The 246,158-nt window shown below is 36.0% G+C and overlaps 12 protein-coding genes and 1 non-coding gene across 46 annotated transcripts; 6 read left to right on the plus strand and 7 right to left on the minus strand.

Moving 5' to 3' along the window:
• Window positions 1-9,128: 9,128 nt before the first annotated feature.
• On the minus strand, window positions 9,129-39,328 carry LOC109100747 (paired box protein Pax-3-like). 4 transcript variants are annotated; one of them, XM_019114183.2, is made up of 9 exons: window positions 38,859-39,328; window positions 37,766-38,001; window positions 37,009-37,135; window positions 36,599-36,751; window positions 22,233-22,432; window positions 21,415-21,580; window positions 20,898-21,118; window positions 13,302-13,547; window positions 9,129-10,797 (listed from the first exon to the last, which is right to left on the minus strand). In XM_019114183.2, exons 1-9 carry the CDS (start codon window positions 38,941-38,943, stop codon window positions 10,780-10,782), a joined length of 1,452 nt encoding a protein of 483 aa, XP_018969728.1. In that variant the 5' UTR covers window positions 38,944-39,328; the 3' UTR covers window positions 9,129-10,779. The 4 variants fall into 4 exon arrangements, with proteins under 4 accessions (XP_018969728.1, XP_018969727.1, XP_018969726.1 ...); XM_019114182.2 differs by having other exon boundaries at window positions 20,898-21,121; window positions 38,859-39,327; XM_019114181.2 differs by having other exon boundaries at window positions 37,009-37,138; window positions 38,859-39,327.
• Window positions 39,329-54,014: 14,686 nt separating this feature from the next.
• Window positions 54,015-54,085, minus strand: trnag-ccc. The gene has a single exon. It is a non-coding gene; the product is annotated as a tRNA-Gly (tRNA).
• Window positions 54,086-54,862: 777 nt separating this feature from the next.
• LOC109106443 (long-chain-fatty-acid--CoA ligase 3-like) lies at window positions 54,863-79,582 on the plus strand. The gene is made up of 17 exons (XM_042711117.1): window positions 54,863-55,074; window positions 60,986-61,227; window positions 61,341-61,491; window positions 62,281-62,481; window positions 67,130-67,307; window positions 68,415-68,524; window positions 68,643-68,781; window positions 71,567-71,717; window positions 72,756-72,879; window positions 73,073-73,144; window positions 73,250-73,389; window positions 73,507-73,679; window positions 74,878-74,952; window positions 75,086-75,277; window positions 75,601-75,715; window positions 75,803-75,960; window positions 76,907-79,582. The coding sequence occupies exons 3-17, from the start codon at window positions 61,342-61,344 to the stop codon at window positions 77,062-77,064; spliced, it is 2,136 nt and encodes a 711-aa protein (XP_042567051.1). The 5' UTR covers window positions 54,863-55,074; window positions 60,986-61,227; window position 61,341; the 3' UTR covers window positions 77,065-79,582.
• A 13,792-nt stretch (window positions 79,583-93,374) lies between these two features.
• LOC109102080 (secretogranin-2-like) lies at window positions 93,375-95,706 on the plus strand. Its single transcript, XM_019115402.2, has one exon. It carries the CDS (start codon window positions 93,375-93,377, stop codon window positions 95,142-95,144), a length of 1,770 nt encoding a protein of 589 aa, XP_018970947.1. The 3' UTR covers window positions 95,145-95,706.
• Window positions 95,707-96,044: 338 nt separating this feature from the next.
• LOC109102094 (AP-1 complex subunit sigma-3-like) lies at window positions 96,045-104,148 on the minus strand. Its single transcript, XM_019115415.2, has 5 exons — window positions 103,995-104,148; window positions 98,854-99,032; window positions 97,701-97,809; window positions 97,318-97,455; window positions 96,045-96,586 (listed from the first exon to the last, which is right to left on the minus strand). The coding sequence occupies exons 1-5, from the start codon at window positions 103,995-103,997 to the stop codon at window positions 96,551-96,553; spliced, it is 465 nt and encodes a 154-aa protein (XP_018970960.1). The 5' UTR covers window positions 103,998-104,148; the 3' UTR covers window positions 96,045-96,550.
• Window positions 104,149-105,034: 886 nt separating this feature from the next.
• On the plus strand, window positions 105,035-109,925 carry LOC109106791 (dehydrogenase/reductase SDR family member 12-like). The gene is made up of 10 exons (XM_042711144.1): window positions 105,035-105,190; window positions 105,763-105,895; window positions 106,244-106,327; window positions 106,471-106,566; window positions 106,717-106,798; window positions 107,035-107,096; window positions 107,344-107,448; window positions 108,569-108,659; window positions 109,412-109,549; window positions 109,623-109,925. The coding sequence occupies exons 1-10, from the start codon at window positions 105,135-105,137 to the stop codon at window positions 109,739-109,741; spliced, it is 966 nt and encodes a 321-aa protein (XP_042567078.1). The 5' UTR covers window positions 105,035-105,134; the 3' UTR covers window positions 109,742-109,925.
• A 3,080-nt stretch (window positions 109,926-113,005) lies between these two features.
• On the minus strand, window positions 113,006-126,250 carry LOC109102102 (cullin-3-B-like). The gene is made up of 16 exons (XM_042711152.1): window positions 125,996-126,250; window positions 120,907-121,104; window positions 120,316-120,429; window positions 119,018-119,178; window positions 118,763-118,877; window positions 118,439-118,667; window positions 118,195-118,340; window positions 117,865-118,041; window positions 116,833-117,003; window positions 116,643-116,750; window positions 116,349-116,473; window positions 116,046-116,142; window positions 115,089-115,223; window positions 114,806-114,992; window positions 114,003-114,148; window positions 113,006-113,898 (listed from the first exon to the last, which is right to left on the minus strand). The coding sequence occupies exons 1-16, from the start codon at window positions 126,077-126,079 to the stop codon at window positions 113,767-113,769; spliced, it is 2,325 nt and encodes a 774-aa protein (XP_042567086.1). The 5' UTR covers window positions 126,080-126,250; the 3' UTR covers window positions 113,006-113,766.
• A 32-nt stretch (window positions 126,251-126,282) lies between these two features.
• On the plus strand, window positions 126,283-191,127 carry LOC109057239 (muscleblind-like protein 1). 27 transcript variants are annotated; one of them, XM_042711183.1, is made up of 15 exons: window positions 126,283-126,338; window positions 127,370-127,453; window positions 137,740-137,884; window positions 157,655-158,251; window positions 177,240-177,410; window positions 177,640-177,675; window positions 178,339-178,575; window positions 179,652-179,891; window positions 181,411-181,464; window positions 182,323-182,476; window positions 183,871-183,906; window positions 185,408-185,499; window positions 186,006-186,056; window positions 186,657-186,728; window positions 187,805-191,127. In XM_042711183.1, exons 4-14 carry the CDS (start codon window positions 158,078-158,080, stop codon window positions 186,711-186,713), a joined length of 1,302 nt encoding a protein of 433 aa, XP_042567117.1. In that variant the 5' UTR covers window positions 126,283-126,338; window positions 127,370-127,453; window positions 137,740-137,884; window positions 157,655-158,077; the 3' UTR covers window positions 186,714-186,728; window positions 187,805-191,127. The 27 variants fall into 27 exon arrangements, with proteins under 27 accessions (XP_042567117.1, XP_042567124.1, XP_042567113.1 ...); XM_042711194.1 differs by lacking the exons at window positions 126,283-126,338; window positions 127,370-127,453; window positions 137,740-137,884 and adding exons at window positions 149,612-149,839; window positions 150,380-150,647; XM_042711171.1 differs by lacking the exons at window positions 126,283-126,338; window positions 127,370-127,453; window positions 137,740-137,884 and adding exons at window positions 149,612-149,839; window positions 150,380-150,534.
• A 1,071-nt stretch (window positions 191,128-192,198) lies between these two features.
• LOC109102056 (delta-like protein C) lies at window positions 192,199-195,308 on the minus strand. The gene is made up of 5 exons (XM_019115382.2): window positions 195,069-195,308; window positions 194,717-194,959; window positions 193,161-193,221; window positions 192,824-193,081; window positions 192,199-192,544 (listed from the first exon to the last, which is right to left on the minus strand). Exons 1-5 carry the CDS (start codon window positions 195,117-195,119, stop codon window positions 192,339-192,341), a joined length of 819 nt encoding a protein of 272 aa, XP_018970927.2. The 5' UTR covers window positions 195,120-195,308; the 3' UTR covers window positions 192,199-192,338.
• Window positions 195,309-197,560: 2,252 nt separating this feature from the next.
• LOC109102012 (tripartite motif-containing protein 16-like protein) lies at window positions 197,561-201,132 on the minus strand. The gene is made up of 6 exons (XM_019115355.2): window positions 200,478-201,132; window positions 200,161-200,256; window positions 199,821-200,054; window positions 199,165-199,324; window positions 198,962-199,021; window positions 197,561-198,336 (listed from the first exon to the last, which is right to left on the minus strand). The coding sequence occupies exons 1-6, from the start codon at window positions 201,060-201,062 to the stop codon at window positions 197,810-197,812; spliced, it is 1,662 nt and encodes a 553-aa protein (XP_018970900.2). The 5' UTR covers window positions 201,063-201,132; the 3' UTR covers window positions 197,561-197,809.
• Window positions 201,133-202,245: 1,113 nt separating this feature from the next.
• On the plus strand, window positions 202,246-206,167 carry LOC109099081 (tripartite motif-containing protein 16-like protein). Its single transcript, XM_042711388.1, has 6 exons — window positions 202,246-203,378; window positions 203,855-203,950; window positions 204,024-204,257; window positions 204,455-204,608; window positions 204,824-204,901; window positions 205,337-206,167. Exons 1-6 carry the CDS (start codon window positions 202,791-202,793, stop codon window positions 205,870-205,872), a joined length of 1,686 nt encoding a protein of 561 aa, XP_042567322.1. The 5' UTR covers window positions 202,246-202,790; the 3' UTR covers window positions 205,873-206,167.
• A 6,691-nt stretch (window positions 206,168-212,858) lies between these two features.
• LOC109099094 lies at window positions 212,859-220,619 on the minus strand. 5 transcript variants are annotated; one of them, XM_042711378.1, is made up of 5 exons: window positions 220,559-220,603; window positions 219,616-219,713; window positions 217,800-218,486; window positions 217,670-217,705; window positions 212,859-217,503 (listed from the first exon to the last, which is right to left on the minus strand). In XM_042711378.1, the coding sequence occupies exon 5, from the start codon at window positions 217,478-217,480 to the stop codon at window positions 213,680-213,682; it is 3,801 nt and encodes a 1,266-aa protein (XP_042567312.1). In that variant the 5' UTR covers window positions 217,481-217,503; window positions 217,670-217,705; window positions 217,800-218,486; window positions 219,616-219,713; window positions 220,559-220,603; the 3' UTR covers window positions 212,859-213,679. The 5 variants fall into 5 exon arrangements, with proteins under 5 accessions (XP_042567312.1, XP_042567309.1, XP_042567293.1 ...); XM_042711375.1 differs by lacking the exon at window positions 217,670-217,705; XM_042711359.1 differs by having other exon boundaries at window positions 217,670-218,486.
• Window positions 220,620-240,044: 19,425 nt separating this feature from the next.
• Window positions 240,045-243,930, plus strand: klf6b (Kruppel-like factor 6b). The gene is made up of 4 exons (XM_042711405.1): window positions 240,045-240,340; window positions 241,410-241,881; window positions 243,667-243,790; window positions 243,870-243,930. Exons 1-4 carry the CDS (start codon window positions 240,239-240,241, stop codon window positions 243,919-243,921), a joined length of 750 nt encoding a protein of 249 aa, XP_042567339.1. The 5' UTR covers window positions 240,045-240,238; the 3' UTR covers window positions 243,922-243,930.
• Window positions 243,931-246,158: the final 2,228 nt, after the last annotated feature.

Here is a 246,158-nt window from a genome sequence, read left to right on the forward strand (position 1 = left end):
CATACAGCACATAACCTACCTGTAACGTTGTGCTGCTACTGCTTTTCCCTATCTCACCCTCTCTGTTCTGAAGCAGCTCCACCTCATCTGTGCTCTGATATGAAAACAACTGAGTTATGATCATATTGAGTCCACATAGCCAGAAAAGAGTCTCTGGATGTACATTTTAAAAACTGGGTGTGCCACATTCATTTTCAGATTAATGTGTAAAAAAACCCTGACTGCGTATCAATAACTTTACAGACTAGACTGGGCTGATGTGTAAAACTATACTCAGGCTCACCACATAACCATAACACTATATAAAATATAGGCTAACTCAGGCTAGCTCGACATTAAGCCTTTTCTTTGAACAAGTAAATCAATTTTTACAAATTAACTTAAATTTTAAATGAACAAATATTGTAAGTGAACAACAATAGCTCAAGTTTAGAAAAACATTTATTATTAAGACGTATTTTATTTCTGCATCTGAGTATAATGAGTTGAGTAGCCTATAACAGCAGCCAGAGTCTGCTTGTCATACATTGCTGACAGAAAACGCTGCTGTTTAAAGTGGACACAGAATGTAGGCAACATTAAATGTTTAGGTTAGCTAGCTAACGGTCTGAAGTTACCTAGCAACAGTGTATGTTAACGTTAGCTCATCAACAGGTGTAGACCATAGACTGTAAAAAAATAAGTAGACAGACATTTTTGATTACCCTGACCTGAGCTAATTTACTGAATCAACCAACTCACATCTCCCTTTTTTTTTTCCATCCATGAAGACATTAAAGTCATCTGTTGCTGGCGTTTCATGACTGACTGCGATACCGGCTGCTCAGTAGAACTTTCAGTGCGCTTACACTATTTAGAGTGTGCACGAGACGTCCCTGCCTGTACGCGGACGCGCGCATCGACACAGACAGGCAGGATGTCTGTTCTGCTCGGTCCTACTCCTCTCCTCCGTGACGATGACGGTGCGCGGTTAAAAAAAATAATAACAAACTAATTTGAAAGTGGGGGGGACACGAACGGGATTTTGAAAAGTGGGGGGGACATGTCCCCCCTGTCCCCATAGGAAATTACGCCCGTGAGTATACTTGACTTATACTTACAAAAAGTCTAAATATATTTGAGCTATACTTGTGCTCCTAGAATCTGTGTTTTCATTGTTATATGGTAGAGGGCGCTAGTACACATCTTCTGTACAGAATTTCCAAAAAACACAAGTGAAGAAGAAAAAGAAACAACAGATACTAACACATGTAACATGATCATCTGACATGAAACAGCATCAAAACTGTAATGTTATGGAATAAAATGTCCACCGATGAAGACGTAATAATTTTGGGGTGTTGATCGACTCCATCTACGTTTTGATTATCATTCTGAATCCAATTCAAAGTCTTTTTTCAGCTTTTTGTTCAAAATGTTATTTCTTTATTATTTTATTATGAAACTTATCTACATTAAATTGTTTAAAAAAAGTATGCATGAAGCTAGAATAAAATGTTTTTGTTTACAAGCAGACACCCTGTTCTTTCTTTGGATGTTTTGTATGTTCAGATATTCATATAACAAAATATATACAAATTAAAACTTTAATAGTGACATAGTAGTATACTTAAAGTATGATGTAAAGTTCACTTAAAGAAAACTTATGAGTATACTTGCAGTATAAAACTACTAAACTAGTAGTTTACTGAGAATATACTTCAAAGTTTACAAAGTATTAGTATAATTGCAGTGCAAACTACAAACATAGAGGTAAACTAGTTGTGTACTCAAAGTTTGCTATTGTTATACTTAAAGTATACTTAAAAGTATACTTTTATATACTAGAAAGTGGGCCAATTTAGTCACAAGGAGTATTGAAACAGTACACTTACAAGTATACTACTAGAACACTGATATTTGTATACTTGCTACATAAAGTATACTTAAAATATACTTGAACTTTACTTAAGTATACTTAATAAAATAAACTTGAAGTATATTACTTTTTGGTAAGAGGAATTCATTTGGTAAGTTACAATAAACCACTGATATTTTGGTAAGAGAGAGTGGTTTTAAGTGCTGATTAGCATTAATAATTTCATAGCACATGCTCCAACAAGCTCATTTTAGATACTATGAGCATTATCATCTCTGTTTTGTTTCTTTTTTGGCTTTAGTTAATTCTCCACTTCGAGGGTTTGATGAGGAGACACCAATGTGAAGACTGCAGTCTACGAGTGCTAAACATCAGCAAGAAACATCACTGACCATAACATCAAATCATATTTACTATATAAGATCAGCAGAACCTCTGTGAGAATAAGCAGTTAATCATTTTTTCCTGACCTTCAGCATCTGCTCGCTGTGTAAACGGTGTCACTAGGTGGCACTAGAGGACCAAACCTGTAATGGAACCTCGCCTGATGTCGTAATTCACTTTCTCTAGGTGTAATGTTTTGGTGTAACAAGCTATTTAATTATAAAGTTTCTGTATATCTTTGAGGCTATTATAACTAATCTCAATCAATATAGTATGTCATTAGCATATTATAAAAAATGTATTTTGTTAATATGTAAAACTAAATAAAAGGCTACTGTCACACTGTTTAACATGATTGTTTTGTTTGTTTAGAGCTGTTAATTAAAAAAAAAGTATTAAGTCTAAAGGTGATAACTGAACAAACAAGAAAACTAAACTGTTATTGTGTTTATAATTACACACATTACACTGCAGTTGCACAAAGGCAGCACTTAATGCATGTTTCTATGCAAAATACAGATTGTATGTGATGCTTGTGTGGCTACTGCTTCAACACTGTGCAACTATTATTTACATTATATTCTTGGGTAAGATGTAAACTTACTCAAAGCCAAATAGCACAAAAATACAGTTTAAAACTTTAAAAAATCCCCTTTCATCAAGAAAAGAACATGGTCACGTGCCCCAATAAATTTAAACAAATTAATAATTATAGTATTTGTTTGCCAAAACAATGGTTTGAGATTTTGGTTTCCCTTTGTTGTTTCATAAAATGTTGAATAATTGGTTTTGTTTAAATTTTGTTTTAAGTTTACACTATCCATTATTTTTATAAAGTACACAATAACATGAACCCTAAAATGTAAATGGTCACTATTATTTTCAGTCTTGAGGGCATTAAATGAAATGGTCACTATTTGTAAAATATTCTCTGTATACCATTTATTGTGGCATTTAGTAAAGTTTTTTTTCTCTCTCTCTCTCTCTCTCTCTCAACTCAAAACATTTCTTGTTTTGTTAGCTTGCTTTGGCCCCTTCTCTGAAGTTGTGGAGGTATGATCAGGTCAAAGAAGTGAGATGGTCAGCTCAGCTCTGCCCCCGGGCTTCAACATGTCTTCAAAGAACAGCGGGCGGATAGATTAAATTAAGACAGGTCAGGCTCTTCCTTTGGGTCAGGATGCTTCTCTCTTGACCCAGGATATGCAGCTGCCCCCAGAGAAACCATTTCTGAGTCCTGGTCAAATATCCAGCCACTGATATCCCAATGATTGGATGTGTTTGCCTCTACAGATTATTGTTATAAAACAGTAAAACACCAGTGATATGTTTTTTGTACATTTCAATGTATTACAATTTTTAAGGCACTATTGCTTAGTAAAGCTGTTTTAAAACAATAATGTGAAAATACTGTGAAAAGCACTATAAAAATCAAACTGACTTGGCATGTATTTAATCAAAACTCCCGCACTCACATTGATTTTACTATATTAAATAGTATCTTATAGTAGCAGGTCTGAGAATGACAACGAAAAAAGACCAGCGAATCATTTTGAGCTGGATTTTATTTAATCATTTATAATGTAGAATTGTACACAGGTCATTTTCTTAATATTTTCATTTGGTGACTCAATGCAGACATGGTGTGTGTTGTCAAGACACAGTGACAAGATAAACCCTTTAAATAATTCATTTATCCCTATTTTTCTTGCAAACCAAGCTCAGTTTAAGTTTATTTTCAAAGCAAATCAGACCTGCTTTGAGTTAACAACACTCAAACACACCGGAGACTTAATTTCTACGCTTGCTGTGCAAAAATTATTGCTGGCAGAGGGGAAAGAGCAGTGTAGAAAAAAATGTGTCTCAATGTAAAACTTGTCACAACAACAGAGTGTTTAAAAGTCATTTAATATGGTTCAGAATCACTGTAATTTTACCCAAAGATTACTTAAAAATGCAGCAATTAATTTTTACTTTTCAGTTTTAGAGGGCTGCATTTTATAGTGTAGAAACACATATTATGATAATGCCGGATTATAATAGATTACAAACCAGTGCCTTGAGGCCTCAAACTTTTTTAACACCCAGAAACAAGCCACTGCAGATGTACAGCCGATATAAACAGCTTTAAATTATATCCAGTGCTATCTGCCACAATGTTCATAACTGTACATTATCTCTTTTACAATGTATAACACATGCTGTATTATATCTCATAATTGTGATGTAATTTCTCATTATTTTCACAGCACTGAGCACTCCAATCCGTCCGTAAGTACTCGTTCCAGGTGGATTTGATGCTCAGGACACTTCGACATCTCCAGCCAGCATCATCCGAAGAGCCTTTGATTTGCTTCTGAAACGCGAGGAAACTCAAACCTTCATATAGGGAGGGGTGCAAATAGCAAGTTGTTGATGCGTTACCGAAGATTACACCGCTCTCTCCCTTTCTCTCTCAATCTGGCTTTCATGATCTGGCCGGCAGAATGTCGTCAAAATGAAAAGCGTATGTTCTCGTTAGAGGCATCCCCCGCCATCCTTGCTAGATGCAATTGACGTTAATTCACAGCACCGATAAAGTCTAAGGTTCCATGCGTCCTCGCCGCTCTGGGTCGAAGATGTAAGATCACACGGGGTCAGCGGGAGGTTGAAATTAGACGAGCGCTCACCGGGCGCATTTTTCGCCGCTTTCTGCACGGATCAAATCCCGTACACGGCCGTCCCCTGCACCGCATCCCTGCCTTCTGCCTTCTGCTTGATTAAATCTAACCTCTCCACATCAAAAAAAACCTTCGAGCGCACATCGTATAACCTTACTTCCTAATACTGATTTTGTCAAAACAAATGTAATTATAGGGCTGCGTTTGTTAATTTGTAAATTCGCCTTGCAATTGCTGGTAACTTTGCGCACAGGGGTCACTGAGAGAGAAACTGCTGTTCTTGCAATTAAAATAGTCGCCAAGGAACACAACACAAGTTGAAAATTAATAGGGTTATTGACATACTATTGGAAGTAAACTTTAAAAATTAATAGTTTTAATATTTAAATGGATTTAGATCATATAAACTTTTTACACTGTGTGTTGCCAAATAACCCAAAGACATCTAAATTAACTGGTTTTATTCAAATAGGCCTATACTCAGTGTTTACATTTTCAGTAACATCTTCAATGAATTTTACAAGCAATATCTTTTTTTTTATGTCAACAGAAAGATTTTTGGCCTTCTGATATAGAATTTTTATTTTACTTTATTACAGATCAACTTATATAAGATATAATACACTTAGATGTATAATATTGTTGAATAATATTACAATTTAAACATTTTTTATGTTGTAATATATTTTAAAATGTTTTTGTTTTTTTTCCCTGTGACACAATGCTGAATTATCAGTAGTCATTAATTTAGTCTTCAGTGTCACACGATCCTTCAGAAATAATTCTAATATGCTGAGTTGCTGCTCAAAAGAAAAAAGAAAAGCATTTCTATTGATAATGGTTGTACTGCTTAATATTTTTTGGAAACCATTATACATTTTTTTCATGATCTGTTTATGAATGTAAAGTTTAAAAGAACAGCATTTTTTTGAAATAGATTGTTTTGTAATACTGTAAAATTCTTTACTGTCACTTTTGATTAATATAATGCATCCTTGCTGAATCAAAATTAATTAAATTAAATTAAACTGTCAAAAAAAAAAAACGTTCTCACCCTAAACTTACTATATATGTATATATATATATATATAATCCCTCATATTCTTAGATTCTTTGGTTAAATGTGTTTTGTGTAGAATCTAATTTAATGATGCATGAGAAATCTCTGGTAGTGTTGAATATACTGACATGTGTCTTGTCTCAGTTGCTGTTTTCCTCCTCAAAGTCGATTTTGTCAGCGGCTGGGCCTGTGTTGCATTTTTGCTTTGAGGAGTCAGTGGAGGTCATAAACTCTTTGTACGGATCCTTCTTGCCATCATCATATTGAACAAAACCTTTAAACAGGGTCAGAGCCAGGAAGGAGTAGAAGAACATCACAAACAGGATGTAGTAGTAGGCGTTGTCGTAGGATCGCCTGCTTGTTGTGGCGAGATCCGTGGAGGTTGGGGCTGTTGTGTTCGTGTTATCTTGGGAATCCTGATGGTTTGTCTCAATTTCCTTCAGAATGGCCTGTCGGCACCTGGCCAGCAGGGCGAGAAGCAATGTGTGGTTCATTGTAGCGCCACCTAGGGGCATGTTGATACTAATACAGAGGTCAGATTCAAGGTTTCAGTCTCTCAAGAGGAAACAGATGCTGTAACTTAATGAATAATTCCTTCACCTTGAGCTGTGACAAAAAAACAAGAGTTTAGAGCATATGCTTTTTGTCCATGAACATCTCTGATATTTTCACAAAGACTTCCTGATACTGATGTAAAAAGGCAGATATGGAGCTGCTGGAGTGGTATGGGATAGATTATCCGTGCCGTTTTCTCTGATGGAGGCGTTTAGTCCAGAATGTCAATGTATGACTGAAGTTCATTTTCTTCAGGAAGAAGTTTTAAAAAGGCTTCTGATTTCTGTTGTCACTCAACTTAACTGTAATGTTCAAACGCTGAAGCTTCAGTCCTGGACACGCTGAGTCACCAAATTATCAAATGCAGCTTGTTTTGCTCCTTAAACTTCATGTCACTGAGACTTCAAGAGGATTTTGCTGAAGTTCATCCACTGCAGTGCATGGCGACTTGCTCTGATGATTGTAAGGGTTTCTGTCTGTTTCGTGAACAGCATGCAGTCTGACCAAAGAAAGAGAGAGAGAGAAAAGATAGCAAGCGAGACGCTTTTGGAAAGGAATGCTGTCTGACATGCAGTTGTTCTCTCAAGGCCATGATAAACACTCTTTATCATTTATGCTGTGATAAAGCCCTGCACCGCCGCTGAACACCACTGCTGCTCAACATACAGGATCCTTTATCCTCTACTAAGGCTGACAACAGCAGTCTAGCTGATATCTAAATTATTTTAATAAGTTTAAATAAACAAATTACTTATACACACACTGAACCTTTCAATAAAAAACACTTGCTTTGTAAGAAATATAATAAATGCAAAAGTAAAAAAATAGTTTTCACCAAAGTAGTAACAATCTAACATAATCAGCATTCCTGTAGATCAAACAGACGCCATGAGTATGAATCCCAGGAAATGCATGAAATGATTTAAAGAATTTAAATCAAATGCACATTGAATATGATGTAAATAGCTTGAGATAAAGCATCTGCATAAAAATGTAAACCATGATACAATCTTTTTTTTTTTTTTTTAAATAATGTTCCCAGCAGTTTTAGGACCCAGATTTGAAATCAGTCATAAACTGGAATCCCAACACAGTACCAAAGTATCAATAACCCTTCAAAGCCTACTGTATCACATTTAATACACAAATTTCTAAAGCTTCTAAATGATTAACATGATCAAAACTTTGCAGATCTACTACATGCCTTCTGTCGAGTTTATAAAAAGCCAAAATTCCATGTCATCTGTTACTGCAAGAAACAGTCTCATGGCTTTCATGTTTTTCTCCCTGTTGTTTTTTTTCTAGTTTCTCTCCTCTTTCAGCCGTCTGTCTCAGAATGACGAGGGGGAGTGGGGAGTAACTCCTGCCCTGTCAGCTATGCTGTGATTGTCTACTGATTTCAAAGAGTGCAAGAGGTCAGAGGTTAAGTTGTCTCCAGTATATGTTATTGTGTCTGACACCAGGCTCCATGCTGGAAAAGCGAGCAAAAGAGTGGGACATTTCCATAGACATCCAGATTTTGTGGATGTGAAAAACAAATGTAAAGACATAAAGGTGTGCTACATTAAATTTAATGTCCAAAAGATGGTATAAACCAGCAATTCCCAACCCCAGGGGATCTTTAAGCAGGCTCCAAAGGGTATTGGAAAGTTTTTAACTGCTTTAACAAACTCTATATAACAAAAATGATGACATTAAAATGTAGAAATTAAATAAAATAGAAAATAGAAATTAAAAATAAAGTTGATAAAATCAATCAATAATTAAATATTGTGTATTTTTTTATTTGTTTTTGTTTCACTGTGTAAAACATTCAGTTACCTTTTAAGGAAAGAAAACAAAATATGTCTACATTTTGTCAATTTGTGTGAGTGACAGATTTCTATGGAACACATTTCTGATTGTTTTCACACTGAAGCCTGGTACGCAAGGCAAACAGGGTTAAGAAACACATTTGGGGCATTTTCAAATGTATTATATTTGACTATACTAAATATGAACCTAAATTCTATGTCAAAAATGTATACTCAACTGCACACATTAATACACAAGAAAAAGAGCAGCTGAAGACACCTGATGCATTTATGAAAGAAAGAAAGAAAGAAAGAAAGAAAGAAAGAAAGAAAGAAAGAAAGAAAGAAAGAAAGAAAGAAAGAAAGAAAGAAAGAAAGAAAGAAAGAAAAAGGACTCGTTCTCAGTTGTGTTTGCATGGTTTACAGCGCTCTGCTTTAGTCATTAACTAAAGCTCTGCTTTTAGTCATCTGTCCAGAGCTCCCTGGAGAGAAGGAAAGAGTGTTTTTATGAAACTTAATATATTTCTAAATGAATAAAAATGCTCTGTGAAGCTTAAGGCTGAATAAATCTGATAGTTATTGTGAACCGTCATGCTAATTTTCCTATAACAGCATTTCATACGTGGTTTATTATTTTATACAGGTGCAGAATGATTTTTAAAATGTTAAACATGAACCAGAAAAAGAATGCAATTTGTTGTTTATTCCCACAAGCAAATGTAGAAGGATTATTTAAAAAAAGAAAGAGGAAACAAGAGAAAGCAACAAAGATGGGAAAGAAAGAATCCATTTTTTAAGGTAAAAATCACTAAACGATAACCTTGAAAGCAATTTATTTATTTATTTTCATATAAATAGTAAATAGTGCTGCATTTTACACATTATCCATCAACCATTATATGCAGTCGAGAACCAAAAACAAAACATGAAAGTATAAAAACATCAAGCTAAAAAATAAGACATGATGAACATTGTGTTACAGAGACAGAACAAGAACTTCATCTGCAGATCTGCAGAGTAAAAATAAAGGTGACATCCATCCACATTATGAAATGCTTCATCGTCTGGAATCTTTTCTTTGCATGAAAAACAATTTAAGTTTAAGGACAGATGATTTTCGTGAGCAAGTGAGAACAGATGAGTGTTTTTGAGGTATTGAGTGTGTATTGCACTTTCCTTGGGTTCGTTTGTGTCCTGTTCTCTCTGAATGTTCAGAATAGCATACTACCGTTCTAGTAATGTTTCAGTATGCACTATGTATATTGTGTGCTATTGTTCTGCATGCAAAACTAACTAGACGACCTTCTAAACAATATTATATCCCACAATGCAATGCATTCGACTTGACTTTCCTATTCCACTGTAACCAGTAAACTAAGTATTTGATTTTTGGTTTCTTGACATGTCATCTGCCAAATCAAAGATGTTTTTACACTTAATTAGATTAAAAATGCGACAGCATTTACAAGGTAGCATACTACAATTTGAAATTTATTGCATTATTTTAGTATATACTGTAGTATACAGTTATGCAATAAGCAGTACAATAGTATTCCATTCTGAACATCACTTCTGTCTCATAATAACTAGGTATTTTGTGTTTGCTCAGATGACTGGTAATAAAGGGATCTGTGTTACATAGCCTATCTGCACTACCGAGGGTTCACACTCCATTTTTTAAGCCGGTGAAATGCCATCGGACACTTGAGTGCATTCCGTTTAGGTCAGCCTCTTTCTCTCTATGAAGAGGACCTGAGAGCGTTGTGAGCGAATGTGAGCATGTTCTTGTCTATTTATACATTTACGTATGAATGAGAAATAAGGAAAGTAGGAACATCTGTCTTTTCCGAGCCCTTATTTCCTAAATCTATCAAAAAAATCAGTCTCAACCAAAGAGTCACCGTCAAGTTGTGTGTCACAAACCAGCCACTAAAGTGCGTCCGTCAGTGGACAGCTGGTATCAGAGTATGGCGCCACACTCTTCCCTGCCATTCCATGCTGTTTATAAGCACAGTCTCAGTCTTTGAGTTGTTTATTTGTCCTTTTTTGTCCTTTCCCTTTTTTCCTCCTGGTGTCCCATGGCTTGTCGCTCTTCAGGAAGGAGCCGGTAAGTGTCATCAGAACGTGTGATACCTGCTCCAGAATGGGATGGATATATGGAGAGGCTGTTTCGTCCAGGTCTAAATTGTCCAAAACCCATCTTCAGTCCTGGTCCTAAAACCCAACCCAACCCCACCCACAATATCCCCCTGATAAAAACAACTCAGTTGCACTTTGGACCCACAGGCGTAAGAGAGGACCGCCGTCACCGCTGGCCTCTCCTCAGTGCTCCTCGAGCGAGAGTTTGAGGAAGGATGGTCATTTTGGTCAAACATTCAAGAGGTGAAGGAGAGCTCAAGTGCAAGAGTTTACGGTCATCCATAGATCTCTTCATCTCCTTCCTATCTGTCTTAATTCAGTCAGTGCTGGGTTTCAGATAATGAAAGGCACCTGAAAGACATTCATTTAAGGTTAGTGCTATTCTCTTTAGCTAAAGATAAAACAACTTATGAAACAACATTTTCATTTCTTGAAATTAAATAAATATTAAAGGGAAAAAAATGAAACTTATTTCATTTCGGTTAGGTGTCAAGACAGCTTTTCTCATTTTTGTTTAGTTTAAGTATTAAAATAACTACAACTGAATAAACTTAAAAGTATAAAAACTGCCTGGACATATTTAAAAACAAAACCTAATAAAAATGACAAAAACACAACAAAATTACTAAAACTTTAAAATTCAGAAAATGGATAGTAAAAACTATAAAAATATATCAGTTACCAAAAGTAATATATGGCTGCAAATTTTTATTGAATATATACATTTTAAGAATAAATAAAACACATATTTAAATGTATATGATTGCATATAATTTAATAAATGTCAATATTAGACTTTTATACTAGGAGGCCATCATGAGGCATTAGTAGACTTCCAAGACCTTATTATAATGTAATTCATGTAATTTTGTATATATATATATATATATATATATATATATATATATATATATATATAAGATTTAGCATTTTATTTATTTTTTGTTTGTTTAAATGTAAAAAAAAATGTATATAATAATAATTATATATATATATATATATATATATATATATATATATATATATATATATATATATATATATATATATATATATATATATATATACAAAATTACATGAATTACATTATAATAAGGTCTTGGAAGTCTACTAATGCCTCATGATGGCCTCCTAGTGGGAACCACTGACATAAGTATATGACTATATCGACATAGCCTTTGCCAAGAGAAAAAAAAAGAAAGAAATCAAAATATGCAAAAACAAAAGTTCCAACAAAACACAGTACATAATTGAGTGAGCCAGTGTGTGCCAATTCCACTAAAGACAGACAGAGGGAGAAATTAAGAGAGATGGAGAGAGGGAGAATGAAAAGAGAGCTGTCCTATAGTCAGTTCTATATGGATCAGAGTCAATGATCAACAGCAACTACAGATCTGACCCTTCTGAAACACATGGTTCTAATATCTGCCCGCCATGGGCCATTTTACTCCTACACGAGACCCCCGCTAACTCCTCCACGGACCCCCAGCTCTGTGCTTACAGGGTGCGGACCCCAGCAAATTAATGATATCAAGATGCAGTCCTGGACTGGGCACTCAACATGCAGGCCTGGTGTGCAATTCCTCTGCTCCTCTCATTTCACTGCGTGTTTGAGTGGATCATGAACGATATCTTTGTTACCCAGAGCTCATTACATGGCTGGCTGACGGATGTCTGGAGCTGATGAGATATAGCTCATCTCACAGGGTCATGAAAGGGCACGGGTTAAGCATCATAAACCACGGCAGTGTTTACCTGTGTGGCAGCCCAGCGGATTACAACTAACTAATGTAAACCCATGATTACGTCTCAGATTAAAAGACGAATACTTCACTGAAAATAATCTCAGTTGATGTTTAGATGATTGTGTTTCTCTACAGAATCAATGCAATTTTTTCAAAAGTTTCCTGGCTGAACTGTAGCGTTTAGCACGGTTATGTTTAGCTGTGGTGATGCATTCATCAATAAAAGTGTCAAAAAGTGTCAAATGTAAAAATATAATTAAACGGAAAAGGGATGGATGTGACTAGTAGTAAAAGTAAGACTGTTGTTTAAAATGTTTTGTGTGGTTGCACAAAGAAAACATATTCTTTAGAATGAATTGCTTTTTAGTAAAGAGATGAATTAGTCATCATGAAATGGAAATTCACTTATCTATTTTCTAAATGCATTTTATTGATCTAATTGTGAATGATTCATCCATACACATATTTTTATTGATTTATTTTTTAATTTTTTGACCTTGTAATTTTCAATCAAAATTTCATAACTCGACCTAACAGTTAAATGACAGACTTCTCTCTGGTGACTTATGCAGGACAATTTTGTCTGCATAAATCAAACCGCCCCTTTCTTACACCTGACTGCAATCAGATATGCCTTCATCCAATCAAAAACCAATGAACTGAACTACATTGTTTCTTTTCGATTCATCCACAAATTAAAATATAAAACTACTTATTTTATTTCAGCTTGTTGCAAAGGCAACATTTCTTATTTTAATTAATTTTTCCTGATGTGCTAAAATAAATACAACTGAATTAATTAAGATTAATGAATAAAGAATTAAAAATTGAATAAAGATATAGACATATGTATTTTGTACATAATTAAAACGACAAAAACAACAAAATGACTGAAAATTGAATTAAAATTAAAGTAAAATAAAAACAAAAAAAACTATTCTAAATTAACAAAAACACAAAAAACAAAAAAAAAACAAATCGTTGCTCACACACACACACACACACAAGCTACACATCAAATCCAAAAACTAAACTTTTTAGGTTTCCACAACAAAATGAAACGTGTTGCTCTCTCTCTCTCACTACAGTACAAACAGTGCTGGTATTCACCTTACTCTGCCCATACTGGCTGTACTGGTAAGACGCCACGTGGTCCACGCTGTACCCGGGTGAACTGTAGCTGGAGGGGCAGTAGGACTGGGAGCTGGGCAGGCCTGACAGAGCCTCCAGTCTCTGAGAGGAGTGGCAGCTAGGAGCCATGCCTGTACTGGGCTCCAAACCGCCCGTCAGCGGAGAGAGGGCAAAATCACTCTGGGGCTGGTGTGGCACTCCACCAGGATTCAACAGCCCCATCACCTGAGGAAAAAAAATAACACAACACTTTAGAATGAGCTACTTTTTTAACAAGCAAACTGCTGAAAAGACTATCCCAGACCAATGAATTTCCCTGCTGTTCAACCTGGTTTATGCTGGTCAGCTAATACAGGTGCATGACCAAATTTTGGTAACAGAGTGAGATCAGAAAACCACATTTAATCATTTACATGCTTACAAATCAGTTTTATGTGACAAACCAAGGTTTTTATCCTTAACTAAAACTAAAATTAAACAAATAAAACTATAAAGACACTGAAATAACACATAAAAAATGTATTTTATTACTCATCTCATTTTTTTTTATTTCAACAATTCTTATTTTTGTTTAGTCAAGTTGAAGTAATAAAATAACTAAAACCAGCGGTTTGATTAAATGTTCAGTCATGCAGGTATGCATAATTTTAAGGCATATATACTTTTCACATCTTCTCACAGCACAGTCCATTAGTACTCAGAACTTCTCAAATTTACTTTTTTATTCTTTTTTACACATGGATTAACTTAAGATCTCAGATCTATCAGAATTCTTCATCTTCACCAAATAAAACAATGAAAATTTGCTTTTGTTTTAAACTCTGTGATGTGAAATGAATTCAACATTCCAAACTGAACATAATGACAACGCTACAGTTTTTAATTCAATCCGTTAAGAAAACCCCTACTTTTATCAAACACCAGTGTGTAACACGCATCTGAAATGATTTGTTGACAGGGAGTGAAGATCTCTCCAGCTCTCACACAGCGTCTCTGGCCGCCCGTGTCTAATTCACACAAGTGACAGACAGATGGAAGCGAGACGCGAGTGTGCCATCAGTGTCTGTGAGCTCTCGGACGGCGCTTGATGGGCCAAATACAGATCAGTTCCCTCCCTCTGCTAATCACTGATCAAAACCAGCCCAGCCCAAAAAAAATCTCCTGCACACCGACCCACTGAACAACCGACCGGCCCACTTACTCCATCCAGAGTGCATGAGAGTCAAATTATTCCCCATCCTGCTGGACACATGGTTCCTTTTAAACCGTTACCCAGTGCAACCAAAGAGGGGGTGGAGTCGGTCGAAAGGGGTTGTATTTCTTTGCCCGGTTAACATATTCCTGAAAACAATTCTGAGTGTAGAGTTATGTGTTTGAGAAGAAAGCGTAGCCAGATGAAAAAAAAGAGAGGAAGAAAACAAAGGAAGAAAAAAATCTGGTTTTATAGGGTTTTCTATCAAGATTTGATGTTTAAAACCAATAGAATAAACAAAATATGGAATAAGTGTGCCTTATGCTCTGAGAAGATAAATTTTAGTTGCAGAGAAAGTACTGCACATTTTCATTAGGGGCAAATTTGCCCTCAGACATAAGCTAAATCTTACAAAAGCCACTCTGTGGGGACATCTGGAGAGGTCCTCAATTGGAAAAACAATTCAACACCTAAAACTCTAAAATTACTATAAAAATGAATTAAAATGAAATACACAAAAACTAAATAGAAAACTGTATGTAAGTGTTTTTATAAAATTATACACAGTTTACATGTTTTTGTATGTAAAATGTGTATAAAATTATACACATTATACATCATTTTAAGAATTTCAACATTTTTGCATTTAAATCCTACAAATCAGCCCCATCATCAAAATGAACTTTTTAAAATCATCAAATGAACTTTACATATTTAGAAAAATACTGAGGTTTTCTTATGAAATGTTAACATTCTGTCATTATTTACTCATCCTCATTTCTATTACAATGCCATGCCTAAAATTGTAAAATGACTATAAAAATGAATGAAAATGAAATAATAGAAAAGTTATTGTGAATGCTTTTATAATTTCAAAATTGCTGATTTTAAAGCCTCCAAAAATTGTCCACATTCCCTTCTATTGTAAGCGGCGCACCATAAACTGGATTTTTTTTTTTTTTTTTTTTTTTGGAATTAGTAAAAATTATTTTTTGTGGTAATCAACATTATTCCACAAATGCTTTTAAAAAAAAACTTAACTTGTATTGAACCTGGAATATTCCTTTGATATAAATCAATAGGCTTCTATGGTGTTTCCTCATTTAGCAAGGAAACCATGTGTGTTTGTGCGGTTAACGCTTTTACAAGCAGTGTGAAGGGTCATGAAATTCCTTTTGGGGTTCATCTTCAACAGCTGTTCAGAAGAGAAATGGACTGAAAGCTCTAAGCACTCGCAGATTTTCAGGAGCTTTCCCCACCTTGCAGATAACTCGCGGATCACACGAGCTGACAGCGTATATCATGTACAGCAGCGCATGTGTGAGTCACACGCTGATGTGTGATGCTTAACAAATGAAAAGCACATGGAGGTTAAACTCTCTTGTTCACCTCCCCATGGGGGGCCCGGGCCCGGCTACATGTGAGGTAAAAGCTAAAATGTTCCTTCCATGTCGAGACCACAGACAGCAAAAAGCTTCCTCATAAAACATTTTCCCAGCCAAGACGATGCATGTACACGCAGATGTCCGGAGGAAGCAGCCCACATTCACCAGAGGTCAAAGAGCAAAAATGCAATGTTCTCAAATCCATATAAAATTTAATTTTGATGGAATATTTCAGATTTCAGATTTCACTTTAGCCATTTTTTGTGATTAACATTTCTTCTTTTTGCTGTTGATGTTTCACAAACTGATGGATGAGTTGAAATTATTTTTTAAATTTGGACTATTTATTTAATTTCAACTCTGCACAAAAAAATATTATACAAACAACAGCAGGAAGAAAATGAAACGTTACTAAGTGCATTTTTAGCACTTTTTGAAAGGATAACAGGCTACAGCTGCAACAAAACTTTTTTATGACTTTCTGAAGTTTTTTAACTAAAAAGTACATTTGAGACAATGAACAGGGAATTATGGGGGGGGGGGCTTGAACCAATATATTGGTCAATCATTGTTCTTGTAAAAGTAAAAAACACAAAAAAAAGGACAATTCAGTAATTTAGCACCAAAATTAATAAATACTGTAATAAAATTACAGTATTTATTATTGTTAGCTAATGCATTAATTAATTTTAAATAATGGGTCCTTGTAAAGTGTTACCAAAATGTATTTTATTCTCTAAATATGCAAAAGTTCACTTCATGATTTTAACCCTCTGGTATTGTTCAGTCAATTTAGACCAGAAAACAAAAAACAAAAATCTGTTTTGAAATTTTAAAAATCGCTTCTTCATCTGAATTGTATGGAACTCAGTGACTTTTATGGCAGTCACTATGTGACCACAAATAAAAAATAAAAAGCGTGAACTTGATTTGAAAAAGCTAAATGGTCATTAAAAAAAAGTCACACTTGTGTTGTTCGTGGATAAAAATGACTACCATTGGAAATGAATGGGAAATATGCAAAAAAAAATTGTGTACAATCTACAAATCATTCATGATGCAGAAAAAACTGCATAGCAATGAATGAGTGACACACTAAAATATCAAGAGTGTAAAACAGAAACACAAACACCTAACAGACACACATGCATGAACTAGTGTGACTGTAACACAAACCATGTTTTTGCAAATGCATGAAATAAGATCAATAATTCAGACACAATGCAGTAAAAACACAGACACCAAGGAAGGGGTTACACTCTAAAACTTCAAGAGTACAAAACAGACACAAACACTCAAACACACACTCACGTACACACACTCACAGACACACAACACAATATTATACACACACAAAAGAACTGATGTGGCTGTAACAATGTGGCAAATTTGAGCAAGAAGACTAAGAGGTTGAAATCAGATTAATTAACCTCTAAAGAACCATTCCTGTTTAGTTTTTGCTACATTTTTGTTGAATTTTAATGTTATGTGTAACAAAATGTCTTTCTCTGTGTTCAGGTTTGACTGTAGTAAAATTAATGCAAAAGCTGACATTTCAAACAAAGAAATGTAAACCTTTACAAAAAGTTGTTTTTGAGAATGTCTAAATAGATATCCAAATCCACAACTAAATAAAAAATAGGTATTTATGTCTAAAAACAACTAGAGAATTTATAAGCCTTTTTATATAGCTATATAGGAATCTAGTGGCTAAACCATGGAATTGCAGATGTCTTTTTTTACTCCCAACAAATCACACTGATCTGCCTTCAAAAATTGGATTTTAAAGGCATTTTCTCTATTTTAACATGAAATACTGCCATAATGGAAATGTATTGTAAAATATTATTTAAAAAAAAAAATGTATTATTATTTTCTATGGGGGAAAATTGTCATAATTATTGCATACATATGAATTAGTATCATGAAATACAAAAATAATAATAATAATAATTATATTAATATTTAACAAAAATATATTACATTGATTTTACTGAAAAGAAAAGTTACATTTCAGTTTTTTTGGTCACTTTTGACCACGAGCGACACAAGCATGACCCCCAAATGAACAATACCGGAGGATTAAAAAGCATAAGCCTTGAAATAAAGAATTCTCTCCATGGATATGGTATTTATCAATGTTTTATGCCATTTCCATTTAATACCACTGTACTATCATATTTTTGTAATTAATAGATAAAAATAAAATATGTAATTATAAATAATCAGTTTCATTCGCTAATAAATTGCAAACCAATCTGCATGGACAAGCCTCCTCAGCACACCCTGAATCCCAAGCTTATTTCAGCATACATTAAACCACAGATAAATACATAATTCAAACAATTAGCCAACAAAGTGACTCATTTGCATAAATTACACAGTACATTATGAAGGGGAAATTCTCCCATTCCAATCAATTAAGAGTCCGGAGCTTCCCATAATTAGAATCCCAGACGCTGAGAGTTCCAGCATCGTCATGACGATGAGAATCCCTGCCCTTCAACAACAACACAACAGCACTAGCTGACCCTGTGCCAGGTTACAAACACACATGCACACACACACACACACACACACACACACACACACACACACACACACACACACACACACACTAATGGCAATAACAGACCGAGTGTGAGTGTGAGAGCTACCTGACCTCTAAGTCAGTCCTGATGCTGCCTTAATGACTAGGAATTGGTTCTGATTACAAACCCTGCTGCTGGGTGCGCTGCAATTAGACACACTTCAATTAATACGTCATGTTAAATAACTTTGTGCAGTTCAATTACTGTACACAAGGCGATGGTCCAAAGGATTCTTTATTTCATATGGCTTATGGTTTTTAAAAATCAAAAGTGAACTTTTGCATATTTAGAAAATAAAGACAGTTCGGTAACACACTACAATAAGTATTCATTAGTTAATGTTAGTTAATGCGTTATCTAACATTAACTAACGATGTGCAATAGATGTGTTACAGTATTTATTATTTTTTGTTAATGTTAATTAATATACAAATACAGCTGTTCATTGTTAATTCATGTTTGCTTAGGTCCATTAAATAATCATATTTTTTTTATTTAACTTTTATTTTGATAATGTATTAGTAAATGTTGAAATTAACAATAACTAAGATTAATAAATGCTTTAGAAGTATTTTTCATTGATAGTTCATGTTAACTAATGTTATAACGTTCCAAACCTGTATGCTATTACTTTTTTCACTTAACAAAAAAAGCATTTTTAAAGAATTGTCACAATAACATTTCATAGTAAACAAGGGCTTTCAAGCCTCAAAACCAAAGAAATGTACCATAAAAGTGGTCTTCTGGGGTCATGCATTTATAGATTTACATGAGGAACAGACCCAAATTTAAGTCTATTATGATACTATTACAATACTTTTGAGGTGTTTTTCGGAGACTGACAACCATGGAAACAATGAACCACTGTTTAATCACAATGTTGTACAAGTTTGAAACTACATAAAGAGGATGAGTAAATAATGACCGATTTATTTTATTATTTTTTTTGGGTGCACTGTCCCTTTAACAAAAACGTTATTATACCATAAGATATCTGATCAATGAGGATGCATTTAGACTGCAGTGTTTTCCATCTTACTGGCTTTCATTGCTTTTTAGTGTGTTTTGAGAAAGAACCTCATTCTCAAAACCATCTTCTGTCTTATAGCCCCAGGGGTGTTTTCTATCTCAGTCATTCTATTTTTTCCTCTGCTCCCTTTTCATTCTCTCTTTGTCCATCTCTTTCATTCCATTTATCTGTATCACGCAGCACTCCGAGGGGTTTGAGTTTGAGGACAGCACCCAGAATGCCGCTCATGTCTAACTACCGGATGCTTTGAGGCAGTTAGGAGCTCATTTTCTGGTTGTTAGCACGTTGTGTGCAGCAGGCGAGCCGACAGATAACAGCTGATGAGTGTGTAATCACAAATAATTGTCTTTCACTTCTCGTTTCCATCATCATCATCCTTTTAGTCGTGTCCTAGCCCTTCTCACACCTTCATTCTCACATTCACTCACATTGCCAATTTGCTTGTCGGTGTAAAAATGGAGACATTCTCCAAGGGTGTATACACTACTGTTCAAAAGTTTGGGGTAGGTAAGAATTTTTTTTTTTTTTTTTTTTAAAGATATCAGTACTTTTATTCAGCAAGAATGCATTAAATTGTTCAAAAGTGCATATCATGGATAAAAACATATCATGGTTTACAAAAAAAAGTATTTAGCAACACAAATGTTTTCAACATATTTGCTAATAATAAAAAAAAATTTGAATGAGTTCTGAAGGATCATGTGACACTGAAGACTGGATTAATGGCTACTGAAAATTCAGTTTTGCATCACAGGAATAAATTACATTCCAAAATATATTAACAAAACTGTTATTTTAAATTCTAATAATATTTCACAAATTTCCACAGTATTTTTGATCAAATAATTGCAGCCTTGGGGAGCATTAAAAACGTTAAAAAATTGCCAACCCCAAATCTTACCTGCACTAACTTACGAGATGATCAATGATATATTTAATTAGAAACAGAACCCTAATTTATAATCAAATAAGAATTATGACTGGTTAGCAAAAAAGCACAAAACAAGATGAAACCAGCACTGTCTGTGAGATACAAACACACAGTTTAAAGGGGACTTATTATTCTACTTTAGCTTTTCAGAATCTCATGTATAAAAAAATTGCAAGATTTCTATGCACCACAAACTGTTATCATTTTGTATTACACAACCATTTTTCTACCCTTTCTGAGACTGGAATCAAAAGCGTCTCTTGGGACTATAACTTCAAGATTTCCTTGTATGACCCTGTATGATTGCCTAACCTCTTTGCATGTAAACTGAGTAACAACGTCCCAAACATAATACAGATTCTTTTTTGGAAACCTCTGGCAATCCGTCAGTTTATACAACAGTATACTTTATGTTCAAACTGTATGTGATGTTAGATGATACTGACCTGTGATTGGAGGCTGTTGCTGATGGTGGGGTTCACTGGGTTTGCATGGCCTGGCGCGGCCACATAGCCATCCGAGTAACCAGAGAAGCCATGACGTCCAGAGGAGAGGCAGTAGGCCGAACTCCCATCCTGGGCCCCCGGTCCACTGCCAAGCCCAGTTTGATGCACTGAGGTGGGGGGAAGAGGCTGGGGCCTGTGCACAGTGCTGGGCTGCTCCGATACTGCTGAAAGAGAAAGAGAAAGAGAAAGAGAAAGAGAAAGAGAAAGAGAAAGAGAAAGAGAAAGAGAAAGAGAAAGAGTCTTTAATGTCACATGATCCTTCAGAAATCATTCTTAATATTTTAATGGAAACCATTTTACGTATTTTTTTTTACGATTCTTTGATGAATATAAAGTTAAAAAGAACAGCTTTTTTATTATTTAAAATAAAAGTTTTCATTTTTTAACTGTCATTTTTTAACTATACGGACCCCAAACTTTTGAACAGTAATGTATTATTCTGCTGTACAGTTCTTACCTTGTGAGATAGATGAGGGAGGGTAAGGGCTGTCCGCCAGCTGATAGGGCTGAAGACTCGACATCGCGGAGGCTGGGAAACCACCAGGTATCAGGTGATTAAACGCCATGAGCTGATTGGCTCCTGCCTGCTTCCTCCAACGAGCTCTTCTATTACTGAACCAAACCTGCAGGACAAACAATATACTTATATTTAACACTCATACACTCAGAAGAACACATCTACAGACTGTTTTTATACCCAAAGTGGTGCCAAATTTAAAACATGACACATTTCAGCATGGACTTCCCATAACACCCCCCTTTATTCGAGAATCAGATTTGGGATCATGTTATTCCTATAAGAATGTGCTTGTGTGTGTGATGTATCTGAATGTACACAGGCGCTCTTTGTGTGTTCAGTAGCCGGAAGCTTGTTTGGTCTGATTGCAATCGAAACATCTGTGCTCATTAAAAAGCGATGACATCATGTCACGGGTTCTAGTTTAATTGGGTTAGAAGGACCTAATAATAGAGTTTATTAAAAGATTCTGTTTTGTTTTTACTAGAGTAAAAACAAGAGGTCAAGCGTGGCACAAAGAAGCCTGTGTTTATGCGGGTGTGTCATGTGACTTCGGGGCAAGGGGTGCAGAACTAAATGCTGGTAAATTTACTAAACCACATTTACTTTTTTTATGAGACTTACCAGAAAATGTGTGTAGAGTGATCATTTCCACAAAGATACAGTGCAAGTAAGAGAAGTGGATATGGTCACATGATTAACACAGATTTTACAGGAAGTTAAAGAGTTGGATATGAAAGGTTTGTGTGTTAATGTACCTGTACTCGTGCCTCGGTGAGTTTAGCTCTCTGAGCGAGCTCTTCTCTGGTGTAAATATCAGGGTAATGGGTGCGTTCGAAAGCTCTCTCCAGCTCCTCCAGCTGCTCGGCTGTGAACGTGGTCCGACTGCGCCGCTGTTTCCTCTTTAATGGCAAACCCGGTTCTGAGTCCACATCTGAGCCCTCGTCTGAGTGGCTTGCTATGAAGTAAACATTAAAATGAGATTATTATGAAATAAAGTATAAATCCAGAATAAACTTTAAATGAATAGCTCATGACTTGATTTTTGGTCCGTTTCTTACACAAAGCTATTGTATGGTTTTAGAAGAGTTGGAATAGTCCACAAGTCATACAGACGTTTCATTATACTTTTATGGTGCTTGTTTTTGACAGCTTCAGTCCTCAATGGCATTCATTGTATAAAAAATAAAATAAAATTCTTCAAAAATTCACTATGTGTATTCCATGAACTGAAGAAAGTGGTAAATTTAAAAATTAAATAAAAATACAAAAGCAAAATTAAACTCAAATTTTATTTTTTTTACTTAAAATAAAAAAAATAATACTAATGCAAATTAAATAAATTAATAAAATTAGGTGAAGTGATGTGACATGTAGCCAAGTATGGTGTCCCATACTCGGAATTTGTGCTCTTCATTTAACCCATCAAAGTGCACACACAAGTGCGACTCTCTAACCATTAGCCCACGACTATAAAATGCAACAACAACAAAATTCACATTACAGTTATAACAAAAGTGAAACAGCATTCATGACTTGTCCAAATAATTCCTTTAACCATCTGCAAGTGAATATCTAAGATTTAATATTTAAAACTTTCACTTATCAATTAAATTTTGTTCTATTTGGCGAGATAAATTGAACACAATATTGTTGAAAGTTATTTTGTTTCCATTACCTCAAAGTTAAAGGCCATTATATCTAACACTTGCTCTTATCCAGCACTCTGTGTTTAGACATCAACACACACATCACCACTCGCTCATATGCAGGTATTATTTGGGGTGAAGGTGGACCGAGTGAGAGGTTCTTTGGTAGCTAATTCAGCAGAAGAGAATGTTCGTGTGTGTGGACTAAAGCTCAGGGAATCTGTACCCAGAGGAGGGGGGCCCTATCAAATGATTAGGCTCCTCAAACTAGCGTGACAGCCAGCTATTGTCCAGTAATACGCCTCGAAAGACCCCGTCCAGAACTCGCCAACGCCACATCTGCTTCGTCTGACACTAGCCATCTCCTTTCTCTTGTTCGTTCTCCCTTCGATTTTCACCCCCATATGGTTAAAAAAAAACACAACGTAAAAAGACACCCGGACTTCGCCCAGCGAAACAGCATCCACAGACCCTTAAATTAAAAATGCAATCAAAACCATTCATTAAATGTACTTTTCACTGAGTTTTAGTATAAATTCAAGAAGAATAACAACCAACAAGTAATATATACGCAAAAAGTTAGATCTGCAATGTACCAGTCACATGAGTTTTCCTTTGATAATCTACATAAACTCATCTAATGTGGTTTTACAGTTGATATGTAAAATATTTTTTTCTCTTTTTAGTTAAAAAAAATGTGCAGATGCCAGGTAAAGTTCCTCTTTCACAAACAGAAAGTAATTTGGACTTCCCAACTAATATGCAGGTGTATTTTTCCTGCAGAGAAAGTGTGCAAGCAAGAGAAAGAGTGAAGAAGAAAGATTTTGAGGTTTAATTAAAAGTGAAGAGTCACGCAAAGCAAACCCTTTATTCTCCACCCTGGAGCCACACAGGAAATGCTGCATCTCTCCGGGCATCTCACGAGAGTTGGAAAGGAAAGAGAGAGAGAGAGAGGAAGGGAGGGTAACTGTTCTTTTACCACTCTTTAATGTTATAGAAAATCTCTTTTCATGCCATTTTCCCCAAAAGTCTGGACTATTTTAGTAGACAGCACCTGGAATGAACAGCCAGTTATTGAGGATAATGCATCCATCATTTTCTACATAAAGAAAGCCCTCAGAGAACTGACTTGCAAATTAAATAAGCACATAAAAACATGTTATTGTCCCAAAACTAACATCCAGAAATCAAACCATCAAATCAAGTCACTTTGTGACTTTCTTTTTTTTTTTTTTTTTATAATTCCTTTGAGTTTCTATCATTGCCGCTGCAACAAAGTCAAAAAAAAAAAAGGAAAACAAAAGAAAACCAGGAAATAAGCCAAAGCTTCTATCATTATCACTGCAAAAAAGTCAAATGATACATATAAAATAAAAGTTAATAAAATAAAAAGTAAATAACAGTTAAACAGTTAAATTCTTCAAATAAAATAAAAAGTAAATAAGTAGTAAATAAAGTAAATAAAATAAAACAAGTAAATAAATTAAAATAAATCAATAAGTCAGCCTTTCCATAAATATAAAAAATAATTTAAATAATATAAATAAGTAAACACAATAAAAAATTAGTAAATAAATAATTTTTAAAAAGCCATCATGTATTGGCTGCAAAAAAAAATATATACAAATGATACAAAAAAGTAAATAAATAAAATAAAATAAAAAAGATTAAATTAAATAAAAAGATGAAAATAAGTAAGTCAGTCTTTCCCATAACTGCTTGGAGTTTCTATCATTGCTGCAAAAAAGTAAAATGCTACAGACTGTAATCTGTAAATGACACTGTTGCATTTGGCTCTTTCTCTCTCTCGCGCTCCCTCTCTCTCTCACTGACTCCATCTCTTTTGGGGAGTTATTTGGCAGTCTTTTGTTGGCCTGTTTAGTGAGAATGGTGACTGAGCTCTTTGGAGTCTGATTTCCACGCTCCATCTGTAGGTTCCATGAGCTCGGTCCGGGCAGCATTGAGGCCCCTGTCACCTGCCTGGCAGGGGGCGGGGGGGAGGTGGGCACAATGAGGGCTGGACGCAAGGCAATGGGGGCTCCGCAGGGGAACAGCGGGGGGCCGCCCCCGAACCCTTCCTCCTACACGGCCAGGGGGTTACAGAGGTGGAGGTGGTGGGGGGTGACGGGGAAAGAGCGATACCGAGAGAGTTAGGGGAAAAAAGAAGAGGAAGAGGGGGCTGATCACTCAATGGCACCTGGGGGACTAGTTTAGTGACTAGTGAGGGGTGTGTGGGAATAGCGATTCTAGTTTTAGATGATTGTCAATCCCGGTCTCGTCCATCATGTCCATTTACAGCATTGACGTATGCTAAACAGGCACTCAGATTTATCATTCCATGGTTTTCCTGGGATTTTTAACTTCACTGACATAGGATTTCAGCAAACAGCATCAAATCAGACTAGAGACTGATTTAACATCATAAACTAGATTCAACTTGAGAATCAAAGAACTTGAAACAAAAACAAAAAAAAAAATTCCCATTAAAAAAAAAAAAAAAAAAAAAAAAAAAGGTTCAAAGCATTAAAAAACTGAAAAAGCATAAAAAACCAAAAAAACAATTAAAATCATCAAAACAACCAAAAGCATAAAAACAAACATAAAAAAAAAAAAAAAATATAAAAAAAAAATAAAAATATATAAGTCTATATATATATATTTAATGTGGAAATGTGTGAAAACACTTTTTAAATGGTTTAAAATGTCATTGAGAAAGTTTGAATTCTGAAAGAAAACTTGCCAAGAATTTTTTTTATAGAATTTTCCAAATAATCAAAACCCTAAAGTCTTGCATAAGGAAATAAAAATAATAATAATAATAATAATTTAAGTCTGGAATTGTGCAAAAACACATTTTCAATTATGTTTTAACTTCTCAAATCAATCAGGGGTTTTCAATAAAAAAAGGTCTTATGAGCTGAAAGCATCCATTACTGTTAAACAGCGAGACCGACAGACTCCCCAAAAGATTCCAGGAGTTGCTGTCCATCAGAATTTCAGCAGGACAGGAACCTCATACTGTGGCCACTTCCCACAGCATACCTGTCCCAATACACCACCAACGGCTTAACCTATCTATCTTCTCTCCCTCACGCTCATTTGCTCTCTGTATATCTTTGACTTTTGACAGAGGTTTTGTCTTTCATCAGCAGAGTTGTAATTAAAACAGACAACTGAAATCCAGCTACAGTGAATGATATGATGCACCAAGAAAAAGAGAAAGAAAAAAAGACTGAGGAAGTAAGACAGGTAACGTGGACCACATCTTCTGCATAACACTAAGAGTAAGATATTATCCAATAGAATAAAATTTTAAAACAAGTGTAAAACAACAAATACAAGCACTAGGGGTGAAAACATTTGCTCTGACAAAATAAATTCTGAAATGTCATTTTAAAATTTCAAAAAATTTCATTTGAAAAGCATCATAAAACCTGAAATTACACTCTAAAAAAAAATGCTGGGTTTTCAACCCAACTTTGGGTCAAATATGGACTAACCCAACTTTTGGGTTAAAAATTGAATTTAAAAATTGAACCCAATAGTTGGGTTACTTCATATTTGACCCAAAGTAGGGTTGAAACAACCCAGCACTTTTTAGAGTGTACTGTCATGATTTGGTTTGAATTTTCTGGCATGATTCATAATTACTTTTAAAAATATGGAAAGTGTAACTGGAGAGACGATAAGTTGACTGAGTATCTGGATAGGATGGAATTCTACAACTGCAAACAGGTCTAAAATTATTTTGTATATAACTGAACACCTAATACACTGGGTTTTATTGTATTAACTAAAATAAATTATTTTTGTTATTAATTAAAATCAAAACAAAATTAAGCAAAAAAAAAAAAAAAAAAACACTCAGAAAATCCTAGCAAACTTCACAAATAATTACAAAGAAACATCAAGCAACACATAGAATTAAATTTTAAATTTGAAACTCGAATCATTTTTTTGTTTTATTTACAACTTAAAAAAATAATTTAAGCACTGTGCTTTTACTTTAATGTGAAATAGAAACTTTATTGTAAAATAACCTGCTCAACTTCACAATACTTATATATAATAGGCAAAATTCATTATTATTTTTGCAATTGTTTAAATATGCCATTAGCAGGAGGAGGTGTTGCATTTTTGAAGCCTGTAACCACAGGAAGAGTCACCAGTAGGCCTTTTGTTATTTCGTGAACGTTAATTCATGATACCAGCGCATGGTGCCTCTCGCTCACACATCAGATTTATATTCTTCTCACATGCAGAACAAATCCCACAAACCTGGAGCCTGCCAGCTACACACAGCATTTATCAGTGTGCTCCAGAAAAGAGAGCGAGAGAGAGAGATGAGCGCTCTGCTGAAAGAACTCCGTAGCATTCGGATGGACGTTAAAGGGGTTGTGGTGAATTCCAGGCATAATCACAGAGAAACAAGAGAAGGCTGAAAAACAGAAGCCAAAATGACGCAAAGCAAATGCAGCTTTGTGCAAAACTCAAGAGAGTTTGTTGACTTTAAAATGATGGATTTGGAAACCCAAAAGAAAGCTATTGCTCAAAGGTTACTAATTTCATAGCTCAAAAGACTTGATTGAGTTCACAGTAACATTTCATTTAAAGGGATACTCCACCCAAATATGAACATTCTGACATCATTTACTCACCCTCATGTCATTTCAAACTTTCTTTCTTCTGTGGAACACAAAATAAGACATTTTGAAAAACTCTGGGAACCAAACAACATTGGAGCCCATTGACTTACATTGTATGGACAAAATCTCAAAATATCTTCTTCTATGTTCCACAAAAGAAAGTTATACGGGTTTGAAACAACCTGAGGATGAGTAAATTATGACTTTTTTGTGTGTTTTCGGGTGAACTATCACTTTAAGGATCAACTTTGTATGAGATGCTTCTCCTAGATTTCTAAAAACACACAAAAATGAGTTGATTATTGACACAGAAGAAGAACATAGAGAAACAAAGTGAATCAGATTAGATTTGATGAGAAACATTTGCATTCGTGCTGAATTTTTTTTCCTGGTATCTTGTCAAATCTGAGCACAGCCTGAGCCATTTTGAGGTCTGTTCTGCAACATGTGAGATTACTTGAGTGTTTTTCCTCAGGAGAAACATCTGAGAACCTGGAAACTCCATGTGCTGAAGCAATTGAGATTTTAAAGAGATCCTTTGTGATTTTTCTTCAGGAAAGTCAGGTTGGTAACTGTAATCCAAAACACACTTTGACAGGCAAAAACAAAGAGAGCAGATAAAGTGAAAGTAAACACAGGGATGTTGGAGCGAGAGCACCAGAGTCTACACTCGACCATCTGGGCAGTTTATAGCTCCTGGTAGGGGAGAGTCTTCTCCTCCTCAGGGGCTGTTAAATGGTTGGGTAATTGAGCTCGTGACATGTGTTCCCCAAACAAAACAAAAGAGAGAAGAGACAAATGAAGCATTTATTTGCAGCGTGGAGGAGTGCTGGCCCTTTCAGCCCGCGCCCCAGCCAGCCACTGGTGAGTGAATTAAGGAGTATATAGAATCCCAGCAGATGTAGGGAGAAGAATGGTTAACGGAACTATCACGACTCCATCTGGGGTTGGCATTTTGTTAAGAGGGAGGAGCAGGGAGTCAGTCAACTCGCTAAAGAGCCAAGACCACAGCAGCTGCCCCGAGAGAAACCGAGAAAGAGAGAAACAAAGAGGAGAAGAATGACTTTGAAAGATCATTTTTAACCTTGCAGGTGGACTAACATGCGACTTGGACACACTTTTGGACAGTATCATCCTTGACATGCTATCTGGATGTTAACTATACATGCCTAACCAACTGCTAAATGTGATTAAACTGTTACCATGGTACTGAAATATAGTACTATGGTATCAGGGGAAGAGCTTTCTTTTTGTGTGTTGCCTGTGTGGGTGCAAACAGGTGCACACTCCAAAAGTTATAAAACATGTATCGAAATGACATGAAATTGCTCATATATTTTTTCTGTTTTATATCACTATATGATAAGTCAATTTATCAATATACAATACCGTTCAAAGGTTTGGAGTTAGTGTGTTTTTAATAATGTTAAAAGATGCTCTCCAAAGCTTTATTTATTTGATTAAAAATACAGTTAAAAAATCTGAAATATTATTACAATTTCAAATAACTGTTTTCTGCTTTAACATATTTTTTTATTTAATTTATTCCTGTGATGCAAAGCTGAATTTTCAGTCTTCAGTGTCCCATGATTCTTCAGAAATCATTCATATATTTGTTGATCAATAAACATTTCTTATTATCAATGTTGAAATCAGTTTCAGTATTTTTGTGGATTCTTTGATGAATAGAAAATTCAAAAGAACAGCATTTATTTGGAACAGAAATGTTTTAAAATTACAAATGCCTTCACTGTACAATTTAATGTGTCCTTGCTGAATGAAAGTATTAATTTTGTTCAAAAAAAAAAAAAAACTAAAACAGTAATGGAATAAATAAATATATATATAATACAAAATTCAAAATGAGGCCATTGAGTTCACAACTGTTGTATTAAAAAGAAATACGTTAAGATCCATTTTTGGAGACCAACATGAGGACCATAAAAGAAGGATGCTGAGGCATTATGGGTTCCCTGCATGCTTTGCTCATTATAATGTCTGAACAGTACAGAGGTGCCAGTTGCAGCATGGAATCGCTCCTAACAACGGGACAAAGCCAAAATGCAGCACCCATGCAGCGATCACACCGCGGGAACACACACCACATGCTCCTAAATATATGAGTGCTCATTACACTGATATCACATTATACTAATGTTCTTGACTCATGCTTACCAAACACGCACATGCTAATCTGACAAAATACAAATCCACCATCCACAAGTTGGTCCAAATGTAGACCTTACTCCTTATCATACACAACACATTATCTTTGATAGCTACTTCTACCCCAAAAGTAATAAAATATAATATTGAAAAATATATAAAATAAAATATAATATTTAATATAAAAAAATATACATATATATATATATATATATATTTTTTAAAATTTTCCTTCTCATATAAATTGATCTTGTTTTAGATTAGATTTTTTAATTGCATTTTTTTTTTTTTTTTTTTTTTTTTTATGACAAATATACTGATTAGAAACTGGAAGTTTTACATAGTTTTTAAATAATATATTATATTTTTCTGTGGTAAAAGAACAGCACTAAGTAACACAAAATGTGCTAAATAGCACATCTAAAGCTTATAAAACACCTGAAACTTATAATGCAACCACTTAAAATAAGTTCTCCTTTGTCTTTAGTTTCAAAGCATTTATTGACCATCATAGAGAGTCTGTTACCTGTCACACTGAACAAACAGATTATCTTAACCCGCACTTCCAACAGAGAGGGAGTTTGCACAGCCACTGACCCAGGACTCCCCCTTGACCCTGCCCAGCCACATATTACCCTTTCTAGGGTACGAATAAGGGTCTGACAGCCCCATGCAAAGCCATGCAGCCCTGACTCAGATACATTCGGATTCAATAGGAACCTGGAAACCACACTAAGTGGATAAAACATCCTGCATTTCAAAACAGAAGCCAATATGCACCAAAAAGGGGTTTTACACCCTAATGCCAAAAGAAACCTATTTAAAATGTAAAATATATTTACTGATGGAATTTTGCATCAAAGTTTTTTTTAAGCCACCAAAATACCATTCAGTCAACTTAACTTAATTATTGACATGAATACAGTTCTTTGTTGAACCTAAAGCACTTCTAAGAAACATTAAAGAACCTTAAATTTTAAAGATCAAAGGCTATGCTGAAGCATTAATGGTGAATTATGAAACATGAGGTTCACAAACCTTCACAACTAAGCATATAATGGATAAGAGGCACGTAGTAGAGCATGTTTCAGTTGAAGTATTGTAAAACGACAGAGTTTCCTTGCAAATTTGACTTTAAAATAGGATGTAAACAGGTGAAGACAACAGTTGAAACATGTTTGAAGTTCCAGTTGACGCCAACAAAAAGTCTGTAAATTCTCCAAAACCAAATTAAACAAATCTGAAACAAATCAGAAATTGCACGTTTGAGTTGGAAATGATGATTTCTGCTCGTCTAAGTTACATGTAGCAGAGAAAGCGAGCTAACAATGGTCTATTGTAGAGCTGGAAGTCATGAGGCCGGAGCCACAGCCACTAAAACCTCCAGAACAACTAGATAGAGAGTGAAAATGATGATTTTAGTCGTGATTCTGCTGTAATTTCTTACAGATTCCCACTCTCTGCACTCTCTCTCCCTCTCTCACCAGCATCATTTGGCAGTTAAGAAGTGAAGTTCCTCAAGTTAAGTGATTGACAACAGCATCTAGCTCTTCTCAATTAACTGCCTCATTGTGAGTCTTTATGGCAAGGCCCCTGAAACCCTCGACCTCTCCTTTTCATCGCTCTTTTGCCAGAGTTTCACTCACTCAAACACTTGCAAGAAAACAGAGCGCTCTATTCTGCTAGGAGCCCCTATTCTCATTGACCTTCTATTGCTCACTTTTTCTTTTGGACACTTCAAACCATCTTTGAGAAGAGAGGAGTGGAAGAGGAGTCCATCAGTCGCTAGGGGCTGGTCCGGGTTTGACCCCGCACCCCCCACTTCAAAGATGGTTTGCATTCATTAATTGTTCTTTGAATTAATATTTGAGGATCACAATGCTGGTGCCAGCGTATAAAGCTGACCTAATGAAGCATACAGGCAGCATTCACTTGGAGATAAGCTCGGTGCGACCTCGCGCATGCGTGTTTTCTTCCTTGGCATGCCACTTTGAAATCGAATGGAATGACATCATGTGGAAATGATGCACAGTCTAGGCCGTTTCTGAGAACGGTGCCGAATGAGACTACAACGGTGCTACACGATGTCTTTCGCCAAAATCATTTAATCTTTATTACCACCTAAAAACCTTGATTGATGTTCGGAAAACTTGTGGGATCCGTAACCTCGATAAACTTGAACTGTGTTTATCGAGAGACAGAAAGAGAAGGGCGAAGATTGTTAAGTTTCGAGGAACAGCTGAATAAAAGGCAGATGATGGCTCCTCTCCATTCCCTCAGGGCCCTGAAATCATGACTGAGGAACATTCCAGCAACAGAGAAGAGATCAGAGAGACAGAACTCTAAAAAATGTATAAAACTAGACCCCCAAGAGCCAGATATGGGTATAGTTGCCCAAATGTGGTCTAACTTTGGATGAATACATCTGGCTTTACTGTTCAGAGTACATTCGTGGTTGCGGAAAAAATCAATCGTCCCAAAAATATGTTTATTATTGTGTGACACAGCCGTCTGTATTTGTGGTGCATCTTTTGCTTTCTCTCCTCACTCTCCCCCATTTTCTATTGAGTAAGTATCCAGTCAGCAAAGCAGGCAAAAGCCCTATTTTATTTACACAAACAAAGTCCTCCTTGCTCTCTCGGACAAAGGCAGCTGAATCTTTCATGTGTTGTCATTGCTTGATTCTCTCTGTCCTCCTGGCTATTGGCCTGCTGGGAGACAATGAGCCCAGGAGAAAAGCAGCAGATTGTTGGAATGCAGCTCAATGAAACTAATTATTACATGTTGACTGCGTTCACCATGGCACGTCTGAAAGCACTAAGCTCATTCAATTGGCCTCCACGGGACTCCCTTTCAAAAAAACTTGATCCCTTTGACTGTTTGTATTTCTGAGTTTTCTTTTTCGCCTGCCGTGAATGAGAATCTGTGAGAGAGGGGCCGTGGCTCTTTGATGACTTTAGTTACTTTTAATTAGCTAAATGAGGCTCGAGGATAGTCAGTTTTCCCAAAGTTAATGGTACAGGAAAAAGGAGGGGATGCGCTCAGGCAAACACGGCATTGTGAGATAAGTTTTATCGATTCACATAGAACCATTCCAGGCACTAGAACGATCCCTTACCTTTTTTAAAACTTTCTTTGGAACATTTCAGCTTTTGTTTCATTAGTTGAAGTACAGATATAGAAGTATAGATATAGATATGTGTTGTTTTCTTTATAAATGTTATTTTTTTCAACCTAAACAGGAGAGAAGCCTGGACTGATATGGGGAAAAAAAATGGTTTTAAGTAAAAAAAAATTAACATGAATGAAGCAACCTACATATATTAATTTATAACAATTTACTATTATGCTAATTTATACTATTTTTATGGATTAAATCAGGTATAAAAAGCTCTTTGAGGTAACAATTGCAGTTTTTATACAGGGTAAAAAACAAATGATGATTTCATATAAATTATCAATTTTTACTGGAGTTCAAAAAAGTCTAAATAATCGATTTAAAAGTCACAAATATTACACACACACACACACACACACACAAAATGTTTGTTTTGAGCTTTCTCAACAGAAAGGTTTTAAGAAACATCTTTTGAGGTGTTTGCTCAATCCAGTATTAGTAACCAGTGGTCCTCTACACTGCCTTTTCCCAGACAAATAAATCTGAAGGGGCCTTTGCTTTGATCTCAAGCCTTTAAGGGGCCCAACAATAGGTTTTGAAGGAGCAGGGGCCCAGAGCCAACACACCCCTCTTACCCGACAACTATAGACTCAGCAAACACATACTTAATCAATATTTGGCTAGAGAACACCCTCTTGATTCTGAAAACACCCTTTTGAGATTTTAACTGAGCACCGAATAGGAAAAAACAACAACTCCCACAAGCAGGGAGGAGAGAGCGAAATACAGACAGCGCAGAATCAGCCCACTGCAAACAAACGGACGAGAGCGAATGGAAAGAGGAGAAGTTTACAGTGTGTCAATGGAGATCAGGACTCATTGAGTTTTATGATGTAGACACATCTACATGTGAATAAAAGCCAGAGGTGATTGATCCTTCTAGGAAAACAAAAACATTAACCAGGCTTTGAAAAGGCTGTTTTCCTTTCTCCTTTCCCCTCGCGCTTCCTTTCTTTCATTCACTGTTTTGTTCTTTCTATCTTTTTTCAATGCAGATATAGACATCTAAGTAACTCTGTTGCAAGTCCAGGTTTAAATATATACAGATACAACATAAAAACCATCTAATGTTTTTTCCCTAAAATTGAATGGAATATATTTGTGCAACAATGTTAAAAAAATAACTCATCAATACATTTTAATAAGATGTTTGCTAAAATGTTATGCTGAGGTTCATATAACTGGAAAAAGTAAGCAGAACAAATATTTATAAGTTACAAAAAGCAAATTAGATAATAATAATTATGTCAATGTCTGAGCTGAAACCAATCTAGCTACTCTACAATATGGAGCTGAACTTATGACTTCAAAATGACATTTTTTTACGCAGCAAGCATTTTTACTGTGCATTTGAAATGTTGTGCGTTTCAAAAGTTCATATCAGTCAGCCATCTCCAAACAACAACATATCGACAGTCGTTTGTTAAACTAATTACCAACTGATCTGTATTCGTGATGGCGGTGCTGGAAAGAGAGAAGGAAAAGGGCAGTGAGGAATGAATGCGCGCCCCGGGCGGAGAGGAAGGGGGCGGGTTTTTGTCCTGAGATGAAAGTGGGGACGAATAAAGGGCTCGATTTAATCTACTAGAAAAGGTTTTCATTGCAATGACTGAGTATAATGTGCGTCAATTGTAGCGCGGCCCATGACGCGGGGTGATCCGGCTAGCGCGCTCACAGCTCAGAGTTTCTCTCTCCAATTGACATCTAGAACAAACTCCTCTGCGCAAGAATTTCAGAACGGTGGGGGTTAGAAAAACGCGCTGCCTGTATCAATTTCCAAGTTAATACATATAATTTCTTCTTCAGCTGGGGGAATGGGGAAGGCTATTGCCTCGAGGCTATCCGCTGTGCGGATGGTAAAAATTGTCGTGATATTTTGACACGTTGTTTTGACATTTGAGTGTCACTAATTAAATTTCGCCGAAAAATGCAGTTCGCCTACTTTATTCTCTAATTAAGCCTATCTGACGTATTAATTATTCAGCTATTTTCGCGGCATAATCGTCTCTCGCAACACTAATATGAGCAATGTTAGCCGTGCTAACAAAAGCTAAATTTTAAGCGCAAAAAAAAAAAATGTAACCAGGTGATCTGAGAGTAACTACTTTTGTTGCGTCGATATTTAGCAATATTTGAGCCAGAGCGCAAACTGTTGCTATAGTTACCTCCACAGGTGAAAGCGACTTTCGTGAGCGAGCGTCACGGTTATCTTGCTTTTACGGCGTCAAGCTTTTTGTTTCGGCTTCTTTCGGGAGGTTCGCGATTTAAAAAATGGTAACGAAAATGTAGGCTATTATACTTTTTATATTTGCGAAAATCTAAAAAGTAGGCCTATTAGCTAGGCTATGCGTTTTAATTGAAATCATTCAAAAAGTGAATTCCATAAATCCACATATTTAAAGGAGAAACTTTATTTTTAATGGTCTCGATCTGAAAATTCATATACACTCTAATCAACAGGTGTTGATTTTTTTTTTTTTTTTTTTTTTTTTTTTTTTTTTTTTTTTTTTTTTTTTTTTTGCTTAAAACGTAACCATTAGACCTAAAGCATCTTAAAATTAAATAATACCTCCACATGCTGTTGCTGTTGCTGTTGCTGTTTTTGGGGGTGAAAGGGAGAATTCCAAGACATGATCTAGCTAAAAATGGACACATTATTCAGGCCTCGAAGTCTATAAAACAGTTCTGAGCAGGGACTACGGTCATTCGTGAATAATTCATCTCTCATTGCCCGTCCATAATGTCCTCTCTGCGCCTTTTGTTGGACCGTTTTTTCTTCCTTTCTTTCCAAATTTTGAAAAGCTTGGAGTCTTTTGTCAGGACCAAGCTACTGCTAGGCCGAGCTTTGTCCTGGGGAAACTGAAGCGTGAGTCTCATGGACTCTTTCGCTTTTGTTTCCCAAGTTCATCCTCAAGTGTCCGATTGTGCACCGCAGGAGCGTCTTTTAGTGAACGCTATTCTTGGACAAATGTTTGATTTACTGATTCGCCCAGTTTCACTCCAGGAACGGCTCGTTTTAGGAGGTTAATCTCTGATGCTCCTCAATTCAGTTTCAATGAGTTTAAGGAAATACACAAAAAACGCTAAAAATATACTGAAAACATGGGCCATTTTCCCATCAATCTGTTTAGCATTTGGTGGCAAAAGACTCAAACTGAAACATTAAAAGTGATATTCACACGGAAAAATAAATGTGCTCGTGACATTCACGCATTCACGCAATTCACGCAAAAACTTACAGGCCTACTCTACTTTTTCCAAAAAATTAAAAAATATTATTTTAACAGAACACATTAGCATTAATAATAATAGCAGTAATGTTATTACTATTATTATTATTAAAGAAGTAGAAGAAGAACACATTTTATTACCTATACATATAGGCTATAGGCCTAATTTTTTCTATCCTTTTATAAAATCTACCTGCTCATCTCAGTTCCGCATGAAAAGGAGAAAAAAATAACATAAAACTCGTCAAAACTTACATCTGTCGCCGAGAATCCCGTCAATGCTGTGTTTGGCTCTTCTTTCGTTTTCCTCGATCTCCCTTTTTTCCACTTCATCATCATCATCCTCATCCTCATCCTCATCTCCGTTTCCACCAAATTTACAGCGCAGCATGCGGCTGATGGAACTCACTGCGGAGAGACAAAAACTTAATCAAATGATATTATAGAATTCCACTTGTTGAATGTTTAAACGCTTGCAAATGTTTAGGTATAAAATTTCAATCCGTAACCACGAGGCATTTAAAACGATCTTACAGGCTATGAAATATAAAGGCTATTTTTAAAAACATAGGGTTGTTTTGTTTTTTCTCCAAGCAACAGGTGCTAGAAGCAATATCTGAAAAACATAAACTAAACTGCACAGATTGACAGATAAATTTCAGTACCTGAGGGCACGTTGTTTCGATCGCAGATTCCATCTTTCAGAAGTTTATCCCGAATCTCCCAGCTGAACATCCCTGGATTCTCTCTCTTGTATTCTTCGATTTTCTTGTCCACATCGGGAGTTGTGCTCTGCTTTCATTACAATAGTTACATAATAATTTAATTGTTATATCTTAATAACATTTTATGAGAACTTACAAAATATCCACAAACGATTATAACAAGAATGTATAGATACAATCGTCAGTTTCCATGTAGTCATGATTATGTCACTGTTCACGAGATGTTCTGTAGGCCTACAATTAATTGACACTGGGTTACTATAGAATATGGTGTTAAATTAATTGTTTTAAGTCATACGATATTAAACAAGGCAATAAAATCGGTCTTATAATATCTTAAAAATAAGGATATAACAGACTGATGCCATAGAAGTACTTTTTATTCTTTAATTCTTTAAGAAACACATATTCATTGGTGCTTTAGAGACAAATGAACTGATCCGAAGAACCTGTAAGAACAATAGATTCTATACAATGAAAATTGTTTATTGTGGAAATGATTTGCTGAGCGTAAGGTGCAACATCATTGTCTGTATTGTGTACACTCTTAAAAAAAATGTTAGACGTTAAGTCAAACACCACTCTTTATTTGCAAAACTCCATATTTAAATGTGGAACTGGGATGAGCTTTAAAAAATAAATTCAATAATACAATTCAGCCCTAGCAGGACATGAAATGGCCTCGGTGATGTCCTACCTTGGGTTTGCTGCCACCAATAGCACCGGGCCGAATGGATCCCGTCTCCTGGTACCTGCATAAAATTTTGGACACGCATCCGTGCGACACGCGCAGCTGTCGGGAGATGACGCACGGTCGTATCCCGTGATGGGCCATCTCTACTATCTTGTGGCGGATGTGATTGGGCAGAGGGCGTCCGTTTATGAAGACTCCACCGAGCTGGTTCACGCGGCCCTGACCTAACGGCGTTGAGACTGCAGTAAGAAGGGGGAAAAGGTTGTGTCAGTGACTAATAATTTACATAACTATTTACTTATGCTAAAGTGAAAATATATTTAGTAAAGAAAGAAATATAACCGCACACTCACTTTTAAGTTTATGCTTTCATAAACTTAAGTGCGCCGTTATATCTTTCTTTACAAAGTCTTTTTTCCTAACTTGCATCACTAAAAGTTTGCTTTAATGCTTCGTTAAAAGTGAAAACAATCAAAAGCATGACAGATATGTTCTCTTCTTATAATGCAAAAATAACAACAACAATAAAACTAATACTACTACTAATAACTATTTATAAATACTACTACTAATACTAAAATGTCAATTAATAGTAATAATTTGCAAAGATGTTACTTGTTGACAGAACACTTTTTATATTTTACATTTGTATTATATATATATATATATAAAAAGTATATAAAAGTTGACAAGTTTGTAAAAATTTACATATAAACATTTCATAAGGCAAAGGCCTATTTTTTGTACAAAATGTAAGCTTTGCATTAAATAAGCTTCAGTACATTAGATTACACTACAAATTTCATTGTTCAAAAAATACGTTCATCATTATGTTTTTTTTTAGTTTTGTTTTGTTTCAGCTTGAAATAGTAAAGTCATTCCAAGTGGTTGGACGCTAATTTCACATCACATCATCACATTCAAATCACAAAATAATTAAACCTAAGTTTTTTTTTTTTTTTTTTTGCAATCTAATTTAAATAGCCTATTTTAACACTGACGTGCGTCAGATCAAATCTGTCTTATAAAGAATCAACTTTGTGAATACTTCCATGTTCAGACTGTTCTGTCGTAACCACAGAAACTAACACCTTACCCTCCAAGGAAAAGCCTCCTCTCGGATAGTTTTGGGGTGGCATGGGGCGCATCATCCTGGAAATGCCCCCCGCTAATGCGGTCATATCTCCTCTGCAAGAAAGAAAACGGTGCACGGAGCACTTGATAGAAAAACTGACGTTATCCAAAGGAGAAGCACAGATCGTCAAGTGTCAGTGGGTTGCTGAAGTATCAAGGCTTCAGCCGAAAACGAAAAGTTAACTTCAAAACGTCGCTGCCGATCCTCGGAAGTGAATCACGGATATCCAGGTCTTCATTCGTGGTTTATCTCAGCGCAGTTTGGAAGATAAAACTCTCCGAGCTTCGTTCAGCTGTTGTTGACACACTTGTTGTTGAGAATTGGAACGGTGATCAGTGGCGAAACATTTTATCAGTTGTTGAGTTGTTGGCTCCTTCTACCCATCGACGACTGTGATTGGTCAAGGAGGGAGGGTCCAAAGACTTGGGAAAGCCTTCTGATTGGTCCAAATCCTTAAACTTTCTTGTGCTGTGACCTCGGGAGTTCAAGGGGATTTGTCACCGATAACACCCTCAGACATAAACGGTGATGCTGAGAACAATCTGGAAGGTAATAGTGATGTTTTCTTCATGTGATTGAAAACATGTCAGTTTTCTTCAATGCAGTGGTTTGGAGACGTGTTTCCGAAAGCCCTCCAAAAGGAGACAAATTTAATGTCTTGATTATCAAATGCACCGTATTAAACAAATAAATGGTTAATAGAGGCTCTAAGACCTGAGATGGAAGTGTCAGAGTTGGGAAACACTGCCGAGTTTCTCCATTTTGCTTTCTTCTGCCCCATAAGCATATTTTATCTATTGGTATTGGACAAGAATCCTCTGCAAAACCCAAACTTTTAAGTAAAAACCCCAAAGCTGCACAGCACAGAGGTATTTATTGTATGCATGTGGACAGTAGAGTCTCTGCAGAATGAAAGGAGCAGCTTGCGGGGGTCTCAGCAGGGTATGACGCCGAGAGTGCAGTAAAAGCTGTCTGTGGAGACGAATACAATTGTGAAGAAGCGTTATTTATAACGCAGAGACATTCAATATAGTCATCCATCCCACTCATTCTCTTGCATTACTCCGCATTTCTCTCACACACTCACTCTCTCCATCTCACATTCAGATGCTCCTCCTCTGTTCCCCGCAGTCACTGAAGTTCCTTTTCTTTGCAGGAGCTCATTGAGAAACTCACGTCAGTTAAACGGCCCCCGTTCATTCAGAGTGAACCCTGATCAATCAATCAGAAAAAAACGATCACACTTTCAACTGTTCAAACAGGAGAACCCTCTCTGAACATATAAAATGAGTTCAAATTCATTTTAAAATCCTTTAAATCTGTTGCTAAAACAGACTGAAACAGTCTAGAATCTGACACGATAATGCCCTCGTCCGCTTTTGACCGATTTCCATCAGGCTAATGTGTCAAATACGCTGGCTGTCATTTTAGAGCTATCAATTCAGAGACGTCGACAGTTCAATCGGGGGTAAAGTGGCCCTCTGGTCCTCTGGGATGTGCATGGGCATTATCGCATTGCTGTGCTCAGATGTGCATGTTTTGCGGCGGCGAAGGATAAGCGCATGTTATTGCCGTCCGCGGTCCCAGGTGCTCCATAAACGGATTAGCGCAGCGGCGTGGAGAGCGGAGCCCGCGCGCCACAGGCCAGGCTGCCCTCAGAACAAGAGCAGCGCCACAGCCGCCCATCCTGACTTTAATTGACATCTGACCGCTTCTGCCGGATTGGCCTGAGGGACAAAACATCAAAAGTGATATTATTGCAATTATTGGAAATTTCCCACGTGAGATTCATGACAGATCTATCTATCTATCTATCTAGAAAACCCCATAAAATCCAGAAAACATTTATAATAACAATTCTTATACTCCATTTTCAAATAAATAAATAAATAAATAAATATATATTTTTTTATATATATATATATATATATATATATATATATATATATATATATATATATATATATATATATATATATATATATATATGGATTATATTTTTTTGCAAACGTTACAACAACATGATTTAGCGTTGATTTAGACGATTTTTTTTAGCAGTGTGCATTCATTTGTACAATAAAGAATAAGTTGAAAAACACCACAAAAATGATTCGCATCGTTGTTTTTTTAATTTTCTAAAACAAATTGAGCCTAGGCAGCAACAACAACAACAACAACAATTATACATCAAAGAACACTTCACTTTTCCCCAATAGCCTATGGGGAAAATTATGTTTATTCAAGCAAAATTTAATATTTCACAAATTTTACAATTAAGTTTAAAGGTGAACTCATATAAAAGGCGAAAACGTTACAGCAGTTATATAATATGTTATATTAAATACATGCACAAATATAAAAGTGAAAATGTAAAGGTGCTACCTAAGAAAGAATTTAAAGAACTCAAATAATTTCTAAGTGACTGGACCCCATAAAACTATTTCGTTGACGTAGCCTAAAGTAGCCTGGTCGACCAAGTGTTATAAATCATAATCATGATTTGAATAAAAACTAACTCATTTAAAATTTACCGTACACTCTTAAATATAAAGGTGCTTCACGATGCCATAGAATAAACTTTTTGTCTAAATGGTTGCATAAAGAATCTTTAACAACATCTGAAAAAAACCTTTCTGTTTCACAAAAGGTTGTTTGTGGCGAAAGAAGGTTCATCAGATTACAAAAAGGTAAGAAAGATATGGTTCTTAAAAGAACCTTTGACTGAATGGTTCTTTGTGGAACCATAAATGGTTCTTCTATGACTTTGCTTGAAGAACCTTTTGAAGCACCTTTATTTTTAAGAGTGTAAAGCACGTTGTCGGATTCCTGACAAAACTGTTTTGCCTGTTTGTATTAATAATACAACCTGCTTTGCGTATGAGAATAAGATGATCTCAGCGTGTACTGAAAAAGAAGTATTTGTATGGCTGTTTTAAGAGAGAGAGAGAGGGGTGATGGATCTTATAGCATTGGCACAAAAAACTTTAATTAATTCTTTGCATTGCATATCTCAGAAACCCCTGCTATATGAACAAATGTTTCGGGCGAACATGAGCTCTTTTCCCTCGCTTACAGTGCAATAAACACTATAATAATGTTTTCAGATTGAAGAATGTCTATTACTCACAACAGGCTCGTGGTAACTCGATATGGTCATAAAGTGAGTGGGGATATATGCGGAATGAGGAGAGACTCAGTTTGATTAACTTTAAAGGGATACTGGATATCCGTGTCAAATCAATTTCGGAGTGAAAAATCCAAGTCAGAAATTTTCTACATCGGTGGAAGAAAAGACATCATAAATAAAGAGGCAAACGCCACACTGGAGAAATGTAAGCGTCCCTGGTTTAGTTTAGACTCTAAAACCAAATAACCCCGGGATGTGTTTCAGAACTCTGGAAAAAATGCCATTATGATTAAACTCAAGAACAATGTTTTAGCTCTTGAGGAGAGACTGAAACAGAAGCGAAGTGACTGAAGATATGGTTTGATGTTCACTCTCAGTAGTAGGTCATTTTTACTCATAATTTGCAGTTTTATAATTTATAAACCCCTTTCTCGTTTTCAAAATTCACATGTAACGGGCGTCGAGGTCACACTCAAATATATTTGTAATATTTATATATTTGCAGTTTACACTGATGCATTATATAAAAAAATAGCCTACTAAAACTAAAGTTTAATCAAACAAAAGTGGTACAAATTAAAAGTTCGTTGCACTCTTTTCATTGCCACTTTTGATTTTTTTTTTTTTTTTTTTTTTTTTGAAAAACATCATAATTATATTAAACGGATAAAAGATAAGAGGTGTACAGTCACGGATATGCCTACATAAAATCTACAGCTACAGTTACAGCAGGCGGGTGAACATGACACACAGTGTGACACTAATCTAAAACTTTCTTAAATTCTTATTTAATTATTATTGAGAGATATGGAAAAATTTGATTTTTTTTTATTTAAATGCAACGCAAAGTTAAAAGTGATCAAAACAGTTAAAAACAGTGCAACTAATAGTTTTTTTCTATAGTTTACATTTCAATATAAAATATAATATTAGTTGAATGTCAACTACATCTGTCAGGGTTCCGAACAAATCTTGTGTGTGTGTGTGTGTGTGTGTGTGTGTGTGTGTGTGTGTGTGTGTGTGTGTGTGTGTGTGTGTGTGTGTGTGTGTGTGTGTGTGTGTGTGTGTGTGTGTGTGAAATAATAAACAGCTTATGGAAACAGCTCGAACTATGTATTTAACTCATGTAAAACCTCCCACCTTACTGTCTAATGCTTAAGTAAATATTTACAGCTCGAGCTGCTGTGGGAAACACATCGTTCTTACAGTAAAGTGACAAACTACTCAATAATACTTCTCTTCACAATGGAGTCTTGCTGTTGTGATGACTTTATTTACTTCCCCGGCTCATTAGAATAACTATAAAGGGATGGCTGTTAGCAGTTTCCTTCTCATGTTAAACGCGTTTAGAGTTCAGCTCACAGCAACACTTACAAGAATTGCCAACCATTTTGAGATGAGATACCGGTTTGTTTGTTTGTTTGTTTGTTTGTTTGTTTGTTTGTTTGTTTGTTTGTATGATTGATTATTTATTTATTCATGCATTTATTTATTATTGTTGTTTTAGAGAGGTAAAATGATCACTAAAGCATTTGTCACTTAACTATATGATTAAACTGTTTTCAAAGAAAAACAGAAAGTCATTAATTAAAATAATAATAATAATAATAATAATAATAATAATAATAATAGTGTTATTGTTTCATTAAAATGTATTATTATTATTTCAAATAAAAATAAAAAATAAAAACATTTTCATTACAAGGTTTTTGTTGTTGTTGTTTTACTCTTTGTAGGCCTATCAATTTCTGACAGATGAAAATGCCAGCTATCTCACCTTTAACCCTTATCAGTATTTGCTAATGAGTTTAACAGTCTCAACTAATGTCACACTGAGCCACTGTAAACCGTGAAGTGTTTGATGGTGCTAATTAAATGGTGGTAATGAATGTAGGTAACTCAAGGCAATACGGTAGCTCTGGTATTCAAAGGAAATTAAGAGTTTTGCATGACACAGGGTAAATAAAGTGACCCAGTAAGAGGCAGAGAGCCTTTGGAAATGAAGCGTTTGTAGTGAGGGGGGCACGGTAATGTCTTCACATGATGGCAGGGGGACAGGGAGTTTATTGCCCCCGCGGTGAACCTTGGCCCCGGGGCCAGTGCTCCGGCATTATCGCTCTCAGGTGATTACGGCAACCAGTAGCGCTTCTCTCAACAGGTGGTAAGCCTGAGAGATATGAAGATTCAAGCGCACTTTTAGACTCTTTACGTTTAATATCCTTCTGTCCAGCTGAGGGCGCATGAAACAAATAAGAAACAGCGGCCAAAAAAATAAAATAAAGCATTCCTCTGTATAAATGTCATTGCAGTTAGTGACGAAATATCAAGTGGAATTATGCTCACCAAGGCTGCATTCATTTGTTAATTTTTATTTCAGTTGTGTGTGTGTGGAACCCTGGTTCTAATGCAATAAGATCTCAGGTAATATAGTGCAATGGTATGCCATAGCAGGTGTGGCTTGAGTGTCTAAACACTTTTATTTTTTATTTCTTTAGTTCTTTATAATTTTCCCTCTACAAACAAATTCTTCATTAACAAAGAATGAAAAGTTAACCACCCAACACTTACCTAGGATGAACAGAACAGAACTGACGACTCATGCTGTCACCTTCATACACACACAAATGTCAGTTTTTAAGAAGAAAAATAAGAGCACTGAAACTAGCTCGTTATAATTATTTATTTATTGCATGCATGCAGCAGCTATGTTAAGGTTAGCGGTAGTGTTTTGGGATCTGTGAGTGGGGATAATTAGCGACCTGTGTGTGATTTCAGCACCTCTGCTTTTCGGACAGCTCCTGCGCGCTCAACACGGGAGATTCACACCTCTGCCACCCTGCGCTCACGTGACCGCGAGATACTTCTCTGCCTTTCCATTCATTTAATCAGAATATAGGCTAGTCTTAAAAGTTCAATAGATGTAATCTACCCACGGTACATTTACAAGGAATTATATTATAACAGTAACAATTTAATAAACTAATACATAATAACGCTGTCATACTCGAAAGCAGTTTTTTCTACAACTATATTCGTTAACAGCATTAAACAAAGTCAACATCGCCACCTTGAGGTGTAAAAAAATGTAACAAGTATGTTCCCGCTTCATAAATTGTAAAGTAGGACCAAGACCTTAATACGTAAAGTAAAATAAAATAAAATACAAAATAAAATATAACATTTTATTTATTAAATGTAATTTATTTCTGTGATGCAAAGCTGCATTTTCATCTTCATTACTCCAGTCTTAAGTGATCCTTCAGAAATAATATAATATGCTGCTCAAAAAAACATTTCTTCTTATTATCAATGTTGAAAACCGTAATGCTGCGTAATATTTTTTGTGGAAACAGTGATGCATTTATTTTAAAAAAAATTGTTTGATGAATAGACAGTTAAAAAGAGCTAGACTCTTTTTGTAACAATGTAAAAGTCTTTATTTGTCACTTTATTTGAATCAATTTAATACGTTGTTCCTGATTTAAACTTTGATTTATTGATTGACTTAAAATATCTACTAAAATTAAGAGGGGCCTAAATCTTAATAAGACCAATATAAAATAAAATGAAAATATATATATATATATATATATAAATTAAATAAAAATATCATCTTTTCCCATACTTGTTTAACGTATTGTTTGTGTGTGAGTGTGTGTTCTCTGTTAGTTTCAGGGTAACTGGCCAATAAACCTTCATGCTAAGTCTTTACTTAATTTCCAAATGACACCACAGAGAAAAGAAGAAAAAAAGACTCATCTGTCTAAATAGATTTGTCTTTTCCAGACCAAAACATTCCACTCAACATTCCACTCAGTTGCACAAAGGCACAAACACATCCGTTTAGTGTCTTACTGTCTGGATCATATTAGATTGTGAATCTCTGTGTCCTGTGTTTTACCCCTGCAACACTCCTTCACAAGGGCAGAGAAAGGCGTTGTTTGGGACTATCTGTGCTTTATAGAGAGCCTCGGGCTGGGATGATTTCTCACTGCAAACATCTCACACATCCCCAGCTAAACAATGCTTGTCTTTTCACATCTAGATATATTCCTGAAACATACAGTTAATTGTAAACTGAACTGAGGTTACTGTGCCAAACATCTTCATATGCCAGAAGTTAACATGATTTTCAGACTGAAACTACAGCTTCAACATGATGCAGAATAAAATGCATGACCAGTTTGTGTTCTTCTGCCAGTAATCATCAATTTTGATATACATATTACAAAAACATAAGTGTTAATCTATGCAATCTTTATTGCACATTTTGTCAGCTGGTTTTCTTACACACACACACACACACATACACAGAGAGAGAGAGAGAGAAAGAGAGAGTCCATTAAGAAGCTACTGAGGTCCTCACAAGGTCAGTGACAGGAGAGCAGTTCCTGTCATTATCACAAGCTGTGGTGTGTTTTTCAAATGTCTAATGGATTATATTGATTTAAGCTCAAGTTTTGAATGGGGATGTACAGCACTTATACTTGAAATCAGTTTTTAGTGATAATGCATGCAAGTTATTTCTGTATCAGTCTGTTAGCCTGTTAAAGGGATAGTTCACCCAAAAATGAAAATGTTGTCATCATTTACTCACTCTTGTGTCTTTCCAAATCTGCATGACTTTCTTTTTTCCGCAGAACACAAAATAAGATATTTTGTAAAATGTTGGAAACCAGATAGTTTTGGTTCCCATTTTAAAGAAAGTTTGTAAACAAACAGTATTGGTTCCCATTGACTTCCATTTTGAAGAAAGTTGGTAATCAAACAGTTTTGGGTCCCATTGAATTCCAATGTACGGACAAAAAATGGGAAAGTCAATGGAAAATTAAACTATTTTATGTTCAGCCAAAAAAAAAAGAAAAAGAAAAAAATTGCATACACGACTGGGACGATGTGAGGGTGAGTAATGACAGAATTTTACTTTTGCGTGAACTCTTTAAGAACAGCATGTGCTTGATAGTGAATACACAATATGACAAATAGAGGTTGTCTTTGTACTGTACACCTCAAAAAGTACAAAAATGTTTAAGCAAGTATAGTCACTTAGCAGAGGCTTTTCTTCTAAGCAGATCAGTAATATATAGACACAATCCCCATGGAGCAAACTGAGGTTAATTGTCTTGCTCAAGGGCACATTGTTGATGGCCCGCGACCTGCAACTATCCTGCTACAAGGCCTGAGTGTTAGCTGCAGTGCCACAACATCTGTTTCATTATGGCATATCCTAATAACGGTTTGCTTTTATTGCATGGCAGACAAAACTGTATGTTATGTTTCTATCATGTAAGGCAAGATACAGTGCATTAGAAGTCTGAACTATAGTGTGAAATTCTACACCATCAGTTTTAACATGCAAAGAGCCAAAACTTCAGGTGAAGGATCTGATGAGAAATATGTGTTTCAAACTGAAAAAAGTTCTCGATTTCTAAAGGCAGAAAAACATGAATAAAAGAGGTCTTTACTTTGTCTTCAGCAAATTAGTTATTCATTCAACCGCATTGTTTTATTTTAACAGATTACGTTCAATATGCATACTTAATGTATTTGTAGTTGAAAGTGAAGTGAAAGTGACATACAGCCAAGTATAGTGACCCATACTCGGAAATCATGCTCTGCCTTTAACCCACCAAAAGACAACACACACACCATTACCTCACACAACCGCATCAGTGGGCAGCCATTTATGCTGCAGCACCCAGGGAACAGTTGGGGGTTCAGTGCCTTACTCAAGTGCACCTCAGTCATGGTATTGAGGGTGGAGAGAGTGCTATACATTCACTCCCCCCATCTACAATTCCTGCCGGCCCGAGACTCAAACTCACAACCTTTGGATTAAGAGCCCAATTCTCTGACCATTAGGCCACGACTTCCCCCTTGATGTTTCATAACACACTAAAACCCATACAATCCTTCTAAAATGTTTAGGGTCAGTAAGTTTTGTGTGTGTGTGTTTAGAAATTCTTAATTTTATTTAGTAAGGATACTTTAACTTGAAGTCTCAAAAGCCACAGCAAAGGCTTTTATAATGTTACTAAAAATGTTTCTTGAGCAGCAAATCAGCATATCAGAATGATTTCTGAAGGATCATGTGACACTGAAGACTGGAGTAATGATGCTGACAATTCAGCTTTGTATCACAGGAATAAATTTTAAAATATGTTAAAATAGAAAAAAAAAATTAAATCGTAATAATATTTCACAACATTACTGTATTAACTTTACTTGTTCAAATGAATGTATTCTTAGTGAGCATGTTAGAAACTTTGGAAAAAAAAATTTAAATCCTTACCAACCCCAACCCTTTGAACGGTAATGTATCAAAAAGCATCATTCTCACATACAGTATGTACTAAACGTAACAAAACCATAAAACTCTTGGTAATGTCTCTGAATCTTTCACAAAAGCTAACGATCAACAGTGCAAGACATTGTCCCATGAATGTCATCCAAGAGGAGTTTAATCAACAACAAAGTGTGCTCCTTATGTGTAGACCTTCAAAGAAGGTCATCTACATACACCAACACAAGCTATATCTGTTTTGAGATCATGTCGGTTGACCATAGTGGACGCTCTCTCCTGGACGGCCCTCTTTTTGTGTTAATAGCCTGCCCGCCGCGGCCCTGAAAGAGATGCTGGAACAAAGCAGGTATTTGTTTCAAGGCAGTGTTGTTTTAGGAAGAGACTTAGAGGTCTCTAGTTAAAGTCACCCCCTTTCTAGGTCATGCAAAATCCTCCTCTCCCCTTGGCTCGGCCCGGTCATGAATACAGCCACTTCAGTGCCCTTGGAACAAAAGGGCATGAAGAATGCCGGCGACTGGGGGAGCGGCAAACCCACTGGGAGGGATGGACAACATGCTGGCTCAGACTGGGAGGAGGGAGTCAGTTTCAGCCAGTCTGCCAGGCTTAGAGTTAAAGATTACCTTTGAAATCTGCACCCCTCCCCTCTCCCTATAACTCTGCTCCTCTCTCTCGCCTTCGCTCACACCTGCGGGCAGGCGTGGAGAGCGGTTAGTTGAGTCCCGGAGAAGATCCTCTTTGATGACAGAGAAGGATCTTTTTGTTCTCTAATCCTTCTCTGGTCTCAAACATGTTAAGCCCAACTGGACCTCAAAGAGAGGCTGTGCTGAAGCTTGGGGTCTCAATGGAGGCATTCTTCCCCACCCGCGCTTGTCCCGAACACAGAGGAATCTGCCCTCAAACCACTTGTTCAGTTACAAAGTTCAGAGTTCCTCACAAGTTGGAAGTCAGTACGCTTGACTTTCAATGCAGGTCACCTCCAACAATAAGGAACGTATTACTAAGGCTAAACACCACAGGTGAATAGGCTGAAATTTGAATAGATATCACCTCACCTCCCCTATTGATTAATCATAGAACATTCTGAAAATTGTTCTGTTTAATACACAAATGAAGCATTGTCTAATTAAATATGCACACATTTGCATACAGAAATGTGAACATTGGATAAAGCCAGATTTACCTAATGGTGGTCAAAATAAAACAAGGCAAAAAATACCAATGACATACATTGTAGTAGGGACTTAAGACATATCCAGAGACCAGAATATTGGATTAGTAAGTAACACCCTAACAACCTCTCGGAACACCCTTACAACACCTTAGCAACCACACACTATACACCCTAGCATCATGATGGCAGGTCTTACATATATCATCGCTCACATCTCTTCAAAAATGTAAAAATCTAGCCATTTGCATGATCTCCTGAATAAATCTTGTAGGTCAAATTCTCAGTGTTAGGATTAGAATGTGATTCTGCCGTGGAAAAGCTTACACAATCTTACCAGTGTGAACCAACCTTCAGGCTGCTGGTGGAGAACAGAAGGTTTGTTCCCTTGTGTCGTCCAGCCAGTAATCAGCAAATTTGACACACACATGACATGACAAAAAAGATGAAAGAGTTTTTAAAAAGATTTCATCTGCCCTCTAGCATCACACACACTGACCGTCTCACACGATGACCTCAAAGAGACCTCAGAGGAAAATTATGCACTATATGTATTGCACTCATATACACTGACCGACGTTTGAAAGTTTGTGGCCACTAAGATTTTGAAAGAAGTATCTTCTAAGACTGTGTGTATTTGATCAAAAATATAGTAAAACAGTAATATTTACAATTTAAAATAACTGTTTTTTTTTTGTAATATATTTTAAAATGTAATTTATTGCTGTAATGCAAAGCTGAATTTTCAGCATCATTATTCCAGTCTTCAATGTCACATGATCCTTCAGAAATCATTCCAATATTCTGATTTACTTCTCAAGAAACATTTCTGATTATTATCAATGTTGAAAACAGCCGTACTGCATAATATTTTTGTGGAAACTGGAATAAAGAAAATTCAGGATTATTTGATGAATAGAGAGTTCAAAAGAAATTTGAAACAGAAATATTTTGTAGCATTATTATCTTTATCTTTATCAGTCTTTATCGTCAGTTTACTGCATACTTGCTGAATAAATTTATCACTTTCTTTAAGCAAAAAAAAAAAAAAAAAACTGACCCCAAACACTTTAATGGTAGTATATATATATATATATATATATATATATATATATATATATATATATATATATATATATATATATATATATATATATATATATATATATATATAACATTTAACATTTTATATGTACAATTACAAACATTTAATTGAACATTTAATTGAACTTTTTTTTTCACACACAAAAAAAAAAAAAAAAAAAAAAAAAAAAAAAAAACCTGACCCAAACTATTTAATGGTAGTATACAAAAAGTACATGTCACATTTTAAATGTACAATTACTGTGCTTAAATGAACTTTTTACAGCCTCTTGTAAATGTCCTGAGGCATCCTAGTGGGAACTACTTACAATCATACTGAGTTGACAATCCACAGGCAGACACAAAAAAATGGCATGTACAAAGCTGAAAGGTCACCTACATGTGTTCAGGTTTGAGTGTGTGTAAACAGACACCACTGAACATACGGAAAGAGCACTGAAGGTTAAGTGACCATGAGAGGTGAAATGGCTCAGAACAAACACACACACACACATACAAACATACACCTATAGAAGTGTGTCCTCACATAGACTTCTGTTGTTCTTAAATGAAACAATTCACAACACACCTATCATCTATTACACCTACCTCTCTTTCTATAGTCTGAGTTTGTGCTCTCACTACTCATATTGTTGCTAACTTGATTTAAGTCACAGTTTTAATTTAAATCACATAGTAAAGCTAGACACTAGTGCATATAAGGCTATATCAATAGCATAAAAAGCCACACTGTAAAAAATTGTGATTTTAACAGTAAAAGACTGTAAAAATGCTACAGTAAAACCCTGTTAACTGGTTATCAGTAAGTTTCCATACTATATAAGGTGAAAAACTGTAATTACATTTAATGTAATCTAACAGTAAAATACTGTTAAAATTAAGGTTTTTGGAAGTGAAAAAGAAAAAGTCTTTGTAGAATTTACAGTGAAAAACTGTAAATTGACACTCCCAGAATTCCCTGCACGACACTTCATATTTTGTTTAGTTTTTTCGTTGAAATAACTGTTTCTTCTTAGTTTTTTCTTATCAGTTGTGTACATTGGGGATTTATCTTACATCTAATGTTGTTAAATTAATGTTTATTGCATTATTTCAGTATCATGTGTGTTACCATGATGGTGTTTAGTGTTTGTGTGAATGACACTTTGTGCCTTATATATATATATATATATATATTGGTATATTGGTATATTGGTATATCCCTTCTCAGCTTGTGAAAGAGCTGTTTGTGATGAGCTTTGATTCATCATGTGACTTTCTCATCACCACCTGCTTTTGGTGGTTATCAGTATTACAATGGTTAAAAGCAGATATTAGTACTTCAATATGCTGGTTTACTAACATTACATCAGTTAATGAAATACATTTTTTACTGTGAATTTAAGTTAAGTCTGTAAAGTCTAAAATTTTGCTACCATATTTTTAACTGTGAAATTCTGGCAACCACAGCTGCCAGTTTTTTACCGTAAATGTCACAGATTTTTTTTACAGTGCACATCACATCTTACACAACATACATTTTCTGCTCCTCTTATGCATAAAGCAAAAACTTTTTCTGATTTTATGTGGATTTTGATAATTGAATAAATACAGCAGATTATACATATTTTACTACTACTTCTATTACTAATAATGATATTTGAAACCGCTCAAACAACATAGATAAATGAAATGCTACATTTTTTAGCTTTGATCTCTGAAAACTTTTTTTTTTTTCAGCATACTTTTGGTTCTTCCCTACTCATCTGTAATTAAAAAAAATAAAAATGTTATCATATGATAGGCTTTCATAGCCTATCTCTCTTCTTCGCTGGTCATAAGTACACAAACCTTCCTTGAATAATAAATTCAGTAACTGCTCCGAATTCATTCAGTAAAGGATTCGTCGACTTGACTGGAAACTAGATAGTTCATAAGTCTTTTCATAAGTCAAACTCACTTGCAGGAGTAAAATATACATTTTATGGCCTTTCCACAGAAGTAACATAGATTCATCGGTGAAGTAAACACATGCCTTTATAATGACATATAACTCACAGTTGTATTACAATATGCAGTAAATGTAAATAAATCCAAACAAACACACTTTTGGTTTGGGAATCATGTGGAACAGGTGCATTTCCTAATTACAGGACCATAAAGTGAGCGACCTCTACTGGCCTCAATCCATACATCCTACAGCAGCAAGGCCTTCCGTCTAAAGACTTGTCCAAATGATGGTGCTGTGTGCCACCTAATATGAAGACAAGACAATACTTTACTACTGTTCCTACTTTACCAAAAATAAAAACAAATATATACAAAACCTGTTTCACATTTCACAGTCAATGGTGATCCTAAGCCTAGTTATAAGAGTGTCGTGAAACTGGTTGATGAAGTAATACCGTTCAGCTTACAGATGCCTTTTTTGATTTCTCACATGAGGAATGTTTATGATTTTGTAAGGGTATCTGACAGGGCGAGGACAGATTCATCAGATGCCTTTTTTGATTTATCACATGAGGAATGTTTATGATTCTGTAATGGTATCTGACAGGGCGAGGACAGAGTCATCAGATGCCTTTTTTGATTTATCACATGAGGAATGTTTATGATTTTGTAATGGTATCTGACAGGGAGAGGACAGAGTCATCAAATGCCTTTTGCAAACCTGAATCTGCAACCTCTTTATGGTAAGTATATAACGTCTGAGACCACACTGAAAAGCAGTGATTTAAAATCCTTTTTAAACCTAGAATTAAAGACCAAATATGTTTTATAATTTTAAGACTGAAAAAAATTTTCACTGGTGGTATTAGACTTTTGGACCCCATGGTGTGCAACATAAACACTTAAGTGCATGTGTTTACTGTGTATTGTGTCAATATTTTTACTTGTAATTGATTTTTATTTTTTATTTTACATTTCGTATTTAATTCCGTGTTATGTTATATGGTTTTGGTTCGTTTATTTCTGACAGCCAGAGCACCTTATAATTCCACACACCAGTTAATAAGTGAATAAACTGTATGCATGTTTAATTGTCATTAACAGTATTGTCGTTTGTTTGTTTTTGCATATTTAACAAAAAAAGTAGAACTTTGACATTACTTCTGACTCTGCATGAACATATAGTAACTGACATGAAATATTTTTTATTGACATGACATAGTTTTTGGTGTAATGTGCTATAGACTACTCCATCTAAAACCAACTAAAATAGTAAAAAAAAAAAAAATAATAATGTAAAATTATTATGAAGGTTTTATGACTATCAGGTAATGAAGACATGTTATAGTTGTTGTACTATAAATTAAACTTTCATACAGCAAAGCCGGTTTGCGCTAATGCAAACCACAAATAAACTACAGAGCAGATTTTTTTCGTTATATAATTTCCTATATTATTTGTCAATTGCTTTATTTTAAAAAGCAGTGCGCCGCCCGGGAATCGAACCCGGGTCGCAAGAATGGGAATCTTGCATGATACCACTACACCAGCGGCGCTCGCGTGACAGAAAAGGGAAAATCCCACCCTTCCCAAGTTACCTGAAATCATATCCTTCCGTGTAAATTTTTACGCCTTTGTAATATTATGTAGGATACTTTTTCAGTGTACATGAGGGAATATTTGAACCTCATATTCACATAACCGGTAAATGTGAATCTGCTCTAGCGACATCGCTTTTGTGAATGACTCATTCTTCTAAGCCAGATCTTTTCAATCGTGGATCGAACCGATTCACAAATCCAGTCTGGAAAATTTGTTCAGCCCCTAGTGAACAACTCACTGATCCATTAAACTGTCGGCCATGTCCGGTGAGAAAAAAACGATATATTATTCAGCCATGATATATAAATTAATTTTAGTAAAACTTTTTTAGAGCACGCCACGCTGGGATGTCAGGTGACGTGGTGACGTAATGAATAACTGAATCGCTTTTTTGAACCAGTTCTTTGAAATGAACTGTTCAAAAGAATCAATTCGCGGAAATGACTCGAACTTCTCCTGCCAGCTGTTCGGGGCGCTGCAGCACTGCTCTCATCGAGTCAACAAAAGAACCAATGACGCTGTCCATTCTTACACATCACCATTTCCCTCTACCGCAAACATTCACTTCACAAAGGCTCGATGGTCCGCAAAATATAAATACATAAAACAAATACCAATGCAATTTTATATAAATCAAATAAATCAGACAAATCGATAATGACCGCTGGTAACCCAAGTGTGATGTCACGGTAGCCTCCAACACGCGCCACCCTGCATCAGCCAATGGGAGCGCGGAGAAACCGGTCCCTGCCATGACAACGCTTCCATCACTTCCGGGCTGAGAGCGACGGCCGGCGCGAGTCAGCAACCGCACCGACCCAGAAAAAAACAACAATCATCGCTCTGTATTTGCCTCGTCAAGCTGTTCTATAATACATTTTTACCATTTAAAAAGGATGTTGTGAGTCTAACTGAATCAGCGGCGTCATCTTGGAAGAATAAGGTGAGTGTTTATTGTCTGTTCGGGTAGTGTGGTGCAGATGCGCGCGGAGAACGTTGATTTACATGTGAAAGACACACGAGTATAGCGACGCGTGCGTGTTATTACTCCGGTATGAGGACGGTTTGCATGCTCTGACACCTCGCAAACGGAGGAATGTAGGATATGGATGACATCGCATTAATCTCTTGATACTGATCATCTCCCAGGCCTCTTCTGACACACGCATTCATATACAAAATATTTTCTGCTTTATAGCTTTGATCATACACATCTCTCGTTCTCCATACACCTGCATGCACGCTAAACACACAGCCTCACATAAACAAACATGACATTTACACATTTCACACCCCATCAGCTTAGATTCTCTGTGTGATGGAAAAGCAGATGCGCATATCTTGTCATGAAGAAGATGTTTTGCTTAAGTGAGGTCGCACATGTGGCATGGGACTGCAGTTTGTTCTGGGTGATATGGAAGACAGTGGGTTGACATGCTTCGAGATAATCCTGGTGGATTATGTGCTATCAGTTGAAGGCCAGCACTAAGAATAAGTATCTGCAAATGCAGTGTGTTTGAATGGTGACCATGCAGTTTAGGCACTAGATGACTGGACTTGAACTTGAAATTGTATGATAATGAGAAGGTTTTCTGTGTTAAGGCTTTAGCGGGCTAGATTTATGTATGTATGTTAAAGGAGCACTGGATTAAAAGATACATTTATTGACATTCTCCATCCATATGCATAGCATATTTATGTCAAACACACCAATCATTGTCATTTCTTCAAGAGTAGCCTCCACGCATTCTTTTATGTACATCAAATCTTTATATGAGTTAGTGTAAACGTGTTTAACCGTGTTCTTCTGTGTCTTGACATTCTAATGAAGTCCAAAACACACTGGTTCTTAATAACGGCTCGCAATCCGCAATATTGCCACAATTTAAATTGATGCTTCAACCAGAAATGTAAAGGTTACTATTTAAGACTTTTTTCTTTCCATGCAGTGAAAGTAAGTAAACAAACACTGGTTGTCAAACTACCCAAAAACACAATTAAGTGTTTCTGAATGATGTGAGAGAGTGAATGGTGACAGTATTTTTGGGTGAACCATTCCATAAATGAATAGTTCATCCACTAATATGAAAATTCTGTCATTTACTCACCCTAATGTTGTTCCAAACCCATAAGACTTTGGTTAATTAGGATATTTTTATTGAAACATAAGAGGTTTCTTTTCCTCAATGGAAAGTCGAGGCACCAAAACATAAAAGATCTAAAAAGGTTATAAAGGCACCATAAAACAAATCCATATGAGTTGTAAGCGATGTAATTGCTTTGCATGATAAACAGATTTAATTTAGGCTTTTATTTACATTTACATTTAGTCATTTATCAGATGCTTTTATCCAAAGCGACTTACAAATGAGGACAATAGAAGCACTCAAAACCAATAAAAGGATAATAATATGTAAGTGGTGTGACAAGTCATTTAGCATAACACAGTACACATAGCAAGGTTTTTTTTATATATATAATAAATAAAAGAAAAGTAGACAGAATAGAAAAAGAATAGGGAACGCTTATTTTAGAGGGTTTTTTTTTTCCATAAAACAAGTGGGTTAGTTTTTTACGGATTTGCTTTTAGAATGACTTTATAACCTTTCTGGTTATAAAGAGAATAAAATAATTTAAAGAAATCTTAATTTGTGTGTTTGAATATTAATCAAAATCTTGTGGGTTTGTGTGGTGATGAAGATTTCATTTTTTGGGTTTCATTTTTTTCAACTATCCCTTGTACAGCTAAAAATCGTTATATTAAGCAAGATGCATATTAAATGACATTTATTTCTGAAACACATTACAAGCGTGAAAAGATGCACCAAGCATGATTACAAAGAGATCTCAGTGTGATCTTCAGGTTTGTAGAGTGCGCAGTTATGGTTTATACTGTACCGCCACTGGAAACATGATTTACACACTTAAAATGTATCATAGATTGTGACTGTTCGAGCATTCAGTGGTTCTTGAGTGTTAATTGATTTGCTCTTTCCTCGTGGGCTGGATTCTTCATGATTGTCCCAGAACAGGAGTGCATGACTAATGACTTCCATTCTCACACCATGAGCACGAGGTGATGGACCAGCCGAACAGGTCCGATCACACCCTGGTTCTTCAAGTGGTGTATAAAGGGGATTATGGGTAATGAATGATGGGGCTGGAAGATATTCCTGTTCCTTCACTTCTGCAACCGTCGTCTGCGTTTTTGTGCGGGGGAGTTTGATCACAAGAGGAAAAGGGAAGAGAACACTTTCCAAGAACTTTTTCATTTTTTTCAGTTTAAGCCTTTGTTGTTAGTAATTACTCAACCAAATCCCCTTTACCGGTTCCTCCTCTTCGTGTTAAAGATGACACATTTGTCACTGGCCTTTAGGGTGCTCAGTTATTCACACACAAAACATGTTGGCTCTTGCCCGTGCGAAACTCAACATCACAATGCTAGACTGTTGAGAGATCACCGGGGTGATGCTATTTGGTAGCTAAGGTGTTCTGAATGGTTATCTGAACTCTACGATGCAGTTTCTAGCATGTCCTGGCTGGTTGATTATTTCTTGGTGTAAGCAAGTGGGATTTTTTTCACTCGTTCAATCATAAATTTTAATAAAGCAAGCATGATTAATTATAATTTTTAAAGGATTAGCGTTACAGGTATTAAATGAATGCAGGTGATCTGTATGCATTGTGCCCTTGAGCAACACACACTCTTTCTTTCAGCTCTGTGTTGTGGCAGACAATGCAGGTGAGTTTGGATCAGGTTGCTCAGGAGAGATGATATTTAATACCCGAGTTTGGCTGAAGATCTTCACTACACTGACCATCTAATAACTAACTACTGTGCCTCATTCAGATGCACTAGTCCATCACCAGTACTGGGCCTTGTAATGAAATATGGATTGAAACCATCTAGAATGAATGTACAGAGGATGATTACACAGTTGTTAAACATATTTCAATGGCAGAAGTGGTTTGGCGTCACTTAGTTATGTCCATCCAGCATTTTAGAGTTGTAAATGTGGATTTAAGCTAAATATTTTGATGCATAAAAATAAATTCTATAATTTCTACACATCTATAAGGAGTCATTGGTTGCTAAATGTTAACTGTTATTTTTCTTTGGGTTTAGTGTCCACTGCCCAATTAATATTTGGGACCTCTGTATTTTTATATTGTGTGTTTCACTTCTGAATTGGCCATTTTCCACTCTGTCTACACAAGATATGTCTGGCACGGCAAGTAACTACCTGTCAAAATGAAATCCCTCCCATTATAGTGAGCAATTATAATAATAAACAACTAGTAGATTGCTAGAGGCTTTATGTTAATCGATGCCCGTTCAGAATGCCTTCTTCAGCCACTTCCTTTCCATCTGGAAATGATTTTATTTAGAAATATTGATTTTATTAATTGATAGCTATGTTTTCCCCCCTCTATATATTTAACTATTTACTGATAAGTCAGTGAGGATGAATGTTATGTTTCAAGTTTCTGGCCTACCAATTTAAATCATAATTTTGTAATTCCTTAATACTACTGTTCCAATGTTTGGGGTCAGTAAAATGTTTTAAAAATAATTAATACTTTAATTCAGCAAGGACACATTAAATTGATCAAAAGAATGACAGGAAAGAAGACATTTGTAATGTTACTAAACATAAACATTAATGTTAATATTTTTTTTTTTAAATAAATACTGAACTTCAAACTTTGTGTTCATTAATGAATTCTAAATAAAAAATTTTTTTAAAAAAAGTAGCTTGGATTCCATAAAAATATTATAAAATTATGAAAAAAAGTTTTAATAATTGATTAAAAATAAATATCTCAGGCACCAAATCAGCCTATTAGAATGATTTCTGAAGGATCATGTGATACTGAAGATGCTGAAAATTCGGCTTTGCATCACAGGAATAAATTATATTTTGAAACATTAAAATGGAAAAGTTATTTCAAATTGTAATAAGATTTCACAATATTACTGGTTGTTACAGTATTTTTGATTAAATAAATGCAACCTTGGTGAACAGCTTCTTTCAGAAACATTTAAAAATATCTTCTTGATACTAAACTTTTGAACAGTAGTGTATATTAAAATAATTTTTAAACCAATGTATTTCTGTTGAAAATAAGATGGATACTTTTTTAGAATTGACTAACCTTATTCTGTATATTTCACACTGTTGTCCATCAGAATATTTCTTGATAAGTGAAAGGCCTTTACATAGTGGTCAAACCCCTCATATGTTAATGTGCTAATGGTTATGACATAACTGATTTCTGAACGACCTAGTTTTTGCAGATTAGTTTCTATAAATGGTCTGTGTGGAATAGGGAGAGAGTTGTGAACGTTACAGTCATGTCTTCATAATACACGTCTCTTTAGTCTGTGACATTCCTCTGGCCGGAAATGGTTTTCACGTCCATATGCAACTGGTCTCCAGGCGAATATGTCTGGGATTTCTTGGGAGTCAGGGAATGTGCTATCTGTTATTGCTGCTCCATACTCAACCCTTTCACACAGCTTGAGGGGAACGACTTTACCATATGTTTATTATAGCAACATTCTGCTTGCAAAGTTGCAATCCACTATATCCACAAGTAGTTTAAAAAGTCTATTTTCCTCATGTTGCAATATTGGAATTTCAGTAAGATAGTTCACCCTAAAATAATTTACTCACCCTCATGTTGTTGTTAACCTTTATGACTTTTCTTCTGTGGAACATAAAAGAAGATGATTTGAGAAATGTCAACAATTACAATACAATAGAAGTCAATGGGCTCAAATGTTGTTAGGTTCCCAACATTTTTCAAAATACCTTCTTTTGAGCTCATTTCCCAAAAAAAAGGTGAATCTTGAGTAAATGTTCATGTAATCATTTCAAGGTCTCATTTGCTATCATTAAGCTGTATTATACATTGGCATTTTATAGACCACACTGATTTCTAGAAATGCATAAAGTGACCACAAATCCTGACTGCCTCCGAATCTCTGTTGTCATGGAGTCTACAATTGAAGCTTCAAGGAGAGCGCATTCCTGCTGGATAGATGATATTTGAGAACGTCTATCCTGGATTTTCATTTTGACCTTCTTTCAAAGTATCAAAACCAAAGAAAAAAGTCTGCAGCTTGTATTTTTCCCAGCAAGAAAATGGGAAAAGGCTGTTTCCTTCTTTGCCTTTTCTTTTACAACAGTGTTGTGTTTTCCTGCAAAATGTGCATCTTCCCAGGGGGGTTTAGGGGGTTGCACTTGAGAATTATTGACCTATTTCGAACATAATTTTTAAGTTCAGCACTGCTTATTCTATCATATTGGCCACTAGTATATCAGGTCAGTGTTTATTTTGGGATTTCAGAAATTGGCCAAATATCCTGGTTTGTATTTCATGCTCTGGATATGTTCGTCCACCGCCATCTCTCCCCTCAACACACACATGCATTCATAAACGCATCTTCCTCTCAAACAGAACACTGTTTTAGTGTGAGCTTCATCCTTCCAGAGGGACAAAGCCTATCTTGTTTGTCGTCTGAGCTCACGGCGTTCACTGTCTGCCAGCCATGCCCAGTTAAATCACAATGACACTATCAGAGCAGTGACATATTGGTAAACACTAGCGTAAGTTTGAGTCTAGATAGCATAATCTCCTAAACCTAAATCGGCCCGTGTTATTTCGACAACTGTTTTAACAACAAAATTACTGGTAAAAACTACATTACCCATGATTCTGCAAAACATTTCCACCAATGAGGAAACTGAAATAAGCAAATTGCACCAAAGAACTCTTTAGCGCCCACTCACTCCCATGAAGCACTGTGAATAGTGTGAACATTCTTTACTGCTTGTATTCCCCCACAGGGAAAGCTCATCCTTATTCCCAGGAGGCTTTGCACACCCTCAGAGCAGGAAGCAAGAGTGGGAAAAAGAAATGGATCAGGAAGTTGCCCTCTTAGCCAGCAGGTTTGACAAAAGACAGTAGTACGGCCAACAAGTACCATCTATACCTTAAAACACTTCAAGAACGCAGAAGAACTCGGTAAGACCTTCAGAAGAAGAGGAATACTATCACATACTTGGAGGAAAGCAAAGAACAGCACAAAGTGAGTGGAGAACAATAATCCAAGCTAAAGCTAGTGTGGTTCTGAGGCCAGTAAATCACTACCTTCTCTTTCTTGCTGTCTTCTCATCCTCTGATCTCTCGTTCCTCTTTTAGGATGAAGTTGAAGGAGGACATGTCTCCTCTCCTGCTGCAGGTCTTTCGATCGGTGGTCTGGGTTTATTCAGTCATCACGTTCCTGCCCTGGTACCTGCTCTCCGGAGCCAGCGGTAGGCTGGCCTATGCTAAACGGGTCAAAGCACGCTCGGTGAGTACAACAGTAGGAGTAATAGACCCTAGACATTCATTCAGAACAGATTCATTTAAAAAATGACCATGACGTATATTTGGAGTCAGTCTTATTTTTTTAGTGTTTTTTTAAAGAAGTCCCTTTAATTTGATAAATGAATATTGTGAAATATTATTACAATTTAAGACAACTGTTTTCTATTGTAATATATTTTAAAATGTAGTTTTATCCTGTGATGCAAAGCTGAATTTTCAGCATCATTACATTACAGTACAGTCTTCAGTGTCACATGATCCTTCAGAAATCATTCTAATATGCTGATTTGCTGCTCAAGAAACATTTATTATTAATGTTGCAAAAAGTTGTTTTTATTGAAAACACATTTTTTCACAGTTCAAGAGAACAGCGTTTGTTTGAATGTCTTTTCTGCTACTTTTCAGTTTGATGCACCATTACTAATTATAAAAAAAAAAAAACTGAACTGACCCCACACTTTTTAACAGTAGCATTCCTCATCACATAATACATGCAAAAGATGATAATTCAACTGAGATTATCATAGTTCATCTTAGATTAATGGAGGGATTGTAGTCACTTTCATTACTGATCAACATCACTCAATAAAATTGCTGGTTAAAAAATGATTGAGAGAAACAAATGTGATAAATCAGGTCACAACAGGTATGTTTAGATTTAGACTTTTTCGCATCTTGCAATAGTGTTCCTTGACACATTTTATCACCCTGTGCTTGTCACACATGTCCAGATCTTTTCCCATGACCTCATTCTGATATCCTGTCCCGTCAGGTAAGCGGGAATCCGGCAGGGTCGTACCGGGCTGTGAACAGCCAACAGAAGTTGGTGTCCCTGCTGCATGAGGGTGTGGATACTTTGGATAAAGTATTTGAATACGCCGTAGTACACTTCCCTCAAAGAGACTGCCTCGGCACCAGAGAGCTGCTGAGCGAGGAGGATGAGATACAGCCTAACGGCAAGGTCTTTAAAAAGGTGAGAGACACACACAAACACACAGACACACACACACACAGACTCGTATTGTCACACACTCTCAAGGGTTTTGTTCACACTGCATGTGATTCTGATTTATTGAATCTAGTCTGCAAATATAAAAGCGTATTCAAATTGCAGTATATTCACATTAGTTGCTATTTTTTGATGTAACCATCAGCACAATGTCAAGAGACTTTCTTCTTAAATTAAATTAAAGAGCAAGCTGTCAGTGGCTATGTTTACATGCACAATTTTTGTTTCAATCGGACTGAATTCATTCTGATTGATGAATCTGAATGTAGTGTTTACATGAACGTTAAATAAAGTGTTTCAGTTGAAGTGTGTGTTTATGTCACAAGCTTCAAATCTGAATTTATTTTTTGTGCACACTGCACGAATATAGAGAGTTTACACATAATAACCATTCTCCTACCCTGTTTCTTTATTTGTTTTAAACAGCAGAATTAATATTTATAATTTTATGACAATAAGCATATAAACTGCTGTGCTGCTTATATTTATCACGCAGTAAAAACACCCCTTCCTGCACCTAAAACCAGTCGTCTGTGGATGAGAATCTGAAACAAGGACTGGTGGGACGTTGTCCTGCTCACACTGAGTGAAAGTAGCTTTAGATTTTTTTTTCAGGATTCCGGAAAAAACAGAAAGTTTGACAGAACAGCATTAATTTATAATTAATTCTTTTTTTTTTATTATAAATGTATTTCCTGTTATTTTTGACAGTACAGTATTAATTAATTAATAAAAAAATATTAATTTTATATATATATATATATATATATACAGATATATATATATATATATATATATATAGATTTTAATATATATATATATACAGGTCCTTCTCAAAAAATTAGCATATTGTGAAAAAGTTCATTATTTTCCATAATGTAATGATAAAAATTTAACTTTCATATATTTTAGATTCATTGCACACCAACTGAAATATTTCAGGTCTTTTATTTGTTTTAATACTGATGATTTTGGCATACAGCTCATGAAAACCCAAAATTCCTATCTCAAAAAATTAGCATATCATGAAAAGGTTCTCTAAAACGAGCTATTAACCTAATCATCTGAATCAACTAATTAACTCTAAACACCTGCAAAAGATTCCTGAGGCTTTTAAAAACTCCCAGCCTGGTTCATTACTCAAAACCGCAATCATGGGTAAGAGGTTAACCCAGAAGGCCATCATTGACACCCTCAAGCGAGATAAAAGACACAGAAAGAAATAGGCTATTCCCAGAGTGCTGTATCAAGGCACCTCAGTGGGAAGTCTGTGGGAAGGAAAAAGTGTGGCAAAAAAAGCTGCACAACGAGAAGAGGTGACCGGACCCTGAGGAAGATTGTGGAGAAGGACCGATTCCAGACCTTGGGGGACCTGCGGAATCAGTGGACTGAGTCTGGAGTAGAAACATCCAGAGCCACCGTGCACAGGCGTGTGCTTTTGAACCAGAAACAGCGGCAGAAGCGCCTGACCTGGGCTACAGAGAAGCAGCACTGGACTGTTGCTCAGTGGTGCAAAGTACTTTTTTCAGGATGAAAGCAAATTTTGCATGTCATTCGGAAATCAAGGTGCCAGAGTCTGGAGGAAGACTGGGGAGAAGGAAATGCCAAAATGCCTGAAGTCCAGTGTCAAGTACCCACAGTCAGTGATGGTCTGGGGTGCCATGTCAGCTGCTGGTGTTGGTCCACTGTGTTTTATCAAGGGCAGGGTCAATGCAGCTAGCTATCAGGAGATTTTGGAGCACTTCATGCTTCCATCTGCTGAAAAGCTTTATGGAGATGAAGATTTCGTTTTTCAGCACGACCTGGCACCTGCTCACAGTGCCAAAAACCACTGGTAAATGGTTTACTGACCATGGTATTACTGTGCTCAATTGGCCTGCCAACTCTCCTGACCTGAACCCCATAGAGAATCTGTGGGATATTGTGAAGAGAAAGTTGAGAGACGCAAGACCGAACACTATCTGGTGAGCTTAAGGCCGCTATCGAAGCATCCTGGGCCTCCATAACACCTCAGCAGTGCCAAAGGCTGATTGCCTCCATGCCACGCCGCATTGAAGCAGTCATTTCTGCAGAAGGATTCCCGACCAAGTATTGAGTGCGTAACTGAACATAATTATTTGAAGGTTGACTTTTTTTTGTATTAAAAACACTTTTCTTTTATTGGTCGGATGAAATATGTTAATTTTTTGAGATAGGAATTTTGGGTTTTTTATGAGCTGTATGCCAAAATCATCAGTATTAAAACAATAAAAGACCTGAAATATTTCAGTTGGTGTGCAATGAATCTAAAATATATGAAAGTTTAATTTTTATCATTACATTATGGAAAATAATGAATTGAATATGCTAATTTTTTGAGAAGGACCTGTGTGTGTATATATATATATATCTATATATATATATATATATATATATAATATATATATATATATATATATATATATATATATTATATATATATATCCAGACCAGATCCAGACAGAACTTGCTCAAATCTCTCTTGATCTTTCTTGGAAGTTCAGTGGCCATCTTTCTCTGTAAACTGTTTTTATCTCTGGCCTGTTGTTGTCCAGAACTGTTTACATGAATCTAAAAAGAAGTCACATGCTGCTGTGAAAGCTGCTAGGAATTTTAATACAATGCAGCTCTGCCTCTGTCTTTCTCTCTAGGTGATCTGGGCGATTATAACTGGTTGTCGTATGAAGACACTTTCCATCTGTCTCAGAGGTTTGGGAGTGGGTTGGCTGCACTGGGCCAGAAGCCTCTTTGTAACATCGCCATTTTCTGCGAGACTCGTGCAGAATGGATCATAGCGGCGCAGGGCTTGCTTCATGTACAACTTCCCCTGTGAGCAATTAAAATCACAAACACAAAGTATTGTCTGCTGGATTATGCTGACTAGGAGGAAAATGCCAGGCCCAAAAATAGCAGCACTAGCAGCTGTGGTACTAGATGAAAGACCACAACACACAGAAATCAGAACTGTTTTTCACCATTCAAGCACACACACATGCATGCTGCAGGAATTCAGATTCACAAAGTCTCTGGTTTCACCAAAGTTCACATGTTAACAGTGAATTGAAATTAGTGCATCTCAAATCATAGAATACACTATGATGTGTATCTATAATTAAAAGATGAATATAGTATGCCAAAGGTATCTGGATAGTTTTTTTTTATTATTATTATTATCCATCTGTGCATGCTTTTTAGACTGGATATTACCCCTCTGGGTATTACAGAAGAGAAGGTCAACAGTAATTTTTACTGTTACTGAAAATAAAGTCATTGTTATTGTTATCATCAAAAACTTGGCTTTTTATTTTCCAGTACAATTTGACTGAATTTGTAATTCATTCATTTTATTCATCTTAATTTTAAAATGTAAATAATAATAAAATAATTTATTATTATTAAATACTTTTTTATTTTACAGTACACATTTAAATAAATATCAATATATCATTGATATGTTTTATATTGAATAATAATTTATTATTATTATTTAAAGAATTTGGGGTTCTTGATGTTATTATTAAATACTCAGCTTTACGTGAAATTTTATTGAAATAGTAATTGTTTATTGGTTTTTAACATTTAAGTAAAATAAAATAATATCATTATTAGTTATTATTGTTAGTATTATTGAGTTTCCCTACTTTATTTTACAGTAGAATTTAATTGTAATAGTATATTTTTTTATTTTTAATATTTTTATTTAATTTAATTTTGTTTTTATTTAAATTAAAAATACTATATTATTATTATTATTGTACTGTTATTCATTATATGAATACTGTCTTACTGCATATTCAAACTATATTCTTTAGTGAAGTACATACCTTATGTAGAAATATGAACATTTGTGTGTAGCCTTACTCTTTCTCTCTCTGTCACTCTTTTATATTTAAAGGCACAGTTATAAATCAAAATCTTAATGAATTCTTTCTCTTGGTCTCAGTGGTGACTCTATACTCTACATTGGAAGGAGCAGCTATCGCTCATGGTCTAAATGAGACTGAGGTTACACACATCATCACGAGCAAAGACACTGCTGCCAGAGCCGCCTCAAGGTGAAAACTCCACACACGCCATATATGTATGACACACGACATGCCAGGGGCCATCAACGATCAAGAGCTGCTGTCACTCATGCTCTGAATCATTTGCTCTCTCTCTCTCTCTCTCAGGCCATTCTGATGGATGTACCCAGATGGAAGCACATTAAGTGGTTGATAAGAAGCCCAAGAGTTTTTGCCTGATCTCCCCAGAGGCATCATGGTTTCACAACCTGGGATGCTGTGCAAGAACTGGAGCCAAACCTGAAAAATAGTAAGTGTCAAGTGGCATGCTACTTTGTTGAAATGTTTATATGCATACTGCCATACTGTTATATTTTGCATGATGCATATGGAGTCACATACTACTTTTATCAAATCTCTCTTGATCTTTCTTGGAAGTTCAGTGGCCATCTTTCTCTGTAAACTGTTTTTATCTCTGGCCTGTTGTTGTCCAGAACTGTTTACATGAATCTAAAAAGAAGTCACATGCTGCTGTGAAAGCTGCTAGGAATTTTAATACAATGCAGCTCTGCCTCTGTCTTTCTCTCTAGGTGATTCTGGGCGATTATAACTGGTTGTCGTATGAAGACACTTTCCATCTGTCTCAGAGGTTTGGTAGTGGGTTGGCTGCACTGGGCCAGAAGCCTCTTTGTAACATCGCCATTTTCTGCGAGACTCGTGCAGAATGGATCATAGCGGCGCAGGCTTGCTTCATGTACAACTTCCCCTGTGAGCAATTAAATCACAAACACAAAGTATTGTCTGCTGGATTATGCTGACTAGGAGAAAATGCCAGGCCAAAAATAGCAGCACTAGCAGCTGTGGTACTAGATGAAAGACCACAACACACAGAAATCAGAACTGTTTTTCACCATTCAAGCACACACACATGCATGCTGCAGGAATTCAGATTCACAAAGTCTCTGGTTTCACCAAAGTTCACATGTTAACAGTGAATTTGAATTAGTGCATCTCAAATCATAGATACACTATGATGTGTATCTATAATTAAAAGATGAATATAGTATGCCAAAGGTATCTGGATAGTTTTTTTTTATTATTATTATTATCCATCTGTGCATGCTTTTTTAGACTGATATTACCCTCTTGGGTATTACAGAAGAGAAGGTCAACAGTAATTTTACTGTTACTGAAAATAAAGTCATTGTTATTGTTATCATCAAAAACTTGGCTTTTTATTTTCCAGTACAATTTGACTGAATTTGTAATTCATTCATTTTATTCATCTTAATTTTAAAATGTAAATAATAATAAAATAATTTATTATTATTAAATACTTTTTATTTTACAGTACACATTTAAATAAATATCAATATATTCATTGATATGTTTTATATTGAATAATAATTTATTATTATTATTTAAAGAATTTGGGGGTTCTTGATGTTATTATTAAATACTCAGCTTTACTGAAATTTTATTGAAATAGTAATTGTTTATTGGTTTTAACATTTAAGTAAAATAAAATAATATCATTATTATTATTATTGTTAGTATTATTGAGTTCCCTACTTTATTTTACAGTAGAATTTAATTGTAATAGTAATATTTTTATTTTTTAATATTTTTATTTAATTTAATTTTGTTTTTATTTAAATTAAAAATACTTATATTATTATTATTATTGTACTGTTATTCATTATATGAATACTGTCTTACTGCATATTCAAACTATATTCTTTAGTGAAGTACATACCTTATGTAGAAATATGAACATTTGTGTGTAGCCTTACTCTTTCTCTCTCTGTCACTCTTTTATATTTAAAGGCACAGTTATAAATCAAAATCTTAATGAATTCTTTCTCTTGGTCTCAGTGGTGACTCTATACTCTACATTGGGAGGAGCAGCTATCGCTCATGGTCTAAATGAGACTGAGGTTACACACATCATCACGAGCAAAGACCTGCTGCAGAGCCGCCTCAAGGTGAAAACTCCACACACGCCATATATGTATGACACACGACATGCCAGTGGGCCATCAACGATCAAGAGCTGCTGTCACTCATGCTCTGAATCATTTGCTCTCTCTCTCTCTCTCTCAGGCCATTCTGATGGATGTACCCAGATTGAAGCACATTATAGTGGTTGATAAGAAGCCCAAGAGTTTGCCTGATCTCCCCAGAGGCATCATGGTTCACAACATGGCTGCTGTGCAAGAACTGGGAGCCAAACCTGAAAATAGTAAGTGTCAAGTGGCATGCTACTTTGTTGAAATGTTTATATGCATACTGCATACTGTTATATTTGCATGATGCATATGGTTTCACATACTACTTTTAGTTTATAGCGTATACCAAACAGTGCAAACATAGCCTTGGGTTCCCAAAAACAGACAGGCTCTTGCTTGTTGACGATTAAAACAGCATCTTTTGTTATGCTTTGAAGTGTACTAACACAATAAGGACCGAAAGAGCTGTAAACATAGTTTCTTCCTGTCAGTTGAAAAGAAGACTTTTGAGGGCATGTGGACCGGTGTTGAGAGCCCACACACACAGCCTTTGTGTCAGATAAGAGCAAGTGTTTAGAAAAGCCCTTTGGAGATAAGAGAGGGAGATGTTATCATTATTAGAGCAGGTTTCTTTGTTCAAAAAGACTTTAGACATTTCACTGGAGCATTAGACCTTTGTTTTTTTTTGTGTTGCCTGTCTAGCGCTCACACATTTGAGACAGCAGGATGAATGATACTAGGTGCATTCGATTTAGAATTATCATGTCTTTGTCCCTCATATGTGGATATTCTCTCCATAGAGAGAGCTTTGGAGGGTTGAAGGGTGTAGGAATCAAAAATAAAAGTAATTCTGCACTTTAACAGCATCTTTCCAAGCCAACACAACTTAATACTTTATTCAGTAAATACATTTATAATGTTACAAAACACTTCACAAGAATAGCTCAAAAGAATAGCTTCAGATACATGCTATTCTTTTGAACTTTATATTCATCAAAAAATCCAGAAAAAAATTAGCATGGTTTCCTCAAAAATATTAAGCAGTACAACTGTTAGTAACATTCAACATTGGTAATAATTAGGGTTGGGTATCGATTGGATTTTTTACAATACCGGTGCCATATCGATACTTTTAAAACGGTACCAGTGCCGAAACCGTGCCTGAACCGATACTTTAAAAAAAAAAAAGAGCCACAAAAACCTATGGATAACATTAAAGAACATTAAACATTTTTTAAATAAATCCATAGCATTCACACGCTCCTTGGATGCTCTTATTTCCCAAGTTGTGCTTCCCTTACTCTAAGCCTAACAAATGTATTTCATGATCTGGGTCAGTTTTTAATACAAAACCACACATAATGTTTCTACTGTATCTCTGTCAATCACTCTGATATTTATTTAAAATGAGTGCTGTTTGTCACTGTCTTTAATCTGTTCTGTGAATGACTGTATGGTCATGCTTTATAAAGTAGCAACGATGTCGTTTGTAAAGTACAGTACTGTGCAAAAGTCTTAGGCACATTAGTATTTTCACCCCAAAAATGGGTTTTAAGCCAGTTATTTATATCTTTTGCTGTAGTGTGTGAGTAGGAAACATTAATTTTGCCATTAATTTTAATAATAATCTAGTGAGATTTTAGAATGCACAAGCAGTGTGACAACAGCTGGTGCTCCACACAGAGATCTGATCTCACCATCATCGAATCTGTCTGTGATTACATGAAGAAACAGATGAAACTGAGACTAACTAAATGTCTCTACAGCAAACAGACACACTACAGCAAAAGATAGAAATAACTGAACACCATTCTTTGGGGTGAAAATACTAACGTGCCTAAGACTTTTGCACAGTAGTGTATGTATAAAGTAAGTATAATTAAATTAAGTATATTTACATAAGTATAATTAAAGTATGCGTTCATATGTGTTAAGGGCTAGAGTTTGGCTGGAGGAAACAGCTGTGGTGTGATGGGAAACCGATTGCTCCCTCGTGACCTTTTGTAAACTGTATTTATGACAAAGAACTGCACAGATACAGGTATTCTAACAATCTATCGATAAACACACCTTGTGTCCTCTGTTTGTGTTTGAGTCCGCTCGCACTGCTCCGCCGCAGTCTGCAGATTGAAGAGCGCACTGAAAGACGTTTTCATATGAAATTTAAGGGGACTGATTCTGAGGCGATCGTGAATTTGTGTGCAGTTTATGGAGCTATAGCCCTACTAAAAAAAGCCTAGCGACGCCCATGCTTCTTACGTACATTTCAGAGAACCAGGACAAATATTTCAATCGATCGCTCGGGCATTCAAGAGGCACCGAAATCTGTGTTCTGATTCGGTTCGGTACATAGCGGTTACATAGGTACCGGTATCTTCAGTACCCAACCCTAGACTAATAATAAGAAAAGTTTCATATTAGAATGATTTCTGAAGGATAATGTGACGAGACAAAAATTAGCTTACATTTTTATATTTATATTACATTTTAAAATATTAAAAAAGTAAACGGTTACTTCAAATTCTAATAACATTTCACAATATTGTTGTTTTTAACATTGTTATTTTTGATTGAATAAACGCAGCCTTGGTGAACATATAGTATTTATATAAATAAATAAAAATGTATAGTTGACTTAAATGTTAATTGTTAATATTATGTTAAATACGAATTAATATTTATTTATTTTGATGTGATTTTAAACAACGCTTTTAAATGTTTTTAATAATTCATCAAAGATCAAGGATTTCACAGCTTTTTGTGTATTAGACTGGAGCACATTTACTGGTGTCGGTGGTTTAATTTACATTAGCCTGGGCAGATGTATGACATTTATTTTGGACTGAAAGGTTCTAGCAGTGCAAAAAATCTTGGCAGCAAAGTTGTCTATTAAAAAAAAAAAGTTAGTTTTTCCTCCTTCAAAGTAGTTATTTTAGAGCACTTCTGTCTGGAACAGCACAACAACATGGCTGCCTGCCACTAACGAAGGGCTGTGAATGTGTGCTTCTCTGTGTGCAGTAATGGTGTCCCGCAGACAGCCTGTCCCATCTGATATCGCAGTGATCATGTACACCAGCGGCTCTACAGGCATTCCTAAAGGAGTCATGATCTCCCATAGCAACATCATCGCTGGCATCACCGGCATGGCTGAGCGCATCCCTAACCTGAAGTGAGTTTCTCTGACACACGCTTCTGTCTCACTGTCTCTCTATGACTCTATGTGTCTCTCTTTTATCATATCTAGCCATGGATTTTTAGTTGTTAAATAGCTAATCTCTATTAATCTCCAATTTTTTTTTATTGGCAGTATTGAATAAAAAAATAGCATGTCCTACTAATTAAGGTTTTAAAGCAGAAAGCTGGTCACGGCAATATATGGAAGCCTGTTTCTGCCACTGAATAAAAAATAAAAAAATGTACAATTTTTAAAATTTTGACTTTTTTTCTTGCAATTCTGAATTATTTTTTTCTCAGAATTGTGATTTATAAACTCACAATAGCAAGTTATAGTAAAAATTGTGAGATATAAACTCGCAATTCTGAGGAAAAAAGTCACAATTGCAAGATATAAACTCGCAATTTTGGGAAAAAAGTCAGAATTGTCAGTTTATAGAATTTAAATCTTGAAATTCTGAGTATTTTTTTTCTTGCAGTTGCGATTTTATATCACGCAATACTGACTTTATAACTCGAAACTGAGTTTATATCACGCAATTCTGAAAAAAAAAAAGTCAGAACTATGAGTTTATATCTCACAATTCTGAGAAAAAAACTCTGAAAGTTTCTATTATACAATTGGGAGAAAAAAGTCAGAATTGTGAGGGAAAAAAAATTCACAATTACTTTTATTCAGTGGCAGAAATGGGCTTCTATAGCAATACTAATTGTTAATAAAAAAATAAGTTACCTAGGAAGCAAACCTGTTTGATGTATTTGTTTGTTTTTTGAAAGAAATGACAAAAATATTAAGCGGCACAACTTTTAAACATTGATAAGAAGAAGTTGCTTTGCCTAATGATGGAAGTTGTTAATGACTTATTAAAGTAAGTTATAATAAAATAACTTGTTTATTAACATTGCAGTTAGAAACTGCGACATTTTAATGTTTTCTGTGTGACAGAACACTGGCCTGCCAAATCGTCTGAAATGTTTGTTTAGATGTTGATAAAGGATTTTCTGTTAGTACTGTTTCTGTTTATTGTGGCAGTGAGAATGACACCTACATTGGCTACCTGCCACTTGCTCATGTCCTGGAGCTCAGCGCTGAGCTGGTGTGTGTGTCACATGGCTGCCGGATTGGATATTCGTCACCTCAGACTCTTGCTGACCAGGTACAAACGCACACACACAAACACACACACATGTGTCATGCTATTGTGGCGTCATTACCAGATCAAGTTCTTTTACAATCTCACAGTACTTCAGTTTGCTAAAGCATTTGCATCATAACTGCAGATAATAATAGCACAGCCCTGTATCTAGAAGAAAAAATGATCTCCCAATATTTTGTCCTTTCTCCCACAGTCATCTAAAATTAAAAAGGGTAGCAAAGGAGACACCAGTATGCTCAGACCAACACTGATGGCAGCCGTACCTGTAAGAAACCTCACGTTCACACAAACACACACAGTGCTCATAATAGCTGTTGGGTTTGATATAGATCGATGTGAAGTATTTCTCTCTCATTATGTCTGTGTTTAGGAGATTATGGACCGTATCTATAAGAATGTGATGACTAAAGTTGAAGAGATGAGCAGTGTGCAGAAAACTCTCTTTGTTCTGGCGTACAACTACAAGATGGAGCAGATCTCTAAAGGATATAACACGCCGCTCTGTGACCGGTATAATGAACACTGCTTATAATATTAGCAAAATGATTTCATCTAAAACTCACTGGGTTTGTCCAGAAGCCGTTCTGTTTTCTCTGTTATAATTCAAATGTATAATTGCATCTGCAGGCTTGTGTTCAGGAAGGTTCGCTCATTGCTGGGCGGTAACATGCGTGTACTGTTGTCTGGCGGAGCTCCTTTATCTGCAGCTACTCAACGTTTTATGAATATCTGCTTCTGCTGTCCTGTGGGACAGGGCTACGGCCTCACGGAGACCTGCGGAGCCGGGACCATCAGCGATTGTAAGCTGAGTGAAACTAGGACCAGCGGTTTTATTATAAAATAAAACTAAAATGAAATGATTCAGTCTATCCTTGGATTTTGGATTTTTAGTTGTTAAATAGCTAGTCCCCATTAATCTCCATTGCTTTAATAGCAGTGCTCCATTTTATGACTGAATAATAAATGAACATGTCCAACAAGAATTATTTCTGAGGATTATGTGACACTGAAGACTGGAGTAATGGCTGTTGAAAATTAAGCTTTGCGTCACAGGAAACTACATTTTAAAATATATTGAAACAAAAAATGGTTATTTTAAATTGTAATAATATTTGACAGTATTACTTTTTTTTACAAGACTGGTATTTTTATTGTAAAATAAAATTAAAACTATCTTTTCAGTAATTGGAATAAGGCTGAAAAATATAACATATTAAATATTTTTAATATTCAAATATTTGAATAGAAATAATTTAGTAGAAATAGTACTAAACCTGAAAGAAGAAAAAAAAAAAAGCCAAACAGAAATATTGATTAATAACTATTTAAAAGGACAAGAACATTTAAAGAACAGAAAATTGAAAATATAAAAATAAAATGCAATTCAAGCTATTAATAAAAGCTATAGTTGTATATAAATAATACTAATGCTGGTTAGGACTCATGACAGGAATAATGTGACTAAAAGTACAGTATGTTACTTGTCCAGTAATGTGCAGGAAAGTCAATTATGTGAGTTATATTATTAAAAGGTACTTTTAATCAAATCAGTACTTCAGATTGAGGGTGTGTATTCTAGCATATAATTAGTTTATAATGATTTAGTACATTTAATATTTTTATACATATGTCATCATGTTCTGCTCTGAAATATTTCTTTGGCTAGAAATTGCTTTTTAAAGTGCAGTCTTTTAAAATCCTAATCCAGCAATCACAAATGACTAGGGAAAAGTAAAGGGGAATTTATGGGTCAACAGGTATGGGGACCTTGTGATCAGTATATATTAAATCAGTGGTGAGAGGTGGGATAATATGCTGGGTTAATCCGACTATCCATGCGATTAATAACAGTAAAGGTAGGAGAAAATACAGTTAGGATTTAAAGAAAATAATAGAAACCACACCTTTAAATCCAGTGACATTAAATGAATGCTCCTGAATAAATGATTATTGATGTTAAATTGCATAAGTGTGCTAATACTTTGTATGTCTATCTAGTGGCTGATTACAGCACTGGACGTGTTGGAGCTCCTCTGGTGTGTTCAGAGTTCATGCTGAAGGACTGGGAGGAAGGCGAGTTCAGCTTTTTTACTATCAACACTTATGTTGATGTTCATTGGCTGCTATTGGTTTTTCTTTATCATAATTAAAGTATGATGAGAATTGGAATATTATTAAATAATGTCCTTTATTTGTTTGGCCATAGGTGGCTATTTCAGCACAGATAAACCAAACCCACGAGGAGAGATTCTGATTGGTGGTCCCAACGTCACCATGGGTTACTATAAAAATGAGCAGAAGAACCGAGAGGATTTCTTTGTGGATGTGAACGGCCAGCGCTGGTTCTGCACCGGAGACATCGGAGAATTTCACCCTGACGGCTGCCTCAAGATTATCGGTGTGGAGCGACAAAATATCAGCGCTATCTAAAGTGATAGTTCACCCAAAATGACAATTCTGTCGTCATTTATGCATCCAGTTTGTTTCTTGTGATTGAACACAAAAGAAGAAATTTTGAACCAAAAAGTTGATGGTATTCATTGACTTTTTCCATACTGTGGAAGTCAATGGCTGCCGTCAGTTGTTACATACAGCTTTGGAACTACTTGATGGTGATTAAATGATGACACAATTGTAATTTTTGGGTGAACTATCCCTTTAAGTGTCATCATAGTAATTTCTATCGAAGTTCCTCTAACTGGTTGTGGCATGTGTGTGTAGATCGTAAGAAGGACCTTGTGAAGTTGCAAGCTGGTGAATATGTGTCTTTGGGCAAAGTGGAGGCTGTGCTCAAAAACTGCTCGCTCATTGACAACATCTGTGCTTATGCCAACAGGTGAGTCCAGATACACACGTGCACACAAGGTACATGCACTCATAAATGTTGTATTGTGTTATAGCTGAGATCCATCTCTTTACACAGTGAGGAGTCTTATGTGATTGGGTTTGTGGTGCCCAATCAGAAACAGTTAACTGCCCTTGCTGAGCAGAAGGGCATCAGAGGATCATGGGAAGAGATCTGCAACCATGCAGAGATGGAGAAAGAGGTTCTACGTATCATCACAGACGCAGCTATAACAGGTCTGTCAACAGAGGGCAAAAAACAATTGTCTCTGTTTTGGAATTTATGATTGGCCACAGATTTTTGGTGGATGCTGAATTGGATTAATGGGAAGATTTCTGAATTGCAATGCCAACGGCAAACTTGTTTACTGTTTTGCATGTTTTTACTTAGTAAAAAGGAACCATGCTGGATGTTAACTTGCCATCTGAAATATGGCAAGTTAACGATATGTAGATTTTTAAAATATATCTTACAATATACATCTTAGAATTACTAGAATTTTTAAAAGAAATTAAGCCTTTTTTATTCAGCAAGAATGCATTAAATTCATCAAGGGTGACAGCAGGATATTTCGATTTCAAATAAATCCTGTTATTTTGAACTTCTAAAATACTGAAAAATGTATCACAGTTTCCACAAAAAAAATTCTATTTAAAACAACTGTTTTAAACATTGATAATAATAAGAAATGTTTCTTGACCAGCAAATCAGTATCTTAAAATGATTTCTGAAGGATCATGTGATGCTGAAGACTGGAGTAATGATGCTGAAAATGTAGCTTTGCCATCACAGGAATAAATTACACTTTAAAATATATGAGAATAGAAAATAGTTATTTTAAATTGTTATAATATTTCACAATATTATTGTTTTTACTGTATTTTAATCAAATGTTGAGCTTAAGAGATTTCCTCTCAAAACTGTCCTCACTTTCTCAAGTATTGTTGGGAAGTCTAATTCATTTGGATGAATTGGCTTGTTTAGGCAGTTAATTTCACTGATACGGATCCAGTAAAAATTCACATAAAATGTCACCCAAAACCATTTGGCAAAAGACCATTCACAGCATTTTACCTCATCTTTTTAAAGCTTCTTGCTATATACACTTGTAGCTTAGCGAGCTACAGTTCCCAAAACCATAAAGCTCTGAATGTTAAATAAAATCTCTGTTCTCATTCACAGGTAAACTGGAGCGCTTTGAGATCCCAAAGAAAATCCGCCTGAGCGCCGAACCCTGGACGCCCGAGACAGGCCTGGTTACTGACGCCTTCAAACTCAAACGCAAGGAACTAAAAACACACTATCAGGATGATATCGAGAGGATGTACGGCGGCAAGTGAATGAAGCCAGTCGGTGTTATGTGGTGGGGAGGGAGGGAGGGAGGGGGGGGTTTAGGACACACCATATACCACAATGCCTATATATGAAAAAAACGTCCCACAATCCTCTGCCTTCCTGCTCCCTGTGATGCTCTGCGATCCAAACAGGGACACACTTGAATTTTCATTAAGTTATGGTTTGATGAGAGGGAACAGAGCGACCTGCTGCAGCAGGTACTACAGTAAATAACGCACTTTTATTCTTATATGATTCATGAGAGTGAATACTGAAAGACAGACAACACAACCTACAGACTGTGAGACTTTTGGACCCCACCCACTTGCTTCTCTCTCATTGGCTCTCTTTGATAGGCACGCCCCCTCACCCCACCCTCACATTGTTCTGCAGGCAGATGCGCTTGATAATTCCACCCTACTGTGAAGCGGTCACACTGAAATCTCATCAAGAGTTTATGCAGGGAAACGGTTTGCAATTTGGCTGTATTTTTTGTTGCTTATTTTTTTGTTAGGTTTTTTTTTTCTTTTTTCAAAGACTTGTTTTTTTTGGATATGTATTGAATGCTTCTCTAACTGTATCTGTTACAATGTTATTTTTTCTGGTACTTTGCCGTTTGTACTTGACATTTTGTTACTTTGAACTTTGGCTTCTGTTGTTTACTTGTATCCAAAGGCTGTTACTGTTGCCCTGTGTGAAATGAACAATGTATTTCAGGTACAAGTGCACACTGAGGACTGTGTACCTAGAAAGAAACCTAACAACCCAGACCAGGAGAGACCAGTATTACACCAGATATCTGTTCTGATGTAACAAAAGCTGTTATGGAGAGCAGTCTTAAGCCAGAGACGTGCTCTAATACTACAGTAAGCTTATACTGATTTTTTTCAGGGCGACTTTAACAATAATCCTATTTCACAGACATGCTCCAAATTGTGCATTTCTATGTCAGTGAGTTGGCGTCAGGTCTGCATCTGAAAGATTCACTCCTCGTTCCTCTCATATGGGATGTATTACTCCATACTTAACGCGTATATTTTTTGTCTGAATTTGTAAAGCCTTTAAACATATTCCTTTCTAAAAATGTCATGTGATCATATTTTGTCAGCCATTGTGTTGGGTGAATGTTTTGCAAGGGAGCCAAGTGTTGCCATTGAGTAGTTTGGGTACCTATTTGTTTCTTATTATATTGTGATGTTGTCATTGTAGGAAATGATTAGTGACTTCAACAAAGAGAAAAATTATGAATTTGAATGTGCAATAGACTTATGTATTCTGAGATGCAACAAATGAAATGCACAGTCCGGTCCCAAGAGCATGAATGTCTCCAGCCTCCTCGATGTAACGGAAGAGACACATTTATTCTGCTTCAGACTGTGCAGATCACTTACATCATTCGACAACTGATGCATTATGATTCGCATTTGACTTTGCATGATTCAGGAGTTGTAAACCAAACAAATAAGCTTTGAATAAGAACATATTGTATCGCAGACATCGATAAATGTGGCATTTGGAAAAATGGGGCAAATGTTTCTAAATCTGTGCATTTATTCATTATATGAAAAATGTAGATTTTTCAGCACTTAACATTTTCAAGATGAAAAGGTCAGAACATTTGTTTTATGTTTTCTCGATTGCATTAGATTAATCATTGGTTCTAGAAACACTCCAGCTTTGCCGTCACAACTTGATGCTCTTTACTGAAAGTACTTTGTTTGTGTTTTATTATCATTTTTGTTTGTCCTAAAAGTAACTGAAGGCAAATGGTGTTCCTAAACTAGACAAGTCTGCCTTTCTTGTGCTCAATGGAGGATATTGTTTTCCTTTTTTTCACAGTGGAAATTAAAAGTGGTTTATAGGAAATGATACTTTTGATCATTTATTTCTGTCTTCGAATTCAGGGAGTGACACATCCCCTCTCAAAGCTGCTCTACTGCTCACCCTGATTGTGCTTCATTTACGTCCTGTGATGTCATTTGTTCCTGGCCAATCAGCTGTTAGTCTAGAGAGAGCTCCATCTTTTTTCCGATTTTCTGAGCCAAACTGTAATCTGATTGATGTATTCACCTGTCAGTCATGACCTTGGCAACAGCTAACCGAAATGAAACACATAATTCTGCCTGTTGAACGCTTACGCCATCAACATGTCTGTGTTTAACTGTATACTACTTTACGTTCTTGATGTGCTTGATGTTTAATGGCTACACACAAGCCTATTGAGCATTCTAGACACACAAAGAGGATGTTTGGTGAATTCTCTCTCCTTCTGTTACCTGCTCTGTAAATATGACTTTTAAGTCAGAAACTCATAAAGTTGCATTAAGTAGATGTACAAATGTAATATCTCCATTAAATATGTTTAATCTTTGTTTCTGACCAGGTTTGGGGTATTTTCTCCTTTGTGTGAGTGGTTACTGTCTTACGACAAGCAGGTAAAAGCAAACAACTCCTTTATTTATTTGTAATCTGGCCTTGAAACTATGTTTGAAACTAAGGAATAAAGTTTTGTGAATTACAATACTCAACATTTTTGAGTATTATTTATCTGTGCTTTTATTTTCAGGAAATTTTCAGAAAACTTCTGCTTTAGTAAATAAGGGAATTTGTAAGGTTTTTCTTTTCATAATAGCGATCAAAGGTTCATATTTATGATTTAAAATAATTTTATTTATTTGAAGTTGTGTCTATATAAATTGAGAAAATAATAAAGTATTTTAATGTAATATTATTTCGTTTAATATTAAAGTGGATCTCATAACTGTTATTCACCAGTAGATGTCAGTATCAGATAATTTACCCTAGAGAGAATCACTCTGAAGTCTACTGTACCTTTAGCGTTGTGTCAAATAATATTAATTCTTATTTTAATATAATAATACACTTGAATGTTCCTTATTACATCTTGGAAGACTAGCCCTTGATGACTTCAATTTGTAGTTTTTATATTTATTTATTTTTTATGTAAACATTTTTACAAGCAGTATTACCGAAGATTTGCCATATTCTAGAGTTAAAGTTAAATTTTTTTTTACCTTTATTTAACCAGGTTAATCGGTTGAGAACAGGTTCTCATTTGCAACCGCAACCTGGCCATAAAAATCAAAATTGATACCATTTACTTTGTAATGTCAAATAATAATTATTATTATTTTAATATAATAATATGCTTGAATGGTCCTTATTACAACTCGGAAGACTAGCCCTTGATAACTTAAAAAAAAAAGAAATCAAATAAGAAATAAAAATATATGTACTTTTTTTTACAAGCAATATTTATTTAAGATTTGCCATATTCTAGAGTTAAAGTCAACATAAAAATAAAAATTGATTCCTTTTACTTTCCCAGATGCACACTGAATATCCTGTTCGACAATTTAATTACAAATAAATGTAACGCTCTTTTTTAAAAAAGAAATCTCCATTTTCTATCAGAATTGTGCAAATTCAAGAGTGTAGACATATTGAATTAATTTTCCTAAATAAAGCATGTTTCACTGACCTTACTCAATTGACGTCAGAGTTTTTTATTTTTGTGTGCCATATGATGTGTGGCACTCAGTGCTCGGCAGATTGCCGTTTCAAAGCTCGCCTGTACAAGACAAGAGTCAACTAAACAAGGTAGTCCTTAAGACAAGTATCGTGTCCATGGAAACCAAGGCCATAAGCCGGCAGCAACTGTCTTTCATAGAGATCATCAGGAGGTGGAGATGGAAGGAGACAAAGACATTCTTAGAAACTTGGTGATAAGTCAGTGCAGCTTTGTGAAAGAAAAGACAGCCTGTGAATGGCATTATAGAAGATGTGATGGAAACATCAAATCAAACATTGTTATTTTAATTAAAAAGAATGAGTCAAGCGCTGCACACAGCTGTGGATCAGGAACAGATTCCTACAAAATGACTCAACCGTGCACCGTTCATACCACATCAAACCTCACATACTGCTATCAACAATAAACACTGTGACGGATGGACAGACGGAAGGACAGACAGACAGATAGATAGATAGATAGATAGATAGATAGATAGATAGATAGATAGATAGATAGATAGATAGATAGATCAAGCAAAAGAAGGAATTTCTATCAGAGGATCCTCTGGGAGCTTGTGGTAAACATGGATCACCGCCAAACGCATCATGATTCTCCCAGTTTCAATTTATGACTAATTCTAAGAAGTCTCTCTCACTCTCCCTCGCTCGAACAGCATGTATTATTTTGTAGTTATGAAGTGTCCCTTTCGTTCCAATCAGACCTTAATGAATATTGTGGCATCCACATCTCATCTGTTGTTCAACAAAAACCCATTATTTAAAACTCTTCAAACACAGTGAGTCAATAGTGTGGTTCACTGTCAGTAACTGGCCCTAAAAACACATATATTCCTAAAGTGGGGTCCACAAGAAAATTTTTAATATACATAATTTTTAAATTAAATATTATTTTTATAATTTTAATTATTTAAACATTGTAGTACAACACAATTTGAGAAACAAGTTAATATACATTAAAATTGATATAAGGCTGTCATACTACTTGGTTTGTCCTCTTTTGCTTTAATGACAGCATATAAATATTTCCTATTTCTAGTTTACTTTACACCTTTTTTAATCCTAAATGTTCTGTTCATTTACAAACTTAAATTTAAATCCCAGATGTTGGACTCCACTGTACGTTACAAAACATATTATTGACAATTATATCACCAGTTTGCAGAACAGAGTTTGTTTGTACAGACTCTGCAGTGATGTGAAGGTGCGTGTGTGTGTGTGTGTGTGTCACTGCTATATTCTGCTTTAATTTCTGCCCTTAACAGAGAGAGAGAGAGAGAGAGAGAGAGAGAGAGAGAGAGAGACTGACTGACTGTCAGGATGTGTTTGCTGTTCTCCATCTGTGGCGCTGGCAGTGAGAGATGAAGAATGACACATCAGAAGAAAAGCAATAAACAAAATAATCATAAGGGGAAGATGAGGAAAACCTTAGATTGACACCTACACACAGTCCAACATAAATGAATCAATTTATACACACATTTAACGCACACCCATGGACAGAATGGAGTGGGCACATCTACATATGAATCACTGCTGCTCAACCTCTTTCGCTCTCTGTGTCAGTTCAATTTAGCATGTTAAACTGGCATGACAAACAACTGTACATTTGTTTGCCAACGTGTTATCAGCTTAGATGTGAATCAAAAAGAAAAAAAAAAAAAAGTTACAATACAGAATTGCAAAGGGAACTTCACATTGTCTGAAGAAAACATGATTGGTGCTTGCCTGCTCAAATCTTGCCACCACAATGCCAGGGCGTTGCTATGTACAGTAGTTGCTAAAGTGCTCTGTGGTTGATAGGCTACTGGCCTAAGTTTCTATGAATTTTTTATGATACGTTTAAAAAATTATCTCGAGATAGAGAGAGACAGACAGACAGACAGACAGACAGACAGACAGACAGACATGTGATAGATAGATAGATAGATAGATAGATAGATAGATAGATAGATAGATAGATAGATAGATAGATAGATAGATAGATAGATAGATAGATAGATAGATAGATAGATAGATAGATAGATAGATAGATAGATGGGAAGATCTAATGAGAATCTCACTGTGTGGTCAAACTCTGGCACTTTTAGCTCTGTGCCAGGGCTGTCACCCATTTCCTTATGTATGGGCCTCCTCCGGCTCTCTCTCTATCTGTGCAGATGTAGTGCTGGTTGATTTTAATGAACAGAGCAAATCAAAGGGCATTTTCCTGTGTTTTCTCCTCAGTGCTCAGTGTTTTTCTGAGAACTCTGATTCATTAAAGGTGTGAAAACTTTCTGGGCTTCTTTTCAAGAAACCCTGCACATACACCGACATTTGTGCAGTCGCTTGGCTCATTTCTTGATTGTTTATAATTATAGCCATATCTGTGATGTTCTGTATGAGGAATCTAATTCACACAATCTGCCACAATAACAACAGTGTGTTTGTGCTGGTTTGGTGTGGGCTGGTGGGAGTCACAGCACGTCTCTGCCAGAGATTCACAAGAAACTCAAACATACAGTATATCCAATTCTCTTACCAGTCTCTAATTCTTCTACCTCTTTTTTTTGCAAAAAAAAAAAACACCTAAACATACAATTACAGGTGCATCTCAATAAATTAGAATATCGTGGAAAAGTTCATTTATTTCAGTAATTCAACTCAAATTGTGGAACTTGTGTATTAAATAAATTCAATGCACACAGACTGAAGTAGTTTAAGTCTTTGGTTCTTTTAATTGTGATGATTTTGGCTCACATTTAACAAAATCCCACAAATTCTACTTTATTGAGATGCACCTGTATATGGAAGCCTGTTTCTGCCACACAATAAACAAATAAAAATGGTAATTGTGACTTTTTATCTTAAAATTTCCAAAAAAAGATATAAACTCAGTGTTGCAAGAATTCTGAGAAAAAAAGTCTGAACTGCAAGATTTACTAAATTCAGATACTAAACTATACTATACTAAATTCTGATTTTTTTTCTCAAAATTCAGAGAAAGATTCTGCAATTCTTAGGAAAAAAGATATTAAAATAAAGTTGCAAAAATTAAGAGAAAAAAAGACAGAATTGCGAGATATATCTTGCAACATGCCAGTTAGGTTTAGTGTAGGTGGTATATTATTTTTTCAAATGTGATAGAGCATTAACCTTTAAGCACCACTCACCGGACATTTCATTTCTGAACTGACACAAAATGTACAGCAACTAACATAAAATGTTGCCAGAATCACATTCATCTGTTTTGAATGAAACTGAACATGCTTGATTGCATTCCTTAAAGTACCATATAAATACCACAAATGCCATATAAATATTGTATTCAATGGTATAAATTAGCCCCTAAAGTGACCCTTACATTGTCATTTCATTAATAACAAAATATCAAAACAGGTGGCATGTAAACCAATGATGTTCAAACTGATGTTCACTTTAAACTAACATTTAAGCCATTTCTGTGATTACTTTAATAGGTCGCAAAATCTTTTTGAATGAATGTATTAACTCAAATCCAGCATAGCCTTATATGCTGGTGACCAGCAACTAGTCTTTTCAGCAAGGTGTTCTCAGCTTAAAGACTGCACTATCTGAAGATATTATTTTAAAGACTATACCATCTGCTAGAAAGCTTTGAAGGTTCTAGAATGCTCAAAAAGGGTGACAAACGTATTCTAAGCAGATAATCACAGCTGGTGAATGTGGCAGCTGACCAACACATCTGACCATTAAACATGATGCTGGTCATTCGAAGAAAAAAAAGCACAAGGTCACCATAACATGTGGCCATTTCAATGCTCAAAAGAGTTCTGAAAGGGACAGAACAGAATTGAGAGAGTAGGAGACTGCAAGTAAGAGAGAGAGACAAGGAGAAACTCATTAGGGATAATGATGTATTAGAGATAAAAAAAAAATGAGAAGAGCCTCCGCTCCACACACGTAAGAGAACACGTCATTCAGACTCATGAGTCAGAGGAAGGTGAAGGAGGAGGGAGAGAAAGAATGAATGAAGGCAAAAAGGCTAATAATAAGACTAAAGATGACCTGGAGAAAAATAAACAAGAAAATGTAAATAAGATGGTTTTGGATCTTGAGACTCATGTATATTAAAACAGTGGAAGAGTGAGTGGTGAGTAGCAACCCAAAAATGGGATCCAGGTCTGTTTTTATTGGGTTGTGTATAGGACAAAAACAGCTTAATTAATTAAGTGCAAAAAATAAAAGCATAAATAAAATACAAAATAATAAAATTAAATCATACAAAATTCTTATTTAATCTTAATTATAATTTTGTATAAATGCAAATAATAATACTATAAAAAGAATACATAAAATTATTTGTATTAATTAATTCATTCATTAAATTTATATTATTATTATTATAAATTAAAAAATATATAAAATTATTACTATACAAAATATATTATTTTTAATTTCATTTATAATATACAAATAATACAATTTATAAAATACCAAATAATAAAATGTATAAAACAATAATGCATGCAAATCATGAAACAATAAAGTTATAAATAAAAAGATAAGAAAACTGTTACAGCAGCTCTGTTATATATATATGTTTATATATATATTGTTTATATATATATATATATATAATATTTTTATAATACTAGAATTGTAGATAAGAAAACTGTTATAACAGCTCTGTGGAGATAGATAGATACCACCTAGTCACTTTGCTTTTCTGTGGTATGACAAACACAAAAAAAACATAACATAATATCTCCTTTTATGATCAGTAGAAGAAAATGTCTGAAGAAATGGGTTTGGAACAACATGAGGGTGAGTGCATGAATTCAAAGCAGTTTAAATACTTTTTTTGTTTGATTCCTAGGGAATGTAAAAACGGACAAAAAATTGAATCCAAATAAGTATTTGCTGAATACATTCATGTAATGCAACTATCCCTTCAATTCATCTGCTTTCTTGAATGGTATATATAACTCACTAAATCTGCCTTATTACCTGAGCAAGTGAAAGCAGGAGACAGATATAATGAGGAACAGAAAGTAATGACAGCTAAACAATAGTCTTATCCTTATTACAACCCACCTGCCACACACAGCCTCTCACTTCAGCACTTACAGAACAAGTGAACAAGAGAGATGAGTGAAAGACATAAAGCAGAAGATCACCATGGAGACAAGAAGTCAAGCAAGAGAGAAAAAAAGAGGGTGGCGGGAGAGATTAAGGGACTGAACCGGCCTTTAGATAAGCATAGAGATATTATAGTGCCTCCCAAAGACAAATCACAATTAGATCTCCTTAAAGTCAACATTAAAACTGACCCTATTTACATATAGCATCCTGGCCTTATTTAATACTGTGCCCCACCTCTGAAAGTTTTTTTTTTTTTTTTGTCATTTCAGCTGATGGTACTGATCTTTCTACTCTTGTCTATTTTCACTTGGAATTGCGTCATGTTATGGAAATTAAATTGGGTGGAATATCTCAACTGTTGCTTCGGACACGTGAGTTGACAATGAGATTATACGGTCACGGAAACCAAAGGGAAAGTTTGGCTATGTTTCCTGCTTCTCCTATTTTCTCAAGAGAAGAAGCCCCGAAAATAAGCTATACGTGTCTCTCAACAAGGCCTTAACTGTGTAAAGATTTGACAAGACACAGTCCGCCATCAAAATTCAATTTGAACTCAAAATATTTGTCATAAAACAAGACTGAACTAGGCTACTAGGCCACGTTCACACAGCAACAGAATACGGTTATCATTTCTACCTGAGTGTTATTTTCAGTTATTTACGAGAGTGACAACCGCATTCTATAACCGAACTCACAACCGAATTTTCCGTGTGAACGGAACCGTAGTGTGTCTGTCACTTCGCCTTGGTTGTGTCACGGTGTTGAGCGTTTTCGTGTGTGATATCAATGAGCTGTCATCTGAAGGTTTTTTTGGTTTTATATCCAGCCACTGTCTTCCTCCGGGTCTGCTTCCGTCAGTTTTGTGGTCTGCGTGCGATACTGGATGTGCGACTGTAGCTATAAAATCGTCTGTCGGTTAATTAATATTTGACGAATGAACTAGCGCAACGACTAGACTTTTCGTGACAACTGTGATTCTACTTTCAGTTGCTATGGTCGTCGTTTTTCTTGATATTTCTTTTAACCACTGTCGCTATGGTTATACAGTATTTACGGCGGGCGCCAGAACAAATAAAGGAGACTAACGTCAGATACTTCATACGCGACTCAAATACTGAATGTAACGTTATTTAAGTGGTTGTGTGAATAAAATTTAATAAAATATAATCAATTTCAACAAATTTCAACAAATTCTTCAGAAAATATTAAAATGTATTCATTTATTAAACAATCAAACAACCAATTATAGAAACTGGGTGCTATTGCTAAAGAAAAAAAAAGCTAAAGAAAAAAAAACATTTACTTAACTGAAAACCCCTTTAGTGGTGAGCGGCGTGATTAGAGCCTGTGGGGAAGTTGAGCCACCCCTTGTTTCTAGACAACCTTAAACAAAATTGGTGATATAACCTCAAACATACGAAGAGTTAACCATTTTACTAAGTCTGTGATAGAGGGAAGCCCATGGAATAATTGGAAACTACATTTCAGTTAAAAAAAAAAAATCCTTTTTGCTGTTCACAGTGATTTTTGTATGTAGAAGGACTTCCTGTGTCTGAAAAATTACAGACAAAAATGTATATATATATATAGCCTATATATATATATATATATATATATATATATATATATATATATATATATATATATATATATATATATATATATGTAGGAGGTTATAATATGAGGTTATACTGTTAGCTAGCTCTAAACTGCTGGATGATACAAGTTTGTTAAAATGGTGCATTTGAGCCGAAAGTACTGGGGTAAGTTAAGTCAGTGGCTCACCCCTTCTTATGACTATAAAGTATAATTTTACTGTAATTCTACATTATATTTAATTAATTTTAGACCAAACATTTTTTAATTTGTTCTTTGTTTTGAACTTAATTTTGTTCTGAAATTTTTAAATAGGCCTTGTGTATGAAAATCGGCCACTGAAGTTGTTATGAAATTGTTTAAGTGTATAAGTGGGATGTGGAGTACTATTAGTCCACTATTGCAGACTTTTTTTTTTTTTTTTCTTTTTTTTTATCTTCAGTTGGAATTTTATTTTGTTCTGAAATTTGTAAATAATTTTAAAAATACCTTCAAGTTGTGAGCTGCATCTTTAAATGAAACTTTTAAGAAGTCATCCAATCCATCCATTCTATTATCAGAATCAGAATCAGAAAGAGCTTTATCGCCAAGTATGCTTACGCATACAAGGAATTTGTTTTAGTGACATAAGCTTCCAGTACACAGAGACAACAACACACAGACAAAAAATAAATAAAAATACACACATGTAAATATAAATAGACAAATGTTGAGAAATAAATCGATAAATAAATAATAATAAATAATAAATAAATTGTATGAACAGTTGTGCTATAGATGATAAAATGGAATAGAATAGAGTGAGATGCAGGGATGTGATAGAGGTGGTAAAAAATAAATTTATTATTGCACATTTGTATTGCATAAAGTGGGGAAAATTTAACTGTTCATGAGGTAGATTGCCTGGGGGAAGAAACTATTTCTATTATCCAAATCTCTTTGTCCTTATTAGGGCGGGGAGCTGGATCCTAACCTAGCGTCTTGAACCACTGGTGAAGAAACTCTCTGCATGGATGGCCAGTCCATCACAAGGCTCACACATAGATTTTAAGAAGTCATTTTAATTCAATTTCTCTCCTTTCGATATAGCATGAGGTGAACATGTTTTACTTCAGTATAATCAATCATACAGTTTAACTCCATGTAGCTCAATTTACCCTCTCTCTAGGCTCAATTTACCCTTCACTTTTTTGTTAAGCCTTATTTTGAAAGCAATTTATTTTAGATCCAAACTGATTATTCCCAAGGATGCACAACATCCTGATATTTATGTTCCTATTTAAGTTGGATCCATTACTGTCATGTGCTCGCTTTAAACACACCGTGAGTAAAAAGTGGCTCAACTCACCCTGCTCTCCCCTACGTCTTCTGAGTTAGAAAAGAGCAAACAAAATTAGCCATTCTGCTACAAGTGTGGGTATAATAATGCATAAAAACAAACATCTCTGATCTATGAGTCATTCCCACACACTTTACTACCTGTTATATTTTCTCCATGACACACACACACTGCTGGGTATCGAGGGCCATAGCGGTGCCTGTTGGTTTCTGTTGACTCTGGAATTACATCCCTTGATTGAGATTCCAGGAACCACACAACGCCGCTGTCAGTCTCCGCAGCAACCAGAGGGAAGGAGAGATGAGAAAAAAAGAAATAGAAAGAGGCAGAGATATGGAGACGAGGAGCAGCATAAGGGATGCAGAAAGTAAAAAATAATTAATTGACAGATGGATTTCATTGCTTGTATTTATGAGAATGACAGCAGAGAGACGATGCAGCCCTCCCTTTCTATTCTCATTGACATTCATCCTCTCCTCCCTCCCTCCCTCCCTCCCTCCCTCCCTCCCTCCATCCTCCGAGCCATCAGCCCATCCCAGCATACTGAACACAGCTCTGGGTAACTGATGCTTTCATTGAGCCGAATCAAATCAACAGCCTTCAGAACAGGCCAAGCATATAATCTCAACTCAAACTGTCAGTTTACAGAACCGACAAAAATCTGCTGTATTCTCAAAGCTCTAGACTGCTTCAGTTCAGATACATTAATAGAATTAATGGTTTTAGTGTACATAAAAGATTGCAATGATAACATTTTGGGTTAGTTAATTGAACATACCCCAAGAAACAATTTTGTGCAATGAACGTGATACCTCAAAACATGAGGCTTGTTGAAGAGAGGTGACCAAAATCATGCCTGGAGTGATAAAATGACATTGACATTGAAGAAAGGACCCAAGCCCTATCTAGAGAGAAACTCTCAACTTGGACAAGAAAGCATCCACCTAGCAACCAGTTAGAACATCCTAGCAACACTATGACAACTATCCACAACATCCTTGCAAACAATTAAAAGTGCTCCCTTAAAACAGCTTAGTAACACCATAGCAACACCCACAACTAATTCTCATAATATATTTGCTACACTGTGAAAGATGGCTGTTAAAATAAAACAAAGAATAGTAAATAACATACCCGTGTCTTGAAAAAAGCAAAAATGCTACAAAATGCACTTTTTTTTTCTTTTTTTTTTTTTTGAAAATGTGACATACTCGAGCAAAACAGGCATTATTTGTGTACAGACAGCCCAAAATTACTGCAAAATACTGGGACTTTAATATTGCATGCAATTTTGCATATCGGGTAAATTTATCTTGTTTTTAATGTTAAGAATATCAGACAAATGGTTTCATTCTGATGCCTTAAAATGCATGATGTTTAACAGACCTTATTTTAGCCACTGGCGACAGGTAAAGAACTAGATAGTTTCATCTGAAAATATAAAATAATTCATTCTTGCTTTGCTCATTAGACCAAATTAATGTGCAGAATCCTGCTTATACCAAGAGAATCCCTCATCAAGCCTCCTACACGTCTCTCAGCCTATCAAATCATCCGTCACAGTCCACGCACACATGACTGTAACCTCCTGCTGACGCCTCCACAACGCCTATTTATAGCCAACTCCAGCAAGACGAGTTTCAGAGTCATCTCTTCAGCGTTGTTTTCCCCCATCCACTAGCTAGTCTCTGCTAGAACAATCACCACAGCAACAGAGGGGATGCTCTAATATAGTTAAAGGGAGAAAATTGAGAAATTCAATGGGTTGTGGATTGATTTCCATTTAATCTTACTGAGAAAGCTTTTCAGGAGAACTGCTGTGCTGAAACCCAGTGCTTCTCCTGATTGCTAATGGAAGTCAGTATATATGTATTTTTATGAATCAAGAAGCAAAAATAGAAAAGATTGTTTGGTTTCACAGTCATGGAAACATCCCATAATGCACACACACAGGCTTATGACTCATCTGACCATGTGACTGCTCCACTTACGTCAGGAGGGCCCCTCTCATCCCTCTCTCCCCAGAGTGCAGTCAGCTGACTGGGCTACGAGTCCAGAATCAGTATGTGCTAAAAACAATATGCAGACAAACCGCAGAGTGCTTTTAATGAAGAAATAAATGTGCTGTTCTGATTCTGGGCTGTAGGGACTAACATGTCTTTTTTGTTGTATATGGCTCTCCAGAGATTAAAAGAAGTTCTTGATGTTAAATAACAGCTTCTTCAGACCAGCATATTGGTTTCTGGGTTCATTAAAGCCCCAGATGGATGGTTTTCTAAAAGAATAAAAGTTCTTATGAAACTTAAACCTCATGTTGTCATTTTGAGATTTCTTTTTTCCAAAAATGCTGGTTAAACATTCACATCATACTAAGACTTTGAGTTTGCTCACACAGGGTATAACAAAATTGATCATTTTTGTATTTTTTGGGATTTTTGTCGTGTTCCCTGTCAAAAATGACCAGCCCACGAAAAAATTGCTTATAAATTACGGTATATTATTAGCAAATATTGGATTCAGTCTTTTTATCAACCTATTTTCTTTCAATAAGCACAGGTACAGTATTTATTTTTGGAACTGACTGATCCTAGGCCTCATTGATCTGCTTATGTGCCTTTGCTTAGGTGCATACGCTCAGATCAATAAGGCTTATGATCAGTCAGTTCCAAAAAGAAATACAAAACCTGTGCTAATTGAAAGAAACAGGCTGACAAAAAGATTGAATGGAAGATTTGGTAATAATATAGAATATTTCTTAAAATTTGTACATTTTTAATAGGCCAGTCATTTTTGACCAGTAACATGAAATTAGGCAAAGGATTTGCAGTACAGTACAAGGGTTAAAACAATGGTTCCAATTAGGGCATTTATTTTCATGACTGCAGAATAATGCAGGGCCATCTGAGATGCATGTTAAAAATAACTTAAATAGGTGCAAGTGAGGTGGTTCTTGATAACAGACTTTTTTTCTTTCCTTTTTTGTACTTGGAAACTACAGCTAAAATACTGCAAATGATGTGACTATAAAAAAAATAAATAAATTAAAAAAAAAAAAACTCGAAGCTTTCTCCTAAGAGACTTTTTATCTGTGTTCCAGGAAAAGTGATTGAGTACAAATGAATGTCATCTTGGCACAAATGTCACTAGGGCACATAATTCAGCTGCTGACAGGCCCCACCACAGGATCTAATAGATGCTCGGGACTGTAGGTGTCTAGGGACAGTGGAAGAGATCCACAACCAGCAGATGTATATTTATCAGAGGCCTTGCTCTCCTCACAGTCCCACAGTGCATTTGTGCGTGTGTGTGTGACTCATCACCTGACGATTTAACTCGCCTGTGACGCCTGTGTGTACAGAAAGACAACGAACAAACCATTTTTACATTGCACACCTATGATATACTCATTCTTACTCGATACAAATAATATGATTTAAAAAGTAACTGATGCATATCTGTAACAGAAATGTTTTGCAATTTAATTTACCATAGTTTTCACTCTCAGAAAAAGAAAAAAAGAAAAAATAAACAGTCATTGGGCCGGTACCCTTTTAAAAGGTATTAATATGTACATTAAAGGTACTATTATGTACTAATCTGTAACATTTAGTGGTGAAAGCTTTAGATCTTTTGTGTAGCATAATTAGCTTTACAATTGTAAAAGTCATGATAGTAAATTAATATGGTATTTCCTCAAATCTCTTTAAGGGGCTTCAGAATCATTCTGCATTTTTGTATCTTTTTTATAACATTGGCAGACAGTAGCAATTTTTTCAGTTTTATGTAGTCATTGTTGTTCACAAAACGCACTCTTCTTTATGAATAAAACACACCTAAAACACAGACCATGAGGACAATGCATTGCAAGAGGTTCAGTTTCTCAGATAAAAACGTTGTGAATGGTTACGAATGCATGCACAGCCTCGCTATTGCGTGAGCATCGTGACGCATTGGTTAGGTGCCGCCTCATATAGCGCGGGGAGCTGTCCGGTGCTGAAACACAACCGAAGCGCATTGAGGCAACAAGGAGGACATGCTGTTCACGCTCATTCACATTATCTGAGCTCTACACAAAAGGTACGAGGGCTCATTTTATATATTTTTTTTATCTAATTTTTTTTTTTTTTTTTTTTTTTTTTGTATTCACAAAATGATGTTCTGTGACAATAGTTAACATATGCGCTAGTCTGCTTTGTGAGGAGGAAAGAGCTTTTGTTCCTTTTCTTTCCGGCTTTGCTTGCTTAGATACCATCACTCATCAGCAGCATATCTCATCTCTGGTTTATCTAATCAAATCGTCGCGAAAACATAAGTGAAATGTATTCCAGCTAGACTGATTTTTTTTTTTTTTTTAAATCGAGATTTCTTCTGTACAGACATACGTGAAAATATCAATAGATCTGTTCTTAGAGATCCGTAGCCACAAGTGAAAGGTTACCTTGACAACAGGCGGTGACTCATCCGGTGCTGTTGTCGTTTAAAAACATGTTGTGTTCTGAATGATCTCACTGCTGCTTGGGTGCTCCGAGCGTCTCTTCTGCTCAGTCTGGGAAACAATTTTGGGTTGTAAAGCAACTCCAAGAACTGATTTCATTGGTGGTTTAAACTCAAACAGAATTTTAGGTACATTACATGCATTTTGTTTTTAAACACAAAGGATGCAACATAAATTAAAAAAAAGCCTGCATGGGTTAACTTTTTTGTGCTTGTTCATCTCTAGGCGATATGATGTTGTCACTACCGAAACTGTCTGCCGGAGGGGTGGCGGTCCTGCTCGTTACCCTCCTCCAAACACTAAACGTGCAGGGCGCTTCTGTGCGCCACCATCGCCTGCGAGGCGGAGACCAGGGTGACTTCCTTGCTCCCAGCTCCGATATGATCAAAGCTCTGGAGTACATCGAAAGCTTGAAGCAGAAAGCCGATGGATCAGAGAGTCCAACAGGGGACTACGACGAGGTGGACAAATTCCGTTTTCTAGTGCAGCTTGCCTCCCTACAGGATGAGAATGCACCCACGCGTGAGGACGCCACCCGCTGGCCGGATAACAAGGTGCCACAGTGGGTTCGATCTCTGCTGGGGGTGCTTGAACAAGCTGGAGAAACTCCAGAAAGCCACCCAGCGCCCGAAAACGAGCGGCGTTCTCACAAGAGCAGACGCCCAGTGGCAGACGCAGAGAGCCCTGCTGGAGACTACGGGGGCTTCGTGAAGCCGCACAAGAAGTATCCACTAATGTTTGAGGATGAAGAGAACAGCAGGGACTCCAAGCGGGCGACTGAGGATTTGGATGAGCAGTACACCCCTCAGAGCCTCGCCAACATGCGCTCTATATTCGAAGAGCTTGGTAAACTGACTGCTGCACAGAACAGGAAGCGACAGAACCAGGATGAAGAAGATGCCGAAGACGATGAGGACCTCTACAAGGTTAGGAACCTTGCATATGAGGACGTGACCGGAGGGGAGGAATGGGTGCCATTAGAGGAGCAGCTCGAGACAGAGGAAGTAGTTAAAGGAAGCCGTGAAGAATACGAACGAGGGTTAGGAGATAACAGAGAGCAGGGCGAGGTCATTGAAAGACGAGCTATCCCTACAGAAGACGATGATGAGAACCCAGATGATGACACAAAACTCGTGGATTACTACCTGTTGAAGGTCTTGGAGATGACAAACCAAGCTCAAAAACGGGACCTGATGGAAGGAAGGAGGAGGCTACTATCCCAACCCTCTCTTATTGACCCTAGGGCAATCAAACAACTGCTGTCAGCTATTTCAATGAAGCTCCAGGTACCTCCAGAGGACCTGGTTGGAATGCTCTTCATGGAGGAAACCAGAAAACAACAACGCCTTCCTGAGAACCAGCTGGCTAGGAAGCCCAGCCAACCTCGGCACAAGAGCCGGGTCATCAAGTATTACAACGGTCGACAGCCAGAAGTCACAGTGAGTGATATCCCTCCTGATGTCAAGACTGAGGACATCCTGAAAGTCCTTGGGTTAGGGAATCTGGCCAACAGAAATGCAAAATTTTCTTTGTTAAAGCAAAGGCCCTACAAAACAGCCACGGCAAAGTACTTCAACCCCAGTGGAAGACGGGGAAGCTTGTTCCTGTCCGAGTTAAACAAAGCTCCAAGCAAAAGAAAAGATGATTATGATGATGATGCAGTGGATGAGGATGAAGAGTCGACCTTCCTCGCAGCCAAACTCCTGACTGAATACCCCGACACCAGCTCAAGCAATCGCAAGAGAGCTATTGATTCCACCACGAATGGGCAGTTGCCTTATGAGTTATATGAGGAGGCCATGAAAGATTTCTTTGATCAGGCTGATAATGGAAAAAAAAGCCCGCCCACCAAGAGAGACACCCAAGGGAAAGAGGAGCCCGAGGCACCTCAAAAGCCACCCACTCAAGATTCAGAACAGGAGACCATAGATCAAACCCCACCTGTTCCTGGAACAGAAGAGGGTAAAGAGTATCATGGGAAAATGGTTGCAGGAATGTGAAGAGCCTGAGCATGTATTTTTTTTCCTGCTCGTATTCTGACAAGTCCCGCCCCTTGACCTTTTATCTCTTTGATATGGTTGCTATGGCTACATGAAAGACTTCTGAACTGTCCAAATTGCAAACTGGTTGTAAGAAGCTCCTACTAGCCAATCCTGCCACAGAAGGGACTTGTCAGAGTGTGAACAGGGAGGAAAAAAATGCTTACTCATGGGACATGCCTATATCTCCTCAAAAGTTATTTAAAAAAAAAGTAAACAGTTTAAAGTGCTTTAGTTTTCATGGAATTCTATATGTAAATATATATGGTATATCAACGTGCGGGAGTTCAAGTGCATTTTATGTCGTTTATGAATTGGTGGTCCTCGAAATGTTTTCTTGTTCCTTTTGTTGGTATCAAGAGAATGTTGCTGTAGTCGTAGGACTCCGCTTGCTGCAATCTTTACAAGCTATTTCATTATCAAACCAATAAAGATGGATGTGATTCTCATTTATAAATCATTTTGTACGTGTTCTAAAGTGTGAGAAGAGAAACATGAATAAAGCATTACCGTATTATTTTTCTTCTCGCTGTATTGTGCTGCCTTATTACATGTAGTTAAGCATGATTTAACACAAAAACAACCATGACTTAAAAAACAAGAAACATGACATTTATCTGTGCCGGTCTGGATCTTGAAAAAGAAGAAAAATATCAATCATTTATTAATATTTACATCTGATATCATAGAAAAGCTAAGGATTCCCACTTGATGATACAGGACCTAAAACAGTGTCAAGCATAGTCTCGTAATAAGAGATATTAATAGAAAACAAATCCATTACAGCGCACAAAAATAAACTGCTGGAAGGATTTTTAGAAAGCACCGGATGCATTTCATTAGAGAAAATTAGAGACTAAATCATATCAAAAAAACTATTTTAATAACACAATATCAATAATGTGTGCTCAAAAAGCAGCATTAACATTTCTTCAAAAGTGTTTTTTTTTCCTTTCTTGAGCTAAATGTCTCCTGAGACATGCAACATGAGAAGGCACTTCAAATAAGCCAAGGTTTAAGGTATAATTGCAAATATATGATTATTATATAAAATGGTTTGGGTATAAAAAGTTGAAAATTATCAGTTAAATCTATGGTTGTATGTGTATATGTATGCTGGAGCCATCATAGAAAATCTGCATTACATTTATTTTTATAAGTTGACAAGACATAACCTTCTCAAAAACACAACATGAACACTGATTCAGTTACATTCAAATTTAAGTGGAACTGATCAAGATGTTCATACAAGCATAGAGAGAAAAAAACAATAAATAAGAAAAATATTATGAAGCCCTCATGAATAAAGTCTATAACTTCTTGCAATGAAACTGCGGAGCCGGGTTTTTTCTTTTTGTCAGCTGCTGTCAGAAGGCTGGTTTGCTCATGTATTCTTCCATCGTCTGAAGAGAAGAAAACAGGAATATAAATGATTACCCTTTTGTATAATTTTAAGTGATATTTCAGTTTCCTGTGCCGTGCAGAGGTGAACTCTCCTTCAGATGTATGGACCTTGCTTATTAGAATGATATACGGACAACAAATGATTAGATGCCATATGGGTTTTAAAGGAACAAAGAACTCAAAAATGAAAATTCTGTCATTTATTCACCCTCATGTCATTGATACCCCTTATGCTATAATCCTATGAGCGCTCAATATGCCAGCTTTGAAGGTGAGTAAATGACATAATTTTCCTTTTTTGGTGAACTATTCTTTTAATGTGGTCTAATTCTTTTTAGGCATACTGGGAAAACTGGCATTTAGTAGTACTGAGAGCTGCTCTGTAAAACCACACTCTCAGACTGACCATCCATTTATTTCTCTCTCTCTCTGTCAAATCAATAATGTTTTATAAAGTAGCTGCAGGTTCTTTCAGTCTGAAGTGTCTGGCTCAGAAACACTGACTGAGATTGCCACATGTCCGAAACTCAATTTTATTTATTATTAATTTATTTTAATGTTTTAAAATTGTCAAAACAACAGCAATTTACACGGATGGAAAAAAATATATATATATTTTTTCAATTTTTTTTAATTCTATTTCAATACTGTTGAACAAATAAACTTAATTTTCTGTTTAATTTTTCAATTTTATTAACCTGAATGCAATCAATCAAATTTAGTATCTCACCTCTTGCAGCATATCGGAGGCCTCTATAGACTTCACAATAGACAGTTTGGACGTCTCCTGAATCTCTCCACCCATCAGTAACTCATCCAGGATGAAATAAGCTTTCTCAAAGTTAAAGATGATGTCCAGTTCACATACCTGTAATATTACAAAGACAGGAATAGGTAAATAAAATAAGAGAGTAAAAAATAAAATACTGTGTTCAGTGAGAAGTCTATGCAAAAATAAATAAATTAAAATGAATTAATAACAAAAATGTGATGTATTTAATAAAAGAAACTTAAAGGAAATGGATATATCAAAAGATATTGTATAGTTTCTTTTATCAGATACATCAAACATTTGCTCCAGAGCTGAGAAATCAAGAAACTGAATGTATTTACATTGCCAAAGTATTTGTCAAGTAGCTCCACATAACGGTGCAGAGTCTCTAAAGCCATAAGTTCATTATCCTGGTTCTCCAAAGCACAGCAGAAATACAGACTGGCGTACCTACAAACAAGTGGAAAAACATATAGACATTTATTTTTATTGATAAAAAATCTGAAAATAGTACACACTATCCTCACAACTGCCATCTACAGTCCCTATAATGCAACTGCTGACATGGCAAATCTCTGTATTTATAAAGGTCACACTGGACAAACAACAGGAAAGAACAGAGCGACAGGTTAAGAGAGGTGTGAAATACAGATCTGAACCAGAAGAGTGTAAGTAACATGATTTCAGGAACACAAGCGTGAAAACTCACTCTCAGGTTTCAGAAGGATTTGATGCATCATAAAGATCTGAACTGTAACCAAGAATATAGCCAGGCTCTGAAGCATGAAAGTACAGAAGCACAATTCTCGAAAATATTTCCATTCACATCCTCAAAAACAAAGGTTCTTTAGTGGTTCTTTGCGTTTTATATTCAGACTATTTTATATTCAAGTCATTTTTACTTCCATTCACTATAATGTAACATTTATTTTTTATGCTCAAATCAATTCAGAATAAAATAATAAAAATTAATCAAAATCAAGCAATGTCCTGTTGTACTTGGAATATCACATGCTAATATTTCCCATTGTGAGCATGTGGGTCCATTTTCAGAAACCATTGGGTAATAGGGGGCTATTGTGTAGGAAGCTGCCACTAGGTTTCACCGGAAAACAAAGAGGACTCAGATAGTGGCATGTCATCAGCTAATGACATCAGTAATGGCAGGAGAACCGGACTGAAGGACAGGACAGGGCAACAAACTCTATATGGTCGAGAAACCTTTGCATGTTGTATTTTAATTAGGCCACATAAGATCTTGACTGCTCAGTAGGTGTCTGCTTTGCAAGAGTCTTCTGCTCGCACCTTGTGATGACTAATGACCAAACACGAGAGCCTAGCAGCTGGGCGTTTAATTAATGCTGAATCTAACGCCATCATTTTGTTAGAAATCAGCATGCTCTTTTACAATACATATGTGAGGAGCACATACTAATTATTCCCCAAAATATACTCCTTCGGGACATTCTCCTTTGGCCTGGGTTGAATGCTCACCTTTTATAGACAATCTTTAGATCCTTCCAGTGCAGGAAGTTGCATGTGCGTGGTTTCCGTGCCAACACCATAGTGGTCATGTCCTTCACAATCTTCTTCCTCTCTCTCTCTGGGAGGGGCAGGAACCATTTCTGCAGCCGTAACTTCCCCTGACGACTGAACAGCAACAGGAAATGCATCTGTCGGAAAAGAGAACATGCATTTTAATTGGATGGTTCATTCTTTCATCTTTTGGAGTGGGTGTGGCCTAGTGTTTAATAATCCAGGCTGGTTATCCAAAGGTTGTAGTAATGAGTTACAAAGATTGTTCCCTTGAGCACACCTATGAAAAGGTGCTGACAGTGAAAATACAAAGTCACTCTGTATAAGTGTGAATAAACCTTTACTATTCATTTTAAAATGAATGCTGCTTTTTGTATTGGTCTGTATCAAATATAAAACCAATAATTCATAGAAACCTATAACTGTATGCATTCAAAAGGGAAAATTACATAAATCTATGTATAAAATACTCTTTATGCAGGGTTTTTCTGCAGATGCTGCTGGCAAGCATATGGTAGACAGAAATTCTGCAACACTGCAGGTGGACTAAAGTGTTTCACACTAGAGTCAAAGCCAAAATGACTCAAGCGGGTGAACATTCTGTGCCTACTCTATAATTTCATAGTGAAGATTACAAAGTGTATCGGTTTCCTTAGTATTTATCTCACATCAACCACTTTTACACATAACAACTTTAAAACTGAAATAAATTTTCCTTTAAATTTACCAGATCACACATGCACCAAGCTGGAAATTATATTTAAACAGCTGTGCTGAAAATATGGCAGTGCATTAAAAGAATCTGTTTCCTTTCCAGAAATCTGTCAACTAATTTGATCATTGTCTTCGACTGAGAGAAGCTCTTTTGTTTTAGCATCTGTCCAATTTAACATCATTTTCTTCAACTACATATTCACGTTTAACCATGGAGTAATTTCAGCAGATTCTTTGTGGATTGGCTCAAAGTCTTGACAACAGAGCTTACTAAACTTCTAACTGCTCAACCAGTGAAACTATAGATTTTGCTCAGACATAGCTTCAATGCAAAAGCATTCTGGCAATGTTACAACTTTGAGTTGAGCTGAAAAACTTTGGTGGATGCAATGCATGTTATTTCCAACTATTTCTTTCTCAGAAGTGCAAAAATAATATTAATTGAATCATGACAAAAACAAGTGCTTAGCGCACAAGATCTAGACATGCTGAGCTGTGGTGCTCATGCAAGGAACGTAGGTTCATATCTGGCCTGCATTGTTCTGATACCATTTCCTCTCTGTTTCCCCCATAATTTCCTGTCTCTTGTCTTACTGTGTCTGTAACAACAATTGCAAAAAGCCCACAGATAAAATTTTAGGCAAAAGGAAATACAAAGAAAGAGAGAAACTGCACTTCATACAAGCTAACCTTTTCACTATCACACAAACCCAGTCATTATGAGATTCAATAATGTGTGTCAAAGATTCGCTGTCAACCGCAGGATGGACCTCTGCGTGAATCTTTTCCACAAAAGAACTAATCAGCTCAATGCAACAATACTGAGAGCAAAACCTCTGAGAACCCTTCCTAATTTATCCTCCCCCTCCGCTCAGTTTACATAGAAATCTGGCAACGCTTGAAAAAGCTTTGTCTTCTCATAGACATACGTCACGGGTGGGCAGACTTGCAATAAGCTGCTTTTTTCACTTTTTTCACGTGACTTATCAGGTCACAGGCCACACCGAAAACTATTAACAGAAACCTGAGTCACACCAAAAAAATAGATTAAATACACACACATACACACAAAATGGAACTGGAGTGTTCACTTTTATTTGTGGAAAAGGGCCTTTCATAAGAAAAACTTCACAGAAATGAGTAATGATGAGCAATAAAATGAGAATTCAATACAATGACATTCATAACAATTAAAATATATATTTTTTTTAAATGACAGATGTAAAGAAATATAAAAATGTGCAATAGAAATCACTGTGCAGAATGCAATGAATTCAACTATTTGACCAATGAACAGAAAACACTTATATATGACTAAATCATTAATTATGCTGTCAAAAGTTACACATTTTCTACACAAAATTAGAATAAAAGTGCAAATTATATATGTTTTAATTTCCAATATGTTGACTAGATGCCAACTGCTGAATTAAACACTGTAATGTGGTCATATGACGACAGTGGATCATATTAATTTTCAAAATGTTTATTAATTGTTGCATTGCATATTGCTTATTGTTATACATAAAAGCAGCTGCATGCAGTACGCTAAAATCCCATCTCACTTTAATTACAGGTACAATTCACCCAGAGCAACCTGGGGTTAAAGGAACAATTCATCCAAAAGTGAAAATGTACTCATCCTCAGGCTATCAAGATGTAAATGAGTTTGTTTCTTCATCATAACAGATTTGGAGAATTTAGCAGTACATTCAATGGATACTCTGGAGTGAATGGGTGCTGTCAGAATGAGAGTCCAAACAGCTGATTAAAAAAAAAAATCAAAATAATCCACAAGTAATCCACACCACTCCAGTCCATCAACTGATGTCTTGTGAAATGAAAAGCTTCTTACAATCCATTTTACCTTTACACCATCACTCCTGGCCTAAATATGTGCCTATAATTCAAAACAATGCTTCCTCTAATAAAATTTTTTAAAAATCCATCACATGTTGTCCCCTCACATTAAAATCCAACTACATATTTGTTTAGAACTGTTTCCACTTGTAAATTGTGCTTGATCTGTGGATATTTTTCTCTCCTGATTCAGATGGGTTGACTTTTCACCAGAGAAAGAAATATTACGGATAGAGGATTAGTATTTTAGCTAAAGTGTTTGAAGTTAAATTTGATTTTTTTTTAATTTTTTTTATTACAAACAGCTTTTCTGCTTCACAAGACATTCATTGATGGACTAGAGTTGTGTTACTTGTGGATTATTATGATATTTTATCAGCTGTTTGAACTCTCATTCTGGCGGCACCCATTCACATAACATGAAAAACAACACACAACTACACATTGGAGGAAATTAATCCAAATAAATTCCGATGAAGAAAAAAATCTACATATTGGATGGCCTGAAGGTGAGTTTTTCATTACATTTTCAGCTCATTTTCATTTTTGCCTGAACTATTTCTTTAAGTAAACTGATACAAGAACATAATTATGGTGATGCATTGGTCATTCTTCACAGAACTCAAAACTGTCAAGAAGCAACCAGTCCTAAGCTTTGTCCTCCTCTAAAGTCAATTGCTATGTTTAATGAGAGAATTAATGAATCTGCTGCAAGCAACTCATTTTGCTCGCAAACACACATGCACACAGATGCAGGAACACAAGGTGGGAAAATGGAACCATCAGCTGCTTCATCGTTATGACCAAAACATGCTGGCAAAGAGTTTATTTGCTTCCTCAGTAAATCCTGATGAGGGATGAAAGATGAAAACACAAGGAAAAAACAAGGAAACAGAAGCATGCACTGCGTAGGGTCTACTATTGTGCTCCAGAGGAAAATGATTCTCTGAAGTATTTCTTCAGCGTGGAACACCGATCACACGACTACAGGAAGAGAAAAGATAAAAGAAACAGTGTGCTACAGCTATTAAGTTACATACATCTCTCTACATTCCACACACACCTCTGTCCCACACACAAAGTTTCACTATAGGGGAGGGTTGAAATGAAGCTCTGAGTTTCCTCTTGAGCCTGTTCCTGCTTAGATTTCAGTTCTGTGATGCTCTGATTTCATTTTCCTTCTATTGTTAGTGTCTCCACAGCTGTGAGCAGCTACAGCACACAGGAGAACATGCTTACAAACACACTCGCTGCAGTTTAAATGAGATTCTGCAGTGTGCTGTTATCTCTTTGAAATTTAAAGGGCCACTTCTTCATCACTTGTAATTACTCATACAGACAATATCAGATGAAGCATATTCAGAGGAGCTGCATGTATTGTATTACTACTCTGGAGAGATTTTTGAAACACTTACCAAATTTCAACAAAAAAACTAATCTAAGAGCTAAAAAACATGTTTTTATGAACGTATTTTCAAATGTATTTTTCATTCAGCGTTTAATTATAGTCTTTTAAAATCTATTAACAGCTAAAAAGTGGTCAATAATATTTATAAACAATATAATAATAATATTGTATTGATACAAATATATTTGTATAAAATTGTACTCATTATTAAAAATATTTATTTTTAAACATTTATTTTATTTTATTATTTTAAGGTGTTTGATATTATAAATGCATATGTAAGAGCATATTTTATTAATAATAATAATAATAATATAGATTACTAACTGATATTTTAACAGTAAAGAGTAGTTTGAGTATTAAAGTACAATTTAAATACTTTAATTAACGTTAAATATTAATAAATAATATATTAATCAATATTATCAATATATTACACTATTAAAAAAAATTTATAATAGCAAATGCTACTATTTAATTTGTAATGTTGTGATTGGTTTGCAAATAACTCTTTACACATTCTTCTTCATTCTTGCACACATTAACCAGAAGAACAGCAGTCACACAAAGATCAACTCCTATTTGAACAAGATAAAGGAGTTTACCAGTTAAACTAGGACTTTACACACAACTTGTATTCACACTAAAGGTATATATATATATACATAATAAATGTTCTTCTTTTGAATTTTCTATTAATTAAAGAATTCTGAAAATAATTCAAAAGGTTCCTAACAACGAAGAACTCAAATCTGACAGTCCGATATCAAGGGAAACGAACCAACCAACCGGTTTATCCAGACAGATGACTTCATTAAAACAACACCTTTAACTCCCTCAGCATTTAAACGACACCCGATTCATTTGCTCAGACTTTGAATAAAATACTTTTAGTAAATTACATCAGCTCTAAATGACACTGTTTTCTTTAGTCAGCGATAAAGAAGCAGCTAAATGAAGGACGGAAGTTTTAAAGCCCGCAGGTGCGCTCGCACACGCGTCCTGACAGGTGCACGAACACAACCTGTGGAAGAAATTACCTGTCACCCAGCACACAGCCTATATGATCGAAATGTGTGCTTTTAGGCGAGTCAAAAGAATATACTGTGTAACTTACCATCTTGAAATAAGAAATACGGAAGGAATGTTGAAATCCACAAAATTAGTATTCACTTCCCGGCTGGTCAAGGCCGGAGTCATCGCTGCCCTTCCCAAACTGTGAGGGATAAAAAGCTGCGCATGCGCAGATGCGTAGCTGAGCGTTTGGCCTTGTTTTCGCCTCCACTATCTGAGCTCTGATAGGTTGAAACACTGCACCTGGCTTAAAAGGGGGCGGGGCAACATCCACCTCACATATTATTTTCCTGTACGTTACCTTTAAATGCCTTTTGTGAAATATCAGCCTTGACATTTGTGAATATAGACATGTCATGAATGAGTATGTTGTTAAGCAACCCACTTAAGAACACAATTAAGAATAAATTAAAACTACATAAATTAAAACTTTATTTTTTAATAAAAATAATAATAACAATTAAAGTACAGTTTGCTATTATGAATATTAATATCTTGTTATCCATCTGAAAAATAACTGGCATTAATAATAAATAATTGTAGTGTTGGGTCCGAGTCGACCTTGTCGAGCCCTAGTCTTTAACCAATGGGAGACGATTTTTAATGTATTTTTATCTTAATTTTATGCTGTTACTTTTTATCTTTTATGGTATTTTTGTATTTTTTTTTCACATGACGTGGATTCGTCTGTACTCAGAGAAGTTTCTTAGTCCAAGATGTCCGTGTCAAGTTCGAGTCCAAGTTCATTCATAACTGCAGTGCGAGTCCAAGTCCCCTAACTCTAACTTCATAACTTCATTCTTCCAGGAAAGTGTTTTTAGAAAATATGTAGGTTGACGCTTGATATTTTTTGGTGAAGTAATTAAATTGCAATTACTAAATATGTTGGGAATTTAATTTAATGTAATGTATTTAATGAAGCTACAGTGAATCTTGGAGGGTTTTGGTTATTTGGAAGTTCTCATTGTGCATAAAAGACTATATAATGAAAAACACAATCTGTAGGCCTAAAGTTTTGAAACATGAACACCTGACTACATTTATTTGCATGACCCTGTTGGTGTGTAATTGATTATTTGTCATCTGACACTAGAGGGAGCCCTCTGGAGCTACAGTAGTCACATGCATCTGTCAGCTGTCATAATCACTGCAGTCCAGTTGAGAAGTAACAACAGTGCTACAAATGTGTCTCTACAGGAACATAGTGTGGTTTATCAAGGGAATGAGGGAGTATACAAGGTAAAGGTCTTTTTTTGTATTTCTTACTGAATTCTTCTGTTTATTGTGTTGTTGTGGTCATTGGGCTGCTTTGTTGCTGATAACTTTAGAGTCTGAGAAAGTGTGTTGCATTGTCTTTTGTAATTAGTGTTTTATTGTTTCTAATCGCTATGAGATGGTTTTCATTGCTATGATCATTTAATCATTTTACACAAAATTATTCTGGCCTGAGCATACATTTAGCGCCTGCTCACAACTGCTACAAAAACATGGTCTTTAATTGTGTTCTCGCAAGCCAAATGTCATTAGATGTAGTGGTTTCTTGCACAAATGTTGTTTTTGTAGTTCCCCGAGTCATCTCTTCTGACATGCATTCACCCAAGTCCTCAGTTTAAGGTCAGTCATCATTGCATCACAATGGGCCCTATTGAGACCCCTGCCGCTCTCTCAAGTGCCCTGTCATCCTACACAGAAGCTCCTTTGGCCCCTGATCAGGGCTCTTGTCTTAGGAGCTCTGTCTCAGATGCCCAGTGGTCACATAACAATTCAACAATTGTGATAAAATTGATTCATGTGCTGGATGTTGTCACCAGGTCTGGATTTGAGAATGCCTCTAAGAGCTTTGTAGCAAAGGACCTGGATGTGTCCTTGGTGGGCCGTTCCTTCATGATCACCGGAGCCAACAGTGGAATAGGGAAGGCGACAGCCATGGCCATAGCCAAAAAAGGTGTGTTTTACAGTCACACAAAGCCTTTTTTTTAGGTCACAATGTTATTTTTCAACCATAAATCTATTTTTGTGTTACTATAGTACATTGATTGCAGCAGATGGTAGCATGGTACTTTAATACCCTATACTGTATATCATAATGTACTGAACGATTAGCATTTTCATATCACATGGCTCATATACTGTACGTTACGCTAAAGTACTTAAGTTGAATCTGGCCTAAGTTATAAGCATTTCAAATTACTTACACCTTGGTATATTCTTACACAAAGTCTTAAAACATGATTTAAGGTTGAAGAGTGTGATACCTATATTAATTCATTATGTATTTTTTCCCTCTCGTCCGGTGGCACTGTTCATATTGTCTGCCGAAACAAAGAGCGAGCCGAGAGAGCCAGAGAAGAAATCATCTCAGCGAGTGGAAATAATGTGAGTGGCTCATTTATTGCTGCAGTGTTTAATTCTTAATGAAAAGAAAACACAATATAAAATGATCAGTGTTTAAAAGGATTCTGAATGATTTTCTTCCACTGCTCATGTTGCTTTCACTTTGTGATGTGCATCTACCATAGGAGGTTTACATCCACGTGTTGGACCTCTCCGAGACAAGAAAGGTGTGGGAGTTCGCAGAGGCCTTTAAGAAGGAGCACTCATCGCTCAATGTTTTGGTATGAGTGTCAGAGAGCTCCTTTAGGAGATTCCCATCATACCTCACTATATTAAAGAAAATACCAGCATTCAGCTGAAGCTTACAGGTGCAGGACAGATGAGGAAATATCCTCTCCTTTAATCTCGTCTCCCACACTTATCCCTCTCAGATCAATAATGCCGGATGTATGGTGAACCAGAGGGAAATGAACTCTGACGGACTGGAGAAAAATTTTGCGACCAATACTCTTGGTAAGACACAACAGTCAGAAATACTGTAAAAACTGTATTATTGTTAAATATTAGAACGATTTAAGATTCAGCTTTCTTCATGTTTTTACTCTCACTTTTGATCAATTTAATGCATCTTTTTTTCTCTTCTTACAAATATCTTAATGACCCCAAAATTTTGAATGGTAGTGTATAATATTCTTTTATAGAATAAACATTATGTTATAAAATATTTCATCAAATCTTGTCCTCTGCAGGTGTTTATGTTCTGACTAAATGTCTGATCCCATTGCTGGAGAAGAGCAGGGACCCCCGAGTTGTGAGTGAAAAACAACACTGATCTCGATGTCTTGATTTATTAAATACAATTCTGCCTGAGACTGCATTCTTTCACAATGGATATGTGAAGATATAAACAGTTATTGTGTTTTTGACAGCCTGTGATAGATGTGTTTATATTTTATTAACAGCAATGTGTGCACATCCGCAGAGGTAGCCGTTTCTCTCTCATATTGTGCCATATTTGGTAGTTTAATGTATTGTGATGATAACCATGTCTCTGGTAGATCACGGTTTCATCGGGAGGGATGCTGGTACAGAAACTAAACACGGACGACCTGCAGACAGAGAGAGCTCCGTTTGATGGTACCATGGTATACGCACAAAACAAGGTGTTTAGAGACAATATTTAGAATTTTTAGAATTAAAAAAGAATTAAGAGCATTTTGCCTTGTAATATAATATTTTTGTTTTATTAGTGAATCATTGCTATTTTTATTGCTCATACATTTCATTTACATTTATTCCTTAATTCCAAAGAATTTAGGGTTAGCAGCACCCTAGCAGCCACCCATCAATGTTTTACACAGACAAAACACCACTTAAATTTTCTATTTCAAAATAAATAAAAAAAGTCAATATGAAACTTTTAAAATTAAAAATGCAAAATTTAAATTTATAAATTGTTTTTAAATTAAATTAATATTGTCCCCAAGTATAGATTTGTTGCCTTTCAACTGTAAAAGAGCAACTCCACACATATTTGTAGTGTGTTATAGGCAGTATTTTCATTTAAATGAAAAAATGGCCTCACATTTTCTTTTTCAAAACTGTAAAATCTTTTTACATCAGCATTAAATGTTTAAATGTAAAATTTAGATTTATAAATTATTTGTAAAATTATAAATAACTAAGAAATAATAATAATAAAAAAAATTAAATTAAATTAAATTAAATGAACAAAATTTACATTTAGTAAGTACTGTGGTAGTCCAAATATTCCAAACTACGCTAATACCATGTTTTTTTTTGTTTTGTTGTTGTTGTTGTTGTTGTTTTGGCCACTACCAGGGTAGTAATACTATATTTAATACTAATACTTTACAGTTCTGTGGTAATACATTACAGTACCCTGGAATGTAAATATGGTAATCAGACTGTACAATGAAATATATCAAAGTGCTGTCTGAGACTGTCTTTAGACAAGTGTTGGCAGACATTTTCTTATCAAATTAATTTACACGGATAACATGAAAAAAAAATTATAGATTAAATAATTGTATTCATGAAAAGAGACTAAAAGTCATGAATATTTTGTATTAAATTGAGATGAGCAGGTTTACCTTTCTCTCAGCTGTTGCCAAGCAACAGGTGACACAGAGTGCCAGCAGTGGCGTCTCCATTAAACAGTATCTGATGCAGTAATGATTATGACCTTTTACTAAACACTCGTTATGTTTCTCTCTCTCTCTCTGTGTGTGTGTGTGTGTGTGTGTGTGTGTGTGTCCACAGAGGCAGCAGGTAGTGATGACAGAGGTCTGGGCGAAAGCAAATCCCAAAATTCATTTCTCGGTGATGCACCCTGGGTGGGCCGACACACCAGGTATTACTCATTTTTTATAAGTCAACAAGCAAAATAATGTGATAATTGTTTACTGGGAGAAGGGTTATGCCAGTTTTCAGTGAAAAGAGCAACTCTAGATTTGTTTGCAGTTTTATTTTAGTTTCATTTAGATATTATTATATACTTAACATACATGTATATTTCATTAATAGTTTACATTTATTATATTTTTAACCTAAAGTTAGTTGTTTTTATTATTATTATTATTATTATTATTATTATTATTTTGTCTACATAGTTTTTGAAACTTTTAGTTATTGTAGTACATCAACTTGATGACTAAATGAAAATGATACATTTTACCTCAGCAACTATCTAAAATAATTTTTTGTTTATATTTTATAAAAAACATATTATATTATAAGCTTAATTGAATATATATATATATATATATATATAGATCTATATATATATATATATATATATATATAATATATATATATATATATATATATATATAATTTATGTTTTAAAATGTTTAATTTTTTTAAAATATTAAAAATAACAAATGAAAATACAAATGAAACATAAAATATATATTACATTTTAAATAAATCTAAATTAAAAATATTTAAAAAATGACAAACTTTAATTGCAGAGTTTTCAATTGAATAACATATGTTGCATAAAGATAAGAACTCCATAAGCAAATCTATTTATTAGATAACACTTTTTTGCAAGCTTCTCTGTCAAACTCATCACTTGTAATCTCTGGGTCCGGTGGTGCTCAGCGGTTGCCAAGGCGATGCCTCAATTCCATCAGATGATGCGTAATCGTCTGCGTTCAGCAGATCAGGGAGCCGATACGGTCGTCTGGCTCGCCGTGTCACGCGCCACCACTGCGTTTCCCAGCGGCCTTTTCTTCCAAGGTATGCATGTAATACATTTGGTGTCATGTGTCTAGAGTTTTCCAATAGCACTCTTACAGGTTGTTTGTTTCAGATCGACAGCCGGTTTCAGCCCACTTGCCCCTGGCATGGACACACAGCTCTCGACGGGAAGTCAAAGTGTTCATGGGCCGGTTGGAGACTTTGGCGATGGCTGTCAAACCCTCAGAGTGAGATATTTAGGTATTACCTGTCAGATAACTGAGAGCTTTTACAGTATGTAGTACTAAAATAACACTCATGTTATATGTAATAAAGATGATAACAACTACTGTAATTGCAAAATAATCATACAGAAACTAAAGGTAGTCTTAAACAACATGAAACATGATGTATTTCTGAGTGAAATAGGATATTTAACAAGAAACAAAAGTAGGCAGAGGTGTGATTTTATCCATTGCCAATGGATTGGACTGTAACAAATTGTTTTGATACAGTTGAGTTTGTAGACAATTGTGAAAACTGCAAGCTCCCTGACTCAAAGAAGCTTTGATTGTCATTAGCCTTTTCAGAGGTAGTAGTAGTTATAACATTTTTATCAAAGATTCTGAAAACAAACCTTTTTGTCTTTAGACTAACACGCATTAATGAATTATGCACAATAAAAACCAGAAACATTTAAAAATGAATGGGGTCTTTTTTGATGTTTAGATGTATGTCTGGCCACAACAAGCCTAACATGTGAAATCAGTTGATTATTATTATTATTTTTATGGAACAATTTATTGAACCTTTATTGTAAAAAAGAAAAGAAAACAAAGAAAGAAAAATTGCATATTCGTTTTTGTTAAGTATCATATTTGATAAATCAGATTTTGCTCATATAATATGCTTATTATTCCAGTCTTGCTCCTCTCTCAAAATGCTCATAAATAATAAAACAAAAACAATTAGGCTTTTGGCTTTGTCAGTCTTTGTCATGCAAAAAAAAAACTTCCTGCACGATGACGGAAATATCTGATATAACTTCCAGATGTCATGTAAAAATGAAATTAACACAACGTAGCTAACAAACTCCTCATAAAATGGTGATGCTTATATTTTAATTGATAATTAACACCATCCTTCTGCGTCATCATTTTTCCATGAGTATGTTTCTCTCAGCGGTCCCCGTGCCAGGATGAAACAGATGGAAATCCTTAATTTCCTGAGCTGGTAAATGATTCATCACACTCACTGTATGATGCATACGATGCTTTCACATCCACAAACATCAAAATAAACGATCATCTTACTACTGGCTCAAGTGAGCACTGAAAGCGACATGCACCATTGTCTTCTCAGATCATCTGACTGGTACAGTGAGAGTGTTTAGTAAGACAACAGCTGTGTGTTCTGTTGAGAAGGGTCTCTGTGTTAATGAGCGGTGAGTCTGTCCCAGCGTGCAGATCAAAGCCTGTGATTAAAGACCACCTTCATGTACCTTTGCTCTTGTGGTGAGAGGATTCAGAATTCATACATCTACTCAAACTTGAGTGAATAAGCTGTCACAATAAGTGCGATGAACCATTTTTTAATTGTAATCAGCTGCTCTCAAGGTGATTTTTAGCAGATGTGTGAAGTCAGTTCCCCTCAGGTTCACACAGGTGTAGTTCATCACATTAACTATGAACACAATGTTTAACAACCACAAAGACCAGAATCTTCATTTTGAACAGTGTATCAAATGTTTTAGCATTTAAGACCTAAAAAAATAAATGAATAAATAAATGATGTAAAATTGTGCTTGTGCTATTGTTTGGTTTGATATCTTGATATCTACACCAATGACTTTCAAGGATTATAAGCTGCATTTATTTGACCAAAAATACAGTAAAAAAAAATGTAATATTGTTTATATATATATATATATATATATATATATATATATATTAAATATAATTTGTTCCTCCTGCTGAATTTTCAGCAGCCATTACTCCAGTCATACTTGTTTGAACTAGAAATATCGTTTAACATTTTTAATCAGTTTAATGGATCCTTGATGAATACAATTATTAATTAATATTATATTTAATACTAAATATCTAATATTAATGTTGTATAATATATATATATATATATATATATATATATATATATATACATACACACTGTTTATACACACACTTTGCCGTTCAAAATTTTGGAATCAGTAAGACTTGTAATGTTTTTTTTAAAAAGTCTCTTCTGCTCATTTTTTTCAGGATTCTTTGATGAATAAAAAGTTAAAAAGAACAGCATTTATTCAAAATACAAATCTTTTCTAACAATACAAATCTTTGCTATCGCTTTTTAACAATTTAACACATCCATGCTGAAGAAAAGTTTTAATTTCTTTAAAAAAAAAAAAAAAAAAAAAAAAGAATGAATTAAAATTTACTGACCCCACTTTTGAACTGTAGTGTAACTTTTGAACTGTAGTGTATATTGTTAGAAAAGATTTATATTTTAAATAAAAGCTCTTCTTTTTAACTTTTTATTCATCAAAGAATCCTTAAAAAAGTATCACAGGTTCCAAAACAAATATTAAGCAGCACAACAGTTCCCAGCACTGATAATAAATCAGCATATCAGAATGATTTCTGAAGGATCATGTGACACTGAAGACTGGAGTAATGATGCTGAAAATTCAGCTTTGCACCACAGGAATATATTAGATTGTAATGTATGGTAAAATAGAAAAATGTTATTTTGCATCATAATATTTCACAATATTAAATTTTTTCCTGTATTTTTGATCAAATAAATGCAGATTGATGAGCATAAGAAACCCCTGTAAAAAACATTAAAAATCGTTCTGATCCCAAACTTTTGACCGGTAGTGTGTGTGTGTGTGTGCATATATATATATATATATATATATATATATATATATATATAGACTTATCAAGGCTGCATTTATTTGATCACAAATAAAATATACAGTAATATTGTGAAATATTATTACAATTTAAAATAACTGATTTCTAATTTAATATACGTTAATGCAATATAAATATCTTTCCTGTCACTTTTAATCAAGTTAATGGATCCTTGCTGAACAAAAGTAATTTCTTTAAAAAAATAATAATAATAAAGAAACATAAATAAAATTAAAATTAATTAAAAATGTGAGTTAAATATCCTGAAAAGGCAGTAGGTAGATTATGGAACTGAAATTTCTATTAATCAAACAATTATCTTGATAGTCTGATAATCTAAAAACGTCATCTGATTAGTTTGCCAACATACTGCTCTATCCCTATATACACTGTTGATCCAGAAGGAAATCAAGGCTGTGGATTTTGCTTTCCGCTGCTTTCGTTTTTTAGTTCATCGGGGAGTATCGGTGATGTTGCTACTCTTTCTTTAAAGCTGTTACCCGCTGTGCACATGTGCAGCACTCATCTGCTGTCCATTTCTGAAAACAATTTGATTCTGTTTGGACCAGGGCCACACATAATTCAAGCTTGGCAGTAATGGCATTTAAGAGCTTTAATAGCAGGAAATTGGAGATGGTGATGTAGCGTCTAATTCTCCCAGTCATTTGGCTGCTTTTTATTTCACGTGCCTCGGGAGACGCGGTCACCAGTGACAGTGAGGAAGATTTGTATTCGTTTAATAAACCAGGAATTAAATTACATTGACATGTTCAGCATCCGCACCATCTCTGTGCCTTGACGTTACCATGGAAACCACAATGGCTTCTGCAAAAAAGCAGCATATGGGTCAATATCAATGTTTTTTATTTATTTTTTTTTTTTTTTGTTTTATTATTTCCGTAGCCACGTTTTTGTCTGTTTTGTTAGGGGTTTTAATAATTCTGCCTTTTATACAGTATTAAAAAAAAACAAAAACAAACAAACAAAAAAACAACAACAACAACATGTGCAGTGCATTCACATTTTCCCAAGGGATTCTTTTCATTTTGATCTCTACGAGGGTAAAACGGTGAAGATACTGAAGCTGGATCCATTCATAGCTGAGATTCTCATAAGTGGGAGTGATCTAATTAAAAATAATCTAGAACACAATTATGGATTTTTTATTTTGCTTCCTGATTATTTTCCCGATTGTATGGTTTATGATTTCTCGGTTTGCTTTTAAATAAAGTCCGCTACCCAGAGTTCATCTTTTGTTTAAAAGGAACTTCCCAGTCCATGCGAAAAGCAGTCCAGAATCTTTTTATTTTTTCTGTCTTTGTGTTGCTCGCTCATCTCCTTGTGCAGCCATGTGATCCACTATGCCACGTACGTGTAGACTTTACGATCCTCCGGTGTCCGGGCCAAATATTCTCTTTCTATAAGTCCTTCAATGCGCTTTTTAATGACCACAGGGCTCGGCAGGAAGCGTGCCCTCAGCTGCTGGGTCACCTGCCGGGACACAACCAAACAGACCATTAGAAATTTGCAGGGACATTTTTTGAAATTCATAAAGAAAATAAAAATACAAAACAACACAAAGAACACACGCTCACCTCTGCTACCAGTACGTTGTGCTGCATCTTCTTCCTGGATTTCATGATGCGTACGATGGCAGCCTCAATTTCGTGTTTCCTGTCATCATCTACTTTCTGCCGCGTCTCCTTGCGCTCTGGGTCCGACTCGCCTTGCTTAGCAGCAACTGCAGGAGACGGATTCAAAGAGTTTGTAAAGCACTTTTCGAAATAAAACAAAATCTATATTTAGATCACTTCAGATTGCAAAAGTACTCAGATAACCTCTCAATATTAAGGCTTGATTCAACTAACATTTTATAAAAATCATCCTAAATCATCCTAAAAGAACAACAACAACAAAAAAAAAAAACTGCAGTGTTAAGGAAAACTATTACAAGTAGTTTTCATTAATTGAAGAAAAGCTGAAAATGATATATATATATATATATATATATATATATATATATATATATATATAAAATGAAAAAAACAAATGTTGCCTTGGCATCTATTTATGAAATAAAAAGTTTTATTTTGTAGTGCTAAAATTCTGAAAACTAAAACTGAATCAAAAGCACCTAAAATAAATTTAAACTAGAATTAAAATGAAAAATATATTAATAAAAGCTAATTTAATAAGTACTTTAATCGCAAAAAAAAAAACTAATGTATTAAATATGTACGTGCTAAAAATTAGTTTCTCTGCTTTTAGGTGTAAACTAACATACAGTTGAATCTAAAGCTTACAAAAAGTCCAGTGTTGAACTGATTTCTTTCAGATGATCACTCTATGTCAACCATTCATTCTGAGTCAACAGCGCCTCCTTGTGGCAGCACAATACCTGTTTGTATTTTGACTCTGTGCAGTTTGGAGGTAAACTGGTCGTTGACTGTAAACACATGGCCGCTCTCGATCTCTTTACTCTTGGGCTCTTTCGTGAGAACTCTCTGGGTGGGTTTCCCGCAGGCTAAAGACTGCAGGGCCCGGACCAGCTCTCGCTCGGGGATGTCTGTCTCCTGCTGGATCTCCTAAAGGGTTAAAGAAGGGTCGACATGGGTGAAGGTTAAACTGATTGGATAAGCAGGGCATTTAGATCAGAAAAACAGTTGGATAGGAGGTTTTACCTCAAAGGTAAACTTCTCTCTGTTGTTGAAGAGCATGAGGATGGTCATCTGGAAGGTGGACACCTGCAGAATGTGCTTCCGTGTGTTTGAGCCTGTTAGCAAAGCCCCGCCGACACCAACATCTGAGCCATCCTCCTAAAGAAAGAAGGAGAGAGAGAGGGAGAGTCATTTAACCATTTATTTAATAAATAATTATAACCATTTATTACAAACAACCAACATGTGAGAAAGAGTCCAATGACAAGAAATCGTTCAGTCCTCACTTAAAGAAAAAAATGCTGCATGAAGCAACAAAATCACAGCCAATCAGAAGAACATATTTGATGTTTAATATGCGGTTATATGGAGGAGGATTTTAGACCAATGATATTCCACTGAGGGTGGAGCTACTCAGCATAGCAGGATAGAAATAAAAACCAAGTAAATGATAATACATCATGTGATCTCGTCACAGTCATGGCTGGTTTAAACTTTTCAAGGTTATAGATATATATGTATATATTTTAAATTATATATGTACATGTGTATAACTCATGAAATGCAATTGCAAAAATACAAATTTCATCATTGAATAACTATAAGTATATTTTTTAAAATAAAGTTTACAATTTAAACATTCTCTATCCAAGTCTATCCATACACATGATTATTGATTTTAAATATTTAAGTATATGAAATGTATTTTTTATAAAGTATATTCTATACACACATACATACCTACATACACTTTCATAAAGTGTGGATATATATATATATATATATATATATATATATACACACACACATACATATTTCATTTTACTATACAATGTTATTGCAATGTATTACAGTAGTTATGATATTTTGTAATCGGGTATTAAAGGTACAACTGTCATGAAATGCAATATCTATAAAATATATTTTTTATATTATATAATATATTATTCATTTATTATTCAAGTCTGTGCATGTCTGTACCTTCTTGATGGCGCCGTGGAAGGTGGCGTTGAGGTCTGCAGAACCCATGTGGTGCTGGAGTGTGAGCTGCCTGCCGCTGTGCTTAGCCAAATAAAACCTGCAGAGAGTATAACTCGCATGAAACCAAGGTACAAGTGGAGACATATCTGACATACAGACACACTTCATGAGAGTTTAAAGATTAGCCGCTTCTTCTGATTCTGTACCCTGACAGTTTAACTCATACAATTTTATAAATACTGTAAAACTGAAACTGAAAAGAGAACAAAGTCTGATCATTTAGGGTGTAGAGGTGAGTCGTACCTTCTGAAGACCTCAAAAGCATGGCGTGGGGAGGGTGGGATGTTGCATTTTGGAGTGGCTGACTGCGTGGGCCAGTAACCTGTGGTCAGAACTCTCACTGTGAGATCAACACCACAGAGAGACCCCTGCAACATCAAGACAAACCACACAGTTTTGCATTTGCATTGTTTCAGTGTTCTTCTTCTGCAAATGTGGACTTGGAGTGAATAGGCCCTTAGGATGCAGTAATTATAGTCTGCTTATTTTAACAACAGCACAAGTCAAAGTGGAATGTGTGTGTGTGTGCATATGCACCTGTGATGTCTGCAGGTGGTGGCGGAATTCATCCATAGTGGTATTAGAGATGCTCATATCCCTAAACATGCCCTCCAGTTTAGAGGTGAACTGACAACCACACTCCGTCTGAGAGAGAGAGAGAACATGAGTATAACATTAGACACAGAGGAATACAGTGAATAAGAGTAATGAAGGATATGACATTCACCTTTAGTTTGGAGATCATATTTTTCTCAGAGTCATCTGAAACGCTTTTATTGGTCAAGAGTCTTCTAGCCAGGTGCTGTTTGTAGTAACGCTCAAACACGTCCTTCTCCTGCATGAACCTGAACAGTACCATGGCCTTATCCAAGATAGACTCCACCTCCTGTTCTGTCAGCTAAACACAAACACAATTATAAGGAAACAATTAAGAGATCTTACAAATCTTATGGTAACACTTTACAATAAGGTCCCATTAGTTAATGCATTATCTAACAATGATCAACATATGTCACAGTATTTATTAATCTTTTTTAACATTAGTTGATTAAAATCAACTGCGTATTAGTTCATGTAAGCTCAGGTCCATTGAGTAATATTAAAATATACAACCTTTGATTTTAATAATGCATTAGTAGATAGATGTAGAAGCATTTTTTATTGTTAGTTCATGTTAACAAATATTAACAAATGGAACTTTATTACCATATTTTTATTATTTTAATTAGCTTTTATTTTCTAATTTTTAGTTCTCTTTTTAATTTTAGTTCAAGTTCTAAGAATTTTGTTGTGTGCTTTGGTCATTTTAAATTTACTTATTTTTTTGCAAATACTTCTATTTAGCTTTAATTTTCTTATTTTGGTTTCAGTTTTAGTAATTTTAGAACTTTAACATAACCTTACTTTTATTTCATTAGTTACCAAGGCAACATTTTAAATTTTCATTTAAGTTCTTCAAGTTTGTAATCTGATGTTTATATTTTATTTCAGCTTTATTTAAATGAATATTTTAATAGTTTTAGTTAACTAAACTAAACAACTGTGTTGTTTGTTTATGTGGATGTACATTCATCCATCGATCCATATCTACATTATATAACAACTCATATGCATGACAGTTCTTCCATTTTCACTGGACAGAAGTTGTTAAAATTGTCCATGGAGCAAAATGGTTGTTTTTTTTAATTATGTCTTATCAATATTGAACTAAATATATTGACCAAATTTGTTTTCAAAGACGATAAAGCTAATATCTTACCCCCTTCACTCCTTTCTTGAGTTTGTCGTCGATGAAGAGTGAGAGGTACTCGGGTGATCGGGAATTGAGGTTGAGGAAATACTCAAAGTCTCCAGCGATAGTCTGTTTGAACAGCCTGTCGTTGTTGAAAGACTCCAGCAGGAACCGGTCGAAGCGTGACTTCAAGTCCAACAAACCCTAAATGATTCAGATGAGAAAAATGAGAAAAAGAGCACCCTTACTTCTTACTACAAACCTACAGATTGTTGAGGCTGTTATATGTAAACATTTCCACTAGTCTGATCTCCTTAACTTTGGCAGATTCATTTCCTCATGTTTTTAAATGTGTACCTGGATGTAGTCAACTGGGTTCTTGCCCTCTCCTTCCTCTGACACCAGCGCTTTACCCTGTTCTCTGAGGTACCAGCTCATGCACTCACACATCGTCTTCAGCCCGTTAGGAACCCGACCAAACAACTTATACATGCACGCCAGGTCTGAGAGAGAAGATGAGAGCAACTGAATGAAATACGAAGCAAGAGAGGAAAACAGAAAGCTAGGGATAGATGACAGATCAAAACAAACAGCTGCTCACCTTCCGTCTTTCCATTCTTGAGCATGTGGACCAGTCCCGAGTTCTCCATCTCCACGATGGTCTTCATGTGTTTGGAGATGAGCTCTCTCTCCACCACCTTCACAATGGGCTCCTCTGTCGATTTATCCAGGCAGTGCATCACTCGTTCAATCTCTTCGTTTATCCGAGCCTCCACTTTCTTGATGTAGACGCTGGCGCTGTTCTCTGCTAGAAACTTCTGACTTTCCATCTGCACAGATGGTCAACACAGCCAGTCAAACATAATATAATAATAATTATAATGATAGTCAAAGAGAGTAAAAGCAGTATAAAAGCAGTACCCACCTGGAAGAACTCAGCAGACATGTCTAAAAATGGGATTTCAAAATCCTCCTCGTAGACGGAGCGACCTTCTAGCCCCAAAACCATCAGCATCTGACAGGCATTCCTGATGGCCCCTCTGCCATAAAACATGACAGCACAAACAAGATAAAAACCCATTCCTCTACAACTGTGTATGTGTCAATACACTTACAGCTGAAAGCTTTCATTCTTTAACTGAAGCACTGTAAAGAGAGACAGAATGACAGAAGAACACACCTGTCCACCACCTCTCCCCTGCGTTCTCGAGCGATCATGTCCAGTAGAGTTTGTCTGAGATGATCTCTGATGCAGCCATACCGCACAACCTGATCTCTGAAGATGATCAAGCCGAGATTGTAGACGTTCTCCACGTTATTCTGCTGAACATACACACGGTCCTAGACAGAGAGCGAGAAAGAAAAAATTAATGCTGTTTCAAAACCAGGCTTTGTAGTGTCCCAATTAGGAATGAACCAAAAGGAAAATTCTGGGCCAAAACCAAAACTTCTGGATGCACTTTAATGATTATTTATTATTTTATTAAATAATAAAACATTATTTTGTAAGACTTCATTTAACTAAATTTTAATGATACTGAATTTAAAGAATATAATGCAAGAATAAAAAAAACAAGCCACACTTTTATTTTAAGTAAAACAATAAAATTGGACAGAAAATATATTAATTTTGAATATCAATATATTATTTGAATTCAGTTCTATGCAACAGAATCAGTTTTAACAGATTTTTTTTTGTTTGTTTAATTATCCAAATAATGTTTAGTCCTACAAAGCTATTATTATCAGAGCATGTGAGCAGAGCATTTTGGCACGAGAGGGCAGCGTCATTTTTACCAGTGTTGCCCAACACAACAGCAATTGCAAACAGTAAAGCAAAATAGCACTATTGCAAAATATATTTTCAGCTGTTTTTCTTTTCTTTTCACAGCTGCAGAAATTTCTGTGCATCCCTATTCCCAATTCCTTTCCCCAGTCTTTCTGATTTCCAAAAATATTTTCACGATGTGACACATTTTTGCAGGCCAAAACCCAGAAAAAAAATCTGTTGGTAACACAAGATCAATATTTTTTTTTAATTTTATTCAAAGACATAAAATACATCAATAATACTTGTGATCTTTCAATGATGGTGGCGCTGAAGTCATGTGACTGGTGTACTTCATTCATAGCCTACGTTTAGTTCTTTACCTCTGGCGATTGTATTTAGGCTTCAGCATTCATAAATATCATGTTCACTTATTATCATGAACAAAACATGCATGAAGCATAAACTTTTGTAAGTCACAGAGCTTATTTTCTGCAATAATCCAAATCCTACTGGGTTTTTGTTAAGAGAACCAGAGTGATGTTGGGTAAGTGCAGTGTTCTTTGGTCAGGTCAGTAAATGTTTAGTATAATTAAAACTTTTTAGAAGGTTGTGTGATCCATGAGTCCCTCCCTAAACCACCTAAAAGAAAGACATCAGAACATCTGTTAAGTTACAACCTACCAAAAAAAAAAGTCTAAACAACTTACCATGTACATCAAAATGTCTCTAATCATGACCATGGCAGTCTGATGATCATTCCATGCTTGATTTAACGTCTGCAGGAAGTTGTTATTTAAAGAGTGAAGCACGTCTTCTCGTACCTGAAGACAGGGGAAAAAATAAAGCTGTTATGAGAGCAGCTCAAGCACATGGGTTTCATCCACCTGAGTGTACAATGACATCACCCTGTGAAAAACTCCACTGGGACGGGCAGGTTTCCGCCATCTGCTTCATCTCCAGAACTGACATCATTAACAGCCAGCACCAGAGATAAAACCCCAGGGTCTTCATTAAGCGATATATAAATATATATGAAGTGAAGATGTGAGACAGTGAGATCTTCTCAAATCAATCTGTTCAATTTAAATTCTCATCACATCCATCAAATTCATTAATCAGGTCTTTTTAAGCAGTACGCTGTGGTGAAATCACTGTAACGCCGTCTCGTGGCTTACTGCTTATTTAACTACATTTAACTTCAGCAAGTAAAGATTGTGACACTTTACAGCACTCAAAAGTTGAATCCAGATCTCTAGGACCTCATGTGTTTTCTCTAAGAGTGAGACAGGAGCTCATACTTTGTTGATGAGGTGTTCGGTGACCACCTCTCTGAGGCCCGTGTAGAGCTTCTCCCCATGTTTGTGAAGCACCATGGTGTAGGCGTTCCTGTAGAGCTCCTCAAAGCTCAGCCCACTGTTGTTCTTCCGCTGGATCTCCTGGATGGCGTTCTTCAGAAGATCCCAGATGTTATTCACATACTTCTCATCCATGGTCATCTACAAAAACAAACAAATCAACAAATTAATAAAACATAGAAACGCTTATGACAATTAGATTAAAAACATTTTAGGAGGGATGTGCCTTATCAGCACTGACCAATATTTTTTTTTTATTAAAATTATTAGCATCATTCTAATTGGACCAAGATTTAATAAAACAGTGTGTATTCTCCAATAGAAGCTGCATACTCTTTCTGATTGGAAGTTTGCAAAAGTACTACAAAGTTATTGCATATCTTTCATATTATTACACTTACATATTATAATGCTACGTTATCATTTTAAATGTACATTGACTATAATATGTAAAAACTGAAATAATATACACTTACATATAGCACAAAATCTGCTGTAAACTACCATTAAATGTTTCTGATTATGCTCGGTCTAAGCCTGCATTTATCAAAAATGCAGTAAAAACAGTTACAATGTGAAATATTATAATGTAAAAAAATTAATTTTGAAATGCAAATGTTATTCCTGTGATGAAAGCTGAATTTTCAGCCTCATTACTCCAGTATTCAGTGTCACGTGATCCTTCAGAAATCATGCTAATATGCTGATTTGCTGCTCAAGAAACATAATAATATATATATTTTTTATCAATGTTGGTAACAGTTGGGCTGCAAAATATATTTGTGGAAACCTTGAGACATTTTTGATGGATAGAAAGTTTAAAATAACAGCATTTATATGAAATTTAAATCTTTTGTAAAACCATAAATTTCTTTATTGTCACTTTTGATCAATTTAATGCATATCTGCTTAAAAAAAAAACACCAAAAAAAAAAAAAAGAATAATACTGACCTCAAATTTTTTAACTGTATCATATATATCAACTCAAGTTTTTAGACCCTGAGACTCACTTTGCTCTCTGCACACATCACAACCTTGTAATCACATAAGAGGAGACCTCACTGACTTTATTCAGCACAGGAAACCGCAGGCCGCTTTCTGGGCTCGTTAAAAGTCAAACGACTTACTTACAACATTCAAATGTGCATTTAATGTGCCAGCAGGACTGCAGGTCACTTGCTCGTATTCTCAACCCTTGACACTGGGCCAACAAAAAAAAATTTCCTTCACGACCAAATCTACAGGCCAACTCCAGAGCTCTTGATAGCTTCAAGTGACTCAGCAGAGCTAATCTCACAAAGAACAATTCTTATGGCTAATAATATGTGTCAATTACATTTTTAAACAGCAGTGAGTAATTATGCAAGTCAAAACAACACTTCAGCACAACTCATGCTAATTATAATGCTTGTCACGATGTTAGTAATACAGCTCCTGTGATAAATCAACACACATTGTAGATTCAGACACAGAGAACGCCTCGCTCTCACCCATCTGTCTCTCTCTGTCTGCTAAGACTTAAGACAGAGACTCTGACACTCATCGATCTGTGTAGACTAGTCTATGGATTAATGAAATTAATGTGGGTGAAATCTTTACAAGTGGGTGTGGGTGTGAGTGTGAATGTCCACTTCTTACAACATTTTGCTAAAAGGCTGCCTGAATCACACTTGCTTTGGCAATCGCTGGATTCTGCGGAAGAGAGTTGCACTTTTGAAAAAGTTAAGATAACACAAAGAACAACCAGTTTTTCCATGAACAGGAATCCCTGAAGCAAAACGTGTGCATGTGTGTCATGCAAATAAGTAGGCCTAGGTTTCCAAACTGGATTTCTGTAGGATCAGGTCATGTTGATACAAAGCACTGATAATGAAAGTCCAGAGAGTCTTTGAAGAGTAAGTCATCCTTGCTTAATAAAAGTATCCATTTCTTAAAACTTTTGAATGGCAGTTTATGTAAACTACAAAACAACTTGGCACATTTCTATAAAATGATGAATCTTGGAACAGTGACCCAATGTGACTGAAGGGCGTGAAGAAGAGTTAAAAGTCAGATCACAAAATTACAGGTGACAATCTTCAGTAACAGGACTCAATGTTACGCTGAGTTTTGGAGGTCGAACAAAGCAAGAACAACCAGAAGAATCATACGTGGTTAGGTCTGAATTAACTAAGTAATGTGCAGTAAACTATTTTGAAAATGACAGCAAGCACCAAGCTTCTGTATGCTACTGATTTTGACAAAAATATGTCCATGACACCATGACCTTTAATAAGGAACAGCATGCTCATGTTTCAAGGCACAATGAAAAGCTAAAGAGAAAATTGACAAACAATTAGAATGCAGAAGAGAGCTGAGAGAATGTGGGGTGTATCGGGTGAGAATACAGGCCACATATTGAGATAATACTATTATAGCCGCGTTTCCACCGCAGGAACTTTACCCAGGACCTAGGGACTTTGGGCTGGTACTCGGTGTGTTTCCACCGCAGGAACCAGGAACTAAATAAAGTTCCGGGTAAAAAAAATGCCCCTCAGAAAGTCCCTGCTGGCGAAGTAGTACTTTTTCAAAGTTACGGAACTTTCAGGGGCGGGACTTGGGTGCTAAACATGCTAATTGGTTGAGTTCACGCAGCATTGTGATTTCAACCACCATTTATTCGGATCATTTTCAAAATATTACTGTTATTATGTCATGATATGTAATTTTTTAAAAGTATTTCAGGCGAGAATATAGTTGTTTAAAACTCAAATCTGCGGTTTATTTATCAAGACAGCACCTATTTAAAAATGTGTTTTGCCGATTTCGGAGACGGTCACCTCCACGCGATCAGCGGGAGCTCAGTGATCATGTATCCGCCGAGAGCACTCTCAACTCGGCTAGACCTTCTGATATGTGCCGCTGGCTCTGATGTCTCTTTAGTGGTTATACATAAAATATAATTCGTTTTGAGTAAATCTAACATGTAATCTTTGGTCTGTATTCAACTTATCTATATGTTAAAATGAAAATAAAAAAGGCAAATTTATATAATATTTATATAATATTTTGTTTCATTGTAATGGCTGTATACATTTTTTTTCTCTAAACTAAGCACATTTCTGCGGCTATTATTATCTTCAAATGAAAACGAAAGGAGGCAGTGGTATTTGATATCCTATTTCATTTTATTGTAAATATACAGTGAGGAAAATGCAGTAGCCAAGGCGATCTGACTGATGTTATCAAGTACGCTGCTGTTTGCAGAATTACCGGACTTGCGTCGTCCAGTCCGCGGGAGATCACACTCCCGAGTCAAATGCGCAAAGTCCGAACCACCAAGGATGCAAGTCCAAAATCAGTGTACTTTGTATTGAGAAACTCGCGCAGACCTACGTCACCAGACTATTTGCCTAATCTTCCCGGTACTTTAGACCGCGGTGGAAACACAGAAAGCAACAGGTCTGGGGGAGAAAAAGTTCCTGGTACAAATGTTCCGGGTAATTTCGATGGAAACGCGGTATGATGACAAAGTAAAGGCAGCTGTGAGACTTCTAAAGAATTCCTCGGACAGGGTAAGACACATCCAACCCAACAAGTAGAACAAGTAGCCTAAACGCAGCTTCCGAATGAGATCTTATCCGAACCAAAATGCCATTTACCGAGTCCTGCGGACATGCTGACAAGTGTCAGGGGGTTTCCAGACCTTCAAGAGAAGAATATTTCCGATACACAAACAGAAAATAACTGCATGCAAACATTCTCACTTCTCTGCATATTATCAAGTAATTCTGACCTAGTTCATTCCATCAGAGCATCACCAACACACTGACAGTCCTGCAATGCACATAATTTGTTCTGAGTGGAGCTAATAAAAGAACAGAAAATTGCAGAATATTGCAGAGAGATGCAAGTCATACTGATGCAAAGTGTGCTGCAGTGACTGTGAAAGTCAAAAACACAGCTGTTGAGGACATCAGTCATCAGTGTGATAATCTACACAACACTAACAAACCCCTATGACACCTGACAACTATCCAAACCTGAGACTTTCAAAACGGGGTCCGGGGAACACCAGGGGGCTAAAAAAGAGTGCTAAGAGGTTTGTAAAAATAAATAAATAAAAAGACTAAAATAAATAATAAAAATTGATAAAAATAAAAAATTCTTAAAATGAGATGTGCACACAGTACAGCTGATGGGCACCATTAACTTCCATAGCAGGAAAAAAAATTACATACTAACATTTTTCAAAATATCTTCTTTTGTGTTCAACAGAGGAAAGAGACTCATACAGGTTTGGAATAAGTGGAGGGTGAGGAAATGATGACAGAATTTTCATTCTGGAAGTGAACTAATCCTTTAAATTTTCCATAATATAACCGTCTTTATACATAAAAACATATTAGCTGCCTTTCAAATTTAACAAAACACAGCACCAACCAGTGACAAGAAACTAAATTAACCAGACAACAAAACAATAACAATCAGTTTAGTAATATATACAGCACCAATGACAATAAAAAAAAAAAGAAAAGGGAAAAAAATTAATCATCATCACCACAAACAACGATCAGTTACAGCAAAAAACACAACATCAAACATTTAAGTGGCAACAAAACAGCAACGGGCCAGTCTGACAACTCAAGACCCCAAACCAGATCAAAACACTGAGAAAAAAAACAGCAGATCAAAAGGAAAGACTTCATGTTCTCTGAAGGATATACAGTGCTGTACATATCTACAGTTTTATGGTCAAAACATAAAGACCCTGTATGAAAGAATCTTTGAGTTTTGAACACTTTCTACACTGTCTGTTTCCTTAATTAAAATCACTTATCTCTCTAATAACTGAGACATATCAACATCTTTAAAACCCTGGCGCTGATATTATCACGAATTGACACATTTTCTATTCCGTAGTCTCTGTAAATCTCTAAAACCCAACCTCAAAACACGTAAACCTGCTGTGGCCTGCTGCTCTGACCGATCCCCGGCTCTCGAGTTCTCCCCGCGACCGCCTGAGGCGCGCTCATCTCGGCTGATACTCACGGGAAAGGCGCGGATCCGCATTTTGGTGTCCTTCTTGGTGCCGGGTTTGAGGTTGGACATGTTTGGGTTTGGGAGCGATGCCATCAACAGATGTTAGGGTGGGTGTGTTGAGGGGAAACACGGACAAATCTCGCCCTCTTTCCCCCCCAGGTTTGAGTCCCTGTAGCTTACTCTCTCCCTCTGTCTCTACAGCGATGGCGGACGGCTGGATGACATCTCGCGAGAGTGATGATTGTTCTAACAGGAATGCGTCCAATATCGCGAGAAAGGGGGCCAGCTGGGGCTGACATGTGGTAAACAGCAGTCTGGCGCTGAAGAACTAACAACTTTCTTGGATTCACCGGTATCGTAGTTTAAAACAATATCATGAAGTGTGATAATGAGTCATTATCACACTTCGATGTCATTAGATGTCATTATTAATGACATCTAACTTCATTGGTGTGTTATGGGAGTATTTCTTAGATTTAGTTTCCTAATATTACTATATCTAGGATTATCTGTATTTAACCTTTATATTTAGTCACTTAGCAGACGCTTTTATCGATAGCGTCTTACAAATGAGGAACCTGAGATAATATGTATGTATTATGTATATATATATATATATATATATATATATATATATATATATATATATATATATATATATATATATATATATAGTAGCACGTTGTTATATAGATTTACAGGAGACATACAGTGGCCCAAAAAGTTTTTGGACACTTTCTTAAGCATAACTTAAAATATATGAATGTATTTGCATTATACTAGCAGAATATTAAACCGAGTTGACTTTAATTTAATGAAATGTAGCACAAACTCATTTTACAAATAGAATTTGATAACACAGTTATGCCAAATTTACACTGCAAAGGTGGAACAGAAGCGGTTCTGAAGTGGCATTTAGGTTGTCTTTACACAGACTGTTTAATACTGCTCAGAAGTGGCTTAAATGCATTTACGCTGTACTGTATACTTTGATGCTGAGGTGGTTTTGAGCAGGCATAATTTAGCCTTGCTTTGATGCAGCATTGTGTCTTTGCACTGAATTTTGAGCAGACACAGAGCAGCCTTAACATGGCTGTGTAAAGATGCCTTAAGTTTGATATTTTGTTATATAATGCAATAAAAATTATACATTTTAACTGTTGGTTATCTGGGAGGCAATGCACTTGATACCACAGTAACTGTAGGCTGGTTTGGCACATTCAGTCATGTTTTACATCTTTATCGTCATGTAACACACAACAGGCAATAGGAGCATTGTACAAAGTTACATTATTCTTGAGAAATGTTTTATATAAAATGGACAATAAAGAACAAACCACTGAAGTGTAGTACAAAGTAAAACAAACAATCTTCACCCTGCAGGTCCTTCCCGACTGGACATGGACACAGACGTAGGAAGTTGGATTGTGAGTAGTGAATTGAAACAATGCTGGACAGAATCCATAGGTATGTTCTGGGTGCTTATGCAGTTCAGTCCGTGTGTGGGAAAAATTATACACTACTTCTCAAACCCTGTTAACTGACTGTGATTGTAGTGATCCCCCTGCTGTTTTTGCCTTGTTTTCCCTTAAAGCTACTAATGCTGTGTTTAGTTGAGGTGTTAATGAGGCCAGCAGGGGGTGTTCATTCTGTAATTTGCATGGATTCTCATGCCCCAGGATAGAAATTATAAGACTTCATTGTGAGGTGGCGACGTCCTTTATATGAGACATTAAAGCGAGGTTGCTGCGGTCAGTAAAAATCCCAAGGTGTCTCTTGAAAAGAGTGGCCAAATTTGCCTGCTGGCATGCGCAGCTTCCTCAACATTGGCTCCTGTCCACTGATAGCTGGTGTGTGGTGGGCTTTCTGGTGCATTATGGCTGCATCTGGTGCATTGAAAGGATCTGATCTCACACTGCTCTGTTTAGGAAATAAAGGTGACGTTAACCTCAGTGAGCGTTTGTGCGCTAAATCTAAAGGCTTGATTTTATTGAATATTTGCATCCTTTGCCTGTTGTCTTCACAGTTGTTTTGCTTATTTAATGATCCTTGTAAGAGAGAGCTCTGCTTATGAAAATATTTTGAAACATTTGATATTTGTTGATTAATGCATCTCTTTAGAATAGTTAATAAGCCGCATTTCTGTGCTATTATTGTCATTCTGTAAATATGCGTATGCAAAAATTCAATTCAATTCTTCTATAGTGCTTTTTATGATACAAATCATTGCAAAGCAACTTTACAGAAAATTAAGTTTCTACAATATTTGGGAGTAGCTCATCAGTGGTGACTGTCAGTTTATGTGCATACGGCAGAAATGTTCAGAAAAATCAATAAAAGACGTAAACAAACAGACGATTAACACTATTAACAGCAATTATGCAATCAAACTTAAAAACAAAACATTTGAACAGTCGTTGATATAAGCATAAGGAAATTAGCTAAGCTAAGTATGTTAAAGTTAAAACATGTTTCTGAAATGAAACATTAAAGAGATAATTCAATGGTTACCACCATTCTTCAAAATATCTTCTTTTTCTTCCACACATACACTTTTAGTTGATCCATGACTTTTTAAAGTAAATGTAATGATAGGAAAATAAATAAAGGGATTATTAACTTGATAAAACAAATACATTAATCTTTAACTGAATTTAGTCATAACCTTTACTTACTTTTACTTTTTCCTTTATTATTTTCTTTATTTCTATCTATCTATCTATCTATCTATCTATCTATCTATCTATCTATCTATCTATCTATCTATCTGTATGTATATATATATTTTACTTTCATTCATATCCTTCATTTATTCATTCATTTTTATTCATTCATTCATTCATTTTTTTCTTTATTTTTAACTATATATATATATATATATATATATATATATATATATATATATATATATATATATATATATATATATATATATATCATATAATTTTTCTACTTTAATTTGTATTCATTCATTCATTTTTTATGGTTATTTCTTTATTTAAGATTTTTGCCTTGGGTCTTCATATTGATATGCAATTGCTAAAATTGGGATTGCTCAATTGTTGCATGTTAATGTTAAAAAAGACTTTAAGCGCAGACTACGTGATTGTATGTTAATGCTGATGATAGTCCTTAAGACTTTCCACAAAGGTGCATTGCAGGACAGAGATGGTACTGTTGCGTCAATGCCGATCGCAACCAGCAGGTGGCAGTCTAGCAGTTTAATCACGCTCACAAGTATGCAATGTTGTTGCCAAGTGGTTGGATACCTTAAATGCTAGGCAGCTATTTGATATAATTATATATATATTACTTTTTTGGTATGTGTTGGCGCAAAAAGAGTTTCTCCACTAACACATGCACAAACAGTTGATTTACACGGATGAAACTGAGTGGCTTTGATAAACCATTTGATAAACACCTGACACGAGTGCAAGTGCAACTATAGCATTTGACTTAAAACTAAATTAAATTTAGTTAAAAATTAAACATAATTTAAGCAAATCGTATCAGTTGAGTAAATCAATGTAGGCTTACTTGTTGTGCTAAAGTGCATTGAACCCATCAAACATTTCTAGAGTCAGACTGCATTTTGGAGTGATGCTGTTGGAAACCTCACACCCAGGTGCAAAAGCTGTGTGTTGCTCAAGAGTTAAGACACAAATTAAACAAAGACAAGACAAGGCAAGAGAGTGAATAGGGTGTGGCTGCATGGGCGTCTGTACAGTCTGATAAATGTGTCAGGATAAGGGGATTTTTATGCGGTCACGTCTAGATATTCAAATGCACATTGGTCAGCTATGTGTATTTTTGGAGTTGGTCGTGGCACTTGGCTTGCTGCGTAACTGACCATGATACTGGAGTCTTACATTTCTGGATGGATCAGCTCATTTGCCTTCATAAAATGCTCAAAAAAAAGATTAACACCGAGATATTGTGCGATTATGAACAGTTATGAATAATTCGAAAACAGTATTACCACCTCAATCAAACTGAAGTGAAGACAAGATAAACCTGTCCAAAGGCTCAGTCTGCAAATCAAAGAAATATCATTTATGGCTTGACAGTCCCCTCAAGCTGTCATTGTTCACAACTCTGTTATTGTTTCACTTTCCCATCATGGGAAAAAGTAAGCTTGTTTAGTGCAGTGTTCTCATTTGCAATGCATTATTTCTCTAACCAATTATTACTTAGTTTTTGTACTGTCAGGGTGTCAGTGTGAAGTACCTCTAAAAGTGCATTTTTGCGAGAAATCATCAACAAAAGTAGAATAAGTCTGTGCACATATATTCAAAGCTCTGATGTATTCATTACGACTCATTTATAATTCATAATTCATAATGATTTCTCTCCAGTTTTAAATGATTGCTTCATTAATTATGGCCTGCCTTTGGAGAAATCGGTATAAGGTTATTTATTTGTTTTATGCATATGACTATGATGCAAATTGTGGCTGTGAACTATTTCCAGACGTAATGGTGAAAGCATCTGAGGTGGAATTTAATATTGCTAATAAAGTCTAAATATAGGCCTTTGAGTGCATCAGCATTTCTATGCAGGGGTCAGCGGCCCACTAATGAAGGAATGTGCCAGCAGGCAGCTTTTTCCCTCTTATTACGAATGCTCCTAAGTGCTTTAATGTGTTTTTTAATGTGCTTTTCATTTTAAATGTCACCAAATTTGCACTAGCATGGTAGAGATTTTATGCAAGGTCTCAGATGTCGATGCAATGCAATGGTCCAAATGTTTTAGCAAAGCATATGCAGAAAAAAAATTAAATTTGATAAAACATGACAAAGACAAACCTGATTGGAGTTATTTATTTTTGTCTGAAAGTCCTGTCAAAATAGCAGCTTATTTGGGCCAAGAACCAACAGTTTAGACAGGAAAGGTTGTCTGACCATCCACAGCTGGTTTATTTTAAGTGACATAAAAAGAGTAAAAAGTAAGAGAAAAAGTAAGTCTGTTGTTACTTAAACCTACTTAAAGCTAAAATAAAGACATGTAAAAATAGCAAAAGACAGAGAGAGCCAGTGGTAGTTAAATTTCACGTTATTTTGTGTAAGCAGCGGTCAGTTTCACAACCCTGGAAATAAGAAACAAATTAACTTTGGCGACCAGGCGACCATCCCAGTTAGCTTCAACTCAGAAACCATCTGTGAATTTCCACAAATAATCAATCATCCATCAGGCGAAATCAAAGAGATAGCAGTCACGCACCGGACTGCATCGCTTCCCCACACCTCTCTCTCTCTCTCTCTCTCTCTCTCTCTCTCTCTCTCTCTCAAATCCTTCTTTTGCTGAATCTGTGGCCTTCGATCCATGTGAAATGGTTCTCCTTGCAGAAACACAGAGTCCTGATTTTGTTCATTTGTCAGCTTTGTCAATAGTGAGGCTGTCCGTCCTTGTGACTGACGGGCCGTCCGGGTGCATCACTCGACTTGATTCTGCAAGTAAGCAATAATATCAGACAGATCTCACAGCTAAATCCAAACTCAGCATTCAGTTCAGAATCAATCTGATTTGCAACAGAAATGCTAGAGATCCTTTTATTAGTATAATGATCATAAAAATAAACAGCATAGTTTTTTTTTTCTTTTTTCTCACACGATTGGCCAAAATACTGAGAGCTGTTTGCACTACTAAAATAATAAGTATCTAGAATCAACACACACACAAAAAGGAAACTGATGTTTTTTTAATATGGGAGATAAAGGTTAAATCGACAACTGTGGCAGATCTTGTTTGATAAGAGATCATAGATAAGTAGAGATCATAGATAACACAGAACAAAATGTAGTTGGACACTAAAAAGATAACATCAAACCAAATGTGTTAATTTAAGACACAATTTAAGCCAAACGTTTCACAAAAAGAAGTTTCAAATTATAAACCTAAATAAAAAAATAAATAAAAAAATTAAATAAGATAAAACGCATTGGGATGCATTGTGGTTTGATATTTTTCTTAAGTAATAATATTCAGACATTTTAAGTGTGATCTATACTCATTATTTGGATTGGTTTTAGCGAAGAAACTAATACAGTTAAAATGCATACTGTCAGTCATGAACACATGAAACATGTAACAGGTATACGATTTCTGCATTTTAAAAAGGCATGGCATAGTTTATTATTAACATAAATCTGTTCATTGTGAAAACAATGACATATTATTACTATTACCTGTTTCATTTTTGTATGACGAACAAATATGCATCACATCAAGTTTAACATCTTAAATCTTAAAATTTTATTTTATTTTTTCGAGCATGTACAGTAAATATCCTAAATACTTTTTAGGGCTGCTGCATGCTTGTCAAGTCATATTGTATATAAGCAATTCTAAATAAAAACCTGTTTTGAGGCAAGCATATTATTTAAAGAAGAACTGTAATTTATCACCCACAGTTTACACATTCATTTGCCAAAAACAACTCTTTCAGGATAAAAATACCTTTTCTTTCTGACCAATAACAATAGATATCTATTTTATTCTGTGTATACTTTAAAAGTACATTTTAAGATCACCCTATCAGGAAAAGGCTGCTCTTGAGCTGTTTGTTTTTTAATTTTGTTGAGTTATGGTTTGTTGGACATTGTTTTTTGCATTGGTTTGTTGTGTTGGATTGAGTTCTTCAGATCAGCATATTGGTTTCTAGGTTTTTTAAAGTATATTTAGATGGAATCTTTTCTTGGTGGAACTTTAAAAGGTTCTTCTGTGACATCAGGTTGTCAAACCCTTTTGGTTCAGAGACATTTTTATGTTGGATGGAAGTGTTAAATCTATATGTAACCTTACACTGTACTTTTGGAAATGTGTGTAGAACTCATTGCCCTCGGGCGTGGATTCTAACATAGAGATTTAACTCATTGCATCATCTGCTCACACAGGTGATGTCAGTGCGTTATTAAACCCACAGTGTGATGAAGGCCTGGGTGTCTCATCGTGTGGGTTGCACAAATGACTGTCTTTAGCTCAGCTATTTTGTGGCCTGTTGTTTTCACTTCTCTCCGTCTCTTACCCCCTCTGCACAGACAGCGAGTAATGCGACCAATCTAGATCACTTCCACTATTTTTGAAACCGGATAAGTAACATCATTTGAACCGTTTTTGGCATGTTCTAGAAAGATAAGCAAATGACCTCATTCCATTTCCATTTGCAGATCAGCCATTCAACCCTGTTACCTAAGTTATTGTGAGAACAGTTAATCAAACAAATGTTTTTTCTTTAATTTATGGAAAATATAAATTTATCAATAACTATCAACCAACATTTGGTCACAAACTACTTCTATATCAATCTCAACTTAAAAAAAAAAAAAACAAAAATAACAAAAACTGAATATTATTGCTATTACATTTTTAATATTTAATTAGAAAAAAACAAAACAGAATTTCAAAAAAATCAAACCTCATTTGCTAGAAAATAAAATCAGACAGATTAGGGGTTTAATCTGTATTTAGAAAAGCCCCAAACAGGGTTGGTAACAGGGTTGCAAATAATGCAAACCTCATATAAAATAAATCAAAAGAATAAAATAATAAGTAAAATATTATATTATAAATTTTCAAATAATCTTACAAATATAAATTATAAAATATTATTAAATAATTTTATTGTACTCAAATATATCAATTTTTTTAAATAATATAAATAATATATATAGCTAATATTTAAATTTTATGCTAAAATAAAAACAAACATTCACCAGTCCCTTTTTCTCTCTCATTTGGTCTCTCCATCCTTCCTTTACTATTGATAATAATATGATATAAATATATACATTTATATAAACAAATTAGAAATAATGTTCTGTAATAAACCATTATTTTTTATGGTAAATCATATGTATATTTTATGTATATATAAGTGTAATATATCTGTGTGAGGTATTTCATATTTAAATTTTACAATAACACAAAAATAAACTATCTTTCTGTTTCAGTCTCTCCATCCGTCCTTCCTTCCTTCAACTACTCCCCTCCTTTCTTCAGGGGCAGTGACTCAGGTCTCTGGAGTTTGTTTTTCCCAATTTCTTCTTCTCCCAACCCTCCCTTTTCTCTCTCTCTCGCTCTCGTCTTTTAGCACGTGAATCCTATAAGCAGATAATGACATCCCAATAGAAGGCATTTGTTGCTCGGCCTGGGCGTGGCCCTCTGCTGTTTTCAGGCGCTGTCATGTGATTGGCTCAATGAGGGTATAATTATGTCCAGTGCATGAGAGAATTCACTTTCTCCCTCTCTCTCTCTCTCGCTCTTGTTTTTAGTGGGGTGATGTTGTATCTTGTGGTTGTTAGGCTACAAATGGCAATTCCCGTGGTGTATAGTGAATAATGTAGTGACCTTGTTTGTTTACATTGATCAAAAAAGGTGATCTGCAGTTCACAACACATGAATGAAAATGTAAACACGCACAAGCAGGCCGTTCCTCATGCTGGGTGACTGTTGTAAGCAGAGCTTCTCTTCTATAAACACACGGCACGGCTGCGTGTGTGGAAGCGTTTGGCACTTTTTTGGAAAACGGATGGCAGCCTTGTGCCAATAGCATTTGGGGAAAGAACGGAAAGGAAAGTTTTGTTTGTATTATAGAAAATTCAGTGATTTCTTACAGATCTCTGTCTTTATGTGAGACATTATGACATTTTACTTTTTTTCTATCTATCTATCTATCTATCTATCTATCTATCTATCTATCTATCTATCTATCTATCTATCTATCGTTCTATCTATCGTTCTATCGTTCTATCTATCGTTCTATCGTTCTATCTATCTATCGTTCTATCGTTCTATCTATCTATCGTTCTATCTATTGTTCTATCTATCGTTCTAATTATCTATTGTTCCATCTATCGTTCTATCATTCCATCTATCGTTCTATAGTTCTATCTATCTATCTATCTATCTATCTATCTATCTATCTATCTATCTATCTATCTATCTATCTATCTATCTATCTATCTATCTATCTATCTATCTATCTATCTTCTATCTATCTATCTATCTATCTATCTATCTATCTATCTATCTATCTATCTATCTATCTATCTATCTATCTATCTATCGTTCTATCTATCTGCCATTCTGTCTATCTATCTTTCTGTCATTCTATCTATCGTTTTATCTGTTGTTCTATCTATCATTCTATCATTCTATCTATATATCTATTGTTCTATTGTTCTATCTATCGTTCTATCTATCTATCATTCTATCGTTCTATCTATCTATCTATCTATCTATCTATCTATCTATCTATCTATCTATCTATCTATCTATCTATCTATCTATCGTCCTATCGTTCTATCTTTCTATCGTTCTATCTGTCATTCTATCATTTTATCTATCATTCTATCTGTCGTTCTATTGTTCTATCTATAGTTCTATCTATTGTTCTATCGTTCTATCATTCTATCTACCGTTCTATCATTCTATCTATCGTTCTATCATTTTATCTAACATTCTATTCTATTCTATCTGTTGTTCTGTCATTCTGTCTGTCGTTCTATTTATCTATTGTTCTGTCTATCCATCTAAAAGTGTATTGATGGTATAGTGTTTGAAGACCTCTGAAGAAGAGAAACGCCAGCTCCTGTGAACATGTCTAGATTGATCTGACCAGCAGTCCATCAGTGTATCTGACATTCAGTGTGTCCGCCTTTCGTCTTATTGGCTGAGCTCAAATGACATCATGATGAGCTGAGGGCATCATGATTTTAAGAATGAAGAGAGCTTGGCATTAACAGACGTGTGCCACGTGTGAATGTACCATTCATTAACTTGCTAGGAGTGATCGTCTGGGAACAAGAGAGCATGAACAATACGATTATGTCAGAATGAAAAAATGTGTATCCTCAAGACAGCTTAGTCGTGTCTGGAATCTTTCTCTCATTCTCTGCCTCTCTCAGTTTCCCTCTCCCTCAGAGTCTAATCCTTTTTTCTATTTACACAGGATTAAATTCATAATCAAATGCATCCTAACAGCTGAGATGAGTCAGACAGCCATCTGGAGCTTTGAAGTTTTTGTGTGCTATGATAATTAGAGCATTTCTCCAAACTAATTGGACAGAAACATTCTTTTAATACAATTGCGTTTTATTTATTGCCACCGGTAGGATTTTATGCATTCAGTACTGTTTATCAACATAGTATAGAACATCACAATATGTTCTCTAAACACCCATCATGTTTTGTGAATGCTGTGTTGACATATTTCATATTGAAATTGGAAGCTCAGTGGGTCATTTGACATTGAGGGGGATCCGGAATACTGTAAGAGTTATACAAAATTATTTTTCACATTTTAGATTAAATTTAAATTCTTAATTAATTTTAATTGTTTTAAATATAATATTATATATTATAATTATATTATTATATAATTATATATAATTGTAATGGTATTGTAATATAAATTATTTATGTGTGTGTGTGTGTTTTTTTTTTTTTTTTATATATATATATATATACTGTATATACATACATAATACATATTATTTTCTATTATATAATTATATTATTACATAAAATATTGAACACATTGATTATATATTATATAAAGCATTACACTTTTTGTTTTTACTGATTAAAAAAAAGATAGAAAAATAGAAATAGTCCATTAAATTATTGGCCTGACGTACAGTAATGTGTTTTTTCTTTATACAACTTTCCATTAGTTTTTGTCCATCACGTACAAGTTTTGTGACTCACACTGCAGATCCTTGTCTCTTCACATGATGTGGGTCAAGTTACAAATCTTATGTACCTCCTTTGGCATTGCCAGAGAAAGTAATATTTTCTGGTTCGGACATCAACACCTCATAGAAGAGTCTTTGAGTTGTCATTTTGTAATTATAATTATTCCAAATGTATTATAATGTCACACTGAGGGCAACCTTGATTTGCTACTTACCATCATTAGACTGTAAAATAAAAGTATGGAGACATTCTCATTCAAGAGAGCATTTTATTCGTCAAAATTTGCATAATAGCCAAACTGAATTGTCTGAAGCCATTAATCCAGTCTTCAGTGTCACATGATCCTCCAGAAATCATTCTTAAATGCTGATTTGATGCTCAAGAAACAATTATTATTACTATTATTATTAATGTTAAAAAACAGTTCAAACTGCTTAATCATTTTTTTGAAACTGTGATAAAAAAAATTCAGGAATCTTTAATAAAAAGTTAAAAAGAATGGCATTTATTTGCAATAGAAATGTTTTGTTACATTAAAAATGTCTTAATTGTCACTTGCTAAATTAAAAATCTTACTCACCCCAAACCTTTTAACAGTAGTGTATTTTGTCAACTTGATAGTACACTAGCATATCCATGACCTCAAAACTCACAGACATGGACTAAATGGACCATAAAACTCCAATTATGAAGTCATCTGGTCTTTAACTGCATTTTAATTGCATTTGAGTGATGACTAACCAACATGAGGACAAGAAAATGGCCTTGTTTCTTGATAGTCGTCGCTCTAGGTATCATCACCGAGACGTCAATAACTGCTTTGAATAATAATGCTTCTGTTCGTGCAATTCCCTGGGAAATGGATGAAATAATAAGAGGTGCATTATGCAGTTTCCTCATGTTGTAAAAGAGACGAGATGCTCATTGGCTGATCAGCATCTGCTGACCTCACTTTCACAGTAGATGATTTGTACAGTATGTTCTTACCCTGCGTTTTCTTTCCCTTTTTTTCCCTGTCTGGCTTGTCTGCTTTCCTCTATCTCTCCTTTCTCCATCAGCTGAGGCAGAGCGCAGCAGGAATGCACCAGCTGTGAGCCGTACTGCAGTGCCAGGGGACTGTAAATAGGGACGGACTGAAAGTGCTTCCTGTCGGCAGACAGCAGAGAGGACATACGGGACTGGATCTGAGCGGCTCAGAGTCAGGTAGGACTGCAGACTGTCTGTGTGCTATTACTCAGAGGGCTAGACGAGGACTTCCTGTCCACTGGTGGCTTGGGAATGATACTGGAATGGGTATTTCTCAATCTACGGATGTTTGGCGTCCTGATATTCAGCGAGGTGCCAGGTTAGAAGTGAGCTGGGAAAGGTTTGAAATGAGGCATTGTATGTTGAACACGCTTTCTTTTTCTCTGTGGTTCATTTCTTCAAGTGCTCTCGTTTTTCATTCCTTTGCCTTTTTTTTTTTGCATCACTTTAAAGGCTTTTTGGTTCAGGTATGGTTTGCTTTGGGAAGTTATTGGTGTGTTGGTTCCAGGTACCATCCCTATGTTTCACCAACAGATGAATGGTTCTTTAGAAAACCACAGATTGCTTCTCTTTGCAAGTTCATTGGAAACTTTGGAACATAAAAAGTTATTCTATTACATTACAAGAATTTGCAAAAATCCTCTTATCGGACTATACTTAAGGGGTTTTCCTGTGGAGGTTTTACTTTTGATATTCTTTTTCATTGGAGTTTCTTGGATTTTATTAAAACTTAAATACATTTTTCTGTGGCATGATGGCAGTCTTTTAAAAGGTCATCTTATAGCATAATTCCAACTTGGAAAGGTTCTCCTTTAACATAATTGGAGCTTAAAAAGATTCTTGTATGACATAATAGGGACATATGGTCAGCATGAAATTCAAGTACATCCTATTTACTTTATTAAAAAGTAATTTAAAGGGATAGTTCACCCAAAAATGAAAATTCTGTCAGCATTTACTCAACCTCATGTCATTCTTTCTTTTGTCTGTGCATGGAATACAGAAGATATCGTAAAGAATGTCTCAGTGTTTTGTTTTTTAAAGTTTTTTAGACCCCAACGTTCTTCAAAATATCTTTGAGTTTTGCTCAAAAGAAGAAAGAACATCATAAAAGTTTGGAATGACATGAGGGTGAGTAAATTATGATTTTTTTTTTGTTTTTTGTTTTATTAATGGGTGAACTGTTTTCAATGCATTAACATACAATAGAACTTCAAGCTGTGTAGTTAGTATTATTAATTATGTACTATTATGGTTTTTATTAATATTTTGAATTATGTTTTTATATTTACATTTTTTCATTTTAATTTTAGTTTATTTTTTTGTATTTTGGTATGTTCTTTCATCATTTATATGTGTTTTGTTTTTTAAAAATATTTCTGAATAGGTTTAATTTATTTTTATTTTTGTTAGTAATTTTAGTACTTCAGATTTTTGTTTAGTTTTTCATCTAATATTTATATTTTGTATTATTTTAGATTTATTCAATGAACAGTTTTTTAACAGTTTTAGTTAACAAAACTGCACTGAAGTAATAAAGTTCATGGCAATAACTAGGGCTGGGCGTTATGACGGTATATATCGTTAGATTCGTTACCGTGAAATAAAGTGTCTATCATTAAAGATTTTGCTATATTGTGTATTCCGCGGTATGCAAATATATTTGCGTAACATAGGACTGCTTAACAGTTATACACTTTTGAGTGCTAAGGAAACATGCATGAATGAGAAAATAAAGAGTGGGACGCACTTGGAAGAGTTATTAAGTGCAATAAGCAGTGAAAAAGAACTATTTTTTTGAATGCGCCCCTCAGACAGCATGTGATTGCAAATTTGGGATGTGCATTATGTTTAATAAAATTAAGTGCAATAAGCAGTGAAAAAGAACTCAATGCAGTGCTCACGCCAAAGTTCGTGAACTGAAATCCCCTCAGCATGCTATCATGAAAACAGATCTCTTTCGTGTTTTATTGTGCTTGAATGATCAAATACACACACAGTTATGTTATGCCTATCGTGTGGAGTATTCAAGTAAACACAGCCGGGTATATGTTCAATAAATGTAAACAGTTGGGTGAAAACTGGATGTGTTTCAGTATATTGGATCCGTGCAGTCTGTCTTAAAGGGACAGCAGCCTTATTTACCTGCAGCTGTCTGTCATTATTAATGTTAATCATGTTTGATTGATACAGTGAAGACTATGCAGTGTTTTATTTATACACTTTATTCAGTTTCTGTAATATTTCTTACTACATGTTAAATAAACCTAGCCCACTGTAGCTGAATAAATTAAAAGTTTCTTTGATTTTTATTTGTTCTGTTGTGCTTGTAATTTGTTTCTTTTTCTTAATTTTAATAACAAAAATAAAATAAAAAAAGATGTATTAAGGTACATATCATTATCGTGAAATAAAATTTCTCATACCGTGAGAAATCATTTCATATCATTTCTCGTAAGATTCTGGTCATTTCGCCCACCAAAAAAAAACATTGATTACCATTGCTATTACCATTGGAATAGAATGTTCCAAGTTATAATATCCCAAAAAGAAAAAAAGAAAAATACCCCCACAATATACACAAAAAACTCACACACACATGGCCCCACTCCACTCATATCAAAAACCCCCCATATTTGATATAAAAACATCTATATGATTTTTTCACATAAAATTATTCTTTCACACTCAAAAATTCTTGATGGCCTGAAAAAGTTTTTTTTTCTGTCATTGTGAGAACTCATAAAGGTTCTTCAATTGCTTTTGACCATTTATGTTTTATATGTACAAATATACTAGTTTTAAATCTGTTTCCCACTCTTTCTAATTATTTAGTGTAAATAACACTCAATGGGGTTGCATTAGTGAGATGTGTGAGTGTTTTTGTACCAGGTGAGTGATTTTAGAAGAGGAACTCTACCATCGGCTCAGTCATGTGGAACGGCTGAGATAAAACACCTGGCATAAGTGAACTACAGACCTCAAGTTACCTCTCAAACACACACACACACACACACACACACACACACACACACACACAATGCGTGCATGCACAGTAATTCACATGCAAACACAAGTACCTGCTCTCACACATGCATACAGTGACCCACATTAAAGAAATGTCATTTTTCAAGCAAAACATTACACAAAAGGATGTCTGTTACAGTAGGTTTTAAATAATAATACTATAGATGCAATGTTTTAACATTATTTGTTTGTAGATTCCACTTGGTTTAAAAACTTTTCAACTTTTCAAGTGTGACTCACTTGTTAAAAACTTTTTTTAAAGTGTGACTCATATGTTAAAAGAGTTTTTCGGGGCTTCTGTTTAAAGCAGTTGCAACCCTCTTCCTGTGCAAGACGTTGTGCTATGTTATCTTTAGCAGTGTATGATGAAAGTTGTTTCCTCTTTTTGAAGCCTTGACTTTTAGGGGCGAGTATATTAGTAAGAGGATTATCGCTGTGTTTTTTCTGCGCTTAGGAGTTAGGAAAGTCTGTGAAACGAGTGTGGCAAACTTCTCAAAGTCTCTGAGGAGGGCAGTGGTGTTTTCTGGGAGAAAATGACACAGCTCTCTCTGTGGCTGGTACACCCAGATGCAAAAAAAGATAAAAGCAGGTTTCTATGGTGATAGAGAGAATGATCGCTGAACACACACTCACAGTTGCTTCAGTCTGTGCTTTATCATGTGATCACACATTTAAACCATAAACACACGCACGCATGCTTAAACATCTTAATGCAGTGTTTTGCATGCATGCTACTCTATGCTTGGTTGTGCACTGTGACACACACGTTAGTATCTGGCCCAGAATGCATTGCGGTGATCCACATTGGCTGGTGACCCATGTGTGAGTTCCTGTCTTTCATTCAGTGGAGATACAGCTCTCGCACTACACGCAGGTAAGAACTAACCCCACGCAAACATCCTCAAATATACACCTTTACTTTATATACTCTGTTTGCATCTATTGCTCCAAAATGATTTATAAGAGGGAATTTCTGAAAAATAGTGCTTGTTTCATAATGAATTTATGGGTGAATTATATATTGCTTTGGAAAAGCTATCAGTTTCACTCTGTGATGTAGTTTTTTGACCTTTTTTTAATTGCGAATTGTTTGCTTATGGCTGATTTACATTTTTATTTGCAGTGTTTTAAGTGCATACAATTGGAAAAGTTTTGTATTATTTTGAAAATGTGGTTTCAGTAGTTTGTTGATATGTATTCAGTATGTATATACTGTACACTGTAAAATAATCTTTTTTAAATTTATAAAAAAAACGGGTTGCAAGATCTTGACCGTAAAATTATTTTTCAGGCATTTTGGTCACTTTATGTTTTGCAGTTTGTAACCATAAAAATATTCTTTTAAATACTATAGATTTAGTAACTGTTATATTAAAATACATTGCAATTATTAATATATTTACATATATTACTATACAGTATTTTTCACTGTAAATTTATACTTTATGCATATTTACATAGTTTTCTCTTAAAATGACATTTTTACTTTGTGTATTCTAACATGCATGACCGCTTCCTCTTGTGTCTCTTTGTCTTGTGAACATTCAAGTTCTGGCATGCATTTACATGGCCTTTTACGTATAACTTTGTAAGTTTTCATTTGTTGGACTTTGCTGAAGTCTAGTAGCTACCGATCACTCTCTCTCTCCTCTGATGTTGCTCCACAACTTATTTGATTATATTCAAAGTTGGTTTGAAGAATAAGTGATGTAATCTGCTGCCAAACCCCACTGGCCGTGTAAAACACATCGGCGACTTTGCTTCCGAATGTATGTGAGATACAAAAGACGATTTGTTATAGGTGCATTAAGCTGTTTTTTAGGCACTCTTGAGAGGTGTTAATGAAAGTTTGACATGAGATTGTGGTTTTTGTTTATTGCGATACATCTGTAGCTGGTGATAATAATTGGCGGGAGGAGATTAACAGCCGTTCTGTTTAGTCATTGAGAGCTGTTGTCATTTTTTTTTCTGTTTCTCTCAGAGTAAACTGAAATGCTTCTTTCTCAACTAGCTTTGGGTCAAGTTAGACTTTTTTAGGTTTTGTAAGACCTTGTTTGAAAAGAGGACATTTGCAAACTTCTCACTCAGTGTTGCTTATGAACTTCCTGTTTTCTCGCTGTTTTAATTGTTTGAGCAAGTTAAGCTAGTTTAGTTTCCTAATTTAGCAGCTGAGCTGAGCTGAGGTACAGAGGACTAACTGGACTAAACTTTAACATCAAATACTACTAATAGAACTACACAAGTTTAAAGAATTACATATTTTATTAATTAATTTTTGTTATTTAACAAAGAATGTGTAACATTATATATATATGTGTGTGTGTGTGTGTGTGTGTGTGTGTGTGTGTCTGTGTGTGTCTCTGTGTCTGTGTCTGTGTATATGTGTATATATATATATATATATATATATATATATATATATATATATGTATACACACACACAAATAACATCATGCCTTTTACGTTACAATATTCTTTATATTCACTTATTTTTATAATATTTAAATAGTCTCTGGACTTTTTTGAATAATTACAGAGTCTCTGGACTTTTAACGTGACACATTAGTTGTAGCACCGAATTGTGTAATGAAGCATAAAATTGGAATGAATATGATACATTTTATAAATAAATAGTTAACTTAATGCATAACATTTAAAGAAAAAAATAGTACTTTAATGTATAATATCAACTCAAACAACTGGGTCAGCAGTATGATTTTATATATATATATATATATATATATATATATATATATATATATATATATGCATTTAGTGATTGTTGAATTGTGGACATTAGACTAGTTCATTTCGATAGGTAAATCATAACATCAAAATGATGTGTTGAAATATAAATGGATAAGACAGCACTAACAAGAAAACCTTTACTTTGACTGTTTTTGCTACTCAAAGAATTGGCTTTATGAAGAGGGATTTGCTATTACTTTTCTGAAAGAGAAAGTGATGAGAAGGTGATGAAGACATTGCAAATATGTAAATATAGTCTTCCCAGAAAGCCATGAAAAAGCATCAGTGTTGTTACCTACAGTATAAGGAGAAGGCCTCCAGAGATCAGTAGTCCTGGAGAACACTATGAGTTTTGCTGTCTTTGCATTTCAGTTTGCTACAGCTTTAGATTATTTCAAGCTAAATAATGAATCGGTGCCACAAAGAGTCGCTTCAAAATCCTTTAATAGTGCTTGCAAACCGATTATTGTATCATCAGAGGTAATTGCTAGAAAAGTGGTTCTAGCATCGTGATGTAGAGCAGTGCTTTAATTTGGGTCCTGTAGTAACTCAAGGCCTGGATGCCTTCAATAAATCAGTAAAGTAGGCCAGCACAATGCTGCTTTTATCAAGGGCATTTGAAACATCGCCGGTGACTTTCAGCAATGCAGCTAGACGCCGAGACCCAGCGCCGAACCCTCAAGTCACATTCACGTTATTCAGACGATAGCTGTGGTCTGTGAGCGTCATCTTAGCAAAATGCACAGAGAGAGACGGCATAATATTCCGAAAAGCAGGGATTTTACTGAATAATTTATTAGATCATTTAGCTTCGAGTAGCTCTGCTCAGATAATGTACTAAAATATAAAAGATGTGAGGGACCGTGCAAGAGAAAGGGTCTGGTTTGCAGGGTTTAAATGAGGCTTTTCGACGACGTGATGAACTGTAGAGGTGTCCAGACTTACTGAGTAACGAGAATATTCTCTAACCCAGCAAGAGTTCACATCCACCAGCCAGCACAATTTACGGCATCCTGACACATACCAGTGCTGAGACGAGAGAAAGAGAGAGAGAGGCATCGCTATGAAAGACTGGGGTTTTTTGTGCACTAAACAATTTCTGCCTCGTTCAGAGTGCGTATCTTTACTTTAGCTGGCACAGATTCAGGAGCTAGAAAAAGAGCCAAACGGAGGTATCATGCAGTGATCTTTGATAATGATGGTGCTGACAGCTATCTTTGTCACCTCATGGTTTTTATTTCCTGTTCAGAAGGCGAACTTCCTGTCTCCGCTCCATGTTCAGGTGTGACTTTCATATTTTGCATGATTCAAAATGGCCCCGTGAGCGCATAAGCCATGTGAGTTTCTCTGTGATCTCCAAATGGGTTTTGACACAAGCAGGGACTTTTTCTAATGCGGTGGGGTGAGCGAAGCCAGACCCAGAGGATGTGGTGATAGCTGTTGGTTGATTTTAAAATAAACAAAAAATATTTGTAAAAAATAGTGTCTGTTGGAAATATCGAAAATCAAAGTACCCTGTTGAGACAACTGAAGAACTAATGACTAGATTTGCCAAAGCTTGCCAGGGTAGTGACATCAAATTTTTGGTAGATAGAACTGCAGTTTCTGGTTTGTTTCAGTACTTCAGTACTTTTTTTGTCAGGATGCTGTCACCAAACTATCAACATGACTGACCAAAATATCTGGATCCTAACTTTGGATGGTCATATTCTTAATTTGGAGACAGGATCCTGAAACTTTTTGACAGGCAGAAATTCTGTTTACCAAGTTTATAAAACTTTTTTGCTATTTCATCACTATTCACTGATTATTTGTGAAGCTTTTATTTGAAATACTTTTTTCCATATTGTATGATTTATTACCCCACCACTTATTCATGGCATGTAAAAACAAAACAACAATAATAATGAGTATTATTATTATTATTATTATTTTTTTTTTTTTAAATATTTTTTTTTTTTTCCAGCAAGGGTGCATTAAATTGATCAAAAGCGATTTGTATCAAATGAATGCTGTCCTTTTGAACCTTCTGTTCATCCAAGAATCCTGAAAAAATGTTAAAATCACATCTGGCCAATCACTAAAATATTAGCAGCACAACTGTTTCCAACATTATTAATACTAATTAATGTTTCTTGAGCAGAAAATCAGCATATTAGAATGGTTTCTGAAGGATCATGCGACACTGAACACTGAAAATTCAGCTTTGCATCACAGGAATAAATTACATTTTAAAATATATTAAAATAGAAAACTGTTATTTTAAGGTGTAATGATATTTCATAATATTACTGGGTTTTTAATCAAATAAATGCAGAGACTTCTTTTAAAAATGCAAAAAAATATTACCGACCCTAAACTTTGAATGTTAATGTTGGTCAGAAGATCTCTCCTTGTTTAAATTGGGCTTTGAGCACCAGACTTTATGCTGTTAGTTAAATATTTGCCATGGTAAGAATACTTTACACCAGCATACCCGTCTCTCTTTCTGTAAACTATATACTGCTGATCCCAATGATTTTGACTTACTGTGTAAACAGCCACACCCAATCACTTTCATTCCTTTCTTTTCAACTTGTTCACTCAGACATGTTTAAGCTTAAATGGTGAAGCATTAAAAAAAGACCTGTGAGAGATGGCACGAGGGATTGAAGAAGAGAGAGAGGCACGTCGGTGTGGTTGGAGCCAGAAAATTTGATCTGAATGTGTGTGTTTGACGATCATGTGTGCATCTAGATGTCTGTTTGGTGAGTCAGAGGTCAAGAAAACTGTGAAGAGTTCTGATGTCTTGAAGTCAGAGCAACATAAATCAAGTCACTCCAGTCAGCCTGTGCTTTTTCTCACTTCTCTGTCCATTATAATGCATTGTTAGAATACATACACACAAACACAGAGTCCACATAAATATGAGCATTTGTTTTATTTATTAATTTCATTTACTGAGCTAGCATGCACATGTTTTTGTTTTTGCACACCAGTGCTGGGGAAGGTACTTCGAAACTGTCCAACTATCGAAACTGCCAAGCTGATTATAATAAATAGTAGTTAAGTCAAGCTGCTAGCTATAAAATATATATATATCAGTATAAATATACACTACAGGTCAGTAAGATTTTTTATTATTATTTTTAAAGAAATTACATGCATTAAATTGATCAAAAGTGATAGTAAAGAGAATTGTAATGTTACAAAATATTTCATAGAAATGTTGTTCTTTTGAACTTTCAGTCAGAAAAAGCATCACAATTTCATACTGTTTTTACTGTGTTTTTGATCAAATAAATGCAGCGTTGGTAACACAAGGGACTTCTTTCAAAAACATAAAAAAATATTACAGACATGAGGCGTTTCAACTGTAGTGTACATCTGTCAGATTAACTGTGTAATTACAGTTTTTATCTGTCACATACATCTAGTGACAGGAATTGAACTTAATTATATATACAACTTAACTTTATTATAATATAACTTAATACAACTAATAAAATTCTAAAATATACTAATTTAAATAACCAAAGTTGAAAGAGTTGCGATGAAAAGGAGCATTCGGCTAAATATTTTGATTCAAAAAGAAGTTTCAAATGCTAAAATGGATTAGCGTTATATTACTTGATCACTGAATCATTATTTATATGAATCACTATTCACTGAAATGAATCAGACTTCATTGCTAGACTTTTTTGAAAATGGCTGAACAAGGTTATTTAGCTAGTTTTGTCCCAACACTGGTGCTCACACATAAACAGTCATTTAGAGAGATGCACATGTAAAATTATAGGGACGCAAAACTGGAGTGTTTGGCCATTTTAGCAGTCTTCTAATAGATTTCCATTTATCATAAAACTAGAGAGCAAGCGAGAGTCTTTTCAGTGGAAAGTATGACCGTCTTCTCTTCTCGTGTGACTATTTCTGCCAATTTCGTTACTCTTATACCAGAACAAGGCCCATTAGAAGTATGAGGACAGGAAAGCATGAGCGGAAAGGAAAAAGCAGAGAATTATTAGATAAGACATATTTTCCTTTATGTGCAATATCTGAATCAATCGGTCAGTTGAAGGTAATGGGGAAAAAGGTAGTCAGAGTGAAATGAGAGTGCATGTGTGTGTGGTTGTTAATATAGAGTTGGACTGTAGCCTTGGTTTTTGTGTCAAGTGCATAAATGATCATATATTTATCACTGATGCCGGCCAAAGAGTACATAAACAGGCCAACAATTTTGATACTGGGCCTACTATAGTTCACATGAATGTTTTAAATTAAAAGTAAACTAGTGTATGGCTTAAATTGCATTTATTAGGGGTTTAAATGGCCACGTGAACAGCCCTGATGTCTAGACGTGGGGAAATCAACTTTACAACTGCACTTTTAATAAGAATTAATTTTATGATGTCAAAAGTTATTTCCATTTATATTCAAGTAAGGTTATGTTTTATTACCCATAAGATACAAGCACAAAACTGAAACAATGGTAGATGCTAAAATAGGCATAATTTATTATTATTATTATTATTATTTATGGCATAAATGTACATAACAAATGTTACAGAATCCACAGTGCAGAATCTAATCTATATGTAATTTAAATTTCTAAAATTGAATCCAAACTGGATCAGTAGTTTGCATGGAAATAAAGTTGTTTTTAGTTGATATATTCTGTATTCTGTTTTAATTACTCAAATTATATCATTTGACACCTTCTACAAACATTTTTTATTTTTATTTTTTTGTTTGTTTGTATTCTGTTTCTCTGCAGTTATTTGAAAAAGCTTTTTTTTCTTTTCCCCACAACAGTATATCAGCTATTACAGATAAACTATTATAAAATTAAACAAATAAAAATAAAATAAACTTATGAATATAAGACAAAACATTAGAAAAATGTGTATTGACATCTAACTGAAATAAGTTTAGGTTGAAGTACTAAAATGAAGTACTAAAATGACTAAAACAAAAAAATATATATAATAATTAAAGCTAAATAGAAAACAAATAATGAAGTGACAAAACTATATAAAATTACTAAAACTTAAACTAAAATGAAAATGAAAACCGAAAATATAAAAACAAAATCTAATTCAAAATATGAATAAATATTATAATAGTATATAAATAATACTAATATGACACTAGTTTGTAGCTCTTTTTAGCAGTTACCTCCCACGCACATGTTGCTGACATTTTAGGCTCTCAAGCTGTGGACTTAAAAGAGTCAGCTCTTCTGACCCCACACACACTTGAGCTTTTCACACTTCCCTGAACCTGCTGCATAAGTCAATCTCTAAACAATTCTCACAAAAACAAAATTCCTTGTGTTGAAGGGCATGTAATCAACAGCAGAGAAATTATTTGCTTTTTCTATTGACTTTTAAAAAATAAGCGCTGATCATCTTTTATTATTATGATTATTTTATTGTGAGTTTCCAGAACTCAGATATAGTCATAACCTGCATTCATTGCTGGGTGAGGCTCAAGTATGCAAATAATGCAATAAAGCTTTGTTTTTTCGTTTTTTTGTCTCCAGAATATAATTAATTAATGTCCCAGTTTCAGTGCTTTATGGCCCTTCAGGAAAATATTGTGTAGTTTAACTCCCATGTGGGAGTTTGTTAGTATTAACATCAGTGAAATAAATGAATGCAACCCAGTTCTCCTCCATACCATTTAATAAATAGCTTATGATGTAAATATATCACACTTTTCAAAGCGGATTATTGGGAAAACGCTTCATTCTGAGCCACCGCGATGATATATTTCCCTCCTAAAATGGCCTGAAATGGCCCAGATAGTGATGATTCAGAGTTGAATTAAGACCAAATCCTGCCTTTTCCAGCAGCAGATAACATTGCCGCACAATGCACCAGGTGTACAGCTGTGTGTGTGCGCGTGTCCCACTGCAGTCTGATGCCCAATGCAGACAGACTCCTGGGAAAGCACGGTGTAATCTCACAAGCACACTCATTTTCTTTTCTTTACCGACCTTTCCTTCCTTTTGTCCCCTCCCCTTCTCATTTTCTTCTCTCTTCGGTGAGGAACTCACAGAGCAGTGGCAGCAGCAGCCGCAGCAGCACTTCCTGGTTGTGTCGGTGGGCGGTTCCAGCCAGCGTGATTGGCGCTTGAGTTCAGTGCTCTGCGCAGTGCTGCTGTTTCTCGCAGGCTCTCGGCTCACACACATACAGTGGCGCAACCAGCAGCCACACGCAGCCTAAGCGCTCTGTCTCTCTCTATCTGTCTCTCTCTCTTTCTCCTCCTCTCTGAGAATGGTCCACCCGGTGCCTGAGGCTCTGCTGTCGCAGCCTGCCGCCCGTGTCTGATCTCTCACACACATACACGCACTCAATACTAATCATGATGTGAGAGGTAAGAACTGCTTTTCTGTACCGTCTCGCTTTCCTGTCTGTCTGTCTTTTGCAGTTCTAACAGCCACGGCTTGAAGCATTGCACCACTTATATATGCTTAGTGTGTGTGGGATTGGGGGTTGTTCAGTGTGTGTGGGCCGTTTTTGACTTTATGGGGTGCGTTTGTGGTGAACTGCAGTTTGTTATGTCTAGGCGATCACAAACAACAACGGGGGAATCTCAGCTGCGTTCGGAAAAGTTACGTGGTTGCGTGTGCATTTGGAAGGAAACTCCCCCACCCCTGCGCGACCGGCTACTTGTTTAGACAGTGGCAACTGTGCGATTGGTTAACTGTTGAACCTGAGAGCACTTCTTCTTTTTTAAACCCCCCTCTCGGGTCTCACTTCCCTTCTGTTTGTTTTATGTGCGTACTAGCGCATGCAGGTTTTTTTCTTTTTCTCTTTTTTTCCCTCTTACGACAGAGCTGCGCTCTCCACTCCCCCCACATGTAAATTAGGTGTGACATGTTTAACTGCTGTTTCCTAATATGGCTCGTGCTAGATTTCAGAGCGGTAGGACCCAGTCAGGCACCCTGGAACTGCACAGGGGCGTGTATGCGAGAGCGTAACTGTCTGCGAGAGGGAAAAGAGAGGGGAGAGAGATGTTGACGCAGGTTTTCACTTCTGTCTGAGTGCGTCACTCTTCTGTGCAGTCATGTAAGTAAACGCTGAACACACTCTCACTGCATCGAGAAACATATGGATTCGAGCTCTCGCAGGTCTGCTTGTCGGCTGCTAGCAGTGGCTTTCCTGCATTGTAACGGAAATATGTAAGGAAAGATTGCTTAAGGACAGGTTATGCTGACTTTTAGTGCACTTACATGGGTTATTGTTTCACTGTGCTGCAGAGTATTTAGAAGGGTGGGAAATTAGAAAGCGAGAAACGAATGTCGTCGTTGAGAAGTCAATGCTAAGTGCTGATTGGTGGCGTATGTTTAAAGCAATTGTTTCGGTTGTTTGAAGATACCATTTTTTTGTGGGAGGGGGGAAGAAAAATAAACATATGATCTGTCGGGGTGGTCTGGCGCCAAGTCTTTGGGTTTTATCGACGGCATCCTGTAGACAAGAAAGTGAAAGTGTTGCGAAAATAAGCACATGGAAGCACACTTCACTGTATTTTGCATCTGATTCTGTTTAGACTAGCTTGACTAGACTAGCTAAAATCGCTGAATTTTCTATTATCGATGAAAACAATGAATAATCATGGATTGTAAAGTTTATGCAAAAAGATTGGTTTAATCCCATATGCTAACTGTTAAACAAATGTTGAGATGATAAATGCGTTGCACCAGTGTTAGGTATTGTAATAGCATCTCACATCTCTTAGCGAACACATCTTATCCTCGATTTTTCTTGCTTTTTGTCTCAGTAAAATTCTTGCATTTCTGTCTTCTTCACATGCTAGAGTTTTATTTGGGATGTTTTTGCATGCAAATAGGGCCTGTTGTCTTTAATTCCACTAATGAAATATGTCTGATGGCAGCCGCGTGTTGGACGTGTCAAAATGTTTGAGCGTTTAACATCTAGAGGGCGTCGTAGAAAAAAAATACTCCTTGTTTTGATAAATTCCTAACTCTCATCAAACTGAATTACTGTATTGCTAACTATTATCATTTGAATTGGTAATAACATACTAAATAGCATTCTAAATCATTAAACTTTGACCTCTCCTATCCACATAGCTCTGTAGAACATTTAGAACCGTGCACTACTGGGTTAGAAGTTACTGAGTTACTGGGTAGAAGGGCTTTTGCTTGAAGCTTTGTGCTGTGTAACCATGGTGATGATGCTATTTTCAACCCTTTCCAACATGGCAATCATCACCTACACACATCTGAGTCAAACGATGGAAGGCTGTGGTTTAGATAACCATCTTCGCTGCCCGCACACCTTTCTGATCAAGCACTCCACCCAGATTCAGGCCAGTTCCTTCATGCATTAATGCTGGAAAATGACGCTAAATTGGGTTCAGCTGAATTGGAGCAATTGTAATCAGTATTTTAAAGCATCCACACGCTGCCTGATTCCAGATCAGAAGCATTTTGGTTCTGAATTGCATAGTGACATCATAAAATCCATTCTTTGTCTCCGACTGTCTGATAAGTTCTGAAAAATTCTCAAGGTACACTATTAAAAATAAAGGTACTTCAGAAGGTTCTTCAAGCGATGCCGTAGAAGAACCATTTTTGGTTCCACAAAGAACAAGTCAGTCAAAGGTTCTTAAAAGAACCATCTCTTTTATACCTTTTTGTAATCTGAAGAACCTTCCTTCGCCACAAAGAACCTTTTGTGAAACAGAAAGGTTCTTCAGATGTTAAAGGTTCTTTATGGAACCATTTAGACAAAAAGGTTCTTCTATGGCATCGTGAAGCACCTTTATTTTTAAGAGTGTATGCTCTGTAATGAAAATCATATTTGCTCTCCCTCCTGTCATTCCAAACTTATGCAAGTTTCTTTCTTTTGTTGAGCCCAAAAGATGCTTTGAAGAACGTGGTTTACCAAATAGTTGACGGTAGCCCTGGACTTCCATAGCGTGGAAAGAAATACTATGGAAGTCAGTTGCTAACGTCAACTACTTGGTTACCCACGTTCTTCAAAATGTTCTTGTAAGGTTGTAGTTGTGTGGTTTTGATTTTTCTGAAATAAACTGACAGATTTGTTCTTGAAAGTTTAATGCTATGGTTTGATCATCGACATTACAGTGATGTGCATCACATATCCTACATTTTTGGGTGTATAAGGTTCTTATAAGGTTCGTGGGTTGTTCTTTATGTTCAGGTCAGCAGATTGTTTGCTGGGTTCTTTAAAGCAACAAAAGCTTTAAATACACTGATCTATATCTATTATTGTTTAAATATCATATATAGGGCCCTATGAAATGTTTTATTTTTTCTCACCATATTGTTTATATTTTTATTGTTACCAAATTCTGAATTTTAGCATGTCTAACTATTTGAATGCATAACACAACTTATTTTTCATTAATTTTTTTCTTAAAGTAGCCTTAATTGTTTTTTTCCCTCAGAAATTCTGTGTTGTGTACTTACATTTTTCTGGTTATCAAATGAAGGCATAAAACAGTAATTTCATCATTTATCATTTAATTATTGAAAATTAAAGCAAACTTTATTTTTTGGCAAACAAAGGGGATTTACTATTAAAATTAAAACATAGAAGAAATATTGTGTGATTATTTCTTTAAAATAATGTTTGTTTCATTTTAGTAGTAGTAATAATAGTAGTAGGCTGTGTACATTATATTGTTGTTATTTCAAACTTTTATTTTGACAGGTTGCCGTAAATACCTTTACAGTTCTGTGTATGTGATATGATTCTAGTTTCACTCAAATCAAATGGTAAAATGCTCATAAAGTGACTCTCAGAGCAGTTCTGGAGATGTTGTTCATGTGTTTATGTCCTCATTTAGTGAGACGGCAGACGCTGAAATCACCGCGAGCGTCACACGCGCTTCATCTGCGCCATTCATTAACAGAGACATGCAGGATTCATATTTAAATCGACTTTTGCAGCTTTATATTTACAGATACTAGTCCATATCGTGATTTGATTTAAGAGTAATGACCTTAAGTGTAATTCTGTAACATTCTGCGTTAAACTGTGAACTCTGTTTTTATGACTGGATAAAGACTTCACTGCGTAATTTTCCCACTTATTATCCGGCCACTTGCCTGATGTGAACATAATATCTTACATACCTTACATTACATACCACTGGTGAAAGGGCCAGTGTAATGAAAATATATCTGAAAGGTCTGTACGAGGATATCGTCACGTTCTCGCGAGACACATCGGATCTCACGAGATCTTGTTTCACGAGATCTCGTCACACCCCTAAAAACAAACTACATAAAGTTCTTTTTAGAAACTTACAAATGTACTGTCAAAATCTTCTTGGTTAGTTTTGTAGTTCTGTATCCTTCTATTTATAAAATTGTTGGTGCGGCTACATTAATGACACACTTTTACACCCTTAAATTGTAATGATTTACCATGTGCTTAGGATGTAACTAGTTTGTTTATTACGGATGTGATTTAAAATCTCCATCAAACACAGCTTTTTTAATATTAATACTCTGCATATTTAAAGTGTCAAAGCTTTATGCAGGAAGAGTTTGTTTTCTGTTTCCGAGACACAGACTAAACTCAGACTGATTTGAACCTTTCATTATAATTCCTGCATTTAAAAAGCTGGTCTTTAATATTGCACGGCTGTCAAATTACAAACAGAGCCACAGAAGATCAAATGTTCAATCAAGCATTTCTCACTGGCAGGAGCGTATTAGACATCAGTACAGACGTAAGCCAAAGTGCAAAAAGAATGAAACGCTTAATATCTCATTCATGTGAATCATTGAAATAGTTTCCATTTCTGAAAAGAGAACATAACATCCAGTTCTCCTCCCAGTGGCAAAAATGTTTGACTTTTTAATGGGCTTTGATTGGCATGTTTCCAGATCATTCTCTCTCTCCCTCGCTATCGTTCTTATTTTCTCTCCTTGTTTGACCTTGCAGCAACTTCTAAGAATTGTTATTCCACTGCAAAGGATTGTGGGAGATATACGGTGATATAATAGCCAAATCATTTAACCTAAAAAAAGGGGATCAAAGAAAAAGCATCATGTTCAAGTGAAGACGAAGATCTTAAAGTAGAATCCAAGTCTGAGCATGAATTTCCTTTAATTGTCATGGTGATTATTCCACTTCTCAGTAAACATAGATAACGCAGGCATGAGCCTGTTTAATGCAAGATCAGAATCACGCTGCAAGGCCACATTATCCAGAGCAATCACTTTCTTTTCATTTTACAAAATCATTTAGCCTGTTATGAGTATCCATCGTTCCCAGGATCCAGTTTGCCTCCACACTGAAAGTCTTATCGGATTCAAATATGTCATCCCATAAACAGAGCTGTGTGCTGTGTGTCTGTGACTCTGTGTGTTTTGTGGACATTTGTGTCTTTTAAAGCTCTTTCTGTGTACATACTGTAGGTGTTTGTTTTTGTTTTATAGTGTGCTTGACCAAGGTAGCATAGTGCTCTTACAAAAATGTACCATGATAACCATATTTCTGCTAAAGAACCAAGGTTGTTTTTATTTCTTTATTTATTGTAAACTATTGAATTATAATTATATATTTAATTGTATTGTTTTCATTTATTTATTTATTTATTTATTTATAATATATTATAAATAAATACATTTAAAAATAATCAAATACATAGAATAATAAACATTTATATTTCATTGAATGTATTATTTGTTTTACCGCGTATATATTATGTATTTATTTATATTTTATTCTAAACTATTTAAATTATTATAATACATTCTTATGAAAAGTTATTATAAACTTTAATTATAATTATATATTTAACTTTATTATTTGTTTTTATTTATTTATAGTACATTAAATATTCAATTATAAATATTTGTAAGTCTGTAATATATTATAAATAAAAAATCATACTAAAATAAATATAAATATAAATATAATTCTATTTCATTTATTATTTGTTTTAACGTCTTTATATTATATTATATTATATTATTAAACATTTTATTTGTTTGTTTTTACTATTAAAGAATGCTAATTACATTTTAAAAACTTGTATCATTTTCTGTTAGTGGTGCTCATACATGCAGACCTTGTTGCCCCAATGTCAGGGTGTTGCTTTGCAGTTACTAAAGAGTTGAGACTGGTTTTTAGCAGTTTGCTGTGGATGGTTACTAGGGCTCTGATTGGTTGATAGGTGGTTTCTTACTGGCCCTAGTCAAAAGAGGCCACTCTCAAGTCTCAGTGATATTCTGGTATCTAAATATGATTCATTGTGTAAGAAACTTTGAAAAACTTTGTAATTTCAGTCAATTTATTTTCTTTTTTATGAAACTGGTGGCTAATACCAAGCTAGCATAGTTCTATTAATAATAACTGGAGTAACTATGTTACGTAAGTTATGGCGATTTTTTTTTTTGTGTGAAGGTGTTGTTTCTGACCCTCTCTCAGACTGGGCTGGGCAGAACATTGCTACATCTCTTCCTATGATCACCGCAAGTCGCGTAACACTTTAGAGAAACAGGAAATGACCTCGCTGTTCACTTTCCACCTTCTCAGTCTCTGTTAAATGATTTGTCACAGCTCTTAGCTTAGCTGTGATGTGATATTTGGGTCGGTTTTCCTCAACCTGCACTGAACTTCAGATTGTGAAGGGCTGCTTTGTGTGTGTTTGTTTGTATAAGAAGAGCCCAGTGTGTGTGTGTGTCAGTGAGGTGTGTAGTCCAGGAATGTGTGTGACAATGTTTTATTTGCTCGGACTGACAGTATTCTGCAGACTTCAGTGCATTTCTGGCATTTTTAGGGGTGTGAAGGATTTATGCAGCTGGTGAGAGTCTAATAGAGAGTGAGGGAGAAACAGAGCGAGGGCGAGTGACAGAGAGATAGTGTGATAAAGTGGAGGATGGGCTGCGTTCCAATTCTACTCTTGCTGTCTGTCCTAAATAGTATGCAAGGTTAGCACAATTTCAGAGAATTGCACATTTTCTGTATGCATACAATACCTGGATAATCTATCACATCTGTAAAAATATGCAGTAATCAGTATAATATGCATTGAATATTGCAGTGCACATAACTTTATAAATTTTTACATGAAACTGAATCAAAAATACAAAATAAGTTTATTTCTGAGATGATAACTGGACATTGTTTGCTGAAGTAAACAGAGGTCATGTGATAACCTCATGATGAGGACTTCATGTGATGATAATGTAGCATGATATAGTTTGAAATGCTTATTGTTGCATAATGCAACATATTTTGAAAGAAATTATAAGCATTATACACAGTATGGGTGATTCTTCATTTAGGGGAATTTTTCTTTTTTCTGTCCCATAAGATAAAAAAAAAAGAACTGTAGTTTTAGAGCATAAATTATATTAGCTTTAATATTTTAATTAGCTTTTTTAATTTGTTAAATTTTTATTGCTTTTTTCATAGTTTTGAATTGAAATTTGGCATAATTTCAGTAACCAGACTTTTAAACCTCGTGTCTAAATGTATAAGTTTTAAAACCATTTTCTTTGCACCTTTTCCTAGATTTATTAGATATTTATTTGTATTTTGTATGCACAAATTGTGACTTTATTATGTGGATTATTTGAGATTTTTTTAAACTCGGGTAATATATAAGTTTTAATATAATGAATTGTTTAATTTAAATTCAGAAATGTCATTTCAAAATAAATACATACATGTGAACATTAATTAATTAGTTAAATATATAGCTGCCCACTGCTCCGGGTGTGTGTTCATGGTGTGTTCACTTCTCACTGCTGTGTGTGTGCACTTGGATGGGTTAAATGCAGAGCACCAATTCCAAGTATGGGTTACCATACTTGGCAAATGACACGACTTTCACTTTTCACTTAAATTAAAACATACATATGCACATTAGTATTTTAGTTTTATTATATAAATATTACAAATTCAATTTTAATAACTATACACACACACACACACTTAACTAAAAGCTAAATTGCTAAACTGTTGTTTGCATGTCCAACTCTTTTCCAAAATATGTTTATTTTTTTTTTAAGAATTTGGGTAGTCAGAAGTGCTTCTACTTGAGTTCGATTCAGTTTTTGCAAAGAGTTCTTCCACAGTGAAATGATCTAACCACAGACTCACTTGATGAAAATGTTTGCTGAAGAGCCCTTTAGGAAGGTCTTTCAAAGCTGTTCTGTCATTTTCTCTGTTGCAGGTGGGTACTGAGTATCGTGCCCTTTCTTGCGTCTGCCGCTGCTTGGACTTGCTTATAGTACCAGCCTCAGCTTTCCTGCCTGCTTGCTGCCCACATCAGTGAAAGGACTGCCTGCACAACCCCACAATCTCTGTGACCCCGAGCGACCCCTACACAAACAGACAGAGCTGAAGTGGGCACTATTGAATCAGCCAATCAGATCCAAGGATTTTTTGCTTTGGGATCCATTACTGCAGTTCACTTTTTACCTAGCAGCAACATTTTTTGTCCATTTTGCTTTGGTCTGGTGTGCATCCACGAGGAAAGAGAAACTTAATGATCTAAGAAGGAGAGGAGCATTGTTAAAAGGACAAACACAAGCACACCCAAAGCAGTTTGGGATTTTAAGGAATTGAAGTTTGCTTGCCGCTAAAGCGTGTTGAGATGGCGATGAATATGGCTCACATGCGGGACACGAAATGGCTGACGCTGGAGGTGTGTCGGGAGTTTCAGCGGGGAACGTGCTCTCGCTCCGATGTTGAGTGCAAGTTCGCGCATCCTGCCAAGAGCTGCCAGGTGGAGAACGGGAGAGTCATCGCGTGCTTTGACTCACTGAAGGTAAGTAACATATCGGACTCAAATGTTACTGCCATTTGCAGGTATTTCAGGTATATAGATAGATTTAGTTTCTAGTTGAAATCTTTCTGTCTGTCTGATCTTTCATAACTGAATATGTTCACTTTTAGTCACATGATTGTATTGATTATTATTAATTTTAATTGTATTATTTAGATTTTATTATTTTATTTTATAATGTAATATGTATTTATTTACTTATTTATTTTGAGTGATTGATTTATTTACTTTTTATTTATTTATTTATTTATTTATTTATTGGGACTTTACATTTTTTAGAACCACAGCAGAGAAAAGATGAGAACTATCATTAGCCACATTAGTATGCCCATAGTTGGTCAGATGACTGTTTTTAAATTTTATTTTTATTGTGTATTTTTATTGTTTGCCTTTAAAAATATATATATATATATATATATATATATATATATATATATATATATATATATATATATATATATATATATATATGTATATATATATATATATATATATATATATATGTTCTTTTTGACCTTTATTTTTGTCTATTTTTCTAATATTTATATTATTGTGTGTATTTTTACATTTAATTATCATTTTATTTTTAGTATTTTTATATATATATACACACATACATTAAATTTATTAACATTTTGTTATTGTTTATATTTAATTTTTTATTTTTATTTTTCTTATTGTATGTTATTTTTGACCGTTTTTACACATTATTTTTATGACCATTATAGAGAAAGGACAGGAAAGGAAGATCAGGAGGAGAAACAAAAATGAAAGATGTTGCAAGCTAGACTAAAACTCTCATTGCCCACGTGAGCAGGCTTAATATGTCAAAGCATGTGCGGCAACTACTTGGCCACAGCAAGTTTTGTTTTTAAAAAATGTTTTCCTTAATCCCTTTAATGCAAATATTCAGACTTATTCATTCATTAATTATAGATTTTTACCAGGTTTTCTAGTTTACTCATTTTACTAGTCAAATAGCACTGTTATGAGGATGAAAATAAGCAAGATTAGTTTCCATATTATCTGGCTGTATAAACGGCTCAATGTTTTACCTCAGAATGACACAGCTGAGGCTTTAGCTGTAAATTCCTTCTTCCTACTTACTTTGGAAGTTAACATGAGAGTTCCACACACTATATAAAAATGTAAATCAGCTGCACTGTAAAGCGCAGGGACTTCTAAATGGGAATTTCTTTTACAGGCTTAGTAGTCTAGACCACAATACTTATGGGAGGACCCATTACCATGGCAACACATCTGCATTGCCGTCATGATTGTTATTGAAACTGTGATGATCACTGTCACAAAAAGAACAAGCCTTGACCTTTATATGACTGGAATCCTAAATGTTTTGCAGAGAAGTTCCTGCAAACTCTCAAAGTTTGCAAAACATTTCGACAAATGTTCAAATCCAGGTCTCTCACAGAAGAAGACTAAACATAAACTGATTATTCTGTACTTTGCCGTCTTATAATAACACACTGAATCTCTTATGTTTGGACAAGACGAGCTGAGGTCTCTGCTCTTTTCTGCAGTTTTGCTTCAGTTCCTCATTTGGTCGAGTCAAAGAGACACTCAGCACAGCTTATGCACTCTGAAACCACCAGAACCCCAGCCTGGATGAGTAAGAGGACATTAAGCTGATTTGAAATTCACGATAATGGTTTATATTTAACGTTGATAATTATATGGCTATATTGTATCTTTAAACCCTTTGACTATTCAGCACAAAGCCAATGGTAATAGAACAAATCCTAAAAATATGAGAATATATATACACAGAGAGAGAAGCTAATGCCCGAGTTTCTGTCTTTCCCGTTTCCCTTCTGAACGGAGTATTTGCTCTCTTCAGATCCAAATCCTTCATGATGAACAGCCTGATACCAGCCAGTAGCTCCACAGAGAGCTGATCCTCCTCCATGAGCCCCCTGCTTTTCCCCTCTAATAACACCAAAAATCACATCCATCAGTGCAGACCCCAAGATTGGCCCTCCGAGAAAGTCTGAGTCATCAAAGACAGAAAAGTCTGTAATGCCTAGAAGAAGCCATTTGGATGCATATATAGTTTGTATCAGCATTTGATTCGGCCATTGGGACAAATATATATATATAATATAATACTTTACTTTTTATATAAGTATATTATTAATATTTTCTATAAAAAAAATATGCTATAATATAATTATATTTTATATAATATTTTTATATAATACATAATATTTTGCTTGTTATAAAAAATGAGGAAGCACACAATTATAATTATTTAAAATAAATTAATTTGAAATAAATTTAAAATTGATTTCTTTTAAATAAAATTTGTGCTTTGGCTCAAGAAAATGTGAGTAGTGGTGGTACAGTTGTATTGTGGATGGCTACCAGGACATTCCTGTGGTTGCTAAGGTATTCACAATGTTTTAGAGCGTTGTTATGTTGTTGTTAGGGTGTACTGTGTGGTTGCTAGGGCATTGCTGATTAGCTAGTTGGTTGCTATAGGGTGTTTGCCCACCTCTAGTTCTCTACCGCTGTGTCCAAAAATCAAATACTTCACCTTGTGATATGATATGACTCGTGTCCATCCTTCATCTTTGTTTTTTTTTTCACCCGTTTTATCATCCGCCAACACTTTTTTTAGCACACCTTTCCTTATTAATCCACATAATCTGAAACATCATTCATGTCTGTAGCGCAAATGAAGTGAGTTTTTTTAAAACCATCTTAACCAACATATGAGCAATTATAATAGTGATTTGTCTTAGCAAGCATGTCTAAAAGCTTTTTCCACTATTGTTTATGCCTTATGCTTTGAAAAATTAATTATGGCCTATGTCACATCTGTCCAGAATGAGTTTCTGTGAAGTTCTACCAATCCATTACTCAAGTTTATGTCATCCAGTGTTTGGCTTAGTGTTGAGCTACTAAATTATTCATAAAACTAAATATATTTAAATATTTAAAAGATCACATGTGCTGAATTATTAAAGTGTTTAAATTTGCTGAAATATTAAAAACATCAGTTATGAGTTTATTATGTGTTAATTTACATCGCCAGGACTTTGCAAACAACTTCATATACTGTAAAAGTGTGTGTGTGTGTGTGTGTGTGTGTGTGTGTGTGTGTGTGTGTGTGTGTGTGTGTGTGTGTGTGTGTGTGTGTGTGTGTGTGTGTGTGTGTGTGTGTGTGTGTGTGTGTGTGAGACCACTTCCTTCCAGGGCAGTAGGGAATGGCACTTTGTAATTTTCCATCTATTTTTACACGGCAGGAGAAAAGCAAATACACACACAGACACACACTGGTAGGGGGGTTCAAGCTAATTCTCAGGTCTGCTGGGAAACCTTGGCAATGTTTCAGGTGTTCCCCTCCACAGACACACTCACTCACGAACACATCCATACTGTACACACACAGACATTTGTTTATATTGGACACATGCAGTAGTCGAGACACTTTCAGAAACTAGACAGCATTTACAAAAAAGCACTATATGTTTTTTTTTTTGACATTACCATGAAAGTAATACCATTTATTTTTTATGACGTTATGATTTATTTTATTTATTTTATTATTTGTATTATAATTTTCAAATGGTATTTAAATACCACAGTAAAAGAATATGAGAGTAATATCAAAACCATATTAGATATTATATTATATTATTTAATATTATTTTTTTAATAATAAAAAACAAACATTCATATTTTTTTTTTAACACTATACAATATATACAATTTATATTTTGTATTGTACTTTACTGTTCATAATTTTCTCACCAAGAAAGCATTTTTTTTTTTTTTTTTATGTTTTTGACAGAAGTCTCTTATGCTCACCAGGGCTGCATTTATTTGATAAAAAAAAACATATTTTTACAATATAACAAAAAAATATAATTTCTTCCTGTCATGACAAATCTGAAATTTCTGAAAACGTCGGCATAATATTTTTGTGGGAACCATGATAAAAAAAAAAAAAAATGTAGGATCCTTTGATAATTAGAAAGTTCAAAAGGACAGCATTTATTTATTTATTAATTTTATTTAATATCTTTACTGCCGCTTTTGTTCAGTTTAATGCTTTCTTCCTGAATAAAACTTTTGATTTCTAAAAAAAAAAATATATATATATATATATATATATATATATTATATATATATTATATATATATATATATAAAATTGTACTGATCCCAAACATTTGCAGTGTATTTACTTATCATATTTATCTTGTATTTTCTTGGAATGTATTATACAATAATATGTTATATTATAGTGTTTCATTTATTCTATAAAATATCTATATTTTATATCACCGTAATGATGTTTTTTTCTGGAAATTTAATGTAAAAAATGGTTTATATATTAAATATACTAGACATTAATTTGTTGACCTTTTATTTGGAAGCTAAAAAATGCAAACTAAAGGGCAAGATAATTTGTTACAATTAATAATATATACCGTCATACCCCACAGATCTGGTAGAGCCACAGAACTGTTTTCTGAAGGAGGAAGAGTAAAAAACAGATGAACTATGAACGTGTTTTGCGTCAGATGAGTTGAGTCGTATGAGAAGATCTACTGTGAATTAAGGCCAGTTAGAGTCGTGAATCTAGCGCTGGCCTCGTGTTAGTGTGTGTTTTGAGAGAGAAAGAGAGGTTAAGAACTAAAGAAATTGTTTCAGTGCAGATGTGGACAGAAGAACATTGTCTAGTTTGTGTGTGTGTGTGTGTGTGTGTGTGTGTGTAACAGCTCTTTTGGCCATGTTGAATCCTGCTGGCTGGATGAAAAGCACACTGTGAGGCTGCTGACGCTGACTGCCATGGGCCAAAGTCCAGACACACACACACACACACACACACTGCTCAGCTTTATCTTTCATCCTTCCATCTGACAGAATGATAGATCTGTTATCACTGACTGTATAAATATTTCCAGACTGGCAGAGAGAGAGAGAGAATGTGACAACAAATGAAGTAAATAAAACTGACAGAAAAGGAGTTTTAAAATGAAGGAAAAAGGAACCTGTAAAAAATAACTGCAATTTTCAGATAGAAAAGAGAGGGGGGGGGCAGCTATGAATTTGGTGTTGTTTTACACTTTTTCTCTGAGCAAAATAGAAGATCATAGAGTGGAAAAGTGGCTTTTGAGTGAAGCTGATGTGGGTGAGAGATGTTTGAGCCGGCTGGCCAGTTTCCTCATCTCTAATGAGAAACAGACCAGCCATATGGCTCACAGAGCCAAGATGGCCACTGCACAGGTTTTGGCGGGAACAGAGAAACAGGAAGATCTAAGTGTGGTCAAAACGGACCAAATAGGTGCATCTTCATCCATGAAAACACCACATTGTGAGACCAAAAAACATTTGACTGTATGTAAATGTCCCTGAGTTGTATGCAATTCATCGGTGTTTGTGTCTTTGAAGTGGAAAAAATGCTTTTGTCATGTCAGAATGATCATGTTTAATGTCATAATTACCACTGGGAGCTCATTTTTTAGCAGATTAGACTACTTTTAAAAACATAAAATCTTACTGACCCTCAATCTTTTGAATGGTAGTGTATGACACATTATGGAAGTTAAATCTGTTTCATATGGTATTTTTATGTATGTCACTGCGTTATGAGGGCAGCTCACAGCTTAACGATTAGAGAAGTCCGAGGATGGCCTTCTTTTAGATGATATAATTAGAACAGGGATCACATGACCAGGCATCTAAAACACACTGGTGCACACACACACTCATCCAGAAACACAACACAAAGTATCTATGCTTTCAACAGTGTATTTACAGTGTCTTTACATATCATGCAAATCATTTGACTGAATATAGTCAAATATGCTTTCCCTACCCAGCAGCCCTCATGAGCTCCAATCCGACAAGACAGAGGTGTAGTTGAGATCACCCAGTAGTAGGGAGGACCAGCACTCCCCTTTAATGCTTACCTCTCCATTTTGGCTCGAGTTAGTGCAATTATGCAATGTACCAGAGAGATCTTTCCAGTTTAATGGCGCTGTTTGCTGGTAACGAATGCTCCTTTGACCGTATTCAGTCACGCAGAAAAAATCTGAATGTTAAATAGGATGTTCAAAGTCGATGTAAAATCAATGATATTTGTACGCCTGCAACCGCACATCATTTAAGTTCTTTTCAGTTTTAGTTGTTGCCTATGGACTACATTTAGTCTAATGAACTGAATTACAAAGTGGCATATTTATTAATTGTGATAATTATCATTAATACATTTAATGAGTTTAGTCTGCGGACATGTACAACATAAAATATCAATTTTTTTATTTTATTTTCAATTAACATTAACCATTATATGTAATTATTATATGGCATTTGTAATATTACAACAACAGCAAAAAAAAATTTTTATGTTATACTAAAATTACATGCACATCACCTCATAATTATGACTCTGAGAAAATATATAGCTATACTCCATTATTTCCTGCTGAATATTCTGATTTATTCACAGATACACTACCATACAAAAGTGTGGGGTTATTAAGTTTAAAGAAATTAATACTTTTATTCAGCATGGATGCATTAATTTCAGTTTGATGAAAAAAAAAAAACTATTTTAAATAAATGCTGTTCTTTTGAGCTTTCTTTTCATCAAAGAATCCTGAAAAATTTATCAGTACAATTGTTTTCAACATTGATAATAATAAATGCTTCTCGATCACCAAATCAGCATATTAGAAGGATGACACTGAATGACATATAATCAGGTTTTTTTATGTTTTAAGGGTGACATGTGCAAGTTTGTGCTACTAGCATCACAAACCTTGTTAAATTAATGATTGCTTTCAAACAGGTTTCCTGAACATTTGCCATTGGTCAGAAAAAACAGATAGTCCCGCCCCAAACTCACGTAACTAGTTGAGTTTAAAAAAACGACACACTTCAGCTTTAAATCTTGACTTATTTAGCTGTAAGGAGCTTTCAGGGTTGCCTTAGCATTCATCCATCAAGCTTGAACCTGCCCTTTAATATTGATCCTCGTCCAAAGAAAAGACAAACAGATTAAGACATAGCATGATGACATCAGAAGAACACAATTTCAAAGGTTAGATTCTGAGAAGAGATGTTATTTGCGATTTGTTTTCAGTGGCGAGGTGTGGAAGCCAGAATCTCTTGTGAATGCTACTGTGTACATACAGTGATGTTGCTTGACAAAAGCATGTGAATTTATGAAATTACAGACATTTTTTGACATATAGCTGATGTTAATTGCCTTTATATACTTTACATTGTTATGTATGACTTCACCAGCTTCAAAACTGCAGTCTGCAAATCCATTAGCAAAGGCTTCTTAGAGCTAATGGATTTAATTTTGGCAGCAAATGATTTAATCTGGATTTTCTTGACTAAAGATGCCAAATGGTAACTAATTCAGAGGGTTTTCCTGTGACTGTGGCAGCTGTGATTATATAGCAGAGACGCTTGGCTTAATGTTCCTGCCCTCTTTTCAAATCAACCCAACGCCTATAATTATTTCAGTATACATTCATTATGTTCTCTCCCACAAGCTTGATACTCCTAGGAAAGAAAAATGACAAACAACGCCTCTTTAATATCTTCATTGTTTCTCCTACAATGGGCACTTTTTCTAAATTGAAAATGGCTGCCTGGCTGCAATAAAAGTTAAATAAAATAAAATATTAAAAATTAAAAATGTATTAAATGAAAATTTGAAATGTTGACCTGATAACTAATTGAAATTATTTTAATTTGAAATAATATGTTAATCAATAAGTTGACAAAAATTGAACAAATTTACTAGAACTGAAAGTAGTTACAATAATAACTGAAAATATAAAAATAAAATCCAATACAAAATATTAATAAAAACTATGACAGTATATAAATACAAAAATAACAATGGGTATCATTTATTCACAAACTATCTGATATCTAAACATTTTCACATTTTTCTACATTACGTCAAATACTTGTTTGTCTGAAAAATTGTCTGTTTTTATTTTTCCCAAGTAACTTTAGGAAAAACTTGATACTGAAACATAACCTGAGCAATAAAGATTTCCTCTGGGTTTCTTCCAGATCAACATTCAGTAATAGATTGTTGTTCTTGTCTTGTTTTGGACCGTTTAGCTAGTGTGGAAGTTTCTTGAGGGAGTTTGTAACATGGGATTCAAATGCAATCATCCGCCTGTTTATAGGAGCTGATCTTCTGCGTCTGAAGACCTCAGCGCTTTGGAATACTGCTCGCAGCGCTCGGCCGAGCTCAGTTAGCTTCTATAGAAGTCATCATGGCGGCCAGGTCAATCTCATGTTGCACACACTCGAAGCCTTCAAAGCTCACGTCATCTCTGACCCCATATCAACTCAAGTGTGTGCGCTCACTCTCTCTGTATATGGTTATTTTTGACACCAAGCTTACATTCCAAAGTCTGAGACTCTGAGTGTCTTTTTAGTTGTGTGTGACTCACTCTATTTACATTCGTTAGGTAATGGCAAACACACAACACTCTTGTCAGGGTTCCACTACGCTAAACACCTATTAAAAACCAAAGCTAAACATTATTCTGCTACTGAACTCTAAAGTCAGTTTATTGTATGGCTAATGTATGGCTCCAGCTGTTAGATTATTAAGTTAATGAGATATCTTTATTATCTCAGGTATTTCTATTTTTTGAGGTAGAGAAGAGAAGAGTTTGAGAAGAGATAGTAATTATGACGTTTTGGGCCAAGATACCAAAGTCTGAGATTTCAACATGAACTCAAACATTTCTTATCAGCTTATTACAAAATCGAAATATATGGACTGTGCTACGCCACGCTTTTACTCTCATTTGTTTGTTTTTATTTCTCCAAAAGAATTTTAAGAGAAACATCTTAAAATAAGTTGATACTTAATATGAAGATAGATAGATAGATAGATAGATAGATAGATAGATAGATAGATAGATAGATAGATAGATAGATAGATAGATAGATAGATAGATAGATAGAGTGACATTTAGTAAATGTGATCCACCTCAACACACTCATCAAGCACTAGAGAATGGAACTGAACCATTCTCACCATGTATGGAGCCTACAGCGGCCCGACCACTGTTAGTAACACGCTCATGGAATGTACACTCACAGAAACCACAGACACACTGGGCATTCATTAGAGAATAAATGACTGTTTGAAAGCATAAACATGAGCGCAGTAAATCCACAGAGGACGTTTTCATTCCTGGATCACGCCATAGAGACAAGCCAGCACTGGGATCTGACACACACACTCACACAGAGCATGAACCCAACCAGCAGACCGAGAGAACTGTTTATCTGACATACTGTCCCAGTGTGTCTTAACAAAATCATCTAATTGCTGCTCCTTCACTTTCTCTCAGTCTTTTTTTTTTGTATTATTTAAACATTTACACTAAAAAAGTGCTATAGCACTACCATGGTTTTTATGTGACACCATTGAGTCACGTTAAAGAAAGTTTGCTCAAATGCAGTGCGTTCTGGGAGTCATGTGCACTGGAGGAAATGCATATAAGTTTTAAACCTGAACTGGCCCCTGAAAGAGATAGATAGACTGCTTATCAGGAACAGCTTGACTCTGACCTACTTCAGTGTGTGTGTGTGTGTGTGTGTGTGTGTGTGTGTGTGTGTGTGTGTGTGTGTGTGTGTGTGTGTGTGTGTGTGTGTGTGTGCGCGCGCTGGTCGTCCAGCCCTGTGTGTCGCTGTGAAAGAGAGCGATTTCACCGCTGCGTGACTCAGCTTCTAGTGAACTCTGGGAGTGGACCCTGCACTTCCTGTAGAGCTGAGTCATCAAAGCTCTAACTGACAGGAAAAGCATCATCAACCTCAATGCATCAGTCTTTAAGAGGGAGGGGTCACCAAACTGCATTATTCATTAGTGCAGCGACCGTAACACACGGAATCTTTCTAGAGATTCAAATTGTTTTTGTATCACATTAACAGACAGATTTATGTTTGTGTGCTTTTAATATGCATTTTGTGTTTTGCATTACAGGTGAAATTGATATAGTTACAGAGGCTTATTTTTGAGGCTTTGCGTCTTTCAAAACACACACTCATGATGGTACAGATGTGACTAGCCCTCCACAGACTGTTTGCTGAAACCTCATGTCTGTCGTGGTCATGGTATCCTAGCAACAGAGCCCTCCATCTAAGCCCAACTCATTCTGATGTGTATTTATGAAAAAGGATTGAAAACACACTGAATTCAATTATCAAAGCTCTGGAATAATGATGAAAGACAGACGAAAGGAGTCAGTTTTTTAAATGCTTATCAATCTGACAATAGATGCCTATAAAAGAGTATATACTTACTGATTATACAGCTCTTGATTTTGATTGGTCAATCGCTGCATTCTGCAGTAAATGTTTTTGTATAATATCTATTAAACATTATATTTGAGTGTTTTTTTGTTTTGTTTTGTTTTGCTAGTTTTATGTCTCTTATCACATGGCTGTATAAAATCATTTCAAATCAATATTTCACTTGTTTATTTGCTAAGAAGACAGAATAATATATAGTCAGCTGGTCATTATCCCAAAATAAACCCCTCTGGGGTGAAACAAGATCTCTGTGGTAGTTTATTTTGCGGTAATGACCAGCAGATTGTACGTTGTCTCATAGGAGCTATGATTGAAATGCAATACTGTTTACTGCATACTTAGCAGTTTATACTGCCTTATATCTGTTTATACGACATGCTATTAAAATAGTATGTGAAATTGTATGTGGTATGCAACAATAAACATTACAAATATTAATATGATTCTCACTATGACCTCACTATGTTGCACATTTTATCCAGCAAGTGTATAAAAAATTAACATATCGAAAATAAATAGTTGTTTATTTTGCATTTTTAGTCCAAATTTATGAAAAAATCAGTTAATGTTTGGAAGTCTGATCAAATAAGGAGTCAAACTTTCATATCTCTGGAAATGGAAAATTGAGAACACTGCATTGTGGGATATAATATTCCATGTAGTGTCTCCCTGTAAATTCTATATACTGTGCTCATATTTATTTATTTTTGTTTTTTATGCTCACCAAGGCTGCATATATTTGATCAAAAATACAGAAAATATTGTGAGATATTATTACAGTTTAAAATAACTGTTTTCTATTTTAATATATTTTTAAATGTAATTTATTCCTGTGATGTAAAGCTGAATTTTCAGTAGCCATTACTTCAGCCTTCAGTGTCACATGATTCTTCAGAAATCACTCTAATATGCTGATTTGACCAGTAGTGAGTGTGTGTGTGTGTGTGTGTGTGTATCTGTTTATTTTCATATTTTTTTTCTTATTTTAATATCGTTTGGTTATTATTTTTTACTTATTTATACCTTTTTTGCTCCATATCTAATAACTATAGAAAGTATTTCAAACACATGCAGACCACAGCTGCATTTTAGAAGTTATCAGATGAGTGTCTGTGAACAGGACCTGAAAGAGATCACCTCGACTTTGGGGGTAAAGGAGGGAGGGTTGGATAATCCCGTGGAGACTATATGGATAATCCCGGGATTATAATCCTAATCCTGTGTCACACTGGACAGCTCACATTGCTGCTAATCGGCTGTAGCACCCTAAAGCCACTGTGAACACTCTTAATCCTGTTACTGAGATCCACGTAATCTCACGCTGATAAGGAAATCATATAGAGAGTTAAACGTCTATGTGGAAGCCAGTTATTGCCTACATGGCGACCAGCCAGTCATCTTAATGTCTTACTGAAAATATGAAAATGCTCTTGTTTTAGGTTTAGGGATAGAACATATTATTAGCTCAATAGAACTCAATTCTGAGAATAGAGCACACATATCCGAATGACATTAATTACTGCAGACAGCTTTGTGACCTTTAACCCCACCCTTTCGCTCTGGATGAGCCAGGCGTGTGGTCGCGTGAGAAATGTGTAAGGAAATCTTGATAGGCATGAGACAATGACAACAAACGTGCACCGTGAGAACCTTGGCAGTGTCAGAGGGGGGTGTACAGCAAGAAAAAATAAAGAGGCACAGAAACCGTTAACAAGAAAAAGAGTTGGCAGAGGGAGCAACAGCCAACATGACAGCTGACCAAGATCTGACTCTCTCTCTCTCTCTCTCTGTCTCTCTGCTTCTCTCTTTCTTTCCCCGCCAGCCACAAACCTGTAGTCAGAGATGGAGGAATAGATGAACAATGCACAGAAAAAGCGAACTACAATTTTATAGAAATACAGTGTAAAACTTGCTACCATGACGCTAGAGTGTGTTGCTGTGTGGTTGCTAAGGTGGTACAAATGCAAAAACTGTCCACAGATCTGGTCCTGTCAACCACTTTGAAAAGCAATAGCAATATTTCTTCTCAGCAAGCAGCATTATTTGGGATATCATTCATATCCTTAACACAAAATTTGTAAATTTAGTTACACATCAAGATTTAATAGTAGGGTTTAGGGGTTTGTTTAAATCACTAGTCCTAAGTATGAGCAATAATTGCATACACCAAAAAAAAAAAAAAAATAAGAATGTATGAAAGTCCATTCCCACAATGTAAGGAAAAAAAATCATGCGTTGGTAAATCCTAATTATCACAGAAAAGTCAAGATATAAAAAAAAGTTTCAAATATTTGAAATTATGATGCAAGATTATGAGATTAAGTCGATGATGATATATAGTCAATATTATGTAATTTAGTCATAATAATGACATAAAAGGTCTAAATTATGACATTTATTGATAATTATGAGATTAAAAGTCAAAATTCTGACGTTAAAATACAAGTAACGATAAAAGGTTGAGATAAAAGGTCATCGTTTTTGTGATAAATGTACATTTTTCTCAATTTACTTTTTACCTCAATGTTTATTTTTATTTTTTACTACGGTTTACCAAAGGAAATGGGCTTCCATGAGAATAAATTCACTTCATTAGTGAAAATGAAGAGCAGGACTTATTTCAGTAATATACAGGCACAGAATGAGGGGGAAATTGTTAGATCACTATTGAGCACTTAGACACACACACACATTGTAAAACACGTCCGCCAGTAAACTGTAAGTCAGCACAAGTACAAAGGGACTCTGTTGCTGCGGGACAGTAGCGGCTGACACTATACATGCGGATGAGACCTTCCTCCATCCCCTTAAAATCACACACACTCACACCATTTAATCTGTGCTAGTGATTTTATCAGTGTCAGTGATGTCACAGTATATTGATACATTTTGGACACTATTTGTTTGCCTACACCAGCTGTAAAACAGAAGTTAAGAATGTTTACTGTGCAAGTGAATGATGCAACACAAAAAAACTAAAACGTTCCTGTTATAATTAACAACTAAAATCTAAGCTAATTTAATATGATGGTATAAACTATAGACTGGTGATATAAGATTGGTTTTAAGGAGGCCTTTGGACTGAAATTCTCTCCTATCCTTGTACAGTCAGCTAAACATGAGATGGGCTGAGTTTACTTTTTTTTTTTCCCCCTGGAATTTTAGTCCAGCTGTAGAAGGGAACGTCAGCCAATTTGTAAGGATGAGAGGACACTTCTTGTTTCTTGTTTAATTCAAAGGGTCAGAGAGAGTCACGTAAATCTAAATCAATTTTGGTGCAAGAAACTTTTACTGACACTGACATTGACTAAGTGGATTTTAGGGAAGAAAAATGCTACAAGAGTGTCACGTATAATTCATAACATTTTGATAAGACGTACCTGTGGAATAACTAAAAATAACGTACATTTGATATACATTCAGCTGCACTTTTTATATGTATGTTAATTACATAATGTATTTTATCATTATATGTGTGTTAATTAAATCTTTTGTATGTCTGCAAATGTATGCATAGAAACCACACCTGAGGTGATTGGAACTTACCCTCTGTGCTCAGTGCTTATATGTTGCCATATGAAAGCAGGGACCTAAATGGCCTGTCATAGCAGTGCTGGAAAGAGTGCATCCTCTCTCTCTCTCTCTCTCTCTCTCTCTTTCTCTCTCTCTCTCTCTCTCTCTCTCCATCAGCTGTCAGGAGGCCGAGTGATGATCAGGAATGACTTTCTCTCCAGCCTCTCTGATTTCACTGACAGGGCTGTCTGTAGTGCACAGACTGACCTGAGGATCCTGTTTCAAATGCGTTTCCTGCCATGCGCAACTGGAGGTTTTTGTACCTCTATAAATTTTTTTTTTTTTAAACTATACACAGCACTCAAAAAGGAATATTAGCACTTATGATAGGTGCTTCATGAACTTGCCAGACAGAGCTATATTTACTCGAAACAGGAATTATAGTTTTATAGTGGATTTTTTAAAATGCTTTTCTTTATTTGTTTATTTCCTTCTTTTTTCCTTTCTGTTGTATATATTTAAGCAAGGGCAGAATAATTGGACATTAAATGAGAGTATATCATTGTAACAAAATTCTGTATTGCTCAGTCCAGTTAGCAGCTTATAAAAACAGTGCAAGCTACAAAAATAATTTTATAATTAAAATAATTTAAACAATGTAAAGTAAATGGATAGATAATGATTTTTTAAAATTTTACCAGGAGGATTTTGCATATTATAATATTCATTATCTTGATTCTTTAAAAATGCATTTGCATTATACAAAAGAAAGCATTATTCGTATTAATATTCAAAGTATCCAAATACTTTTGGGGTCCACTGTATATTTTCTTTTTTCATCATGGGCACTTTTTATTGTTTCACATTTCCTATTGTTTGAGGGTTTGCAGCTATAAAAGGAAGATTTATTTTAGTCAAAAATCTATAATTCTGGGTTTAATGTAATTCAAAATATTTTATACACAGTTATATACAGAATGCAACTTGCAGTGTATGTAAACCTGGTCAGCTACTCTGAAGTACAAAATGACAAATAAAGGATAAAACAGTAATAGTTCAATGTTTGTAAGGTTTGGTTAAGAACTCCTTGCTCCAGATCGCACTACTCTAGAGCTAACATTTTCTCCCACTGAATGACTCTTCAGTTAAATGAATCATGTTCTTACATGTGTGTGGTTATGGATAGGGGTGAGTGGGGTTAGATGGGGTGAGTGTAACTCGACTCCGTTAGCCCTGACATGCACAGCTCGTCCCATATCTCCCTTCTCCCATAAACACATCTTTCTTTTATCCTTCAACTTGATTCTCTCCTCATTCTTTCCCCTTTTTCCTCCTTTCTTCTCTTCCTCTCAGCAGGTCAGTGAGCGTACAGTACTAGTATCTCTGACACATGCTCAGTAGGGCCGTGTCACACCTTTAACAGAACATTCTCACCCACACGCCCTTCAACATGCACAGACCCCCATAAAACACACACACAGATCCTTTAAACATTTTCATTGCTTACATTCACAGTTGTATCTGACTTCCTTCAAATGTTTGATTGTGCTGACAAATATTAAGTGTCAGTGCAGGTCTCTTATATATATATATGCACATATATAACAGGCTGGTGTTGTTTATTAGTGGATCATTGTCTAAATCTGCAGGAAACAGACTAATTATTCAATAAAGCACTATTAAATTATTTATTAAATAAAATATAATAGCATTTTTATAACATTTTAAAAGGTAGGTGATGTTTGATTAGTGGACCATTGTCTAAAGATGTGGAAAACAAATTGTAATAATTAAAAGAATTATTAAATTATTTATTAAATAATGCAATAATAAAAAAAGCAATTTTTTTAGCATTTTAAACCTTGTTTGTGGATTGTTTTCTAAATATGTGAAAAACATTGTAAAGATTAAATAAAAGCATTATTAAATTATTTACTAAATAATATAATAAAATTATGTATAATTATTATAATGAATTTTTATAATAACAGTAGTTGCACATAAAGATATAAAATATATTGCATAATTTTCTTAAATTAATTTTAATTACCTCATTTTATGAAGTGACATTACACAGCATTTTACTTTGATGTTTTACGTTTAAAAATATTTAAATGCCAAAATCATAATTAAAAACTTCTCATTGTTTTCCATATTTTTGGATGTTTTCTGTCAAATGAGACTTACACTGGAAAAAAAAAAAGATTATAATAGCAACAGTTGCTGAAGTAGGATTGGTCAGTAAAATTTGGCAGGGTTTAGCAAGGGTCGGATAAATTAGGAAACTATCATTTTTGAGTCTTTGTCACTCTTGTTACATTTGCATGAATCAAATTTGCAGAAATGCAAAAGGAAATAAAGACAGAGAGTTTGAGAGAGTCTTCATCTTCTCATAGCCCAGTGTTGTTTCACAGAGGCCAGCTTCACTAATGTCTTAAACAGATGGTAGAAACTTCAGCTCACAGAATACCAGCCAGACACTCTTTGATTGGCCGGCTCACGGCCGAGTATGTGTGCCTTTTATTTATTTTCTACATGCCGCATAGATAGGAGCTCAAACTCACATCACACTTCTAGAAGGTTCTGCTGTCTGCTTTAGCCTCTTGTCTCTGTGGTATATCGCTGACCAGTTATACAAAGTGAATTCAGTTGGAATTAGTTCGTATTAGACATAAAAGGCTAAAAATAATGTAATAACTTAATGCTCTAACATGTTATTTTGAGTGTATGTGTTACCAAACTGCTAATGTGCTTTGTAAATGTGATTGTTAAACAGGTGTTTAGTCAAATCAAGACTTGTAATAGATAAGTCCCTAGTTTATTTGTGTTGGGAAGACCTCATTAATAGTATTTGCAGCTGGTGGAGATCTTCCCTTTTTGCATCATCAGTGACCAGGATGAACTGATGACGCCTGTCAGCGTATGATAGTGGAGGAAGACAAACCCAGAGAGGGTTTAACATTTAGGGTTGTGTTTGTGTGTGTGATAGTGCTGAGGGACATCTGACTCCCTGCTATTTTCCCCCTAGAACTGACTGACCTGACCTCTCGCTCACAGTGTTTGTCTGACAGGTCCTAGCTGAATTGTAATGTACATAGGCACTACAATTCTAAGTTTAGGTCCTCTGTGTGTGTGTTGTTTGTTTTTTGTTTTGTGACAGTAAAGACATTTATAATGTTACAAAAGATTTCTTGCTTTCTATTCATCAAAGAATACTAAAAAATGTAATGCAGCACAGCAAATCAGCATATTGATTATGCATAATGATTTCTGAAGGATCATGTGACACTGAAGACTGGTGATGCAGAATATTCAGCTTTGCATCACAGGAATAAATTACATTTTAAAATATATTACAATAGAAAAGAGTTATGTTAAATTGTAATAATATTTCACAATTTTACTGTATTTTTTATCAAGTAAATGGATCCTTGGTGAGCAAAGAGATTTTCAAAAACATGATCAAATCTTACTGACCCCAAGCTTTTGAAAGTTTTTATTTTATTCTCTATTGTATCTGCTCCATGTATCTGCTTCTGCTATCATAACTGTAAATAACTTAATTTTATTAATTAGTACAAAAAACACTATTTTACAGTCATTTTACAAGAATTAATAAAAAATGCTGTATTCAGAACTTTAGTGTAAAAATAAAAATGATAAAATAGTTATTTTAAATATATGATTAGAGTTATAAATGTTGCTTTGTTGTGAATAGTTTTGTGTTTGTTTGTTAGTTCATGCAAACCAAGTTCCAGTTAACTGCATTCCCTTCTAGCAATTGTAAGTGCTTTGCATAAAAGCATGTTTTGGCATTGTGAGTTCAGGAGAGAAGTCGATTCACTTTCCAGAAACAATTTAGCTCTGTGTAGTCATCCAAATCCATCCACTGATCACAACTGCATAACACTCTCCTAAAGTGCTGCTTGCTGAGATAATTGAACATTCAACCACAGAAATTGGCAAAAAGGCTTTATTTTGGTCACAGCAGACATGACGACAGGTGTCAGATGAGAGCAGTTTAATGAGCGGCTGTGTTGGAAAGGCCGGTGTCCTGACATACTCACCTACGCAGCCCAGATAAAGACACTCATCATCTGAGTTTATGTGGACGGGGGGGCACACGGGTTACTGTAGATCCATAAACTCTTCAGATGAATTTCTCTCGCACTGATGTGACTCATTAATCGATACTCAGCTAATCGATTGAGTGACAGCCTGTCAGGGCTGATTCCACATGGGCTGAAAGCAGCTTCAGGGTTGTGGTCAGATGCATTAGAGCAGAGGGCTTTCCCGTGCACTCAATACTGTCAGCAGGAATGGGAACAGGGTGTTCCCTCAGTCTACTGTTAAACAGAGAGAATGAACCAGAACAGGAGATGCCAGTTGCATGCCATTTACAATTCAGTGTTAATTCAATTAAGTTTTACATGCAAACATTTTCTGATTGGTATACACCCATGCTAGGTGTAATAATTTTGATTTGTGTTACTGTACATTTGTACAGTGTGTTTTGCTGGGTAAATTTCTGTGAAAAGTATGTCTATTTTGCAATAAAACAGGGATAAAGTTTAAACAAAAATTGCTCAGTGGTTTTTGAGTCAGTGTTATTTCAACAGGTTTCGGTTATTCTGTTGTGTGTGGGGTTTTTTTTTTTTTTTTTTTTTTTTACTGTTTTAGTTAGTACATCAAGTTAAACTCTATGTTGACTTATTTTATTTCAGTTTTTCAGTTGTTATTTCAAGTAACTTTTTTATGGTTTTAGTTTTAGTTAACTATAATAGTCCTGTTCATGACTCATTTTGCCCAATAACTCATAAAAAATAAAATAATGATAAACAAATAATATAAAAAGTCATACGGGATTTGAAAAACACAGTGATGAAGTAGTGATGACAGAATATTCATGCTTTTATTGTCATTTTTAAATTTTTTTTTTGTTGTTTAAATGTGTTTAATTACATTTTTGTTTTATTTTAATTTTTATGTTTTTTATTTTTTTATTATATTACAAATGACTATTTACTTTAATTAAATTATTACAATTTCTAATAACATAAACATGAGTTCAGCATATATTTGCTCTTTCTTGTCTTCTTCTCACTCTCCCTCGTTGTCTCTCTCAGGGTCGTTGTTCCAGAGAGAACTGCAAGTACTTGCACCCTCCTCCGCACCTGAAGACGCAGCTGGAGATTAATGGCCGTAACAATCTGATCCAGCAGAAGAACATGGCAATGCTCGCACAGCAGATGCAGCTAGCCAATGCCATCATGCCTGGAAGTCAGCTTCAGCCAATGGTGAGGCTCCATTCTTATGACCCCAAGAGAGATTAGGCCGTTTCCATACATAAGTATTTTCTGTAAATGTTAGTCTGATGTTTGTTAAAGTTTATTTATAGCTTGTCACTTTTATTAGTATATGCTAAATTCTAGGTTTCTATTATGATATATATACAATGGCCCGAAAACGTAGTTATATTAATATGTTCTAATGCTATAATAATAATAATATGTTTAATTTATATAGTGCCTTTCCCAAGCTCAAGGACGCTTCATAATGACAGTAAGGAACAAACAATCATTTTACACATAATTACTTAATGGACAGAAGGCATTTGCCCAGTCCAAGACATGAGCAATTGCAGTTGCATATAGCAATACAGTCAAAAAAACAAACATAAACCGTAACATTATATTATTGACAGCATAGAAAGGTGGACAGTTGAAGCATAAGTCAGGTGCATATGACTAATGGTACTCAAGGAAGCATTATGACTAGTTTATAGAGTTTAGGAAAAAGTTTAAGAAGAAACACATGAAGGGTTATATTTGAGTTTAGACTTAAATCCATGCAGTGTAGTTAATGTCCTAAGGGCCAGGGGACCAAAGAGTTCCATAGCTTAGGAGACAATAGATGAGATAAATGCATATACTGATTATTCAGCATCTTTTGGGCTGACATAAGGAGGGAGTTTGCACTTATTAAAACAATGAAAAAAGATGCTATGATGATAATATCATGGTATATGAATGTGGCAATCAATTCAATAACACTAAATCATGTACTTCCACAGTACTTTTGTAAGTGTGCATATAATAGTCAAACAGCAATGCTTATTTTTTTGACCCTTGACTATATCATTTGCATAAGCCACAGAAACAGAAAGTCGATTTATAGCAGTGTCACTCTATTAGTTTCATTTATTATTATTTTTGTCTGTTTCAGCCTATGTTTTCGGTCTCGCCAAGCCTTGCAAACAACGCCAATGCAGCTGCTGCAGCAGCCGCCGCAGCTGCGTTTAATCCGTACCTGGGCCCAGTGTCACCTGGGCTGATGCCCGCAGAGATCCTTCCCAGCGCACCTGTGCTGATGGCGGGCAGCCCTGGGGTGTCATCCGTGCCGTCCGCTGCCAACGCCGCAGCTGCTGCCGCCCAGAAACTCCTCAGAACAGACCGACTGGAGGTATGAGGTCATCAGAGAGCCATGACATCATGACACACTGCCAATATCTCTGCCTCTTTCTGTCAATGTCAATATCTCTTTCTTTGCCACATACACAAATTTAAGTCTTAATCTCTGCATACATGCAGGTGTGTTACAGCCATACTGCGTAATATGTTAGAAATAAAGGGGCTGCTGCCCTCTGCTGACCCCTGGATGAAAAACCACATCTCCCCATCTGAGAAAGTTCTATAATACTGGCTATGTACTGAATTAAATAATTCTACAAACTGCACAGTGTGTACTACATACTGCCTACTGTTTTGTTTTAAAGAATATACTTATGTGCAAAAGTATGTAGTATGCACTAATAAGTGTTTTAAGCTGTAGTATTCTAATCTGTTGGGAATAAATGTGGACTTAATATATGGGTTTATTTTTAATGCAGTTAATCAAATAATAAGCCAAAAATGGAAATTAAGTACAAATTAAGGCTGATATTACTTCCATCATCACTCTGGAAATGGAAGGTTGTATGTTTTTTTTTAATGTTGTTATTCATTTAATTTATTTTATTAATATAATTAATTATATTATAATATATTGCATTTTTATTTTTGTAAAATTACATAAGGTGGGGTGATATAAAATATGGGCAATATGTTTTTTTTTATATTATTAATATAATTATAAAATGACAAAATGGATTGGTTAAATGCATTGCATTATGAGATACAATATTTCATGCGGTGTACTGGTTGTATACTGCACATTTTAGCAATATTTTAATACACCTTTGTTGAAAATGTTTTACCTGTTTGATAAATAATAATAGTAATAAAACGCTTTCTGCACAATGTACATTAGATATATCCATGCATACAGAAAGTTATGCACGTTATGCACACTATACATACTGCATACTACTTTGTTTCAATAGTAGCATGCCATTCTGAACATAATTAAACTAAATTTAAGATTACAGGGTTTCTTCATTAATGAAACTTTGGCTTTGAAAAGTTTGTTTTTACACAAACAAAAAAATTTGCCGTCTCTCAATATGCAAAGCATTGCATTATATTTCTGTGTATTTTCAGGTGTGTCGTGAATACCAGCGTGGCAACTGCTCTCGTGGAGAGACGGACTGCAGGTTTGCCCACCCTGCCGACAGCACAATGATCGACCCCAGTGATAACACAGTGACGGTGTGTATGGATTACATAAAGGGCCGCTGCTCCAGAGACAAGTGCAAATACTTCCACCCTCCTGCACACCTGCAGGCCAAGATCAAAGCGGCCCAGCACCAGGTCAATCAGGCCACGGCCGCCGCTGCCATGGTGAGCACATCCTCTACTGTACATCACACACACATTATGATATAATGCGGTTCTCATGCAATTAACACTTTCTTAGATGGTATATACAGTACTTGATCCTGGGTTAACATTTAGATTCAAGTGCCATTTTTAAAAGATGTATTTAAAGGAATAGTTCACCCAAACATTTGCTCCCCCTCAGGCCATCCAAGACGAAGATAAGTTTGTTTCTTCATCAGAACAGATTTGGAGAAATTAAGCATTACATCACTTGCTTACCAATGGATCCTCTGCAGTGAATGGGTGCCGTCAAAATAAGTGTCCAAACAGCTGATAAAAACATCACAATAATTCACAAGTAATCCCCACCACTCCAGCTCATCAATTAACGTCTTGTGAAGTGAAAAGCTGCGTGTTTGTAAAGAAAAGAAAACCTCTATCCATTATATTGCTTTCTCTAGTGAAAAAGTAATCTAATCTGAATCAGGAGAGAAATATGCACAGATCAAGCACCGTTTACAAGCAAGAACAGTCCTAAACAGTTTTACTCAAATATGCTGGTGGATTTTGATGTGAGAGGACAACAGGGGATGGACTTTTTCACTCGAGGGTGCGTTTTTATGGATTATTATGAACTCAACCATTTTTATCAGCTGTTTGGAGTCTCATTCTGACGGCATCCATTCACTGCAGAGGATCCATTAGTGAGATAGTAATGTAATGTTAACTTTTCCCAAATCTGTTCTGATGAAGAATCAAACTCATCTACATCGACCGGCGAGTGAGTACATTTTCAGCAGATTTTTATTTTTGGTTGAACTATTCCTTTAAAAAAACAAATGTTTTAATTAAAAAAATAAAATAAAATAAAATACAGCAGGAGTCTTTAAATAAGGATTTATGACTACTTCATGTTGAATTTCTAGAAATTGTGTAAAAATAATGTAGAAGGAACTTTCTTATATGGTTACATATTTGATCTCAGGTCAACATTGACATTTCTGGAAAAAAAATCAGCAGTCTTTAACAATAAATAAGGATTTATGAATGTTTCTTATGCATTATATTTTTTTGATAGAGCTCTGTATGAGATATTCTATACATAGTCATTTCCATTCCCATTTAAACTGCACAAATACGTAATACATCCCGTCCAGCAGAGGGCAGCATCATAGTTATTTTTATGTAACATTTCTGCACATTAAATGTATGTTTGCAATCCAGCGCAATGTTATCCACTGTTGACGTATTACAAGTATGTTTACTGTCAATGAAACCCTGTAAATGTTACCATAATTGATGTACTTGTTCATTTAATCTCAGTACAGAGTTTTCTAAAACAGAATGGACTGTATTTCTGCATGCCTTAGTCCTGATATCCCCCTATATACTGCATTCCAATGATTTGTTTTTATTTGTTTTTTTCACCAACCCAAAATGCACTGCTGCCCCCATGATGCACCTCTGCTTGCTGTTTATGTTAATGCGCTTGAACCCCATTGGCCCATTGCCATCATGTGCTCGCTGCCTGCTAATTAAGACTCAGTCGGCTGTCAAATCACTGAAGCGACCCCTCGAAGCCACCTTTGACCTGGTACTATGACCTTTCACCTTTTTGCTTGGCATGTTGCTTTATTGTAGTGTCTTAACAACAGAAGAAAGATAATTTGCAAGCATAGTCCTTTTGTTATCTGTTTATTTAATGCCTCTGTTGTGTTCTATGTTACCATGTCGTGTGATCAGCTGACTGCGGCAAGCATATTGAGCAGCTGTGAAACGAGAAACGAGATATGCAAGTCTGCCGCAATCAGATCATCACACGTGTGTTATTCCAGGGCATAAAGACAGGGCTAGATGTTCTAAACTTTAGTGACATGGCTTCTATATGTTTATGTTCAGTATGCATGTTTAGGATCTCTGTGTAGTGCATGTGTCTATGGGAGGGGTAGCAGCAGAAGACTACTAAAGCTCCACCATTAAAGCAACAGAAAAGATCTAGTCTCTTTCTCACACTTATCATGGAGTGAGCAGTGCAGTTTATTTTCCTTTTTTTCTTTTCTTTTTCTTTTTTTAGTTATTTTCGTCACTTTTGTCTGCAAAACATTTGAGTAGTGCTACGCTTGCTTCATTTGCATTGAGTTAGCAGTATGGATGTTGTAATGTTAATGAATTAATACTCTCCTGATGTAAAACTAATAATGTAAATCACAGATGTTCAGTGCTAATTTTAGTTATAGTGAGAGAAACTGGCTCTTTGGCTTTGGCTTGTGCCGTAGACATGTATTAGCTGCCGCTTGCTTGCTTGTTTGTCAGAATCGAGCCCTGTGATGTTTTGCCTTCTGATGATAATTCTGTCTTTTTCTTGTTCCTTTCCTGTCTTTACTCTCTTCTACACATCCCGACCCGTTCCCCATTTCCTCCACCCCCCTTCCCTGTGGTCTTATCGGAGCAGGGAATTCCTCACAGTGTCATGCCACCTTTACCAAAGCGGCCTGCGCTTGAGAAAGCCAACGGTGCCACGAGCATGTTCAGTGCTGGCATGCTCCAGTACCAGCAGGCTTTGGCCAACATGCAGTTTCAGCAGCAAGCTGCCTTTATTCCGTCAGGTAGGGCTTCTCGTCAACCCTGACCACTCCTTGATCTCACCTTTGACCTTTCTAAACCATAGGGGATACACGAAGACATGGGATATTTATTTATTGTTATCAATTTTTTTAAGAGACAGGGTTCCCACTGCCATTCAAAAAAGAAATACTAAAGGAAAATTCTATTTTTTTTATTTATTATGTTAAAAATTATTACACTATATAAAATTGTAACTTCATTGTAAAGTATTAGAATATTTATACTATATTAAAATATTGTTATACCCTACTATACTATGTAATTCATAAAATTATTCTTTATTTATATGTATATATAGTATAATATTATACTATAGTATAGTAGGGTTTTCATTTAATTTATTATAACAATATACAGTATATAACATAGTATGGTTTGGTATAATTTCTTATAATAAGATAAATATTAATATTTTACTATTTAAATAGTATAAATATTATACCACTTTATATTCTATAAATATTTTATTTATATATAGATACACACACACACACACACACACACACACACACACACACTGTGTATACAGGTATATTATACATATATTATACTAACAATAATAATATGACCTTCATTTTGCCATTTTAATGATATTAATATTATAATATAGTATATATCATATAAATATAGTATAAGAGTGTAGCATGGAATAATATATTACAATAATATACATATTGTAATATTTGTAATAAGTTATAAAATGATGTATGTAAACTTATGTATATTACTGTAATATATGTATATTGTTGTAATATATTACATATAATATTATAATTAAAACATAATTATCACATTAGATAGATATCTTGTAATTGGTATTTTTTTGTCTGGTTCCATCAAACTACTGGGATGCAGTGTTGTTTATACCTGGTGCAGGTATTTTAAAAATCTATATACAGTAATCTCAAATTTCTGGAAAAGTCATAGAAAACCATTTGGTCAAAAGGTGTGGGAACCTTGTAATATACAGTATGCACAGTAAACTGAGCAATAAGTAATGGGGCTGTCTGTCAGTTTCTCTGTATCACCTCATCTTTGTATCACATTTCTACTCTGGAACATATCTGTAGTTGAGCTCATGGCTTTCACTGCAAAATACAGTTGCCAATAACCCTGGGATGCCCCTCAGTCATACTAACGTCTGCTATGGTGACTGTCACATATACACAAGTTTGTGTGAGCTCACAAATACATGTGCTCCCTTCCTGAGTTCACGTTTTAACTAATCGGTCTCTTATGGACATCATGCTGTATCACTGTAATGATTATTGTCTTCCTTTAATTATGATTTCTTCACTCTAACCAACCTTATGATGGGCTGTTGTGATTCTTCTCCCTTTCCAATCCACTTCCTGTTGCAATGCATGATGGGCAGGCTCAATATTGTGCATGACCCCTGCAGCGAGCATGGGTAGGTTTCTAGACTTCCTCCTCATAGTTGTTCTCATGCCCTCAAAATCCACATGGCCTACAATCTGGCATTAATAAGTGGGCATCTCTGTGAGTGCTTCACTTATGAAGCATCTGTGATTTAAAGTTAAAGTCAACATGAAACAGCATCTGCAAAGCTGTTTATTAATATGACATATTTCTAAGTTAAACAGAATATTCAAGAAGATATGTAAAGGAAGAACTTGATTTGATCCATCAGGAATTGCAGTGGATTGTAAAAAGTGGCCTTTGGGCTCCTGAATGGTGGCAAGTTATAGGAGTGAATACATGATCATATTATTGTATATTATTGCATTTTGATTTCATGTTGACTTTAAATACACACAAATATGGTTTCTTTCACTGTGAGTTGTAATTATAGCATTTTGTGTATTGTTTTGTGGGTTTTGGTGGCTTTTTAAAAAGATAGTTAGCCAAAATATGTAAATTCTGTCATTTACTCACCCTCATGGAAGACAAAAGGAGAATTTTTGAGTAATCTTACTGTGCAAGTATAAATATGCGGAATGGAGAATTAAATTTTGGTGATTTTTAAAGAATGACAACCTAAAATTTATAAACATAATTTATACATAATATGTGAACACTATTATATAATATTAAATATTGACAAATTTTTAATAGTATCTATCTATCTATCTATCTATCTATCTATCTAGATAGATAGATAGATAGATAGATAGATAGATGTATAGTATAATAGTATAATTTTAGTGCGGTATAATTTATCATAATAATGTAAAAATTGTAAAATAGTATAAATAAAGTTTATATATTTTAAATGTAATATTGTCAAATATAATTAATATCTTATAATTTATTATAGAAATTATAGTGTGTGTGTGTGTGTGTGTGTGTGTGTGTGTGTGTGTGTGTGTGTGTGTGTGTGTGTGTTATAGTACATGCAGTACAAGTATATTTACACACACACACACACATATATATACAAACATACAGTTCATATAAGTACGTAATTTTAGAATAACGTGAAGGTGAATAATAATAATAATGGCAAAATTTCCATTTTTGGGTGAACTATCCCTTTAACTCCTCACTCTGAATTTAACACTTTATAGTTGATACTCTTTTTCACTGCGGTTGTTTGTGGCTCATATAATCAGTGTTGAGCATGATGTTCAAGTAACAGAAAATATGAGAAGGGTTAAATGTTAAAGTAGTACATGGAAGCTGAAACCTAAATGCAAAGTTTATGAGATGCCATGCCTTTGTTTCCTTCTCCTTGTAGCTCTTGATGTGTTTGGCTCGTATGACACTTTACCTGCCCTTATGTCTTCTTTAGAACAATCTCTCTTGCCACCACTTTTAGTTTGCTGTTTGCTGATATCACCGTCAATGCTCACTTTTCTTTCCATACCCCTCTGTGTCCACTCACTCATCATGTTTGTGCACCTGTTGGCCACACTCCCTGTATGTGTGCTTATACCATTTTCCTTCTGAAGTTCCCATGATGCACGGCGCTTCCCCGGCCGCTGTGTCCGCAGCAACCACATCTGCCACAAGTGTTCCCTTCGCATCTGCATCAGCCAATCAGGTTTGCTCTTTTATAGCCTTTTTTCTCTCTCTCTCACACACACACATACACACACTCTCTCTACCTTTCTCTTTCTGTCTGATGGATGTTTCTGAATGCCGGGGGTCCTTTTAAAGTGATCTCTCCCCCTTGTTGGCCTACACAGGTTTTTTTTTTTTTTTTTTTCAAGTCGTGCACTTTTTGTGGTACTTCAAACAACAGACTCACAATGAAAGTTGATTTGACCTGTAATTTTTTTTTCACTGTATACATTGGCTGCGAAAAACAAGAGAATGGACTATTAAGATATAAATTGTTTGAAGTATCTTCTGTACAGGTTTTATGCACAGAATGCACTAGAAATTAGTCTGAAGTTGCCTGAGCGCTTTGAAAATGGTGTAAAAATGTAATTGAAGCGCAAGAAAAAAATTGAAATTTCTATTAAAGCACCATTACAGTACCATTTCTTGTTATATTTGACGGTTATAAATACCATTTTAATATTGTTTTTTTTGTCCTTTTTTTATTTTGAGGACTCTTCTCTATCAAAGCTGACTACCAACGAATACATGCAATTGGTATGTATGAGGTAGTTTTTCTTAGTCTTTTGCTTCAGGTACATCTTTGCCGGCTGTAAAGGTTAATTCATTTCTTTTTCCCCGCTTCATTTTGTTGTTTTGCTGATCAAGAAACAAACAGAATTTCCACTCATATGAAAGCTATTACATGTCTCAATGATGTAATCAATACAAACCAGCGTTACAGGCCACAGAATAGCGTTACAATGACAGAATAGTCTGTTGTAAATGATGATTTACAAATATGACCAAGGTTTAAAACATGAATAGAAACTATAAAGCAGCTTTTCGAATACCTTCAGTTATTGAAATAAAAAGTGAAGGTCAACAAGTTGGAAAAATGGAATGTGCATGGGAATACACTGACTTCTCCCTGCCTCACATGAGAAAGATTTATACTAATAAGCAATGATTCATCATTTTCTTGAATGGCCTTTCTTAATTTGTGTTTGGTTTGACTCATTCTCTTCTTAACTGTCATGGGGAGGGAGTGAGGGTGAGGGAAAATACTTAGTCTTTGAAAAGATTTTTGTAAAAATAAAGGTCATAATGGATCTTGTTTTATGCATTTTCTCTCTCTCTCTTTCTCTTCATTTTCAGATTCCAATAATATCTGCAGAGCATCTGACTAGTCACAAGTACTTGACGCAGATGTAGTTCCAGTCCACAACAGTAAGTGATTTTTATTGATATTTTCCAGAAACTGCTGGATTTGGGCCCTGCCTGTCTGAGAAATTTAACTGTAATTGTTTGATTTAAAGCAAAACCTCAACCAATTTGGTCATTATTTACTCTCTTTTACCCTCATGTTATTCCAAACCCATATGTGGTTATAAGGACATAAAAGGAAAATTCTGAAAAAGTTGGTTTCCGTACAATGACTTTTATTATGTTTTTTGGGGGGATTTACTTTTTTGAAGATTAAATGTTAACTGTCACTGTTTGGAAAAGAGCTTTCCAAAATGTAAATTTTGCAACAAAATTCTAAATAATTTAAATAATGACAGAACACAAAAAGCACAATTCTGAAGAAGTTCTTTTCCATACAACTAGTTCATAGTGACCATGTGTGTCAAGCTCCAAAAAGGAAACTAATGTGCAGGTTTCAGTCTGTTCATCTCGCAAAGCTATATAAAGCTTCAGAACACTTAATGCATCTTTACACAGCTTAGTTAAAGGGATAGTACACCCAAAAATGAAAATTCCCATTTACATCATTTACTTACCCTCAAGTTGTTTCATACCTGTATGAGTTTCTTTCTTCTGTTGAACACTAAAAAGATCATTTGAAGAATGTTCTTAATGAGACAGTTGACAGTAGCTATTGACTTTCATAGTAAAGAAAAGTATGGAAGTCAATGGCTACCGTCAACTGTTTAGTTACCAACATTCTCCAAAATATCTTCTATTCCTGCTCTGACACACCTCAGTCCACTGTATGTCATTAACAATGCTGTGTAAACGCATTCATGCCACCTCTGAGCAGCATTCAACTGTGTAAGGACACCTAAATGCTTCTTCAGGTGCTTCTATGCCACCTTCGCAGTGTAAATTTGATATTAGAATACAATGATAAAGTCACATGAATTACTTTTATGGCACTTATTTAACTTGGCATTGTATGGAAAAGAATTCCTCAACATTCTAAATAATTTAAATAATGACAGAATTGTTATATTTGGTTGAACTCTCACTTTAATACTTATTTGCAAGTGTTCTAAATATGTACTTTTTCTACTTTTCCTCAGATCACAGGAATGTGCTGTTGCCCCAGCCAAAAGGCAAACAAACAAATTTCAAAATTTTAACGTCAAGATCACAGCCGGATAGAATATATGATAAAGATTAGAATTTGTTCATCCATGATAGTAGGGATTTACTGGGGTGAAACTGAATGTCCTTCCACATGATGTGTAGAATTTGAGTGAACTACATCATTATGTCAAACAGGATGGCATTTTTACTCTCAAGCTGGATTCATTTTCATTTTCATCTGACTTAACACCGTTTTGGCATGTTAGTAGACCAAGAGATATTTTTTGTGATTCACACCTTGATTTTCTTTCCTCGAAATTTGTCTGAAGGTTTACAAAGTTACAAAAAGGTGCACCTTGAATTGAAAAGCGAACTGAAAGTCAATATGGCACAAAACATCCAGCAAATTAATTAAATATATGTAGTTTTCTGTATCTTTAGTTCTGGCTTCTAGTTAAACTAGATTGTAAGCGCAGAGTCGAGATTGACAGATGAATGTTTTGGGTAGAAACCGATCGATCGCCTGAGACCTTTCAGAAGCACATTCTTGCAAGCTTTATGTACCATAACCACCGGCTGAATCTCAGACACCGATCTAGAGTGTTATATCAACAGTGTTATTATGTTTACCAGAGATTAATGTTTTTATAGCGCTTGTTTTTATACATAATTTCACAAGTGTGTGGGTTTTTTATGAAACGTGCCATTTTTATTTGTAGATCATCCATTAGGCCTTGTAGAACTATAAAGCCTTTTTGACTCCTATGAGAACAGGGTTGCCTTGTTCCTAATGCCCTGTTTCTTTATATTGCCTTGATCGAGAGAATGTTGCGTTAGAGCGGAGAGGGTAATCGAGAGTCACGTGTGTCGTTAGGAGAACGTCAAGGTAGTGTAGAATCAGCAGTCGCGTGCGGAAACGAGAAATGAGCGATTGTGTTCCAGTCTTCACCGTAACGTGTGAGGACTCTAAAAAATTATGCTGGAAAAGCACTGCTTGAGTATTTCTTTACAGATTGTGAGTTCGAGACTCGGTACACAGAAAGATTAGGTTAGTGATGGGTCAGGGTTTGTCTTCAGTTCTCATATGTGTTGATTTTGAGTTGTTTTCGAATATTTCATAACCGCTGGATGATGTAAAAGAGGAAAGGAGAATATAATGAGACATTTTTAACATTAAGTTGTGCCAAAGTCTTTTTTCCTCTTTTTATTATTATTATTATTTTTTTTTATTTAAATGTGTTTTGACTGGGTATACTGATCACGGAAGGTGAATAATTTGCATAGCTTCGTTTCACATACAAGGCTGCTTGTAAATCAGGAAACAGACACAAGGGTTTTAGTGTCACAACCAGACTCAGGATGAAACGAATGAATCCGAGTTTCTCGGCGCAAGTTCACTTGAGTCTGGATTTCAGCCTGGTTTAGGTGCACAGACTTGAAAGGATGCACGCCATTGCCGTTTCCTCACTAAAGCCTTATATATCAGTGTTTGAACCCACCCAAACATTCTTTCAATCACAAATGGTAAATTACAGCGGATGAGATTTTATTCTTCACACTTATTTTATGTGTATATTAATCATGTTACACTTAACGTTCACTCTGTTTCAAAGCCTTTGTTAGAAATGTGTGTTTGCATATAAAGATTTTTTTTTTTTTGTATTTGACAATATTGTCATAGAACTGTTTTAGAATGTAGGAAATGAATTATTGTTTTTCTTACTGTCACTTTCTTTTACATCATGTTAAGTTCATAATGTTTATCTAGTAGTGTTGTATTCTTAATTCTTCATGTTAGTTTTCATGGTAGAATGTTTGAATTTCAAGGATTTTGGTTTTGAATTTGTTGAACAAAATGTTTTATCTTGTCTTAAAAAAAAGAGTGAAAACGACAGAAAGAGAGTTTATTTGTAGCTATGGTAAGGTTGATATTTTAACCCTTTATTTTGTGTCGAATCAAGACCACATCTACAATTAGCTGGTTAAAGTATCAATTTTACATGCTAGAGAAAAAGAAGTTATTTTCTACTGTATGCATTTCAGAATTGAAAATCGTCTTGTAATATTTCAAAAAATAAGAAAATCCCTCAATGTCAGGCCAAAATGAGCAGCAACATGTCTCCAGAGATTTCTGAATATTTAAAGATGTAAAACAAAGGAGGGAGGTCACAGGGTCGGGCCTCGAGCTGCAAACGAGAGAGAGCCATAACTTAAGGGACGAAGGTTGACTTTTTGCACTTCTGTACATAGTCAATATAAAGAAAAGAAAAGGAACATGTATAATATTGAGATCTTATTTTGAATAATAAAAGATTCTATAACTATGAGAAATTTTCTTAGGATAATTTAAGAATTAGAGTAATAGTCCAGCTAACAAATGATGCTTGCAGAAATATGGCACAGCTCTTTTATTATCATTTCCGGCCATCATGTTCAGAAAAAATGAAAAATAAAGCTCCGCATTGCCTGCATACAGTACCGACACATACCGAGAGTCTCAAAAATTGGCAGTACACTCCGCCTCGTCATGATTTCCACTGTGGGGAATTCGGTTTTGTTTACAAATAGATACTACACCTTCAAAAACACAGTATTTGTCATATGGTGGACATAAATAACTGCATGAAAAATAAAAATTAACAGAGTAAAATTCTCATAATAGATAAGTACGTAGATAAGTTAATTTCTCACAGTACCGTAACTATCATTGTTACAGCATAGTGTAAATCAAGTATCTCGATCGATATCTGAGCCTGAATTGAGGCACATTCACCAATAATCCATCTGAGTATAACCATAAGAACAGTACAATTATTAAAAAGGCCTTTAAACCGACTCTAGATGCTAGCAAAAGACGTCCACTTAACACACGACTACAGAAGAGTTGCTTTGTTACTTGGTAATGTGCCTTCAGCAGGGAAAGGACACCAACCACACACACACACAAAAAAACAAAAACAAAATGAATGTAACTGTCAAATCCTCCGCTGAGGTCAGCGTTTTACTCATTTGAGGTTGCTGCACAAGAGCTATTAAACCAAAGCATCACTTTCCTTCACTAAACGCAATGCCTAAAAGCTGGTCGGCCGCTGCAGACGGCGAAACCACAGGTGGTCCTACCTGCTGAAAGCACTTGCTTTGGATGCTTAACGCCCTCCATGGAATCTTACACCTGCCCTTTGCTTATAGTTGCTGTAAGATATTGTGCTGCATTCTAAAAGACTTGTTTTATGCACATTTATTATTGTTAGAATTGACTCTTACTGTTATGAGTAAAAAAAAAAAAAAAACTTAATAAAATGGATTTGCTCAAAAAGTGTCTGTGTGGTGTTTCACTTTCTTTTCTTCTTGTTCAAAAGGGTCAACTTTAATATTTATGTATAATGTGGTTTGCTTAAAAGATTTATAGTCCAAATTTTGTAGGCTTTCTTTTCTGGATATTGAGCTTCATGTGCCTTTTTGTTGTGTTTAAAATCACATTTATCATTTTAAAGTTCAGTTTCTTTGTTTTTGCTCTCATACATTGATCACAGGTGTGTCTTGTTATTTGATGTTGATAAGCCATTTGCTTTATATGTGTGTGTGTGTGTGTGTGTGTGTGTGTGTGTGTGTGTGTGTGTGTGTGTGTAGTATGTCATATAGTTTTACTTATTTGGTGAGGCTCATTTTTCATATTAAATTTGTGGTCTCTTGCTTTGAATGACTGGCTTTCAAAACAAAATCTAGGGAAATATATCAAGAAAAGCATATTTAGGCATCCTTCCACTATTGTAACTCTCCAACAAAGCATGCATAAAGTCCAAAAAATAAAAAGACTCAACACTTTACTTTGTTGAATGAGGATAAATGAAAGTAGTAATAAAATTGGTAAAACATTACATTTGTCATTTTTAAACTTTATGTAATTTGAAGCTGAACTATTTTTTGATAGTACTAAATTCTTGCATGGAATGAAAGCATTGTTTTAACAATGTTCTATTACCTAAACATTCCCGATGGCTCCATAGGAAGGAAGACACTCAATCTAAAGCCATTTCACACTTAGGATCCCTCAAAAAAGGTCACTGGCAAAGCATCTTGGATAGGCCTATTAAAAGTTAAATATTCACTTTTATCAATATTCTCTTTTTTCTTCATGATCCATATATTGCTTGCAAAAATATAGTCAGACTACACATATTTTTGAATGACTGTCAATGGAGAAGGATGCTCTTTGCTGTCAGATGATGTACAGTAGTTCAGGCATCTACCAGCAGACGTCATGATAAGATTAATACGCTATTGCTGTGACGGGTGTGACGACGACTCTGTTGTTAAGGCACGTTTGCTGTTGAAATGTCCACCTAATATCATACTAGCCCTTATAAGCCTAAAGAAGGTACACAAATTTTTCAGTTGTGTTTATTTTTATTATTGTCAACAGGACACCATAATAATTCCAAAGAAACAGGATTTTTTTTCAAGCGGTTTCTCCCCATAGCGGCCCATTATAAATGAAAACACTTGGAAAGCACTGAATATATGAATTCAGACATTAAGATCCCTGTTGCATAACCGGCCACCCCATCCCTCCTTACAATTGCACTGCCAGGGCTGTTTGCAGGTGCCGTGTAGGCACCCTGGGTAAAGTATGCACTCATCACAGCGGGGGCCCTGCCACCCAATGAAGCACTTGCACTGACCGGGGGCCTCACAAAAACCATGTTCCTCACTACATCCAGATAAGCAGATAGCTGTTAAAAATGATAGGGAGAGAAATCCAGAAATTAGAATTTTTTTTTTTTTTTTTTAAACGTTCAAAAATACAATATAAAAGATTAGATATGTATACTATACTTGCTTGTTATTGGATAATTAGATTTGACCAAATGGAATGTATGTGTGTGTGTGTGTGTGTGTGTGTGTGTGTGTGTGTGTGTGTGTGTGTGTGTGTGTGTGTGTGTGTGTGTGTGTGTGTTTGCAGTTTTTATAGCATATCATGTTCAAAAAAAAAAAAAAAAAAATTAACTTACGCTCTGCACAATAATCGCCTTTCCATTCGGGTAAGCAAATTCTGCTGCCAGCGTCGTCACAGGTAAAGTGACCGAAGGGATCATCTCGTGAACGGCAGAAATCAGTGCAGTCATCGCCATAGTAGAATTCATCACACACTACGCGGTAGGAAAAACGTAGCTCACTTTGCTCTCCTAGATGCTCTCCTAGGGACCATTTCTGACCAATAGTAAGATTTTTTTTGGTGACGAAATGGCCAATCATATTTTTTAGATTCTCTGAAAAAAAATCATAATGTATAAATACATTTTAAAAATTGGTATTTAAATAAATTGCAAAAAGAGGAGGCATAGTTACCTGTTGGCTGATCATTGGAGGACTCTGCACTCCATGCTTCTATTATCACCGATACTGTTCCCTGTAATGACAGTAATTTTTAAGATGCTGTCGAACCTCCATTATTCATTGAAATAGACACGCCCCCACTTTCCAAAACCACGCCCTCCAAAGACGCGCACAAACGCTTGGGTGACCATCGTATTCTGAGGTGAAGCATGGGAGCATAAGCGCCTCATTTTAGTGTCACAGGTAAGAGTAAGCAACTGAACTTTAGTAGTGTTACGTATCTCCAATGCATGTTGTGTCAAGTACACAGCGCAATTTTCACTAAAGTTCCATATCAAAACTGTTTTCAGACAATCACGTGATCAGTGACAAACGAATCTTGGCTTTCTGTCCAGTAAAGTATTTCCTGGCTTTATGGCTGCTGTAAATGTTATAAATCAGCAGGTGACACTGTTGTCAATGCACCAATGCTTTAAAAGCTTTTCCTGGCAGAATTCAGTGAAAGCCTAAAAGTTTCATTAGTCTTTTCACTATTATTACTGTACACTAATCCTGTATAGGTATTTAGATGTTAGTTGCCAAAAGCAGCAGTTGCAACATAATATCCTCACATTACAATCTGACAATCTTTTTTAAAGGGGTGGTTGATCAGCTTTTTTCGAAGGCCTGATGTCACATCCATCAGCTGGTGTGCCTATGACAGCCACCAGAGGGCACTCTTCCCTGATCACTGTCTGTTTGTTGTGGACTTCAATTCCCATCACCCTTTGCACGGACTATCATGTTTCATTGCTGTCAGCTGTTTGTTTTGTTGTTGTTGTTGTTTTTAATTTACCTAGTCAGCTCACCCTATATATACCATGTTCCCTGAGCTTTTGGTTGCTGAAGCATTGCACTGTATTTGTCTTTGTTTACTGATTGTTTTTTTCTGGTGTTACATTCTGGATTACCTTTTGCTTGTACTTCTGCCTTTTTGCCCTTGTTTTTGATCGTTGTTCTGGATCTCACATTAAAACTGCACTTGGATCTTCCATGTTTTCTTAGAGCATCCGTGACACTTGATTGTGTTTATGGAGTGCAGTGTAAAGTGTTCATGCTTTGTTTTGTTTTTTTTTTTTTTTTTTTTTTTTTTTTTTTTTAACATATTTTACCTTTATTCTACACTTCGGTGTTTCCATTCTCCTAAAACGGTCTGTTGAGTTCCTGGTTCTGTGAAGCCCCTCCCTCAGAAATAAACAATGGCCTCTGATTGGTTAGCTGGCCTAGTGTGTTGTGATTCACTAACTGCCTAGTGCATGCTATCCGGAAAAGTCACACCCCCTTACCATTACGGGTATTTGCATGTTCCCGGGGTCAGGGTTTATGTAAACATCAGGGTTTGTGATGTCACAATCCCGGGAAGAAGCTTGTTGTTGTCCCTACCAGCCTTTCCCTTTGCATTGAACTTTGAGCGTCGTACCTTTGCAGACGTTGTTTATGCTCTAACAGGAACATTACACACTAACTTAAGTTTAAAAAGTGAAATCATAATCAAGCACCCCTTTAATGTTCACTCTTGAGCTACTCACCAGCCACTTTAAGTTAAAGGGCACAGTTATTGGTGCACTAGTGGAGATGGAGCTCTGGTCTGTGCTCAATGTTCCCGTCAGTCCAGTGCCATTAGAACATGCCAGTCTATATGATATGACGTCCTGCGTGTAGTTCAGGCAAACACGGAAAAAGACCTGACAGTCTCTGGACTGTTTACACACACTGCTGCTGGTGGTTGTGAAAGAGTGCACTTTCAACTCAAACACACCAGAGGATTTGACCTACAAAAATAATAAGACGATGTGTATCAGCACATTACACATATAGCGGTTACAGCACTTATTAAAAAAGAGATTACACATTCAAATAATTATGAAATCAAATACTCACCAGTTGCACTGATATCAAAACTAAGAAGCATGTTGATAAAAGCTGAGCCATTTCGTATCTTATTGTCCGCTGTTGATTATAAGCAGACTGTGATTCTAATATGAAACTTTTTAGATTACAAAAAAAAAAAAAAAAAAATTAAAAAATATAGACGTTAAAATGCAAACTTAGTGGAGTATTAAATGTAGTAATATTGGCTTGGCTGGAGCTCACAAAGAACATATTTCTAGCACCAGAATGTAGAGCACTTGTTTAAATAGGGACCTCAGAGTGGGAGTTGTGTGCTATGCAAATTAATATTGTACTTTGAACATTACACATTATCTATGTATGTGTGTATGCACAGCATTAGGTGTATAACATTGCCTTTTAAAAATGTTTGATTTTTCTGAGAAGGTGTGGGAACACTAATCACAGCCTAAATGTATCAGTAATTTTTTTGTTTGTTTTTGTTTTTTTGAGCAAACTCTTCACATTAAAATGGTGGTTATGATGTGGCTTTATTTAATGAATGACATTTGTTTTAAAAAGCTTCAAAAATGTATATGTTGAAAACCCAGAACAACGGCTAACTATTGCTATGACTGTTAAAATGAATAGAGTTCAAACTGGAAACTTACACCTGCCATCATCTTTCAGATTAAGGGTATTTTTTCTTCACATGTTTAATCATGCTGAAGTCGTTTATTTTGATGAGGGGGAAAAAAACAATGTTTGGATAGTAACATATATTCATATTTCAGACTGCAGGTATTGATAAAAAACAGATCTGTATATCAAAAGAACAGAATGATATATATATATATATATATATATATATATATATATATATATATATATATATATTATATATATACTGTAATATCTTTAAAATGTATACATTTGGGCAAGCAAAAATTTAATTGCATAAAGGGAACTGAAATTATTTGTTGTTATTGTGAAAATTGTTCTCAGATTCTTTTAAGTTTTCATGTAAAATAGCAAATAAAATGCACTCACTGTTATCTATTTTGCAGCTCAGAGCTGTGATATGACAGCATTATTTGTAGGATAAAATCTACTTTGTTAGACGACAAAGTTTAACTGATGATCCCTGATCTAACCAAAACCCAGGATAGAGCTTTTTAGCCAAAAAAATACACAACCTGACAAACAACTTAACAAACACACATGCTTTTTAGAGAAGGACAGAATTCCTGCTCTGTGATCCACATACACTCCTATTCTACAGGAGCTGAAGAATACAGAGAGTTCAGTCTTTATGTTGTTGTGCTTGAATGCATATTTGGAGGGACAGTTGCAGTACAGTCTCTGGGACTGATCACTGAATCCAAATCCATCCTCATCACCCCATCCCTTCCTGTTAATCTTCTTATAGGACACTGATAAACCCACTCATATAATTATGGTAAAATTAGGAAAAAAACTCTATAATCAAAAGACAATTAACTGCACTGTCTTGTTAGTCAGATCTCAGTTACCTGAAAAAAATGGATGTGATTGTCTGTGTGTGAAAGCTGCTTCAGTTCAGCATATCTCCTCTTCAGATCATCAATCTCCTGCTGCAGTTGCTCTAAGAGTCCTTCAGCTCGACTCACTTCAGCCTTTTCTTGATCTCTGATCATCTGTGTCACCTCAGAGCGGCTTCTCTCAATGGAGTGGATGAGTTCAGTAAAGATCCTCTCACTGTCCTCCACTGCTGCCTGTGCAGAATGCTGTTAGGACACACATAAAGAATCATTCAGTTTAGTCTGTTAGACAGTGGGTTACAGTGGAACTGCTTTTCTAACATCTAGCATAGCATTTATTTTTCTCCTGTTAATAACTCACTTTAGGAGTCTCCACAGCCTTTTTCTGCTTCTGAATCTCTTTCTCTTTCCTGGATTATTTCTGAAACTTTCTCTGTATGTCTTCTAAAAAGGGCCTCTATCTAGGACTCATATAGTATTAATAAGATTTGTTGTATACTTGAGGTTTTATGTAATGACTTTGATTTTTTTATTTTTTATTAATTAATACATCCAATAAAGCTATGGAATCTTAGTGGTCCTGTACATTAATACATATGATTTCCAACTTTTATTTCCTATAACTTTTTCCTTTCCTATCTATTCCTATAACTTTTTCCTTCCCTACCTGTTTCTCTGTCCTCAGATGTAGATGAACAGTGTCGAGATTTTTATGTTCATCCATCGTACACAGTAAACAAATACACTTCTGTTCAGTACGACAGTAAACGTCCAGCAGTTTATCATGTAGAGGGCAGATCATCTCCTGGATTCGTCCAGAGGCATCAGTTATCTTGTGTCGTTTACCTGTGCGAAAAGCCTTGCGAAGCTCAAAATGAGTTTGTTTGTTACGGCCTGCTTAAAACTACATTCTGTGACACAACAACAGTAGTATTAATAAACTTTTACAGTGGATTTGGGCGTCTGCCATGACACACACTGTGAGAAATGCTGTAAGTGGAGTGATACAAACGGTGAAAAGATTCCTGTGGTGATACTGTTACAACATCGCACGGCTGGGAAAGACTCTCAACCAATCAGATTCAAGGACCAGACGTAACTGTTGTATATGTTTATTTGACACACACAAAAAAGAGTGGACACAACAAAAAATTACTTTAAAAAAAAAACAACAAAAAAAGAGATTCTGACTGTGTATGATTCGTCCTGTGGCTCAAACGTTGGATCATGGATAAAAAAAAAAAAATTAAAAAAAACATTTGTAAAATCTGTCTACTCTCTTAGATGACACAGTTTCACTGTTGATCCATAAACTCCAAACCCAGGATAGAGCGGTTGAGTGAATGTGGTCTGGACTCTGTGGATGAGGGTCATTGTGTCAGAGACGCTGTAGAAGGACAGAATTCCTGCTCTGTGATCCACATACACTCCTATTCTACAGGAGCTGGGGAATACAGGGAGTTTAGTCTTTATGTTATTGTGCAAAAATAAGTGACAGGATTGAGAGTACTGCAATTTCCAGGACTGATTATTACATCCAAATAAACAATCTTTAGTTTCTCCCTTCCTGCTGATGCTCTTATATGACACTGATATTCCCACACCACCACTCCACTCCACCTCCCAGTAACAGCGTCCGAACACTCTTTCTCTGCACAGCACCTGAGGCCAATGGTCAAATCTGTCTGGATGATCAGGATACGGCTGCTCTGTGTGTGTGTATGTAGCCACTCTTTTTTCCTCAGACAGACAAAGCTGTTTATGCAGAGTGTTTGGATCCAGAGTGAGCTGTTGGGAATCTGATGAAAATGAACATTTAATTTTAATGTTGACTGTTTAATTTAAATCTGTATCTCAGTTTGTATAGTACATGCATGTTGTATGAGTCTGAGTTTGTTGATTTTGAAGGGATGTAAATCATTAAACAGATGCAGCATATGCACAGAATATAAAAATGAAACTCTAAAAATATATCTATACTCTTGCTTCTTTCATTTACTTCATTTGTTGCTAAAACATTACTTTTCATAAAACTATGTGTTTCCTCAATCAAAAATATATGGCCTACTAGAGCTACAGAAAAGGAGACAGGATATTTAACACATTATTTAACACAGTCATGATATTTTTAATGTTAATACATATTTTCTTGAACAATATATAAAGCCTATATTTAAAATGAGTATATATAACATGTCTGATTCTGATTTATCAGTGGTTTTTCTGATCCCTTTTTTTTTAGGCTTTTATCATACTCTCCATTTCTCTCTCTCTCTCTCTCTCTCTGTGTGTGTGTGTGTGTGTGTGTGTGTGTGTGTGTGTGTGTGTGTGTGTGTGTGTGTGTGTGTGTGTGTGTGTGTGTGTGTGTGTGTGTGTGTGTGTGTGTGTGTGTGTGTGTGTGTGTGTGTTTTCATGGTGACTTACACTGTAGGAATTCCTCCCTAGTCCTGGGTTCATTATTGGAAAAAATGTTGATGTATGTAACTAAGAAAATAAACACATGTAATTAGAATAACTTTAATCATTAATTTTAGTAATTATATGAAACAAGTATTACTTTCATATTGGATTTTACTATTCTCCAGTTTATAATTTTTTTTTGAAAGCAACTGTTTCTGTCACTGTACCTCGACCAAATAACCGTTCTATTTTCTCTTTACAAAACAGCTCCAGTATTCCTTTCAGTTGAGAGACAGATCTTCTCACATCATCATAAGGGAGGACAGGACTGACGGCAACTCTGGGAACACCTGTAGATTCCAGAGGTTCAGAGAGAGACTGCAAACTCTAGAGAGAATAAATACAGAAACATCAAAGATAAGAAGAAACCAAAACTTCATTACCAACGTCCTCCCCTATATTTTATTGTATATTTTTTTCCAAATTAATCTAGTGTTTCTATAGCATGTCCAGCACCAGGGTTCTGTAAACTCCTTGGGGTCACTACATAGTCTTTTCGTGTCCACTGATGATAATTATAATTTTTCTAAAACCCTTTTCCTGAAAAATAAATTTTATCCATTAAGGGTAAGCATAGTATACTTTAAATCTATGTGTGAATATAAAAGACAAATGTAAAAGTCACTATGACATCAAAAATGAAAATGACAAAAATTACAAGATCTGAATAATTTGTGTCAGTGTATATACTGTTTTTTTTATATACAAAACAAAACTGATATGTTTTTATGGATTATTTTAGTGTCTCAGATAATAGTTTAATAATATTACACTCCAGTCAAAAGACATTGCTTAGGACAACAGTGCTGTTAGTCTCTGTTACCTGTAAGAAATGGATGTGATCATCTGTGAGTAAAAGCTGCTCCAGCTCAGCATCTTTCCTCTTCAGATCATCAATCTCCTGCTGCAGTGGCTCTAAGAGTCCTTCAGCTCGACTCACTTCAGCCTTTTCCTGATTTTTGATTATCTGTGTCACCTCAGAGTGGCTTCTCTCAATGTACCGGATCAGTTTAGTAAAGATCCTCTCACTGTGCTCCAGTGCTTCCTTTGCAGAGCTCTGTTACAACACACAGACAATAAGATCATCAGTCTGTTAGCCACAGTGGGCTTCAGCGGAACTGAAAAATGTGATCCAACACTAACCAGATTAGTCTGAGTCTCACCTTGTGGGTCTTAATAGCCTCTTTGAGCTCTTGAAGCTGCTTCTGTCTCTCTTGGATTCTCTGCTGGAATTTTGCTTTTATCTCTCCAACCTGATTCTGGGGAATGGAAAAAATGTACACATTAGAAATCTTCAGTCATCCTCAATGGACTCAAAATGTTTTAGTGTGAAAAGATTATGAGTTATCATAAGTTGGTTTGAATGGTTTCCAGATATTTCAAATATGTTAATATTAATATGTGATAATCTCACCATAGACTGCCTAATTGGTTATTTACTTTTTATAAAAAAATTGGTAATTTACTTATTTGTGCATACCTGTTTCTCAGTCCTCTCTGCTTCAGCAGAAACAGCATCGTGATTTTTGTGTTCATCCATCACACACATGAAACAAACACATCGCTTGTCAGTTCGACAAAAAACCTCCAGCAGTCTGTCATGTTTAGAGCAGACCATCTTCTGGAATCGTCCAGCATCAGTTAGTTTATGTCGCTTACTTGAACGAGATTCCTCATGACACTCAAAGTGAGTTTGACAGTAAGAGTCAAGACACACCAGACAGGACTTTACAGCTTTGCGTTTTCTTCCAGTACAGACATCACACTCCACATCTCCAGGTCCAGCGTAACTGAGAGCAGTTCTTGTCTTCTTCAGGTTGTCCACCATTTCAGCCAGCATCACATTCTTGTTTAAAGCAGGTCTTGGAGTGAAGGTCTGTCTGCACTCAGGGCAGCTGTAAACTCTCCTCTGATCATCTTTATTCCAGTAGTCTGTAATGCAGTTCATACAGTAACTGTGTCCACAGGGGATGGTCACTGGATCCTTCAGTAGATCCAGACAGACTGAACATCTTAACTGATCCTTAGCCACTGAAATTTTAGTTTCTGCCATTTTACTGCACATACATTCAGACAGAGCAGCAACTATCTATACATCGGTTTCGTTTTTCGTTAATATGGAGAGAAAAAAATGGTTTCCTTTTGTTTAAGAGACGTGTGCAAAACAGGTAGGTACTGTAGATAATAAAGAACATCCACTAGGTGTCAGTCTCACGCTGAAGCCTAGGCAGGATGATGGATTGGTCAGAGACTCTTATTTATCAGATGCACATATTAACCCCAAAGCAATTGTATAATTTTATGCACAATTTGAGTACATAATGCAAGTTATATCAACTAGAGGAACACTTCCCTGCAGTAACATTACTTAGATTCACTATATTCAATTTTTAAAAAATCAACCTGGGATCAAATCAGCCGTTACAAATTATGGTCTTAGATTTTATTTGAACAGCCAAACAAAATAATATTGGAATAATATTTGTGTATAACTTGTTATATGTAGTGAGTGTTTTGTTGTTGTTGTTGTTGTTGTTGTTGTTTACATCTATAAAAATATAAAAGTACAAACTGGCACATCACGAGTTTTTGACTGCTACAGATGTGTGGGATGGCAGCTGGTTAGCGGGAGATATTATATTCGAACTGAGACATTTCAGGCATTCGTCATGAATTAAATCAAAAAGGTGTTGTGTGCGCTGTGAAAACATTATGCTTACTGTATGTGATCATTGTGCATTTACTCATCATCTCACCTGCAGAAAACAGAATCAGTATTCCTCAAAATGAAGAAAAACTGTGAAATGCAAACTCAGAACATGGCGCAAGCATGCAAGAATTAAATGTTAAATAACACAAATGAGAAAAATGAGAAAAATTAACGCAAAAGTAACATAACTGATTACTTTCCATGAAAAGTAACTAACGCAATATTGTAATGCATTACTTTTGTAATTTCCTCAACACTGTCTGTAAGTATATTTTAGAATTATTTGTGTGAAATTAGACTAAACTGAAAATGGCTGTTTTGTTATCTGACATATCTCATAACTTCAGTGATAATGTGCAGCATTGATTTACTGATTAAAATTTCTGAAACATCTCACTGTTAACTGATATCAGGAGAAAAATCTTGTGATATGATAGAATATCTAAATCATCTATATTGTTAGATGACAAATTTTCAGTGTTGATCCAAAATAAACTCCAAACCCTGGATAGAGTGGCTGAGTGAATGTGGTCTGGACTCTGTGGATGAGTGTCATTGTGTCAGAGACGCAGAAGGACAGAATTCCTCTGTGATCCAAATACACTCCTATTCTACAGGAGCTGGGGAATACAGGGAGTTCAGTCTCTTTATAATTGTGCCAGAATTAGTAACTAGATAAAGAACATAAACATTTCCAGGATTGATCGTTAAATCCAAATCTACTTTCTCCACCCCGTCCCTTCCTGCTGATGCTTTTATATGACACAGATATTTCCACCACTTGACTTGACCTCCCAGTAACAGCGTCCACTCACGCTAAGCTGATTGGCTGGTCTTAGCTTGGCCAGCTGGTCTCCCAGCCTGACCAGCTAAAGAAGTGGCCAAAACCCAGCCTAAAACCAGCCAACCAGCTTAGGCTGGTTTTAGCTGGTTTTTTTTTTTCAGCAGTATGTTCTTTGTGCTCGAAGAGACACACCTTTTGACAAACACACACACCTTTTTGCACACGTCTCAAAACAGGAAATTTAGTTAAGAGAAACTGAAACTTATGTGTTGTTCCAGCTGTTGTCTGTATCTGTGTGTATGTGGAGGAACATGGCAGAAACCAGTATTTCAGTGGATGAGGATCAGTTCAGCTGTCCGATATGTTTGGATCTACTGAAGGATCCAGTGACCATCCCCTGTGGACACAGTTACTGTATGAACTGCATTACAGACTACTGGAATAAAGATGATCAGAGGAGAGTTTACAGCTGCCCTGAGTGCAGACAGACCTTCACTCCAAGACCTGCTTTAAACAAGAATGTGATGCTGGCTGAAATGGTGGACAACCTGAAGAAGACAAGAACTGCTCTCGTTTACGCTGGACCTGGAGATGTGGAGTGTGACGCCTGTACTGCAAGAAAACGCAAAGCTGTAAAGTCCTGTCTGATGTGTCTGGAATCATACTGTCAAAGTCATTTTGAGTGTCATGAGGAATCTCGTATAAGGAAACGACACAAAGTGACTGATGCCACTGGACGAATCCAGGAAAGTCTCTGCTCTCAACATGACAGACTGCTGGAGGTTTTTTGTCGTACTGACCAGAAGTGTATTTGTTTGATGTGTCTGATGGATGACCATAAACATCACGATACTGTTTCGGCTGAAGCAGAGAGGACAGAGAAACAGGTACGAACTGAAAACACATAAAAAGACTGTTAGTTCTTGCAGTTATTGTACCAAGTTACTGGGTAGTTAACAATGACATTGTCACACAATAATATAGAGATTAATATTAGTGTAGTTCTGCTGTTCTGATAGTGGTAGTGGTTCTGATCTGTGTACTCTTCATTGTGTGTGTGTGTGTGTGTGTGTGTGTGTGTGTGTGTGTGTGTGTGTGTGTGTGTGTGTGTGTGTGTGTGTGCGTGTGTGTGTGTGAGTGTGCGTGCGTGTGCTTGTGTATTTCTTTGTTTTTGTGAGTTCTTCTAAAGATCAATCGAAAGGTGAACAAAAATAAATTGTTTCATAACAGTACTCCATGTAGCCTAATAGTTAAGAAGATACTGGTGTAGTAGGCTACATGCAAGTCCTATTGAGAGATTTTGAGCTCCTTGTGGAAAACCTCTTCTTACGTCTTCTAATGTATAAAATTATTTGTTCATCAGAAACAGGTTGGAGAGAAAGTAATAATTATACAGAAGAAAATCCAAGAGAGACAAACAGAGCTTCGGAAGCTGAGAAAGTCTGTGCAGAGTCACAAGGTGTGTATAAGAGAAAATTAACTGTCAGATTGAATGGACTGATTCTAGCGGTTCTCTCTTTGTGTCATAACAGAGCTCTGCACAGGCAGCAGTGGAGGACAGTGAGAGGATCTTTACTGAACTGATCCGCTCCATTGAAAGAAGCCACTCTGAGGTGACACAGATGATCAGAGATCGAGAAAAGGCTGAAGTGAGTCGAGCTGAAGGACTCTTAGAGCAACTGCAGCAGGAGATCGATGATCTGAAGAGGAGAGACGCTGAGCTGAAGCAGCTTTCACACACAGACGATCACATCTATTTCCTACAGGTTTATAAAGATTTTATAAAGACACCATTAAAGCTCACTGTATAACTGCCAAATGTTCAGTGCAAATGTTGTCAAGACGAATAAGCCACTTTTAGTTTCATCTGCTGTTTGTGATCTTTTAACTTTCTTGGACTGTATTAATTCCTATTTCCATGATAATTTACCTAATTGCTTTTGTTGTCTTTTTGTAAATGTAGAGTTTCCCGTTTCTTTCTGTTCCTCCTGCATCTTCAGACAGCACCACTGTCAGTTCTCTGCTCACGTATGATGATGTGAGAAGCTCTGTCTCTGTAATAAGTAGGAAATTCGAGAATTTCTGCAGAGAGGAGATAGAAAAGATACCTGGTGGAGGTAAAGTACAGACTCATCTTGTAAAATAGAGTTAATACATGAATTTATAATTGTGTGTGTCAATAAAAAAATAATTATTAATGACATTTAATAAATTGTTAATAATAATTAGTACTCTATTGTTGTTATTAGTAGACTATTATTTGATTAATAGTAATATTAATAGATTAATATGATTAAAATCACACTTTAAATATCTGTTTGTTTCTGTATAGTGAAATACAGTATCATTCCCAATATCAAAATCCTCACACCCATCACTGAACCCAAAACAAGAGAGGACTTCTTACACTGTAAGTGTTATAAATAATAATACAAATAAAGCAAACACAAGACAGATTTATACACATTTAAAGGTGAAGTGTTATATTTCTGTAACAGTGTCAAACAGTATTGCTTTAAGATTGTTTAAGTTGTCTGACAGCTTGAGTTCGGGGTTTGGAGTTGTTACAAACTCCAAACAATGGGAGTTTTATTATTATTATTATTATTATTATTATTATTATTATTATTATTATTATTTTCTAATTCCACCCCAAAGAAAATAAAATTTTTACTTACAATTTTTAATACGTTTTAAATAAATTTTGATAAAAACCATTTCACTTAATAGATCAGTGATCTGTTGTTGCTACTTTTATATCTTTGATGGATTGTTGCTTCACTTAATGTTTTGAAAATTAAGATTTCTTTATTACAATGCAGATTGTCTGTTTTTTCTCCATCAGATTACCATCAGTTTACTCTGGATTCAGAGTCAGTGCATAAAAACCTCTGTCTGTCTGAGGAGAACAGAGTGGCTGCTTGCACTGCTACATTGCAGCCGTATCCTGATCATCCAGACAGATTTGATGTTTGGCCTCAGGTGTTGTGTAGAGAGAGTGTGTGTGGACGCTGTTACTGGGAGGTGGAGTGGAGTGGGACTCGTGGTGTGGGAATATCAGTGTCATATAAGAGCATCAGCAGGAAGGGACGGGATAATGAGAGCAAATTTGGATATAATGATCAGTCCTGGAGATTGTTCTGCTCTCGCTCTGTATATTTATTTAGTTACAATAACAAAAAATCTGAACTCCCTGTATTCTTCTGCTCCTGTAGAATAGGAGTGTATGTGGATCACAGAGCAGGAATTCTGTCCTTCTACAGCGTCTCTGACACAATGACCCTCATCCACAGAGTCCAGACCACATTCACTCAGCCTCTCTATCCTGGGTTTGGCATAACTCAGGACTCAACAGTGAAATTGTGTCATTTAGCAGTATAGATAAAGTAGAGCTTCTACAAATCATCACAATATGACAGTTATGGAGCATATGTTATGGAGTAAGAATATTTTAATAATACTTAATTGTAGTGTACAAATAAGTAATGAGAGTAACATTATATCAGTTGACTGTGTATCATTTTGCATTTTTATGCAAGAAGTTTAACATTAAATATCACATGCAACTTCAATTCGCCCTGAGCCTTTTGCAACATTTCTTTAAATACAAGACAAGACATCCTCCAAATGGAGGCTAACAACTGCAGTTTGCATTGATGCAGATCCCACACCTGGAGAGTTTAGACCGCAATGAGGCAGAAGGTTATTTGCATAAAATACCCTGGGAGCGGGTACACCCTCATCAGTAAAAAAAAAATATATATATATATATATATATATATATATATATATATATATATATATATATATATATACTTTTGTGGGGATAAGTCCATTGTACCAGTTGCACTGAGACATTTCAAATGGTACCAACTACCAAACATGTACAGTACTTTACAGTAATTGTTCACATGGTATCATATAGATTTTGGGTGCATTTCGAATGATCTCAGCATGTAGACAGGGGAAGAGGGGAAGAACGGGGAAGAGAGAGTGAAGGGAAAGAAATGCAGATGAGACAATACTGAGGTATGATCTGCTCAGTGTGATTGCGTCTCAGATGAGGATGCTAATTCGCAAGAGAAAGTTCACATGTTATTTTCCAGAAAAGTCCCCCTTTTTTCAGAGAGCAGGCCTCTCTGGGTCCAGACAGCTTGGTGCAGGCCTTAAGGTTTTATATAAGATCAGTGGTACAGAAAATTACAGGTTATTAATAAAAAAGTAGAGATTATGCAATGTGTGTATTTGATTGCTTTTTATTTTCAGAATGACTTGTGGAATGTAGAAAACTTATCATACAAATTGTTAGTTCTGTTTAATTAGGTAAATAATATATTAATAAGAGGTGGTTTCTTTTCAAAACAAATTTCTTACAAATAATTACAAATTATTTCTTATAAATGACTTATGATTTATTCATAAATCTTTTGAAACAAAAGGGAAAAAACATTAATACTTTTCCCCTTTTTCCTGAAAGTTAAAGTGTTTGTTTTTTTATATATGAAAAAAACCACAGGTCCCAGGCACTCAAAGAGAATTCAGGTGGAGAAGGTAAAGGTTAAAAAGCCTTTATTGTGTTATGGCCAATATCAAAATTAAAAAGCCGACATGTTTCGACCGCAATGGTCTTCCTCAGGGCAAAAGCTTTTTAATTTTGATATTGGCCATACCACAATAAAGGCTTTTTAACGTTTACCTTCTCCACCTGAATTCTCTTTGAGTGCCTGGGACCTGTGGTTTTTTCATTCCATTCTGCTTCCTCATTCCCAGAGCACCTACTACGAATTCTTATCTCACCGGAGCGCCGGGTTGAATCGTTTTCTATTTACCTGTTTTTTATATATATAATAATGTGGTTCACCAGTAGTAGGCGTTCGCATTAGGTACGTACATAATGACGTACATCATCCGATTTCCTGAGACGGAGGGATGTCAAAAAGCGAATAACGTAAAATTTTAAGCGGAACGCAGACCTGGTAAAATCTAAGTATCCTTAGTTTTTTTTTTATTTCTCTGCATGTTCTTATCACATTACTCGACAACACTACACAACCATACACATTCATTCATTTCTTTTTTTTTCTTTTTTTTTTTTTCTAATCGCGCGTGCTGCGCGTGAACAGGTACACAAGTGTTTTTATCATCAGCCCTCCTGCAAACAAATTCATAGAAACAAGGTACCAAAGCGCCTTTGAGGATAAACAAATGCTTGCACGCTTTTAAACGCCTGCTGCACTCTCTGAAACACATAACCTGAAAGTTAAAGTTTCATGTGGGAAAGCATGTTTTGACTAATGTGGGACAGTCATTATACTATGTTTTTCAGCTGATAAAATGTGCATTAAGAAAGTTAAGTGCCATACGTGTATTTTTGTTAAATTTTTTGGGCTTATAATGCAGCAATATTATTTATTTTAAGATCCAAATTCAAAATTTTGACAATTTATGACAATGGGATCCTGGACCATGATGAGTCCATGGCTGGCAAGGACTGCTTATTTCTGTTATGAAGTGTTTTTATCATTACAATTTGCTTAAACATGCTTTTGAAAATACATATTCCATATTCAATTTGACTTACATGTTTATTATTATTATTATTGTTTTTATTAATATTAATTAATAAATTAACTATTGTTGCTTCCAGAAATCTGACATTTTTGTGATAAATAATAAAAAAAAAAAATCTGATTTTAAAAGGGAACATCTTGGGGATTTCAGAATGATTGATTTTGATTTATTGTTTTGGCTTCATAGAAATATGATACACAATTCAAAATTGCAAAAAGTGTCCCACATTACTCTCTATTGTCTGACTGTATAGGATTATTAAACGTTCAAGATTTTAAAACCATTTTAAACTCACGATAAAGTTGTTTGGTCCCCCTTTGTAGAAATCCCCCGTCCCCACTCCACACAACTGACACACTAGTGACTGTGTTGTTGCAATTGAGAGATACTCTGCCACTTTCACACAGTTACAAGAGTGATTGCGAGTGTGAGAGAGCTAAAACATGAAATCCACATATATTTTAATACAAATGCTTTGGTAATATTTTACATAGTGTGAGCACCTTTTTAAGTCATCTACTGTACATCTTATCCATGTATATAATGTTCATGAGTATTTGTTTTCCATTCCATTTCCATGTTGATATCCATTCAGTAAAATACAGAGAAAAGAGAGGGTGTGTGTATCAGAGATTTGTATAGTGATGCAGAGCCTGTATAGATTATCATCAATAAGCTTTTTCTTAGAGAAACTTTTTCTCCTCTTTTTCTTTCTTCAAGTAATGATAATACCTTGGGTCTAGAATACACATTGGTCTTCAGTTCCACAGCACTGCAAAAGGCACTGCATTCATTTTCTCTCACTCTCCCTTCAGAATGTGTCTGTGTGAACAGTCTCTCTATCAGAAACTCAAATCAAATTTCTCAAGTTTCTACCTGGCTTACACACACACACACACACACACACACACACACACGGGACGCATTTAAGCAATAACCTGCATGCAGAATACTTTATGAAACTTAAATATAATGACATTTTAGGAAAACATATTCAATAATTCATCTGATGAAGTCATTTGCAATCTCATTGACATATTGTCTGTCACACTATGAATGTGTTTGTCTGGATAGGAACTATGTGTCTTGTAAACACACAGCCTTTGATTAGCTGAACAAAGTGTGACAATCTTTACGTGTATTCATTTACATCGCAGATGCTTCCAGCATGAAGAATACTCAAAAAAAAAAAAAAAGTGCTTAATCTTACACCCTTAAAAATAAAGGTTCCAAAATGGTGTTTATACACCAATAACATTAAAATAACCAATGCCAAATAAACTTTCAGGGAAGTTTTTAAAATAAACATTTTTGAAGAACATTTTAATGTTCTGGAGAAGCTTTTCTACTATACTTTTCGCGCAATTGAGAGATTCCAGGGCTATTATTAAATTAATTATTATTAAACCTAAATTATTTAACTATTATTAAATTATTAAAAGTTATTTAAGGAACAGAGAATAAAGCATCTTTATTTTTTAAGAGTGTAGCAAGATAGAAATGCATCACAAAACACTCACAGAATTGCTCAGAAAACAAAATATTGTACTGTATAGTGATATTATGTGCAATATTGTATTTGCAGTATTTACTCAAAATGACTTAAAAACAACAAAATTGACCCCAGAAACACTAGAAGAACAGGGCTAAATGACTGTGCTACCAGACTGTTAAACCCATTGAACCAGGTGCCCAGTTCATCCTCAGCCCGCAAAAGCATGACACGGGTCACTCATGAATGTCTGAGGAGAGAAATGTGATCAGCCTAGAAACAATGCAGTTGTAGCCTTTAATGCCAAGAGAGAGAAAATGAAAGGTTGTGTTTGGAATGTAATGTATAGCATGTACCTGTATGTACTTCATAGTATGTGAAGTACACAATATGCAATGATTCAGATAGTATTGCACATTGTTTTTGCATTTTAAATCCAATTTTCTAATGTCTTAATGGGATAGTTCACCAAAAATGAAACTACTGTCATCATTAACTCACAATTAAGTGGTTCCGTATGACTTTGCTATAAGCTGATCTCAAATCTAACAACACTAATGCCATGGTATCACCAGCGTCTGTGGTCATTCAAATATCATTAAAAACATTTAAGAGTGCAGATTCAGTACTGTGCAAGGTTTTAAAGCCGGATTGAAAAATGTCAGAGATGAGTTAATTTGTAGATAGTTTTACAACTGAATGAAAACAGCTTTTTTAAGGATTTTGGATAAAAATGGCAAATTGGAGATTGGTCTATAGTTTGCATATATTGCTGCTGAATTGGGGTCACAGTAGCAAGTTTAAAGCAGGCTGGAACTGTCCCGTTTGACAGACAATTATTAATACTACTTAAAATGTCTGGACCAACTGTATCAAAGATCTGCTTTATAAAACGGGAAGGAAGAATGTCGTGAGGAGAAGTAGTAGTTTCAATTTTAAAGCGATTTCTCTTCATGTCTGAAGAGAAACTGGCGCAAATTCACTCCACTGTGAGCAGGAGAAAGAGGGATCAGATAGAGTTTGTTTAGAGGTAAACACTTGGGCTCGAATAGTATTGAGAATAGTATTATTCAGAAAAGAAAGTTGAGAAACTTTTCACACTCAAAAGAAGAGATAACAGATGAAGACTTAACAAGAACTGAGGACAGAATCAATAGTTGAGAACAGTGAGAGTTTTTTACAATAATATCAGATAAAAATTTATCTGAGTGAGTGGTTAAAATAAACTAGTGGTGATTCAAATTTTGGAAAACTTTTAGAGCAATAGTGACACTAAAATGTCTTATACATTCATAGAAATATTAAAATAAAATCTTGATGTTAATCAAAAAAGGTTCATGGATTCATTAGAATTAGAATATTAGAATAATTAAATTAGCCTATCATGTAATTGGCAGGGTGATGTTTGTTTAAGTGTTTGATTGAATGAAGCTTTCAGGGGCCTGTACCATGAAGCTGGTTTAGCTGGCTAGCCAGGTAAGTTTCAGTATAGTTTGCACCAATCCTGGGTTTAAGGTACCATGAAAGTGGCTTGGCTTTTAATGGTGTTCATCACCGTAGTAACTTACACTCCACAGCTAACATGTTCCGGGGCAGGTTATGTTCTGGTTTAGAGATCTCAAACTGATATTTGACCAATCAGCTTCAAGCAAAGTGACACATCATTGACGCAATAAAGCCACTCCCTCAGTTTCTCTTACTCCAAATTAAAGGCCGCTACATAGTAAAACATTTTAAAAGATAAAATTGTCTGATTTTTAGAGATTTTTCATAATTATTTTATATGATTTCTATAATTATTATATCCTTAATCCATTACACAAGCTAGCTTAGTTTAATAGTAATTATTAAGCTTTTATTTTAAATTAATAAAAAATATAGGTAATATGCAATATAAATAAGTTTTAGAATCAATAGCTTTAAAAATGACTACAAATGAGTTTACACCTATAAATATTTTCAACTCTATAAACTAACTTTACAACTTTTACTTGCACTTATTTGACAAGATATTTTCTTCAGGTTTCACTCTTTAATGGAAAGATCATTTCATCTCATGTAAATGTGTTTAAATTCTTCGTCTTGTTCAATCTTTTATTTTTTTATTTTTTATTTTTTCATTTTTTTGAGTTCACAAAACTGACACATTTTTATTTACTATTTTTCAGTCTCATTGTTTTTAGTTTTACGAATTAATTTCTTTTGATTTAGACGAGCTCAAATTTAACACAAACTGGACTGGGATTTCTATTTCCCAACATGCTTTGCCATGGCACTCAAAAGGGAGAGTAAATGCTAAAATTAGTGTTATATAATATTTTTTGTATTATATTGTATTTGATACAAATATGTTAAGTGGAAAATTTAGTAGTGTTTAATGTTCTGTTATGTTAATTTAGAATAGTTTCTGTTATATGTGGAGCATGTGGCTTGGTTTGAGAACAATTTTGTTAAATGTTATATATCGCCATGCTCATTCAACAGGTGCAATACTATGTTGATATTAGCATGTGCACAAATGTTTAAGTTTACTCTTAGCATGTTAGCTAAATATAGCTAACTATGTTTCTACTAACATAATATTAGTTGATATTACATGCAATTAAAATTGAGTACAAAATTTCTGCCAGTTCTGCTTGCTTAAACTTTGAATTTCTTAACTTACAATTTTTTATGCAACTGATTACCTGAAATTTGAGTTTTGCCAACTTATTTAGGTTTACAGTGTACCCATCATCAGGTAGTCAAATTTTTTGTAAATGTTTTTGCATTATTTTGAGCAAGTTTACACCACAAATTCACATTACTGCAATGTGCAAAAGGTGAAAAATTATCTAGAGTAATATAAAGGGCTCATAGAATTATCTATGAGCCCTTTATATTACACTGATCTTAGGTCATGATGGTCATGAAATGCAGTTTTAGATTTTTTTATTATTTTTTTCAAGGTTAGTTTATGAAATCTGCAAGTTTTTTGCACCAAAAATGTCTTTCTTTACCTAACAGCAGTATTGCTCTTGTGAATGACGGACAGACATGATGTTCAGAGCGCACCTCCTTGATTACATACAACGATGACACATGTTGGGGTGTGCCAAGAGTCCTGACGTCATGTTTCTGCTGATTTCAAATCTGTATACTTGTTACAATACTTGTCACAGCAAGATTGATTAGTGTTTCTCAGACTATTTTAATATAAATTGGATTTAATATAAATAAATATTTCTTTTCCAAAGACAAAAACACAAATAAAGATAATTTATCATAAAGACCACACACACACACACACACACAAAAAAAAGGGTGTTGGATTTTCAATGATTTAATTATGTACCAGAGCCTGCATTTCAGTGCGGGAGAATTATGTTAATTGCAAAGAAATCAAATTTAGAAAAGAAATATAATTTTGTTTTATAGATCACAAATTATCTAATTGAGTAGATCTGTGTTAGTCAATGTTTAATTTAGTTTACTTATGTTAGTTATGCATTATCAGCAAACAAAAAACACCAAAATATGTATAAAACTCACAATAATTTCTGTAGTCAGTATAAATAGCCAGCATATGTGTTCTGCACATCAACATTCTGGTGTCAAGTGAAAATACAATTTAAATAAAAATATTAATTTTAATTATTTCTATGGGGAGTAAGTCAAACTGAATGAAACTCTATTTTCAATTACAATCTACGATTTTCAATTAGACAAATAAAAATGCACTTCAAATAAATGACAGTCTTTTAATTTCTTTTCAGTATAGTAGTTGTAGCAGTCAGCTGTGAGGCGGCTGACACTTTGGCTTTGGTTGTTTAATGGAAGTGCATGATATCATACATTGTTTTCTTATAGTATTTTACAGTATCTAAAAGTTTGAATGATTTCACTAAAGACTAAAAACAAAGATGGAAAAAAATGTAATTGTTGCTAGCACTATTATTGGATTATTGGGAAATTTGACTTTGCTTCATTGAAGCACAAATACAAGCATGAATTGACTTCTAAATTCAGTATTCTTAATGTCAAATAAGGTTTGATCAATAGATGAATGAAGCATTAATGTTTGTTAAGCAACATCATGATAAGCAGATTTTCAGTTTTGCTAAGTGTCTTTAAAATAATCAGCTTTCATTTTGTTGAGGACATCTCTTGGCCGTCAAGGCAAGCACTTGCATCCTTTTGATTGTGTGTTTCCTGATTGTGCTGTGACTGTAAGCCACTAACAACTTTCGTAATTTTCTGAATTTTCAGGGCGACAGTCTTCATTCGCTTCTCTCTCTCCACCATGATTTTGCGCTCTTTTTCAAGCAAATTTTCCCCTTTAGCAATCTTTTCCAGGATAAGAGTTTCTTGTTTCATCTTCTCAAGTCCAACAATGCGGTCCTCAAAGCCAGGACTTTTCTCCTCTTTCTCGGTTTTTATCAGGATTTCGAGATATTCGGCTGTGGAGAGAGATTTGGGCTTAAGTGCAATTTCATCTAGTCTTCTTATGCAATCAGAGGACAATCTGATCAGCTTCATTAGTTTGTCCTCAATTCCATGGAATTCCTTTTCAAGTGCATCAAGCATTTGCTTTGTGTCCATGAACTTTCCTTTAGCCGCCATGAAGTTGTCTTTTAGCTCTTTAATGGATTTTGTTTCTATTTTTGTTTCATAAGTCCACATGAAATTTTCCCTTGAATGAGCAGAGTAATGGCAGTTTTCAGGGCAGATAATGCAGTGGCCAGCCTCCATCACAGCACAAGTTTGCACAGAGTCTTCTGCAGGGAGGAAGCAGTTGGAGTGACATGTGAAGAAGCAGTTGTTACAGTTCATGGTAAAACAGTTTACAGGGGTTCTCTTTGCTTTCATCACCTCCACCTCTTGTTCAAAATTCTGATTTTTTGCCATGCTCTCGCTCTCATTTTCCAAACATAGCTTGAATTTTTTGATCTCACTCAATTTAGAGAGACCAGCAGTTATTTGAGGGGTCAGACTTGTCATGGCTTTCTCAAGGCGCTCTCGTTCCTCTAAGACCTTTATAGTCATGGACAGATCTTTGCTTTCAATGGTCCCCAGTGTCTTGAAAAAAGCCTTCATCTGTTTGAAGGTTTTGTCCCAGACAAGCTCAGTCAGTTTATCTCCTCCATCATCATCATCATCTGAATCACTGTCAGAGGTTGTAGGCTCTTCTACATTTTTGTCTGCATACACAGCTGAATTGTTGAACTTGAAATGGGTGGGCTGTCCCTTTTTATTCTTTTGACAGGGCAGATCTGCTGCTTTGATAGCTTCTAGAACTGGGGTGTCTTTACCATCTGCAAATGTCACCAAAATTAGGATGTTGTCTACGACATCTTTGCCAAAAATGGATAAGACTGAGTCAAAGATGTACTTCTGGGTGCCACTCAGGCGGGAAAGAGAGGATTGGACAACGAAGCAGATGGCATCAATGTGATCGATTCCCAAAGGGCTACAAAGAAAGCTTTTGACCTGCTCTGTAATAAGTTTATCATGTGCGATTCCTCTTGTATCACCAAATCCTGGTGTGTCTACAATTGTGAGAGAATAGGGAATTTGAAAGCCAGGCTGATTGTACAGCTCGAAAGATGAGACGATAGATGTCTGACTCTCGGCCTGTGTGCGATTGGTCACTTCATTGATCAGTTTGAAGCGATATGCATCCTGCCATTTTACGCCTAGTATGTAATTGATCATCACATTGATGAGCGTGGTTTTTCCTGCACCCGTTGATCCCAAAAGAAGAATTACTTTGTTTTTCACATCCTCCACCTTTCTTTCGAAAACATACTGATTAAAACTTACATTCTCTGACATTTTTTTGTATAGCTTCAGTGAATGGATTGACGGATTGCCCTTTTTTATTCGTAAAGATTGATTCAAGAACAACCCACTCCCATCCTTATTTGATTCTTTACCCTTAAAACTGTCCGAAAACAAAGTTTCAGGACTGGGGAGACTCACTCCATCATTTCCACAGTTTGCAAAAACTCTGACCGTGTAAATTGTGTCTCCTTTCAGTCCCTGAAGAGTGCACTCCCTGTTTGTAGATTTCACAGACTTCCAAGGCCTTTCACTTTCATGATCCTTTGTGCATTCTCTAAACTCCAACATGTATCCAGTGATCAGAACATCCTCACCCACAGATGTAGGAACATCCCAGACTACAGTTCCTGACTCAGATTCTACTTGTTTTACTGTAGGTGCTCCAGGAGGAGCACATGGACGAGTCCTGAAGAATGATGTTGTGTCACTTGTCAGACTTACTCCTGGACGACACACAGCCTTGCAGGTAAAACAATATTCTTTATGTGGTTTTAACTGATTGACAGTTACCTGATCAGAAACCCCATTAGTATCCACATCTTTCCATTCAGAGCTCTGTGCAGACTGATATGAAATACAGTAGGAGTCCACACAGCTCACCCCGCGGTCAGGAGGTTTGATTTGCAGATGTATGCAGTCATGCTCAGCACTCAAGAAAACGGGCATTGGTGGTTTTGAGGGAAGCTCATACTGTGAGCTGATGAGTCTCCCTCTTTCATAAACATGAATTGAAGAGGCAGTGCTAAGTTCATCTGGGATTGATGCAATGCAGAATTCAATGTTTTTTCTTCCTTTATTGGCTTCTTTAAAATCTAGGAAGGCTTGTATGGTTGCCCTGGTCAATGTAGTTGCATCTCCTGATGAAAACCATTTCTCTGTCTTCTTTGAGGAGTTTTGATCAAAACTTATCTGCTCTCCACTGTTACAGGATTGTGCCTTCAGGTAATTCTCCAAGTCTGAAAGGTATGGTTCCTTTTTGTTTAAGGAGGTAAGTGCAAAAGCTATCACATAGTTATTGGATGCTTTCAAGACAACTTTATCCAAGTCGTTGCTGGATGAAAGAACAGGGACATCTTTCATGATTTCGAGGTACGATCTAACAACATTCATCTCTCGCTCTCGCTCATTTAGAAACTTGGTTATCAAAGCACCCTTAAATGGGGATCTTTCTTTGTCATTCAGGGCATCAATAAGCTCCTGTTCTTCTTTTCCTCCACCCCTTATGGATGGAAGAAGCCTGCAGAGATGTTTCTGAAAAACAATTTTGTACTCTGAACAGAAGTCTTTACAATTACTGATCTTAGCTGTGATTTCAGGGAATTGAATGGCAATATTGTCCCTCATCAGATCTTTACATTGAATGTCAGAATTATGCAGTTCATTCATGATCCGTTGGGCACGTCGTATTAGGCTAACACTGATCTCCCGGACTAACTGAGCGGCTGCTGAATCTAGTTTTTTCAGAGGGTAAAGCCACACGGTCATGGGCACAGCATTCTCTCCATGTTCTCCCAACATTTTTGGTAGCTCTGAGTACACCTTGATGGCATCGACATAGGAGACTGGATTGTTTTCCAGAGCAAAATCTCCATGAAAAGTGCAGCTGAACTTGTCAATTTTCTCTTGTTCCATCTCATTCATTTTTAAAGATGCCTGACCCTCTACTGATATTAAAGGTATCTTTTTGATCGATGCTTGGAGGTCACCTTGTATCTTTTGATGGTTTTCATTGGACGAAACCTCACGATCAAAAATAAAGAATGCTTGAGCTCCATACAGTAGAGCTGTAACAACATGTGTGGCCGAGCCCTCCTGAAATACATTGCAGTGCTTTACGTTCCCTGCCCCAAGATGCTCCATAGTTAACTGCTCAAAGCGCGAGGTTGTATAATACTGTAAGGTGACCCGAGAATGATGTTTCGATGACTTCTTGTTATTTAAATACTCTGCTGATCCTTTCACACTGACTAATCCACACAGAAAGCTGGCTTCAAGAGATGCAGAGACATTAAGAGCACTGGCTTTGTCTTCACTTGAATCTGTGGCAATTATTTTGAAGTCAGTGTTTGGCTGTGGCCTTACATTAATATTCTTCTGCAGCATCTCAGCATCCCAAAGTGTTATTCCTTAAAAAAAAATAAAAAGAATTTTAAAACACACACACACACACACACACACACACACACACACGTATATATATGGTAAAGCCATGTGTGACAAACTAAGGGCACTCTTCCTTTAAACATAGGAATTAAAAAGGTAAGTAACAGTGAGGCACTGCTAATCAAATACCTTTAATTAACCGATCATCAGCAAGTGTGGGCACCTCTATAAAAGCAAAAGATTTGTCTGTTTGCTGGTCTGGAGCTTTCAGATGTGTGTTAACAATGCCAAAGAGGAAAGACATCAGCAATGATCTTACAGAAGCTATTGTTGCTGCCGTCAGACTGGGAAGGGTAATAAGGCCATTTCCGAACAATTTTTGAAGTCCATCATTTCACAGTGAGGAAGATTATTCACAAGTGGAAGACATTCAAGAAAGAAACCAATCCTCCCAGGAGTAGACGAAATTCACCCATGATCAGAAATTGCAGAGAACCCAAGAACTACACCTCAGACTCTACAGGCCTCAGTTAACATGCTAAATGATAAAGTTTGTGACAGTACTATTAGAAAAATACCAGACAAGTATGGCATGTTTGGAAGGGTTGCCAGAAGAAAGCCTTTTCGCTCTAAAAAAAAAAAAAAAAAAACATGGCAGGATAGCTTAGGTTTGCAAAGTTGCATCTGAACAAACCATAAGACTTCTAGAACAATGTCCTTTGAAGAGGCAAGACCAAAGTGGAGATGTTTGGCCATAAAGCACAGTGCCACATTTGGTGAAAGCCAGAATAGCATATCAGCCTCATACAAAAAGTCAATCATGCTGGTGGATGGCTGATGATTTTAGGCTAGTTTTGTGGCCACAGGACCAGGGCACCTCACAGTCATTGAGTCCACCTCTGTATTCCAAAGTATTAGTCAAATGTGAGGCCATCCGTTTGACAGCTAAAGCTTGGCCAAAATTGGGTCACGCAATAGGACAATGATCCCAAGCACACCAGCAAATCTACAAAAGAACACAAGAAAATAATTAAGGTGTTGCAATAGCCCATTCAAAGTCCAGACCTCATCCCAGAGCAGATCCTCCCTATACGCAAATACTGTACGCAAGCTATATTGCAATATTAGTGGTCACAGAACTCCTTTTCCAAACAGTTCACCATTTGTTTCATTCTGCTTCCTGTATTTCTTACAGCGACTGTCATGGCGGACAGCCAAATCCACTTTTATTTTTAAAATAATACTGTTTCTGTGTCACAGAATGTAGTTTTAAGAGTTTTTTAGGTGAATACGTGTTTAGATAATGTATAATAAAGATAACATCTATTTGAAAAATTGCTTCAATGTTTTTGGAGATGTGAGCTTCAGGGCGTCAGAGGCCGTTCAGCACTCATGAAACTACTAATCATAAAACCCGTTTTACTGACGAGACACAAAAAATTAAAAGAATAACAAACAAAACAAAAAAAAAAAAAACACAACAAAAAAAAAAAACAAAAATCAAAAATAAAAAAACAAATAAATACAAAAAGTAAAAGCAAAAGACAAGAACAAACAAGGAGCAAGTCAAAAACTCAGAACTACAAAGGACTAGACAGGACAAGGGCACAAGACCAATTAGGCACGTAGACAGGAACACATACTCAACCACATCCACCGACAGCAACAAACACAGTGAGGGTAAGAATGACCACAAACCAGCAAACACAATAGGGCAAGGGGCACTATAAATAGGGAGAAAAACACGAGGAACAGGTGAGCACAATTAGACCAACAACGGTAACAAGAGGGTGTGGTAAAAAAAGGAAACAAGGAGGAGGGACTAAAGGACATGGCTAAGAAAACAATCAACAAGGCCATGTGCTGACACAAGACATAGACACAAGAAACAAAAACACAAGACAAACAGAGTGTCAGTGCAAAACCCTGACAATTATTTGAAGAAATAATAACAATATATTGTCATAATATTAACATAAAAAATTTAAATATATATAAAATGCAAAACTATTGATGTAAATGCCTAAAATATTTTGACTATGTGTAGTTTTTGTTCGTTTTGTCATGGCAGAAGAATCAGTAACATGCTTAGTTATAACTAAAGCTAATTTAAATGATCTTGGAAATGTTTTTACCTGGAATGAGGAGATCTCTTCGGCAGTCATAAAGCATTCCTAATTGAAAAGGGCGGCCAAGACAAGCCAGTTCGATGGTCTCAGAGTTCGACATCTTTCTAAAAGTTGACAAAATAATCCTTAATATAGCCTTATATAACTTTAGATCATTGTTTTTTGAAAAGTATTTAGAATAAGGTATTTTTTCTTTCAGTTGGTGACCAAACTTGAAAGAATTAATGAAATAGAACCTCATATAATGAATCAACACAGAATTTAGCAATTTTGATATCTGAAAAGTGGATTTCAATAGGCCAATATTGTGCTCGATTTATTATTCTTACTGTTTTGCTTTTATATTTGATTGGTTGTTTGAGGTTTTGATATATATATATATATATATATATATATATATATATATATATATATATATATATATATATATATATATATATATATATTGTAATTTTGTGTTGTAATTATTAATGACACTTTTTGTGTTGGAAAAGATGGAAGAAATTCATGCAGGTGCGGCACTACATAAGTGTAAATAAATGATATATAAAATGGATTATCTTAGTTATGTTTGGATTTTCTTAGTTTTAAACATATCTACATATTTTAATATTGAAAGTGTAGGACAAGTGTAAGACAATAAAAGCTATACACTTAAAGGGCATTTTAACAGTAGTAAATATAACTGTTGAGGGCATGGTGAAAAGTTTTCAAAATTAACCTTCATTTAACAAGAAGAAAACAGGTGCTAGTTTTCAGAAGAAAAAAAAACCTGAACATAGATACATTTTTCACCTCTATAAACACCTTCAAAAATAGCAATAAATCAATAAAATTATGAAGTCTATAGAGCAATTATTGAGCAATTACTAGAGCATCATATGTAAAGGAGACCTAATTGCATTTATGCCCCAGCATTTCAGAGATAAAATAATTTAATAGTGCATACCTTTTTTATCCAGTATATTTTTTCAGAATGATTTGTCCTTTTAGTCTGAGTTTCAGTCCCTGATCATTGTGAACTGAGTGCTGGGGTTTTATAGAGTTAAGTAAGGCCACACCTTAAAACAATGTGATTGGGCAAGTGACAAGTCTCTTAAATAGAAAATAAAATTGTGTAGACATGGTCTAAAAGTGTGTGTACTCTGACGTGTTGCTTGTGGGAACAAATAGACAAAATTATATATATAAACAATGTATATACAAACAAAAATATATATAGTATAAACTAAGGTTTCTAGGTCTTTATATGTACAAAGAGCTTTATGTACAAACAGAAACAAAATGTTTTGTACTGCAGTCACAGTTATATAATTTCACAAAACAACTGAAAAAAAAAGTCAAGTTTAAATGGAGTAATATCTGATCTGGTCAAATTTTAATTAGCTTTAATTGTTATTAATTTTAAATCTCCATACTACAGATTAATGAGAGATGTAGGCCTGTATTTATATGCCTTAAAAAACCTGCAGTGTAAAAATTCATTTACTGTTTATTGCTAGATTTTTGGTTACATCGATTGAAATGATAACCATTTCTGTAGTTGATTTTGTTTATAAGTAAGTCTAGAGCACCACTTTTACTTTACTTAAAAGGTACACTCTGGTCATTCGTCCTTTGGCATTTACATAAAACAAGATCTGGCTTATTAAGGTTTTTTAGTAGGTCAAAACGTCTCGGTTACGTATGGTAACCCTCGTTCCCTGAAGGAGGGAACGGAGACGCCACGTCGGTGACCGACGAAAATGGGATATCGCTTCGATAGACCAATCTACTTCGAGTGTAAACTAAACGAGCCAATGCACATTGGCATGCAATTATTGCATCCAGCTGCCGCTGATCACAGCGTGAGTATAATAAGGCAGCAGATCCAATGCATACCAGGTTTTCGCTGAGGAGCCGAGCCGGAGACCCGGCGGCTCAGCGGTGGTACAGCAACCATGGCGACGGGACGTAGCGTCTCCGTTACCTCCTTCAGGGAACGAGGGTTACCATACGTAACCGAGACGTTCCCTTTCAGTCGGTCACTCTCGACGCCACGTCGGTGACCGACGAAAATGGGATCCCTACCAAAGCGCCATGGGTGCTGCCCCTTCCAGTGCCCTGTGCGAGCCGCCTGCGCCCCTATTAGGTGTAGGCCGGGGCTCGGAACAAGTAGCTCCACTCACCATTGTCAAAGCACTACCTCACTGGGTGAGACTGGATAACACTGGGAAAACGTACCCGTTCCCACTTGGAACAGGGACGCTGCGGAAGCTCCATCCTTCCCGAAGGAGGTCTCGGGAGCAAATACACATATAGCATCCGTTTAGGTGTATATGGAAAAATTTGAGGTGATCCAAACCCTCCTGGAAAGGCAGAAGTCTGCCGGGGAAACACGGGCTCTAAGGCTATACCGTGGACTATACGCATACGAGTACCGCTTAGGTCTCAATATGGAACCCAGCCTTCTATGGTTCTCACGGATTCATCATGAAGGCCTGGCGCCGGACGTTCCGCCGTGTCCAGCTGCCTAGGGTGATGGAGGATCTCAACAGGGTCTACAGTACGGACACTCTGGAGCAGTTTTAGCAAGCCGACACTAACCGGGGCCTCTCGGTGCCATTACCCGTTTGAGGTGAGAACCCAGGAGGATACCGGCTCTACACGAAGGCTATAGAACCTAGCAAACGTGTTAGGGGTCGCCCAGCCCGCAGCTCTACAAATATCTGTCAGCGAGGTGCCACGAGCCAGCGCCCAGGAGGATGCAACACTTCTTGTTGAGTGAGCTCACAACCTGAACGGGCAGGGCACACCCTGTGCCTGATAAGCCAGGGCTATGGCATCCACAATCCAGCGGGCCATCCTCTGCTTAGAGACGGCATTCCCCTTCTGCCGGCCTCCGTAACAGACAAAGAGCTGGTCTGAGGTCCTGAAGCTTTGTGTCCGGTCTACGTAGCATCTCAATGCTCGGACGGGACAGAGCAAAGCTAGGGCTGGGTCTGCCTCCTCCAGGGGCAGCGCTTGCAGGTTCACCACTTGGTCTTTGAAGGGTGTAGTGGGAACCTTGGGCACGTAGCCGGGCCGGGGCCTCAGGATTACCTGGGAGTCAGCCGGCCCAAACTCTAGGCACGAATCGCCGACCGAAAATGCATGCAGGTCCCCTACCCTCTTGAAGGAGGCCAGTGCAAGCAGGAGCAGAGTTTTCAATGAAAGAAACTTTGGCTTCGACTGAATGCAAAGGCTCGAATGGGCCCTGCTGTAGAGATTTCAGCACCAGAGTCAGGTCCCAAGAGGGTATAGAGGGGGGCCGGGAAGGATTTAACCTCCTGGCCCCTCTAAGGAACCTGATGACAAGGTCATGCTTACCTAAAGACTTCCCATTCATGGGGTCATGGTACGCAGCAATAGCAACCTGGACTTTGAGGGTGGAGGGAGACAGCCTTCGCTCCAGCCCTTGCTGCAGAAAGGAAAAGCACAACCGCAATCGGGCATCTTCGGGGGTCTTCTCGGCGAGAAAGAACACCACTCGACGAACAGGTTCCACTTCAAGGCGTAAGCGTGTCTCGTAGACGGTGATCTTGCCGAAGTGATGGTGTTCGCTACCTCCTGGGGCAGGTCACCTAGAACCTCCGCGTCCCGTCCAGGGACCAGACATGGAGTTTCCAAAGGTCTGGACGCGGGTGCCAAATGGTGCCCCGTCTCTGAGTCAGTAGATCCTTCCTCAGAGGAATCGGCCAAGGAGGGGCTGTTGCGAGGAGCACCAGTTCGGGGAACCAGGTTCGCGTGGGCCAATACGGCGCCACTAGCAAGACTTGCTCCTCGTCCTCCCGGACTTTGCACAGTGTCTGTGCAAGAAGGCTCACTGGGGGAAACGCATACTTGCGTAGGCCCCGCGGCCAGCTGTGTGCCAGTGCATCCCTGCCGAGAGTTCCCTCGGTCAGTGAGTAGAACAACTGGCAGTGAGAGGTCTCTGGAGAAGCAAACAGGTCTACCTGAGCGGCTCCGAACCATCTCCAAATCAGCTGGACCATCAGGGGATGGAGTCGCCATTCTCCTGGGAGCATTGCTCGAGACAGCTCGTCGGCTGTACGGTTGAGCAGGCCCAGAATGTGAACGGCACGAAGAGACCTCAGAACCTTCTGACTCCAAAGGAGGAGGAGGGTGGCGGGCGAGTTGTGTGACATGCGACGGGAGCGCAGACCACCTTGTCGGTTGATGTACGCAACGGTCGCTGTGTTGTCCGTTCGGACCAGCACATGCTTGCCTCGTAAGTGACCTTTGAGACGGTTCAAGGCAAGGTCCACTGCTAACAACTCTAGGCAACTGATGTGCCACTGCAGCTGCGGGCCCGTCCAAACCCCTGAGACTGCATGCCCGTTGTACGTGGCCCCCCCAGCCGGTGGTGGAGGCATCCGTGTAAACCACAGCATGCCTGGAGATCTGCTCTAGGGGCACCCCTGCCCTGAGAAACGCAAGATCTGACCACAGGGTGAGGGTTTGACGACAGGCCGGTGTAACTTGGACCCGGTGAGTGCCGCGCTTCCACGCCCACCTCGGGACTCGGCCATAAAGCCAGTGCTGGAGCGGTCTCATATGTAACAGGCCGAGCGGTGTAAGTGCCGCTGCGGCCGCCATATGCCCCAGGAGCCTCTGAAAGAGTTTCAGTGGGACCGCTGTCCTGCTCTTGAATGTATTCAAGCAGGCTAGCACCGACCGCGCACGTTCCTCTATGAGGCGTGCTGTCTGTTCGACCGAATCCAACTCCATACCAAGAAAAGAGATCCTCTGCGTTGGCAAGAGTTTGCTCTTTTCCCAGTTGACCCGAAGGCCCAACAGGCTGAGGTGCCAGAGCACCAGGTCCCTGTGTTCGCACAACTGATCCCGAGATTGTGCTAGTATCAGCCAATCGTCTAGATAGTTGAGAATACGAACACCCTGCTCTCTGAGGGGAACAAGAGCAGCCTCCGTAACTTTCGTGAAGACACGGGGAGACAGGGACAGCCCGAAGGGCAGGACCTTGTACTGATATGCCTGTCCTTCAGACGCAAACCGCAGAAAAGGTCTGTGGCGCGGAAGGATAGACACATGAAAGTACGCGTCCTTCAGGTCGATCGCTGCAAACCAATCTCGGGGACGGACGCACCCGAAGATGAGTTTCTGCGTCAACATCTTGAACGGTAGCCGATGAAGGGCCCGGTTCAAAACTCGCAGATCCAAGATCGGTCGTAACCCACCGCCTTTCTTGGGTACAATGAAGTAGGGGCTGTAAAACCCCCGTCCTCATATCGGCTGGAGGGACCGGCTCTATCGCGTCTTTCGCCAGTAAGACTGCGATCTCTTCCCGCAGAACAGGGGCATCGGACGCTTTCACTGTAGTGAAGCGGATACAGCTGAACTTGGGGGGACGCCGGGCGAACTGAATCGCATAGCCGAGGCTGATGATCCCCAGGAGCCAGCGAGACGGGCTGGGTAGCGCTGACCAGGCGCTTAGAAACCGTACAAGCGGGACCAGCGGAACCACAGCCGTACCCGCAGTGGGGCAGCGAGGTGGAACACAGGGACCCATCTCGGGCGGCTTGTGAGCATGCCTGAGTGTGGTGCGAGTGTGGGGTGCAGGGCTCACCTGGTTCCACGGGTTGGCAGAGGGTGCGTGAGTAGGGCCTTTGTTGACGCTCTCGAACCGCCCGCTGCTGCCATCTGGCGAAGGAGGAGGATGAGTGAGGTCCGGTGTTTGGCCGTCCGCAACTCTCCGTGCCCTCCTGGGACCCAGAGACAGAGAAAACCGCTCTCCCGCGTCGAGATTTCCCAGATTCTCCCCTGGCCCTCCTCCAGGGGAGGGAGAGGTGCTTTCACCATCCCCCAGAAAGCGGCTACCTCTCTCTGGGCCACCCGTCCCGGGGCCTCTTGCTCTTCCGCTCACCGCCAGGTTTGACGGGGGCCAGGACGGGTGGGGCGGCCTGCCTATGCCCAGCTCTACGGCGCCACTTGCTGGAGGCTGCTGCGGGATGCGGCGTGGGAGCGGGTGGACGCAGGGGGCCGCCCTCAGTGACGAGCAGGCTGGGGCGTTGCAACCGGCGGACGGGTGGAGGCAGCAGCTGCCCGCCGGGCAGAAAGTTGGACCGCCTCAGTCTGCTCCCGTGCAGCCAAGAACTGCTGGGCCAGGTTCTCGACCACGTCACCGAAGAGGCGGTCTGGGACACAGGCATTAAGGAACTGATCTTTGTCGGCGTCCCTCATTTCAACCAGACTCAGCCAGAGATGGCGCTCCTGGACCACAAGCGTGGACATCGCACGACCCAGAGAATGCACGGTGACCTTTGTCGCTCGGAGCACGAGGCCAGTGGCGGTTCTGAGTTTTCAGAACTTCTGGATCGTAACCACCCTCGTGCAGGTCCTTCAGTGCCTTGGCCTGGTACACCTGCAGTAACGCCACAGCGTGTAAGGCAGAAGCAGCTTCCCCGCAAGCCATATAGGCACCGCCGGTTAGACCAGACGAATGCCTATAGGCCCGGGAAAGAAGCACCGGGTCTCCCCCGCCAGCAGGAGGCAGACTTAGGACACACTTGCATCGCTACCGCCGCGCTCCACTGGGGGAATCACCGAATACCCCTTCGCTGCACTGCCATCGAGGGTGGTGAGGGAGGAGGAGCCCACCAGCCAGTTTCTGGCAGTAAAAGGTGCCATCCACGACCTGGTGAGCTCGTCATGCACTTCCGGGAAGAAAGGCACCAGGGTGGGGCGCTGAAAACCAGCGCGCGCCACCTTGAGAAACCAATCATCCTGCCTCGAGGGCTCGGGACGCGGTGGAGATTTCCACTCGAGCCCTACCCTCTCGGCGGCCCGGGAAAGCATAGCTGTCATCTCCGGATCCAATTCAGGCTCCGCCACCGTCCCAGAGGGCAGCAGCACAGCTGAATCTTCATCTGACAGCTCTCCCTCCGATGCTGAGATCGACATCTGGTCAGGGGGAGGCCCACTGGATACCACTGGTACGCTCTTTAAAGAGGGCCCAGCGCGTTCCGTGGGTTACTCCTCTGGATCGGAGATGCAAGAGGAGTGATGGTCCCCAGAGGGTTGGTTCCCTGCGGGGTTTGCCACCACTATAATCCTCAAACTGCCCGTGCTACTGCTGGAAATGGTTTTCGTCTGTCAGCCGCCAGAACGAGCCCCAAATCGCGGCAGCGGCAACGGGACTCCGCCCCCTTTTTTGAAGAAAGCAGAGCCTGGTTCGCAGCTCCGAGACGGTCATCTTCCCGCAGAGAGAAGATGACTCATCCACGAAAGCTACCTCAGCGTGTTTGCCCAGACACGTGAGGCAGCAATCGTGACCATCACCCGTTGCCAGGCAACGACCGCACCCAGAAACGCACGGGAGATACGGCATGCTGATAAGGACGATCCGTCGTCTTTACAAAGATGCATCTGTGAAGCTCTTTTAGAGAAATATGCTCTTTAGGAAATGCTCTTTTAATGCTGAGGCGCACAGGGGAATTGGCCGCTTGCAACACGACAGGGGGTAGTGCAGCCTGAAGTGTGCAATCCACTCGACGCTGGAAACGACCACCGCTGAAGCGCCGTCTCGCCAACACACGAAGCTTCCGAGAGCGTGCTGAACTCGTAGTTCACAGCAGACACAGTTGAGCAGAACGATACTAACGCTCGGCTTCGAAGCGAAAAGCTGGTATGCATTGCACCTGCTGCCTTATTATATCTCACGCTGTGATCAGCGGCAGCTGGATGCAATAATTGCATGCCAATGTTGGCTCGTTTAGTTTACACTCGAAGTAGATTGGTCTATCGAAGCGATATCCCATTTTCGTCGGTCACCGACGTGGCGTCGAGAGTGACCGACTGAAAGGGAACAACAGCTACTTGATCATGCAACATTTTTCAGATATATGTCTTGAAGGACTTGTGATGTTGTGATGGACTGATATTAATGTGCTTTTGAGCAATATCCCGTTCCCACATTGCCCTTCAAGGAAGAACTTAATAAATGCAGGTAAACTGGTTTCCTGTTTCATTACTTCTGGATTTTTGTATTATAAAAAACTTTCATGAAGTTGCATTTAAAGTTTAATTTTGAGCCCATGTGTCACTGTAACAATATCCAAGTTTTGCTTCCTTTTTCCTGAAAGTCATGTCAGCGATTTTTTGTATTTAGATCCTCTTGATTTTTTTATACTTAGTCTGTGCCTGTGAGTACTTTTACTTCCTTGTTTCTTGAATGTCATTCCACTGATTCTTTATATTCCCAAACTGCATTCAGATCATACACACACACACACACACACACACACACACACACACACACACACACACACACATACACACAAGCTTCTGGAGGACACATAAGTATGAAGTGGTGAATTTAGTTAAGGGGGTGCAGAACCAGTAGTTTTTGTTGTTTTTTTGTAGGCAAACATCAATGCATTAAATTTTAGGCAAACAGCTATTGGTAGCCAGTACAAATTGATGAACAGAGATCAATAAAAAAAGGCTTATAAAAAAGACTGCATTCTGGATTAGTTGAAAAGCCTGGACAAAACAAGAGCCTGTTAAGCAGTTGTGTAGCATCTTCTGATAGGAAGGGCCTGATCTTCCTAATGTTGTATTAGGCAAATTTCCAGGACCCGGCAGTTTTAGCAGTGTGGTCTGTGCAAATCAGATCATCACTCACAACTCCAAGGTTCCTAGCTGTCCTGGAAAGTGTTATGGTTGATGCCCCTAGCTGGATGGATGGGTGAAAAGTGTTGGGTTGGCTGAAATCACAAGCAGTTCTGTCTTGGCAAAGTTTCTTAGCAAGAAATGTCTGTTATGCAAGAGATGCAATGCTGAGATGCAAGCAGCTATTGTCAGATTATAATGATGGAATTAGAGGTAAAATTGAGTCTCATCTGCATAGTAGTAATATGAAAAGCCATGTTTCTGAATGACAGATTCAGTGATGCCATGTAGACAGAGAAGAGAAGTGCTCCAAGAACTGAGCCCTGAGGCACCTCAGTAGCAAGATGTTGAGACTCTTACACCTCACCCCTCCAAGATACCTTGAAGGACCTATCTGAGAGGGAAGACTTAAACCACTGGAGTGCAGTTAATAAGATGCCTTTTGCCATGAGGGTTGACAGGAGGACCTGGTGGTTAATCATGTCAAAAGCAGCAGACAGATCCATCAAGATAAGTTTTGAAGATTTGGAAGCTGGTCTTAGGGCTTAAACAACCAAGAGCAAGGCAGTCTCAGTCCACTTTTGAAGCCAGACTGATTGCTGTCCAGAAGTTTGTGCTGTGTGAGAAAGGCAGAGACTTAGTTGAACTCAACATGTTGAAGTGTATTTGCAAAGAAAGGAAGAAGGGATACCGGTCTGTAGTTTTCTTAAATTGCTGGGATAATAGTGGGTTTCTTAAGTAGTGGGATTATCTGAGTCTGTTTAAATGCTGAAGGAAAGACAGCACTGTGAAGGGATATGATAATGATGTGTGTGAGTGCAGGTATAACTAAAGGAAAAATGGCTTAAAGGAGATGAAATGGAATAGGATCAAGAGGACAAGTAATGGGATGATTGGAAAGGATGAGTTTGGAGACTTCTGCCTTTGAGAGTGGAGAGAAGGTCTTAGGCGGAGGGTGAACAAATTCCAGGGTAAGGCTGAAAGCAGCTAAATCTATTAACTACTATGTCTTTTTAGGCAAGAACCAGACACGAGTGTCATGTAGGCTAATAAAATATGTTTAACAATTGAATTAAAACATTAGAAATTATAATTATATAACGTTTCCTTCCCACTGTTATTCAAACGGTGAATAAATTATGTACAGAAATGACATTATCACTAACTTTGATCTAACGCACTGTCCAAAAAACAAAACTATCGTTATAATCACTGTCTACACTGCAAATTAATCCCTTACTTACATTGTACGTACATTTGCGCGTTGTTTATGATGAGAGAATTTGCGGAATTCAGTCATCGAACATGCGCGCATTCAAGTCAAGTCAAGTCACCTTTATTTATATAGCGCTTTAAACAAAAAAGATTGTGTCAAAGCAACTGAACAACATTAATTAGGAAAATAATGCAAAATGACAGTTAAAGGCAGTTCATCATTGAATTCAGTGATGTCATCATGCAGCTCAGTTCAGTTTAATTAGTATCTGTGCAACAAACCACAATAAACCACAACGATATCGCTGTAAATGAAATGTCCCCAAACTAAGCAAGCCAGAGGCGACAGCGGCAAGGAACCAAAACTCCATTGATGACAGAATGGAGAAAAAAACTTAAAAGCAACATACAGAGTGTTAGTAATTATAGGGATCTGAAAGTTCAAAGTAAAGGTCAGTCATAAAAAGTGAAATGCATGTGAAACAAGCTGATTTCAACATCTGCTGATTGACTGCTTCTCTCAAAGAGAGTTAGCAAACTTACAAATTCAGCAGGGGATCAAATAAATACTTTCCGCACTGTGTGCGTGTGTGTGTATATATATATATATATATATATATATATATATATATATATATATATATATATATAAAGCAAAAGCAGTTGTCAGTGGACATGGCAAGAGTACATAAATGTTTTGCTTAATGTCAGTTTTCTGTGTCTGTTGTTTAGAATAAATATCTGCTAGTACGTTTGGATTAATTTGTTTACTGCTTATTTGAGGGGTTTTTTTTTTAAATTGCTAGTTGTGCATGTTGTTTGCCGTTAGCTGTAATTAGAATCTACAAAAATACTTTTTGCTACCTGTTAATTTGCACTTAAGTGGCAAAGTGTACTAAAGTAGTTTTGATTTTAATCCATTTGCATGTTATAGGCTTTACTGTGCCAATTAGAAAGGGGAAATAGGATAGTATTTTGTTAAACCACCATTTGCTTTAATTAGTCTGTTTATTTAGTTTAGTTTAGTCATCTAGACTTTGCAATATTTGCCCTCTCTTCTTTGCAGAACTGTTTAAGTTTGGTTCAATTAGATGGTGACGGTTTGTGGACTGCAGTTTTCAAGTCATTCCACAGATTTTCAGTGGGGTTTAAGTCTGGGCTCTGACTAGGCCATGCAAGGACATTCACCTTTTTCTAGAGGAGAGGAGAGGAAATACTAGAGAGACGCAAACACAGGATTACTCCATTAACAGAACCATAAATTAGATGTCATTACAAGATTACAAGACACTCTGTAGTGCAAGTTGTTAAAAAATAGTATTTGCATCTCTGATGGTATGGGGTTGCATGAGTGCGTGTGGCATGGGCAGCTTACACATCTGGAAAGGCACCATCAATGCTGAAAGGTATATCCAAGTTCTAGAACAACATATGCTCCCATCCAGACGTCATCTCTTTCAGGGAAGACCATGCATTTTCCAACATGACAATGCCAGACCACATACTGCATCAATTACAACATCATGGCTGCGTAGAAGAAGGATCCGGGTACTGAAATGGCCAGCCTGCAGTCCAGATCTTTCACCCATAGAAAACATTTGGCGCATCATAAAGAGGAACATGCGACAAAGAAGACCTAAGACAGTTGAGCAACTAGAAGCCTGTATTAGACAAGAATGGGACAACATTCCTATTCCTAAACTTGAGCAACTTGTCTCCTCAGTCCCCAGACGTTTGCAGACTGTTAGAAAAAGAAGAGGGGATGCCACACAGTGGTAAACATGGCCTTGTCCCAACTTTTTTGAGATGTGTTGATGCCATGAAATTAAAAATTAACTTATTTTTCCCTTAAAATTATACATTTTCTCAGTTTAAACATTTGATATGTCATCTATGTTGTATTCTGAATAAATAATTGAAATTTGAAACTTCCACATCATTGCATTCTGTTTTTATACACAATTTGTACAGTGTCCCAACTTTTTTGGAATCGGGTTTGTATACGTTATTAACCCAAATGACCCATGTTGTTATCGGAGTATATCACAGCAGCATCCATCTGTTATTTTAATGAGTGAAAATGATAGCCGATCACATTTGTGAGTCTTGAAAGCGCCCTGCTTATAAAAACTGACCTTTCTGCAGGAGGGCTCAAAAACAGGAAATAAAATAGCCTATTAATTCTTAATATGATGTTTTTTTAATGTAAAATCACACTAACATTATAAGTTTGCCTTAGAGAACACAGTTCATCACTCCTTTAAAGTTTCATTTTGAGCCCATGTGTCCCTGTAACAATTTCCAAATGTTGCTTCCTATTTCCTGAAAGTCATGTCAGCAATTTTTTGTATTTAGATCCTCTTGCACTATGTCTATGGGTACTTCTGCTTCCTTGTTTCTTGAATGATCTTCAGACCATTATAAATAAATGTAAAAGTCAGTGAAAGTGATTTTGTGCCTCTTTGGAGTGGCACTTTAATGCACCCTTCACTTGCAGAATGCAAGCTTCTAGAGGACACACAAGTCTGAAGTAGTGAATTTAGGTAAAGGGGTGCAGAGCCAGTGGTTGTTTTGTAGGCAAACATCAATGCCTAGAATTTTATGCGAGCAGCTATTGGTAGTCAGTGCAAATTGATGAACAGAGGTGTGACGTGCTCTTTATGGCTCGTTAGACTAACCTTGCAGCCTCATTCTGGATTAGTTGTAGAGGTTTGATAGAACTGGCTGGAAGGCCTGCCAAGAGAGCATTGCAATAGTCCAGCCTGGACAGAACAAGAGCTTGAACAAGCAGTTGTGTCCTATGTTCCGAAGGAGTCTGTGGGCCTGATCTTCCTAATGTTGTATAAAGCAAATCTGCAGCACTGAATCTGCCCCTGATTCAGAGACTCTTGCTCTGTGCAAGTGGACCAAATTTTAGACATTTTAGACAGATATTTTATATGGTTTTGGCTTCAGTAAAGGACAGACATGTAAAAGAGATGAAAAACATGTTGAATTTGTTCAATTTATAGTTTCTTCATGCATTGACTTTCTTGTCTCGTCTCTTGTCTTTTTTCTTGTCTTATAATTGTAATTGGATGTATATTTTTGTACTTCACAAACCATAATCATTTTCCCACTACATGCTATATACTATTTCTACGAAGTGCTTAGCAGTGCATACTATGCTTCCAGTGCTTTTCAGTATAATAAGAGGTTGTGGAAAAGAAAAACTGAAATAGATTGTATTGTCATCCGGCTATTGATCAGCAGCAAGTAAATTTGCCAAATAAAAAACATAACTGTATTTTATGATTTTAAAGTGTATTTCAGGATCAATTACTAGGTCAATGGCAAAACAAATATGTTGATAATTTCTCATGCCTGTAAAAAAACAAAAAAAACAAAAACAAATTCATACTCTTCTTTGGTGGTGAAAATAAGATGTAGAACTTTATTTTTTAAAACAAAAGTTTACAAAGTTCTACAAAGTACACAAAAGTAAAAATAAAAAAAAAAAAAAAACAAAATCTTAACAAATTTTCATGCTATCTTCATCTATCTTTCTGGATGATGAATAGAAATTAAAAATATATCCTGTTAATAAACCATAGAAATGGTTTAACTAACTGGCTTGTTAGTGTTTTCTTTCTGTGCATTTTGCTTCTCTATGTTAATTCTTTTCCTTTCTTCTTCCTCTTTAAATCTGTTCTCGCTGTCGATTTTCTTCTTCTCTTCTTCTCTCAATCTCTGTATATTTCTTTCATTTTGAACTCTATTGTATTGTTCCTGGAGTGCTTGTTTTTCGGTTCGGATTCTGCATCATTCCTCCGCTGCTGTTTGCTCCTGTCTCGCTCTCTGTAATTCCATTCTCCTTTTTCCCTCCCCAGCTTCTTCAGCCCTTCTACGTTCTCTATGTTCACCAGAGTTATCATTTCCCATTTTATGTGTTTTGAAGATGGAAAGCTGTTAAGCCAGGAGAGAGAGAAACATTTGTTCAATAAAGTTTTAGAAATCCACAAAGTACATTCAAACATATTGCTCCAAACACACAGATACTGTTAAATACGTTATAAGGGATGTAAATTTCTGCTCCGACGACATATCTGAAATTTGGCTAAGATTTGTATTGTTCATGGAAGCCCTCTGTGAACGGGATATTTCTTTAAAATTCCCATGAAATGAAAAGGACTGTTTTAAGTAGAAATACTGTTTTCATTTGAATTATTTTTCTAAAATAATTGTTCTTAAGAAAGAAAACTGTGCCATATAAGGCATTTTTCTGAGGTCTTTTAAAAGTGCATGTTTTACTGTTCCACATCTGTCATAAAAGTGAGCATGTAATCTGAGATTGCCTCTGCAGTACTTTGAATATGAATATATTTTTATTATTACTATTTATCATAAATGCATGAATTTTCATTATCAGATTGATCCATTCCAGTATTTTTACAATTATAATTTGAATGTTATTATTTTCTTCTCAGAATATAGAAAATCAATAGCACGTTGGACTACTTTTTACTGTAAGAAATGTTTAAAAGATTTGTTCACCTAAATCTGTAATCATACAATAATCCAACCACTAAATACTAATGTATGGCAAGTATTTATCATAAAGTAGGCAATATAAGTTTACCGTTTAATGATGACTGTTTCTTTCCTCGGGTTTTGCTCAGTTTCTGCTTTCCATACCCTAAAGCAGACACTGAAGCTTGTGTTATGAAAAATTGGTTATATGCCATAAATTCTGTAGTTGTAAACCGATATTAAGTTCTAAAAGTAGAAGCAGCCATGCTTAATTCTTATTATCATTATTACAGTTGTCAAAAATGTGATCTGTGAATCTAGCAGTGCAACTACAGTCATTTCTAAAAGTAAAAAAAATAAATAAAAAAGTAAAAAGAGATTGAAATAACGGTTAACAGCATACCTGTTTATTCTCGATACTTCAGTAGGTTTTGTGTCTCAGCTCATCCAGATCTCAGATACAGCTGACTGCAGTGTTGAGGAGGACATGAGAGGTTGGTTATATTAGCATTTACTTTCAGATCAATCTTATTTTCTTAAAATTAGGTGTCTTAACTTCTAATTTTTCTATTTGCTAAGAAAAAAAATACTTAAATGGCAGTGTTAAGCACTATGTTGTTGTTACAGAGACCCTATAATAAGTGTAATCTTTTTTTAGAGAAAATGCATTGAGGAAACACAACTAAGGGAGTAGTTTTTCAGGAGATAAAAGTGTAGACGGGTCCCATGATCATTATATATATTTTTTATAATTTAATACTAACTTGAAGTTCTTCACCTCCTAGTGGCATAAGCTCCACCCACTTTAAGTCTCCGGGTTGCAGCGATATATGGTTGGCCACTAAAGGGTTAAGCTAAAAGCAACACCATGTAACCTTTTCTCTGTTCAAAATCTGCAACATGTATATAATGGGCGAGTACATCATAAAGTCATCTACCAAACTGCCTTTTTGTCTTATCCCAAATCACTACGGTACATTTATAATAAGTGATTATTTTTTGACTATTCTAGCCTGTTCGGGTCGTCACCGCTGCGGAGCAACACAATATCTGCTTACATCGCCATAGACATAAACTTGGAGAAGTAGCTCCGGTTAGAATGTTCTTCCGCGGAATGCATGCAGTTCAGTTTATTAACAGCTAGAGCGCCATAACGTTGCTTTAACGTTGAAGCTTTGAAAAAAATGCCCCACTAGAGGGCGTCAGTTCCCTTTAGCGACTGAAATAGTCCTCTAAAAAATTCATTGATTTTAACAATATGAAATGCTTGCAATTCATCCATACATGTATAAAAAAAAAAAAAAACAAAGATGACCAAACACGAGAGCTCCATAAATTAAAATAAATGGTTATGTAACGTTCTCCGTCTGATAGATAAATGAATGAGAACAAAAAACATTAATCAACAGTAACACCAACAGTGTAGTATAATTGATATACTAATATTTTGAATTAGATTTAATTTTTTTATTTTATGTTTTCATTTTAATTTTCAAGTTTTAGTAGTTTTATTGTGTTTTTGACATTTTATGTTTATATTATTTTTTATTAATTGTATTTATTTGTTTTAGTATATTTAATTTTTGTTATTTTAGTACTTTTATTTTTATTTTAAGTACTTTTATTTTATAGCAGTAACTATTTATTTATCTTTGTTTATTTGTTATTTATTAATTAATTTATTTATTTTTGTGTAGTTGAAATTTTAGTTAACTATAATAACCCCACCAGCAATACTAACAAATTATAAAGTAATAAAATATATATTAAGTAACAAATATATGGACAATAAAAAGAAAGTCCCAAAAGCTAGATTCCTTTTAAAGCCACCAACCTGAAAAAAAGGCTTGGTTTAAAGGGTAATAATAATAGTAGTAATCTTTTTAAAAATATGTATTTATTCATTTATTATTGTTAATATTATTAGTGGTATTATATAACTCTGTGTGTGTGTGTGTGTGTGTGTGTGTGTGTGTGTGTGTGTGTGTGTGTGTGTGTGTGTGTGTGTGTGTGTGTGTGTGTGTGTGTGTGTGTGTGTGTGTGTGTGTGTGAAAGAAAGAGAGAGAGAATATACTTCACAGGGTGGGTCTCCTTGTCAGTAGCAGATTTACAAATAAAAATATTATATATATTTTTGTCAGGTATAAGCCAAGAGTGTGTGTCTTATTAATTATAGTGAGGATACACCCTCATGAGTCATTGCCTCTGCCTCCCTCTAAAACACACACACACACACACACACACACACACACACACACACAGAGGACTGCTTTATAGTTCATCTTGCTTTCATTAGGGCAATTACAGTGTGATGTGTCTGAACAAGAACATGCTGTCCTGTTACTGAGCTTTCTGCTTACTCGACAAAAACACTGCTGAAATATGGCTTGAGAGCAGACATATCTACATGATAGTGTCCCGACCTAATGTTTCTGAATGGCAGTGACTGCAGGACCAATAATCATTTTAGAGGAGTAGTTTGCATACAATATAACATAGATGGTGTCCTCATGGATAGACAGACAGACAGACAGACAGACAGACAGATAGACAGATAGACAGATAGATAGACAGATAGATAGACAGATAGATAGATAGATTGATAGATAGATAGATAGATAGATAGATAGATAGATAGATAGATAGATAGATAGATAGATAGATAGATAGATAGATAGATAGATAGATAGATAGATAGATAGATAGATAGATAGATAGATAGATAGATAGATAGATAGATAGATAGATAGATAGTCACTTTTTCAGACAGTGAGGGTGTGGGACAGTGAGTCCTGTCATATCTGCTGTATAGTGTACTATTCAGTGCACCTATCAGCACTAGTTTGTATCCCATGGCCGCGGGCGAGTCGGCGCAGGTTAATTGTACAAAATTGTTGCACTGAGATGGCAACATATTCTAAGAATTTCAGGACATTGTCATGCTAGCAGCATGTGGGTCGTCAGGATCCTTGGTAAAGGTTTAGCTCTCCTGAAAAAATAAAATAAGTCTCTTTTATAATGCCAATGTTTGAATCAGATGACAGAACATCAAAGCGTATCATCATGAAAGATCTCATATGGAAACAAGGAAACACTTTAGTTTATGCATTGCAGCTCTGACAGCTTCTATTGGTACAAATTATTGACTAGTCAGGGTAGTGACATATTTAGTTTTGATCTGTTAAATTCAGCGTGGTGTTTAACATGACTACAGGCATAGACTTTTCTTAAGTCAAAATTGCACTTTTAATGCACATTAATAATAAATAAAAGAGGATAAAGTTATTTTCAACAAGGAAGATGTTTATAATGCAAACTAAAAATATAATTTTTTTTATTTAATTATTATTTTTTTTTTTTTGCATTTTGTATAAAACAACTCATCTTTTGGCAGTTCAGTCAATAATTAATGCAGCTGATAGAGTATTGCTTCCAGTTTACACTAGAAATGGAGGTTCAAGTGCATTGCAGTTGTGGGATACAGAACCCAGAGCAGTGTGCCCTTTTGTGTACTGCACATTTTCTAAACTATTCAGGCATTTCTATGAAATATAGTAATTGCGACTTCTCACAGTTTGTACTTTGTCTAGCTATTGTGATTACTTTACAGTGAAAGTGAAGTAACGGGGCCAAGTATGGTGACCTTGAAATTAGTGCTCTGCATTTATCCCATCCAGGTGAACAATCATACACCGTGAACACACACCTGAAGCAGTGGGCAGCCATTTTTTCGCTGCGGTGCCCAGGAAGCAGTTGGAGGTTCAGTGCCTTGCTCAAGGGCACCTCAGTTGTGGTACTGAAGGTTGGAGAGAGCGCTGTACGTTCACTCCCTCACCCCTCCTACAATCCCAGCCGGTACGAGACTCGAACCTGCAACCTTTGGGTTACAAGTGAACATTTCATAAGATGTCCCACCTCTAGCTCTCAAACACCCACTCAATCCCTGCAGATGTGGGGCCTATGATCACTAAATGAGGCATTTCTAAGGCAGTTTAACTGGTTCTGTGTGTTGTATAAGGCGAGGCCGGACTGGAACCACATTTATTATTACAGTGTATGTTCTAAAGTCTAGAATAATAACAGAACAAGAGAATTTCTCAAGCTTTAGGTATGTACGTTTGTAAATCTACTTCTAGGAACAGCCTAATTACCTCCAATACAAAACAGTTGCTACAAAAAGGAATGTACTTCTAGGAAAAGTACTAAACGCCCCCTTCAAACAAGTCTGATCAAGCGTGTGGCTGTATGTATATCTTTAATAGACTGACTGGATACAAAGGTTGTATTCAAACACTCAACAATTGGTCTAACACTAATCTGCTGAATTGTTCTCATTGTCCCTGGTGGTTGTATAAACCCAGCTGGAATCTCAAACTTCTAATACACTCATTGTAAAGAGGACTTATCTATGTGTCTGTCTGTCTATCCAGGTATGACACATGCAGGCAAATAAGCACACGGACTTGTGAAGATCAGTAATGCAGAAGCTTTCTAACACAATTTGATTTGGCATACTCTCTCTTTCTCCATTTGACTGATTGTTATTTACTTCTTTTATTACTCTGATAACAAAAGTTCCTTTCACAGACATCCACAAAACCACAAAGAAACAAACCACAAACCTGCAGAACCCCGAACAGAACAAACACAATGCCCGGCCCACACAACAAGATAAAATAATGCTGCAAAATTTATAATGTCATCAATTTTGCAATGTCGATCCCTTATAAAGAACGTTTCTCAATCATCCATATGTGTAACAGAACTATAAATTTTCACATTCAGTCACGAACTCTGTGGTGTCTTGTGCTTCTTTTTTACTTCCATTAAATTCCATCTCATCATTAGCAATGTGTTTTGTCAGGCTCGATATGAGTGATCATGGGGAAAATAGCACACTAACACTATGAATATGTGTGTGTGTGTGTGTGTGTGTGTGTGTGTGTGTGTGTGTGTGTGTGTGTGTGTGTGTGTGTGTGTGTTTTACTGTACTATTGAGTCATATGATCAATATTATTGTGTTTGCTCTGAAATTGCTCTGAAAGAACATATTTTACTGAAACATTGTAATGTATGAATGCCACATGGAGACTTTGGAGAATACAGAGAATTTTTTTGTGTGATGTTGCAGATGAATCTTGAACTGATTCAGTTAAATGGATTGATTGAAAAAATATTTAGTGAATATATATATTTGAATATTTAGTGTCACAGCTTGTTCTTCACACATTTCACTACTTCCCATATCTTATATTGGTACTTCCTTTTCAAAATATGATGTGCCAAAACAACTTTGAGTCAAACTTGCACAAAAAAACACACCATATTTTTTTTTTTTTTTATATAGCAAAATTTGTGAAAATTTTTTACAATATTATAGCTCATACTCACACTTTATATTGTTTAACTTTTTTTTTTTTTTTTTTTTAAGATTGTCATTTAGTCTGTATGATTTTGCATTTTAATTTGTATCTATTTGTTTTTGTTGTGCATTTGTGATGTCTTCCCGTTACTATGCAGTTATTTCCATGAATTACCATGATAACAATCTCTGATTCTGAGTATGTTGCAAAATACTATCTTTGTCAGAACGAAAGAGAGCATGTGTGCTAGCCTGAGCCTAACCTGTAATCACAGAAAATATGAGTCACCAGTGTACACACTCTCCTCTCTCTGTGTGTGTGTGCATGTGTGTGTGTGTGCAATTCACACAGCCTTGATAAGGGGGAAAGATTATGACTGTAAACAGACTGACATGCCTCGATTATGAGGTAAAAAAAATTATGGGTTTGAAGATAACAGAGTAAGCGTTCATGCTTCCAGGTATTTACATTGTGTAATCCTTACCACAGTGTTTTTTATGGGTGAAAAAAATAAGTGCAAGAACCACTACTTCCTCACTTACAATGAAGAGGTAAGTTTATATACCTCCCCAGAAATAGCGCCAAGAACAACCCACCAATCAGCACACAGGGAGACACACCGATAACCAATCCCCAACCAGAACGGCAGACGGACGCGCCCATTGGGTGGAGTTGATCCGGTAGGCGGGGCACTACCCGGTCGCGTCTGATTTGTCCGCTGGTGACGACGCTCAACGTGTTTCGCTTGTTTTGAAATTGGAAGTTTGCAGCGCTTCTGTGCAGCAGAGAATCCGCTAAAGACAAACAAACTGTTGCTTTAAATCCGCGCAAGAAGACACGGCGGGAAAGCGCCTTTTCCAGCTGGGTTTGACAAATCTGCGCGTGGGAGGAATATGGATGTTATTCCCATGTGTAGTATTTTCCAGGAGCTACAGAGTGTCCTTGACACGGGATACCTGTCCGCTGTACCATCTCTAGAGGAGTACTGGCAACAGGTAATATAAACCACACGTTTTATTCATTAAATACTTTGATCAAACTTATGAGTAATAAAACAAGCGTTGATGGATTCATTTTTATATAATATTTCCCAATCTTATATAAGTTACAAAGCAAATATATTATGCTCTTATGCTCACCAAGACTATATTTGTTATATATATATATGTGTGTGTGTGTGTGTGTGTGTGTGTGTGTGTGTGTGTGTGTGTGTGTGTGTGTGTGCGTGTGTGTTTGTGACATATCAGGACACAACTTTGTATAATGACATGGGTATGACACAGGTATTACAAGGAGAGGGTGACTTATGAGGACATAACCCATGTCCCCATTTTTCAAAACGCTTGTAAACCATACAGAATTAGTTTGTTTGAGAAAGTAAAAATGCACAAAGTTTCCTGCAAGGTGTAGGGTTGGTGTAGGGCGATAGAATGTACAGTTTGTACAGTATAAAAACCATTACGCCTATGGCATGTCCCCACTTTTCACAAAAACAAACGTGTGTGTGTATATATATATATATATATCTATATGTGTGTGTGTGTGTGTGTGTGTATATATATATATATATATATATATACATGTGAGTACGTGTGTGTATATATATATATATATATATTTATATATATATGTATGTATGTATGTATGTATGTATGTATGTGTGTGTGTGTGGGCGGGTGGGTGAGTGGGAGGGTGGAGGAGTGTCTACAAGCCAGGTAGGCTTGCTTATTTTTATTTTATTTTTATTAATTTTACATATAGACATATTACTTAAGCCAGTTCACACAAAAATGGTAATTCAATTTCTGACATCATTTACACAAATCATGTCATTTCAGACCTGATTTACTTTCTTCTGTGCCACACTAAAGTAGCTTTGCCGTGTCTCTGAGCTGCTCTTTTCCAAAACACTGTACAGTACCACAAATCACCATAAAGTCTCATGTGAGGAACATGCAGAAATTTAAGCAATTATTCGGTGATACTTGAGTATGGATTACTTTTATGGTACCTCTATGTCATTATTGGTGTTTGACACTGATTGCCCTTGATTCTCTCTTATAGACTTGTCTTGAGCTTGAGCGCTATCTACAAAATGAGCCCTATGTCTCTGCAGCTGATCTGAGATCAGTATGCGAGTCTGACAATCTGTGGAACCAGTTTCTGCGCTGCTGCGGGACTGAACCAAACTCGTCTCCGACAGAAGCTTCCATCCCCAAGCAGGACGGGATCGCTATGGCTTCCCATTCGCTACTCGGCAGCTGTCAGAAGAGCATTGCGTCTGCTAATGTGCTCACACACACACTGGATCACAGCGGATCTGAGCAGCAGCATGTAATCACACACACGCCGCCCTCCTCACCCTCACTTCCTCTCATGGAGGTTAAAGTAGATACAGAAGAGGCGAGAAGTGGGGAGGTCAAAGGTGAGGGGTCACCTGAAGGACGAAGGAGAGCTCATCGCTGTTACTTCAACGGCTGCAGGAAGGTGTACACCAAGAGCTCTCACCTGAAAGCACATCAACGCACACACACCGGTAAGTATTTTCTGTGTGAGCATCTGTAGTTCTACCTGTATTTTGATTTACTGTTGCCACAACAGTTTTCTCAGTTTTGTTAAACAAAACTTCTCCCATTTGGATCGTGCTGAAAGTCACTCCGGCAAATCTGCCCTACAAAGCATATTTTTTAAAACCACTCTTAAAGCCTTCACAGAATCATAAAAGCATGAACTGATAGTCCGTAAATGTTTCCTCTTCACAGGTTCAGTGCATTAGTGTTATTAGTATTATTTATAAACTAGCATAATATTTAGTCATATTTTAGCTTTTTTAACCCCAGAAACCTATTGTATCATATTTTTAATACATAATAAAATATATAATAACTCTTAACCATATGTTTACAAATGACAAAGACCTCTAAATTATCAATATGATCAAAACACAACCTATTACATGCCCTCTGTCGTCTAAAAAAAACAGCTGCTCCAATTTTAAAGAGGTTTTTTTTTTGTCATCCTCAAGAATGAGCTCCATATTCTAATGTATTATGCTATATATATATATATATATATATATATATATATATATATATATATATATATATATATATATATATATATATTTTTTTTTTTTTTTTTTTTGTTTTTATTTATAAGGAATTCAGATGATAGTTGAATTTATAAAGTACTGACCTGAATTCAGATGATAGTTGAATTTATAAAAACGAACCCGTTCAAAACGATACATACACTTGATTCTTAATACTGTATTGTTACCTGGAATGGTCCATCATCCACTGCTGTTTTAATTTTTTTGTTGTTTTTGTTTTGTGGTAGTTGTTCATGAGTCCCTTGTTTGTCCTGAACAGTTAAACTGCCTGCTGTTCTTCAGAAAAATCCTTCAGGTCCCACAAATTCTTTGCTTTTCCAGCATCTTGTGCATATTTTGAACCCTTTCCAACAATGACTGTATGATTTTGAGATCTATTTTTTTTTTTACACTAAGGACAACTGAGGGACTCATACGCAACTATAACAAAAAGTTGAAGTGCTCACTGATGCTCCAGTAGGAAACACGATGCATCAAGAGCCTGTAGGTGAAAAGGTTTTAAATTTGAAGATCAGGGTAAATTGAGCTTATTTTAAAGTTTTTCTTTCTGGAGCATCAGTGACTGTTTGAACCTTTCTTTAAATGTATTTGTCTTATTTTTTGTTCATATGTTAGGCTTTACATGGTTAAAGCCTTCACAAAATATTAACAGACTTAGTATTGGCAGAACTAAAACAATTACCATGAAATGCATTAACTGATTAAATGTGAATGTCGTGTAAGTAAGTGTTTGGCAAATGTAAATGTTTCAGTGCATGCACAGTATGCAGATATTCCCATGTAGAGCTACTGTTGCATCACATTGAATATTTAGCATTAAGAGGTGGCTGTGACCTCCTCCTCTGGAGGCGAATGTTTGAAGAGTGTGTGTAAAAGCAGTTTGGTGACTCTATACATTCCTGAAATGCTCATTCTTCATGATATGGTCAAACTCTGTAGGAACATAGATTACCACACTTGTTTGCATTAACCCTGTTCCCACACTGTTCATCTTGTATGTAAACAAAAATAAATAAATTGTTAATAAATTGCAACTATTTCATGTTTTCGAATTTTCGAATATACTAAATATAGCTTTCAGACAAGCAAATAGCAATACAGAAGAACAAAGAAAGAAAAAGAATTATGTTATGCAGAAAATAAGACCTTCTTAATGTACAGTAAGAACTAAGGAGTGAGTACAGTTGTGTGTTTGTTGGCTCCCTGCAGGTGAGAAGCCGTACAGGTGTTCGTGGGACGGCTGTGAGTGGTGCTTTGCTCGAAGTGATGAACTAACGAGGCACTTCAGAAAACACACCGGAGCAAAACCCTTCAAATGCAGCCACTGTGACAGGTGAGCGTGTGTGTGATCAGACACAGTGTTTCTAACAGATTTTGAGCTGTACGTAATCATTTTTGTTTTATTGTTTCAGGTGTTTTTCTCGTTCTGATCATCTGGCGCTGCACATGAAGCGACACATCTGAATGCAAATCCCAAAGACTTGCACAGATTCCCAAAGACCTGCACAGACCCCAAAGACCTGCACAGCTGGTTTTCTATGTATCCACTGAGTGTCAGTATTGCAGATTTTGCACACTCTTGGTAAATGTATGCTTTCAGCTAAACATGGGTAATAGTGCTCTCCCACGATGCTGACTACTTACTACTTCATCACAACAAATAACATAACAACTAAGAAATCAAAAAAAAAAAAAAAAGTCTGGTGCTGAATGCAAGTTAACATATTTGCTGGCTTTGCTGGCAAATTGCTGTGAATATGTCATAATCAATTAAAATCAAAAATCATATTTTGTAACAAAGCTAACTATCACTTTGCATTAACACACTGAAAACACTGTGCACAGCTAATGTGTTTATATCCAGAGCAGCTATGTGTCCATGTAGTTTTATAAGAAGGCATATTTGTGACAAATAAAAGTGTTAATTTTTGTTAGTTAAACTCAGATTAAAAAAAACTGTCACTGGGACAGTACCCTTTCATAAGGTACGTATAGGGTATATATGTGACCCTGGAGCACAAAACCAGTCTTAAGTCGCTGGGGTATATTTGTAGCAATAGCCAAAAGAAGACCCATTGTATTGGTCAAGATTATCGATTTTTATTTTTTTTTATGCCATAAATCAAAAGGATATTAAGTAAATATCATGTTCCAAAGAGATATTTTATAAATTATCTATCTTAAAAATATGAAAACTAAATTTTTAATTAGTAATATGCATTGCTAAGAACTTAATTTTGACAACTTTAAAGGCGATTTTCTCAGTATTTAGATTTTTTTGCACCCTCAGATTCCAGCTATTCAAATAGATGTATCTCGGCCAAAAATTGTCCTATCATAACAAAAATTTTGAAAAATTGACACTTAAGACTGGTTTTGTGGTCCACGGTCACATAAAAGGTACAAATGACCAGCTTAATCCAGCTGTTACAGGTACATTAGTCAAGCTGTTATCACTTGTACTTGCAAAAACAACATTTTTAACGACTAAATTTAGGATTAGTCCCTTAAAATCATTCTTTTAATCTTCATGAGTAATTTATCAAGAATTATTTTGGCCAATTACAGTTCAGTTTTTACCTGGAAACATTTGATGAAACTGGAAAATCTGAATATTGCAGTATTCTAAAATACTATATTTTATGTCAGAACTTGGACTGGAATGACTGAATTGACTGTGTTTTTGAATTATTGTTACCTTAAGAGAGGAGCTGGGTTTGCTACTGTGGGTTAGGGTTAGGGGTTATTAATATGCTATAATCAGGGCCATCCTTAGCTGACGTGGGGCCCGGTGTGAGGTCGGGGGGCTTCCCCATTGGTCTGTTCTCCGCGGGGCCCAGTGCCAGTTGCACCCCCCTAAGGACGGCCCTGGCTATAATTTTAGGATTTTGAAAAATGCTTCAGGATATTTCACTGGTTTTCTGGTTACTGAGAGTAGAGTTTGACATCATGTTGGCAGCAGCTCAGATGAAACCCTTGCATTTGTTGTCCAGATGTTTAAAGCCCTGCAGATGTTGAAGAGATGAGGATGTTCACTCAGGGATTGATAATATGAAAGCTGTTAATGTCTAACTGGAATCTGCAGTATCTTTAGTGAATTTTAAAATGTACTCCAATATTATAAAGTGTATATAAAGATTTTTTTTTTAAGGTTGTGAACTAGAAAATATCATGATCATTTGTAACCATTCAAATATTTTTTGTCTAAAAGGGACTGATGTAAATGTAAAAAGTTCTTGTTTTACTTTTATTATTATTATTATTTTTAAAAAATGGTACTTTTTGTTTGTGTTTGCTCTTTATTGTTATTTTCTTTTTTAAAAGCAGATCTCTATAAAGCAACAATATATTGTGAGATTTTTATTATCTTTGTAAATACATTTTATGCCACAATTATAATTATTTTTTATAAAACTCTGTTTTGTGGTTTCTTTATTATACAATGTGCAAAACATTACACATTAGATTCTCATTTTACAGGCCCGACTGCTGAACTTTACACATTAGAGATTAAGGTGGGATCCTGTATCAGAAAAAAAGACTGTGTAAACTGTAAACAGACTCTTCTGGAACATTGTGTGGACAAAAATATGATGCGCTGTGTTCAATGTAACAACAAATGTTCAGTACTTCAAGTTCATGGGAGTGTTTAACAGACATTTATCTCTACATGAAATTAAAACATCAGTGAGATGAACGAC

Source organism: Cyprinus carpio, chromosome A2 (assembly GCF_018340385.1).
Source record: "Cyprinus carpio isolate SPL01 chromosome A2, ASM1834038v1, whole genome shotgun sequence".
Classification (NCBI taxonomy): domain Eukaryota; kingdom Metazoa; phylum Chordata; class Actinopteri; order Cypriniformes; family Cyprinidae; genus Cyprinus; species Cyprinus carpio.

Bases quoted from the DNA above. Each gene is read 5' to 3' on its own strand.
- LOC109100747 (XM_019114180.2), bottom strand. From the start codon at position 38,943: ATGACCGCATTAGCGGGGGGCATTTCCAGGATGATGCGCCCCATGCCA. The intron at 37,139-37,765 runs GTAGGACATCAC...TTGTAATGAAAG, and splicing joins TTGGTGGCAGCAAACCCAAG to CAGAGCACAACTCCCGATGT. The intron at 21,122-21,414 runs GTAAGAACTGTA...TTTCTCTTTCAG, and splicing joins TCCCTCATCTATCTCACAAG to CAGTATCGGAGCAGCCCAGC.
- LOC109106443 (XM_042711117.1), top strand. From the start codon at position 61,342: ATGAAGTTGAAGGAGGACATGTCTCCTCTCCTGCTGCAGGTCTTTCGA. The intron at 75,278-75,600 runs GTGTGGAGCGAC...ATGTGTGTGTAG, and splicing joins CGGCTGCCTCAAGATTATCG to ATCGTAAGAAGGACCTTGTG. The intron at 75,716-75,802 runs GTGAGTCCAGAT...CTCTTTACACAG, and splicing joins ATCTGTGCTTATGCCAACAG to TGAGGAGTCTTATGTGATTG.
- LOC109102080 (XM_019115402.2), top strand. From the start codon at position 93,375: ATGATGTTGTCACTACCGAAACTGTCTGCCGGAGGGGTGGCGGTCCTG.
- LOC109102094 (XM_019115415.2), bottom strand. The intron at 97,810-98,853 runs GTGAGCATTCAA...ACTTGTTTGTAG, and splicing joins CTAAAGATTGTCTATAAAAG to GTACGCCAGTCTGTATTTCT. The intron at 97,456-97,700 runs GTAAATACATTC...GTAATATTACAG, and splicing joins TTGACAAATACTTTGGCAAT to GTATGTGAACTGGACATCAT.
- LOC109106791 (XM_042711144.1), top strand. From the start codon at position 105,135: ATGTGTCTCTACAGGAACATAGTGTGGTTTATCAAGGGAATGAGGGAG. The intron at 105,191-105,762 runs GTAAAGGTCTTT...TGTTGTCACCAG, and splicing joins GGAATGAGGGAGTATACAAG to GTCTGGATTTGAGAATGCCT. The intron at 105,896-106,243 runs GGTGTGTTTTAC...TCCCTCTCGTCC, and splicing joins CCATGGCCATAGCCAAAAAA to GGTGGCACTGTTCATATTGT.
- LOC109102102 (XM_042711152.1), bottom strand. From the start codon at position 126,079: ATGGCATCGCTCCCAAACCCAAACATGTCCAACCTCAAACCCGGCACC. The intron at 121,105-125,995 runs GTGAGTATCAGC...TTGTTTTTGTAG, and splicing joins TGCGGATCCGCGCCTTTCCC to ATGACCATGGATGAGAAGTA. The intron at 118,878-119,017 runs GTGTGTTCTTCT...GTTTTATGGCAG, and splicing joins AGGGGAGAGGTGGTGGACAG to AGGGGCCATCAGGAATGCCT.
- LOC109057239 (XM_042711183.1), top strand. From the start codon at position 158,078: ATGGCGATGAATATGGCTCACATGCGGGACACGAAATGGCTGACGCTG. The intron at 179,892-181,410 runs GTGAGCACATCC...CTGCTAATTAAG, and splicing joins CCACGGCCGCCGCTGCCATG to ACTCAGTCGGCTGTCAAATC. The intron at 181,465-182,322 runs GTACTATGACCT...TTATCGGAGCAG, and splicing joins TCGAAGCCACCTTTGACCTG to GGAATTCCTCACAGTGTCAT.
- LOC109102056 (XM_019115382.2), bottom strand. From the start codon at position 195,119: ATGGCTCAGCTTTTATCAACATGCTTCTTAGTTTTGATATCAGTGCAA. The intron at 193,082-193,160 runs GTAACTATGCCT...ATTTTTTTTCAG, and splicing joins CTCCAATGATCAGCCAACAG to AGAATCTAAAAAATATGATT. The intron at 192,545-192,823 runs GTAAGTTAATTT...CATTTTTAACAG, and splicing joins AGGCGATTATTGTGCAGAGC to CTATCTGCTTATCTGGATGT.
- LOC109102012 (XM_019115355.2), bottom strand. From the start codon at position 201,062: ATGTGCAGTAAAATGGCAGAAACTAAAATTTCAGTGGCTAAGGATCAG. The intron at 200,055-200,160 runs GTGAGACTCAGA...GTGTTGTAACAG, and splicing joins AGGCTATTAAGACCCACAAG to AGCTCTGCAAAGGAAGCACT. The intron at 199,325-199,820 runs GTAACAGAGACT...TATTCTCTCTAG, and splicing joins ATCACATCCATTTCTTACAG to AGTTTGCAGTCTCTCTCTGA.
- LOC109099081 (XM_042711388.1), top strand. From the start codon at position 202,791: ATGTGGAGGAACATGGCAGAAACCAGTATTTCAGTGGATGAGGATCAG. The intron at 204,258-204,454 runs GTTTATAAAGAT...TTGTAAATGTAG, and splicing joins ATCACATCTATTTCCTACAG to AGTTTCCCGTTTCTTTCTGT. The intron at 204,609-204,823 runs GTAAAGTACAGA...GTTTCTGTATAG, and splicing joins AGAAAAGATACCTGGTGGAG to TGAAATACAGTATCATTCCC.
- LOC109099094 (XM_042711359.1), bottom strand. From the start codon at position 217,784: ATGTCTTTCCTCTTTGGCATTGTTAACACACATCTGAAAGCTCCAGAC. The intron at 217,504-217,669 runs GTATTTGATTAG...TTTTTTTTTAAG, and splicing joins TGATGATCGGTTAATTAAAG to GAATAACACTTTGGGATGCT.
- klf6b (XM_042711405.1), top strand. From the start codon at position 240,239: ATGGATGTTATTCCCATGTGTAGTATTTTCCAGGAGCTACAGAGTGTC. The intron at 241,882-243,666 runs GTAAGTATTTTC...GGCTCCCTGCAG, and splicing joins ACATCAACGCACACACACCG to GTGAGAAGCCGTACAGGTGT. The intron at 243,791-243,869 runs GTGAGCGTGTGT...TTATTGTTTCAG, and splicing joins AAATGCAGCCACTGTGACAG to GTGTTTTTCTCGTTCTGATC.